Source organism: Chiloscyllium punctatum, chromosome 11 (assembly GCF_047496795.1).
Source record: "Chiloscyllium punctatum isolate Juve2018m chromosome 11, sChiPun1.3, whole genome shotgun sequence".
Taxonomy (NCBI): domain Eukaryota; kingdom Metazoa; phylum Chordata; class Chondrichthyes; order Orectolobiformes; family Hemiscylliidae; genus Chiloscyllium; species Chiloscyllium punctatum.
The window spans coordinates 63,701,850-63,926,842 of NC_092749.1; the positions used below are offsets into that span (position 1 = coordinate 63,701,850).

General features: G+C 39.7%; 2 protein-coding genes and 1 non-coding gene across 7 annotated transcripts; 2 read left to right on the forward strand and 1 right to left on the reverse strand.

Annotated features, from left to right (window-relative positions):
- Positions 1–15,366: 15,366 nt before the first annotated feature.
- cfap36 (cilia and flagella associated protein 36) lies at positions 15,367–130,944 on the forward strand. 5 transcript variants are annotated; one of them, XR_011961870.1, is made up of 13 exons: positions 15,367–15,580; positions 15,863–15,927; positions 20,957–21,007; positions 38,677–38,778; positions 55,861–55,975; positions 62,851–62,938; positions 71,024–71,195; positions 88,121–88,195; positions 101,644–101,746; positions 105,250–105,422; positions 112,313–112,471; positions 129,731–129,837; positions 130,494–130,944. XR_011961870.1 is itself a non-coding variant. In XM_072580959.1 (12 exons), exons 1-12 carry the CDS (start codon positions 15,382–15,384, stop codon positions 130,575–130,577), a joined length of 1,386 nt encoding a protein of 461 aa, XP_072437060.1. In that variant the 5' UTR covers positions 15,367–15,381; the 3' UTR covers positions 130,578–130,944. The 5 variants fall into 5 exon arrangements, 3 of the variants coding, with proteins under 3 accessions (XP_072437060.1, XP_072437062.1, XP_072437061.1); XR_011961869.1 differs by having other exon boundaries at positions 129,731–129,830; XM_072580959.1 differs by lacking the exon at positions 129,731–129,837.
- LOC140483435 (U6 spliceosomal RNA) lies at positions 64,865–64,972 on the forward strand. Its single transcript, XR_011961961.1, has one exon. It is a non-coding gene; the product is annotated as a U6 spliceosomal RNA (small nuclear RNA).
- A 36,324-nt stretch (positions 130,945–167,268) lies between the features above and the next one.
- Positions 167,269–224,094, reverse strand: LOC140483053 (serine/threonine-protein phosphatase 4 regulatory subunit 3B-like). The gene is made up of 16 exons (XM_072580962.1): positions 223,658–224,094; positions 223,270–223,325; positions 222,826–222,924; positions 211,697–212,320; positions 202,208–202,285; positions 202,012–202,128; positions 195,603–195,719; positions 190,052–190,183; positions 188,538–188,643; positions 185,119–185,163; positions 183,133–183,291; positions 176,268–176,437; positions 175,983–176,125; positions 173,553–173,740; positions 169,287–169,492; positions 167,269–168,854 (listed from the first exon to the last, which is right to left on the reverse strand). Exons 1-16 carry the CDS (start codon positions 223,797–223,799, stop codon positions 168,759–168,761), a joined length of 2,478 nt encoding a protein of 825 aa, XP_072437063.1. The 5' UTR covers positions 223,800–224,094; the 3' UTR covers positions 167,269–168,758.
- Between the last annotated feature and the right edge of the window lie 899 nt (positions 224,095–224,993).

Genomic DNA, 224,993 nt, shown 5'->3' on the forward strand with positions numbered 1-224,993 from the left:
GGATTGTGCAAGACAAAAGGAATATGGAGGCTCTGAGGATACGTGGAGATTAGGCAGACTTTGGTACTGACAGTGTGCACTGTGAGCTGCATTCTCTGTAATCATTTGCTGTTCTCCAGATGCAAAACACAGCTGTAAATTGGCTGGAACAACATCCAGTTTGATCTGTTAAAGTATAGAATCTACTTCTGCTGAACACTAGGAATATGAATCATAGAATCCCTACAGTTTGGAAACAGACAATGCAGCCCAAAACATCCACACCAACTCTCCGAACAGCATCCCACCTAGACTTACTCTCCTACCCTATCCCTGTAACCCTGCATTTCTCATGGCTAATCCACCTAACCTTCACTTCCCTGCACATATGGCTAATTTGGCACGGTCAATCCACCTAACCTGCACACCTTTGGACTGTGGGAGGAAACCAGAGCACCCAAAGGAAACCCACACAGAAACTGGAAGAATCTGCAAACTTCAAACAGTTTCCCGAGGCTTGAATTGAACCCGGGTCCCTGGTGCTTTGAGGCAGCAGTGCTAACGACTGAGCCACCATGCCACTCTGAAATTGAAGGGGCATTGACATGAAGCATAGACGTGCCAACTCTGAATACATTTCACTTTCAATCATTTCTTTACCCACTGCAATTCATGCAGATTGATTATGCTTAGGTTTCAAATGCTGGTAAAGGTGACTTGCACCATGCCATTGATGCTTGTGAATATGACATTGGCATCTCAATGATTCAGAAATTAATGGTAATGATTAAAAAAGAGAGATGGGTGCTCACTAATAGCGTGCTATTCCATCTTATAGTGAATTACATTACTGATGAAGAACTTAAACCCAAAACGTCAATTCTCCTTCTCCTCAGATGCTGCCTGACCTGCTGTGCTTTTCCAGCTCCCTACATTTCAACCTTGTCAGAAGGTCTGGTAAACCCAAAGAAATGGTCAACTGAAAGGACTGGGTCTCATTCAAAGAAGAGATAATATGGAGAATAATCTGTGGCCAAGTATGGGGTGTTATTATAAGAATAAACCAGCTCTGGAGGGTACTCAGGCCACTTTCATCTCGGGAGGCAAGGTATGCAGATGGTCATGCAAAGTACAGTTGAATTGTTTACACTGTTCATTATGCCATGGATGATAGGGTGTCATGTGGCCCTTGGCAATGACATAGACCTTACAAACCTCCTGTAGGATCTTCCTCTCAAAATTGCATCCCTGACCACTGTGAATCCAACATGGAATGTTGAAACACACAGGTCAGAATGGCCTATCTGAAATTGGTGAAGAAGACCATGAGTAGGAGAACACGCTCAATCTCATTACTTCTCAGGTCAAAGTCTATGAAATCTTTTGCAAGACCTCACGAGATCTCTTGATAATTAGGAATCCCATGCTGAGGTGAGGTCATCTCCTGTTTTTGCCAAAATACATCTTTCACAATTTCAATTGTAGTTATCAATATCAGCAACAATCCTGAGCAAGTAACAGCATTCTTTTTGTGACCTGCTTGACTATGAACCAAGCACTTGACACTAGAGGCTGTCAGGAAGGATGAGTTATTTCATTTCTCTCTCCTCGTCATGAAACAGCTGCTAGAAATCTCTTCCCTCCTCCCTCATCTTCTTACAGCACCACAACAGTTGCTGTGTCCCTTTGGACTCCCTTAGCAGCAGGCGCTTGAATGGTGCATATTGGGTCTTCCAGTAATGGAACACTCTACTGATGTCTACATCATTCAATTGAAGCTATCTGAGGTTTTCGTTTGAGGTAGATGGCAAAGTTGGAACCATACTGGGCTGTACCTTTTTGCACATAGTTTGGATCTAACTCATGAGTGTACTTATGACACTGTTGAACATTAGTCTGAATATCATTAGGAATTGGTTTGGAATACTGCATGTAGCTTAGTCCATGGGTATGGCATCAGCTAGAGCTGCTCTAGCAGGGCAGGAGTGGTTCCCCTCCTTTGTTCAATCTTCCAAGCAAGGGCATCAATTGCATTGCTTGTTCCTGACCTGTACTGGATCTGGAATCAAAACTGCATGATTTCAGCGACTAATTTGGACTCTGTTACTCCCAACTGGCAGACATTTGAAAGGAGTTGAGTAATTTGTAATTAGTAAATACTTTAAACTCTGCACAAATCAGAAGGTCTTTGAACTTACGGGGAACAGCTTATCTCCAAGCTAATAGTTCAAGTTTCATACAGGATTAATTTTCTACATTCCTCTCATTGACTTTGAGACTGACTAATGTTTTTCTGCCCTCAAACCTGTGTCAGCCGTGTTCCTAGGCCAAGGAAACTGGCATCAAATTTTTGTATGGAAGGGAGAGTTGAAAACCTGTGTAGCCAAGGACAGGTGGTGAGACATCTCCTGCTTCAGGGCGCAGAGGGAGTCATCGCATACTGGGGTCCAAGTCCCATTCATGCCCTGTGAAGTCTCATGCCTCATTCAGCCTTTCCCAAAGACTTCTGCAACATTATCTAATTTTCTCAGCAAAACATGCATTGGGGCAGACAACTGCATAAAATTGCACAAACTTACTTACAGTAATTATCTAGATAAAGGAACTCACACATTCTCTCTCAGTCTTGGATTGTACCTATTTCTCTACTGCTCGGATTTTCTCATCATCAGGTGTAATGTGTTCCTTGGTAATGAAGTGTCCCAGGTTCCATGTTTTTCTCTGGGAAATTGACACTTTTTTGGTTTAACTATCAACTTAAACAGTGACAAGTGGGCTAAAACGGTGTGTAGACATTGCAGGATCTCTTCATATGTCGAGCTAAAGATGAGTATGTTGTCCGGATATACAATTAAGAGACTGGAAATTAAAGTTCTTAAAAGCTTTATGCATCACATGCAATAATGTGGCAAGGGGATTACAAAGTTCAGTTATGGGTAACTGATTATAGCCATTAGCCAAATTGAGGCTGCAGATATATTTTGCATCTTTGACAGCTCGCAATAGTTCCACAATCCTTGGTAGAGAGTAAGCATCCTCATGATTCTTTGCATTGAATGTCCAGTAGTTGACGCAAATGCTCAATTTTCCTTACAAATACTGGAGTGGAGGCGTGTGGAAATGCTGACTTTTGGGTGATACTTTATTCCAAAGAGTTCTGCAGGTAGGCCGAGACTTCCTCCCAGTGGTGGGTTGGGATCTGGCAATAAAGAATCTTTACTGGATGGTTGTCTTTTGTCACAGTCTTGTGACTTATTAGGCCACATTACCAAGTGTCATTTCCCATACTTGGCATGAGTAGAAACAAATTGCCTCCTTTGGAGCCCTTCTGAGTTCCCAATGTTCATCTCTGAAACATGGTTGGAGATGTCTCCTCCAATTAGTCCATGAACTGTGGCAGATTTAAGGACACATATGGGTCGTCTTGGTTGGAGGTAAACATCTTTGTCACTGAAATTGATGATTTGTATGGGTATCCTACACTTTTCTTCAACAATAACAAGGGTGGTCCTGGAGTTACACCAAGTGGGAGTTCTGCAACATGTGACATCTAATGGCCCAGCAAGGCCTGATGCTAACCAATTGAAGATGGCTGGAATGAATGTTCAAGAGCAGTTATGATATAGGCAGCTGAAAGAACAGCCCAGTTTTGCGATACTTGGACAATTCTTGGGTCACATACAGGTTGATAGAGCATAAGAGAATAGCTTTTATTGTCACATGTACTCAATGAGTATAGTGAAAAGTTTAAATGTTGCCAATTACAAAAGGACCTAGATAGGCGCAGCTTTTTTAGTTACAAGATCTTAGACAATAGAGAAATAAAATGTCCAGCATTACAGAAATAAAAGTTCAGTACAACAGACCATGCCAGCACAACAGTCTGCACCGGGTCCTGGCTCCATTTCGCACTGGCAACATGCCACACCGGGAGGTCATTGCAGGAGGCTGGAAAGTTGCCACACCACACCGGGAAGCCCCTATAGAAGGGGTCTGCTGAACCAGGCCAGGAAGCCATCATGCCACACCACACTGGGATGCCACTGCACCAGGGCAGGAGATCACCACATGGGTGGCTACTGCATCAGGCCAGGAAGTCGCCATGCCACGCCAGGAGGTCACTGCGCCAGGCCAGGGCGTCACCACACAGGAGGCTGCTGTGCCAAGCTGGGAGATTGTCACACGGGAAGCTGCTGCACCAGGCCAGGAAGTCGCCACGCCACCCTGGGAGGCTGCTGTGCCAAGCTCGGATGTCATCACATGGAAGGCCATTGTGCCAGGCTGGAAGTTGCCTTGCCACACCTCACTAAGAGGCTGCTGCGGGAGGCTGCTGCATCAGGCCGGAAGTACATTATGCCACACCAAGAGGCCTCTGTGCCAGGCCAGAAGGCTGCTGTGACAGGCCGGAAGTTGTTGCTGGTGGATGAGTGTCATTGCCAGGGGGCCAGGAATGGTTGCCAGAGGCCAGGAATCATTGCTTGCCTGAGGCCAGGAATGTCACTTCACTGGAAACTAGTAAATCCTTGCCAGAGGCTGGGAATCGTTGCTGGATCTCGGGAGTTGTCAGAGGCCACGAGAGAAGAAGGAAGAAAAGCAAAGCACTAAAAAGAAGAATAGAACGGGCGGAGCAGATAAGCTCCCAGCTGGAGCATCCTACTCCGTCTCCATCTTGATCATGAACGTGCAAAGCAACATCAAAGACTCTGGGTGCCCGTCAGCCAAGTCTTAATGTTCTGTGCATAGTAGACACCATACACATTTTCCAAGGATGCCTGGATATGTCTCAATACATTCAATCCCAATATAAGTATTCTCAAACTTCCTCCTTCCATTGGATAGCAATTGGATCAGAGCCTACCAGAAATTACAGGCTATGTAAAGCCATGGGGTACCCATGGGGTACCAATAAGGCAAGCTTGAAGTATACAGGATAGAGGATGTCTAGCCTCTGTGAAGCAAGACCTAGATGACAGAAGAGATATCAATCAGCTTGCACTCCTCAGTCAGATGCTCACAGAAAAGAAAATGAATAATGGTTGATACCCCTGCTCCTGTGACAATTAGGCACAATGCTTCTCTCTTGTCAAGTTTCACACTCACTCCAGGGGAGGTCTTTATTACTATACATAATATTGAGTATCATCTCAAGGAAAACATTCCACCCAACCTGGCTCCTGGTGTGAGGCACCATTAAATTAACACTTGGTGAGAAGGAAAACCCTTTCTACTGGACGGGTTCGCTGTGCCTGACAGCAGTGGTGGCAGTACTGTCACTGTATCGACCTTTTTATACATTAGTGCATATATTCTGATAGAGTGCCTTTATTTCTGCCTTTTTATCATGTTTGAAATCTGCAGCCCTCTCTGCTTAGATTTGAATGCTCAGTGCATTTCTGCCACAAATTATCAATTCCATTATTGCCACTTTGTGCTCTTGCCATGTACTTTGCCTTTAATTGAGCTGTAGGGAGAGGCTGGTACTGTTCCCATGGAGTGCTGGAGGCTGAGGGGTGTCTTTACAGAGGTTTATAAGATCATGAGGTGCATCGTAGGGTAAATAGACAAGATCTTTTCTCTGACGTAGGTGGTCCAGAACTAGAGGGCATAGGTTTAGGGTGAGAGGGAAAAGACTTAAAAGGGACCTAAGGGGCAACCTTTTCATGCAGAGGATGGTGCGTGTATGGAATGAGCTGCCAGAGGAAGTGGTGGAGGTTGGTACAATTACAACATTGAAAAGGCATCTAGATGGGTACATGAATAGGTGTTCAGAGTGATATGGGCCAAGTGCTGGTAAATGAGGCTAGATTAATTTTGGATATCTGGTTGGCCTGGATGAGTTGGACCAAAGGGTTTTGTTTCTATGTTGTATATCTTTATGACTCTATGCTCTAAGACTCCAATTTATCACATCTTCTTTTATTTGATTCCTGAGCCCACAATTTGGTCTAAAGCCCTTTCTGCTCTCCTAGTTACTCATCCCAGCAAAACCGTGAGCACGGTTTAGGCGAAGACTTTCCCAACAGTATAGTTCCCAGTTCCCCTAGTGCTGACAGTACCCCTGACTTGTAACCTATTTCTTTCTTATCAATCTTTGAGCCACAAATCTAACTCTATAATATGAATTATCAATTTATTCCAATATGTTTGTGGCTCAGCTAATAATCCAGAGATGTTACCTTTGAGGTTCTGCTTTTTAATTTAGTCCCTAATTCCTCATAGCCTATCAGCAGAACCACTTCATTAGTCCAGCCTATGTCTTCAGTACCTACATTGACTACAGCAACAGGATCCTGCCCCATCCACAAGTTCCTCTCCAACTCAGAGAAAATGTTCCAAACCTGGCACCAGCAAGCCAAAATAGCCTTTTAGACACTTGCTCTCAGCTGCAGAGGACCACGTCTATCCCCTTGATTATACTCTCCACTACTACTACTACATTTTGAGTAGCTCCTCCTGCTTGAATGGTTTCCTCTACCACATTCCATGCTCAGTTTAATCCACTGTCTGGTAGCTCCCACACTTGTCCATTCAGGCTTCAATAATCACAAACCTTTTGGGCAACTGTGAGGTCTGAGACTGCTCCACTTCTATTGTCTTGATCTTGTTATCTGCCTCATTGACAGTCACATCCTCCTATCTCTAACCATGAACTAAATGATATGAAACAAAATACTAAAATGACATTCTCCCTCCTGTTGTGTTGCACTGACTGCAGGTTGACCTCCACAACAATAATTATGAGAGTAATTTTCACCAGCATAGACATTTACTACAGATTTATTTACCTTGGATCATTTAGGCATCTGTGAGTTCCTCCATTCTGCAACTGCTATGCATCACCTACTCTGCAATCTTCATAGCATCTAATTAATTCATTATTTACTGCTTAAATCTTCAATAATGTTTCATCTAGACCTTCCTGTGCTTATTTTCTTCTAATTTCAACGATTGCTTTCTTACCTAATGGGAGTTAGTCTTTTTTGTCTTGAGATCCTTCTCTTTATTGCTCTTTTAGGCAGGCTGCTGTCATACTCTGAGTCTTTCTTTTTCCCTCTCTATTGAGTGTTGTTGTTTTCTATCTCCAGATCTTCTCTCTTTCATTCTTTAAGGTAGAACATAGGCGTTGCTAGCTGGCCAGCTTTTATTGCTCATCCCTAGTTGCCTTTGAGAAGGTGGTGGTGAACGTCCATGGATGAACCAGGAAATCCATTGCCGACTGAAGACCAGGCCTGTGCCATTCAAGTCTGATGACCCGGAACTTTACAGGAAATTCAGATATGACTTTCAAGAGGCAAAACTGGACAAAGTTAGAGACCCAAACTAACGACATGGACACTGCCATCTACGGCAATATATGACATAATGAGCTATAAAAGGAAGCAGAACAGAATAGCAGACAAAAATACGACCCTCCCTGATGCACTGAATGTATTTTACACTTAGTTTGAACAGAAGGCTAGTGAATTGGTATCACCAGCCCCAACAGTTTTGGATGCACCTATTCCCTTAGTCACCGCCGCAGACATCAGATTGGCATTCTTGAGAGTGAACCCACTGAAAGTGACTGGCCCAGATGGTGACCCGGCCGTGCCCTCAGATCCTGAGTGGACCAGCTGGAGGAAGTATTCTCTGACATCTTTCACCTCTCCTTGTTAGAATCTGAAGACCCCACCCGCTTCAAAAGGATTACTATCATCCCGGTACCAAAAAGAACACATACAACATGTCTCAATGACTACGCCTGGTGGTTCTGACCTCCATAATTATTAAGTGCTTTGAGAGGTTAATCATGGCTCAATACAACTCTAGCTTCCCAGCCTGCCTTGATCCCTTGCAATTTGCCTACCAGTGCAACAGCTCCATGGTAGATGCCATCTTTCTGGCTCTGCACTCATCCCTGGAAGTCACACAATACCAGGTTATAGACTTACATATGAAAACTTGTGATTTCAAATAAACCTGTTGCACTATAACCTGGTGTGTTGTCACTTCTGACCTTGTCTGCCCCAGTCAAACACCAGCACCTTCACATCACGGCTATCTCAACACCACAAACTGTCAGCTCAAAGTGGAAAGCATCGCCAAAATGATTGCGCATATCAACACAGACATCAAGTTTCTGCAGAGATGCATGAGAGCAGAGAAGATCCAAAAAGGACTACAGATTACGAACCCACTGAAGTTGACCGACAGCAAAGACTGCGCTGAGAGACACTACTGCCAAACCTCTCGCACACTCCGTAACCATATTGTTCACCAGCTCTACAGTAGACACTTGAACCTTGAAATCGAGGTAGTGTCCATATTCTCAGCTTGTGCTCAGGGTACACTGAACTAGCAATAAGACACTGCCAAGCAGACGAGACAATGGAACTATGCCAGCTGCATGCACAACAGGAAGAGGAAATTGGAAAATCTTGACATCACCACAAGAAGTAATCAAGCCTCCCCTGGTACCACGGTTGAAACCAGTACCACCACTGGGAAATCCATTGTCAACTTGTCTGAACACACCCTTCAACCAGATTAAATCAAAGCTCTCAGCCAAGGGCTTAATTTCTGCCCCACTACCAAAATTGATCCTATTGGTCTTGCAGCAGAAACAGAGGAATTCATTAGATGAATGAGGCTGCAGGAATTCTTCCACAAACCCCATGATGTCAGCAGCAAGCTCAATGAGACAATCAATGAACCAGAATAGTCGACAGAGAGATCCATAATACAGCGACCAAAGGAGAAAGAGTTGAATTGGACCCCTCCAGATGGCCTCTGCCCTTGGCTCATCATGTATGCTCAAGTCATTAGGAGATAATACCGGATTCACAAGATAGTGCAGAATGTCACCCAAGCACAATGCAATGCCATCTATGCTCTCAAGACCAATCACAACATCGTCATCAAACCAACAGACAAAGGAGCAGCCATCGTCATACAGAATAGAATGGATAACTGCAAAGAATTGTACCAATAACTGAACAACCAAGAACACTACAGACAATTACCTGCTGATCCAACTAAAGAACACACCCGACAACTCAACAAACTGATCAAGACCTTTGATCAAGACCTTCAGAGTATCTTATGCATTCTCATCCTGTGTACTTCTTGCATAGGAGACTTCTACTACCTTCCGAATATACACAAAATCAGCACACCAGGACGTCCCATCATAGCAGGCAATAGGATCCTGAATGAGAACCTGACTATTTTGAGGGCATCTTGAAATCCATTGTACAAGGAACCCCCAGCTTCTGTCATGACACTACAGACTTCTTACAGAAACTCAGCACCCATGGACCAGTTGAACCAGGAACATTCCTCATCACAGTGGATGTTTCGGCACTCTACACTAGCATCCACCATGACGACAGCATTGCAGCAACAGCCTCAGTACTCAATACCAACAATTGCTAATCTCTGAGCATCATGCTACAACTCATCCGCTTCATCCTTGACCACAACATCTCCACCTTCAACAACTAGCTCTTCATCCAGACACATGGAACAACCATAGGAACCAAATTTGAAACTCAATATGCCAACATTTTCATGCACAAGTTCAAGCAAGACTTCTTTGCTGCATAGGACCTCCAATCAATGCTATACATCAGATGCATTGAAAGCATTTTCTTCCTTTGGACACATGGTGAGGAATCACTGAATAACTGCACAATGAAAGCAACAAGTTTCATCCCACCGTCAGACGTACCATGGCTTACTCTTAGAATCAGCCTCATTCTTGGATGCACACATCTCCATCGAGGACAGACCCTTAGTACCTCACTCTACCACAAGCCCACAGATAACCTCATGATGCTGCACTTCTCTAGCTTCCACCCTAAACATGTTAAAGAGGCCATACTCTATGGACAAGCCCTGAATATACACAAGATCTTCTCAGACGAGGAGAAATGCAATGGACACCTAAAGACCCATAAGAACAGGATACAATGTTCAACTCACTGATTGGCAGATCCGACGTGCACAGTGAAAAACCACAATGACCTACTCAGAAGACAGAAACAGGATATGACTGATAGTGTACCCTTCGTCATCCAGTACTTCCCTGGAGTGGAGAAACTATGCTTTGTTCTTTGCAGCCTTAAACATGTCATTAATTATGATTAACATCTCACCAAGATCTTCCCTATGCCTCTACTTCTTGCCTTCAAACAACCGCCAAACCTTAAACAGACCATTGTTGCAGCAAACTACCCAGTCTTCAGGACAATATTGACCACAACACCACATAACCCTTCCATGGCAATCTCTGCATGATATACCAGATTATCGACATGGATACCACCATCACACGTGGGAACACCACTCACCATGTACATGGTAAATACTCATGTAACTAGGCCAATATTGTATACTCATACGCTGCAGGCAAAGATGCCTCAAGGCATAGTATATTGATGAGACTATGCAGATGCTACGGTAACACATGAATGGATACTGTGTAACAATTGCCAGGAATGTTCCTACCCGGTCAGGGAACACTTCAGCAATTAAGGATATTCAGCCTCCGATCTTTGGGCAAGCATCCTCCAAGGTGGCCTTCGAAATACACAACAATGCAGAATCGCCGAACAGAAACTGATAGCCAAGTTCTATACCCATGAAGATGGCCTTAACCATGATCTTGGGTTCATGTTGTGCTGCATGTAATCCAACCATACTGTTCTGTACAGTACCTGTAATTTCTTTTAGATTTAGGATACATTCCCTACAGTATGGAAACAGGCCCTTCGCTCCCACAAATCCACACTGACCCTCCAAAGAGTAACCTAACTAGAACCATTTCCCTCTGACTAATGGGCAATTTAGCCAATTCACCTAACTTGCACATCTTTGGATTGTGGGAGGAAACCGGAGCACCTGGAGGAAATCCACGCAGACACAGGAAGAATGTGCAAACTGCACACAGGCAGTCGCTGAGGCTGGAATTGAACCTGGGTCCCTGGTGCTGTGAGGCAGCAGTGCTAACCACTGAGACATCGTGTCCTGTTTTGATACCATCACCTTGATAACTTGTTATGATCTCTCTACATTAATTCGTTTGTACAGTTTTGGATTACTTTTTACTTTACTGTTCATCTTGCTTTTTGTGCACCTTCTTTGCAGCCATAACTTTATATTCCTTGCTCTGTTCAATCACCCTATGATCTTTATATTATGATCTGCCTGTACTGCACGCAAACCAAAACTTTGCACTGTACTTAGGTACATGTGACAACAATAAATCAAATCAAATCTTGAACTGCTGCAGACCATGTGTTGTCAGTCAACCCACAATGCCATTAGGGATGGACTTCCAGGATTTTAAACTAGTGACATCGAAAGGAACACTGATGTATTTCTCAGTCAGGATGGTGAGTTGACTTGGAAGGGGATCTTGCAGATAGTGTTGTTCCTATGTATTGCTGCCCTTGTCCATCTAGATAGAAGTCATTGTGGGATTGGAAAGTGCTGACTTTCTGCAGTGAATCTTGTTGGTAGTACACACTACTGCTGCAAAGCATCAGCAGTGGTGTGATGGAAGATTTGTTGATTTAGTGCCAATAAAGTGGGCTGCTTTGTCCTGGATTGTGTCAAGCTTCTTGAGTGTTGTTGAAGCTGCACTCATCCAAGCTAGTGGTGAGTATTCTATCAGTATTTCTGAGTTTTTGTATTATCGGCTTTGGGGGTCAGGAGGTGAGTTACTGCTTGCAGTATTTCCTAGTCTCTGACTTGCTGTTGTAACCACTGTATTTATATGGTGAGTCCAGTTCGGTTTCTGCGCAGTGGTAACCCCGAGAATGTTGATGATGGGGAATTGCATGATGATACTGCCACTGAATGTCAAAAGGTGGTTCTGAGATTGTCTTTTATTGGAGATAATTATTACCTGACATTTGTGTGGCATGAATGTTATTTGTCAATTCTTAGTCCAAGTCTGGATATTGTCCAGGTCTTGTTATATTTGGACATGGATGGCTTCAGTATCTGAAGAATTTCAAATGACGCTGAACACTGTTCAGTCATCAATAAACATCCCTACTTCAGACCTTTGGAAAGAGGAAAGATCATTGATGAAGATGGTTGAGCATAGCATACTGAAAGTATCTGCACCTCTGGCACATGGAGCACATTTTAAACATGATAATAAATTTTTGGAAACTGGATTTTGTTATTTGTGCTTGTTTTGAAACAAAGCTCAAAATGTCATTTGGAACAGTGACCTAAATACCTCATTTACCAGAACCATGTAATTCAGTCAAATAGAATTCTGTGGTGTTAGTGAATAAAATGAATGGAGAAAGTGTATATTTGTTGAGCTTATGACAAGTCAAGAAATCAAATCAAACCTGTAGCTTAATTTTGACTTCAGGATAGCAGATTCAAGATTTCAGTTCACGAAGAGCTATCGTGAGTCTGGGAGGTGGTGGAAAATAGGTGGGGTTGCATCACAAAATGGAGGTAAAGAGTTTGGGGGGGTTTAGTTGGTGGCATGTGATAAAAGTATGGGGTCTGCTTTTAGTTACTCAGGAATTAGACTATGCATTTAATTGTCTAACTTTTCTTGAGTAACTATTTTACCTAATTTCATTGGAACTATCCCATGTGACTGAGTAGACAGAGAATTTTGGAGAAATCCTTGTGTAGAATATTCAATTTCCCGATCAATTCCTTCAAAGTGTGCTACAATGGGGCTTCCATAATGATCCCATACGCAACTCCTATCTTGCTGACATAGTGACAATCTGGCCAGTGGAAAACCTGCCGCAAGAGTTATGATTTTGACTGGTTGAATGTGCTGAGAGAATACTGGCAGGCCCAAGAGCACAGCAGGGTGAAAGGAATGAATGAGAGAGCAGTGTGAGAATGAAGCAATAAAAAATAAACAAGAACTGGCTCTGAGGACACTAGGCAGCTGATTAATTGCTTGGAGAGCAAGGAGGCAAGCAGTACTAACTTGTGTTCTCTCAGGGTAGAGCAGCAAAATGAATGACCTTGAGCATCAGAGAGTGAGGTAAAGTAAAAGTAAAACTGTCACAGCACAAGGGTAGGTGCTAATCGGTGAGTATCTGGGCAAGTTTTTAAAATATATAAATTTTACTGTCTTTAATTTATTTCCTTGAAATTTGCTCACAGTCTATTGTATGGTGGTGGGATAATAATTGGCCTGGTTGGATTTGTCCCTTTTTTTGGACAGGATGTACCCAGGTAATTTTCCATGTTTCCAGGTAGATCCCAGTGCTGTAGCTGTATTGTACTGGAGCAGCTTGGGTAGGGGTATGGCTAATTCTGGAGCACAAGTCTTCAGTACTGATGCGATAATTCTGACAGGACTCATAGCCTGTGTCACTTTCAGTGCTTTAGGCTATTTCTTAATATATAGAGTGAAGTAAAATGGCTGAAGCATGGTATCTATGATGCTGGGAACATCAGGAGGAGCCAAGATGAATCATAAAATGGATTACTAATATTGACAGTAGTAAGAATAACATTGAATGTACATTCCATTGTGCCGTATGGCACTACCAGATTGCTAAATGGGATAGATTTTGAACAGATCCAGTAATCAAGGTTGACAGTTCCTTGACAGTTCTAATGGATTCATGAAGTTTCTTCCAGACATACAATCTCTACTGTTAACAGTTCCAAAGTATATCTGATGCCCCTTCGCCCAAAGGTACCTGAAACAATCCCACTCCACGATGTCTTGAGACCATACCTGCAGGGATACCTCAGCTCTCTAAAGGAATACTCTGGCTATCCAAAAGAAATATCCTAAGAATTGACCCGCCCTATTTCACACACTTTCGACTCTACAAAGCAGGGATACCAAAATGGGCCCAGATTTCAGCCAATTTGGAGATCCACTCTGTTGTGGTACAAACATAGAAAATCCCTGGACACGGAGGTCCTACCCTTCCCATGCTTCTTTTCCAATGTTTGCAGGACTGTCTCCCGAGACAAACAGCCCACACTTCATAGTTCCACAAGACTGATGGCCATCAAAATGATCAATGTGTCCTTTTAAATCCTGTTTGTATAGAACCCAGAATGCACAGGACACCTCAGGTTGTTTTCAGTGCAATTTTTTTTAGGTGGCCATGATCCACTTTAGGAGTCGGGGTTCCCCTGTGGATCTGGTCCAAGGACACCTTGGGGAGTGTCATGTATCATTTGCAGAATGAGGGAACCAAGTACTCTTTGGCAGTGGGATGTGATTACAAGATTTTTAAGAACTTACAGATGTTTATAAAATCATGTGGGGCACAGATAAGGTGAATAGCACAGCTCTTTTCCCTGGGCATAATTTTAAGGTGAGGGGAGAAAGATTTAAAAGGGACCTGAGGGACAGCTTTTTCACAAAGAGAGTGGTTTGTATGTGGAATGAACTGCCAGAGGAAATGATAGATGCAGGTACAGTTACAACATTTAAAAGACATTTGGGCAAGTACATGAATAGGAAAGGTTTAGAAGGATAAGTGTCAAATGCAGGCAAATGGGACTTGTTGACTTTGGGAAACTTGGTTGGCATGGACAAGTTGTACTGAAGGGTCTGTATCTGTGCCTTGTGACTCTACGACTCCATAAGTAAGTTCAAAGATTTACCAAGTTAAAAAAATCTATTTAGTGATCCAAAAAAAATCTAGCACAGCAATTTTCAAGCGGTCGAATGAAAGAAAAATGTTTTATTTATTTCAGGGTTGAAAATGGAGCTTATATAAAATATGTTTGCATTGATATAGTACTAAAATATCTCAAGATATTTAACAATATTTGAAATTAGGATTATCCTTCTGGTTGCATGTTCACATGTCCAACATGTCCACTGAAAGGAATAAAGCCAATAATAATACGTATATAATAACCAGGTGCCCTTTTTGAGACACAAATAAGGACATTAGTTCCTTTCAGAGGGTCATTAGTATGTGGATTTCTCTTCTGTACAAAGCAGTGAAAGCTTGATCATTTAAGTTATTCAAGACAGAATTCGATAGATCTTGACGGTCAAGGCAGCCAAGACTTATGTGGTCAGACAGAAAAATTGAGTTATAAGACCATGTCCAAATCCAACCATGACTTTATTCAAAGGCCCAGCAGTACGAGGGGCCGAACAGCCTGCTCCCACTTCTAAATCCATATGTATCTAAAATCATTTTTGACGTAAAGAGAGCAATATCCAGAGAAATGCCACCTTTAATATTAAGGCCGGCAATATGGTTAATAGAATAACAACGTATTTATACAATATGTCATAATCAGCACTATGACCATGGGCTTTCCTGGTTAATGTTCAGAAAGACGATTTCAGATTGGTACCGTACAAGACCATCTCGGGGCTTCGACAATGAGATGACGTGCCTCCCGATTGACGTTGGGAAAAAAATCAAGTGACTGTCAGCGATGAGGCTCGTTGGTTGTCATGGAAACAGACTTGGAATAGTTTGCATCCGGGGACATGGGCGTCCTGCTGCTCAGCTGAGCCGCTTTCCTCTCGGCTTTGGGAAAATGGAAGAGTGGATGGTGGAGGGAATTGCTGGCTTTCTCAGCAGTTCGTGTTGGACTATTCCAATCACCGATTTCATCGAACAAAACTGTGCAGGTGAGAAGCTACACATTTCCGGTTATTTTCTTTCGTTGGTCGGTTTTAAAGATTGTTTTTAGCGGGTTGTGATTTAGGGCTTTAGGCCTTCTGCGATGTGTCAACAGATTTTCTCGCTCACGGTGATGTGCTGCTTGGGGTTAATCTGCGGTTTTCATCATTTTAATATATGCTGACGTATTTTACTCAATCTTAAAGCCTTTACTGCGAATACTGAAATAGGTTTTATAGGGGTCACGATTTCAGGGAAACTGAGGTAAATACTTGTTTTTTTTATTTCAGTTTTTGATGATGAAGAGGAAAATAAATTATCTTATACAGAAATCCATCAGGATTACAAGGATTTGGTGAGTTCGTTTGTTTGCATCAGGTGCAGTTTAGTACAATTTGTGAAATTACCTGTTGTGATTTCCTTGTCGCAGTTCCCCCTACGTTTCAAAAAAGCAAAGTCCAACAGAATAAATCAGCTGTCAGAAAATAAGTGGCATATATTGTGGAAAATGCAGACTTTCTTGCTGAAGTATAAAGATAACTTGGTGAAAATTTCCTTCGGGGCACCAATGGCAAAGACTTCCTGTCCTTTAAAATTAAGTACTTATTCAAACTTTTCACTGTGCTTTAATCCATTAAAATATTACGCAATCTCATCCCTTCGATTGTGAACTGATTATGGGAAATATTATTGGACTATCCTTTTAAAAATATTACAAATAAAAATAAACATGATAGTGAACTGCAATAATGAACAAACAATGCAGACATGTTTAACCAAAATTGCAGATTCTATGATCATCCTACATTCTTTATTCCCTTGTTTCTTACTTCTGACACTTATAGTTTCTCTCACTGTCCTGCAACCTTCTGATCTACCTTTAGCTGTTACACTATTTCCAGTAAATTTCTGATATTTCCACTAACAACACTGCTGATCATGTAGCTTCCTTTGATATTGTAAAGAATGTCCTGTTTGATGCTTCTAAACATCTTCTGCCCCAATTACAACACTGAAATAATCCTTATCAGAATGCAAAAAATACACTGTTGTGTGATATCCCTCCTCATCCTCTTGACCAGTGGACAGTCTTCGACATCCACAACAGCCTTCTCCAATGCCTCCCTTCTCTTCTACAAAGTTGAGTGAGGTTCCATTCTTATCCATCCAGTTGTAGCAATTGAATTTACAGCAATGGTTTATTTTCCTACTTTGGAATAGTTACCTTCTGGAGTCTATCCTTAGCCTCTTCTAATTTTACACCAAGTACTGCAAATGGATGATATGATCGAAAATACTATTTCAAATTTTATGTATGTACTGGTGATATCCAGTTCTGTCTCATTGCTACCTTTCTTATCCTACTCCACTGCATTGTATAATCTCTGTCTTCCAGTGAATTTGATTAACTGAAATTTTCTTCATTTAAATATTTTGTGTCCACAAAGGGCTCAATGTTCTGGAAGTTTCTTGCCGAATGTCTCTCTCAAATTCTGTCCTCTTATAAGAAACTCCACAATACTGACCAACTCCTTTGGTCACCTGTTCCAATATCATCTTCTGTTTGTCATTGTTTTGTTGTTATTTAGTCTGCTAAAACTTCTGTGAAGTATCTTCGAACATTTTACACCTTTGACTTTACCATATAAATATATGTTAATATGTATTACATTATTTTAATTTGATTACTAATATTAAAGCATACACTCCTGTTTATTTTTCTCCTCATCCTAATGGCAGTTTAGATATTAGGCAAATTTCTAAAATAAAAGATTGTTTAGGTGATTATATGAAAATAACTAGAAGGACCTGTTATATGAATGGAAATGCTGGAAGTATATAACTGCTGAAACAGTATCTTTAAGCAGGAAAGATTCTTCAGATAATAGCTTTTTTTTCTCTTTATGGTTTTGTTTCAGAATGCTCTAATTTCAAGTTTCATTTTACACTTCCACTAAAAATCCATTAACAGTAACTTCTTTTTGAAAATACAGTTCTTGAAATGATAAGGAGATTTGTTTTAGTATTTAACTATACATTCTGCAGTTCAGTCTCATAAACAAGTTAAATTGTTCATGGTGTAGTAATAGTTAAATAACATAACATAAAATACTTTTCTAGTTAAATTGTGGTATATCTAAGAAATAGAAAACGCTCTAAATACTCAGTTATTCAGGCAGCATCTGTGGAGGTCAATTCTTGATAAATTTATTTTGGATAGCCAGGGTAACTCTTCAAAGAACTGAGGTACCTCTATACTTATTGACCCAAGACACCTAGATACATGTAGTAATTCTTGATGGGTTGGGGGTTCTGGTACTCTGTGGAATTGTTAATGTTTCAGGCTTGTGATGATTCGCTAACAGCATTTTGTATTTATAGTTTCAGATTTCCCTCAAAGGCATTATTTTGCTTTTGTATTTGTTAAAACCCTTTTTTTTGTGCATTTATAAAGTAAGGACAATTTTTATATGTATGTTGAACATGTGTTCGTGGACATAACTGTAAAAACACACAAATGTTCTTTTGATGTCGTGTTTGTTTTTAACTTGTTAAAAAGTATGCATAGATACTTCAGGGGAAAATTAATAATATTGTTATTCAGCTGTTAAGAATGGGGTCATATGGAGTCATAATAAAAAAATCCTGCCATTGTATGACAAATCATTTTGACAATTGTTGACAAGTAGAGGAGCCCTTTGTGACATTTCCTTGAGTTGCCTGGTAGCTAATAGTAACCTTGCAGTGATGTGATCAAAGTAAGGTCAAACATGCGATTGAGATTTGTCCTTACTGACAATACTTGTTCAATAATTGTTTATACTCTTCACCAAAGTGCTCTTCTTCCCAAGTTATTTTCTTGGCACAATGCACTGCAGTAGATATAGACTGTGCGTTTCTAGCAATTGTAATTAAAAAGAACATCTCACAGCAAATCAAATGAAATTCCCTGTGGTGTAATTTGTTTTATTTCTTTATGAAATTATGTAGACACAACAAATTTCTTGTATATGTTCAATTTTACATAGACCAAAACAGCCATAAACCTAAATGTTAATATGGCAAGTGTTGTATAAAGGTACATCATGATTTTACATTTATATGCTATGCTCCAATCCAGAAAATTCTGGAATCCTGCTTTTCCACATACAGCAATTTACACACATTTATCTTCAGGCCTCTACTACTGCGCCACTTATAGAATCCTTTATTTTATATTGCTTATTCTTTCTATTAAAAGTTATGACTCCACTCTACTTTGCTTAATATTTTATTTGCCATGGGGAGAAGTGATATTATTGCTGGACTGTTAATCCAGAGACTCAGGTAATGTCCTGGGATCCTGGGTTCACATGCCACCATGGATCATGGAGTCTGCTTAAGTGAACTTGGCTGTCTAATCTCCTTTTTTTTTCTTTAAGTTTATTCCTTAACCATACCTGTCTGTCTGACGTTGTGTGTGTTGGGGGAGGGTAGAATCAAAGATGTTTTGGTTTAAATCATTGACATTAATCAGTTTACCTTGTCATTAAACTTTGCTCCACTAAAGCTACTGTCTTATTTATAAAATGTTAATTTTTTAAAGCTACATAAACCTGGTGTCTGGAATTGATTATTCACAAAGTCTGGTACCAGTTATTTGTACAATTTGTACAACTGGTTAGGAGCCATTAGGGTCAGTTTTAAGGTCATTTGAATGTTTTAATTTTAACTATGTTGTGAATACAGGAATAGGGAGGCTGGTTTGATTTGGCTTTCTGTCTTCCTGTCGTAACAATATTCTGTCAAAACTTAAGAGTCAAAGAGTCATGGAGATGTACAGCACGGAAACAGACCCTTCGGTCCAACTCGTCCATGCCAACCAGATTTCCCAACCCAATCTAGTCCCAGCTGCCAGCACCCGACCCATATCCCTCCAAACCCTTCCTATTCATATACCCATCCAGATGCCTTTTAAATGTTGCAGTTGTACTAGCCTCCACCACTTCCTCTGGCAGCTCATTCCATACACATACCACCCTCTGTGTGAAAAAGTTGGCCCTTAGGTCTCTTTTACATCTTTCCCCTCTCACCCTAAACCTATGCCCTCTAGTTCTGGACTTCCTCACCCCAGGGAAAAATATTTTGTCTGTTTATCCTATCCATGCCCCTCATAATTTTATAAACCTCTATCAGGTCACTTATCTGAGCCTTTACAGTACAACTTTAATGAAGATTGTCATGTTTCAAAATTTGAGACTATTTAACATGAAAGAGATTTCTGATTTCAGCTTTTAGAATTGTGATTTTATGATGGTTTCAAGATTTCAATTTCTTCATCAAGATACAACATCCTTTTTTAGTATCTTGATAAGTAGGCATATTCCACTGAAAAAACATGACAATAGATATTTTTATGAACAAATACCAACTTCTTAGTGAACACAGCTATTACTGTGAACCTACTAAAGCCATAAAATGCAAGCTAATAAGCCACCATAAAAATTCTGAGTTTTAATAAAATTTTATATTAGTGCAAATGATTATTCTTTTAGATGATTCAAACCAGTGTCAATATTTGACATGTGAAACTAGGGCAATCCACGCCAGTAATCTCAATTGAAGTTGTTTTGAAGGCATCTACTTTGAAAATGTTAAGTTTAACAGCACACTGTCAAAAAGTGTGATGCTGGAAAAGCACAGCTGCTCAGTCAGCACCTGAGGAGCAGGAGAATCGACATTTTGAGCATAAGCTCTTCATCACACTGGCCAAGAAGCAGTCAATCAATCAATACTTGATGTTGGTACACATCAAAAGAAAGAGGGAAACCATTGGACACAAGGATAATTGCACCATTCAGTTATTTATGGCTTTAGTAGGTTCACAGTAATAGCTGTGTTCACTAAGAAGGTGATATTTGTTTGAGAAAAGCTTATTCATTTATTATTAACCTGCATATAACTTAATCTGTCTTTTTAATGGTAGCTGTCATTTTTGAAAGACTATGATATAAGTGTCAAAGCAGTTCAGTTCTTTTTCCATATTGCAACATCACAAGTAGCTGATGATTTCAATTCTCTAGCAATACAGATAACTCTGCATTATTGACATTTAGGTTGAATTTTTATTATTGTGGTGAGGAAGTATGATTCTAAGTAGCCTGAAATCAAAAGTCCTGCTCCTGAATATGACATTTCCCATTTTCTTGGCGACAGCGATGGAATCAGGCTGGGAATTGCGCATGTAAAGCATATGGTTGGGATTATGACTCATGTGGATAGAAGATTGTTTTCTGCTGGCTAACCAGATGGGTTATAAAAATGGTCATTGTCTGATTGACAAGATGTAATGCATGGAAGTCCTTGCTGGGCCTCAACTTCTTAAATTTTATCTCAATACTTAGATGAGGGAAGGGAAGGCATGGTGGCAAAAATTTCTGACGATACCAAAACAGGTAAGAAAGTATGTTGTGATGAAGAAGAGGTAACTCATTGAAGTGTATAATATCCTGACTGGCCTTGACAAAATGGATGTATGGATTATATGACTTGTGGGTAAGTTCAGAATGAGGAGTCATATTTTAAAATTAGGCACCTCTCTTTTAGGGCAGAGTTAAGGAGAAGTTTTTCTGTCAAAAGGTAGTGTCAATTTAGAACTCTCAGCCTCAAAGCAGTGGAGAAAAAATTATTTACTATTGTTTTTATGGCAGAGATAGATTTATTCCTTTACCTAACAAGCATCTCAGGCTGTTGGAGTAATATGGTAATTTGAAATTCAAAACACAAACAGAGCAGCCATGATCTTATTGAACTTTGGAGAAGACTTAAGTTGAGAAGGCTTAAATTATTTCCTTCTGCCCCTATTTCATACATTTGTATGCAAGTTTTATGGAGGCAGCTGACCACTGAATTAGGATTTTGGCAATGCCAAAGCAGGGAAACTGGAACATGCACATAGAGCTGTTAAGAGCATGTCTAAATTTTGTGGGTTTGATTGGATAGCCAAATAAAGACCCCTATGGATATGGTCCTGAGATACCTTTGCAGAAGGTGTCTGGTATACTTTGCAGTGACAGGTACTCTTTGTGGGGAATTAAGGTACACTTAAAGGGTTGGGTAACTTTGTGGGGGACGACATTTGGTTTCTAATGGATTATTAATAGTAGAAAAGATTGTACTGTAAAATGTGTGTAAACGCCTGTTAGATGTGTCAAGGGCTGTTGAGAAGTATGAGAACTGAGTGAGAAGAAGTATAAAAGTATATTTTATAAATGAGAAATATTTTTCTCAATGTAGTCTGCATTATGGAATTTTAATATATAGAACTTTTTTTTTCTTGTGTGCACTGGTACAAATGGATGCTGGCTGATTTGCCATGGTGAAGGGGGAAAGGATAGTAGGAAAAAACATGCATTGGCTTGAGTAGACAGTAAGTTAGAATAGGGGATATGAGGCAGTTTGTGGGATGAGTAGAGGAGCATAGGATGATGTAGGTGGTTTGAGTTGCCATAGAAAATGGGTAGAAGGGTAGCAAGGATATTAAGCATTATGGAAATGGATTGAAAGCATTAAGTTGGCATTGATCAATATGGGGCCTGTTTGGAGGCGATGAGGATATAGTGCAGAGTGCAGAAGAATTTTTTTCTGTTTTGTTCTTTTTATGTAATTTTTGGATATAGTGCTGGAGTCCGCAGGAAGACTTTCTGCCTAATCCACCTTGAAACCTTGCAGTCCCCTCAATTTTTGCCTGGTTTCTAACCCCAACTTCTAATGCAACACTCCAGTTTTGAGGTCAGTTCTGGAGTATTCTGTCTTTCTTTAACTTTTCTTGAGTGAAATTTCAGTTAAATAATTATAAATGCGCTCTAATTCATGGCAACTGAATTAAATTAAACCATTGACTTACCACTGACACCCCACAACTAAATTCCCCACTAATTCTTGACATTCCTTGATCTCTGACACTCACTAGCCTCAACCCGACACTATTTATCGCTTTACACCGATCACCCAAACCTCCTGCTCTCCCTGACCTGGCTGGATCCGCCCCTCTATGATTCAACATCATAGGACCTGACACTCCACAAACTCCAAACCAAAAAGCCAAATCTGACCTAACACTCCCAGTCAAACTTCATACCCATCCATTTAACTTGGACCACAGGTACCTTGTCCATTTAGTCTCTAAAGCCTCCTTTCAGTTTAGTACCCTATCCTCTTACCCTCCTGCACCTTAGCCTCTCCCACCCCCTCCAACCCTAACCCTCACCTAACTTACATACTTGCCTTTTTACAGTAGCTTTCAAAGTGTCTGCTGGGCATTTAAATTCTACGAATATGGGCACTCAGTGCTGTAAATGCATGCGTGGTTTTTATGCGATTTATCTCCTGTGCTGGATTTGGGAATACTTGGACAGGTTGTAATAGAAGGTCCTTATTTAGAAATCTCCAGTCCAAAAATTATCAAAATGTAAGAGTTTTTTGTTTAATCTGATCAACATCAGAAATAAAATTTCTGACCCTGATTAGGGATTTTGGGCCACTACTCACAACTTTTGATGATTTATTGGTATCTAGTAATTTTCTTGTTACCTTTTGATGCTAAGAATGATGCACCAGGGCTCAGTGCTGGAACTTCAAATGTTTTATTACTTAAATAAATTACTTGATGAAAGGCCTGATGAATTTACTGATGACGCAAAAATAGATAGGACAGTAAGTTGTGAAAAGCACTTTCAGATATTAAAGAGGAATATAGATAGGTTAAGTGAGTGGGCAAAGATTTGGGAAATGGAATTAGGGGAAGGATGGAAATCCACAAGTGCTATTGGCTTGGGCACTTCACCCACGCACAGCAGGCCCACTGCCCAGTCTCCAACCTCCAGTGTCTAACAATTGCTCTATCCTGGCTCCTGATCTGCATACATCAGCTCCACCCTAACTCATACATAGTGATCCTGCCCTGTCCCAAGTACAGCAGCCATCCTTGGACTGGAGCACCACAGCTCCATTCCCTACTGAAACACAGGGCCCTCATACCCCAGATATTGGACCCTCTATCCAGGGTCTTAAATGGAGTAAATCTGGAAAAATGTGAACTTGTCCATTTTGCAAAGAAGAATATAAAAGAAACATTTTATGTAAATGGCGAGAGATTGCAGAGCTCTGAGATTTAGAGGAATCTGGGTGGCCTAGTGCACAAATTGCAAAAGGTATGCAGATACAGCAAGTAATTAAGATAGAAAATAATGTGTCACTGTGAGGGGAATTGAATACAAAAATAGGGAGGTTATGCTTCAGATACGTAGGGCATTGATGAGGTCAAATCTGAATACTGTGTACAGTGTTGGCTTCTTTATTTAAGGATGTAAATACTTTGGAATCAAATCAGAGGAAGTTAGCTAGCAAGTACCATCAGCAAATGATGTAGCATTTTCTAATTGTGGAATGGACAGGTTGTCTAATGAGGAAAGGTTATTCAGGCCAGGTTTGTATTTGCTGGAGTTTAAAAGAGTATGAGGCAGCTTCGTTGAAACAGATAAGATCCTGAGAGGTCTTGATAAGGTGGTGCGGAAAGGATGTGTTCTCTTGTGGGAAAGTCTAGAACTATGCATCACTGTTTCAAAATAAGAGGTTTCCAATTAAAACTGAGAAAATGATCATTTTCTTTCTCACAGGGGGTCATGAATCTTTGGAATGCTCTTCCTCAAAATGTGACGGAAGATAGTATTTCAATATTTTTAAGGCTGAGGTGGATAGATTCTTGATGATTAAGGAGGTGAAAGTTTAATTGGGATAGATGGAAATGAGGAGTAATCAGATCAGCCTTGGGTTAATGGGTATAAAGGATACGTTCACTTTTTATTGGCATCCAATTTCTTTTGCCAAAATGTAAGAATTAAACAACTTTGCAAGTTTTCTGCTGTGGAATTTCCATTAAATTTACAATAAAAATACTTGTCTTTCTTGTTGAAAATGGTATTTTCTTAAAAATCAGTTTTAAATGATCAAATGAAAGATGCTGCACAGTGTCATTCTTCCAGCGATCATCTATAATTCAAGTCCATTTCACACAATTAGAATATGCTACGTCATTTGCTGGAAAATTAATGGCATGCTAACTGCCATTGCTTTTTTAAATGTGTGCATTAGCTGGTAAACTTAGGGGACTATAAGACAGTTCATGAGTGTGAATCTCCAGAACTTCTGATGGTTATGTGCTGGTCTGTTTTTTGTTACTTGATACTGGCTTGTAGGCTCTCCTGCCCGACAATTGGTGAACATTCTTGAGCCACCTAAAATGTTTAGATTTCACTCAGGCATGTTTTGGAATTTCCTGGTGAGCACATCTGCCTTTCAAGTTCCCGTGTCACCTGTCTTATAATCCACTTACTTATTCAAGATTTAATCTCACCTTTTAACACTTCTTTGGTTTTAGCTTGACATAAATTTATTTCTAAGAGCACATCATGCAATACCTTTGAATATTTTTCTGTGTTAAAAGACAATGCAACAGATCCTGGTGAAAAAATAATTGATCTGCAAGTTCAGATGGCTAAGGGACATACCATGAATTTATGAATCTTTAGAATTGGCTGATTGACTTCCATCACTTCACTTCTTCAGGCTCATGCCCGAAATGTCGATTCTCCGGCTCCATGGATGCTGCCTGACCTGCTGCGCTTTTCCCGCAACACATTTTCAGCTCTGATCTCCAGCATCTGCAGTCCTCACTTTCTCCTCCTTCCATCACTTCACTATTTGCTTTGCACAAGTGACACCTCATCCTTGACCTCCCTATTATTTTTAAGAAGTTTCTGGATTTGTACAGTAATTCCCTATTAAAGAAGTACATTATTTTGTCCTGAACAATATCAAGTTGTTGCTGTTCTCTTAGCCTAACTCTCATGCTTATATATGCAGACTCTTGCATTACACTGCTGACATGTGTTCTTCGCATGTCGAGAGATGAGGTGAAATTATTTCTGGTTAATTACTAGCCTCTAACTTAGAAGTGCAGGCCTCCATTTTAAAGGGCATCACAAAGTTAGTCTCTCGATACTGATGAAACTTAAAGTACTGATGGTGCCTGATTCAGCCACAGAGATGCAAATGAATGATAAAGTTAGGTATTGGCATTTTGTCTTGCTGGGATTAAGCATCTCTTGGAGAAGCGGTGCTTATGTAAATGGACACTTACCTGGTCAGGAACTCCCCAAACACTTAATGCTGTGAGGTTAACAAATTTGCTAAGGTGAACTGCCTCTGTATTCATGATGATAAAGTTCTATGTAGATCACACCATTAACACCTGGACCTATTCCCAAGGAGGTCTCCCTCTTTTTATTTTGGTGGCATCTCTATCTGAGGTGACAGGCTGCCCTTTGTCATCTCATTATCTGATAAGGTGGCTCCTTTGGCAGCCTCTGGACCCTCAGTTTGAATATCTCTCTGCTCTGTCATATTGTGCATCAAGTTACCACCATGCTCAAAACTCTTTCTGCTGAGTTCTAGAGTGTTGGTCACTGCATTTTCAACACCAATACTGACTTGATATCGGTCCTTGTCTGTAAGTGCTAATATTATAGCAAAATTGCAACTTTTTTGCTGGTTGCCACAAGGAAGTAAACAGCCCCTTTCTTAATAGCCAGCTACCTTTATCCCAATAGCCAGCCATTGATCTGAGGCTGAGGCAGCAAGAGCTAGTGTAGGTCTCACCAACCAAGAGTACATCATTGAGGAAGTTGGTTACATAGAAATTGAGGGCCATGATGACCTTGAGTGCAACAGGTGGAGTATGGGGATCAGTTAATCAAGGTGCAATGTCTTCCTCCACCGTCTCTAATATCTCTAATTATTTCTATTTTACCTCACAACCTTCATTTTCGCTTTCTGTCCGTCATGGTTGAAGCAACTTTTTTGGCAACAGTACACCCGTCATTCAGGGTAATATCTCCTCTTTCTCTTCCTGACTGCGTGCTTTGATTCTTCCGCCAGAGTACACTGGCTTTGGTAACGTAATGATTCTGCTGCGCTTCCTCTTTTGCCCATATGTGGGAGACTTCAGCACCTGTAATTTTTTTAAACTTCCTTCCTTTGAAACATTCTTCTTCCAGTGAGCCTGACAGCATATCCTGCCAATGCACCAAAGCATTGTCTGCCAATGCATCAAAGAATCCTAGAAAGCTCTCATAGATCTGACTTCTTCTTTCACACTTCTCAGATTTTTAGGTTGGAGGTCTCTGCAGACAATTTAACTTAAGCTTTCAGGAGCAGTTGTGTCTCCATCATAAACTTCTGGATCCTACATTGCAGATTAAGGCTATCGGAAGAACAAAAGTTGGGTTTATTTGCATAGACTAATTTCAAAAATAGGTACTGTAGATTAGTATTTTGTGACTGCGCCAGTTCTTTCTTGCCCTGTCTCTGTCTCCCACCATGACCTGGTATCTGCTGGAAATGGACTTGTGTTTCCTTATTCAAGTCACGCCAAACCATCTTTGAATGTCTGCTGAGTTATCCTGATTCAATGAAAATTTGCACCATTAAGTTTTTTTAAAGAAATGTCTTTAATTTCTCTCTAATAATAAAGATGTTTGAATATTTATTTCAGTTGACTGATATTCGTGGTACTTCGCTGCTGTGAATTGCAATTGTTTTGTAATTTACTATATCTTTCCATTCTAATATTCTTATTTCACCAATTGTTATGTAGTAACTACCAACCTAGGTCTATTTATATTGTGCAACTACCTTCACTGGATTCATGTTCCGGCTATCTTTGTTGTAGTTTAGGTGGCAATCCTAGGCCCTTCTGTGTTATGATCAACTAAATTGTTTGGTATAATGTGTATTTTGAAGGCATAGGAATCAGGTTGTCTTCTCTCAGTAAATTTATAATTTCCTTATAATTCATATAGAAATGGGAACTACTTATTATGAGAATATGCATCCATGGTGGTATGTTTATTAATAGTCTTGTGCCTTAAGCAACAGATCAATCGTGTCCACTAGTCACGTGGAGACCTTTAAGGAATACCAGCGATGAGAAATTTCTGCTGTTTGATGGAGTTCTGAATTTTGAATAATGGAATTCTAAGCTTTAATTTTGTTTTGACCGTTGTCTCCCTTGAATATAGAACATAAAAAATAGAACAATACAGCGCAGAACAGGCCCTTTGGCCGTCGATGTTGCGCCGACCCGTGAACTATTCTCAGCTCGTCCCCCTACACTATCCTATCATCATCCATGTGCTTACCTAAGGATTGTTTAAACCTCCCTAATGTGGCTGAGTTGACTACATTAGCAGGTAGGGCATTCCACGCCCTTACCACTCTCTGCATAAAGAACCTGCCTCTGATGTCTGTCTTAAATCTATCACCCCTCAATTTGTAGTTATGCCCACTTGTACAAGCTGATGTTATCATCCTTTCACTGTCTACCCTATCTAATCCTCTGATCATCTTGTATGTCTATATTAAATCCCCTCTTAGCCTTCTTCTTTCCAATGAGAACAGACTAAGTCTCTCAGCCTTTCCTCATAAGACCTTCCCTCCAGACCAGGCAATATCCTGGTAAATCTCCTCTGCACCTTTTCCAATGCTTCCACATCCTTCCCGAAATATGGCGACTAGAACTGTACACAATATTCCAAGTATGGCCGCACTAGTGTTTTGTATAGTTGCAGCATGATATTGTTGCTCCGGAACTCAATCCCACTATGAATGAAACCTAACACGCTGTATGCCTTCTTAACAGCACTATCAACCTGGGTGGCAACTTTCAGGGATCTATGTACATGGACTCTAAGATTCCTCTGCACATCCACACTACCAAGAATCTTTCCATTGACCCAGTACTCTGCCTTTCTGTTATTCTTCCCAAAGTGCATCACCTCACATTTAGCTGTGTTGAACTTCATTTGCCACCTCTCAGCCCAATTCCGCAGTTTATCCAAGTCCCCCTGCAACCTGTAACATTCTCCCAAATTGTCCACTAATCTGCCAACTTTTGAGTTATCTGTAAATTTACTAATCCATCCACCTATGCCTGTGTCTAAGTCGTTTATAAAAATGACAAACAGCAGTGGTCCCAAAACAGATCCTTGTGGCACACCACTAGTAACTGGACTCTAGGCTGAATATTTTCCATCGACCACCATTTGCTGCCTTCTTTCAGAAAGCCAGTTTCTAATCCAAACTACTAAATCACCGTCAATTCCATGCCTCTGCATTTTCTCCAACAGCCTACCATGTGTAACCTGATCAAAGGCTTTACTGAAGTCCATGTATACCACGTCAACTGCCCTACCCTCATCTACATGCTTGGTCACCTTCTCAAAAAACTCAGAGGCTTGTGAGACACGACCTGCCCTTGATGAAACCATGTTGACTATCTGAAATCAAATTGTTGCTTGCTAGATGATTAGAAATCTTATCTTGTACCATATGATTGCATCTGAATTAGTGAAAGGAAGAGAGATTCCCAAAAAACCCAGGAAATTTCTACAATTATCAAAGGCTAGAAGCGAACGCAGGGGAGACATCACTTATCACACTAGGAGATCATGCCAGAAGTAAGGCTCACTAGTCTATAATTACCTGGGTCATCTCTACTGCCTTTCTTTTTCTTCTTAGATTCTTAGATTCCCTACAGTGTGGAAACAGGCCCTTCAGCCCAACAAGTCCACATTGACCCTCCGAAGAGCAACCCACCCAGACCCATTCCCTTAAATTTACCCCTGCAACTAACACTATGGGCAATTTAGCATGGTCAATTCACCTAACCTGCACACCTTTGGATTGTGGGAGGAAACCGGAGCACCCAGAGGAAACCCACGCAGACACTGGGAGAATATCCAAACTCCACACAGACAGCTGCCCGAGGTGGGAATTGAACCTGGGTCCCTGGCGCTATGAGGCAGCAGTGCTAACCACTGAGCTTGAACAAGCGAACAACATTTGCAGTCCTCCAGTCCTCTGGTACTAAACTTGTAGACAATGATGACTCAAATATCCAAATCAAAGGCTCTGCTATCTCCTCCCTGGCTTCCCAGAGAATCCTCAGATAAATCCCATCTGGCCCAGGGGACTTGTCTATTTAACTCCTTCTAGAATTGATAACACCTGATCGTAACTAACCTCAATCCTTTCTAGTCTAATATCTCATACCTCCTTCTTCTCCTTTACAATATTCTCCTTTTCCTGAGTGAAAACCGATGAGAAATGTTCGCTTAGCACCTTTCCGATCTCCACAGGGACCACATTCAACTTCCCACTTCTGCCTTTGATGGCCCTATTCCTACCTTAGTCATCTTTTTATTCCTCACATACCTATAGAAAGCTTTAGGGTTCTCCTTTATTCTATTCGATAAAGACTGCTCGTGTCCTTTCTTTGCTCCTCTTAACTCTCTCTTTAAATTCTTCCCAGCTGATCTGTAACTTTCCATTGCCTTATCTGAACCATCTTGCCTCATCAACATATAAGCCTCCTTCTTCTGCTTAACAAGAAATGCAATTTCTGTAGTAAACCACGGTTCCCTTACCTTATCACCTCCTCTCTGCTTGACAGAGACATACCTATCAAGGACATGCAATATCTGTTCCTTAAACCAACTCCACATTTCCATTGTCTGCATCCCCTGCATTTTGCTACCCCATTCTTTGCTTCCTAATTCTTGCCTAATCACATTATAATTGCCCTTGCCCCATCGATAACTCTTGACCTGTGGCATGTACCTATCTCTTTCCACAGCTAAACTAAACATAACTGAATTATGGTCAATCTCTCCAAAGTGATCACCTACAACTAAATGAAACACCTGGCCTGGTTCATTGCCAAGCACCAGATCCAGGGTGGCCTCTCCTCTTGTTGGCCCTTCGACATACTGTCAGGAAATCCTCCTGTACACATTGGACAAAAACTGATCCATCTGACGTACTAGATTTATAGCATTTCCAGTCAATGTTGGGGAAGTTAAAGTCCCCCAAAATGACCACCCTGTTTCTTTCACTCCTACCCAGAATAATTTTGCCAATCCTCTCTTCCACCTCCCTGGAACTCTGTGGAGGCTTATAAAAATACTCCAAGCAGTGTGACCTCTCCTTTCTAACCTCAGCCCACACTATCTCAGTAGAAGAGTCCTCATCAAAAGTTCTCTCAGCCACCATTATAGTATCCTTGACTAACCTTGACTATTCCCCCCCTTTTACCGCCTTGCCTGTTCTAAATGAAAGATCTAAACCCTGGAACCTGCAACATCCATTCCTCACCTTGCTCTATCCATGTGTCCGAAATGGCCACAACATCGAAGCCCCAGGTACCTATCCGTGCTGCAAGCTGACCTACCTTATTTCGGATACTTCTGGCATTGAAGTAGACACACTTCAAACCAGTTTGCTGTCTGCCAGCACATTCCTGTGACCCTGAAATCCTGTCCCTGTCCTCCCTACTCTGATCCTTCTGTGCACTGCACCTACACGTCAGGTTCCCATCCCCCTGCTGAGCTAGTTTAAACTCACCCGACTAGCACCAGCAAATTTGCCACCCAGGATATTAGTACCTCTCTGGTTCAAATGAAGACCGTTCTGTTTGTACAGGTCCCACCTTCTCCAGAATGAGCCCCAATTATCCATGTACCTGAAACCCTCCCTTCTGCACCATCCTTGCAGCCACGTGTTCAGCTGGTATCTCTCCCTATTCCTTGACTCGCTATCCCGTGGCACGGTTAACAAACCAGAGATAACAACTTTGTTTGTTCTAGCTCTCAGCTTCCACCCTAGCACCCTGAAATTCTGCCTTACATCCCATATGATTGCATCTGAATTAGTGAAAGGAAGAGAGATTCCCAAAAAACCCAGGAAATTTCTACAATTATCAAAGGCTAGAAGCGAACGCAGGGGAGACATCACTTATCACACTAGGAGATCATGCCATGCTCCTAGATACTTGATGGAAATGTGGGATTTGGTAGAACTGTGACAATTAGAAGGAAGCAACACAGCTCGGGTATGGCAAGACCAAGGGAGGATAGAACAGTGGTGCACAAGTCTAGACTGATTGAATCAGCAGCTGGTGGCTTGCCTTCTTTAGTGTATTTGTTGTTTTTATCAAAAGTCTCAAGTTCTTAGGAGTGACGATCACCAATAGTCTGTCCGGGACTACTGACATTGATGCAACGGTAAAGGAGATACAATAATGCCACTTCTTTCTTAGGAGGCTAAGGAAATTCAGCATGTCCATAAGGACTCTCAACAACTTTTGTAGTTGCACCATAGATGCATCACAGCTTGGTACAGCAATTGCTCTGCCCAGGACTGTAAGAAACTACAGAGAATTGTGAACACAACCCAGTCCATCATGCAAGCGAACCTTCCATCCATTGATGCCATCTACACTTCTCGATGTCTCGGAAGGCAGTCAACATTATCAAAGACCCCTCCCATCCTGGCTATAATCTCTTTCAACCTCTTCCATCTGGTAGAAGATACAAAAGCTTAAGGACGCGTATAATAACATCGGGCAAGAAGCTGTTCTTGGACTTCTAAATGGACCTCTCAAATTTCAAATCTACTGTTGATCTTGCTTTTTGGGCACCATCTTCGCAGCTGTAACTTCATATTCAATACTCTGTTTAATCACTGTGTGATCTCTGTATGTTATGAACTGCCTTGGTTGCACTCAAACAAAACATTTCATTGTACTTAGGTACATGTGATGATAATAAATCAAATCAAACCTTTTTTATTCTGCTCAATGCAGCAAATAGGAATCACTCTAAAAGCTTTAAAGGGTAAATAAAATGTGATCATAGAGCCAGTATTTGTTGCAAAGATTTTATCCTTTGAGACCGAGTCCTGAGTGCTAATCATTGGTAAATGGAATAAGCACTAATATCAAGCATTCACTTTAAGTCTTCCAGGAGTCGACTTTCTTTTTCAATGAATACAGTTCATTTTAATGACAGGTCCTTGACAAGGGTCAAGACTGTCATTACAGAGTTAAGGAGCAAACGAATAGCAGAGAAGAGCAACAAGATATTAGATGTATGGTAAGGGGAGATATGGCGGATTTTCCCACTTTGTATTCCTCCGTTTTGTATTCCCTGGGAATCCAACCCTATTACATTGCCCTGAAGTATCCAGGAATTTGAGATGAATCTCTAGAACCTCGTTGCGAGCAAACTTAGGAGCTGATGAATTAGTAGTTCCTTCTAATCTGCTTCACTGTTCAGTAAGGTCATGGCTGATTGGTTCCACATTCCTTTCTGCCTTCCATAACTTTAAATTCCCTCACCTAACAAGAATCTATTTACCTCTATTTTAAAAATATTATTCAGCAACCAACAACACACTGCTTTTTGAGGCAGAGAGTTGCAAAGTTGCAAACCCCCTGAGAAACTAAAATCCCCTTACCTCTGGCCTAAATGGGGAACTCCTGATTTTAAAGTAAATTCTCCAGTTTTGGACTCACCCACAAGATTAAAGTCCTTTCCATAATCACCTTGTCAAGACCATTCAGGATTGTATAAACTTAATCAAATCATCTGTTGCTCTGTTGAATTCTAGTGAAAACAAGCCCCACCTCCCATCCAATCTTTCCTCAAAAGACAATCTACTCATTTCAGTTATCAATCTAGTAAATTTCCTCTGAGCTGCCTTCAAGGCATTATATCCTTCTTTAAATAAGGCAATCAAAACCGCACATAGTATTTAAGATATGGCCTCACTAATAACCTGCATAATTGAAGCATAACATCCTTATTCTTATGTTCAGTTCCTCATATATGGGAAGCATGAGATACAGGGAAACCTGTCAGTCTGGATATAGAATTGGCTGGCCCATAGAAGACAGAAGGTGATGGTCGATGAAACATATTCAGTCTGGAGCTTGGTGACTAGTGGTGTTTGCAGGGATCAGTTCTGGGAACTCTGCTGTTTGTAATTTTTATAAATGGCTTGGATGAGGAAGTGGAAGGGTGGGTTAGTAAGTTTGCCAATGACACGAAGGTTAGTGTAGCGGTGGATAGTGTGGAGGGCAGTTGTAGGTTACAACTTGACATTGACAGGATGCAGAACTGGACTGAGAAGTGGCAGATGGAGTTCAGCTTGGAAAGGTGTGAAGTCATTTACTTTGTAAGGTCGAATTTGAGTGCAGAATACAGGGTGAAAGGCAGGATTCTTGACAGTGTGGAGGAATAGAGGGATCTTGGGAACCCTGTCCATAGATCCCCCAAAATTGCCACCCAGGTTGATAAGGCTATTAAGGTTGCATATAGTGTGTTGGTTTTCATTAGTAGGGGGATTGAATTTAAGAGCGGCCAGGTTATGCTGCAGCTCTGTAGAGTCCTGATTAGACCGTACTTGGAATATTGTGTTCCGTTCTGGTCGCCTCGTTATAGGAAAGATGTGGAAGCTTTAGAGAGGGTGCAGAGGAGATTTACCAGGATGCTGCCTGGACTGGAGGACATGTCTTATGAAAAAAGATTGACAGAACTAGAGTTTTTTTCATTGGAGTGAAGAAGAATGAGAGGTGACTTGATAGAGGTGTACAAGATATTGAGAGGCAGAGACGGAGTGGAGAGCCAGAGACTTTTTCCCTTGGTGGAAATGTCGATCATGAGCGGGCATAATTTTCAGGTAATTGGGGGAACGTTTAGGGGAGATGTTCAGAGGTAGGTTCTTTACTCAGAGAGTGGTGGGTGTGTGGAATGCACTGTCAGTGGTAGTAGTAGAGTCAGGCACATTAGGGATATTTAAGCAACTATTGGATAGGCACAAGGAAGTTAGTACAATAAAGGATATGTAGGTTTGTCTGATCTTCGAGTAGGCTTGCACAACATCGAGGGCCAAAGGGTTTGTGCTGTGCTAAACCGTTCTATGTTTTATGCATAATAAAAGATGTATTCCATTAGCCTTCTTAATTTTTTGCTGTGCAAGCATTCTAACCTTTAACAACTCATGCACTAAAACACCTAGATCCCTCTGCACCTTTCAATTCTGTTAAATAATACTTTTTTTGAATTGCTCCTGCCAAAGTAAATAATTTTACATTTTCACACATAATACTACTCCGTCTGTAAGTTTCTACCTACTCACTCAATCTATCTATAATCCATCTGCATCTTCCTTATGTTTTCCCCATAACATACTTTACAACTATCTTGGCATCATGTACAAATCTAGCTACTTTGATTCCTCGTCTAAGTCATAGAGTTTTACAGCATGGAAACAGACCCTTTGGTCAAACTAGTCCGCGCCCATCATGTTCCCAAAATAAACTAGTCCCAGCTGCCTCCATTTGGCCCATGTCCCTCCAAACCTTTCCTATTTATTTACTTATCTAAATGTCTTTTAAACATTGTAACTGTACCTGCATCCACCCCTTCCTCTGGCAGCTCATTCCACATACAAATTATATAATTGAGAGAGTATTTAGTATCAAACAGAGGGTGCAGCACAGATCCCTGCAAGACCCAACTCGCCACAGCCTGCTGATCAAATAAAGAACCGTTTACGCATATGAGCATAAGAACTAGGGGCAGTAGGTGGCAGTTCTGCCCCCTGAGTCTGCTTTACCATTTGAATGATGGCTAATCTTTTGTCACCTTCAAATTCACTTTCCTGCCCGGTCTCCGTAACCTTTTGACTATTCCTAATTAAAAATCTTACTATCTCTTACTTAAATTGCATACTGTCTGTTTTCTGACAGTCAGTCAAACTTTTATCCTTGCCAAGATGTTACCTCCAATAGCATGAGCTCCTACTTTGAGCACTAAGAACTTTTTGTCTGGCATCTTGTCAAATCCTTGCTGAAATCCAAGTGCAGTACATCAATGGGCTCCCTGCTAACCACTGCAAATGAATTGGTTAAACTTGATTTCTCTTTCGCAGAGCCATGCTGATTCGATTGTCTTGAATTTTTACAAGTGCTCATTTATAAACTCTAATGTTGATTCTAACATCTTTTCCATGACAGATGTCAAATGAACCTTCTTGCCAGTCTAACAGAATTTTATCAGAATCAAACCAACTGGAAAATTAACATCAACACACCTATTACTTGATTAACCACCCCTTTTAAGATTCCAGGATAAAGTCCACTAGGAACTACAGACTTTATCAACCAACAGTTCTATGAATTTGCTCAGTATTGCGTCCCAGTGATTATAATTTTACCATGTTCCTTACTTCCTTTAAGCTCCTAGCTCACAAGAATTGCTGCAATGTTTTTGCACCTCTAAAGTGAAAATGGAAGCATGATCGCATCCTCCATTTCTTTATTTTTTGGTATTAACCAACTGTTTTTACCTTCTAGAGATCCAAAGAACCTGTTGCTAGAAACATAAAACAGATTTTCTTCTGTTTAACACTTTAGTCATTCTCTGCTGTTCATTGTATTCTGACTAATCATCTGAAGTGCCACTCACTTTTGTGCAATTATCTGTTTTTTTCCTTAAGTTTGATGCTCTCCCTAATCTGTTTAGTTAACCATAGATAATGGATCACCATTGGAACTTTTCTTTATAGTAGGTATGTACTATTCTGAAATATCCTTTAAAATGTCACTGCTTCGCTACTGACCTATCTCTAGCTTAATATCAGCTTTCATGTCAACATAGTTGCCCTTTTTTAAAAGTTTAAAATACTAGTGTTAAACCACTTCTCCATTTTCAACTAGATGTGAAATTCAACCAAGAGATGCCTTGGCATTGAGGTTGTTAATCAATCCTGTCACATTACACAATACCAAATGTGACGGTGCTGTAACTTTATCAAGGTTATTTTGTTCTTAGGTTTCTTTCAAGAGAGGTTGTAAAAGCAGAGGTGCCAAAATGTCTACTTTAGTAATGGCAGGGGAGTGGCCAGTTCTCTCAGTTCAGGTTTTTTCTAGTTTGGTTTACTTCAGCAGCTGCTGGTAGCTCTAGCAGAAGCTGCTGCAGTCAAAAAGGTTCCATACTTCAGTCAATAATCCTTGATTGACTTTTCTCTCTGAAATCTCTCCTGTCTGTAAGATCTGTGTTTTGAATTTACCTTTTGCCAATAGTTTATGGGATGGTATGGGAATTGGAACAGCTCCTTAGTTAAGTTGCTGGATCATGCCGACAAATCTCGTCCAGAAACCCAAGCCACTCTCCCCTATACCAAAGACATCTTGGAAATGACTGCCATTGGTTTGTGGGTTACCAATGGCATCATGGTAACCCACACACCCAACAATATACTAAAACAGCAGCTAATGAACTTGAAAGATCTTATTAAGACAATGAGCAAAACTAATGTCATTTACAAAATACCGTGCAAGGACTGTAACAAACACAACATTGGACAAACAGGCAGAAAACTAGCCACCAGGATACATGAACACCAACTAGCCACAAAAAGACATGACCCTCTCTCACTAGTATCCTCACATACTAATGAGGAAGGACACCATTTCGACTGGGACAACACATCCATCCTAGGACAAGCCAAACAAAGACACGCACGAGAATTCCTAGAAGCATGGCATTCCAACTGGAACTCTATCAATAAACATATCGAGTTAGACCCCACATACCACCCCTTGAGAAAAGGAACAGGAAATGACTTCACCACAGGAAATGACATCACCAACCAAAAGAAACCCAAACATATAAATAGAAAGCAGGAATTTTCAGCATTGCTTCTCCTGAGGCTCACTGAAGATGTTATCTAGTAGGGTAACGCAATGACTGGCTATCAGATCCATATTCATTCAGTACTGCATGTGCTATCAATTTAGTTGTGAATACTTCATGTATTCAGATGCAGAACCTTCAGCTTCTTTTGTTTTTTTTAAGCATGTAGTCTTCACTACTGGTATATTCTTTGTCTTTTTCTCACAGGGCATAATGAGCAATTTTCCACATTATTGGGTAGATGCCAGAGTTGTAGCTGTACTGGGTCAGAGTGATTTAGGGTGCAGCTAGCTTTGGTGAGCAACTCTTTTTAGTACCAATGCCAGAATATTGTCAGGATCCATACCCTATGCACTATCCACGTTAGATTTATAAAAATGATTGAGGACTGGTAACTGTGATGTCAGGGCTCTCAAAAAGAGGAAGCTGGGACTGATCATCCATTTGGCTCATCTGACTGAGTATGGATGCAAATGCTTCAGCCTTTTGTGGTGTTGTACTGGGCTTTGCCATGATCAAAGATGGTAATATATTTTCAGTTAGTTGTGAGTTGTTTAAATGTCCACAACCATGTGAATGAATGTTACAGAACTGCAGAGTTTGGATCTGATCCATTGGTTATGAGTTAATGTTATCATCCCACACATGCACTGTCACACCTTCCCTCTCGCCCTGGTGCTCTCCCCCTCTCGCTAGCACACTTTCTGCCCATCTCTTTTACACATTGGCATTGAAGAGGAAAAGGGCAGCGGGTGGAAGTGGGAAATAAGTTAGCATAGGGATTTGAGAATTAATGGGCAATAGGGTATTAGGTTACAAGGGTGGGGCATAGGGTACATGTCAGTGTGATGATGGTAAGAGAGGTGAGGGCTGGAGGAATGCTTTATTCTCTTCTGGGGATGCAAGCTATATCTTTGAATCTGGTCCCAGGACGCTTTTGGTCAAGCTGTATGTGTGAAGGTTCACATTCTCCTCATGTCTGTATGGGTTTCCTCCAGGCGCTCTGGTTTCCTCCCACAGTCCAAAGTTGTGCAGTTTAGGTGAATTGACCGTGCTAAATTGCCCATAATGTTCAGGGATGTGTAGGTTAGGTGCATTAGTCAGGGGAAATGTATAGTAATATGGTAGGGGAATGGGTCTGCGTTGGATACTGTTTGGAGGGTCGGTGTGGACTTCTTGGGTCAAATAGCCTGTTTCCACACTGCAGTAATTCTAAGATGTTCTTCTAAGAGCTGATTTTAATCCCTTCTGAAATGGTCTGCAAAAACCACTTAGTATCCAGTCAATGACTCCCACATCCTATGAATGAATTAAAAGAAGGAAAATACTGTCTGCCTTTTCAGTATAATTTGTTTTGAATTTGTCTGAAATTTTCAAATTTGCAAGAGTGAAATATTAATTTTAACTTCAGTTATTTATTTTTTGGGATTCCTCAATTTGCATGTTTAATTTGTCTTATTCTTCAGGTGGAACAATTGTTAGAGAGCTATCTTCAAGATGTTGGGATCCAGGAGGACCAGTTTTTGGAAGCCTGCAATTCCCCACTTGCACAGTCTGAATCATTTCAGGTAAAGAAGCAAATTCTCAGTCACATATTTTGATTAAAATTCTCAGCCTAAGTGTTTCAAGGTAATACGTTGACTGATAGGACTGATATTTTGTGAAATGCACATTTTCTGTAAGAAAAGACATGAAGTAATTTGGCACATTTTTTCATTATTATAATTTTGGCTTTCATTAAATACATTTTCTCTTGCTCTGTGCAAAGGATTACTCCTTTAAGAAAACCCTTGTCCCAGTGAACTGAAGCATGATTTTCACAAAATATCTGCTGGTGTGAATAAGCAACTTTTTATTCTGTTGATTAGTTCACAGAAATTGCTTTGATCATGGAACACCCTCAGAACTGGACTAAACGCCTGACTGTTGGACGTTGCCAGCTTTACGAAATGAAGTTTAACAGGATATTGAAATGTTCAGAATCAGCAAACAGAGCAGATCTCAATTAAACAATTAAACATTATGCTTGCAGATGCTATTCAGAAACAATACTATTTGGAAATACCATTTGCTTTCCATTGTATTACATCTGTGTTACAAACATTATGCATCAATTGGCTAATCCTTCACTTCACCACATCATCCAGCCAAGTATGTGATCCCAGCTAATCTTAACTCTGGATTTGTCAGATCCCAGAACAAAGCCTGGCTTGATGGATCCTAACATTGTTACTTATCTACTATGGAAGTCAATAACTGAACACATTCACAAGTCTGTAAATATTTAAGGAAATATTCACCCAGTAAAGAAAGATTCTGACGTTCCAGGATGGAAGAGGGAAACAGGGAAGATTCTGATGAGTACGAACTGTTTTGGGTTTTTTTTTGTCTGAACTCGACTTTGTAGCCTTGAGGGTAATCCTTCCCTTTACGGCATTGTGGGTAAACTGTCAGAACATGGATTGCAGTGATTCAATAAGGCAGCTCAACACCATCTAGGGCAACAAGGGATAGGCAATAAATGCTGACCAGCCAATAATGTCCACATCACACAAGTGAATAAAAAAAACATTGTAATGACTGCCCATTCAGATGAGAAACCTCAGTTCATTAAGATTCTGACAGAATACCCACAAATTATTATACCCCTGGGTGAGTAGATTGAACTGGCTATATTTTTTATTCATTCTCTCCTCGCCTTTGTTGGTCATAACAAGGATAACGTAACACAGGGAGTCCATTCCTCATGGATAGTTCCAATGTATTTATGCTTTCTAAAGAGCTAATTTAACCAGCCTTTTTTTTTCCTTTGGCCCAACAAGTCCACACCGACCCTCTGAAGAGTAACCATTCAGACCCATTCCCCTACCCTGTTATTCTACTTTTACCCTGACTAATGCACCTAACCTGAACACTATGGGCAATTTAGCTTGGCCAATTCACCTAACTTGCACGTCTTTGGACTGTGGGAGGAAACCGGAGTACCCAGAGGAAACCAACAAAGACATGGCAAGAATGTGCGAACTCCACACAGACAGTCGCCCGAGGCTGGAATTGAACCTGGGTCCCTGTGAGGCAGCAGTGCTAACTATTGAGCCACTGTGTCTTTCTTGGGTTAAGGAAGGAATGAGTTTAATAAAATACAAGAAAAAGATAACAATATGGAACACAAAAACAAGGAGTGAGGAAATGCATAATAGTTAGAAAAAAGATATATGAATCAAACTTTGGCTTATCCATGAAGAATAGGTAGAGAAATGTTGCTGCATTAAGTTAGGTCATTCCATTAGTGCTAACCTCAGCAGTTGAGCATTTGGTGTGAAGATTGTTGGTTCTTCAATTTACACAAAAGGAGTTGTCCTTTTCCCTTTTCAGTGGTGCTTTGCTGATTTGTGACTCAAGAGTCATAGAGCTGTACAGCATGGAAACAGACCCTTCAGTCCAACTCATCCATACCGATCAGATATCTCAACCCAATGCAGTCCCACCTGTCAGCACTCAGCCCATCACCCTCCAAACCCTTCCTATTCATATATTCATATGGGTGTCTTTTAAATGTTGCAATTGTACTTGCCTTCACCACTTCCTCTGCCAACCCATTTCACAGACGCACCACCTTCTGCGTGAAAAATTGGCCCCTTAGGTCTCTCTTGTATCTTTATCCTCTCACCCTAAACCCATGCACTCTAGTTCTGGACCCCGGCCGCCACCCCCACCTCCAAGGAAAAGGCCTTGTCTATTTACTCTATCCATGCCCCTCATGATTTTGTAAACCACTATAAGGTCACCCCTCAGCCTATGATGCTCCAGGAAAAACAGCTGAAAATGTGTTGCTGGAAAAGTGCAGCAGGTCAGGCAGCATCCAAAGAGCAGGAGAATCGACATTTCGGGCATGAGCCCTTCTTCAGGAATGTTGGATTCCTGAAGAAGGGCTGATGCATGAAATGTCGATTCTCCTGCTCCTTGGATGCTGCCTGACCTGCTGCGCTTTTCCAGCAACACATTTTCAGCTCTGATCTCCAGCATCTGCAGTCCTCACTTTCTCCAGGGAAAACAGCCCTAGCCTATTCAACCTTTCCTTATAGCTCAAATCCTCCAATCCTGGCAACATCCTTGTAAACCTTTTTTGAACCATTCCAAGTTTCACAACATCCTTCCAATAGGACGGAGACCAGAATTGCACGCAATATTCCAAAAGTGGCCTAACCAATGGCCTGTACGGCCTCAACATGACCTCCCAAACTCCCTATAAAGGAAACCAACAAACGCCTTCTTCACTATCCTATCTACCTACGACTCCACTTTCAAGGAGCTATGAACCTGTACTTTGTTCAGCAACACTCCCTGGGACCTTACCATTAAGTGTATAAGTCCTGCTAAGATTTGTTTTCCCGAAATGCAGCACGTTGCATTTATCTAAATTAAACTCCATCTGCCACACTCTTTGGCCCATCTGATCAAGATCCCGTTGTAATCTGAGTTAATCTTCGCCATCCACTACACCTCCAATTTTGGTGTCATCTGCAAACTTACTAACTATACCTCTTATGCTCACATCCCAATCATTAATATAAATGATGAGATGTGATGGACCCAGTACTGATCCTTGTGGCACTGCACTGGCCACAGGGCTCAGGTCTGAAAAACAACCCTCCACCATCATCCTCTGTCTTCCAGCTTTGAGTCAGTTCTGTATCCAAATGGGTGGTTCTCCCTGAGATCTAACTTTGTTAACCAGTCTCCCATGGGGAACCTTGTCGAACGCCTTACTGAAGTCCATATAGATCATATCTACCGCTCTGCCCTCATGAATCCTCTTTGTTACTTCTTCAAAAAACTCAAACAAGTTTGTGAGACATGATTTCCCACGTGCAAAGCCATGTTATCTATCCCTAATCAGTCCTTGCCTTTTCAAATATATGTAAATCCTGACACTCATGATTTCCTCCAACAACTTGCCCACCACTGACATCAGGCTCACTGTTCTATAGTTCCCTGGTTTGTCCTTACCAACTTTTTAAAGTGGTGTCACCACGTTAGTCAACCTCCAGTCTTCCGGCACCTCACCTGTGACGACCGATGATACAAATATCTCAGCAAAAGGCCAAGCAATCACTTCCCTAGCTTCCCACAGAGTTCTAGAGTACACCTGATCAGGTCCTGGGGATTTATCCACTTTTATGTATTTCAAGACATCCAGCACTTCCTCCTCTGTAATATGGACATTTTTCAAGATGTCACCATCTATTTCCTGATGTTCTATATCTTCCATGTCCTTTTTCACAGTAAACACAGATGCAAAATATTCGTTTAGTATCTCCCCCATCTCCTGCAGCTCCACACAAAGGCCGCCTTGCTGATCTTTGAGGGGCCCTATTCTTTCTCTAGTTACCTTTTTGTCCTTAATGTATTAGTAAAAATCCTTTGGATTCTGCTTAACTCTATTTGCCAAAGCTATCTCATGTCCTCTTTTTGCCCTCCTGATTGTAGGTTGTAGGTTTGCTCGCTGAGCTGGAAGGTTTCTTTTCAGATGTTTCGTCACCATACTAGGTAACATCTTCAGTGAGCCTCCAGACAAAGGGGTCATAATTTTAGGATAAGGGGTAGCAAATTCTAAACAGATGTGTGAAGAAATTACTTCCCTCAAAGAGTCATGAATCTGTGGAATTCACTACCTCAAAATACAATAGATGATGGGACACTAAGTAAATTTAAGGAGGAGATAGACAGATTTTTAATACATAATGAGTTGAAGGGTTATGGAGAGCAAGAAGGAAAGTGGAGTTTAAGCTGAGATAAGATCAGCCATAATTGTATTAAATGGTATGCTCAAAAGGATGAATTGTCTATTCCTGCTCCAAGTTCTTATGTTCTTATCAAAAAACAAAGAACTGGAAATCTAAAATGGAAACAGTTTCTCCAGAAATTTTTGCTTCTAATGACTTTATGTTGTGTATTCTTATAAGGGCAAAACACAAACATTTCTTTTGTGCAGAACTGTTTTCTTTTATCTTATACCATGCCCATGGTTTGGGATATAATTCACAAGGGGATGGTTTCTGCTGAGGTGTTAAATGATCCAATTATCACTGCAATCAAAAGAGATTGCAGTTCAATTTTTGCATCTCATCTTTTTTTTTTGAAGTCTCTCAGCCTGAAGTTCTTTGACATTCTCTATGTCCAACATTCCATCGGTCCTCTCGGGACTAAATACAATCCACACAGTAATTTTCCAGACAGTCACTAATGTGCATTCTCTGAATTTAATTTCTCAGTCATGTTTGTCTTTTTTATGAACAAAAATCTTAGAAGTTCTGTACATTGGTAAGTAATTGAGCATTATGATCCATTGTTATAATATGTACAAACATATGGATTAAGAGTAGAAGTAGGTCATTCAGCCCCTAACTGTTCCAACATTCAAAAGGAAGGAATCAGGAATTCCAACTCTTAACGGGATTGTCCTGCTCATCAAATGTGTGGAACACCAGTTGGTCATCACTAACACACTGTTCTGTCAAAGGGAGAAGTTCATGATGTCCTGGAGGCATCCATGATCAAAGCACTGGCATATGATCAACTACATCATTGTTCGATCCTGAGACCCAAAGGATGCCCTCAACACCAAGCCAATGACCAATTCAGACAACAGCTGAATAGACCACCAGCTCATCTGTCCTCAATGTCCATCAAATGAATCCAGAAGCAGCTGAAGATGAAGAAACAGTTAAAATAAAAAGCTCCATGTTGAGCAGCTTTAAGAGCCAGCAGAGTAGTGAACTTTGAATAATGACTTTATCAAATTTCCAAGGACTTCACTTTAATCGAGTTGAAGAAATGTGGGAAGTGCTGAAACCAGCCATTGTCTCATGCTGTGAAGAAACCATCAGTTAGAAGCCCAGGATTCACCAAGATGAGAATGACAACATTATCCAAGATCTCATCAACAAAAAGAGGAAAGTTCTCCATGTCAGCAATAAAACATCGCCAGCAAGGCAAAAAGGAGAGAAACCATCAAATAGCGAAGTCAGAGTACAAGGAGGAATGAGATAAATCAAGAATCAGTGGTGGATTGAGAAAGCTAAGAAGCTGCAAGTCCTTGTTGGTAAGAATGACACCTGAGGCTTCTTCATTGCTACCAAGGCAATTTTTGGATGACTCACCCTTGACCTCAAAATAGTTCAGAGTAAGGATTGAACCCTTTTGAGAGACCGAGAAAACATCATCCTCCAATAGAGAGACCTCTTTAAAGAACTCCTAAGTCATGATAGAATTCCTGCCATGGACGTGTTGAGGAATCTCCAACTCACCATCAAAGATGATTTATATATGAAAGAATGTAAAAGCGACAGACATAGATGGGATTCCAGCAAAGATGTTCAAACTTGGAGGAGCAGTGCTAACCTCTATCAACTGTTTCTGAAAATCTGGGGCAAAGAAGAATCCTCACTGGGCTGCTTCTCTGACACTCTGAGGAAATCCATCCTGAAAGCCAGTGTGGCTTCCAACCAAACCATGGACATGGTTTTCATTGCTGGGCAACTCCAAGAGAAGTGCCAGGAACAACATCAACTGCTCTATGTGACCTTCATCAATCTGACCAAGGCTTTTGACTCAGTGAGTCAGAAAGTGCTATGGAAGACCCCGTCAAAGGCTGGCTGTCTGGTGAAATTCATCAACATCCTCTATCTCCTCCATGACAAGATATCTACAACAGTGTACACCAAAGGTCATATGGTAAAATAGAAGTCAAGATGGGATTCGAGCAGGAATCTCTAATAGCTCCACCTGGAAATGACACAACCAACTCTAGCAGACCGAGTCACATAAATAGTAAGCAGGACAGAACACCAGTGTTTCACTGGAGGTGCACTGATGATGTTACCCTAGAATGGTGATGAAATGTCTGCGAACAAACTTAACAAACTCAGTGAACAAGTCAACAACTCAGTCCCTCTCAGTCCTAGCCCCATACCCTAACTCCACAATCCTACATCCATCATGGTAAATCCACTTAGTCTGCACATCCTGGACACCATGGGGTGATTTAACATGGCCAATTCACTTAACCTTATGTCTTCCCGCGTGTTGATACTGGTGTAACTGGGATTGCCAAGAACAATGCTAATTAACATATTATGTATAACATATTCCACATGAGGCTTATACATGTTAAGACCTTAAGCTGGGCAGCTAGTTAGGCCATGCTGCCTGTGCCATTTGACAATTGTATATTTGTTTGTGGTAAGGTTATCTCACCCTCATAAATGTATCTTAAATTTTCACGTATCTGCCAAAGTATTGATGATCCATTGGTACTACAGTCATCATTTCTAATTTGAGAGATTTAATTACAGATTGATCAAATTATTAATCGTCCAGGCATTGCTCTGATTTACCTGTGTCAGATCTTAGTCTACACTGCGCTGTCTGCCTTGGAGCATTGTCTATCTGTTTTCCAAGAAGTCCTTAATGTTTGGTCCACATTACCAAATCAATCGAATTTACTACTGAGTTCTCCATATTGGATGCAATAGATTGGATTAGATTATATTACATTACAGTGTGGAAACAGGCCCTTCGGCCCAATAAGTCCACACCGACCCGCCGAAGCGCAACCCACCCATACCCCTACATTTACCCCTTACCTAACACTATGGGCAATTTAGCATGGCCAATTCACCTGACCTGCACATCTTTGGACTGTGGGAGGAAACCGGAGCACCCAGAGGAAACCCACGCAGACACGGGGAGAACGTGCAAACTCCACACAGTCAGTCGCCTGAGGCGGGAATTGAACCCGGGTCTCTGGCGCTGTGAGGCAGCACTGCTAACCACTGTGCCACCGTGCTGCCCACAATAGCGACATCATTGACCAGTTTGCATTTCAGTCGAGCTTTATTCTGAACTGTGGGTGTGCAGCCAATAGCCACCCACCACCATTGAACCAAGCCACCTGTGTTATCACTTGTTTTACCAAAGCTTATGTAATGCTGAACCAAACATTCTCAGGCCAGTCAACATGGTGCATTATTACAGGTATCAGCTCATGGTGTACATTATCACATACCATTGTTTTTACATTACTACATACCATCATTGTCTTTGATTCAATAAGTTTGTTGCATTGAGAGCATATCCACCATTCTCATTTTAACATTACTGTGTTGCTGACCTTACGCCAGGCCAGTTTGGCATGCATCTCATCTTTTTAGTGTCAAAATTTTTCTGCCCAGTTGTAGAGAAATGTGGTGGCCATGCAGACAACAATTACATGTGAAGTCATACGTTTCATCATAACACAATAACCTTGTTGCTCATCCCTTCTTCTACACTAGCACTGAGGAAATCATCCCAAATCATGCATAAAGGATGTTTCTCTCTTAGACAAATTGCTCTTAGTCCATACAGCTAGCAGTTCTATTGTATATGTATCCGTCCTTGGGAGATACTTGGAAAGCACAGATCCCACAACACATAGCACTACCAAGGTTAGCATGATTCAATTATTTCCATTAATTGGTATTCTGGAAAATATAAATCAAGTGAATTGCTTCATTTGCAGCTGGTGAATCATTTCTTTTATGTCTACGAGCACACATGTTGTTAATTGTGATCACTATCGTATCCTATCCATTGTAGCACAAATTGTAGCTCCTCCAACATGATCTTTACCATGATCTTACCTTCTACAGTGGATATCTCAGCCTGTTCCATTCCTGCCTCTATTTATCTGTTATGTATGAGTGGCTGGTCCCAAGTTTCTTTTCTCAGTTTGTGCAGCTACTTGCATGGCTTTCTTACCAATCATTTAACTCGTTCACTTGCAGGTCTTACTTCTTCGCTACCAGTCACACCAACCCTTGCAATTTCATTGTATCACGAACTGTCATGAACCCAGGTAGTGTTGATCCATTTGATATTGGATGTTATCCAAAGTCACATCAGGATATTAGACAACAGAGCTGACCATCCCTGTGCCATCTCCTGGATGGCTTCAGCTAATGTTCTGGTTAATGTTCAGTTGATTTGCTGTACCATACCTAAGCTTTGTGAAAGGTAGGGGATGTGAAATTTCATTTGATTCCTAGCAACCTACTTCAATTTACTTCATAAATATATAAGAGGTAGGAAGATAGGCCATTCAGCCTCAGGCCTCAACTTTTTGATCTTTCAAAGGTATCTACCTCCACTTCAGATACTGAATTCCAGACATGGATTGTTCTCTGGGAGAAAAATACAATTGTATCTCTTTTAAATGAATGTCCCTTATTCTATAACTATGTCAAGTATATGGAGGTTGGTGGGGTGGTAGGTGAGGACCAGTGGGGTTCTGTCCTGGTGGCGATTGGATGGGCAGGGCTCAAGGGCGGAGGAGCGGGAAATGGAGGAGATACGGTGGAGGGCATCATCGACCACGTCTCGGGCGGAAATTGCAGTCTTTGAAGAAGGAGACCATCTGGATTGTACGGTATTGGAACTGGTCCTCCTGGAAGCAGATGCTCCAGCAGGCTAAGATAAAAGGTAGGGAGGAGGGACTTGGGGGAGGGGCATTGGAAATGGAAATGTTATACCAATGCCAAAGTACCTCACTACTTTTACCTAGATTGCTATTCTTCTTTAATGTCAAATATCCCCCAATATTCAGGACCTGATCTCTACTTTTAACACACATAATAAAACATGCCTTAATCAAGAAAAGCATGAACTTTCTCACACTAAGCAAAAGGATTGGAAGTATTTCAGTACGTTCATTATTTCTTTTATCCCAGTAATATCCTTAAAAATACGAAACCCCAGTGAAGATTCCTCACTAAGGCCCATTGCTCAAACTGGCTTAGATTAGATTCCCTACAGTGTAGAAATAGGCCCTTCGGCCCAACCAGTCCACACCGACCCTCCCGAAGAGTAACCCACCCAGATCCATTTCCCTCTGACTAATGCACCTAATACTATGGGTAATTTAGCATAGCCAATTCACCTGACTTTCACATCTTTGGACTGTAGGAGGAAACCAGAGCACCCCAAGGCTGGAATCGAACCTTGGACCCTGGTGCTGTGAGGTAGCAGTGCTAACCACTAAGCTCCAGTTACTACCTCAGCTGTTCGAGTTTTGTTCTGGCAATTCTTTGTGCATTCTCCAGACATTTTGTCCGTTGTATCTCTTCCTGACACACCTAAAACAAACTGACAATAAACTTAACTTTCAAGCAAATGCAAGTTCCGTATACAGAGGAACCTCAATTATCTGAATATCAATTATCCAAATTTCGGATTATCCGAAGAAGGTCTCAAGGTCCTGATAGAAACATTACATCAAAGCGGTGTTTCCAACACTGCTCGCACCTTTTGTTTACAATAATTGAAAATGAACTCAGCTTACTGAAATGCTGCCAACAACAATTCTGGACATGATGGGAGCCCAGGCACCGTCTCCAACGCCAGCCCTCTCTCTCCCCACACTTTCCCTGGTGTTCTACACAGGGGTGTACCCTAAACCCCCTTCCCCAGATAATCTCTCCAATATTGTCCTGTATAGGGCAAAGGTGGAAGTTGTTAAAAGGTTGCAGGTGTGTGTGTGTGTGTGTGTGTGTGTGTGCATACGTACACGTGTGCTCGCACGCTATTTTTAAGACTCACCCTCTAAAGGCAGCAGCAGTCTTGTTGGTGTCTAGTCTGGCTGCCCCAGAGGGGGTCGGAGCGCATGGGGTGTGTGGTTGGAGGTGGGGGCAGATGGTGGTAGGGTTGGGGGGGCCAGAGGGAGCATGGGGTTGGGGGCAAATGGGGAGGCAGGGACGGGGTGCTGCTGCCTACTCTCCTGAATGGGAAGCGGACTTACAAGTGCTCACTGTGCCAGTCCCATTGAACTGATTGGGGGGGGGGGGGGGGCATTTGGGAGAAGGAAGCTTCAGCAATGCTGCAGGTCCCTTACACACAAGTGTGTGCCTGCTCAGAAACAAACCCTGAGACAGAGAGAGGGAGCAAGACTGGCAGAGCGAGGAAAAAGGAAACTTCAGAAAACTCCGAACCCCAGAGGAGAGGCATTGAATTAATTAACCAAATAATCAACTGCCCGCCCATCTCGTTTGGATAATCGAGGTTCCTCTGTACGTACTTATCAGCAGTATTGGATTTCTTTCTCATGAGTTTAACTTCCCTACTTCTGATGTCTGGCATATCTACATTCTGGCGTCTCTTGAATTTTTCTATCTTTGTATGTTCCTGGATCCCTGTCATTAGACGACAACATAATTTTTTTTCTCTACCTTTAATATACTAATCCATCAACTTCCAAGGTTGTAAAATATCATTAAAAAGTATGTGTACCAATAGGTTTACAGATCTCCCCCTCCCCCCCCACCAACTGCTCAAAACAACTCTAAAAACAAAACTCAAACCTTAATAACAGAAAAAAAATCAGTAATTGTATATGATGTTCCTTATACTGGTTATCTTTGATGATATAAATTATTTCCCTCAGGACAGTGCTCCTGAGTTTTGCCAGAGGAATTTGCTTAATTGAATTACTCGGACATAAAATGACAAGCAAGCAGTGTGATTTATTTAAAAGACAAGTAACTATAAATTAATGCAAGAAATGATCTGTTGAAATATTATGGTAAAACACTCTTCTTAGATTTTTCATCTGAAATCCCTTATTTCTAAAAATATTCTTACAATGTTATTGAAGCAAACTCAATTAAGATATAAATCTGTTTTAGGTAGCATTCTTCTGATAGATTTTGTTGGTTTACACCAAGTTTGGATTATTCCTCAGAAGCACATCGTGACCTCTTACTCCTTGAGTATTGTTTTGTACAATCTATCTGTTTGACACTTTGTAATCTGACTCTCATTAAGCAAGTATGTGTGAGCTGTTTGTGCTTGGGTAAACAAGCATTCCATGTGTTCATTTGTAAGTGGCTGTAATCTGAAGTAGTAATGTAAGATGCAGTAAAATTGGTTCCTTTTGTTTTGGCAAAATACCATGGGGATTTAGATCATATTTTTGTACAAAGGTTTGACTGAGAAAGCAATATTTTAACCAGGAGGCTAACAACTGTTTTGTGTCAGATTAGTAGGGAATCTAGGTCAGATGGATACTATAGGAAATAAAGAACTGCTTTGTATTTAGAGAGGCAACAAGTGGTAGCTTTATTTTCTAATATATGGACAATAGTGAAATGTATATTTCACTTTTGTTTAGTCTAAAGTAGCTTATTCATCTGTATTAATGTAAGGGAAGCCATTAACTGGCCTCATAATCTAGATTTTAATTAGCTAATTGCACAAATCATTTCACTTATTGAAATTAGAAGAATCACATGGCAGCACACATTAATATTTTAGTAATTGATATACATAGTAAAGGTCATGTCCACTTTCTTTCACCTTTCTCTTCCCCTCCTTCAAAATTTGCCTGCTCGCTATTCACTCACCTGCATGCATTTCAGTTATTTTTTCAAGTGAGAATTGATCCCTTGTAGTCAGCTAGTTCAGCCCTGAAATTTATTACACAATGTTCATTTTGAGCATAGTCTTTTGTGAAGAAAAAGATCTCTTGACATAAAAGGGGAATAAAAGAAATTTCATTTTTGTCACAGCTTACTGACCCAAGCTCTTGTTCTGATTATTTGCCATCTACTATTATCGAGGCAATTCATCACTGGAAACACCGATTCATGGCAGTGGATGGAATTTAATTCCGAATAATAAATCTAGAGTTAAAAGCTGTCTTCATCAATAGCGATCCCAGAATCATTGTCAATTGTTGCAAAAACTCATCTGGTTCACTAATTTCCTTTCAAGGGAGGGAATTTATTCTTATGTGATCTGGCCTACATGTGACAGCACATCCTCAGCAAAGTGGTTGGCTCTTAATTTCCCTCTGAAATTGCTTGGCAAGCACTCGTGGGTGTACTATACCTTTAAGGAGACTAAAAGCTAGCAGTGATAGTACCAAGTGTTCTAAATAAAACACAATGTAACATGTGATCCAGCTACTGGGGTAGCTGGTTGCCTGGAAACGACAAAACATTCAAATTAGGCCAATCAGTTTAAAATATATCCCGAAAAATACCAAATTCCAATCAAGTTTGATTTGAGTATATTGACAATCTTAAAAGCCAATGACACAATCAGATGCTTTGGGGTATAAGACCAAGGAAAATTGAACAGTTGGGAGAAGAACTGCCAAGCCAGTGACATCTGCACACTGCCCAGAAAATAACTCTCTTAAAAGGTACCTTAAACAATCAGTAAGCTGTGAAGCAGACTTCCCAAGAAGAAAAAGGCAGGAATTCAGAGAAAACTGAGAGGAGCCTGGTTTTGAGATAAGAAGCGTTGTTTTGTAAATGTTAATTGGGAGTTTTATCGGACTAGTATTCTAGAAGGGAAGGTAAAAGATAGGTTAGAGGAAGGACTTGTAAACAGTTGTTAGTTAATTATTCTCTTATACTTCAAGAAATAAAGTTGTTAATTTTTACTTTAAATAGTTCTTGGCCTATTGAATTTTCACAGATTACTGCATGGGGTAAATCTTTTCTGTGTTGCTGATTTTTAAATTAGCAGGAGAGTTTACCCCATGTTGTAACAGTTAGGAATGGCCAACAAATGGCAGTGATGTCCAAATCCCATGAAAGAATGAAAAAAAGTGTGATATTTATTTTCCAAGTTAACTCACATTCTGATCAACTATCTTTATAACTGAATATTATTTTGTGTATTTCTGTCAGCCAATACTTTGTAATTCTCAAGCATATTTTTTCAAATATCTCATTTTGGTTTTTCATGCTTTTTTTCAATAGGGAGTTCATTTAATGTTTTGGATAACATTAGTCATGATCATCTTTCAAAACTAGTCAATTCATTTGAACATTCCGGTGCTAACAGCACTTTTCACTTGATAGCCACAGAATTGAACCTTGTTCACTCTTCATAATCCAGATTCGAGATGCAATAGGGAATAGTATCAGTCAATATTCATCTCCTATGGAGCCAAAACAAAGGAAGATGAAAGAATGTCTGGATTTCTATAATCTCCCAAAAGATCTCTACCTCTGCACTTGGATATGTTTTTATGTAATTATTTTACTTAATGTTAGCTAGATCTTTTGATACAAGTCACAGCTGTAAAAAACTGATATTTGTATGCAGTCAACTTTTTTCGATACTCAGTTGAAGCCTCTATTTTAAACTTAGTTCTGAATGCCTTACAAAGTGTCTGTTGATTATCATTATTTACCTGTATTTGAAAGACTTTTATTATCTACCTTATTTAGTGGATTCTGATACATACACTTGAGAGAAACTGAACTGGGTAGACATCTAGCCTTGTGACCTTTCCTAGTTGGACTTTCTGATCTTTCTGTAGAAGTACAATTTACATCCCTGCCAAATTATCAACAGTTTGGACTGTTGTGCTCAGAGCACTTAGAGGTAATGCATGTATTCCATGTTAATCATACCTAAAATGTAATTGTAAGACTCTGGTTTTTATAACAGATGTAAAGTTTGTAGTCCCAAATGTCAGGCTAAATAGGATATCCTTGAAATGAATTAGTTGGTAAGACCGCTTTGGCTCAACTGATGTGGCTGTGCCTACAGGGCGAGATTAGAGACAAAGATTTCAAAGAGTAATTTACTAAATATTCCCTTTTCGTAGCTCCCATGAATTTATTTCCCTTGGGTAGAGAGAACATCTGGGAAACAGATGAGAGCAGTGCTTGTAATGAGACAATAACAATTTAGTCTTAAGTAGGAAGTGTTGTCAAACCTGCCTTATTGCTCTGGAATCCAGTCAGTCATTCTATCAACAGAGATATTATTGACTTACTGTAAAGTTTATAGGGAGGAATGAAGCTCTGTTAAGTTGGGATATTCTGTACTTTTCTAAGAAAGCCTGAATTCTCCAGTACCTGGTAGGAACATCTAACCAATTTTTAAAATTACATTCGGCCTCTACAAGTTTAAACAATTGTAAGTCTTTTACTTGGGAAGGTGAAATCTTGGAGTTTTGTGTGGCTTTTTTGCTACTGGGAATGAATGCTTTGCTCAAAGGCAGGTCTTTGTTTCATTGTCTGCTGATACTTGATCTTGAGATGTGTTGTTGGAAATTCTTGTCAGTGGTGGTTTACCATTGCATTCCACTTTTAGGAAGGGCTGGGAAGTGGGTCCCAAGTCAGTGGAGGTCAACCACATTAGTGGTGATATTCTGAACTACATGCAAACCATCTAACCAGCTAAATGGACCAATCTCCACCTTTCTTTAACTTCCAGTATAATGTTTACAACATTATTAATGGAAGTGGCCCAAAGATGTTTCTTACAATCAGTGCAGAATTTGCTGTCTTTGTAGCATACAAGAATGGCATAAGCAGTTATTAAGGTTGAAATAGGGCTTCAGTAGTAATGTGGTAAAAAAAAAATGACTGCAGATGCTGGAAACCAGAGTCTAGGTTAGAATGGTGCTGGCAAAGCACAGCAGTTCAGGCAGCATCCGAGGAGCAGTAAAATCGACGTTTCGGGCAAAAGCCCTGCATCAGGAATACAGAAATCACAGCAAATTAACAGAGTTCATTTATACAGTGCCTGCTGTTCTTTTCATTCACTTCAAGGCACTAATTCTCCCACCACCCCCTATTTTTCAATAGTCCAGTCTTTATCATCCCACAGTGGATTTGTTTGGGCCTGTGACACTAACTCCATCTTGTGGTAAATAGTCATTTCTGTGAATTTTCTGACGTATTCCTTTGTATAGGACATTTAAACCTTATATCTTCTTGAGTCAAGTAAGTTAATCTGTTGTGGAGTCCTGCCAGCCATTCACAAACCAGTAGAATACAAAATATTAAATTCATGGATGGCTTCATGTTGAAGTGATATATGACGTTGTTTGTATGGCTGTCAGCATCCTTTTACAAGCTAGTTCATTGCAATCATCATCTGTGTTTCCTGTTGAAAAACTTGTCTGTGATCTTATCCTCCATTGACCTGGGCGTACAAGATATCACTTCCCATGGCTTATGTACGGTGACTCACCGCAATTTGATTCTGACTGTACCCCATCTTCTACGATTTGATTTGGAGGTGCCGGTATTGGACTGGGTTAGACAAAGTTAAAAATAACACAAAACCAGGTTATAGTCCAACAGGTTTATTTGGAAGCACTAGCTATCGGAGCGTTGCTCCTTCATCTGCGTGGGTTTCCTCTGGGTGCTCCGGTTTCCTCCCACAGTCCAAAGGTGTGCAGGTCAGGTGAATTGGCCATGCTAAGTTGCCCACAGTGTTAGGTAAGGGGTAAATGTAGGGGTATGGGTGGGTTGCGCTTCAGTGGGTCGGTGTGGACTTGTTCGGCCGAAGGGCCTGTTTCCACACTGTAAGTAATCTAATCTGTAAGTAATCTAATCTTTTCCCAGGTGGTGATTCAGGTAATTAAGTCAGAACTCTTCAAAATATCTGCCTTTGCTTCAGAGTTGGGAATTTTTTCAGAGGCTTCTAGACACATGATAATTGCCCATCAAAAGTTTAAATCTCCAGTACATTGGGATATCTGAGGGTTTCCCAACAAACATCTTTCAGGCTGTGTGGCCGCAATAGCTATTTTATAATTATAACATCTGGATCAAGGAAAATAAGAGCTAAATTATGTCTATGAAACCATTGCTGATTGTCAGGAAAAAAACAACATGGTTCACTCATGTCCTTTTGGGAAGGAAATCTTCCATCCTTACCTGGTCTGGCATAGTTGTGATTGCAGATCCACATAAAAAATTAAATGATAAAGTTATGTAAGAATGTTAATAGGTTCTTTAATGTTATTGGCATTTACTTTTTATCCATTGCAACTATCATTTTTGGACCCAATTAAAAACATTCCTGTCAACTCCCCAAACATGTACCTGTGTGAAAGTGGACCCCACATTTGGCCTGAAATATTAGCCACAAAGTTAAAGTTTTACATCTGTATATTTGGTTAAGAAAAATGATTAATGTTTACAAGGATGGTATTGATCTATTGATATATTCTTCAAGTCACAGAAACAGCTGCAGCAATGGTGTCATTGGCACTCCTAGCTCCTGGGACTAGCTTTTTTTTTTCAGCTTGCTTGTACTGCACTGCTTGATCATCGTCTGAACTTGCACTGCTGTCTGTCCTTTTTTTTTCTGGTTTCGTCCAGTTTTACTTTCTCCAGAAGTTTTGGTTTCCAATCTCAGTCTCAGTTTTAGTTCCTCTTAGATGATTTGTGAAAACAAATTATTCTTTTTACATTTTAAATTTGTTTTACAAAACTATAGGTTTGGAAGAGATGGTTTATGTATTATGTAATTTTTACAGTTACGTATGATTTGAGTCATTGAAGTTCTGGGTTTTGTGTAACTATTAAATAATGTAATGAAATGTGTTGCTTTAACTTGTGTTCACTACCTCAGTTTCTCGTTTTATTTAAGATAATCCTTAAGTATAGCCTCTTTAGCCCAACTTTCTATCATCTGACTTAACATCTTCATTTTGAGGCTCAAGGTCATACTTTGTTTTATAATGCTCCAGTAAAGCGCCTTGAGACATTTTACTAGGTTAAAGTCCTGTACAAATATAATTTGTTTTGTTTATATTATTATTTCAAAATAAGTTTTTTTTCCCTTCACAGCCCGTTTTCCAACCAGTTCTAGCTGCAGAAGATTTTCAAGTCTTTAAGTCACTGATGTTACAGAAAAACATTGAACTGCAATTACAAGCTCTCCGTATGATTCAAGAGAGAAATGGTAATGAGAGAAAGTAATTGTTTAATTAATTCATAAACAGCATTATTAATTACTAAATCACTATGTTGTCAGGTCTGTTGATAATAATCAATACCTTGCCTCAATAGACACATTTTACTGAAAGGCGATATTGTTAGTGTTTGGATTTTGGTTGATGTTAGGAAGGTAATTTATAATATCTGTCAAAACACTGGGTTTGGTCTCCCTACAAAAATCTGTGAAGGAACCAAATACGTGCTTGTTACTTTCACTAAGAATTAATTAAAACATAACTTCCCCTTCAAAAAGCCATGTTGATTCTGCCTGATGCTAGTATGATTTTCTAAATATTCCATCATACATTCCCAAATAATAGATATGAGCAATTTCCCTGTTGCAGATGCAGAGCTAATTGGCCTACATCTTCCTGCTTTCTGTCTCCCTTCTTTCTTGAATAAATGTTCCATTTGTTTCTTTCCCCAATCTGCAGGGACTCTTCCACAGTTCAAGGAATCTTCAAAAGATTACAAGCAATGCCTCTATTATCTCTGTCACTACTTATTTAAAATTCCTGTGATGCAGGCCACTTGTTCTGAGGACTTGTCAGCCTTTAGGTCCAATAAATTTCTCAACTTCTTTTCCCTGGTGGTGGTAATTGTTTTAAGTCTGTCCCTTTCTTTTACCTTTTGATTTTCAAATGTCTTGGGAAAATTTTCTGTGTAGAAAATGTACAAAATACCTATTTAATACATCTGCGATTTCATTGTTTTCTATTATAAATTCCCCAGACTCAGTCTGTAGAGGATCAAATCCAACTTTAGTCAGTCTTTTCCTATTTAAAAGTTTGCATAAATTCTTGCTCCCTGTTTTTATATTTCTCGTTATCTTTCTCTCACATGTTCCTTTCTCCTTCTATTATTTGTTGAGTCACTCTTTATTAGTTTATCAAATCTGGCCAAACATCTAAACTATCACTAGTGTTTGTACTTTCTCTTCCAACTTGATACAATCTTTAACTTCCTTATTTCACCACAGGTGACATATCCTTCTCCAAGAATCTTAACGTTAAGATGAAACTTTGCTGAGAGTTATGGTGTTAGTAGATGCAGCCCCTTTTTAAATCTGAGCCTACATATGTTGAAATGTGCATGCATGAATATAAGCCATGTTGCCCACAGCCTATTAATTATCTCCTTTAAGGTCTAATACTGCAAATCTACTGTCTTGCATTCTAGCCTAATTTCTCGATGTAGGAGCAAATTACTGCAGTGCATCAGGTAGCATCCATGGAGAGAGAGCAAACTTAGATTTTGAATCTAGATGAGTCTTCATCAGAGCTGCGTGAAGTGTGGAGGGGACAGCATTTATGCAATAGTGGGAGTGGGTAGGGGAGGTTGTAACATTGCAGGAGAAACACACACCATTGTTCTGCCATTATCACATTTTGTAATCTGTTAAAATTTGAGAGGCCAAGAACAATCCAAAAGGTTACTATTTAAAGTAAGAATTAACAACTTTATTTTTTTAAAAAAGTCTAGCAGAGAATAATTAGCTAACAACTATTTACAACTCCTTTCTCTAACCTATCTTTCACTTCCCCTTCTATAATATTGGTCCGATAAAACCTCTGATTAAGATTTACCAGATATTCAAATTTCAAAACCAGCCAGCTGTCGAATCTTCTCTTTGTATCTTCCTTTCTTGTCTTCTTCTTAGGGTTTCTATTTCACAGGTCATTGATAGATAACGTTACCTTTAAGAGAGCTATTCTGTGGGCAGTCTGCATATGTTGGCGACATGCCAGTTCTCCTCCACCTATTTAATTTTTCAGCTTTATACCCCAAAGCATTGGATCGTTTCATTGATTTCAATGTTGTCAAAATACTAAATTTGAACTTGATTGGAGTTTAGAATCTTGGGGCATAACAAATTGATTGGCCAAATTTGAATTTGTTTTTGTCTCACAGCAACCCAGGTACTGCTAACTGCTGGACTAAATGTTACATTGTAAGTTTTCCAGCACTCTGTGTGTTTACTCAGTCCTTCAACTCTTTTAAAGGTACTGTAGACCTCTAAGCCTTCATAACCATTCTGATCACTTAATCTGAACTATTAACATTCTTTCTTCCTCAGCATTCCAACCCAGTAGGTCAGTATGTGGAGTGATTGAGGCGAAGGTAGAGTTTAAGTCAGTAAGTCTAATAGGATGAACAGGCAGGGCCATGCTAATGAACATAGTGGGTCTAGTGGTCTGAACTGTATTTATTTTAATGGAAGGAATCTAATAGATAAGGCAGGTGATCTTCGAGCCTGGATTAGTTCATAGAGCTATGATGTTGTAGACATTACAGAAACTTAGTTGAGATGGGTGGGACTGGCAGCTAAATGTTCCAGTGTTTAGAGTTTTAGGTGTGATAGATAGGGGTACAAAAGAGATGGGGGAGTTGCATTACTGATTAAGGAGAACATCAATCAGTAATAGAACTCGGAGATAAGAAAAGTGCAGTCATTATGTTGGAGTTATACTATCGGCCTCCCAATAGCCAATGGAGATAGAGGAACAGATATGTAAGCAAATCGTGGAAATATGTAAAAACATCAGGGTTGTTGTAGCGGGAGATTTTAACTTCCTCAATATTGACAGGGGCTCAATAGTGCTAAAGGCTCAGATGCACAGAAATTGTTAGGTGCATTCAGGAGGGCTTCTTTGAAACAACATGTAAATAGTCCAACTAGGGAGTGTGCTGTACAAGACCTTGTTCTGGGGATTGAGCCTGACCAGGTGATTGAAGTTTTAGTGCATAAGCATTTTGGGAACAGTGATCATAATTCCGTACGTTTTAAGGAAGTTATGGATCAGGATAAGACAGGTCCTCGGGTGAAAGTACAAAACTGGGGGAAGGCTAATTACAACAGTAGTAGGCAGCAACTGGAGAAATTAGATTTGGAATGATTGTTTGAGGGTAAATCCACATCTGACATGTGGGTGTCTTTTAAAGGCCAGTTGATCAGAGGTGAGGACCAGCAGGATATAGATCAGTTGGGAAGTTGGGTAGAGAAATGGCAAATGGAGTTTAGTCTGGACAAGTGTGAGGTGATGCATGATGCAAATTGGCAGGTTAAATGTTTTATAAATGGTTTATAATCCCTTATTTCTGTCTGTGCAGTTTTATAAATCCTAATCTCTCTCTCTCTACTGTTTTATAAATCCTTATCTCACTGTGCTGTTTTATAAATGTTAATCCCTCTCTACTGTTTCATAAATCCTTACCTCTTTCTCTCTGTCTCTCTCCCTGCTGTCTTATAAATCCTCACTTCTTTCTCTCTGCAGTTTTATAAATCCCAATCTCTCTCTCTGTGCTGTTTTATAAATTCTTACCGCTCCTATTGCTGTTTTATAAATGCTTAAACCTCTCTCTCTGCTGTTTTGTGAATCCTTACCTTTCTCTGCTGTTTTGAATCCTTACCTTTCTGTCTGTTGTTTTATGAATCCTTACCTCCTCTGCACTGTTTTGTCTATCCTAGCTTCTCTCCATGCTGTTTTATGAGGTCATTCCCCTCTCTCCTCACTGTTTTATGACTTTGCCCCTCTTTCTGTGCTGTTTGAGGTCTCACCTTGCTCCGTCTGCACTGTTTTGAGGTCCGTTCCCCCCTCTCCTCTGTTATTTTGAGGTCTGTCCTCTCTTTCTTTGCTGTTTTGAGATTCGTCCCCTCTCTTGGCATTGTTTTTAGGTCACTCCCTTCTCTCCATGCTATTTTAATATCAATGAACTTAAACCTCATCTGAACCTCTTCTATCCATATTTTAATTTAGATCAAAACTTTCTGTATTCATTTACCTTCATTAGCTCCCACTTAAGCAATATATTCATTTTAAAATTCTCATCAAGTCCCTCCATGAACTTGTCCCTCCCTGTTGTTTAAGCTCCTCCAACCATACAACTGCCTGAAGTTTTGGTAGTCTTCCAGTTCTGGTACCTTGCGCATTCTTGGTTTTAATAGCTGCGTCATTGGTGGCTATCTTTCCAGATGCCATGGCCCTCAACTCTGGGAATCCTGCACTAAACCTGTCTGATTCTTTGCCTATTTCCTCCTTTAAGATGCTCCTTAACAAAATATTTTGATAATGTGCCCTTCTGTGATTTGGTGTCAGATTTAATGTAATGATATTCCTGTGAAGAGTTTGAGATATGTGATTACTTTAAAGATGCTACATAATAAGTAAGTTATTTTATTAGTCCCTCTTTGTAACTTTCTTTTCCCATTTATGCAATTTAATGTTCTTCCTAATGTTTGTGTCAACTGCAAATTTGAGAGGATAAAGCTTTGTTCCTTCATTTGAACTGCTAATATATATGGTGAGAAACGATACTCCAGCCCTGAAATTTAACAAACATAATTTTTCATGTTGCACTGATTAGACTACATTTCTTTTATACTGACTCTTGGCTTTCTACCTCACAATTAGTTGGCAACTCAGATCACAAGTTTGTATCCAATTCCATTTGCTCTCATTTTTGCTGGCAGTGTCTTGATGGAACTTTATCATATGCTTCTGGAAGTCCATGTAAGAATGTCCACAGACACCTTGAAATGTAAACAGGAAATGGTAAAATACCCAGGCAGCACTTCTAAAGAGATAAACGGACTAAATGTTTCAAGATGATAATCTGATGATGTTAGATATTGTGAACTTTAAGTGATGTATAAAGTTATATTTTTGCATATGCAATAAATATCATGATTAAAGATGAACAAAACAAGAACATAAATATCAAAAGTAAATTGAATGCACAACAAACTGTTTCTGCAAAAGTCCCTGTGAACTGCATTTGTCAAATATCTCAGTTTTAAGGTTCACAGTTCATTATCATGAACATTAGATTGTAGCTGTAGCTAAACAAAGCATGCTATTTTAAATATTTCTAAATTAAAACTGATAAACTTTTCAGGAAAAAATATTGAACAAAGCTTTAAATTTTAGGTCTCTTCATTTGGCCCATTCCCAGAGTAATCCAAAACTAACATCTCTCTTCCTATCAACCCGTTGATGTACATCTTCCTCTACTACAAAAATTACAAGATATACTATCTCCCCTGTGATAAGCCATTTAGGTTCTTTCCTAATGGCAGTCTTATTTCAATGACCTTTTATCATTGACTGCCTGAGCCAGTGATACACCCTGCTGGAACCTAAACTTTCGTAGATCTTCCTTTTTGCTTTCTTTCTTCCATGAGAGTAGTTCTGGTATCTAAATCTCTTTGCAACTATTGATTAGATTAGATTACTTAGTGTGGAAACAGGCCCTTCGGCCCAACAAGTCCACATTGACCCTCCGAAGAGCAACCCACCCAGACTCGCTCCCCTACATTCACCCCTTCACCTAACAATACGGGCAATTTAGCATGGCCAGTTCACCTAACCTGCACACCTTTGGACTGTGGGAGGAAACCGGAGCACCCGGAGGAAACCCACGCAGACACACGGGAAGAACGTGCAAACTCCACATAGACAGTTGCCTGAGGTGGGAATTGAACCTAGGTCTCTGGCGCTGTGAGGCAGCAGTGCTAACCACTGTACTACCGTGCTGCCCACAGTTTCCAACGTAGGCCTCAATTCCATGTGTCTACCTTATATGTCTTCTTCAGTTCTAATGTCCTTTTTAAAATGTTTCCCAAAGATGCATGCAATATTCCAAACTATGTACTAACAAAAGCTTTATATAAATTTTTGTTACTTCTTGATTGATAAATCTCCAGGATACACAGCTTCATTAGTCTTAATTTTCTAAAGCTGTTTAGCTTTGGGATATGTGCCTCTGGCTTGCAAATTTCATTCCATTATTTATGTAGGAAGACAGAGAAAATCTTAGTAATTATAGACCTGTCAGTTTAACATAATGTGAGTAAGTTACTGGAATCAGAAGAGATGGAGGAAGATATTTTAACCCATAGAATGTTTGAGTTGCATGGGATGTTAAAATAGTAAAAATCTCAAATGCATACATAGTCCGCCTACGTCCAGTTTTCATGGACCACACATGGCAGAGACCAGCAACCAAGCTCCTAGGTTACAGATTGGTTTTACCAAGCACTAGATAAAATTCTGCTGTATGCAGCATGTTTCCTTGGCTTTTGGAAACATAGCATATAAAGAGAAGGGAGGACTAATCAATCCGCCATATAAGAGACTTCCAGTGCTGCTTATGGACCACAAGAGTCATGATTGCTTCTGCCACTGTCTCTAGCCCACCAAACATAACACCAAACAGTAACACCTTTCTCACCTTGGTGATGAGATCCCTCCTGCCATCTGATCTTTCAGTGATCTGGCCTTCATCATGCCTTTCTGATCCTTACCTCCCTCTTTTTTTCCCCAGCTGCAAATTTTGATCTCCTGGACTCTGATTACATAGCCTCTCTACCTTTAAGTTCTCCCTGCTGACCTTTCCAATCTGATTCCCCTTCCCCCATGTATATCTTTTTTCCTCCCACCATGGCTTTTTGACCGCCTTCCCAAATCATTTTGCACTCTGTGTCTTGCATCACCAATCTCTGATTTCTAGCTTCTGAACCCATTTTATCCTCCAAGAGGGTAAAGGAGCGAATGAGTCACTCCTTAAAATAGAAAACCAGCATGTAATATGAAAAGGCAATTTATAATTTATAGTAATCATGTATTAGATCTTATCTGCTAATGTGGTCAAATAATACCCAAGCAGTTTGTGTTTTCATTTGATTGAAATATTTTAATGTGACAAATCACTGCTGTAATTAATTTTCTCACCTGAATTGTTTTTTTATTTTATCGAAAACTTGACATTTTAGTGGCAAAATAGTTCATAGTAAGATGTTTACAACTTGATTGTAAAAAGTCTTTGTTTTTTCCTTTGCAGGAGTTCTCCCTGAATGTTTGACAGATGGAGAGGACAAAATCAGTGAACTGGAACAACAAGAACTTAGGATATTGAGAGAGGTGCTGAGGTGAGTAGTTGTTAGATTACATTCCAGATCATTCTATGCTACTCACCACTTATTAAAATGTACTAATTTAGATGAGGTAAAGCATTGACATAAATAGTTGTCAGATTCTAATATATAATTACTAATTGCTAAAGGATAATACGTTTTTCTTCACTGGTGCATTTTATCACACAGACCAATAAATTGATCAAACCATTCTGTAAAAGCACAAGAGTCATAAGTAAGGTTGCTGCAGCTCACCATTTATTTATTTCATTCTGTGCATGAATTCAATTCTCACCTCTCAAACCTAGTCCAGTTTAAATGACAATATGTAGCTCAAAGCAAGTTGCTGTGGTAAATATTTGGAGTTGAACATATATTCTTAGAGAGTTTGGATATAAACAATGTCTTAAGTTCTTTGGATGAAAACCATGCATCTTATTTGTAGTGGCTTGTGTATTTTGAGCTGATTATTGATTACAACAATATTTAGAGCACAATTTTCCAAACCCTGAGGCAAGTAAGCAGCTTACTTGCCCATATAGGGATATTTTGGCATAGAGGTCAAGCTACTAGCATGTGGATTTAGGAAGCAGTGAAGCATCATTGTGAAGATGCACATGTCACTGAAATGGGGCACAGTGCTACATCAACATCAACATCAGAGGTGGTGCATGTGCCTGCACTTTATGTGGCAAACACTGTGTGTGCATGAAGAGCATAGAGATGCGTGAACGAGAAAGGAGAGGCATACTTAGGAAGCCAAGGCTTTAGGTAGTTAGAATGTATTTCTGTGGTTAGCCCAGGCTATGAGCCACTTCTGGTCTGGGGACTTGGCCATGGTCATTCAGATGATTGGTCCAGTTCAAGTCCAGTGATTAACACATTTTAGTCTGGGCACAGGACTATCATTACCACTAGGAATTGAGCAAAATCAATTCAGATCAGTCATCCTGCACAGTCAGTCCAGGAGAGGACCAGGGCCAGTCAGGAATGTCCTGCAAAACACTGGGAAATGGACCTAGACAATCAGGGGCTCAGTTTTATATAATCTGGGGTGTTTTGGGGTCTGACTTTTGTCGTGTTAATCTGTCCACAGACTCAACTCTTGGGATTGGCCTGATTGTATTTGATAGCTGAGGAATTGTGTAATTCTAGGGAGCAGTTGAATATAACAGGGAAGGAATCTGGTAGGTTGGGGAAGGAGACTAGATTGCCTGAAAGGAGTTATCAAGGTAAATCATGTCCACTCTGGCTGCAACATGTGGAGAGTACAGGGACAGCAAAGGCATCGCTTTGCCTTATGCTCACAGTGAATCAATCAGCCTAACCTTCTGTCTGCACTGGCAAGTCATAAAGTTTCAAAGTCTGCAAGCTTCAACATCACACATGATTGTAGTCAAGGGTATGGGGGTGGTCATGAGGGTCATTGGGAAATCAGGGATAACCTACAATAAGGCTGGTGAAGAATTTGGGGATATTGTGAGTCATGGGGAAGCTTGCAGCAAATGTAAATGTAAAGTTTATCATATGGATCTGAAAATCAAAACGTTTCTGATATCAAAGTGAGAGGAATAAGTCAAACTTTCATTAAAAAGGGATGGAGCTAATGGCTGTAAAATAAGGTGATCTGTAGTACTAATCCAGTGATTAATCAATGCTAACCATGTCCTTTCAATTCCCATTTAATCAGCAAATCAATGCACCAAAGTGTAGGGTGCCTTCTGTCCCCTTCCAACTCCATTTTGATTTAGCCTTCTCCCTCTATCCCTACCTTTCCTTCTCTTTTGGTGTTACTGCCTTTTCCTAATGGGATGTGCACATAAATTGAATAATGGGAAATACAGGTAATTTACTGATGGTGAAAAATATCATGGGTAATTTGGTGATGGGAAAAGCTGTTTGGTGGGAGACTAATGGAAGATCTAAACCTCTCTTGACCAATTGTACCTTCATCAGCACAAATACAAAAATATTGAAATGTTACAGGGAATATTAGCATGGCTCCTATGCCAGGATAACATGCACATTTTTGACGTCTTATGCATTTTTAAGGTCTTATGATGCAGTAGTGGCATTCCTACCGCTGGGTACAAAGATCCGAGTTCAAGTCCTACCTCAAGAAGTGATGGCCACAGGGGTGTGTCATTACTTGTCTGTACAGTTAGCTCAGTTGCGAGAGTGTTTGACTGAAGATCTAAAGTTCCTTGGTTCAGTTGTGCTCACTTCAGCATCCGACATTAGAAGAGGCAAGTAAATAGATAGTGACAGAAGTGCAGAACACCCCACCACCTGCAAGGTCCCCTTCAAGCCACTCATCATCCTGACTTGAAAGTATATTGGGGTTCTTGTTGCTCGGTCAAAATCCTGGAATTCTCTCCCTAAGGGCATTGTGAGTTAGAGGAACTGCAGTAGTTCAAGAAGACAGGTCACCACCACTTTCCCAAGGACAATGAGAGATAGGCAATAAATACCGGCTAGCTAGTTAACGAGCAATGCTTACGACACATAAGTAAATAGAAAAACAAATATCCAATAATTGAAAATCCATGTCCTGAATGAGCCCTTGGAAGATTTATTTTATATTCTCACTGCTCAACTTCCACACTGGTGCTGAGCAATCCTGCTGACTTGTCTACCCTTGTTGACTTTGAAGTCTTCGACAGATGTCCCTTGACATAGGCTTTGAGGGCACAGCCTGCTGAGAATCTCCTTCACAGAGGCGGGTTCACCCTCCTTGGTCTGAGCTGAAAAAGCTTGTAGGGCACCTTTGGAGTGTTCTGAGAAGAAGCTGCTGGGGTGCCTGCTGTTGCTTCTCCCTGTGAGTTAAAACATAGTTACTGAGTTGGAATTTCAGAGGTGTTGCTATCAATTGTGTCACAAGATTAGAATTGATCATTTTGATGACCAAAATGGTGGTAATATATCTAGAATAGTAAAATAATTATGTGTGCCATGAAATGTAAGCAGATTTTAGCAATGTTAAGCATTTTATTGGATGATTTAAGATTTATCCATCTGAGTAATTAGTATCAATATTTAGGGTTAAATTGTTAAAAGACTTGCATTGTGTTACATAGGAGTTACTAAGTATATTCAAGGCTGGTCTAAACAGATTTTTAAACAGTAAGGGATTCAAGGGTTATAAGGAAAAGGAAAGAAAGTGGAATTAAGGATCAGATTAACAATGACCTTGTTGAATACAGCACGGAAACAGATACTTAGGTCCAACTTGTTCATGCTGACTAAGTTTCCCAAACTAAACTTGTGCAACTTGCCTGTGTTTGGCCCATATCCATCTAAATTTTTCCCATTCATGTAGCTGTCCAAATGTCTTTTAAATGTTGTAACTGTATCTGCATCTACCATTCCTGCATTCCACATATGAACCACCCTGTTTGTGGAAAAGGTTCCCCCTCAGGTCCCTCTTTAATTTTTCTCCTCTCATCTTAAAAACACACACATGGCTGAACCACATGGTGTACTATTTCTCCTACACTATGGTCTTAAATAAAAAATTGATATAGAACATAGAACAGTACAACGCAGGAAAAGGCCCTTCACCTACCATGTTTATACTGACCATGGTGCTTTTCTAAACTAATTTGATCTACTTGCACATGGTCAATATTCCTGTATTCTCTGCCTGTTCATGTGTCTGTCTAAATGCCTCTTAAACGTTGCCATTGTATCTGCGATATGCTGAAGCTAATGATTACATTTTCTCAAATGTTAGGGAAGATTGAAATGAGTTATTTTATCAAATGGCTAGTTCCTTTTGGCTGTTTGCATGCATATAAATAGAAAGTTTAGATTTTCATTCGTTGCACAGAATAATTTAATAGCTGCCAATTTTACGAAAATAAATAAACTGTGAAAGTATGAATCTAAGTGTGAAGATTCACACTTGCAGTAAGCTGCTAGGAACAATTATAAATAAATGGGAACTTCCAAATTTATGGCAGCAACCTTAAGAGAGCCTGAATTGCCTGCTTATTATTGATATTGTTTTTGGAATCGTTGTATTGGTCTGGTCGTATTTTATATTGCCCCAATTGGAGCATTTTGTGCACATTTCACTCCGTTATGTGCATTCTAGATAGAAACTGTTCTATGCTGACTGTTTTCTAAACCTGGGGGAAATAAAACTTGTTGTGTTTGGATTTCATCAATACTTTAAAGGATGTTGTGATCTAAAATTTAGATGATTAAAAGTCATGCTATGAGGTGTCCTTATTTTCTGTTAGTAAATGGTCATTTCCTAACTGTTATACTTCACTGATTTACCATACTGGAAATTGAGCCCTGCTATTTCGGGAATCATCACAAAAGTTAAAGATTTATTTTAAAAACACCCCAAATTCCCCAACTAACCACGTTTCTGTGCCACAGAATCACAGTGCAGAAAGAGACCATTCAGCTTATTGTGTCTGTATCAGTTGTATTCCCTATTATCCGTCTTCTGCCTTTTCCCCACGTTCCTGCAAGCCATTTCTATTTTGTAATCATCCAATGCCCTTGAGTGCCTCAATTTAACTGGCCTCCACCATAGAGCATTTCACACTACTAATCACCATGTTCTATTTATTGCAAATAAACAAACTCTGGTCACAGATAAACAATTATAAACAGTTGCCACATGACTACAACTACCCATTTAAAAGCACCCCTTTACACACATACAGACAGGCACAGACAGGAAAAATGGTGGGTGTTATGAGCAGAGGGAAACACTGGGAAGGCAATTTAATGGTTCCTATGCACAGATGATTTCTATCTCCAGATGCTTTCACTTGTTTGCAGGAGACACTGGATGACTGGTTCACATTTATAAAAGTCTCTAACTTATTAATTAAAAGCCATATCTTGCAGCAACAGGTGAAGGAAAAATAAACTATTTTTCAACCTTGAAGTGTTTATTACTACAGAGAGAGACAGCTCCTGGGATTAGAGATCAGGTGGCTTCTTACTAGCTTGTTCGCAGGCCTGGAAGCTGATCACATTATTGGTAGGTAGAAGGGACTTTGTCATTGATAATTGGATACTAATCCACAGACCAGTCAGCTATTTGCCAGTTGAATTTCCATTTGTCCACAGCCCTTGGCTCCAGCTCATCTGCAAACCATCCACTACTGTTTGAACCAGCAGCTGTGTAAATTTGCAATGAGTTTCACCCTACTTGCTTTCAAAAAGTGCACCTCAACAAGCCTTGGTTTTTATAACATGTCCTCTCCCATTTCAACCCACAATCGAAAATGCAGAAAAATAAAAAGATATTGTCTTCATATAACATTGTACTCTTCCATAATCTTTCAATAAAATCAGAATAAGCCCATGTACTTTGGTGTTCCACAAACGTTTTGAAGAAAAAAATTTCTTTAACTTTAAATATGCAGTTGTGAGGAGAGCTAATAATCATTTTGAAATTGGAGATATTGTACGTTTAGTAGATTTGGGTTCAAAAGACATTGTAGAGGCATTGGTTGTAATCTTCAAAAATTCCTTAGATGCTGGAACAGTTCCAGTGAATAGGAAGTAACAAATGTAACACCTTCATTCAGTGCCCTCAAGCATTTGTCTGCATATGATCTCACCTTTGAGTTAAACCTTGAGTTTACTGGTGCAAAGTATTTTTCAAAGCTCAACATGAAGCAGAGCTTTTGGTTTGTCCACTTAGCCAAAGAGTCTCAATAGCTTACAAAATTTAGTACTCTATTATCCCCAGTAGACAGAGATCATTAATCATTTATTAACACTGGGAATTCTTTCAAGTGCATGTGCAGTTACTAAATAAACAATCAATCATTCAAGCTCCACTTGAGGAAAAGAAACTCTCCATAGATCAAAAAATTGTCAATCAGAAATATTACGTGGTTAAAAAAAAATTGCTGCTCTTTGGTACTCATAAATCAATCAGTCTTCCACTAACAAAGAGTAGGCAACCTTTCACTTCTCAGTTCCCCAGGTCTACTTTGTGTTCTGACTCCAACAATTAAGTACCTATTATTACATGGAACCTTTTCCTGAGTTATAACAACACAGAGCCATTCTTACTGTTCTTGACACCACCACCCCAGTCCCCTACATAGAACATGTATATTTTAACAGCCTTCTCTTTGGTACACTAACTCCAGAACTCCTAAGAAGGTGTCTATTTCTGTCTCTGTCTGACATCTTCACTGACTGCATATAACCTTTCAACTGCTCATCAGTAAAACCTGAACCATCCTCGGTGACCTATCGAAAACTTTGCGATAAGCCCCCATACTGTTGCGGGGTGGAATAGGTCAGAAGGCAATAGCCTAGTGGTATTATCACCGGACTATTAATTCAGAGACCCAGTAAGATTCTGGAGACCCAGATTCAAATCTCACCATGGCAAATGGTGGAATTTGAATTCCGAGAATAATCTGGAAATAAGAGACTAATGGTGACCATGAAACTGTTTCCAATTGTCAGAATTGGAAGTTGATTCATTAATGTCCTTTAGAGAAGGAAATCTGCCATCCTCACCTGGTCTGGCCTACATGTGACTGCAGACCCACAGAAGTGTGGTTGATGCATAACTAGGGGGTGAGCAATAAATGCTGGCCTAGCCAATGACACTCTCATCCTATGAATGAATTTTTAAAAAAATCAATGTCGCCAACTGTTGAAAGAGTCAAAATCTTCAGTTTATCCTGAAGGTCATATTCTTATAGAATGCTCTTCATTGCTATCAATCATTTAATGCAAACAAAAATCCTTCATCTAATTATGAGATTTGAAGTTGGCAACATCTTTTAAACATACTTACTGAAAGATTCCTAACTCCACAAAAGAGTTCCTACTCAAGTTTCATGCAGGCTTCATGTATCCACCCACCTTACTGAAGATCTTTAACTCAGTGAAATTCACCAAAGGTCTTTCGACAGCATCTTCCAAACTCAAGACTACCTCCATCTAGAAGGACAAGGGCAGCAGATACATGGGAACATCGCCAAAGTTCCCCTCCAAGCCATTCACCATCCTCACTTGAAGATATATTGCTGTTCCTTCACTGTCGATGGATCAAAGTCTTGGAATTTTCTCCCTAAGTGCATTGTGAGTCAACCTAAAACACATGGACTGCAGCAGTTCAAGGCAGCACTGTGATTCAATGGTTAACACTGCTGTCTCACAGCACCAGAGACCTGGGTTTGATTCCACCCTTGGGTAACTGTGTGGAGTTTGCACATTCTCCCTGTGTCTGTGTGGGTTTCCTCCAGCTGGCCCCAGTTTCCTCCCACAGTCCAAAGATGTGCAGGTTATGTGGATTGCCAATGCTAAATTACCGACAGTGTCCAGTAATGTGCAGGCTAAGTGGATTAGTCATGGGAAATGTGGGGTTACAGGGATCGTGTAGAGGGGTGGATTTGGATGGGATGCTTTTCAGAGAGTCGGTATGGACTCGATGTGCCAAATGACCTGTTTCCACACTGTAGGGATTTTATGATTCTTCTATAATTCTAAGGCAGCTGACCACCACCTTTTCAAGGGTTACTAGAAACAGTCCATAAATGGTGACCAGCAATAATGCCAAGTGTAAACAACAAAACTCAGTAAAATTTAAAATTGAGGCAGGTATTTAAGGGCTGAACCTGGTGTCACTTTCGATATCTGTCAGGTTGTAATCTTCCACTTTTTCTGCACTGGTTGAAATGGCTGGAGAGAATCAACTGGGTAGTTTAAATTACCGTGGCTCTACCTATATTTTCAGCCGCTAGATGGATTTGTTCAATGTTGGGATTTGGCCCATATAAAATTTGGCCCATTTCAATATTTAGGTATCTTAGAGAAGAATTATTTTGAAAAATCTCATGCCCTAAAGACAAAAGTGTAAATCTTTTTTCATGTTTAACTCTTACTATTTTGATGTCTTCTGTCAAAAACTGAATTTGATGTATTATTTGTACAATCCAGGCGGAAGCCATAAAGCACAGGATGAAACTCCTTTGCAATTTCGTTCTTCCCATCTGCAAGACATAAATGCCTTGTTGAAAACCTGATTTGATGTTTGGCAACAACTGCTACCTCAGTAATCTGCATTTTTTTTTGACATATGCATTTTCATGCGTTCATCAGACAATCAAAAGATGAGTATGAACGGGAGGTAGCAAAGAGATATGCTACTGAGGCAGGAGCCAAAGCTGGATCAACACAAAGTGACTTAGAGAAAGCAATTGTGGAGAATGCACAACAGGAGGAAGCTCGGCTTTCCAGACAACACGAACAAGGAAAGGAAAATTTACAACGGGTAATAAAAACATTTAAGATGGTACTTAAGTTTGTGATAAAATGCCATCCTCTACATCTAAGTTACAACATTTAGAAATTCTGTTGTAATATTGAATAGGATTATAAACCCGAATTCTGGGCTGAGTATCAAAGGAATGGACTTCATTATTTATTTCAGATATGATTGTCCAGATGCTGTTCATAGTCTTTCAGCAAAGATTTCTGGTTTCAGACATCTAATCTAATATGGAGCCCTCTATAGATGATATGTGATATTTGTGAACAGTATGGAGGTTCTTCAGCTGGTGAAATTAAAGAATCCGCATTGAAGCATGCAAACAAATCTGAAACGTTAATTTTTTTAAAGATGAGATTCCACACTTATAAAATTAACTTTTCAGGCCAATTTTGAGTAGCATTTATTACTACTATCTATTGAGAATTCATCTACCTGAGTGTTTTGATGCCTTTGCAATGTTTATTATCCTGGGTTTATGACATTTAAAGTAATGTCTATATAGATTCCGTCAGTAAAGGCTGTGGTTGTGCAGAATATCACTGATAATAACTTTCAGATCTCCAAATTAACTGTGCAAGTGCATGATAACAGCATCACACAGACCATTGATTGAATCTCGACTTATCCTGGTCTACAATACACATTTCACCACAAAGCATGGTGTTCTTAGTGTCACTTCTATAAACAAGCCTGAAAGCTAGTATATGATAATACTGACAGAGATTAATAACAGGTTAATTTCAGGCAATAGTTTCTTTTGTACAAAAGCTTTTACATATCCACATTGTAACTGGCAACAGAGCAGTTACTTGTATAAAATCATACATATTATACAAAATAGTCTTGGAGTATTCCGAACCATTAATTATCGCAATCAGCCCAGCACCTTGTTCAATATGGCACTACCAGTTTGTGCTTGAACATTTTTTCTGACCTTACCTTACAATTGAGTTTTGCTTCTACTTTTGTTTCACCCTAGAGAATCTGCATTTGTCACCACAAGATCTCATTTGAGCACATTAACAAGTGTTAAGAAATGTTTTCAAGAATTGTATATAGAACAAATGCTGAGCTGAACCCTCTTTTAACCCCAATTAATTTGGCAGCAAACATCAAATTATTTAAAGCTTCTTGAAACTTCAATGTGCTATGTAGAAGTTAAGACAAATTAATGTCTACCTTGCCCATGCTTATTCTCTTGTTGCGCATTCTCTTCCTGGCAACCCTGTTTGTCTGTACTTCTTTGGTTAGCTCCTGATTTCCAACAGTCTGTTCACCTTTATCTGTTTTGATGTTTCTATTTCTTTTTCTCATTTCAGTTTGGGTAGGAAGTGTACTGTCATGTTGGAACAATTGACCATATTTCACAGAAAAGATTATTACAAAAAAGTGACTTTTTAAAAAGTGTAGTGTATTTGTGAATGTTTTAAATGAGGAACATAAGCTCATGGCTTTTCTTATGATACTAATTAGCTAGCTTTGTTGTTTCTCAGATTTTAAATAGTTAAAAAAAATACTGAGTTATACTGATGAAGACAATTTATTAAACTTTGAAAATTTAAAATGGAAGAAATTTTTTAAAAAGTCTAACTCTCCAAAAAGTTTAGACTTCGCGTCATAGAGTCATTGGGATATATAGCACGGAAACAGATCCTTCAGTCAAACCCGTCCATGCTGACCAGATATTATAAACAAATCTAGTCACATTTGCCAGCATTTGGCCTATATTCCTCTAAACCCTTCCTATTAATATACCCATCCAGATGCCTTTTAAATCTTGTAGTTGTACCAGCCACCACCACATCCTCTGGCCCTTCCATACATGTATCACTCTCTGTATGAAAATGTTGTTACTTAGGTCCCTTTTAAATTTTTCCCCTCTCACCTTAAACCTATGCCCTCTATTTCTTGACTCCCCCACCCCAGAGAGAGGACCTTGTCTATATATCCTCTTCATGCCCCTCATGATTTTATAAACCTCTATAAGATCACCCCTCTGCCTCCAATCCTCCAAGAAAAACAGCCCTAGCCTATTCAGCCTCTTAATGTAGCTCAAATCCTCCAATACTGGCAACATCCTTGTAAATTTTTTCTGAACCCTTTCAAGTTCCACAACATCTTTCCAATAGGAGGGCAAACCAGAATTGCACACAATGTTCCAAAAGTGGCCTAACCAATGTCCTCATGACCTCCCAACTCCTATACTCGATGCTCTGACCAATAAAGAAAAGCATACCAAATGCCATCTTCTCTATCCTATCTACCTGCGACTCCACTTTCAAGGAATGAAAAACTCCAAGATCTCTTTGTTCAGCAACATTCCCCAGACCTTACAATTAAGTGTATAAGCCATGCTCTGATTTGCCTTTGCAAAATGCAGCACCTCACATTTAGCTAAATTAAACTCCTTCTGCAACTCCTCGACCTATTGGCCAAATTGATCAAGATCCCAGTGTGTTGTGAGGTAACCTGTTTCACTGTCCACTACACCTCCAATTTTGGTGTCATCTGCAAACTTACTAACTTATACCTCCTATAGTCACATCCAAATCATTTATATAAATGATGATAAGCAGTGGACCCAGCACCAATTCTTGTGGTACACCACTGGTCACAGGCCTCCAGTCTGAAAAGCAACCCTCCGCCACCATCCTCTCTGTCTTGTACCTTTGAGCCAGTTCTGTATCAAAATGGCTAATTTTCTCTGTATTCCATGAAATCTAACCTTGCTAAGCAGTCTACCATGAGGAACATTGTCAAACGCCTTGCTAAAGTTTATATAGATCACGTCCAGTGCTCTGCCCTCATCCATCTTCTTTGTTACTTCTTCAAAAAACTCAATCAAGTTAGTGAGACATGATTTCCCAGGCACAAAGCCATGTTAACTATCCCGAATCAGTTCTTGCCTTTCCAAATACATGTAAATCCTGTCACTCAGGGTTCTCTCCAACAACTTGCCCACCTTTGATGTCAGTCTCACCTGGCTTTTGCTTACAACTTTTCTTAAATAGTGGCACCACATTAGCCAACGTCCAGTCTTCCTGCACTGCAACCACTTCCCTAGCTTCCCACAGATATTGAGGTACACCTGATCAGATCCTGGGGATTTAGCCACCTTAAGACATCGAGCACCACCTCCTCGGTAATATTGACATTTTTCAAGATATTATCATCTATTTCCCCACAATCTGTCTCTTCCACGTCCTTCTCTACAGTAAACACTGATGAAAAATACTCGTTTAGTATCTCCCCCTTCTCCTGCGATTTCACATATAGGCTGCCTTGCTGATCGTTGAGGGGCCCTATTCTGTCCCTAGTTACCCTTTTGTCTTTAATGTATTTATAAAATCCCTTTGGATTTTCCTTGACCCTGTTTGCCAAAGCTATCTCATGTCCCCTTTTTGCCCTCCTGATTTCTCTCTTAAGTATACTCCTACTGCCTTTATACTCTCCTAAAGATTGACTCAATCTCTGCTGTCTATACCTGACATATGGTTCCTTCTTTTTCTTAACCAAATCTCAATTTCTCTAGTTATCCAGCATGCCCTCCATCTAACCAGCCTTGTCATTCACCCTAACAGAAATAAACTGTCTCTGGACTCTCGTTGTGTTGTTTTTGAAGTCTTCCCATTTTTCATCCATTTCTTTACCTGTGAACATCCGCTCCCAATCAACGTTTGAAAGTTCTTGCCTAATACTGTCGAAATTGGCCTTCCTCCAATTTAAAACTTCAACTTTAGATCCTGTTTGTCCTGTTCCATCACTATTTTAAAACTAATAGAATTATGGTCACTGGCCCCAAAGTGCTCCCCCCCCGACATCTCAATCTCTGCCCTGCTGTATTTCCCAAGACTAGGTCACGTTTTGCACCTTCTCCAGTCGGTACAACCACACACTGAATCAGAATATTTTCTCGTACACACTTAACAAATTCCTCTCCATCTAAACCCTTAACACTATGGCAGTCCAAGTCAATGTTTGGAAAGTTACAATCCCCTACCATGACCACCGTTTTATTCTTACAGATAGCTGTTTGTTTCTCAATTTCTGGCTGACTGTTGGGGGGTCCATAGTACAATCCCAATAAGGTGATCATCCCTTTCTCATTTCTCAGTTCCACCCAAATAACTTCCCTGGATGTATTCCCAGGAATATCCTCCCTACATACAACAGCAATGCTATCTTTTCTCAAAAATGCCACTCCCCCTCCTCTCTTGCCACTCCCCATTATCCTTCCTGTAGCATTTGTATCTTGGAATATTAAGCTGCCAGTCCTGTCTATTCCTGAAGAAGGGCTTATGCCCGAAACGTTGATTCTCCTGCTCCTCGGATGCTGCCTGGCCTGCTGCGCTTTTCCAGCGCCACACTTTTCAACTCTGGTCTCCAGCATCTGCAGTCCTCACTTTCTCCCTGTCTATTCCTGAGCCAAGTCTCTGTAATTGCTCTGATATCCAGTCCCATGTTCCTCGCCATGCCCTGAGTTAATCTGCCTTCCCTGTTAGGCCTCTTTATTGAAAATAAATATAGTTTAATTTATCAGTCCTACCTCTTTCTCTGCTTTGTTCCTGCCTGCACTGACTGTTTGACTTGCTCCTTTTCTCAACTGTACCAGTGTCAGACTGATCGCTTTCCTCGCTTTCTCCACCTTGCTACTTAAATTCTCCCAAGCAGCTCCAGCACACCTCTCTGCCAATATATTAGTCCCCTTCCAATCCAGGTACAATCTATTGTTCTTGTACAGATTACTTCTAGTCTGTAAACTGTTGTGATAAGACCTGTACTTCTTGTCCAGATTACTTCTAGTCTGTAAACTCTTGTGATAAGACCTGTGGACCATTATCACTAATAAGTTGTTTTGGATAACCAAACCACACAAAGATCTCCTCCGGTCTTTCAATAGTATTCTCTGAAGCAGTCCTCCTCATGATGATCATTTCAGGCCATTTAGTACGTGTGTCAACCAGTATGAAAACATCGCTGTGTAAAAAGTGCAATGTATGGATTCTTTTCTATGACTAATGTGGAATGTATAGTTGATTGAATTGTGATGGAACGATGACCATCATTTCCTCGAAGCTGCTCCAATATTCTGCGCATTGTGGCACCGACTTCTGTTTCTGCAAGTTGCTGCTGTTCACGGACTTTAGAGGCTTATCCAGCCAGTAAGGAAATGAGAGGGCACACTAATGATGACTTTCATTCCTCATAGGAGATCTCCTGTTTATACAGATAGTTCTAGCTTCTGTATAACATGTTGGACCACTAAAGACTGAAAGTGGGAATACTCTTAATAACTATGGGGAAATGGCAGACATGTTGAATAATTACTTTGCCTCCGTATTTACGATAGAAAAGGGATAGCTTAGTAGAAGTCCGAGGAAGTTACTATTAAAGGGAAACTAAGATTGAATAAAATTAATGTAAGTAAAGCATCAGTAATAAGGAAATTAATGGAATTGAAGAGTAACAAATCCCCAGGAGCTGATTCTTCCATCCAAAGGTGTTAAAGGAAGTATGGGAGCACATTGTAGACACCCTAACTATAATCTTTCAGAGTTCCCTGGTTACTCCTGTTCCTGCTTTTTAGAAAGGCGAAAGAGGAAAACCTGGGAATTACAGATCAGTTAGCCTAAAATATGTGGTAGGAAATTGTTGGAATCTATAATCAAGAATGAACTAACTGAATTCTTTGAACATTTTCAGTTAATCAGGGAGAGCTAACATGGAATCATGACAGGTAGGTCACACCTAACAAACCTCTATTGAATTGTGAGAAGAGGTGACACAGACAGTGGACAGGGGATGTCTGTGAATATCATTTATACCGACTTCCAGAAGTCATTTGATAAAGTCCCACATAAGGAACTGTTAACCAATGTAGAAGCCCAAACTGAGAAAATTATTGACATGGCTGGGAAATGGATTGAGTGAGATACTCAAATTGGTAGGTACTCAATAGGTACTCAAACTGGTAGGATGTGACCAGTGGGTTCCCACAATGATTTATGTTCAGGCCAAATTTATACACATTATTTTACCGATTTGGCTAATGGCATATATCCAAATTAGTTGCAGATGCAAAGTTAGGCAGCATTGTAGACAGTGTAGATGATAGTATAAAATTACAAAGGGGTATCGATAGACTAAGTGAATGGGCTTAACTAGCAGATGGAATTCAATGTAAGCAAGTGTGAGATTATCCATTTTGGACTGAGAAAGCATGCATCGGGTTACTTCTAGATGATGTGAAGTTAAATACTGTGAATGTCCAAAGAGACTTGGCGGTTCAGGTGCATAGATGTTTAAAATGTCATGAACAAGTGCAGAAAGCTAATGGTTTGCTGGCCTTTATATCTAGAGGACTGGAGTACAAGGATGCAGAAGTTACACAAAACCCTGGTTAGATGCCAATTGAAGTACGGTGAGCAGACCTGGCACCACAACTTTGAAAGGATATATTAGCCTTGGAGGGAGTACAATGTAGGTTTACAAGAATGCTAACTGGATTTCAGGGGTTTAGCTGTGAGGAGCAATTATACCAATTAGGCCTGTTTTCTGTATAGTTTAGAAGGTTAAAGGGTGACCTGATCAAAGTCTTCACAATATTAACAGGAAAAGACAAAATAGTCAAAAATAAACTTCACTGGTTGAGGATTCTAAAACTAGGGGGAATTAGCGCCAGATCATTCAGGAGACATGTTAGGGAGCACTTCTATGTATAAGGGTGGTAGGTGCTTGGAACCTTCTTCAAAAAACAGCAGTCAATGCTGGATCAGTTGTTAATTTTAAAACAAAGGCATTAATTGTTATTAATTGTTAATTGTTAAACAAAGGCATTAAGGGATATGGAACAATGGTAGATATATTGAGTGAGCCATGATCTCATCGAATGGAGGAACAAGCTTAGGGGCGGAATGCCTACTCCTTCATATTGCTTCATTTCTGGGATTGTTCCTGTGATCTTGCTGCGAAGTATCACATTCAACACATTTTATAGTTTTGGATCATTTCTGGAGTACTTTTTAACTTGTCCTGCCATTACCACAGTGCTATCCACATGCTCGAAGAAAGGACCCTTTGGCAATGGTAATCTAGAAAACCCATGAGCATTCCCATGTCAGTTGGATTGCTGATACTTAATTGTCTAAGTGTGAGCTGATAGCAACAATGTCTACCTCTGCAATATGGCTCACTACTATAAAAGCTATCTTTGTTTGAGGCCCAAATGTTGTGGTCTGTGGTCTAATGGTAAGGTGAACTGCTGACCATGCAGGTATTGGTGGAATTGCCTAAAGCCAAAATTCATTCCTAGAGCTTCTTTCTCTATCTCATAGACTGTTTCTGCTTTGTTTAATGATTTTGATAGAAAAGCTATTGGTTTTTCTTTGGCATTGGGTAATATGTGAGAAACAACTGTTCCTACTCCATAAGGTGATGCATCACATGCTAATTGCAGTGGTAACTTTGGGTCAAAATTGTCAGGATTTCTGCATTTAATAAATGCTCTTTGGCTTGTTTAAAGGGCCTTTCATATTGATCTTCACATTTCATATTCTTGTTATTGGCATAATAAATTGTGTAATCACTTAAGACTGGTTGCAAGGTTGGAAAGAAATACCTTCCATAGTAATTTAGCAAACCCAAAAATGACTATAGTTTATATTTTTAGGTGTTTATGATTCAGTGTTACAACATGGCAGTAAAGCCTTCTGCTAATTAAACCAAACAGACAGAAAAGCTCACCTCACCTCATTATCTGTTAAAAGCATGAGTGACAGAGAATTACCCAAATTCTACTATTTAACAAAAAATATCAATTTTATTCTTTAACTCTAAAATGAACATTAAACTCTAAGCCTCCTTTCTCTTAAATATTTGTATTAAGAGGTCCTCCTATTCCAAGGACCGCAATTTCCCCTCCCACATAATCCACAATGCCTCCATCGCATCCCCTCAACTTCCTGGATCTCCACCCTCGAACCCCACACCTCCAACCGCAACAAGGATAGAACCGCCTGGTTCTCACCTTCCACCCTATGGGTCTCCAGATACAGCACATTATCCTCCGCCATTTTCGCCACCTACAGTCAGACTTTACCACCAAAAATATGTTTCCCTCTCCACCCCTATTTGTGTTCCCCCCCCCCCCCAACCCACCCTCTACACATGGCACATTCCCCTGCCATCACACGAGGTGCAAAATCTGCACTCACAACTGGCTCTTCGCCTCTATCCAAGGCCCTAAAAGATAATTTCAATTCCATTGGAGATTTTCCTGCACATCTACCCACCTCATTTACTGCATCCGTTGTTCTGGATGTGGTGTCTTCTACATTGGGGAGACGAGAGCCAACTCACGAACCTGTTCAGGGAGCATTTCTGGTACGCATGCACCAAACAACCCCAATGCCCTATAACCAACTACTTCAACACCCCTGTCACACACTCCCATTGACATGCAAATCCTGGGCCTCCTTCAACGCCACCTGCCCAGTGGAGGAAGAACACCTCATCTTCTATCTCAGGACCCTACAACCACATGGCATTGACAGTGAGTTCATCAGTTTCCAAATGTCCCCTCTCCCCACCTCATCCCAGATCCTACCCTTCCAACTTGGCACTGCCCCCTTGACCTGTCCTACCTGTCCATCTTCTTTCCCACCTATCCACTCCACCTTCTGAACTGACCTATCACAATTACCTCCCACCTGCATCCACCTATCACCATCCCACCTACCTTCCCCCCCATGCCCACCCCAACCCCCTTCCCTCTCCACATTGCTGATTAAGGGCTAATACCCAAAATGTCGACTCTCCTGCTTTTCAGATGCTGCCTGACCTGCTGTGCTTTTCCAGCACCACATGTTTTGACTTAAAATCTGTTCCATGACACGTTGGAATCATGCAGGTGCCGATGTAATTCCAGTTGGAGGTCTCTTGTATTTGAATAGTTGTTTATATGTAACAATCATTAAGAATTTCTGTGACTTAGCATCTCTCAGGTTCATCTGGAGATAAGCTTGACTGAGGTTCATTTTATAAGAAGCTGACCTCCAGCTAATGCAGCAAATAGATCATTGATTAAAGGCAAAAGAAACTGCTCAGCATGCAGTCTCAGATTTATACTGATGTTAAGATCTCCCCAGATGCGTACCTATCCATTTTAATTCATCACTGGTATACTAGGCATTGCCCAATCACACTCACTCATGGATTCAAGGTCTCTTGACTTGACCAGCCTCTCTAATTTTGCTTCATCTTTTTGTTTTGATTGCCTAACACACTGATCTAGACTTGGAATATTTTGCTTGATTCTCATCCTTAGTTTTCAGTTTGACAGAGACCTTGTCAAAGCTTCCTAGGTCCCCATTGAAAATAATGGAATGTTTCTTTAGAATTTGTGATTAGCTCAATCTCAGAATCTGACAAATGATTTACTTCAACCCAATAGAGTTTGGTTATCTCCAACCATGTTCTTCCCAATGGAGCTGGAAGATTTCCTTTGATAACATGCATGGACAAATCTTCTAATTGATTGAATTACTGAACATTCATACAATTCCTTAAAGATATCACTTCACCAAATAAGTTCTTAGTACAATTTTTGCGGGTTGCAACACAATGTGACTCAGCTGCTTTGATACATACTTTCAGATATCAATGAAGCCATTGCTCGGTGTCCACCTCCATTCTTACTGGTTTGCCATTCATTAAGGAAATGACCCAGTATCAGTTGGTGTCTCCAGTAATGACCATTATGTTTTAATAATAGCCCCTGTTCGGACTCAGTGGCTGGGCTTTTGCCATTGAGCTTCCTTGCCTGTTAGTTCTGCCGAGATTACTATTTCATATGCTTTTTTTAGGCTTTTGTCAGTAATTTCTTCTGGATTGTCTCACATCTTAAACCACACATCAGTTTGTCTCTGATAGGATCATTTAAGTTGTCTCTGCATTCATGATATTCTACTAGCTTGTTTAAAATTGCTATGAACTGGGAGATAGATTCACCATCAAGCTGTTTGCCTTTCTGGAATCTGAAGCTTTTGGTAATAAGTAATGCTTTTAGTGAAAAATTATTCTTGCAGGGTTCCTACTATTTTGTCATAATTTTGGAACTTGGCTTTTCTGGTTGTACCAAACTCCTGTGGAGGTTAGGAGTTTCTCCCCCCATAGTATGAGGAATGCAGGGACAACTATATCTGCTTCAATTTTGTGATCTTGTACAAAATAATGGAATTTGTGTAGAAATCCTATAGAGACCTATGTCACCAAAATTTTGTAATTCTTCCAAAAATAGGGCCTGCATAGTACGATGTGCCATGAAAATTTTGCTTCTTGCTGTTTAAAATAAGGTATTGCTGAGGTTGCCTGTTTCTTTCAAGTCACAGAGTCATAGAGATGTACAGAATGGAAACAGACCCTTCGATCCAACTCGTCCATGCCAACCATATATCGTAAATTAATCTAGTCCCATTTGCCAGCACTTGGCCCATTTCCCTCTTAAACCCTTCCTATTCGGGTACCAATCCAGATGCCTTTTAAATGTTGTAATTGTACCAGCCTCCACCACTTTCTTTGGCAGCTGATTCCATACATGCACTACCCTTTGCATGAAAAAGTTGCCCTAAGCTTAGGTCCCTGCTGAATCTTTCTCCCCTCACCCTAAACCTGTGCTCTCTAGTTCTGGACTTCCCCAACCCAGGGAATAGACCTTGTCTGTTCACCCTATCCATGCCCCTCGTGACTTTATAAACCCATAAAGTCATCATTCCGCCCCTGACGCTCCAGGGAAAACAGCCTCAGCATGTAAGGCCTCTCCCTATACCTCAAACCCTCCAAAACTTGGCAATACCCTTGTAATGTTTCACAACATCCTTCCTATAGGACGGAGACCGGAATTGCACACAATATTATAACCTCCCAACTCCTATACCTAATGCTCTTACCAATAAAGGAAAGCATACCAAATGCCGCCTTCACTATCCTATCGACCTGCGACTTCAGTTTCAAGGGAATATGAACCTTCACTCCAAGGTCTCTTTGTTCAACAACATTCCCCAGGGCCTTACCATTAAGTGTAAAAGTCCTGCCCTGATTTACCTTTCCAAAATTCAGTACCTCGCGTTTGTCTAAATTCAACTCTACCTGCCACTCCTCAGCCCATTAGCCCATCTGATCAAGATCCTGTTGTACTCTGAGGTAATGTTTTTCACTGTCCACAACACCTCCAATTTTGGTGTTATCTGCAAACTTACAAACTATACCTCCTATGTTCACATCCAAATCATTTACATAAATGACGAAAAGCAGTGGAACCTGCATGGATCCTTTGGGCATACACTGGTCACAGGCCTCCAGTCTGAAAAGCAACTGTCTACCACCACCTTCTACCTCAAAGGTCTTCTACCTTTGAGCCAGTTCTGTATCCAAATGGCTAATTCTCCCTGTATTCCATGTGATGTAACCTTGTTAACTGATCTATCATGAGGAACCTTGTCGAACGCCTTACTGAAGTCCATATAGGTTACGTGCATGGCTCTGCCCTCATCAATCCTCTTTATTACTTCTTCAAAAAACTTAATCAAGTTAGTGAGACATGATTTCCCACACAGACAGAGCCATGCTGACTATTCCTAATCTGTTCTTGCTTATCCAAATACATGTAAATCCTGTCCCTCAGGATTCCCTCCAACAACTTGCCCACCACCGATGTCAGGCTCGCCGATCTATAGTTCCCTGGCTTTTCATTACCACCTTTCTTAAATAGTGACATCACGTTAGCCAATCTCCAATCTTTTGCTACCTCACCTGTGACTATCGATGATCCAAATATCTCAGCAAGGGTCCCAACAATCCTTCCCATGGAGTGCTAGGGTACACCTGATCAGGTCTTGGGGATTTATCCACTTTTATGCATTTTAAGATATCCAGCAACTCCTCTGTAATATGGACATTTTTTGAGATGTCATCATCTATTTCCCCACATTCTGTATCTTTCAAGTCCTCTTCCACAATAAACACTGATGCAAAATACTTGTTTAGTATCTCCCCCATCTCCTGCAGTTCCACAGATAGGCTGCCTTGCTGATCTTTGTGGGGTTCTGATCTCTCCCTAGTTACCTTTTTGTCCTTAATGAATTTTAAAATTCCTTTGGATTCTCCTTAACCTTATTTACCAAAGCTATCTTCGGTCCCGTTTTTGCCCTACTGATTTTCCTCTGAAGTATACTCCTACTGCTTTTATACTCTTCGAAGGATTCACTCGATCTCTGCTGTCGATACCTGACATGTGCTTCCTTCTTTTTCTTTACCAAAACCTCAATTTCTCCAGTCACTGAGCATTCCCTACACCTACCAGCCTTGCTTTTCATCCTATCAGGAACATATTGACTCTGGACTCTCCTTATCTTATTTTTGAAGGCTTCCCACTTTCCATCCGTCCCTTTACCTGTGAACATCCGCACCTAACCAACTCATTGAAAGTTTTTGCTTAATACTGTCAAAATTGGCCTTCCTCCAATTTAGAACTTCAACTTTTAGATCCTTTGCCATTACTATTTTAAACTAATAGAATAATGATTGCTGGCCCCAAAGTGCTCCCCAACAGATGCCTTAGTCACTTGCTCTGCCTTATTTCCCAAGAGTAGGTCAAGTTTTGCACCTTCTCTCATAGGTACATCCATATACTGAATCAGAAAATTTTCTTGTATACACTAACAAATTCCTCTCCATCTAAACCCTTAACACCATGGCAGTTCAAGTCTGTGATTGTAAAGTTAAAATCCCCTATCATAAGCACCCTATTATTCTTATAGATAACTGGTATCTCCTTACAAATTTGTTTCTCAATTTCCCGCTGACTTTTGAGGCTTCTGTAGTACAATCTCAAAAAAGTGATCATCTTTTACTTATTGCTCAGTTCCACCCAAATAACTTCTCTGGATCTATTCCCAGGAATGTCCTCCCTTAGTACAGCTGTAATGTTATCCCTTATCAAAAACGCCACTCCCCGTTCTCTTTTGCCTCCCCCCCCCCCCCCTCCCCCCCCCCCCTTTCGATCCTTCCTGTAGCATTTGTATCCTGGAACATTAAGCTGCCAGTCCTGTTCATCCCTGAGCCATGTCTCTGTCATTGCTATGATATCCCAGTCCCATGTTCCTAACTATGCCCTGAGTTCATCTCTCTTCCCTACTAGGCCTCTTGCATTGATATAAATGCAGTTTAATTTATCTTGTTCTCTGCTTTGTTTCTGCCTACCCTGACTGTTTGACTTGCTCCTTTTCCCAGTACCAGTCTCAGACTGATCTCTTTCCTCATTATCTCCCTGATCTCACTTCCCCATCTTATTAGTTTAAATCCCCCCAAGCAGCTCTAGTAACTCTCCCTTCCAATTCAAGTTCAATCTGTCCTTCTTATACAAGTCACTTGTATCCCAGAAGAAATTCCAACAATCCATAAATGTGAACCTTATCCACTGCACCAGCTCCTCAGACACACATTAATCTGCTCTATCCTCCCATTTCTATCCTCACTAGCTCATAGCACTGGGAGTAATCCAGACATTACTATCCTCAAGGTCCTCCTTTATATATTCCTGCCTAACTTCCTGTATTTTTCCTTCAGAATCTCATCCTTTTTCCTCCCTATGTCATTAGTTCCAATGTGCACGATTTCCTGCTGGTCTCTCTCCCCTTTGCGAATATTCTGCACTGTTTTTGAGTCATCCTTGATCTGGCACCAAGGAGGCAACACACCATTATGATTTCTCACTGTGGGCCACAGAAACGCCTGTCTGTGCCTCTGACTCGAGAGTCCCTATCACAATTGATCACTTGGAGCCTGATGTACCCCTTGTTACATTAGAGCCAACCTCGGTACCAGGAACTTGGCTGTTCATGCTACATTCCCCTGAGAGTTCATCACCCCCTATGTTTTCCAAAATAGCATACTTGTTTGGGATGAGGATAACCACAGGAGACTCCTGCCTACCTCTCCTACCTTTATTGGTGGTAACCCATCTATCTGACTGTTTCTCTTGTTTTTCTCCTTTCCTCTAACTGGTATCCATCACATAACCTAGCTCCTGTAAATTCCTCATTGCCTCTAACTGCCACTCCAACCAATCCATGTGATCTGATAGGATTCACAACCAAACACACTTACTGTAGACTTAATCATCAGTAACATGGATACTCTCCCTAATCTCCCATGTCCAACATGAGGAGCACATCACTCTACTAAAGGCCATCTTTCCACCTTAACAATCTACAGAAAATAGCGCAGTCTTACTCGAAAAAATACTGCTCCAGGCTAACTTAGTACCTGTGTTTTATATTTTTAAATTTAAATCAAGGGACAGATCTCAATAAGACATATAATAAAAAAGAATCTACTCTACTCACTATTAAATAAAGACAGCAAAGTTACATTTAAAAACCATGCACTTACCTGTTCCTATGCTGTGAGTTCTCCCACACAGGTTCTTCCAAGGTTAGCTGTGAATTTTGTTGTTTGTTAATTTTTCTCTCCACCGCTAGCTCAAAACATTCCCATCCTTGTAGCATGCTCATTACTCGCATTTGTAATGAGGACCACAATTGTTTTTTGATGAATCCCTGGATTGCCCTGGTGGATCTTGAAGCAGATTTTATCCTGTTCTGATTGTGTTATGTTTCAAGGTAGATCAGGGATTGTAAAATTTAAAATGACGAGCTTTTATCAGGAAGTGTTCACTCAATATGGCAACAAGCTAGATTGAATTGTTTACCTCCAAAATGGCCAAAGATGTCACCATCATGCCAGGTGATCATACTATTAAGGTGACTCTACAACATACTTCCAGAAATGCACAACAGATTCAAGAGTTTTAAAACGTTATCCTGTCCTGTCCCAAATCACATTTTCTTGGGTTTAAAATGCCCCAATTGCATTCTAATTGAACCATGGCAAAAAATTACAACATGCTTATTAATTGTGCAAAGTGTATATGACCTGAACAGGGAAAGAAATGGGTGCCGAAGTAGGCTATTCATCCCATCAAGGCTATTCGCCATTCAAATAGATCATGTTCTGAATGAAGAAATGTTGCCTCATCTCTGTCTTAAATGGCCTTCCACTTATTCTCAACTCACCAGCTAGGAGAAACATCCTATCTACATTCATCCTGCCACAACCTGTAGATATTTTTAAAGTTTCATTCTTTGAAACTTCTTTGAATACTGGCCCAATGTTTTTACTCATCTTTCTCATAAGGCAATTCCACTATCCTAAACTGTGTTATAATCCTTCTTTGCCAAGTCCACCTTTAGAAAAGGAGACCAAAACTGCGCACAGTACTATTGGTTCAGTCTCACCAAAGCTCATTACAGTTGCAGTAAGGCATCTTTACCCCTGTGCTCAATCCCCTTATGATGCCAACCAATGTACCATTTGCCTTCCTAATTGCTTGCTGCACTTGCTTATCAGCATTAAATGACACCAGGTCTTTTTGGGCATCAGCTCTTGCCAACCTCTCTCATTATGAATAGAACTTTGTTTTTCTGTTTTTCCTAAACTTCTTCACATTTGAATCCATCTGCCACATCCTTGCCCATTCACTTAGCTCCTCCAAATCGCCTTGAAACTGCCTTGCATCTTCCTCACATCTCACATTTTCTCCTATTTTTATGTCACCAGTAATTTTGGAAATATTACATTTTGTCCCAACATCAAAATCATTTATATGATCGTGAACAGTTATGGCCTCAACATTGATCTTTGCAGAACCCCAATAGTAATATATATCCAGCTATCCTGAGAATGACCTGTTTATTTCTCCCTTCTATTTTCTGTCCATTAACCAATTCCCAGTCCATTCAAATATATTGCCCCCAGTCCCATAGGCTTTAATTTTGTTTACTAATCTTGTATGAGGCATTATTGAAACATCCAACTTATCTTATTCTTTATCAAGAAAATGGAATTAAATCCCAAATTATGATAGGCCAATGTTGTTTTGAAATTGGATCCTTTTAGTTTGTAATTATCACTCTACTTGTATTCACTCTACCATTTTGATATCTTTACTACCACTGTCTTTTATCACCTTATTAACGAGGAATTTTTATCAGTATAATTTTGTAGCACTGCGTTGTTTATGATTTGTGAAAAACAAATTGAAGGCTCTGTGTCAGCATTTTACTATTGCTTGGCATTATAATGTGATAGGAACAATGATGATCATGCCGATTATTGAAATATAAATGAATGGTATACATAAAGTTCAAAACACATTCATTTGATTAAGTTATTGACATTTCTGAATAATCTGTGATAGTGCACTGATCATAAGGATTGTTACTAACATGTTGGAAAATCTCAAGCTTCACTAAACAAAATGCTACTGCAACACAGCTTGTAGCTCAAGCTTGTATTTTACAATAAAATTGTAACTAAGGTGATGAATAAGTATTGACACATCATAACTTGAACTGAGCTGAATGCTGATGTGATGAAACATTAAATTAGAACTTTCAGCTCATATGTCCGCTTGGAGCCTTTCTCTTCATTTGAGTTGGGTTTCCTTTTTCTTCTCCTCAAGCTTGCCTCAGAGTTAACAGGATCGACTTTAAGATGGTAGTTATAGATTGGGGGGGTGGGGGGGAGGAGCGGCGGTGGGCAGCAATCAAGCTGAAAGAGGAGTTGTGGTTAACATTTAGAGGTGAAGGTAAGTTTTAGATTAGGCTCAATAAATTGGAGCAACGTTGAGAGAGCAGATAATTTTGAAATCCCTTGTGCTGTTCGCTTCAGAATTTACCCCAGTTCAGGTGGATGGTTTCCATTTTCTTATCTGAAACTGAAGTAATAAATTATGTGGAGATTTTGAGGAACCTGTTGCTTTGTAGTGTAGTAAGTATGACTGTTTTAACATGCCAAATTTTTTACAGGCTGTTCAAAAATCTTTACAAAAGAGAACATCAGCGAAAGAAGATGCAGTTGCATCCACAAGTAACCTAGATGAGGTAGTAGACGTGTTTGTAAATTTTTAGTCTTTGATAAGTTAGTTACTAAGTGTTCTTTGAAAAATTCAGACTATTTTAAACATGAAAGTTTCTCTGCAATAAAAAATGATCTCTTGCACTTCTCATAAATGCAAGAATCTAAAATCTGGTCCTGGATTCTTTTAAATATCAACATTGTAAGACAGTGCATCTAAAATCCAACATGTACATTGTTTTATGCTTTCCCATTGGCTAGCATGATCTCTTGGAACTAATTCTATTTTTGTTTTTACACTCTCATCTCAACATCCATTTGATAATTCATATATTTATATGCAATACCAATCCAAAAAACTGATTTGGTTTCATTTTCTTTGCAAGTAATCTCTAGCTGTCTTGTGATATTGATTTTAGTGCTGAAAGATTCTTCAAATTATGAGTACCTGCATTTGCTTTTCAAACCTTAAACCTTAAAGATCTATATTTACATGAGTGACATTGAACCAGAAGCTATCTGAAGGTATATCTATTTGGGCTGATATGGTTTGGTTGTCCTTTTGTTTGTGGTATTTATGATACACAGAATCATAATTTACAAAGAAACACATGACAGTAAAAGGCCCTTCAGCCCAACAAGACTGCACTTGTTAAAAACAATCACTTATTTAATCCCATTTTCTAGTACCTGACCCATAGCCTTGTACCTCTTGATTTTGCAAATGTAAACCCAAATATTTCTTAAATCTTATGAGGGTTTCTGCATTAACCACTCTTAGTGGCAGTGAGTCCCGCATTCCACACATTGCCAGTAAACATTGCCCTTTACCTTCAATCACTGTCCTAATCATTGATCCTGCCAACAAGGTGAAAGGTTCTTTCCTGTCTACCCTGGTAATGCCCCTCAATTTTAAACATCTCAATCATGTCCCCACTAGTCTACTCTGCTCTAGGGGACAAACTCTTTCCATGAATCTCCAGTTTATCTGATTGGTCTTCATGATTAAAACTCTGCAACATCTTGGTAAATGTTCTCTGCACCCTCTCCAAAGCAATCACCCCCTCCCCCTCCTATTATGTTGATTCCAGAATGGAATAACCTAGTTGTTGCCTAACCAACGTTTTGAACAGTTTAACCATAACTTTGCTGTTCTTAAGCTCTGTGCCTCGGCTACTAAAGGCCGGAATCCCATATGCCTTCTTAACCACTTTACCTATTTGTCCCGCTAGCTTAATGGACAGATGGGCTTACACACCAAGGTCTGTCTGATCCTTGGTGCTTCCTAGGGTTCGACTGTTCATAATGTGTTCCTTTGCCTAGTTTGTCCTGCTTAAGTGCATCACCTCCAGCATATCCTGATTGAATTCCATATGTTACTCATCAGCCCATTTGACTGTCTATATCATCTTGTAATCTAAGGCTGTCCTCCTCACTATTTACCACCCCACCAATTTTTGTATCATCCAAAAAATTACTGATCAACCTTCCTACATTCAAGTCTAAGTCATTTATTTACATCACAAACACCAAGGGCCTCAATGCTGATCCCTGTGGAACCCAACTGGACACAGGCATCTAGTCACAAAATCACTTCTTAACCATCACCCTCTGCATTGTGCCAGTCAGCTAGTTCTGGATCCTGTCAGCCAAATTTCCTTGGTTCCCCTGAGCTCTTACCATAGCTATTAGTCACCCACGTGGACCTTATCAAAAATGTTTTTGAAGTCCAAGTAGACTGTGCCTAATGCAATGCTCTCATCTATACACCTCATCACTACTTCAAAAAGAATTATTCAGATTGTGAATGCTGCATTTTGGAAAGGCACATCAGAGCAGGACTTATAAACTTAATGGTAAGGTCCTGGGGAGTGTTGCTGAACAAAGAGACCTTGGAGTGCAGGTTCATAGTTCCTTGAAAGTGTTGTCCAAGATAGATAGTAAAGAAGGCGTTTGGTATGCTTTCCTTTATTGGTCAGAGCAGTGAGTATTGGAGTTGGGAGGCCATGTTGCGGCTGTACAAGACATTGGTACAGGACACATTTGGAATATTATGTGCAGTTCTGGTCTCCCTCCTAATGAAAGGATGTCGTGAAACTTGAAAGGTTTCAGAAAAGATTTACAAGGATGGAGGATTTGAGCTGTAGGGAGAGACAGAATAGACTAGGGCTGTTTTCCCTCTAGCATCACAGGCTGAAGGGTGATCTTATAGAGGTTTCTAAAATCACAAGGGTCATGGATAGGTTGAGTAGACAAAGTCTTTTCCCTGGGGTGGGGGAGTCCAGAAGTAGAGGACATAGGTTTATGATGAAAGGGGAAAATCTTCATAGGGACCTAAGGGACAATGTTTTCACGCAAAGGATGGTGCGTGTTTGGAATGAGATGCCAGAGGAAGTGGTGGAGACTTGTACAATTACAACATTTAAAAGGCATCTGGATGGGTATATGAATAGGAAGGGCTTAGAGGATATGGGCCAAGTGCTGGCAAAAGGGGCTAGATTAGGTTGGGATGTCTGGTGGGCATGGACGAGTTGGACTGAAGGGTCTGTTTCCGTGCTGTACACCTTTTATGACTCTTAAGTTGGTCAGACTTTAACAAAACCACACTAACTGTTCTTGATTAATCCCTGCCTCTCAAAGTGCAGATAATTTCTGACTCTCAGAATTGATTCCTGTAGTTTCCCTACCACTCAGGTTAGACTGACTGGCCTGTAGTTTCTTAGTTTATCCCTTGATCCCTTCTTTAAAAGTTGACCTGATTGGCTGTCCTCCAGTCCTCTGGCACCTCACTTGTGGCCAGGGAGAAATTGAACACTATTGTTCTGCCCTTACTACTTCCTGGATTAGTGGTGCTGGAAGAGCACAGCAGTTCAGGCAGCATCCAACGAGCAGCGAAATCAACGTTTCGGGCAAAAGCCCTTCATCAGGAATAAAGGCAGTGAGCCTGCAGCATGGAGAGATAAGCTAGAGGAGGGTGGGGGTGGGGAGAGAGTAGCATAGAGTAGCAGAGGAAATGACCTGGGAGTTGCAGTGGGAGAGGGACTCCCTGAGATTCTTGGAGAGAGAGGAGGAAAACTTCTTCAAGGCAGGCATCCTTGCAAGAGGATTTCTTGTAGAGAGAGGAGGAAAACTTCTTCAAGGCAGGCATCCTTGCAAGAGGATTTCCTCTGCTACTCTATGCTACTCTCTCCCCACCCCCACCCTCCTCTAGCTTATCTCTCCATGCTGCAGGCTCACTGCCTTTATTCCTGATGAAGGGCTTTTGCCCGAAACGTTGATTTCGCTGCTCGTTGGATGCTGCCTGAACTGCTGTGCTCTTCCAGCACCACTAATCCAGTATTTGATTTTCAGCATCTGCAGTCATTGTTTTTACCTCGTTGATTTTAACCCTACTGCGAATCCTCTTGCAAGGATGCCTGCCTTGAAGAAGTTTTCCTCCTCTCTCTACAAGAATCTCAGGGAGTCCCTCTCCCACTGCAACTCCCAGGTCATTTCCTCTGCTACTCTATGCTACTCTCTCCCCACCCCCACCATCCTCTAGCTTATCTCTCCATGCTGCAGGCTCACTGCCTTTATTCCTGATGAAGGGCTTTTGCCCGAAACGTTGATTTCGCTGCTCGTTGGATGCTGCCTGAACTGCTGTGCTCTTCCAGCACCACTAATCCAGTATTTGATTTTCAGCATCTGCAGTCATTGTTTTTACCTTACTACTTCCTCCCTTGTCTCAGTCAACAGCATGGGATACATTTCATCTGGTCCTGGAGATTTACCCCCACTTAAGTCTGCCAAACCACGTAGAACACTCTGTGTATGCTAATTTATTTCATTATATCACAGTCACTTTCCCTGATAACTATATTGACATTGACCCTCTCATTAGTGAACACTGACAGAAAGTAGACAAAAGTGAGGACTGCTGGAAATCAGAGTCTAGATTAGAGTGGTGCTGGAAAAGCACAGCAGGTCAGGCAGCATCCGAGGAGTAGGAAAATCGACATTTCGGGCAAAAGCCCTTCATCAGGACTGAAGGCAGGGACCCTACAGGATGGAGGGATAAATGGGAGGGGGGGGGGCGGGGGGGGAAGGTGGGGAGAAGGTAGCAAAGAGTACAATAGGTGGATGGGGGTGGGGATAAAGGTGATAGGTCAGAGAGGAGGGTGGAGTGGTTAGGTAGGTAGGAAGATTGACTGACAGAAAGTATTAACTTGGCACCCTGTCTACATCCTCCAGCTCCATGCAGAGATTACTATTATGATCCTTAATGGACCCAACTCTTTTCCTAGTTATTCTTTTAGCCTTAGTGTACATGTAGAATAACTTAGAATTTTCCTTTATTTTACCTGCCATAATCCTTTCAAGTTCCCTTTTGCTCTCCTAATTTAAGTTTTAAGATTCCCCCTTGCATATTCTATAGTATTGCATATCTTAACAAGGACATCTACTTCAAACTCACCTCCTACCACTCCCTCTCCTGTAAAAATGCCATCCCTTACTCCCAATTCCTGCCCATCCGCTGTATCTGCTCCCAGGAGGAGCAATTCCACTCCAGGGCATCCCAGATGGCTTCTTATTTCAAGGATCACAATTTCCCCACCCTCGTGATCAACAGTGCCTTCCAGTGCATCTCTTCCACTTCTAATATCTCCACCCTTGAGTCCCACCCCTCCACCCACAACAAGGATAGGAAGAAAGCCTCATCTTCTGCTTCAGGATCCTCCAACCACACAGCATCAACGGTGACCTCATCACTTTCCAAATCTCACCTCCCACCACCTCATCCGAGATCCAATCCTCCAACTCGGCACCACTTGAACTGTCCTAACTGTCCATCTTCCTACCCACCTATCTGCTCCACCCTCACCTCTGCCTTATCATCATCACCCCCACCTGCATCTACTTATCGCCTTTCCAGCTACCCCAACCCCACTTTCCTGATGAAGGGCTTATCTCCGAAACGTCACTTTCCTGCTCCTCGGATGCTGCCTGACCTGCTGTGCTTTTCCAGCGCCACACATTTCGACCCATATTCTATACTCCTGTCAGGCTTCTGCTATTTTGAGCCCTTAGTATTTGCTGTATTCCTCCCTTTTTCCCTTTATCCAAGTCTATACATCTCTTATTTTCCAGGGATTGCTAGATTTGTTAGTCCCACCTTTATCTGGATTGAATAGTACAACCTCAGTGTCTGAGGCTCCCTCAACATTACAGTGAAGCTTGTTGTCGAAGGGTAGTGAAAAATATGATGCTGTTAAAATTGATGGGCATAGACTGACCCACTGACAGTAAACAGTTGACTAAAACTATTTGTTTCACCTTGATGTTTTGTGAATGTTGTGGATTAACACGGTTTCATCTCGAAGACTGTATTTTTAAAATCTTATTCATCCTGAATAAGCTTTTACACCTAATCATGGTACTATTTTTTCTCCATTGGCTTACATAAATAAATCATTGAAGAAAAGGAGAAATGGCAGATGCAATCTCAATGAACAAAACAGGCAGCAAATGTGTTTCTTAGTAGTAGATTTGGAGGGCTAATGGTAGAAGATTTGAAAGTTGTCATTTTCCTCCATCCACACACAGGATCAATGTTGATTTCACCAGTTTCCTGATCTCCCCTCCCCCCACTTTATCCCATCCCTCCCATAAGAGAACCACACCATCCATATAATCAGGCCTGATTAATAGTTAGATGGATAAGAACAAGATTCTAGGTTTGTAACTGAGAGCCAGCTACTAGTCAGACTGACGTCAGAGGAATCTTACATTATAATGATAGTTAGAATGAGCAGACAATCTCAATTGCCTCCACGACTTACAGTCTAGCAGGTTCAGGGTTTCAGAGTTAGAAATATAAGACCCTTTAAGGCTTAAGCAGAACAGCACCAGAGTTGGTTGAGGGTAGATAAAGCTTATTAGACTTCTTGAGTTTCCCCAGCGGAGTTAGTTTCTGGATAGAGAAAGGGTTCAGAAAGGAAAGATATCTGTGCTAAACTATATCTTTGTAGTAAAACTTCCGTAAATCTTTGAAAATATTTTGCACCTTTTTGAACATATGGATATTGATGTATGAAACATGGTAACCTTGATCTCTTCAGATTGGAAGGCATAGAAAGCAGAAGGTAATTAATTTTTCTGCTAGAAACAAAGCTCCTGGTGACTTTTTAAAAGTGAAACAGTTGATAAGGGTACCTTCTGCTAGACTACTTAATAAGATAAGTGCCCATGGTTCTGAAGGTAGTATATCAGCATGGATAGATGAATGGCTAATTAATTGCAGATTGAGTTGGGAAAGGGGCATCATTTTCAGGATGACAACCTGCAACTAGCCGAATGCCACAGGAATAGTACTGGGGTTACAATTATTTACAATATATATCAGCGACCTGGGTGAGGAAAGTGAACATACTGGAGCCAAGTTTGCAGAAGACACAAAAATAGGTGGGAAGGCAAATAGTGAGGATGACACAAAGAATTTGAAGAGGAATATACACAGGTTAAGTGAGTGGGTAAAAAACTTGGTAGATGGAATATAACGCGGGAAAACATGAGGTTATGCACTTTGTTAGGAAGAATAGAGGAGCTAACTATTACGTAAGTGGAGGAAGACTGCAGAAAGCTACAGAACTAGAGGGATGTAGGGGCCCTTGAGCATAAGTCACAAAAAGCTAGCATATAATTTCAGGCAATAAGGAAGGCAAATGGAATGTTGACCTTCATTTCAAAGCGGATGGAATATTTTATCATTTAAACTATACAAGGCACTAGTCAGACCGCAATTACACAGTTTTGGTCCCCTTAGCTCAGGAAATATATCCTGAAGTCAGAGGCAATTCAGAGAATGTTCACGAGGTTGATCCCAGGTATGGAAAAATTGTCTTATGAGGAGAAGTTGAGTAAGTTGGGCCTGGAGTTTGGAAGAATAAGTTAAATTGAAATGTAGAAGATTCCGAAGGAATGGGAAGGCATGGGTATGGGAAGGCGTTTCCCCTAGTGGGAGAGCCTAGGATCAGAAATCATAATCTCAGAACAAGAAATTGCCCATTTAAGACAAAGATGAGGAGGAATTTCTTCTCGAAGTGTAGTGAATCTGTGGAATTCTTTATCAAGGCTGTAGAGACGAGGACATCAAAAATATTCAAGGTGAAATAGACAGATTCTTAATTAGTAAGGGAATTGAGGGTTATGGGGAAAAAGAAGGAATGTAGAGTCGAGGATTATCAGCCAGGATCTCATTGAATGTGCCTTATAATAAAAAGCTCTTCATAGCTGTACCTCCAAGCAATTTCTGTTCATATCTACTTGTAAATTATGAATCACAAGATGAATACTCAATGACATCTCCAACTGGGCTAAGAGAAACAGGAATATTTTCATTGCAAGTTCTGTAGCTTGGCAACCTCAAATTGATAGAATTTTTAGAATCCCCACTGTGTGGAAACAGGCCCTTCGGCCCAACAAGTCCACACTGACCCTCCGAAGAGTATCCCACCCAGACCTATTACCCTACGTTTCCTCTGACTAACGTTCCTAACCTACACATCCCTGAACATTATGGGCAATTTAGCTTGGCCAATTCACCTAACCTGTGCATCATTGGATTGTGGAAGGAAACTGGAGCACCCAGAGGAAACCCATGCAGACACAGGGAGAATGTACAAACTCCACAAACAGTCACCCGAGGCTGGAATATAATCCGGGTCCCTGGCGCTTTGAGGCGGCAGTGCTAACCACTGAGCCACTGTGCCGCCCAAATGGAAAGGAATCTTTCAAAGAAAGATTTTGTTCTTGTGCATCTCCAGTAATACTTGCTATATATGCAAAAGCTCAGGAAGGCAAAAGAAAAGTAAAGGAATTAGTTGTGGCAATGTAACAATCATCATAATCTTGTCTCTCATAGTTCAGTTATTTATGGAGAAAGATGTGTGTCAGAAATGCTTTTAATACTGTCTCCAGCCTTTTGTAAGTTCCCAATCTCTTCAACTCTCAACTTCACTTAACTTCATTGCTACCCTCTCCATTTGATCATTTCAAAATTTGTGACTGGCCTCTTCCTTTGATTTTTAAAAATATTTTCTAAGATAAACAAAGCCTGTGAATGACTGAAAGTCTCATTTGACGGAGTCCATTTGGTGAACATGATGAGAAGACAGACATATCATATTGCATAAGGATTAGAGTGAGTGGCAGTGGCGGATAGATAAATTAGGAGATGAGAAAGTACATAAAAAGCGAAGAATGTGTTCTACTGAAACTTAAATAAAACACTTTGGTAGAGGTGACAGCAGTCCTGATTAACTGGCAGGTAACATTAGAATGTGAATGATTAGGCAGTGAATGCTGCATGTTGTAAGATGTGGTTACATTACTGGCCAAAAAGTAACATTACTAGACCAATATGATAAAGATCTGGACGAATATCCACAGAAATGGGTCCAAATTCCACCATGATAGGTGAAATTTGAATTCTGTTAATTAAATGAATCTGGAATAACTAACTAGTATTGGCTTTGATGACTGCAAAACTACTAGATTATTGTAGAAATCCATCTGATTTACCTATGTCCTTTTGGGAAAGAAATTGCCATCCCTACCTGGCATAGCCTGAACGTGACTGGAATAACTCCAGAGTGACTGGTATCCCATCACCAAGTCAACTTTTATTTATACGTAGAGAGTCCTTGACACTGATGTAGCTTTCTCACAGTCCGCTCTCAAAGTGAACAGGGCCTCTGACAGCTTCTTTAATAGTCCCTTGACCTTTCTGAAGAACATTCATGTATTTAATTAGGACTTCACCCCATCAAACTTGGGCCCAAGATTTTTACTATGATCAGTGGTAACTGAATCAGCTGCTTCTTATAAGAGACTGGAACCAAAGTTGTACCTTTAAGTTGTAAAGCTTCCCTGGTATAGGTTCTCAGACTAGCCAAGGTCTTGTGCAAACTTAAAGGTTGGAGTCCAGAGCAAATTTTGTTAAAGATTGGTCCTGCGATCATTGAAATGGCCATGCCAGTATCGACCTCCATTTGAACCAGGTGACATTTAACCAGATATTTATTTTGATTAGTTCTGATTTGGATGTTGCTAAGCAATTTAACTGTTCCAAACCAAATATAGGTGGACTTTCCAGGGTGTGCACTTTACTGCATATTGGCCTATGAGTTTTCTTATTCAATTTAGGTCTAATGGGACTCTTTTGTTGTCTCGAGTCTACATACCAGCAGCAGCTACAATGGCTTTATGGCCCGGATTCTGAGGAAAATTTTAACTATTTGGCCAAAGCTTGGCTTTGTTCTGGAATTTTGCTGTGGGCTGACCTAGAGTCCCTCTGTTCAGGTAATGTCCTGAGTTAGCCGATGCAACTGTCTTCACTCAAGTGGTGTTCCCCAAGCTCAGTTGGACTGGTGAGGGTGTCCACGTCCATCAGAATACCCATCAACTTATATGCTTCACATGCCGTATTATCCAATAGTACAGCCAATTGTAGTGCCTTTGAAGTTCAGTTGGGCTTCAGCTTGTAGACACTTTTGCATGGTTTCATCATAAATCCCACTCATTGTCGCTGAAATAACTCCACAGAGCGCGGTACCCCAGCACCAAATCACACTTTATTTACACGTGAAGAGTCCTTGAAACTGATTCAGCTTCCTCAGAGCCAGCTCTGAAAGTGAACAGAATGTCTGGAACTCCTGTGTATATCTGTCAGCCAGGGCTACCTGAATGGACCAGATTAACAGCCACAATTAAGGAATTTATATTCTGAGGTCAATCTGGCTGACCTTGTTATAAACACTACAGTGACTCCAGACCCATAACAATATAATTCACTGTAAATTTGCATCTTAAAGAGTTTAGTTAGCCACTCACATATTCAAGATGGTGGCTCATTATCACCTTAAAAGATGGCGACGGATTAGGGGGCAGAGCTGAGAGCTCATCTGCTCCTGTCAGCTTTCTTTTCTTTCTTCTTTTAACTTTTGCTTTTTTAAAAATTTTTGTTTTCCCATAATTTTCTATCTTAAAACCTGAAGAATAGCAGGTGACAGAAGAGGCTTTCGGCAGCAGTGGCAGCAATGCAAGGACAATCCAGACATGGCTCTGCTCTGGCTTGGGGTCTCCCTGCGAGTGAGGAGTAGGTCCCAAGCTGACACCCCAGCCCAGAATTACAAGTTGGGCTGAGGCTCCAGGTCCTCAGCTAGGCCTGGGCACCTGAAAGTGAAGAAGTGGCAATATCAGCCCAGCATTGCGGTCTTGTCCCAATGTAGAGGTCTTCTTCATCTTCAGCTTCCAGGTATTCCAATAGCCCGGTAGGTGGTCTTGGTCCGGCATGGCAGTCTTCTTTGGCGGAGGTTTCCAGCTCAATATTCCAGTAGCCCGATATGGCGTTCTCACCCTGGAATGGTGGTCTTGTCCTGGCTACGTCTTCTGGGTTTTTCAATTGTTTCCTTAATCAGCTTTCCACAAGCCCTGGAGCCATTAACTGAACTATGATGAACTTTGTCTTAATTTTACATTTTTTTATTATGTTGACTTCTGCCATTAATATAGGTACTTTGGTAAAGCGACTTATAAAATTTTTCATTGTATTTTTCATGTAAAAATACATGCGACAATAAATTTCTATTCTATTCTCAAGGTCAATTATAGGGTGGGTAATGTCAACAATGTCAAAATCTCATGAATTAATTTAAAAACAAAGATTTATGCTCCACGAAAACATTGCCACTCTTCCCAGGCAGTGCCTGAGCAATCCTAGTGATGTGTCAGATGACAGTTTGCTAGACTGCTGTACAAGCCCTTTTGAATGCTAGTAATCACAGCTATAATATAGATAGTCTGAGCTTGCATGATAGCAAGTTAAGCTTGCATGAGAATAGCCTGAGCCTGCATGACATTAGTTTGTGCTTCTACTGCAGCACCCCGTTATCCGATAGCTTCTGTTTGTGCAGCAGTGAAAGCTGAGACATTTCCAATGGAGGCTCAATTATGAATGGGTTTTGATCGAGTTGATCACCACTTACATAGTTCAGGTTTCATTATTCAAGCTCAGTACAAAGATCTGTACCAAGTTAGTGTCAGACTCCTCCATGCACTTCCACATTGATCACAGGCCAGCAGGGTGTTTGAAAAACTTGAACCATTCCCTCTCTGTCACATTTCTTCTTGCTCATATTCTCTTAATCAACCCTTTTAAGTGGTGCAAATCAGTTTAAAGTACTGCAGGTATCGCTCAGTGGTTCAAGCCTTACATTAACTTAGATCCCTGCTGAGATATGGAGACATTCAAAAGCATGTTCCATTCTGATTTTGTAATACCATTATTTGAATGAGTAGACAGCACAGATTTTGCCTTTGCCTTCATTGGAAGGCTTTCACATTTTGCTCCCACCTGACAGTAGCAATTTAAAACTCTGAATTCACTCTCTTCTTCTGTGTAAGCTAAACATAAGCTACTTTTTAAACAGAGAATAATTTCTATGTTTTTGAATGCAAGTATCCAGAAGATTAAGATGCATGGGATCCAAGGTGACTTGACCACATGGATTCAGAATTGGCTTACCCATAGAAGGCAGAAAGTGGTGGTGGAAGAGTGCTTTTCTGGCTGGAGGTCCATGATTAGAGGTGTTCCACAGGGATCTTTACTGGGACCTCTGCTGTTTGTGATATATATATAAGTGGCTTGGATGCAAATGTGGATAGGTGGGTTAGAGTAAGTTTGCAGATGATACAAAGATGGGTGGAGTTGTGGACAGTGTAGAAGGTTGTCAAAGGATACAGTGGGATATAGATCAGTTGCAGATATGGGTGGAGAAATGGCAGATGGAGTTTAATCTGGGTAAGTGTGAGGTGCTGCACTTTGGGAGATCAAATGTTAAGGAAACGTATATGGTTAATGGCAGGACCCTGAACACTATTGATATATGGAGGGATCTTGGCATTCAAGTCCGTAGCTCCTTGAAAATAGCATGCAAGTAGATAGGATAGTAAAGAAGGCGTATGGCATGTTTGCCTTTATTGATCAAGAAATTCAGTACAAGAGTCAGGAAGTGATGTTGCAGCTTTATAAGATTTTGGTTAGGCTACACTTAGAGTATCACATTACAGAAAGGATATAGAAGCTTTGGAGAGGATGCAAAAAGGTTTTACCAAGATGCTGCCTGGATTAGACAGTATGAACTGTAAATAGAGACTAGAAAAACTCAGACGGAGCATTGGAGGCTGAGGGGAGACTTGATAGAAGTCTATAAAATTATGAGATACATAAATAAGGTTGATATCAGAATCTTTTTCCCAGTGTTGAAATATCTAATACTAGGGACATGTACTTAAGACAAGAGGTGGAAAGTTCAAAGGAGATGTGAGGGGCAAGTTTTCTACTCAGAAAGTGGTAGGAGTCTGGAACATGCTGCCAGGGTTGCTGCTGGAGGCATATATAATAGGGGCTTTTAAGGGGCTTTTAAGGGGCTTTTAGATAAGGTCATGATTATGCAAGGAATGGAGGGATCTGGACCAAGAGGAGGCAGAACGGATTAGTTTAATTTGGCGTCATGTTTAGCACAACATCTTGGACTGAAGAACCAGTTCTTGTGCTCTACTGTTCTGTTCTGTCTTCTGTATATAAAATCATAATTCATTTAATGACTAAATACTTTTCATACCATGAGTTTATTTTAAAATAAAACTTTGAACATGTAAAGTTTTTTAAAACTTTGAACATGTGATGTTTTTAAAACTTTAAACATGTAATGTTTTGTAGAAGTTGTAATGCTGATATTTGAATGAATATTAAAACCATTATTTGAATTGATTTGATCTGACCACCACTCTAATGACTAGAGACTTGTCAATGCAAAATAAATTGGATCTAACAATTTTGAGAAAGTGAAACTCATAGTACCACACTCAGCAGATGACTTGTTCTACATCTTCAGTTAGAAAGTCAGACAAATCACTGAAAATGGCTGAGTTTTCCAATTGGTATTATTTTAACGGCCGAGAATTCGTGAAGAACAGGTAGGTTATCACAATCATTAAAATAAATGATAATTGCAAACTGCAGGATGACAAGTCAATATCCTGGAATGGTAGCCACAAAAATGAACACAAATAGTGTAGAACTAAAATTCCAAGCAAGACATGGAAGTATTGAGAGGGAATAGGAACTACTGTGTTATGAATTACCATGAGAAAGAAATCTTCGGCTCGAAAGTCAGGCAAACCACTTAAAATAGCTGAATTTTCCAATAGTTGTTATTTTAATGGTCAAGAATTCATGAAGAACAGGTAGGTTAGCACCAGCATTAAAATAAATGGTGATTGCGTACTGCAGGTTGACAAGTCAACGTCCTGGAATGATAGACACAAAAATGATTGTGTAGAACCAAAACTCCAAGACATGGAAGTATTGAGAGGGTAAAGAAAATACTGTGTTCTGAATTACCAAGCTTTAATTATCTGATGTTTTTTTCAGAATGTTATGAAGTCAAAAAAAGTATCAGAGAAAGTTACTGAAGCGTTACCTTCATGTAAAATGGGAAACAAGATGGGCAATGATCAAGAAAAGACCTTATCAGGTATCTAACAAAACAACATATGCAAACCCAAAGGCAATATTGATGTAATTGATGATTTTGGAGACTGATTGCAATGTAGTTGAATATGGATCATATTTAATGGAAAAATTGAATTACATTTGACTGTAAAGATTAAAATTTGTTCATGTTTTTACAGGAATTAAAATGCTATGAAACTACTTATTACTTTTTGTGATACCTCTATAATCTCCCTTTCAATGATTGATTACACTTTTGTGAATTAATTTTGACCGGTATGACATAAGAATAATGGCAGTTCTGAGCCATCCAGCCTACTCCCTATAATTACAAACCTGATACAGCTTAACATATACTCTCCTTATTCAATCCAAAATCAGGAGAATGCCAGTGAATGGCAGAAATAACAGATTGAAAACTCATCTGGAGAAAATAATCTGGAAAATTTATTTCTGATCTATTTTCTTCATTTTTTTGTGTTAGCTATAGGCACTACAGGTACTAGACCTCTGCTGGCAAGAGGGAGACAGGTGTTACAGGTTAAATAATACAGTTCCACATTAAGCAGTTATATCTATAAAAGCCACCATGGAGGTATTGAAAGGGTTAGTAGATTGATTATCAATCTGTTTGGCCAAATGATGCACACTGCTGTGCCTAATAAGTCCTGGAGCAGAACTTGAATCAGCACCTTCTTATCTGGGTAATCAAAATGAGTGCAGTAGATCAATCTGCACCTGAAATACACCTTTAATGCACTTTAATGTCCACCTCAACCAGGCATTTCACATAGATCTCGTCTTACACAATTCAAAATGTGACCTTTGGAACTGCAACAGACTCTGTCCCCTCATTGTACAACGCAGTCTGATCACACATATCTGTGCTTTTCTAAAATATAGAATCACAAATCTTTTACCCTATATTAATACCTAATATTTTTCACACTGGGGGTTAGTCAAGTGACCTTCCTCTGCATTCTTTCCAAAGTCTTCGCATCATCCAGCATGTGAGGAGACCAAAACAGGACCAAGTAAGCGCTGATCAACGGTTTGTATCCGAACAAAATAATATGCTTTGTCTCATACTTGTTTGTCCTTTGAATAACCCCCCGCAATCTAATTAACCTAGCTATCACTTCACAATATTTCTTACATGTCTTTTGAGATGTATTAGAGCCAGACTTTTTTTTTCACGACTTTCTGCTTGTAAGTTCACATTGTTGTTCTTTGCAGAAGTTTAAACATTTACCTATTATCATCAGCATCTGATGCAGCAGGAATAAATTTAAAATAATGAAACATATTCAATATTCAGCAGAAAGATTTTAGTAAGAGTATAGAGGAGCAGTGCTGAACATTTCTAATGGAAAAGATAGCAGAACTACAGCAGTGCTACTGAAAGCAGCAAGATAACTTCAGGCATTCTATAATGCACATTATGTAGCTACAATTTGGCATCTACAATGATTTGGATTGCAGAGGCAGGCAGTTGTTATTGAAACTGCAGCTGATGACTACGAGAAAGAGGATTAGCTTTTACATAATGCATTTATTTAATTACTTTGATTCTAGTCACTATTATAAAATAGAGAAACATTACAGCCGATTAGTACACAATAACATGCTACAAATGACAGGTAACTGACTTGATATTCGGTTTATTGGTGATGCAGGTTTCAGAATATATATTGGTTATAATAAATGGAGCTATTGTTTGCTTCTTCCTCAATTTGAAGAATTGAATTTTTCAATCCATATGAAAAGAAAAAGGGGTCTTCTGACTTGAAGTCCAATCCAAATGTCTGCAGTTCTGACTGTGCAAGTCTCCCCCAACTGCAATGAAAGTTTTGTTCTGAATTATGCGTCAGTATTTGATCAATTGATAAGATCTTGGGGGGTAAACATCTGAGGCTGCGATTCTTCTCACTTGCCTCCAAATAACTGTTAGGTTGATTTATACCAAACAGTGATAAGCATAAGTGTACTAATAAGCTGTATGATTTTGATGATTAAACTCCAGCATGACCTTACATTATTTAGGATTCCTCACCCTTGGTTGTTACCAATCTGTAAGAACATTATACAATCTGAAAAAAAGGACACAACACCAGGTTATAGTCCAACAGGTTTAATTGGAAGCACTAACTTTCGGAGCGCTGCTCCTTCATCAGGTGGATGAAGGAGCAGCGCTCCGAAAGCTAGTGCTTCCAATTAAACCTGTTGGACTATAACCTGGTGTTGTGTGATTTTTAACTTTGTACACCCCAGTCCAACACTGGCATCTCCAAATCATGTAAAAAAAGAAAGTGGCATTATTCTTGCAAGCGTAACTATCCGAGCTGCTGTCAGGAAACAACAGGCCAATCAGTTAACCTCAGTGGTGGGGAAATGATTGGAAGCAATTCTGAAGGACAGAATTAATCTGCACTTGGAGAGGCAGAGATTAGTCAAGAACAATCAGCATGTTTTTGTTAAGAGGAGGTCATGTTGACGAACTTGGTTAAATTTTTCAAAGAGGTAACCAGGTGCGTAAATGAGAGCAATGTGTTGACATAGTCTACTTGGACTTCTTCAAGGCTTTTTTAAAGGTCATGATTTGGAGGTGCCGGTGTTGAACTGGGTTGTACAAGGTTAAAAATCACACAACACCAGGTTATAGTCCAACAGGTTTATTTGGAAGCGCTAGCTTTCGGAATGCTGCTGCTTCATCAGGTGGATGAAGGAGCACCTGATGAAGGAGCAGTGCTCTGAAAGCTAGCACTTCCAAATAAACCTGTTAGACTATAGTCTGCTGTTGCGTGATTTTTTCCTTTTAGAGGTCAGCACGGGAGACTGATAGTAAAGATAAGCGCCTAGGGGATTCCGAGGAAATTGGACCAATTAGATCCTGAATTAATTATGTGGCAAGAAGCAGACAGTGATGATTGAAGTGTGTTTTTATGACTGGAAGCCTGTGTCCAGTGGGATTCTGTAGGATCAGATTTGGGGCACTTGCTGTTTGTGGTATAAGTAAGTAATTTAGACTAGAATGTAAGAGAGTTTATCAGGAAGTTTGCAGATGTTATGAAAATTGGTGGGGGTGATAAATAGTGAGGAGGATAGCCTTAGATTACAGAAAATATAGACAGACTAGTCAGGTGGGCTATCAGTGGCAAATGGAATTCAGTCCAGATAAGTGTGAGGTGATGCACTTGGGCAGAACAATAAGGTAAAGGAACACATGATGAGTGGTAGGACCCTGGGAAGATCTGAGAATCAGAGGGACATTAGTGCACATGTCAATCGCTTCCTTAAGGTTTCCTGGAAATAAATGCTTTTTCTTCATGCTTTTTGAAATTAAAATCTAGTACATTCACACATCCCCCTTTCAAAGTGGTATAATAATTCATGTCATTTATTAAGTCAGTGATACTTGATATTTTTGGCAGAAAGGTCACCTCAGTATTCAAAGAGTAAATTGTTGTTTGTATTTTCCTCATTGTCGCTTCCTTTTTTCACTTTGATTTATTGGTTACTTATTAGAACAAAGTAATGGAGTTTCCAGAAAAGCATTAGGACCGGTGTGGGTTCCAGTAAAAGGAGAAGAGCAACGATTACCTTCAGAATCAGTAGGAAAAAGGATACACCAAAGTGATGCAGCAGAGACCTGGCTACAGCAGGCAAAAAAAGAAGCGGGCATTTCAGGCTCTGTTATGGTAAGTGCAGGAGAGCTGAATTCAATTTAATATTGTTATAAATATTAGAAACCAGATAAATCCATTCACCTTATTTTTCTACTGTTTTCCAGAAAGTTTTATTATTTTCTTCACATCATATTCTGGTTATAGTGGGTGGTTTGAATTTGATATCTGAGAGAGTAAAAGCAGTTATTTTGACCAGAACTTGCACAACTTTTCTTCAGTTGCCTGACTGTGTTTCATCCCTACACCATTACCACAATTTCCCTTTCTGGCTCCATTTTCAAGTATTTCAGATATGATTTTATGCTGTTGCACCAGCTTGCCAAATAATGATGCCAAGAAATTATTGTCAGTTTGTTCTTCTAGAATTTTGTTGATTTGCATTTAAAGATTGTTGACTCACTGTTCAACACAGGCATTTCTAGCATGTTAAGAAAAGCAACCTCGGAAAAGAACTGTCCTGATTTTAGTGATTTTTAAAATTCTGGGGTGTCATATCTATAAATTCTTTCTCTTTCTGTCTAACACATTGTTAGTGTAGTTCTTCAGTTCAATGGTTTTAGGCAACATTGACAATTTCATCTGAATCTTGTTTAAAGTAAATTTTCATTCTCACCAGCCTTTCCTAAACTAAAACACAGATTCATATACACTCACCTCAATAATTAATTTTTGGTGGACCATTTTCCATTTTGTTTATTTTGCAGACAACTCAGTCACATGATCAGTTACTGGAAGCAAGTATTTTTTCTTTTACAATAAATATTTCAGAAAAACCTAGTTTTAAAAGGGACCATTGTCCCAACATGAAACATGCATTTTTTTTCTGCAAAAGCTCTTGGGCTATTACACTGGTATCATTGAAGAAATAGTGAGAGAGGAGGCAAACCTGCTACATAATGCTACTAAAGCATGTCATTTTTTTTATAGTGGGGCTTCTTAGACTATTCTCCACCACTCATCTCATTAGATGTGCATGATTCTTCCATGAACACTTGTCGCTTCCCCTCGGGTACATTATCTTCCCTCTTGTCAGAGGCAGAAGTAATCCCAACTGCCAGCACCTTCCAGGATTTCTGATGCCAGCACCATTCTTAAAACTTAATTGTGCACTAGGTCACACACTACTAACCAGGAGTTGCCCCTCAATGTGCATGAAGTGTGAGGGGAGCCAAAATGAAATGCTTCTGAGGACACCTAGGTGGCTCCCCTCCCCTGACCGATATGGATGTCTAATGAGTGACCAGAGACAAATGCCACCAGAAACAGGGTGGTAGAAGATTTTTGTTTTGACTAGAGATCATGACCAGCGAAGTGCCACAAGGATTGGTGCTAACTCCACTGTTGTTTGTCATTTATATAAATGATTTAGATGAGAATTTAGGAGGCTTGGTTTGTGGATGACACCAAAGTTAATGGTATAATGAATAGTAAAGAAGGTTATCTAAGAGTACAATAAGATCTTGATCAGCTGGGCCAATGGTCAGGGGAGTAGCAGGTGTAGTTTAATTTAAATAATTGTGAAGTGTTGCATTTTAGTGACACAAACCAGAGCAGGACTTACACAATTAATTGGAGGGCCTTGGGGACAAAAAGACCTAGGAGTGGAGGTACATAGCTCACTGAAAGTGGCGTCACAGGTAGACAGGACAGTGAAGAAAGCATTTGGCATGCTTGCGTTCATTGGTCAGATCATTGAGTACAGGAATTGGAATGTCATGTTGTGGCTGTACAAGACACTGGTAAGGCCACTTTGGAGTACTGTGTACAATTCTAGTCACTCTGCTATAGGAAGTATTTACTAAAATGGAAAAGGTGCAGAGAAGATTCACAAGAATGTTACCTGGATGGAAGGCTTGAGTTAGAGGGAGAAACTGGATAGGCTGGGACTTCTTTTTTCCTGGAATGTAGGAGGCTGAGACAGAAATCTTGATTAAGTTTAAACAAAATGTCTGCAGTTGTAATGATTATGTTTAAACAAAATGTCTGAAGTTGAATGCATATTGTACAAGTTACTTGAGTGGAAAATAATAAGTAGAAACTGTGTAGCTGCAGAAAGCAAGGACAGAATGTTCTCGCAAAAGGCAGGGCTGACCACTACAATGTCAAGCACCCCGGTACTTAAGTAAGATGATTGGAAGAAAGTGAGGGGGTGGAAGCGGGTATAAAACTACGAGAATGTGACTCCCACGTGGGCAGTTGGAATCTGAAGGAAAGCGGTAGAGATCTACCGCTCATGTAATTTTTTTTTGAAGTTCAACCAATTAATAATTTTTAAAAATTACCAATCCCTGGTGGTCTCATGTGTGATTTGTTATGCAATCTTCAAACTCAACAAGTGACCTGACAGAGGTTTATAAGGTTATGAGAGAAATAGGTAAGGTGTATAGTTTAGGTCTTTTCCTAAGCTGTGGGTCCAAGACTGTAGGGCATAAGTTTAAGGTGAGAGGGGAAACTTTTTCACAAAGAGTGTGGTGTGTATGTGAAACGAACAGCCAGAAGAAGTGGTAGAGACGAGTACAGTTACATTTAAAAGACATTTGGAAAGGTACATGGATAGGAAAGGTTTAGAGAAATATGAGCCAAACGTAGGCAAATGGGACTAGTTCAGTTTAGGAAACCTTGTGGGCATGGATGAGTTAGGCTGAAGGATCTGTTTCTGTGCTGTATGTATCTATGATGGTATGACTCTTAATATGTTTGTGCAGCTTCCTGACTGATTTTCCGCGACTCCCCATACTGATTACACTGAAACTACAGGACTGACTTTACCCAAGTCCCTGAACTGATAGTGGATGCTGCCCTTGATTTACTGAATTGCTATCCTAACTGAAGGCGGTCTCATTTTATTTGATTGAGCACTACTCCTCAGAGATTTTGAGACATGGCCGTATATTCAAGCAATTTCCTTGCCCCATACACTGCTGATTATAAATTGACTTTGTGTCATGTTGTAGAGCAATATGTCCACTCCTTTGATTGATGACTATTGATAACTGTGAGTTTTTCATGACCCTACCAAGCTGCCCAGCTTTATGTCTGCATTACTAGACAAGGCAAGACAGAAATATTCTGAACCTTTAACCCCTGGCTAAGAGGACAAGGCAAGGTGGAAAGGCTATGAGCGTTTAATTAGATGCAAAGTGAATGTACGCTAAGAAAGTGAAGAGCTCTATGATGCACCCATGGGTGAGCACTTGTCCCTGTGCAGAAAGAGGTCTTGAAGCAGCATAACAATGATAGGTGCCAGTGTACTCTAAAGTGCATCACTGAAGTGGAAAACAATTTTGTGGGTCAAGGATGTGCCATTAGGTTAGTACATGTCATAATCAACCTCCTTGGATGGTGAGTCCAGACAGTCACAATGCATGTAACATGCCCTGAGATGGTGAGGTCTACTGTCGAAGATTGACCCCCAAAGGACCAAGCGGCAAACTGGGGGTCACTAGGTACCTGCTCTGACTTTCATGTCAGATATTGTCGCTATCTAGTTTCTATCCAGCAGGTGGGAAAGTAGGGAACTGCATTTTAATAAAGCAAGATTAGGTAATAATTGCATTCTAATTCCTGCAAATTGATGCAAATCGACCTCACCACTCAACAGTAAGTTTCTCATCTTGCCATTCAAATCCTGATTGCAGAATTATTTTTTTTTTGTTGAGAATCTAATTTCTGCTTATCTCGCCATACTTTCACAACTGACTTTCAGGGTCTGCGATGATTCTACCCAAAGTGGGAAAATATATTATCTATAACAGAAGTGCTTTTCCACACTCAAGAAAGTGCTTGCCAGTAAAAGAAGATTCAGAAAGTTTGGAGGCATGTAGGTCAGGCCACCTCAGTCATACATCAAACAGTGCTGTAGAGTTTTTCATGAGCCTACCAAGGTGCTTGAAGGCATGAATATCCATGAAAATGCTGAAATAATGCTGCAGATATGACCTACTCTAACATCATCAAAGAACATGTATTAAAAAGCAATTTACAAATGCAGTATCTTAGAAATCTCTAATCTTCTGATGAAGTTAAGGTAGCAAAGTGGAAGTAGATCATAGGGACTTCTTGGCTCCTGTTTAAAAAAGACATTGAATTTCTTTTATTTTAAAACCATTATTACAGATACCTGGATGAAATGAAAGTAGGAATTAGTCTGCATAAATTAGTCCTGCAAAGGAGAAATATGTGCATGACTAAAGGCAAATAAGTACCTTTGTGTATCCTTTGTGCCCCTCACAAGTACTGGACCATTAAAAATTTTAAAATATTACTGAGTAGCTTGATAGTTCTAAAGTACCTCATTTACATGTTTCACCATGACACAATACTCATTAAAGAACAAGCCTAGAAAAATCCACTAAGGAGTAAGTAACTTGTGAAAGGAAGGGTGTATTGTGGAATGAATCATAGTGCACCAATGAGCAGGAGCAGCTGAGAGGAAATGATGAAGAAACTGTTCTTATCAAGAAAACAGCAGGGCCTTCAGGGCCCACATTATTCAATATCAACCATCGGTCTTCACTTGCAGCTGAGTTTGAGGTCATACTTAGATTCATTGATCAAAGAAGCTGACTTGTGCTGGTACAATCAACCAATCAATAATTTCTGGAATAGTGTAATGTTTTATATTACTCCTTAAAAGTACCCATCTATGTTGTCAGAGTCAATGATTCCTTGGGCAGAGAATTGATGTTCATACACTGGGGCAGTCTGTTCTCATGTATTTCAGATATTGGATAAATCGGGTAATTCTTTGAACCACACCTGCAATGCTATGAATGATGTAGAACATAATTTGAAGAACATACTGGTGCATCATACTTTCAAGAAAAACTCAATAGCATCCAGATGTCCAAGGGCAATTGTTACTTTCAAAGTGGCAGCAGCGACTGGTTTCACTGATGCTCTGAAGCACATTCTAGCTCAGTTCTTAGGGATTAAGTGGGATTATTGAGTTTGCTCATAAGCAGATCATCAGCACAACTGAATCTTTGAAAGTTGGTATTGGAATTCAAGATGTAGATTTAGTTTGCAGTTGCAATTTGCCCACCACCTGACGTGTGGCATGTCTGACAAAATGTGGACATGTGTTTATGTAATCCTAACCCATAAAAACGTTTCTATATTTCGATGCATTAACATTTTTCAAACAAGTAAGTGACCTGCCAGTGGAATTTCATGACTCACTCATGAAATTTTGTGATCATATTCAAACGGACTACAACCTGATGGATTGTTGCCCATTTGTTGTTGACTGGTATTTGAGGTCATCTCCATTTCCACACTATTACCTTATCTTTCAAATAATAACTGTTGGGTATCGGTTCTGATTCAGTTTCTGATTCAGGTTCTGATTCAGGCTCTATCACTATAAACTCTTCAATTCAATATCTGTTTGTTGCATTAAAGAAGATGGGCCAAGCGTGTCAGTCTCATTCTTTTTACTTTCATTCATTTATTTACATTTTGGAAACTATCCAATAATAGATTTTCCTCATCATATCTCTTTTTTTTAAATTGACCCTACCTTTTCCTGTCTAATTCTTTGGACCTTTCCAGTTTTCTTTTCTGCCCTTGAAACATATTTGGAACTAACAATGATGGTATTTTATAGATGAGTTAATTGAAAGAGATCAAATGCACAACAGAGCCCAAAGGTTGTCCCCTATATCCCAATTTTATTTGCATGCATTGGCGTTGGGATTATGCAGCCAAATCAGAATTACAAGACTGCCACAGGAAGTGAATTGTGGGGACTGTTTTTGAGGTAGAGGTCCAACCGATCTGCCAGTCCACTTCTATCCTATCCTGAAAGTGGGGAACAAAGAAAATCCAAGTTAATATGTTTGATTTAACATGCTGTCACCCTCACTGAGATCTAGCATTAAACAGGGTCAAACGTCAAACTTCTTTGACTCTTTGGCTATGTTCCTTTCACTGTACGTTATACATAATCATTGCACAATTGAAGGTGTTCTCATTATGATATTTTCAAGTGTAAGTTCTTCAATGTGAAAAAATTAACTTTGGAGATGTAGAAGCTGATATTATTAACATTAGCTTTTACTATTATATTTCTTTAGAACAGAAAGAACTGATTGATTTATTATGGAAAACTTCACTTTTCATAAACTGCAGACTTTAGTCTTTTTAAAAAAAATTGATTTTTCACTGATTTTCTGTATGAATTGATTATAATTAAATTTAAACAATTACTCATATTACTGTGCAATTTAATTTTGTCATTATATTGTAGAAACTTTAGAAATTAGTTACTTGGTTTAGAGAATATTGCTTCCTTACCCAGAATGTGGAGAATAGGTGACCTTTTGTTCAACTATACGAGCCATATGTTAAGAGGCATGTAATTACTCTCATTGTTGATGATTTGTTTTAAAAAATCATTTGGAATTTTCATTATAGCAAATTGAACAACATTAATACAGAGGATTGATTAAAACTAAAGGAAACTGTTGAAATTCTTATCTATGGACCAATACTCAAAAGGTTTTGATCAGCTTTTCTTAAGAATTTCACTTTATGGTGCATATTAGTGAACCCTTTATTTCTCCAATGATTAATTTCAATATTTCATCAAATATATTTTTGGATACCTTACTTCAGCCTCCAGCTCTAAATTAAGATAGAATTGATTAGAATAAAGTGACTGAATAGAGATGAAGAAAATTAAGTCCTTCACACCTTTAAGGTACAGCAACTGCTGTTTTTGATTTCAAATTTCACTTTCCATTCACGAAATTGATCATTAAAAATCTACTGCTATGTACAAAGCTAACCAGTATACTTGTTGTTCAGAAAGGATCCTGCCAATTCTATCAAAGTTGCATATGAGATTCCAACTCAATAATGGGACAATAATTAAATCTTCTGTTTAATCTTCGTGGCAGGAACTTTCTGAGAGTGACAGGAGGAAGCTTCAAGAACGAGCAGCATATCTAAAGGAACAGCGTGATAAATTAGTGGCTATGAAGAAAGAACAAAGGGAGAAACATCTACCGAAAAATCCAGAAAGCCAGAAACCACAACCGACACTAGAAACTAAAGAGGTACTGGTAGTTGATAAACCTGTCATGCAAATTCATCTGTAGACTGTAGTGTGCTTGACATAGTGGAAACATCTTTGGAAGAGTAGAAAAGAGGTGTACTCTCTCAAATGTAGAACTTCAAGATTAGCATTGATCTACAATCTGATCAGTGGGTCAGGTAGCTCCATTGGTTGATTGGCTGGTTTGTTATACAGAGTATTACCAATCAGTTACCATGAAGGGCTCTCCTTGTTAACATTTCCCCTTGCAGTGTGGTGACTTGCAGTCATTTCTCCCTAATGAGAGAGCAACCTTATGATCTGGTAGGACTATGGCAACTTCACCTTAACATTAGGATCTTTTTCCCTTTCTTAAAATAAAAACTGGGTATTGTCGAAGTTTTAATAATCGCATAAAAGTTCCACAAAGCTGGGAAGAAATGAAAATTTTGTTTTTCATTTATATGAATGATTTGGATAAGAATATAAGAGGCATGGTTAGTAAGTTTGCAGATGACACCAAAATTGGTGAAATGTTGGACAGTGAAGAAGGTTATCTAAGATACAAAGAGATCTTGATCAATTAAGTCAATGGGCTGAGGAATGGCAGATAGAACTTCAATTTGCACAACTGCAAGATATTGCATTTTGGTAAAACAAACAAGGGCAGGACTTACACAATTATTAATAGGCCCCTGGGTAGTGTGGTAGAGCAGAGACACCTATATAATGCTTTGAAATTTGCATCGCAGGTAAACAGACTGGTTAAGAAGGCATTTAGCACACTTGCCTTCAATGCTCAGACCTTTGAGCATGGGAGTTCAGATGTTGATGAGGCCTCTTCCAGAGTGCTCTGTGCAGTTCTGGTCACCCTGCTGGAACACAGATATTATTAAATTGGAGAAGGTTCAGAAAAGATTGCCAGAATTCTGCCAGAAATTGAGGGTTTGAGTTTCAAAGAAATAGATTGAATAGGCTGGGGCATTTTCACTGGAGCATAGGAGGTTGAAGATGACTTTATTGAGGTTTATAAAATCATGAGGGGCATTGACAAAGTGAATAGCAAAGGTCTTTTCCCTGGGGTAGGGAAGTCTAAAGGTAGGGGGCATATTTATAAGGTGAGAGAAGAAAGTTTTGAAAAGGACATGAGGGGCAGAGTGTGGTTTGTGTCAGGAATGAACTGCCATAGGAAATGATGGATACAGGTATAGTTACAACATTTAAAAAATATTTAGATTAGATTACCTACAGTGTGGAAACAGGCCCTTCGGCCCAACAAGTTCACACCGACCCTTTGAAGAGCAACCCACCCAGACCCATTCCCCTATGTTTACCCCATTCACCTAACACTACGGGTAATTTAGCATGGCCAATTCACCTAACCTGCACATTTTGGGACTGTGGGAGGAAACCAGAGCACCCGGAGGAAACCCACGCAGACACGGGGAGAATGTGCAAACTCCACACAGACAGTTGCCCGAGGCGGGAATTGAACCCGGATCTCTGGCACTGTGAGGCAGCAGTGCTAACCACTGTGCCACCATGCCGCCCATAAGTGGATTTGGATAAGTACATGAATAGGAAAGGTTTGGAGGGATATGGGCCAAATGCAGGCAAGTGGGACTGGTTTAGTTTGGGAACATGGTTGGCATGGGCTAGTTGGACTGAAGGGTCTGTTTCCAGAGTGTATGACTATAACTCTAAAACATAATGTGGTGAGTCTAAATAAGTTCCCCAATATCTAATTGTTTAACAAAATATGTATGAACATCAAATTATATGAATAATTTTCCTTCTGCTCAGCATATAACTGCATGAAATCTATGCTATTTGCTTGTCCCATCTATTTATTTACTTGCTTCTGCCTTAACTAGGTTGATAGTTATTTATCAATTAAATTTTTTTATGCTGCAAAATAACAAGTGTTGCACAGAAAGGTAGAATTTGAATGCTATGAGAAGCGGTACCAACTGAGGATGGCATGGGGGAGAAGCTGTGGAAGGATTTAAGATGGGAGATGATCTAAATTTAATGCATTGGAAATCACAGAACCAGTGAAGGTCAACAAGGGTACATGTGGCGGAAAAGTGAGATTTCATGACAGACAGTGTATAATTAGTCACATCTTGGAATGATGAGCTTTGAGACACTACCCTTGCAGAAATAAAGATGTTTAAAATTTAACCATCCACAATATGAAGGAGGGGATTGGAGCACATTTTGTTTAAGATTTAATTCAACCATAGTTGAGCATGCTGAGGTGGAAAGTGTGAGATATTTTGGTACTTACATTTTTGAATAGAGGCAGATGGATGTGCGTCAGTTCTGTGAAGTGTTTTTCGAACAGGCCCGAAAGTCATTTGGAGCAGTAATCTAAGTACATCAATTCTAAGAAAGCTTGTGATTGTAGTCAGGTTACTGAGAGAACTCCTGAGCTGTTAATGGGGGGACATTTGTATTGTTGAGTTTACAACAGACCAGAAACCTATTAGATTAATTTTGGCATCAGAACTGAAGGTTTAACATTTCATAAGATCCCTACAGTGTGGAAAGAGTTAATTCGACTCATTGAGTTTGCACTGACCCTCTGAAGACCATTCCAACCAGCCCCAGCCCCACAGCCTATCACTGTAATCCTGCATTTCCCATGGCTCATAAATGTTCCTTCATTAAAATCTCGGGAGTTCTCTCAGTAACTTGACTACAGTCACAAGCTTTCTTGGAATTGATGCACTTAGATTACTGGCTCATCCACCTAGCCTACACATCCCTGGACACTATGGGCAATTTAGCATGGCCAATCCTCCTAATCTGTACTTTTTTGGACTGTGGGGGGAAGCCGGAGCACCCATAGGAAACTTGAATAGACATTGGGAGAATGTGCAAACTCCACACAGACAGTCACCCAAAGCTGGAATTAAACCCGGGTCCCTAGTGCTGTGAAGCAGCATTGCCATATACTGCCACTATGCTGTCCCTAAATTGCAATAAATTTCAATTCAGAAAAAACATGAATTTAGTTCAAAAGGTAGAGGAAAATAATCATTTTTCATTTTGTGGAAGTTTGAAGCCAGGAGAGTCTGGGAAGAAATCTTCAAGTTGTTAAAACTGAAAAAATGTATACCATCAGAATTATGAAAGGTTTCTGCTAGTGGACTTGGAAAGAAATAGTTTAAGAAAAAGAAATTGAGGCAAAAATAGAAATAGCTGGAAAAGCTGTTCTGAGGAAGAGTAATTCGACCCGAAACTTTAATTCTGAGTTCTCTTCACAGGTTCTGCCAGACCTGCTGAACTTTTCCAGCAATTTCTGTTTTTGTCTCTGATTTACAGCATCAGCAGTTCTTTTGTTCTTTTTTAAAAACAATTGGAAGGTGTTAGATAAGTAGAACCTAAAGAGTTAAAATAGGAGTGAAATTTCTTTGAAATAAAATTTCTGCAGAATTTGCAAGAGAAAAAGATATGGTGTGAGATCAGTGGTTTCAGTCCCCTGAAGTTAACAAAACACCTTGAACATGTTAAGGAAATCATGGTTATAGAAGAATTCGGAAGTAGTATTCTCATAAACCTTAAGACTTAATACAAGATGAGTATCAAGTATTGGCAGGTATGTATGATATCACACCTTGGTAATTATATGTGAAGAAGTGGTCATATAGGAATCCAGAGGAAATTGGAGGAATAGGAAATCTCTGGATGGAATAGGTATTTTCCCTTGGAGGAAAGAGGTGTTTGGGAACTAACAGAAGCATGCCAAGGTGATGAAGGTCAAAGACAAGAACCTATAAAAGATGTAAAGAAAATAGCTTCTACTGTAATAAGTCTGGACGTAGCAAAGTTGATTGCTGAAAGTTAAATGGGAGATGAAATGCAGTGGTAAAATGCCAAATGAATCCTCAGAAAATGGGGCATCAGGACTGAAATGGCTATTAGAACTGTATCTGCAGTGCAAAGGCAGCATGTTTCCTTTGAATCTGTAGGAAGATAGAGAGGACAGTTAAAAAGACTTCTTCCTCAAGTATTGATTAAGAGTGTCAAACTACTGGGGGTTCTGTGTAGTTTATTTCAAAAGGGTAGATATTTCCATGTGATTCAATTCAAGCAGATAAACCAAATTATAGATATTGAGAGGCTTTGGAGGAAGTCAGTCTCTGATGTTGGCTCATAAAACTATTTGTCTTCCAGAGGGGTTGTGATAGAGAAAATATTATTTATTGGCTTAGATGGTCCTTATATATTAGTTCCATTATACAGAGTGTAATTAAAGAGTGACTTAGTAAATAGAGAAGTTATTGTTGGAATCATGAAACGAATACTTATAGAAGGAATTGCTTTTATCTTGCACAATGATTTAGCTGTTAAATTTTGCCACACTGAGGGTGGTAGAAAAACAACAGTAGAAGTACATAGAGGAAGTACACTAGCTCATTTATCAGAATTGCCTTCAGCTTCTCAAATGATGCTTGGCATTCTGCTGACCATACGACATTTGCCCATTTCATTAACAGATGATTAAAGGCACAGTTATCGTACTGAAATTATGTACAGATGTCTGGTAAAATCCACACATTCACAAAAAAAAACTCATGATGGTTTGTTGAGATTTAGGATCAGGGAATTCTGTTGAAATCTTCACTTTTATTGCCCTTGGGCAACAACATATCCCAAGTAAGTTTCTCTTGCTTTCAATTAACATTTGGCTTCATTTGTCACTAAACCAGCCAACTGTAATACTTAAATAGATCTTTGACTGTCTTGCATGCTCTTCGCAAGTGCTACTATATAATACAATATTATCCAAGTACACTATGCAGTTACAAACTTTAGTTACAATAAATCTCTGGAAAACAGTGGAGGCATTATTTAACCCAAATGGTATCACCTGATAACCTACTCAGTGTAACAAAAGTGGAAAGTTCTTTAGCCCTGATGTAAATACATTTGTTTTAGATTAGATTCCCTACAGCGTGGAAACAGGCCCTTCGGCCCAAGCAGTCCACACCGACCCTCCGAAGAGTAACCCACCCAGATCCATTTCCCTCTGACTAATTGACCTAACACTATGGGGCAATTTAACATGGCCAGTTCACCTGACATGCACATCTTTGGACTGTGGGAGGAAACTGGAGCACCCGGAGGAAACCCATGCAAACACCGGGAGAATGTGCAAACTCCACACAGTCATCTGAGGCTGGAATCGAACTTGGGTCTCTGGTGCTATGAGGCAGCAGTGCTAACCACTGAGCCACCATGCGCCAGTATCCCTTCAATAATTAAATCTTAGAAAGGAATGATGCACTGCCAACCCTATCAGTGCAGTGTTCTCGTCATGGAATTGGGTACAGTTTTATTTTTGTGACCTCGCTTTTCTGTAATCTAGCAAAAGTCTAATTGGTTCATTAAGTTTAGGAGCTAACACTGTTGGTGAATTCTAGCTGCTTTAACTACCTTCAATCATATGGTTCTATAGCGTATACTGAGTCTCTTTCCATCTGAGTTTGGTCTTCCGTTTGAACCGATGAAGATGTTATTTTATCAGTTCTAACTCTCCTTCATCCAGATTATGTGTAGTCAATTAATGCATTCAGGTCTGTCTCTACAGATTATTTCATATCTTCTCAGTTGTCTTACAAGATCATCCTATTGTCCTTCTGTTGAATTGTAGGAGGTTCACTTTGGAAACTGGCTACTTCTCCTTTACTACATTCTCATTATTTCTGTCATCTTCTACTACTTTTACCATCTTACACACTTGTTCCTTCTTATCCTCTTCCCTACAATGATACATTTTCAGCGGTTTTTGACATAACCAATTCTTCCCACAATCAGCAGTATTTCTCAGATAAGTCTGGTTAGCACTGCTGCCTCATAGCATCAGGGTCCCAGGTTCGATTCCAGCCTCGGGCAACTGTCTGTGTGAAGTTTGTACATTCTCCCCGTGTCTGTGTGGGTTTCCTCCGGGTGCTCCGGTTTCCTCCCACAGTCTGAAGATGTGCGGGCTAGGGTGAATTGGCCATGCTAAATTCCCCATAGTGTTAGGTGCATTAGTCAGAGGGAAAAAAAAATGGATCTGGGTGGGTTACTCTTCAGAGGGTCAGTGTGGACTGGTTGGGCCAAAGGGCCTGTTTCCACACTGTTAAGGAATCTAATCTAATCTAAAGTCATTTTACGAAACCTTCTAACTACATTAATTGGACCACTGAATTTCACTTTTCAGGTCCACCTTGTAATGGTAACAATACCAATACTTCATCTCCCACTTAGAACTTTCTAGTTAAAGAATTATCTGTCCAAATTTTCACTTTTGCCTGTGAGACTTTTAAAGGTTCTTATAGTACCTTGCATGTTCTTTAGTGTCTTTCTAGAAACATGGACATATAATTCAACATTGAAGGCTTGTCCTTCTCATTCAAGAAGGATTCCTAAATCAATTTGAATGGACCTCAGATTTCATGACCATAAACTAATTTAAAAGGAGACAACTCCAGTAGATTCATTTGGTGAATCTCTGGTACCAAATAGTAGAACTGCTCTCAGTTTTGGTAATGGTCCCACACAATCTGCTAGCCACTCGACTAAACAGTTCTTCAAAAGCTGGTTTGGGTATGAAAGGTGTTGGTTTGATTACATGTTGACATTTATTTATGAAGTTCTGGCCAAGTAAAATACCAGTTTATTGATATTTGCATTTTCCATATCCCTTTATGCCCTGCAGTAAGAGCATCATGTGATACTCGCAATATATCCTTATGATCTCTGGACAGTATCACGATTTAGAGTTTATGGTGATGCTGCTCCTTTAACAATGTTATGCTGTCCTTGGCTTTTTTTTCAGAGAGGTCGTAAAAGCAGCGATTCTGAAAGGTCTAGGCTTGAAGGGTTTTAGCGCCAATTTGATTATAGCTAACATATACTACCTCAGCCAAAAGGCTTTCAAGTTTAAAAAAAACACTTGTACAATGAAAAGGGAGCAGCCAGTTTTTCCAGCTCAGCTTTCTTTGGTTTGGTTTGGTCTGGTCTGGTCTTTAGCAGTCTGGCTGTCCACTGAGAGCTGTCAGTCAGTTTTTGAGGCTGCGTGTCCAAGAAACAGCGACATGGAAGAAGATGTTCTGTGCTGAATCTGTTTGTCATCTGTCTCTCTCCTGTAAGACTCTGTGTTTGCTTCTGCCTTTTGTGCCAAGGGATGTTTATTGAGATATTTGCAAGTATTTGGAACAGCATCATTAAGTTGGGATAATCTGTTGGGTTTTCGGATAGGTTAGGTTATTCTATATTCTGTTCTCTTTTGTTTGTGTTTCATTTGGTAATAGAGAGCACAGAAGCAGACCCTTCAGTCCAACCTGTCCACTCTAACCAGATATCCTAACTTAATCTAGTCACATTTGCCAGCACTTGGTCCTTATCCTGCTAAAGCCTTCTTATTTATATACCCATCCAGATCCTTTTTATGTGTTTGGAAAGGCAAGGATGGATTAGGGATAGTCAGCATGGCTTTGTGCATGGGAAATCATGTCTCATGAACTTGATTGAATTTTTTGAAGAAGTAACAAAGAGGATTGATGAAGGCAGAGTAATGGACATGATCTATATGGACTTCAGTGAGGCGTTTGAAAAGGTTCCTCATGGGAGACTGGTTAGTAAGGTTAGATCTCTTGGAATACAGGGAGAACTAGCCATTTGGATACAGGACTGGCTCAAAGTAGAAGACAGAGGGTGGTAGTGGAGGGTTGCTTTTTTAGACTGGAGGCCTGTGACCAGTGGAGTGCCACAAGGAACAGTGCTGGGTCCACTACTTTTCATCATTTATATAAATGATTTGGATGTGAACGTAGGAGGTGTAGTTAGTAAATTTGCAGATGACACCAAATTGGAGGTGTAGTGGAGTACTGGATCTTGATCAGAGTACAACAGGATCTTGATCAGATGGGCCAGTGGGCTGAAGAGTGGTAGGTAGAGGTTAATTTAGATGAATGCGAGTGCTGCAGTTTGGAAAAGCAAATCAGAGTGGGACTTAACAATTAATGGTAAGAGGAGTGTTGCTGAACAAAGAGACCTTGGAGTGCAGGTTCATAGTTACTTGAAAGTAGAGTTGCAGGTAGATAGGATAGTGAAGAAGGCGTCTGGTATGCTTTCCTTTATTGGTCAGACCATTGAGTTTAGGAGTTGTGAGGTCATGTTGTGACTGTATAGGACATTGGTTAGGCCACATTTGGAATATTGTGTGCAATTCTGGTCTCCCTTCTATTGGAAAGATGTTATGAAACTTGAAAGGTTTCAAAAAAGATTTAGAAGGATGATGCCAGGATTGTAGGGTTTGAGCTACAGGGAGAGGGTTATCAGGCTGAGGCTGTTTTCCCTGGAACATCGGAGGCTGAGAGGTGACCTTACAGAGGTTTATAAAATCATGAGGGGCATGGATAGGATAAATAGACAAGGTCTTTTCCCTGAGGTAGCATAGGTTTAGGGTGAGAGGGGAAAGATATAAAAGGCACCTAAGGGGCAACAGAAAGGGGAGTGGCCAGTCCTCCCAGCTCAGCTATTCTTTAGTTTGACTGTTCACTGGCTGTTCACTGAAAGCAGTCAGTGAGGCCGCTGGTCCAAAAAACAGCTACATGGAAGAAGTGTTCCATGCTGAATCTCTCTGCCATCTCTCTCTCTCTCTCTCTCTCTCTCTCTCTCTCTCTCTCCTGTAAGACCCTATTTTTATTTTACCCTTTGTGCCAAGGGATGTTTATGGAGATTTGAAACAGTATCATTAAGCTGGGATAATCTGTTGGGTCTTCAGACAGGTTAAGTTATTCGCAAGTTTCGAGAAGATTTGTCGCACAGGTTCAGGTTCTGGATATAGGTTTGCTCGCAGAGCTGGAAGGTTCGTTTCATGAAAACGTTTGTGAAAACGAACCTTCCAGCTCAGCGAACAAACCTACATCCAGAGGTTAAGTTATTCTATATTCAGTTCTGTTTTGTTTATGTTTCATTGGGTAATTCTTGTAAATAAATTATGTTTTATTTAAAACTAAGTGGTTGGGCCAGCTGCATAACTCCTGGAATATCTGCCTAACACCTGCTTAAAACAACAAGCAACCTTAGGGTCCAGGCTACTTTCTTTAAAGGGGATCTGGCCTAGTCCATAACATATTCTTGAGAAGGTTTGTAGCTTGTGTTGTGGATGAAGTTGTGGATTCGTTTGTCGAGCTGGTGTGTTTTTCTGCCAATGTTTCGTCCCCTTGCTAAATGACATCTTTGATAAGGTGTTGGTGGTCTGTCCCACCTTGTATTTATGTCTCTGTTATTGGCACTTCCAGTTTTGTATCTGAGTAGTTTGTATATGGGGTCCAGTTCAATGTGCCTATTGATTGAGTACCGATTGGAGTGCTCGGCTGGAGTGTCTGGCGTGCCTCTGTTTGCCTGTTACTGGAATGGTTACATTATCCCAGTTGAATTTGTATCCTTCATTCCTGTGTGGTTGGAAGGGAGAGTGCTGGTTTGCCAAACATGCAGGGTATCTTATAGATAATGTTCATCCAATTGGATGTGGGTGTCGGATCTTTAAACTTTGAGATGAGCTGGTGGAAGGTGTTTACTGGTTTCTGAGCCACTAAGATTCCCAGGGGTCTGAGTAATCGATAATTATCTCTGACATGTCTTTGATGTATGCTGTGGTCGCTATTGTGTCTGGTCATGTAGTGTTTTCTTCTTTGGGTTTGTCTCATAAGTACCGGAGGATAGTGCTCTTGGGGTATCCTTGGGGATTTGTATAAATCCTTTGAATAGGTGTCCCTAATCAGCTTTCTGGAGTTCTGTATCACTATTCAATGCACAACTGTCCATTCTTCGTCTGCTGATCTGCATTCTCTATTTCCTCATCGAAACTCAATTTCCAATATAATAACACTCTGAAATCCCTTCAATCTCAACTTCAATGTGAAGCTATTTATGTTTAACTCTCCATTTACTTTCTAAGCCTCAACTAGTGAAGACATGCCAAATGTCCTTTTCAACTATCCACGTTCTAAAAAGTAGTTTCAGCTATCTTAATGACTGCTTGTAGTATTACTGTGATTTCTGATGATGAACTTTGTTAGTTATTGCGTTGGTCACTACACAATGGAAAAATAAGTGTTTAGGAAATTGTTCCTCAACAGATCTTTCTTATAATCCAGATTTATTATAGATGAAGCTGTGACTTTCACTCCTGCCAAATCATTCCTCAGAAATAGATCAGCTCTATCCATAGATAATTTTTAAAATTTCCCTGACTACTACTAGTCCCACGAACAAGTCACATTCCAATTGGACTTTATACAATGGATTTGGGACAAACTCTCCACCCATCTAATTTACCATCAATTTGGCTATCAATTAACTCTCTGAAGGGAAAACTAAATCCTTCTCCAACAAGCGAGATCAAGTAGCCGTTGAATCCCATTAGTATAGTTACGGTCTTGGATGCTTCTTTTGAGGACAGAGAGGTTATCTTCCCTGTCTTGCAAAAAGCAGTAAAGAATTACTAAATGATTAATAAAGAGATAAGAATAGAATATGAGAGAAAATTATCCAAAAATATAACAGAAAGGAAAAGAGTTTTCAGAATTTTTAAAAAACATATTAGCAAAGTAAGTGTTGGTCCAATAAAAAATGAATCTGGGGAGTTAGTAATGGAGGAGAAAGACTTGCAAATAAATTGAACGGATATTTTGCACTGTCTTCACTAGAGAGGATACAGATAGCAACTCAGAAATAGGTGTAAATCAAAATTGAAGGGAGGGAGGAACTCAATTACAATTACCAAGGAAGTAATACTGAGGGTCAGTGTGTACTCAATGGACCATGTGGCCTGCTTCCATAATGTAGGGATTCTATGAATAATTCTACTCATATGTTTACATTAAACAGACTGATGATGAAGGGCTTTTGCCCGAAACATTGATTTTTCTTTTCCTCTGATGCTGCATGACCTGTTGTGCTTTCCAGCATCACACTTTCGACTCTTAATATCCAGCATCTGCAGTCCTCACTTTCGTCTGATTTTAATAACAAGTATATTATGCACAAGTGTATTCTGATCACGGCATTTGGTTTCATTTGTACTTTCTCTTGACAAAGTGACTACTATACATTTGGCTGTATCTTTTTTTGGCTTAGTCTTGGTTGAGTTTCACAGAGGGTTTTACTTCTCGAGGCAAAAAAAATCCACTTCAGTAAGTAACTATCCCACCCAATAACACTCTCGTCTGATTCTTGCCCCATTCTAACACTCACTGTACCAGAACGATGTGCCACAGCCAGAATATTCCGTAATGCACATTAGTTATTTTCAATCTAAAGCAATCTTAACCTGAACCTAATGGACTTTGGAGAATTAAAACCAACACTTCAGCTAATTTACTGGGCACTTTTTTTAACTCCCTGGATGAAACCCATCAGAACCTGGGGATTTGTTAACTCACAGTTCCAACAACTTTGATTTCTGTCCAAATTCTCCTGACTCGGAAATTTCAACTAGACCTAAAAACTCTTCAACTATGGTGACTTACTCACCTGAACTAAAAATGAATTATCCTGCTGAACCAAACTCCTGAACTGAGACTTTAACTCTTCCGTTCTGGTATCAAAAGTAACCTAATGGCTTTCGATTGTAAACTGAAATATGTAGATACTCCATCCATTATTACTACATGTGTTCTCCCAGGCCCTTGATTGCAGTCACATGCTTTTTTTGGATTTGATGCACTTAGGTGACTATTATAAATGACTTTCTGCAAGTTTAAAAATTACTTTCAGCAAACTAAACCACATCCATCTCCCTCTATTCTAAACTCCAAATTCCAAAATACTATATACCTTCCATCACAGTTACCACCCTTTTGACGTAGTTTAATTTTTATATATCAACTTTACTTTTCTACGTTTGTACTCTGTGGTTTATTTCTGTGTTTTAAAATGGTGCTGAAGATTGGCGATGTTCACAACACTTTCACTGTATTCGTAACAAATACATGTCACAAATACAATGGCAATAAATAAATCAAAAATGTTTAGGCTATTGTTGTACAAGGTTCATGCCAGGAGACTATGAAAGGAATTGTAAAATTGTCTCCACATCGAATAAAAAGTAATGGGGTGGAATTAGTTAAGTGGAACTTAGAGTTGATAAAGGAGTGACATTTCTCTGAAATCGAGTATCTGTAAAAGGTGGGTGTTGGGAAGCAGTTTAAAACTTTATTTTACTGTTTGTGTTAAGATCTTTCTAACTGTCTTAGATACGATTTAGATGCACTGGTGTTGAACTGGGGTGTACAAAGTTAAAAATCACACAACACCAGATTATAGTCCAACAGGTTTATCTGGAAACATTAGCTTTCGGAGCGCTGCTCCTTCATCAGGTGGTTGTGGATGATGATGAAGCAGTGTTCCAAAACCTAGGGCTTTCAAATAAACCTGTTGGACTATAACCTGGTGTTGTGTGATTTTTAACTTTATCTTAGATCCGTAATTTTATTTTGTAATAATTTAACATTCTATTGTTGAAGAATACTGTCAGCCTCATGTGAATGTTTCACTAACTAACTAGCATGTGAATTAACTGCAGAACTTAAATGTATAATCTTTCAGGCCTAGTTTCGTTCAGAGATCTGACTTGTCCAGTATTGCCATCAGCTGGAATCATAAAAGTGCATACATTTAATATGACTCCATTGAGTTTGGAGTTGCTCTGGTAGTATGCATTGATGACTATAATATTAAATTGCAACTATATGCCACATCACGGTTCATTTAAAATGCAATTCTTCACTGCAGCACTGCCCTTTGGAACACACCAATTCCTTCCATTGTAATACTGTTGCTAAGTAACTTGTATGCAGGGACAGGAGTCCATCTCATGGCTTAGATTAAGGAGCATTTCAGGGCTTGCTATCTTCATGGTCATTCACTTGGCAATTACTTAGATGCAAAGTGCCTTGCCTTACCTTTGACTTTTTGCAATTTGTTGCCTCATTCAGAACTTGCATACTCATTGAAATTCTGTCTTGCCTTGCCTTTTAATACAGACACAAAGTCATGCAGCTTGTCATGGTTGTCAGCAGTGATCAGTACACATGGTGGACATGTTGCTGTATGTCACTGTGCTACACTATGTGCCAGCAGCTTACGTGGCAAATGCACTGCGTGTACTTCAGCCAAATGATCATATCTGAAAGTCTAAGGGGTGTGGTCCTCAGTACAATCAAGGGGAACTTCATTAGTTGAGGGTACTTGCATAGTAAGTGAAGGGCATTGTTCATATCAGTCCAGTGGCTTTTACATGGTCAATTGGATGTTTGGATGGTGTTATGGACTCGACCAACCTCCCCCCTCAAAGTATATTAAGCAGATAGCCTAGATCCTAACTTTTTCTTATTTTAAAGCTAAGTGTTGAAATTTGATTGGTCAAACTACTCAATTTGGTAAGCAACACACATTTTATTTTTACATTAAAGTTAAAGTACAGACAAAATAGAACTCAAAGAAAAGAATTGGCTTAACAGTAACTCTATCAAAATGCTAACAAAATAATATATATATTAACTACAACTAATTAATTGTTCCAATATAGTAATATCCCATACACATATTCTTGGCAAAGGTAAATTCAATAAAATATATTGTCTCACATGCAATTCTAGCATCAGGAAGAGAACACCAGCTTTTAGCTGTAACAGGGAGGGGAATAAGAACTGCCACATCCAGCTTCAAGACCCCAGCAACTGCTGAAAGCTAAAACTAAAAATCCTGGTTTTGGGGGAGCTAGACAACTCCCATTCAGTGTGCTTCTGTTGTTCCACCTTCAAAAAACTTCACAACTGTTTATTTATTTTGAGCAGACTGCTTGTCATCTCCATCGTAACTTTCTTCATAAAAAATACCAGGACAAAATTCACTTCTTAAGCCATAATATCATCACAATGGTCCTGGTCAGAGTTTCCGTATCATTAGTCTGGGGAACTGGTCATGGTCAGTCCTTCAGATTCAATGCAACCATCAAAATATTAGTGATATTAGGAACTGCACAGAAATTGGTTAGGTGTCTGATTACTCATTAATCGGGATTGTCCTTCCAAGTCAGTTGGTCACCACAGTTAGTCCTGAACTATGACACAATGGCATGCTACACTGGACGTTAGGTAGCAAGTAACACTCCTTTAGCCAGGGTTCTCACATGAAATCACACTTAAAAAAAAGGTAATCTGTGTAGTTTCATTTTTATAGCTACAATTTCAATGACAATCAGTCAGATAGATAATGATTTAAAATAGCAATACATTTACAAGTGTCAGATTCTATTTGCAATGAATGTTACTCATGTCACCCGTATATCTTCAGAAGCTTTTGTTTTTCATTTTGCTGCTACTACATGTACTGTGAAGAGCTATATGTGGCTGGCAGCAATTGACTTGTTGCACAGCCTGATTTTAAACATAGTACTAGTGGCAGAAATCCCAAAATGGTGAGGACTTCTGCCACTGACGAGCACAAGTATGGTACAGTAGAGGAGGGTCATGCATACTCAATGAGTTGAGCTGAAGAGAATTGGGCAAGTAAACCCGCTAGAGTTGATGAAGAAAAGCCCTACATGACATTCCCTAAATTTCATACTTGGCCAAATGCCACTTTTGTATGTGTGTGTAATTTAATTTGCATAATGGCCTAGTTGGTAAACATTTTGCCACTGCATGAAGAATACATTTCCAGGAATAAATGTGCTTTTGTTTTCAGTTTATTAAAAGGCCTGATGAAAATTTGTTTTGTTCTGGTTAACAGTAATAAACAGAAAGAAATTAACCATTCTTGGTGATTGAATGAAACACTTTTAACACAGTTTGTGGACTGTGGGGCTTGATTTCCTCTACGTTCCTCTCACCAGAGTCATAACATCTTGACTGAGGAGATCATTCACTGCAGAGGCTGAGCAAACAAAGCAGGGAAAACTTGGTGTTAACAGTTTTACCACAGTAGGCAAGGCAGGACAAAATCATGACTTTGAAAGTGAGGGTGGGAGGAATGGAACAGGGTGAGATGTTCTAAGGTAGAGGAAATGCCAATGGAGGAGAGCATCAGGCTATGATGTGATCTGTTATAAATATATAAATCTGTTATATATTGAAGGGTTCAAGCAACACCTGAACAACTTGTGGCACAGTCTGCAGATCTGCTAGGCAGCCATATCAAACCCACTTAATCAGATTGGAAGCAAATTATCCTGTATCCTGAAGGACAGCCTGAGAGATTGAGAGAAAAAGATCCACAGTAAAACACATAGCACACTTTGTTCAATAGGTGGTATCAGTTAAACAAAGAATAATAAAATACAGGCACAAGAGAAAAGGAATAGAGGAGTGTGGTGCTGTTAGCAATACACCTCACAGATCAGGATCAGTTATCTTTGTTATCTGCTTTTGGCTTTTATGGTATTTTTCAAACTTAGTATCATGTTTCTGTCCTGAAACTGAGTTGGTACACCTCCTGATTCTCTAGATGACACCAAAATAGGTGGGATAGTGGACAATGAGGAAAGTTATCTAAGATTACAAAAAGATCTTGATCAATTGGATAAATGGGCTGAGGAGTGGAAGATGGAGTTTAGTTTGGATAAATGCGAAGTATTGCATTTTGGTAAAACGAACAAGGGCAGGGTTTCAACGAATAATGGCAGGGCCCTTGGTAATATTGTAGAACAGAGACCTAGGAGTTCATGTACATAATTCTTTGAAATTTGTGTCGCAGGTCAACAAGGTGGTTAAGAAAGCATTAGCACTATTGCCTTCATTGCTCTGATCTTTGAGTTTAGGAACTGAGACGTCATGTTGTAGTTGTACAAGATGTTGGTGAGGCCTCTTCTGGAGTGTGCAGTTCTGGTTGCCCTGCTAGAGGTAGGATATTATTAAATTGGAGAGGGTTCAGAAAAGATTTATCAGGATGTTGCCAGGAATGGAAGGTTTGAGTTATAAGGAGCGGCTGGATAGCCGGGGCTTTTTCACTGGACCGTAGGAGGTTGAGGGGTGACCTTATAGAGGTTTATAAAACCATGAGGGGCATTGATAATGTGAATAGCAGGAGTGGGGGAGTTCAAAACTAGGGGGCATATTTTTAATGTGAGAGGAGAAGGTTTTAAAAATGAGGGAAACATTTTTACACAGAGAGTGGTTTGTGTGTGGAATGAGCTGCCAGAGAAAGTGATGTATGCACGTACAGTTACAACATCTAAAAGACATTTGGGTGTGGACATAAATAGGAGAGATTTGGAGGGATAGGGGCCAAATACAATAGACAATAGACAATAGGTGCAGGAGTAGGCCATTCTGCCTTTCGAGCCTGCACCACCATTCAATATGATCATGGCTGATCATCCTTAATCAGTATCCTTAATACATGCAAGTGGGACTGGTTTAGTTTAGTAATATGGTCGGCATGGACTAATTGGACGAATGAAAATCTGTTTCCATGCTGTGTGACTCTATGACCGTATACTGATCTAAATCAACTTATTCAGACATTTTATAACTCACCTCTTGAACACAGACCTCCTGCCTCAGAGATAGGGATGCTATCATTTTGCCACCAGACCCTTGCTCTGAAATCTGGTCTAACACAATTCAAATATCGTAATGTGTATAGGATGCAAAGTATGTGAAAAGTAAAGTTCTTCTATTTGTTCCTACAGTTAGTGGAAATGAGAATGTAAGTCAACTACAGAAAGAGTTGTCAGAGTTAAATACCAAAAACGAATTAAAATTTAAAAATGTAGCAAATTCTAAGATATATAAGTCATCAAGCCTTTGCATATTGATAAGTTATGAGCAAACTATTAGAAACCATGATTTGACAGCACGTTATAAGCTTTAAAAATACATGGGTTGGTCAAAGATAGTACACATTTGTAAAAGCTATTTAATTGTAACAAGTTCAAGAATTCTTTTTCAAAAGAATATTGAAAAAATAGAGGGCATGCCATCATTGATTTGTAAAAATTCAGGAGATGAAGGGTGTAAACGTTGGGGAAAGATTTTTTAACTGAATTTTTTAAGTGTTATGATCACTGAAAAACTCACACCTTTTAACTTCAGTTTTTTGATAACCTGACTGTGGAATAAAACTGAAGTGCATTGAATATAAATAACCTTTTATTTAATCATTTGCATTTTTCTTTCTAAACACTTCTTTGTAGTCTTTTAACATGAATCTTGATTTCATCTGATCATTTCAGTTTCCATTCAATTCTTTATTTCCCTTTACATGCTGGCAGAATGGAAGTACTAGAAATTCTACTTTGTAGCAAATAATGAAACACAACTGGAAGAAGCATTGCACGCAACAGATGTGTTCAGCACATCTTAGTAGAAAAGGTTTGAGGTGATTTCTTTATCCCAGTCCTGCCTTATGTCCATGTCTTGTTCATTTTCTAATATATATGACAAAATCTTTTTTCAATATGAAGCATAGTGTATTATAAATATGCTTGAATGTCTATTTTTATTATCTTAGGTGGGATATTATGCTGGCAGAGTAGGAGATGGTGAAATAAATTTTGATATATTTAGAAATAGTGTACCTCCATTGTAATGATTTAATGATCATCATTAAATCATTGATCAAAATGCATTTGCTAGTGATTGCACAGGTTCAAGTCTGCTTCATGTCATTTAAACTGTAGCTCATCAACTCTAGATATTCATCAGTTCCCAACCAAGTTGGTAAATGCAATGATTTGAAAATGCGGTGAAGTTGGTGGGGGGGGGTGGTGGAGGCAGAGAAGAAAAGGCTTATTATTTTACAGTTACTTCTCCCAGCTTATGACATATCTTCAGTTGGATGATTATAGAGCATCACTGACTGTACTGGAGAGCATTGTGAAGTCACTGATGCATGTGAAGAAGATAATTGCATATAAAAGGAAAATCAATCTGTTTATAAAGTTGTAACAGAAAAGAACAACTAACATAACAGTCTGCATAATAAAGAAACAAAATAAATAATAACTTACACTCTTTTTTCTTTTTAAATTTAAGAAAATTTCTGAAGAAGAAAAGCAGAAAATTCAGAAAAGAAAACATTTGGCAGAAAAACTTAAACAAGAAGTTATCAAAAAATAAAATATGTGGACAGTAAAGTTAAAGAAGAAAGAACTGAAACCTGATATTGTTTGATTAACTGAATTGAAAATTAACAATACTGTTTTACTTGCGACTATGACCAATGATAGTTTGCAGAGGATAATGAAATACTACAGCAACAGTGGTAGTCTTCTACTTCCATTCTACTAAAAATATTTACATGCTATAACTGCAAAGTTAAATTGTTTGCAAATGAATGTGCAATGATAGTTGAATTTTGTATTCTTGTCAGCTGTAATGTTTTGCTGTAAATCAATACTATTGTTGCCTGTGAAATGCCAGAATTAATAGCTGTCTCATTACTTACTATGTGCTTGTATAATAAACTTCATTTGTCCAGACCCTCTGATGCAGTTTAGGACTGATGTGTAAACTACAACTGTTAAATGGAATCTAGAACACCTAAACTTGTGTTATGCAAATGCTGTGAAGTTGTCAGTTCTTATTGATGGGATGAGTTCTGGGAACTATATTCACTTTTTCATTTTTTAAACTTGCATGTTGAAAATGAAATTAAAAGATACTTCTAATTTAAATATAAGCATACTCTGAGATCTAATCATCAAGTATCATTTCAACTATGAAACAGCTTGTGATTTCTACCCCGTCTTTGTACTGTTGTACTGAAGTACTGTTGTAGATCTTATAGTGATATTTTGCTCAGACTTCTCTTAATAATATTAAATTAAGTAATCTGGATAACAGTTAAATATTATAAACATAAAACTGATTTAATAGCTAAATCTGTTGAAGGTGTCCATTAAGGGGTTATATCGTTCATTGCTGCCCTCCTTGTTATTTATTGGTCTATCTGCTCCTTTAACAGAGCATGGTTTTTGTTTGCTGCAGGGCTCATCTCTTTCTTATTGACTTTAAAGTTTAGCTAAAAAGAGAGTATATGACACACTTGGCTAACATACAGCCCTTTCATTGGGCAGAGGGTTTTGAACGTAGTTGAGGTCAAAATCTCTCTTTTCTATTTGCTGTTAATTTACTCAGTCCTCATCTATTATTTGAGCATCACAACACATCATTATTTATAAAATGTGATTTTAGTGCCAGTTACAAATGCAATTACATGATGGCTGTTGTGAAAAAATGGACAAAAAAGTGCTGCAGGTACATTTTTTTAACAGCTAGTGAAGACATCCCTCAGTTTTATCAGTCTAGGCACCCATCAAATATTTTCAAACACTTCTCATTTTTAAAAAAAGTATTTCAAGTGGGTAGTTTGAGAGAAACAAGTTAGTTTTACTAAAAGCCAAAGTGTCTAATACACAAACTATTGAAATGGATCAACAGAAACAGTTTGGATAAGAAGTCAAAACATTATTCCTTGGATAAGAAGAATCTGTTTTGAGTGAAGTTGAGGTCTTCATTGTATGAAAAACTTGATTTTAGGTTGCATTTGTGCAAAGTTATGGATGAATTTATAATCTACACCCATCTAATTGATTGTTTTACACAACATTCATCATGCAGAATACATGTTACTGATTGATCTCTCTAGATTTTAATGTTTGATTTAGAAATGAACACATTTGGGGCTAGCTACAAGTCCTAAGGCTTCACAAAGAAAAAAGATTCTGGAACAAGGTCAATTATGCAATTAAATTATTAGAAAATTATTGCTGCATACAAGAAAATATTTGTTGTTTTCACTGTTCCAACTCTGTTTAACTGTTTACCAAATTTAAAAAATAAGCTGTGGAACATATAGTGATTCAGATGTTAAAAGGTATTTAATTATGAGATTTGCAGGGACAGAACTATTAGGACCTTATTAACATACTTTACTCTATTTTCCACCCAGCAGTAGGAGGCTAACCAACTACCAGGTGGGAAAATCTGCAATAGAAGGCAACTGAAAAAGATCAGGCAATGTTAGAGGGAGCTTCATCTGAGGCAGCAAAGAGAGATAGACAAATCAGGCATAGTCAACAAGGCATGTGTTGGCTTAGAGTTGAGTTTAGAAGTTTGATAGAGTGGAATATCAGCAAATTGTGAGGCAACTCTGTTGCTCCTCTTGACCCAGAAGCAGTTCTGTAAGCCGCATATCACTACCTAATCCACCTGCACCCATTCCTTTAGTTACCAAATTCTGAGCAAGGGAACCTCATTCATGTATTACAATCGTGGACGCACCTTGCCACAGCAGGTTACTTAGTTACTCCAAACATGCCAAGGTTAAACCAGTGGTTGGCACACTGAGAATGGGCAGGGGTCAGATTTCAAATATTTGCCACTTTCCATTCACACTGCTACTTTTCTTCGTTTGGGGAAAATTTTAAACATACTATCAGCCTAACAGCCAAATGTAGATTTAAATTGCAAGTGCCACATAATTCAATTAGCAGAGCAATCTTGTTCTTGTATCTGATAGAATAAAACACAAAGATGAATATAATATCAAAAACATGGTACTTAATTGTTATGATTCTTTATGTATCCTAGATCTCCATTAATATTGTGAGTTTATGAAATGTGTTAGCAACAAAGTCAAATTGATTTGCTAGAACATGAGCTGCCAGAGGAGGTGGTGGAAGTGAGTACAATTACAACATTTAAAAGGTATCTGGATGGGTATATGAATAGGAAGGGTTTAGAGGGAAAAGGGCCAAATGCTGGCAAATGGGACACAATCGGTTTAGGATATCCAATCAGCACAGATGAGTTGGAGATATCACTTTCCAGTCTGTATGTCTCTAAGAGTAGTTCCCTTTTTAAATTCCAAACTGCGCCATAAGGTAGAATGGAGACAGCCACCAGCCATTATAGCTTTGAAACCAAACAACGTATCATAGGAGCACTCGGTGTAAGAATTTAGTTTTTCCAATTAAGTTGAGCCTTAGAATAGTTCAGATATTGATCAAAATAAAGTTGCTTGGGTTATTACTGATAGTAAAATTATCAACATCAATTCAGGAAATAGCAACTGGCTGATGGATGCTAATTTTGTGCCCCTTATTCTTTAGATTAGTTCTGAATGCAAGATATTTCAATTCTGATATAACATGATAGTTCTGTTCTCATGTAATCTCACATTATAAGAAAATCGCACAATAGTCATTTAAGCCAACGGGGCTGGTATCACTTATAGCCAATACAGGTAAGGCAAGTTCGCATTCTGCAAATAACGGTCTAAATCGCATTAAAGCCACTTTGTGTTGAAGAAACATGCATTATAACAGAACCAATTGTACTTCTTTTAGTCTGTGCAAATTCTGTCCAAGTTTTGTGGGTCAAATAATGGAAAATATAGCAAGGAAATGTTTACTCCCATTAACAGCTATTCTTTACTATTTCTTGTTCTGCTTTGTATTCATCTTAACTGGACACAGTATGACTAACTAAATTAGAAAACCAAGATTGCCGATGATTTGCATATTCAGGCTCACTGGAAACCATATAGTGCCTTTCATAGGAATGACAATGAAATTACTATTCTACCCGTCTGGTAAGTGCCAATAATTCAAAATACAATTCATAATTTACTATCTATAATATCACAATTTACTTTCTCACCATTCTTAAAAATAACGCGATTACCATTCCTTAGCTCACTTTCAAATATTCACCATTGATGGTGAATTGGCTTTATCTGAACCATTCAACTTCCTGTTCCCTAATCTCAGAGCCTGTGATAAACTGTCTTTCAAGGTTCATCTTATAGACAATCTAATGGATCTTTAATTCCTCAAAACTTTCTTAAACATCTTGTTTTTAATGTAAACAAATTCAGCTTCTATCAATTTAGTTTGGTATTTGATGTCAGGTATTAGAAAAGAACGACTTTTCACTTTTTCTGGTACGATGACGCTTTTCCTGTAAGATGACTATCAGAACTGCACAAGTGATAAAATGATACCTTGTTCAGATTGAGTTGGGCTCTTCTTTAGCAGTTAGAGTTGAGGATGACTTATTTCTACTCCAGGGGCTGGGTGGGTTCTGTGGTGGCTGAATAGTTCAATCCAGGAGCCGCAGACTCTGCCCCAGATGGGGCAAGTGTAGACTGATTGGGGGGGGGGGGGTTGGGTGGGATGCAGTTTGTGTGTTCTAGGGCAATGCAGATGTGCATTTGTGCAGGGAAGCTTTCAGGATGTCTATGTAGCATTTTCTCTGCCTTCCTAATGATCACTTAACATTGCGCAGCTTGGAGTAGAGCACTTGTTTAGGGAGTCTTGTGTGGCCTGCCTAACATGTGTGACACCATTGCCTTGATACTGGGGATATTGGCCTAGGAGAGGACACTCACTTTGGTATTTTTACCCTGCCAGTGGATTTGCAGGATTTTACAAAATCAATGTTGGCAATAACTCCCCAAGAATTTGAAGTGTCTACTGTACATGATTTATGGTTCTGCTGCATACACTAGGGTGGGGACAACATTGTTCTGTAAACCTAGAGCTTAGTGCTGGGGTTTGAGGTCTCAGATTTCAAACACACAGTTCCTCAAGCATCTGAAGACTGCACTGTCATATTGGAGTCAATGTTGGCTTTCATTTTCAATACCTACTTGCACCAAGAGGAGGCTTGAGAGGTATAGGACATGATCCATGTTGTCCAGGGACTTGCTGTGGATTTTGATGGTCAGAGAATGTTATTGTGTGGCAGGAGCGGGCTGATAGAGAACCTTTGTTTTCAGGATTTTAGACTGAGATCCATTTTATCATATGCTTCAGTGAACAGATCTGTGATGGTTTGTAGCTCAGTCTCTGAGGGGACAAAAAAACCTGCAGATGCTGGAATCCAAAGTAGACAAGCAGGGGGGAGGCTGGAAGAATACTGTAAACTAGGCAGCATCAGGAGATGGCGAAGTCAGTGTTGCAGCTATAATCCTTTTTAAAGACTTGAGGGTGGGGGTAAAGGAGGCTGCAGATAAATGGGAAGTTGGGGGAGGGTTTTGGGTGGGGAGAGGGACGGACAGGTGAGGTAGTGATAGGTGAACACAGGAAGAGGGTATGGCCTGGTTGGTCGATGGGAGGAATGAATCTGGTTGGTAGCTGGAAGGAAGGGTCAGTCATAGGAATGGAAGGGAGGGTGAGGGGCTGGCAAGGGAGTCAGGGATGGGAAGGGAGGTTATTTGAAATTGAGAACTCAGTGTTGAGCCCTCTGGGTTGGAGGCAGTCTAAGTGGAAGATGAGGTGTTTCTCCAATTTGTGGTCTGTTTCACTGTGGCAATGGAGAAGGCCGAGGATGGTCATGTCGGAGAGGGAATGGGATGGGAAATTGAAATGGGCAGTGACTGAGAGGTCCAGTTGGCCTTTACAGGCATAACTGAGATGCTCGGTGAAACATGCCCTTAGTTTACATTTGGTCTTACCGATGTTGAGAAGGTCAGGTACCTTCCCCTGAAATCATAAAAGATGCAAAACCTGCCAATACCACCCCCCTCACCTCCATCAAGAGCCCCAAACCATCTTTCCAAGTGAGACAGAGGTTCATCTGCTTCTCCTCCAATCTAGTTTACTGTATCCAGTTCTGATGTGGTCTTGTCTACATTGGTGAGACAAACATAAACTAGGGGCACATTTCGCCGAGCATCTCAGCTCATCCAGGTCACTGTTCATTTCAATTTCCCATCCCATTCCCTCTCCGACATGACCATCCTTGGCCTTCTTTATTGCCACAGCGGATCAGACCACAATTTGGAGGAACAACACCTCATCTTCCATCTGGACAGCTTACAGCCCGAAGGAGTCAACATTGAGTTCTCCAATTTCAAATAACCTCCCTTCCAAACCCCCAACTCCCTTTTCAGCCCCTCCCCCTCCCTTCCATTCCTCTGAGCGACACTTCCTTCCAGCTTCCAACTGGATTCATTCCTCCCATCGACCAACCAGGCTGTATCCTCTACCTGTGTTCACCTATCACTACCTCACCACTCAACCCCTCTCCCCAGCCACCCCATTTACCTGCAGATCCCCTTACCTCTAAACACAGGCCTGAAGAAAGGTTATACTGAAAGTTGACTTCTCCATCTTCTGATGCTGCTTGGCTTGCTGTCTTCTTCCAGCCTCCTGCTTGTCAGCTCCTGAGGGGGCACACTTGAAGGCATCATCTGCATGCGGTAGCTCAATGACAGAAGTTGGGGTGATTCTGTTTCTGGCCGAGAGGTGAAGATCGAACAGTTTCCCATTCTTCCTGTGTTAGCTCGACTGTAGTGGGGAGCTTCATAGAGATGGTCTGGAATGTTGCAGTGAGAAAGATGGAGATAATACAACTCTGTTTAGCGAGGTTTGCACTCACATTGAGTCTGTTACTGAGAATCATGGTTTGCATGTTATTGTGAAGCAGATGAGTGATGAGTTTCTGTAGGCAGCTGAATTTGAGGAGAATGTTCTATGATCCCTCATTGTTGACAAAATCAAAGGCCTTTGTGAGATTGAAGAAGGCCATGTAAAGAGTTTGGTACTGCTCCCTGGCACTTTCCTTGAATTTTTCATGCACTGAACCTCATATCCATTGAGCCTGTTGATGGATGGAAACTGCATTGATACCCAGGGAAGAGGCAATTGAGGAGGATTCTTGTGATAAGCTTTCCTCTATGTTCTACAGTCGGACCTATCTCCTTTCTTGAAGATGGTCACAATTACGGCATCTCTGAGATCCTCCTTCCAGTCAAGAGTGATGAGGTCGTGGATTCGTCCACCATATTTCAATACTGCTACAGAGGCCTTGTTGTTTTTCAGTTGTCAGATAGTTTTTTTTTAAATTTTGTGATAGGTTGGAGGTGAGCTGATCTAGCAACTGGTGGAGTCATGCACGATTGTGTGAAGAGCACTTGAATTGAAGGTTGCATCTGGGTTGAGGTACCCCTTGAAGAGTTGTCTCCAGCAGACATTGACTGCTCCTCAGTCTTTGATAAGCGGCTATATTTTTGGCTGTCAGTGGAGTAGGTCCATGGGCCATCAATTCATAGATGGCTTTGATTATGGTGAAAATGCCCTACACATCATGATTCATAGATTATAGAATCCCTGCAGTGTGGAAGCAGGCTTTTTGGCCCATCAAGCCCACACCAACACTCCAAACAGCATCTCGCCCAGCCCCGCCCTAACCCTGTAATTCCCACAGCTAATCTACCTAACCTAAACATCCCTGGTCACTATGAGCAATTTAGCATGGCCAAGCCACCTAATCTGCACATCTCTGGACTGTGAGAAGAAACTGAAGCACCTGGAGGAAACTCATGCACACGCAGGGAGCATGTGTAAACCCCACACAGAAGTTACCTGAGGCTGCAATCAAACCCTAGTGCTGTGAGGCAGCAGTGCTAACCACTAGCCACCCTGCTTCTCTTGGAATTTAGATATGAACAAATAAACTAGCTTAAACCACATAGCATGGAAGATACAGCACTTCCTGCTACATAAACATTGTGGACTCGCAGCTGAGTTTTTAAAGCAGACCTTTTTTCTGGGACATGCAAAAATAATCCCAAGATGCCAAAACATAAAACTGAATACTACTGAATGAAATCACTATATCGATGAAAATATTAAACAACACACCATACTACTGGATTGCTCAGATCTGATTTGATAACTTCAATGAAGAATTTATGGATTTCAGCAAAGTTATTTTGACCAATATGGAGGAATGCCCTAAAATAATTGTTGACAAGTTGCTGCGTCTTGATGTTTCCTGTTCAAGAGGCTGAGTGTCTCCAAACAGGTGCTGATGCTGTTGGCTTTGAGGATGAACCAAGTGCTGTGGGCACTCTGTCACTTTGGGACATTGGTTGTTGCCAGGTTGGCTGTGAGGTTCTGCCAGAGTAGGTTTCTTTTCTCAGGGTCTTTGTGTTTAGCAACATTGCGGCAATAGTCGGATTGCATACCTAATCAGACACCTCCTTTATAAATGTCAGAAATCACCGTCTTACAGATCTTGATTCTATCTATTGAAATTAATAGAATTTGTGGTCCGCAGGTCCATAATTTCTTGTCACTTCCATTTTTCCTTGGGAGCATCCAATGAGAAATCTACTTTAGTTGCATCCTGATTTCTATACTATTGCTCTATATGATCTAAGAAATAGTTACTATCTTTTAAAAATCAGTGCCATACATCATTGTCTATAATCTTTTATTTTTTGCTTTATCCTGTGGACTTGATACCATTTAGTTTAAAGTTCCATTTATTCTTCTAGCCTAGACATTGCTTTATTATTGTCAAAATTGAAAATTAATTTGTAATTTCTTAATCAAACCATCTAAATGTTTCATATTTGAGCAGTTTGGTCTTAATAGTTTACACAGTATGACTGGAAAAGTTCACTTGGGCGATTTATGGAGCATGACATTTTGCTACATTGAATTACAGCTTGTTACAGGCTAGCAACTGAAGGTGAGAAAAGAAGATACACTTCATCTATATGCTGGTAGTCCAGGGTTCCAGAAAGAAGCAGTTAAAAATATGGACAGATGATTCAGCAGAATGGGGTGGAACCCATTGATATTATCCAAGATGTACAAGTGAAGACTAACAGAGCAGCATTGGTTGAGAGAGGAGACATAAACTGCTGTTGCAATATTCCTATCTATAATTTAACAGCTGCATGCCATGCTATACACCAATTGTATTCATCTGATTATGATTTGGAAGTATATTTTATTTCACCTAATTGATAGACATTATACTTTCAATGCATAATGTGATAGCTTATTTTAAAAAACCCTGTAAACAGCTACAAAGCATTCATCTATATTAACATGGTTATTTTGTATTTATTTTATCCTAGATTTTATAAAGTGTGAGTGTTAATATTCTACAAAAGCAACTGGCAGCATTTTTTGCAAAACTAAGTTCTAAGGGATACATTGGATACAGGAGACATTGACATAATAACATTAGTTACTAGTTCGTTTGTGATAGTGCTGTATTTGATATTGCTCTTGCAAGTGTTTAATAGATTTTCACAGTGTAAGTAATTTAATTCAAACAATTTGTTTCAAATTAAAAAAAACAAATTGTACAATATACTATGGTGTCTATGATCAGTTCTGTTAAATCAGCAGAATTTTAAAATACTGTTGACTTTTCCAGCTTCACAAATCAGGAGTTTACTAAATATGGGCTGGGTTTTTTACATTATCATTTTGGTCTAACTGCTGCAAACTGGGTCTCTGCAACAGGTAGGGTAAAGGTTACCATAGACTCATCAGACCACTTGGCTGCGTTCCCAATAGAGAGTGGTAGTGGTTTAACCTGAGGGTCACCATATCTCAGACAAGAGGAGAGGTTAAGGAGTAGAGTCCTTCATGGTAACCTGAGCTGATCTGGTAATTGAACCTGAGAAATAGATTCACACAAAGATAACTCCTCTGATGACAAGCTCCATCACAAAAGTCTGTACCCATGTCACCCACCCTTGCTCTCTTTGTCATAACTGTTTGACAGATCATTTGAAAATAATATCCCCTTCAACCAAGAACTTGCTGGAAGGCAACTGTCCTGAAAAGGAGCTACAGCTCAAAATCAAATCATACAATATGGAGTTCACTTGTTAAAGAATTCTATGACGTCTGTTAAACATTCAATTAGTTTAATCCATAGAAAACCATCAAACTAGTGACCAATCCTCGATCAAGGGAGAGTAGATGAGGGCATGCCAGGAACAGCACCAGACATATCTAAAATGAGGTGTCAACCTGGTGAAGTTACAACATAGGACTATTTGCAAGACAAACAGTGGAAGGCATGTGCAAAATACAGTGTTAAGCAATCCACAACCAATGGATCAAATCTAAGCTCTGCAGTCCTGCCACATCTAGTTGTGAATAGTGATAGGTTATTAAGGTGGAGCTTCACAAATATCCTCATCCTCAACATTGGGAGAGCTGAACACATCAGTGGAAATAATAAAACTGAAGCACATGCATCCATATTCAGCTCACAGTGCTGAGTGGATGATCCATCTTGGCCTCCTTCTCAAGTGCCATCATCACATATGTTAGCCTTCAACCAGTTTGATTCCCTCTGCATGATATCATGAAACATCTGAAGGCACTGGATACTGCAAAGGCTATGGGTCTTGACAACATTCTGGCAATAGTATTAAAGATTTACATTCTGGAATTAGCCATTTCCCCCTCACCAAACTGTACCCCTCCAGCTACATCATTGGTAATTACCTAACGATATGGAAAATTGGCCAGAAATGTCTTACTCACCAAAAACACAAAAAACTAACCTAGCTAGTTACTGCCTTATTCTCAATCATCAACACAGAATTGGAAGGAATCATCGATAAGGCTAACAAGTGGCCGTGTGAGATAAGAGTGACTGTCCTCGACATCAGGCAATATTTCACGGAGTATGAGATCAAGGTCATCCAGCAATACTAGAAACAAAAGGAATCAGGGAAAAGACTGCATTTGTTGGAGTCAAACCTAACATAAAGGAAGTTCATTGTGGTTATTGGAGATTGTCTGAGGACATCACTGCATTAGCTTCTCAAGATGGGGTCTTAAACTCAACCATCTTTAGTTGTTAATCAATGACCATCCTTTCATTATACGGTCAGAAATGGAAATGTTCAATGTTGATTACACAATACACAGTACTATTCACAACACCTCAACTTCTGAAGTAGCTTGTGTTCAAATGAAGCAAGGTCTAGGAAACATCGAGGCTCTGGCTGATAAGTGGCAACTGACATTCATGCCACTAAAGCAGTGGTCATCTCAAACAAGAAAGCATCAAACCACCTCCCCTCAACATTTAATGGCATTACCGTTGCTAACTCTCAATATCCTGGGAATTAACCAGAAACTGATCTGGGACAACCATATATAGTTACTGTGGCTTCAAGAGCAGGCCAGAGGCTGAAAATTCTGTGGCAAGTAATTATCTCCTGTCTCTCTATGCCACTATCTATAAGGCAGCAGTCAGGTGTGTGTTGGAAAGCTCTCCACTTACCTGGATGGATGCAACTCCAACAACATTAATGAAGCTCCACACCATCCAGTATAAAGCAATCTCCTTTTTGGCACCACTTCCAAGATTGTGTCTTCAACTGGCACCGCACTATGTACCATCTCCAAGACAGAGTGTAATAATTCACTAAGAGTTCTCTGATATTTTCCGAGTCTGCCACAGATAGAGAAGCAGCAGGTGCATGGGAACATCCCCAACTGGAAACATAAAAAATAGAAGCAGGAGTAGTCCATTTGACTCTCCAGCCTATTCCACCATTTAATATGTTTATGGCTGATCATCCAATTCAGTACCTGTTCCTGCTTTCTCCCCATACTCTTTGATCCTTTAAGTTCCAAGCACTATATCAAACTCCAATGTTTTAGCCTCAGTTGTTTTCTGTGGCAGAAAGTTCCATAGGCTCACCAGTCTCTGGGAAAGGCCTTTCTCCTCATCTCAGTCATTAATGACCTACCCCATATCCTTATTCTGGGACCCCTTGTCTGAACTCCCTAGTCATTGGGAGCATCTTTCCTGCATTTATCCTATCTAGTTCTGTTAAAATTTTAGAGGTTCCTGTGAAATTCCCCTTCTTCTTCTAAACTCTGTGAATACCATCCTAACCAATCTAGTCTCTCCTCATACATCAGTCCTGCCATCCCTGGAATCAGTCTGGTTTCCCCTCTAACTTTCTGATCTGTTTTCCCTCCAAGCCACACATCATCCTGATTTGGAACTATATTCCCATTTGTTCACTGTCACGGAGTCAAACCCCTGGAAATCCCTCACCACCTGATGCCTGAGGATGAACGCCTCATCTTCCATCTTGGAACACTTCAACCCCAGGGCATCAATGTGGATTTCACCAGTTTCCTCAAGCCCCCCCAACCTTACCCCAGTTGCAACCTTCCAGCTCAGCACCATCCTCATGATCTGTCCTACCTGCCAATCTTCCCTCCCATCTATTTGCTCCACCCTCCTCTCTGACCAATCACCTTCATCCCCACCTCCATCCACCTGTTGTACTCTTGGCTACCTTCTCCCCAGCCCCAACCCCCCCCCCCCCCAATTTATTTCTCCACCCTGGAGGCTCCCTGCCTTCATTCCTGATAAAGGGCTTTTGCCAAAAACGTCGATTTTCCTGCTCCTCGATTGCTGCCTCATCTGTTGTGCTTTTCCAGCACCACTCTAATCTAGACTCTGATCTCCAGCATCTGCAGTCCTCACTTTTGCCTAAACCTATGCCCTCTAGTTCTGGACTCCCCCACCCCAGGGAAAAGGCTTTGTCTAATTATCCTATCTGTGCACCTCTGATTTTATAAACCTCTATAAAGTCACCCCTCAGCCTCCAACATTCCAGGGAAAACAGCTCTAGCCTATTCAATCTCTCCCTATAGCTGAAATCCTCCAACCCTGGCAACATCCTTGTAAATCTTTTCTGAACACGTTCAAGTTTCACAACATCTTTCCGATAGGAAGGAGACCGGAATTGCATGCAATATTCAAACAGACGCCTAACCAATGTCCTGTAAACCACAACATGACCTCCCAATTCCTGTACTCAGTACTCTGACCAGTAAAGGAAAGCATACCAAATGCCTTCTTTACTATCCTATCTACCTGCAACTCTACTTTCAAGGAGCTATGAACTCGTACTCTATGGTCTCTTTGTTCAGCAACACTCCCTAGCACCTTACCATTGAGTGTATAAGTCCTGCTAAGATTTGCTTTCCCAAAATGCAGCACCTCACATATTTATCTGAATTAAGCTCCATCTGCCACTTCTCAGCTCATTGGCCCATCTGGTCAAAATCCTGTTGTAATCTGAGGTAACTTTCTTCGCTGTCCACTACACCTCCAATTTTGGTGTCACCTGCAAACTTACTAACCATACCTCTTATGCTTGCATCTAAATCGTTTATATAAATGCTGAAAAGTAAAGGACCCAGCACCGATCCTTTTGGCACTCTACTGGTCACAGGCCTCCAGTCTGAAAAACAATCCTCCGCCACCACCCTCTGTCTTCTACCTTTGAGCCAGTTCTGTATCCAAATGGCTAGTTCTCCCTGTATTCCATGAGATCTAACCTTGCTAACCAATCTCCCATGGGAAACCTTGTCGAATACCTTACTGAAGTCCATATAGATCACATCTACCGCTCTGCCCTCATCAATCCTCTTTGTTACTTCTTCAAAAAACTCAATCACGTTTGTGAGACATGATTTCCCACGTACAAAGCCCTGTTGACTATCCTTAATCAGTCACTGCCTTTCCAAATACATGTACATCCTGTCCCTCACCAACGTCAGTTCACTGGTCTATCGTTCCCTGGCTTGTCCTTACCACTCTTAAACACTGTCAACATGTTAGCCAACCTCCAGTCTTCTAGCACCTCATCTGTGACTATTGATGATACAAATATCTCAGTAAGAGGCCCAGCAATCACTTCCCTAACTTCCCACAGAGTTCTAGGGTACACCTGATCAGGTCCTGGGGATTTATCCACTTTTATGCATTTCAAGACATCCAGTGCTTCCTCCTCTGTATTATGGACATTTTTCAAGATGTCACCATCTATTTCCCTCCATTCTATATCTTCCATGTCCTTTTCCACAGTAGCAGTCCATCTGGTCCATCCCAAAGAATTAAGGAGGGTGTTAGCAAGTACAACTGTTGCCATGAGGCTAAGACCCAGCAGGTTGGTCTTTGGGATTGCAGTCTGTAGTTTCTGGGCAGGGGTGCAGGATGATTGTTAAGACGGCGGCAGGATTACAATGGGAGTGAGATAGTCAAGTATGGCTGGGGTAAATTTGGACGGGTCCACAGCCAGGAGCATCCTGGCTTCATGGGCAGTAGTTAACGACCACAACTGCTATGGTCATCTCATATGTCAGGGGCTGGGAGGGGGAGTGGTAAAGTAACTTAGATCTGGGAGGGACTTGAGAGTGAGTGAAGCTCTTGGGTTAACAGGATAGGTTAATAGGAAGGGGATGTGACTAGTCACCTCATCGATATGTTTAGGCTGGGGCTGGAAGCCACGGGCAGAGGTGGGCTCACTGTCTCCTCAGGTGAACACTTGCTAAATGAGGCAAGTGCTCTCACTTCCTGACAGAGTTTGAGTGAGGAACATTAAATGAAAAGCTTGAGTCAGGAGAATTAATGGGGGCATTTAGCGAAATAAATTGTCATAAATAAGTAGGCTGTGATAGAGAGGCAACTGCTATAACTGAAGAAACAAGGTAAGAGAAAGAAAGGGAAAAGGAGGGGTGGAGGGAGAGGAAAAGAAGGGGTGGAGGGAGAGGGAAAGGATGGTGGAGGGAGAGGGAAAAGGAGTGTGGAAGAGAAAAGGGGGGTGGGAAAAGAAGATGGAGTGAAAAGTATGCAGTTGCAGCAGTTAAGGTGGGCTGGGAATTCTAGCAGGAAAAGTAAACCAGGAAATTAAAGCTGAAATTTTAAAGCTAGAGAAGAATTTATATACCTATAGGAACTAAAGCTACTGAAGTTAAGACAACAGCCAGTTCAAGCAGCCAAGAAAGGCACTACCGGACCTGAGACCCACAGGAGAGACATACAGACAGACACTGTGAACTCTTTGTGACATAACACACCAGTTTGTTGGCATGCTTTTTGTCATCCGATAAAATTTGCAAAATCTATCCTTTTTTAAAATTCATTCATGGTATGTGGGAGTTATTGGCTCAGCCACTACTTATTTCCGATTTGACAAAATTTATTTTTGTACAAATATATTTACCAGCAAATGTCACCAAGATTAGCCATGTAAGAAACACAAAACAAAAAATTCCATGTTAACAATGTAAATTTCAAAACAAACATTCGATCATTGTATTAGTAGAAAACCCACAATAAATGCTTAAGTTCGCAATGTTAACATGCTTAAAGGAGAATTCAAATTTACTCGACCATATTTGACTTTACCAGAACTAAGTTAGGAGGAGACATTACTGGTTAGAGGGTTCCAGTAAATACATCAGTGTTATATAAAAGGTAGAATTATCTCAAGTGAATATGGCTTACAATGAATGCAGATGACAATGATTAATTACTAAAGATTATACCCATCCTGTTGAGAATCTGGAGTCACATGTAAACCAGACCAGGTCAGGGTGGCAGTTTTTCTTCCTTAAGGGACATTAGTGAACCAAATGGGTTTTTATGATATTTAACAGTGCATTGGTTACATGGTCACTGTTGGTTGAGCTTTCTTTTATCCCGGATCTGTACTAAAATTAAATTTCAGTGTCTGCTGTATGGAATTGAATTGATGTTTACAAAACATGAGCACAGGACACTGGATTACTTGCCAGTGACATTACTGCTATGCCTCTATGTTTGTGTGTCAGTTAATGATTTCTACCCACAGCATCATTCCCAGAAATGTCAGACTATGGGGTGTAATATTAAACAATAAAAAGTCCCAACAAATGTTACACCTTATGCCAACACATGTAAGTGCATCCATTCCATCACTAGTGGAATTTTTCAGAGCAGTGTGAATGAATTAATCTCGTTTTCAACAATCTACACCTGAAGAAACAGCAAAGGGTGGAGGATGTGTGCATGACAGGAACACAGGCGAAGAGGTTGCCAAATTTAAAGAGTGGTAAAAACATTGACTGCAGATGCTGGAAACCAGATTCTGGATTAGTGGTGCTGGAAGAGCACAGCAGTTCAGGCAGCATCCAAGGAGCTTTGAAATCGACGTTTTGGGCAAAAGCCCTTCATCAGGAATAAAGGCAGTGAGCCTGAAGCGTGGAGAGATAAACTAGAGGAGGGTGGGGGTGAGGAGAAAGTAGCATAGAGTACAATGGGGGTGAGTGGGGGAGGGGATGAAGGTGATAGGTCAGGGAGGAGAGGGTGGAGTGGATAGGTGGAAAAGGAGATAGGCAGGTAGGACAAATCCAGACAAGTCATGGGGACAGTTACTGAGCTGGAAGTTTGGAACTAGGGTGAGGTGGGGGAAGGGGAAATGAGGAAATTGTTGAAGTCCACATTGATGCCCTGGGGTTGAAGTGTTCCGAGTTGGAAGATGAGGCGTTCTTCCTCTAGGCGTCTGGTGGTGAGGGAGCGGCGATGAAGGAGGCCCAGGACCTCCATGTCCTCGGCAGAGTGGGAGGGGGAGTTGAAATGTTGGGCCACGGGGCGGTGTGGTTGATTGGTGTGGGTGTCCTGGAGATGTTCCCTAAAGTGCTCTGCTAGGAGGCGCCCAGTCTCCCCAATGTAGAGGAGACCGCATCAGGAGCAACGGATACAATAAATGATATTAGTGGATGTGCAAGTAAAACTTTGATGGATGTGGAAGGCTCCTTTAGGGCCTTGGATAGAAGTGAGGGAGGAGGTGTGGGCGCAGGTTTTACAGTTCCTGCGGGTGGCAGGGGAAAGTGCCAGGATGGGAGGGTGGGTTGTAGGGGGCGTGGACCAGGTAGTCACGAAGGGAATGGTCTTTGCGGAAGGTGGAAAGGGGTGGGGAGGGAAATATATTCCTGGTGGTGGGGTCTGTTTGGAGGTGGCGGAAATGTCGGCGGATGATTTGGTTTATGCGAAGGTTGGTAGGGTGGAAGGTGAGCACCAGGGGCGTTCTGTCCTTGTTACGGTTGGAGGGGTGGGGTCTGAGGGCGGAGGTGTGGGATGTAGACGAGATGCGTTGGAGGGCATCTTTAACCACGTGGGAAGGGAAATTTCGGTCTCTAAAGAAGGAGGCCATCTGGTGTGTTCTGTGGTGGAACTGGTCCTCCTGGGAGCAGATATGGCGGAGGTGGAGGAATTGGGAATACGGGATGGCATTTTTGCAAGAGGTAGGGTGGGAAGAGGTGTAATCCAGGTAGCTGTGGGAGTCAGTGGGTTTGTAAAAAATATCAGTGTCAAGTCGGTCGTCATTAATGGAAATGGAGAGGTCCAGGAAGGGGAGGGAGGTGTCAGAGTTGGTCCAGGTAAATTTAAGGTCAGGGTGGAATGTGTTGGTGAAGTTGATGAATTGCTCAACCTCCTTGCAGGAGCACGAGGTGGCGTAAATGCAGTTATCAATGTAGCGGAGGAAGAGGTGGGGAGTGGTGCCGGTGTAATTACGGAAGATCAACTGCTCTATGTAGCCAACAAAGAGACAGGCATAGCTGGGGCCCATACGTGTGCCCATGGCTACCCCTTTGTCTGGAGAAAGTGGGAGGATTCAAAGGAGAAATTGTTAAGGGTGAGGACCAGTTCAGCCAAACGAATGAGAGTGTCGGTGGAAGGGTACTGTTGGGGACGTCTGGAGAGGAAAAAACGGAGGTCTTGGAGGCCCTGGTCATGGCGGATGGAGGTGTAGAGGGACTGGATATCCATGGTGAAGATAAGGCGTTGGGGGCCAGGGAAACGGAAGTTTTGGAGGAGGTGGTGGGCGTGGGTGGTGTCTTGAACGTATGTGGGGAGTTCCTGGACTAGGGGGGATAGAATAGTGTCGAGGTAGGTAGAGATGAGTTCAGTGGGGCAGGAGCATGCTGAGACAATGGGTCGGCCAGGGTGGTCAGGCTTGTGGATCTTGGGAAGGAGGTAGAACCGGGCAGTGTGGGGTTCCCGGACTATGAGGTTGGAAGCTGTGGGTGGGAGATCTCCTGAGGTGATGAGGTTCTGTATGGTCTGGGAGATGATGATTTGGTGATGGGGGTGAGTGGACAACTGGTTCAGATTCAGCATTTTAAGTTATGTATTGACATTCTGCTGAATTGACAAGGGTCTATCCAGAACCAAGTTCATCATACACAATGGTGCAACTGAGAGATGGAACTGAGAACAACATTAATGAAGCACCAAATACACCACTATCATGCAACTTCACTGCTCCCATGCCAAGATGCAAGGTAAAATCCAAAACAACATCAAATGTTAAAACTCCATCAGACCACTGAGCAAATTCAAGATGACGTGAATATTAGTTACTGAGTAGGGTGTTGCAATATAAGTTATGAACAGACTATTACAATGCTTAAGGCTGAGTTTCTTAGCTAGGTACTTTGTAATATATAACCACGCATTTGCATCCACTGTAAATAGTTACCATTATTTGTAAAAGGAGACATATTGCAGTCTGTCTTTAAGTGGGTGTAGTTGTGGTTTCAATACACATCATTAGAGGGAAAATGAAGCAATACACCATGTTAACCAAACTGATTAAGCTATGAGCTTAGATGTGTACAAGTTTAACTTTAATTATGCTGCCAACTTCTGTAATATTTAATGAATGAATGAACCTATATACCTTAGAGTTAACCAATTTTTATATGGTTTATGCTTTATATTTACCTGCAAAGTAAGCACAAGAAGAAAAACACATGGCATCTTACCAGATGTCTCCTGAAAATCTACATACAGCTTTGACTTCATTTACCCTGTTAATTAAACTATCGCTGAAACAGTTTGTCAATTTTTTCTCCTATAAAACGCATGTCTTAGTGATATTTTCTAATTGTCCTCTAACCATTAGTCTTATGGATTCTTGCATTTTCACTGTTTTTTTTGTCAGGTTACCAAGTTCCTTGCTTTCTCCCTTACTGAATAGGGTTTTGTACATAGACAGTGTTGTCTATTTTTGTGCTGCACATCCTATATGAGTCAGCCTTCAATTAGAAAAATACACAACTGAGGATTGAGGCTATTCTAGTCAAAAATGATTGTTTTTAAAAACAAAGGTTGTGAACTCAGACTTATTGTAGAATGTACGTTTCTATTTGGAGAATAAAATTGCACACCACTGAATATTCCAACCATAGACAGTTGAACTCTATTTTTAAGATTATAAGAAATAGGACCAGGCCATTCAGCCCATTGAGTTTCCTCTACATTCTGTAAGATCATAACTATTTTGATTGTGATTTTAATTTCACATTCCTTTCTATCTGCCAGAACTCCCAAAACCCTTGTTGGTCAACAATCTAACTCAGCTTTGAATATATTCAGTGAACCAGCCTCCATAGCTTTCTCTAGAAGAGATTTCCATAGACTCAAAGATCTACAGAAGAAATTCCTCTTCACTCCAGTCTTCAAAAGAAGACCTCTTAAAACTGTGCCGTTGGTGCTAAACTCCCCAACAGATGAAGCAACTACTTTGGTCTTACTCTCGCAGAATTTTATTCATTTCAATAAGATCATCTCATTTTTCTAAATTCAATTGGATATAGGCCCAACACTTCCTCATAAAGCAATTTCTTTATAAAGGAAATAATCCAGTGAACCAGCTCTGCATGATTTTCAGAACAATTGTATTCCTCTTTAAGTAAAGAGACCAAAACTTTACATAGTTGAAGAATGGGTGAAAGGAGCACTCAGGGAAAATCAGCATCATCTTGTCTTTGTAAACAGAGAACTAGACCTGCAGGAGAAATCTCTACTCAGAAGAATGCAGAGCTTAAAAAGAAAATAGAGTGTCATTACAAGAAAACTATAGGTTCAATGCTTGAGGAGAGCAGAGGACAGGTAATCAGCAATACATGTTTGCTATTTCGACTGAGTATTTAAAAGTAAAAATTGACCTTTATATTAATGAGTGTTTAAGGTAGAAGTAGTAACGCCCATAGTTGATGTTTAATAATTCTTTAACTAGCATTGATATCCATGTTGCATTTCTTGAGGTAAGCCTTAAGGGAGTCTTTGAAATGCTTCCTTTGTCCTTTTGTTTGAGTGCCTTCCTTGAGCTGGGCAAAGATGATTTGCTTTAACAGGCATCCTAAACATGTGCCCAGCCCAGCAGAGTTGGTGTTTGAAGCTTATGGTCTTGACAGTGGTGCTATTAGCTGCTTAAAGGATACTGATGTTAGTATGCCTATCCTTCAAGCTGATATTGAGCATCTGTCTTAAATAACACTGATGGTACTCTCCTCAAGGCATTAAGGAGGCATCAATATGGAGTCCAAGTTTCAGAGCTAAATAGAAGAGTCGGAATGATTGCTGCCTTATTCACAAGGATCTTGGTATCAGGATAGATGTCACTGTCTCCAAAGAATCATCTTTAGGCATCTGAAAGCAGCATTTACAAATTGGATGCGATGTTGAATCTCTACATCATTGTTAACCTTGGATGATAGGAGGTAACTTCCCAGATAGAGGAAATGTTCCATGTTTTGGAGGATTTCTCCATTGATCTTAGTAAAGGTCCCGAGACCAAAATAATGTTGTCTTTATCAAAGCAATGATCAGTGCAGATGACTATTGGACAGACCGCCAGCTCATCCATTCCTCCATGTCCTTCAAATGTGTCCAGAAGCAGCTGAGTGTGAAAAGGAAATTCAGTAAAAAGCTCAGCATTGAGTGACTTCAAGAGCTAAGCAGACTAGCAAACTTCTAACAGTGTCTTTCCCAAAATCTTCAAACAGTTCATTTGAACAGACTGGAGGAAATCTGGAAAGAGCCGAAGACAGCCACTATCTCATGCTGTAAAGAAATAATTAGTTGCAAAAGCAGGAAACTTCAAGACTGTTTCAATGAGAATGACCACATTATCCAAGACCTCATTGACAGAAGAGAAAATTTCTCCTTGCTGACAACACAGTTGTCCATTCTTTTGCGATCGTGTGTTGTAAGAAAATCACGCAATAGCCCTGCCTTTTAAACTAATGGGGCCAAAATTACGTTATAGCCAATAGAGGCAAGGAAAGTCCATGTGCTACAAAGAACAGTGGAAACCCGTCAATCACATTAAAGCCAATTGGCGCTGAAGAAATGCGCATTATAGCAGAACCAACTATACAATATCACTAGCAAGGCAAAGAGAAGAAACCATTGAACAGCTAACTCAGAGTACAAAGAAGGATGGAAGTCAAGAAACAGTGGTAGACTGAGAAAGAAGCTGCAACTCCTTGCCAACAAGTATGACACCCTGGGCTCCTCCTGTGCCACCGAGGCAGTCCCCGGGCTCCTCCTGTGCCACCAAAGCAGTCCCCGGGCTCCTCCTGTGCCACCGAGGCAGTCCCCGGGCTCCTCCTGTGCCACCGAGGCAGTCCCCGGGCTCCTCCTGTGCCACCGAGGCAGTCCCCGGGCTCCTCCTGTGCCACCGAGGCAGTCCCCGGGCTCCTCCTGTGCCACCGAGGCAGTCCCCGGGCTCCTCCTGTGCCACCGAGGCAGTCCCCGGGTTCCTCCTGTGTCACCGAGGCAGTCCCCGGGTTCCTCCTGTGCCACCAAAGCAGTCCCCGGGCTCCTCCTGTGCCACCGAGGCAGTCCCTGGGTTCCTCCTGTGCCACCAAAGCAGTCCCCGGGCTCCTCCTGTGCCACCGAGGCAGTCCCTGGGTTCCTCCTGTGCCACCGAGGCAGTCCCCGGGCTCCTCCTGTGTCACCGAGGCAGTCCCCAGGCTCCTCCTGTGCCACCGAGGCAGTCCCTGGGCTCCTCCTGTGCCACCGAGGCAGTCCCTGGGCTCCTCCTGTGCCACCGAGGCAGTGTACAGATCCATCATCCTTGGCCTCAAACTAGTGCAGAGTAAGAATTGAATACTTCTGAGAGACAGAGAAAACATCAGCCCCCACTGCAGAGTGCACTTTAAAGAACTCAAACTGTGAAACAATCGTTGCCGTGGACGTGTTGAGAAAATCCCCACCTCCCCAAAGTTGATCTTGGGCTCCCACCAGTGTGGCAGAAGTTGAATTGCCATTAGACATATGCAGAATGAAAAAGCCACAGGACTGGATGGAATTCCAGTAGAAATTTTCAAATTTGGAGGAGCTCAGTTTATTTATCATCTCCATCAACTGTTCCTGAAAATCTGGGACAAAGAAGAAATCCCTGCTGATCTCAGAGATGCTGCCATCACCACTGTCTTCAAGAAAGGAGATAAAATGAACTGTAGAAACTACTAAGGAACCTCCTACTCTCCATTGCCAGGAAGATCCTCATCCACCGAGGAATATGGCAATGAAATTGAAGGTCAGCCGTGATCATGAATAAATGACAGAGAAGGCTCAATGGGTCAAATGGCCTACTTTTGCTATTATTTTCTACATTTCAGGTACACCAGGTGTGATCTAAAAAAAACAGTTCAACTGCTTCAAAACTGATCTCACAAAGCCTGTGCAATAAAGGCTAATTCCATTAGTCTTTCTAATTACTCCTTCCACACTATATTTTGTGATTTGTGACACTTGCCAAATGGTAGAAGCAGAATGAAATAGTTGGGTCACAATGAACAATCAGATCCAGGCTCTGCAACCCTATCACATCCAGTCGTGATTAGTGATGGACAAATAAACTAACAGGTAGTGGAGGTTTCACAAATACTCCATCCTCAAAGATCAGTGCAAAAGCCAAAGCTGAAGTTTTTGTATCAACCTTCAGCCAGAAGTGCAGACTGGATGATCAATCTCACCCTCCTCCTGCGGTTGCTTTCATCACTGATGGGAATCCAGTTATTTCAAGAAGTGGCTGAAGGCACTGCATATGCAAAGACTTTGGGTCCTGATAACATTCCAGCAACAGTACTGAAGACTTGTGCTCTTCAGCCAGCTACACTTCTGGTCAGACTGCATCAGCACAGCTACAACACTGGCATCTATTCAACAATGTGGAAGATTGCTCAGATAAATTGTACACCAAAAGCAGAACAAATGCAGCCTGACCAGTTATTGCCCTAGCAGTCTACTGTCTATCATCAGCAAAGTGATTGAAGGGTTCATCGACAGTGATATCAAGCAGCCTTTGCGGAATGGGCAGCTTTGGTTCCATCAGGGGACTGACCTTCTGATATCAACTGACCCATCGGACTTCACAATCGATACAATTGGTACTGCCCATTCCGCAAACTAGGTTAGTTTGATGATTCCTTTGCTTTGCAGTCTTTTGATTTCTGCCTGTACTTCTGTCCGTAAGGCAAATGACATTGGGTGGGCCTTTACATAATCATGGAATTGCTTTCTGGTCAACATGCAAGGTGGTCATTGCTCCTTTGACAGTCCGTAAACCTTCCTGAAAAACCTCTGGGTATTTAATTAGGACTTTGGTCAGGCAATCATTTTCTAATCAAAAAAAATGTTGAGCTAATCGGGGTGAATCTTTCTCAACAAATTACACCCCATCAAGCTTGGGCCTGAGCTTTGTATGACAATCAATGGTAACTGAACCAGGTACTTCTCAAAGGAGACCAGAACCATAAAGCTTCCCTAGTATAGGTTCTCAGTCTAGCCGAGATCTTGCACAAACCTAAGGGTTCGAGTCCAGAGCAAAATCTGTTAAAGACTCATCCTGTGATCACTGAAATGGATGCACCGGTATCGACCTCCATTGGAGCTGGATGACCATTTAACCTGATGTTTTATTGGTTCTGATTTGGATGTTGCTAAGTGATTTATCTGATCCAAACCAGATGTAGGTGGACTTTGCAGCATGTGCACTCTCCTGGATATCGGCCAATGAGTTCCCTTACTCAGTTTAGGTTTAGTGGGATACTTTTGTTGTCTCAAGTCTGCAACAACTACAATGGTTTGCTGGTCTGGATCCTGAAGAAATTCTAATTGCTTGGCTTTGTTTTGAGATTTTGCTGTGGGCTGACCCAGACAGACCAGACTAAACGACGACATATTATGTTGAGCAAGAGTGATTGTCCTGAACAAAGGTCGCCAACAGATACTGGCTGAACTCCACTAGGGTCATCCAGAGGTCTTCAAAATGAAGATGTTGGCGAGAAGTTATGCCCGATGGTCAGGATCAGACGCAAACATAACCGCAGTGAAGCAGTGCTCAGAGTGCCAACAAGGACAAAAACGACCACCAGCAGCTCCTCCACATTCATTGGATTGGCCAGGTAAACTGTAGACTCCATTACACAATAACTGTGCAGGTCTTTTCATGGGCTCAATGTTTTTAGTCATTAATGAGTTCATTTGACAAACACAGAGACAGTGATAGAAAATCTGTGCACATCCTTTGCGATTTGTGAGTTCCTAGAGTGTTGGTCACAGATGAAGGGCCAGCAGGGAGTTTGAGTATCTCTTGAAGTTGAGTGGTGTTTTGACAAATAAAGACAGCTCCATACCATCCATCATCCCATGGTCTGGCAGAAAGAGCAGTACAAGCTTTGAAGGCAGGCTTAAAGAAATAGCCTACAGTTTCACTAGGTATCAAATTGTCCCTGTTCTGTTAGGACTATCCCTCCTGAAACTACATGGGGAGAAGAATATGACCTTCTTGGACCAGGAAGGGGCAGAAGAGGGAAATGGCATCAAGAACACAAATACCAGACACAAGATTCCTTTAAGTGACAGTTTACTTGAGGAGACAACATTTGGTGTAGGAACCATGGGAATGGCCCTGCATTTAAGGTCAGGTCCAGTAATGTACAAAATTCAGATAGGTGGCAATGATCCTGAACAAGCACGTGGACCATATGAAAATTGCAAACTTACAAATGGTGCAAGAGCAAAGCATGCCTGGCTCAACAACCTTTCTGACTGTATTGGAACCTGTGGGGTCCCCCTCACTCTCATGCATTAAAAATCCCTAGAATCTGAGGTGAGACAGAGCAGATGTCACTGCCTTGATGCATTTGCCACCCGAAGAAGAGATTGAATTTCTTCAGAGATGCTCTGGGCACCCGTATCAGAGGCAGAGTTGGAGGAACCTGACCTGGTGCTAAAATGCACCATGAGGAACTACAACAAAAAAAATGAATCAGCCTATTCTGGGGGAGGGGGGAAAGAGGCGGGGATGATATAGTAATTGCAATGAATTCAGCCAGACGGACCTCATCAAATAAGTTGCCCAATTGGGGTTGATAACCTGGTCCAAACAGGGAGCCCTGGCTGACAGATATAAACAAGCATGTCAGACTTTCTGTTCAATCAAGAGCTGGCTCTGAAGGAGCTGGATCAGCATCAAGGACTCCGCATGTGTAAATAAAGGGTGACTTGATGACAGGATACCAGCTTCTCTGGAGTTATTTAACTCCTCAGATTACATATTTTCTAATCAACCTGTTAAGAGATGCTATTACACATTTCTGGAGCAGGTGAGATTTGATCCTCTGTCTCTGTCTCAAAAGGTAGAGACAACAGTTCCCCAGAGTATCAACCTAGGCACGACCATCTTCAGCTGTTTCAATGACCTTCCCTGCTTCAAAGGTCAGAAAGTGGGATAGTTTCTGATGATTACACCATATTCAGCACCATTTGTGACACCTCAAGATAGTGAAGTAGCCATTGCCTATATATGGCAAGATCTGGACAATGCTTGTTATTTATCAACTAAAGAGCAATGTTCACAGTACATATAGGACAGTGATCATCTCCAACAAAGGGGTATCTAACTATTGCTCCATGATATTCAATGATGCCACCATCACTGAATCCCCCATCATCAAAGCCCGGTGGTACGAATTGATACGAATTAGCCATAAAACACTGCAGCTACAACAGCAGGTCACTAAGGATTTTGCAGTGAGTAATCTTTTTTCTAACCAATGCCAATCAACAGACGCAAGAGAGGAGTATGATGGAATGATCGCCACTTGCCTGGATGGTGCAGCTCCATAACACTCAGGAAACTTGACACTATCCAGGACAAAGCAGCCTGCTTGATTGACATTTCATCCACCATCTAAAAAATATTCACCCCTTCCCTGATGGTGCACAAGATGAACTATAGTAACTGACCAACGATTCTTCAAAGGCACCTTCTAAACCTGAAACTTCTGCTCCCTCCACACAGGCAACAGATACACTGGCACACCAACTTAAAGTTCTCCTCCATAGAACTTTCTTTGCTTTCAATGTTACCGCATCAAAATCCTGGAAATCTTTCTAAAAACACTGTGTATGACCATACACCCAAAGGATTCCAGTGATTCAATAACGGCAACCCATTGCAGCCTTCTCTAGAGCAATTAGGAATAAGCAATAAATAGTGGCCTAGATAGTGATGCCTACATCCCATGAATGAACAAAAATGCACAAGGACATTCATATCCCACTGCATTGCAACATTCTCATCCCCATTTCAATAGCTTTCTTACTCTGCCTGCCCAAACAGAAAAAGTGTTTTTTCTGAAGTATACTCTGCCAAGTATTTCAAATTAGATCCTTTTATAGACTCCTTTTACCCTACCTGCAAATTTGGTTACAGTACAATTCAGTTCTTTCATCCAAATCATTAATGCAGGTTATAAATAGTTGAGACATCAAAGCAATTGCCAATTTGGTAATGCCCCATTTATCCCACTGTTAACTGATAATAAATTTGCCAGTTTTCCTTTCATAAAATACAATTGGACATGGTCAACATGGTTACGATTTCATATATGTCCTGCTATTATCTCAATATTATAATATAGCATTTCCAAAAAGCACATCTGGGTAATTCTCGTTTCATGCTTTCTCTTCCTTTCCTGAAACATGGTACGAAATGTGTTTTCCAATTTGCTGCAACCTTTCCAAACTCAAGGAAATTTTGAAAATTTGCAAACAACGCATTCTCTACTTCTTCAGCTACCTACTTTAAAAAAATACTTTTGCATTCTGGCAATTACGGTCCAGGAGACTTATTCACCTATAGTGCCAGGTTTTCAGTGATTGCTTTAGGTTCCGGATTAGTGATGCTGGAAGAGCACAGCAGTTCAGGCAGCATCCAAGGAGCAGTGAAATCGACGTTTCGGACAAAAGCCCTTCATCAGGAATAAAGGCAGTGAGCCTTCCGGCACCACTAACCCAGAATCTGGTTTCCAGCATCTGCAAGTCATTGTTTTTACCTCATCACTTGAAGCTTGTTGAGGTGAATTGAGAGACTTGGAAGATTCCTGATGAAGGGCTTTTGTCCAAAACGCCGATTTCACTGCTCCTTGGATGCTGCCTGAACTGCTGTGCTCTTCCAGCACCACTAATCCAGAATCTGGTTTCCAGCATCTGCAGTCATTGTTTTTACCTGCTTTAGATTCCTCCCTCTCTTGCCCTCTGCTTTAACATATAGCCCCTCCAGTGATGAAACAGGCCATTTGGCCCAAGTCCACACCAACCCTCTGAAGAGTAACCCACCCAGACACATTCTATCCTATTACTCTACATTTTCCCTGACTAATGCACCTAATCTACACATCCCTGAACATTATGGGAAATTTAGCATGGCCAATTCATCTAACCTGCACATCTTTGGACTGTAGGAGGAAACTGGAGCGCCCAGAGAAAGCCCACATAGACACAGGGACAAATGTACTAACTCCAAACAGACAGTGGCCTGAGGCTAGAGGTCTCTGGCACTCTGAGGCAGAAATGCTAACCACTGAGCCACCATAAAATTAATCTTAAAAGTTTTTTGTTTTTTATCATGAAAACAAACAAAATATTTGTTCAAAGTCTCTGCTACTTGCTTGGGTCCCATTACTTCCCCCCCCCCCCCTACTTTAAGGACCAACGCTCATGTTCTATATTTTCCTTCACACTTTTACTGAATGTGTGAAGTTTTCAAAACAAAAATAAAATTACTAGTTTTCTGTCAAAACAAAGAATACATTGAGTTAAAACATCTGTAACCAATTTCACAATCACATGGGCTACCACTAATCTTTGCTGCATTGTACATATGACACCATCATTAGACTTGGATGGTTGTGTCACTCTTGATTGAATCAAAACAGCATTCAGATATTCCATCACCAAAATGGCCAATCATTTTGTACTACTATTCAGAACAGAAGGGAGACTTGCACCAGTTTTTTGTTGAACTCAAATACATCTTTATTTTAAAACAATACTTCTAAAAATAACAAACTAGTTCACAACCAAGTTATAACATAGTTAGAACTGCATTTCTTTGGAATCCCAAAATACACTTGCAGAGATCAAGTTTAAAAAAAAACAAAAGCTCACTCTTGCATGTAAAAAAATTGTTGACTGCAGTTCACTTGGTATCTTGTTGACTGAAATCTGTAGATTTACTGATTGAAGATCTTCAGTTTAGATTGTCAGCCAACTTGGTTTCAGTCTTTAGAAAGTGACTACAGTTCAGATTTTCAAGATTTATAAAATTGAAAAACCAATATGTAAAAACCTTCAGGTTACCAACGATGCTGAGACATATAGTCCAAGTGTCCCCCATACTGACCACTTAGGCTCGTGAAAACAGAAATTACATTTTATAAAGGATTGCAAGGTAACCATCAGCACAGGCCTCTTGTATAGTCCTCTTTTTTTCCCCAAAAGCCAAGTTTCCCAGCATTTAAGGATAAGTTAAATCTCTCTAATAGCTTTCCCCATCTCTTCAAAATCAAAAGTAACAGGTAATTTTAACTGTTGACCTCATTTTCCAAACAACCACATGGTCAAAATCATTTCCAAATTAGAAAATATCAATCCAATTTCTTTCACTTTTTCCACAGGCTTGTAAATATAAATATGTATTCCCAATAGTACCTATTACAATAGCATCCACTATAATCTTCTGCATAGAATTGCTCCTGAATAAATACAGCTTTAAACATAGTGCAGCATGGTCACTCAGTGGTTAGCACTGTTACCTCTCAGTACCAGGCAAGTCTCTGTGGCGTTTTGACATTATCCCAAATGTCTGTGTGGGCTTCTTCCCATGCTTCACAGATGTAGTTAGGTAGATGAGCCATGGGAAATGTAGGGTTACAAGGACAGGGTTGAAGTCAGGTCTGGATGGGATGCCCTTTGGTTGGTTGGCGTGGACATGATGAGCTGAATGGACTGTTTCCACACTCTAAGGATTCTACGATATGCAAGTAAGTTGTTACCTCAGTGGCTTGGTTTACTGTATTCCTTCCTTAGCAGGTTTGAAGTGTTTCCCTTTTAGGCAGTCTCCCTCTCAACCCCCTTGAAACCCCATTGTCTGACTTTAAACCCCCACTCTGAAACAGGTAGGCAAATGTCCACCTCAGTAAACAAAAGTTCTCAAAAGTACAAAATTTGACAAACATGTGCTTCCAGTATGGCTCCACTTACCAGCCTCAACAAAACCGTTACACACCGATTTTATTTACGGGGCAATGTTTTCTCTAAGTGGTCAATGATTGTATTTTCCCGGGTGATTTTGGGGTGAATTCGGTGCCCCCCCCCATCCCCACTTGTTTTGAGTATTGTGGTAGTACGTTTCTTACATGCCCCTATTATTCGTTATTTATAACCTTAGAACATAGAACATGGAAAAATACAGCGCAGTACAGGCCCTTCGGCCCTCGATGTTGCGCCGACCGAAGCCTACCTAACCTACACTAGCCCAATAACCTCCATATGCTTATCCAATGCCCTCTTGAATGCCCATAAAGAGGGAGAGTCCACCACTGATACTGGCAGGGCATTCCATGAACTCTCAACCCGCTGAGTAAAGAATCTACCCCTAACATCTGTCCTATACCAACCTCCCCTTAATTTAAAGCTGTGCCCCCTAGTAACAGCTGATTCCATACGTGGAAAAAGGTTCTCACTGTCAACCCTATCTAAACCCCTAATCATCTTGTACACGTCTTATCAAATCTCCCCTAAACCTTCTTTTCTCCAATGAGAACAGTCCCAAGTGCCTCAGCCTTTCCTCATACGATCTTCCTACCATACCAGGCAACATCCTGGTAAACCTCCTCTGCACCTGTTCCAGTGCTTCCACATCCTTCTATAGTATGGCGACCAAAACTGCACACAATACTCCAGATAAGGCCGCACCAGAGTCGTATACAACAGCAACATGACCTCAGGACTCCGGAACTCAATTCCTCTACCAATAAAGCCCAGTACGCCATATGCCTTCTTCACAGCACTATTTACCTGGGTGGCAACTTTCAGAGATCTGTGTACATGGATACCAAGATCCCTCTGATCATCCACACTACCAAGTAGTCTACCATTAGCCCAGTAATCCATCTTCTTGTTACTCCTACCAAAGTGAATGACTTCACACTTAGCTACATTGAACTCAATTTCCCACCTTTCTGCCCAGCTCTGCAACTTATCTATATCCCGCTGTAACCTGCCACATCCTTCTTCGCTGTCCACCACTCCACTGACTTTCGTATCATCCGCAAACTTGCTCACCCAGCCTTCAAGCCCCTCCTCCAGGTCATTTATAAAAATGACAAACAGCAATGGTCCCAAAACAGATCCTTGTGGAACACCGCCAGTAACTGCTAACCTTTCTGCAGTAATATAAAGCATTGTGATTTTTTTCTTTTAAAACAAAATCCCCTACAAACTGATTCTACTTTTCCTCTGAACCAAAATCACTTTTGAACTGATAACTTCCTTATTCTGAGCCTTCCCACTTCCCCTTTCCTTACAATCCTTCCAAAATGTCAAGTAATGCTTTAAACATTCATACCCGAGCTGTGCTCACTCCAAAACCATGTTTCTGAAAATGATATCATACCTATTTGAAAATATCCTGTGACATCCCAAAAACACACACAGTTCACGTGCAAAATGTTAATGTCCTGCCAGTGACTTGTACGGTTCACTCATATTTGTTGCATTTCTTTGGGGTCCATGTTTCTTACTGCTGGGCATTTCACACGTTTGTGCAGAACTTTCTGCCAGTGCAATGTGCCTTTCACAGGTGCCAGGAAATACAGCCCATATTGATTGGGCCATCAATCTATCCTTCTTGTTACTGATACACAGCCTTTCACTCTGTGGAAGCAGGATTATAAAGGGACAATGACATTAACACACACAAGTGCACCAGTGAACATATGCCCTCCACTCCTATATTGACCTGGTCATCACCTGCATCTTTACTCTGTCCTTTCTCCAGTTCCCAAATCCCCTCTCTCAAACTCAGACTTTCCCCAAATCTACTTTAAAATACCCCCTACAGCCCTAGTTCTATCAATCATTTGTTCTTCTCTATGGTTCCAATATGGTTGCAGTGAGGACGATCCAAACAGTAAAGGTCCCCTTCATTCTGATATTGGTGCCACTGCCCATGAATCAAGACCCACTTCTCCCATTCCAATTTTTGAGCCACAGACTCAACCCTCATCTTACTTAACCAATGCCAGGTAATTTCCTTTTGACTCAGAAATCCAAAGATTACATTTAGGGACGCAGAAACAGGAATAGGCCATTCAGTCCCTTGAGCATGCTCCACTATTCAATGAGATCATGGCAGATCAGTGGTCCACTTCTGCCTTTGGGCCATATCCCACAATAACTTAACTCAATGCTTAACAATAATTTCTCTCTCAGATTTATAATCAACTACTGATCTAGCATCCACTGCCAATTATGAAGACAGTCTCAAAACATCTACCAGCTTGTGCTTGTAGGTGCATTTCCTAACATCTCTTTTGAATCGTGTAGCTCTAATTTTAAGACTATATACCCCACTCCTAGAATCTCCAACCAGTGGAAGCCATTATATACCATTTTTTTCCTGTTAATATCTTGAGACTTCAATCAGCCCACCCCAAATCTTCTAAATTTTTGAGAAATAAGGCCTAATTTGTATAATGTCTCCTCATAACTCTTGAAGATATGTGGTTCAGAATTTCTGGTCTTACTATTGTAAATATATACATTTCCCTCGTTATACAACCTGCTCCAAATTCAATTATATTATACTCAAGAGAACAGCATAATTAAGTGAAGAATTATATTTTCCACCAGGGAAATTAACTTTTCAAAAGTATATAAATTGTGACAGGTAAACAATACTTGAAGACTCTACTGGAATCTAGATAAAGGTTCATGAACTAAGCACGTTCTCAGTCATACAGTATAGAAACAAACTTATTTGTTCAACTCATCTGCACTGAGCAGACATCCTAATCTGACCTAGTCCCATATCCCTCTAAACCTTTTTTCATATGCCTATCTAGATGTCTTTTAGTTGTTATAATGGTACCTGCCTCCACAACATCCTCTGGCAGCTCATTCTATACACTCACTACCTACTGCCTGAAAATGTTGCCTCTCAGATCCTTTTAAAAATCTCCCCCCTCACTTTAAACCTTTGCCCTCTAGTTTTGGACTCCCTCATCTGAGGAAAAAGATCTTGGCTAATCACTCTAAACATGCCCCTCATGATTTTATAAACCTTATAACATTACCTGTTAGCCTCCGACGTTCCAGAAATGCCTCCCAAACCCTCCTGTCCCAGCAATATTCTTGCAACTGTTTTCTGCACCTTCTCAGGCTGAACAACATTTTTCATAGTAGTACATAATGGAAGATATTCAAGTACCTTCCTCTGGGACAGCAGTTTGTTAAAGGAAACGTTAAACACAACCAAGCTAATGATGTATTGCTTCTGTGCCTCTAAATTACTGCTTGACAGGAATATATCACACAGCATCGATGTGCACTGGGTCCTATAGCAAGTTTAGAAATATGATTTTTCCTGACTCAAGCTTCATACTATTGTCCACTTTAGATTGCTGAATCTACAATATATTTGCAACTTGCTTGCAATGCAGGCTGTAGGATAGGGAGTCACATCTCCAAAAAAAAAATTTGGTTTTTAAGTAATTTTAAATTTCAGACAAAGATGGCAGCTTTCAATTAACACCTAAGTATCTGGTATATTCACATTCAGTGCTGCATTTATAACAGATAGGATGGCACATAGCCTTTTTCTATTATCTATAATTCAGAGTGGAGAATGTTAAATTCTGCAATTTCTGTTTCTTGCTACGAATCTTACTACATTTACTAACTTTTGGAAGCGACAGATTGATAGATCTGGCAAATGCAGAAGGCAAACAAGGGGTATTGTTGGAAGCCTGGATCTCTCCTTGAACCCTCACCAATTTGATCCTCAAAGCATCAAAGATTATATGGCAACTCTTTAGCATCATGCTCTGCTAATTCCCTGTCATATTCAATCATAGCAGTAACTTCACTTCAAACATTGGTTGATAACATTAAGGTCATATTCAGGATGCAGAGTAGCAGATGGAGTTAATTTAGATAAATGCGAGGTGCTGCACTTTGGGAAAGCAAATCTTAGCAAGACTTATACACTTAATGGTAAGGTGCTAGAGAGTGTTGCTGAACAAAGATACCTTGGAGTGCAGGCTCATAGTTACTTGAAAGTAGAGATGCAGGAAGGATAGTGAAGGCGGTGTTTGGTAAGCTTTCCTTTAATGGCCACAGTATTGAGTACAGGAGTTGGGAGGTCATGTTGCAGCTGTACAGGACATTGGTTAGGTCACTTTTGGAATACTGCATGCAATTCTGGTCTCCTTCCTATCGGAAGGATATTGTGAAACTTGAAAGAGTTCAGAAAAGATTTACAAAGATATTGCGAGGGTTGGAAGATTTGCGGGGAGGCGCTGAATTGGCTGGAGCTGTTTTCCCCGAGTGTCAGAGGCTGAGGGGTGACCTCACAAAAGTTTATAAAATCATGAGGGGTGGATATGATAAAGTTCAAAGTCTGTGAGAAGATTTGTAGCTCGGGTGCTCGTTGTTGTGGTTCTGTTCGCCGAGCTGGGAATTTGTGTTGCAGACGTTTCGTCCCCTGTCTAGGTGACATCCTCAGTGCTTGGGAGCCTCCTGTGAAGCGCTTCTGTGATCTTTCCTCTGGCATTTGTAGTGGTTTGAATCTGCCGCTTCCGGTTGTCAGTTCCAGCTGTCTGCTGCAGTGGTTGGACCACTGCAGCGGACAGCTGGAACTGACAACCGGAAGCGGCAGATTCAAACCACTACAAATGCCAGAGGAAAGATCACAGAAGCGCTTCACAGGAGGCTCCCAAGCACTGAGGATGTCACCTAGACAGGGGACGAAACGTCTGCAACACAAATTCCCAGCTCGGCGAACAGAACCACAATAAATAGATAAAGTATTTTCCCTGGGTTAGGGGAGTCGAGGACTAGAGGGCATAGGTTTAGGGTGAGAAGTGCAAGATATAAAAGAGATACAAGGGACAACTTTTTCACGTAGAGGGTGGCACATGTATGGACTGAACTGCCAGAGGAAGTGGAGGAGGCTGTACAATTGCAACTTAAAAGGCTTCTGGATGGGTATATGAATAGGAAGGGTTTGGAAGGATATGGGCCAGGTACTGACAAGTAGGACAAGATTAGGTTGGAATATCTGGTCAGCATGGATGAGTTGGGCCAAAGAGTCTGTTTCCACATTGTACATCTCTATGACTGTGTATGTGCCTTAAAGATGAGGTGACTTCAATCAAATGAATAGTTAGCTGCTTCTGTGAATTAGAACCTTTATATTTTCTCATTAGCATTTACAAATGAACTGTTGCTATTAACTATGTAAACTTACTGACTGAATTTCCTGAGCAACATGAACTAGAATAAACATTCAAAGGGGAAAATTTGAAATCCATGATTCCTAAAACAAATCAAGCAAAAGCATCCAATATAGTAAATTATACTGATATTCTACACATTGTACCAGGTATCTTTGGCCTCATAAGACTATCAGAAAGACCATAACTAATTGAGTATACTTATTTGTCAAAGAATGCAAGCATCCTATATATTTTTTAAAAATAGTGCATCTTTTCTGCAACATGTTAATAATGCATTTTCAAATCTGAAATGCAACATGTAAATGCACATTTTCATAAATTTTAGAAGTAATGAGTCTTTCAGGTATGTTTATGAAACAATTTACTCAAATTTAATAAACAATTGTTTTAATTAAATTATTCTTAATTTAATAAAAATCCCTACAATTGTTAGATTGGCACTGTGACAGCAAAAAATAATAAAATCATTTAATGAAGAATATTTAACAGGCAATTCTAAAAAGGTAGCACTATAGTACAACATCCCAAAACAATTACAGGTACTTAGGCTATAACACTTTGAGGTTAATTGGATTATGCACAACATTTTGTTAAATCTAAATCAAAAACAGAGCTAAAATTTCAAATCACTGCTTAGATTTCAACATTCTGACTTGCTTTAAACAAGACGAACTATAAAGTAAATAATGCTCACAAAATCCCTCCAATAAAGTGCAGTGATTCTGAAAGATCAATGTAAAAAGTAGTTGGAATGCAATGGGAAGTGCAGTGCTCAACTCAGCTTTTACAATTGCTCCAATCACTATTCATGAAACATTGCAATGAGTCTAGCCAAATAAGAACAGCAATGAGGATTTTTCTCTTTCAACTTTTTCCATTCCAGACCTGGCTACATGATGAGTTAGAATTGCATTTAAGCCTATTTAATTAGTCCTAGGACTAATTATAATGGTTACTGAGAAACCAACATTAATTGTCATAAAAATCTAACTTGTTCACTAATGTCCTTTAGGAAAGTAAACCTGTCATCCTCAGCTGGGCTGACCTATGTGACTCCAGACCCACAGGAATGTGGATGACTCAACTGACTGTCAGTGACACCAGCAGGAAAAACAACAAAATCAAGCAGCTTAGGTAGAGGAATTTCTAACATCAGGTTTACAATTCAACTGAATAGTTACTACTTAACTGCTGTTCACGGCAGAGTCCAACAACTGGTGCAGAATCTCTCAATGCAACAGATGCTTGAGAATTATTCTACTTTGGAAATGATAAAGTGCATTACCTAAATGATAACTAGTTTTTGTACATTTGAAAACTATGTTGTTACTGACCACTTGACAAATTCAACTGATGCCAAGAGACTCAAAATTATTCAAGGTTAAATCACTTGAAAGACATTAGCAAGTGAAGTAGTGTGACACTAGTCAAAAGGACCAAAAGGTCATCACAAAGAGAAGCAACTGAGGTAGGCAGGGCACATTTTGTCATCTGGAAACACCCTTCCAGAGTGGCACTGAATGGACAGCACCAGATGCAACATGGTATGGCAGAAAAGACTGACCTGGGGAACTAAATTTAACGAGAATTTTCAAGAGTGGGATACCACCTCGGCTCAGTGAAAGAGATTGTGATGGACCAGGGCCAGTGCACATAGGTCCTCCAGTCACATGCAGCAGGAAGATAGGAAAGAGAGACATTTAAAAGTTTGTGAGATTTGTAGCTCAGGTGCTCGTTGTTGTGGTTCTGTTCGCTGAGCTGGCAATTTGTGTTGTAGACGTGAGAAGATTCGTAGCTCATGTGCTCGTTGTTGTGGAGGTGCTTGGGTGCTCGTCTGCAACACAAATTCCCAGCTCAGTGAACAGAACCACAACAGAGACATGTTAAAAATGCCATGTTCATCCAAACTAATTGAAATTCTTGGATCATCAAATTATTGCTTGACAAAAAAAGTAAAAATTATCAAACAGATAAATGCTGAATAGATAGAGATTAAAAATTTCTACCTTGTATTTAAATCACAAGCAGCAACAGTTGATCACAAAAATCACTCATTTCAAAACTAACTAGTTACATAGTTACCTGTATGGTAGGATGCAGGTGATATGTAGGTTCTAGCTTTTGTTACACTGAATGTTTGGTACAGCACATGTAAATCTGTTTGAGGGAGGAAAGTTGATGTAGTTCTGCATAGTTTAAAAGTTTAATGCTCATTTGCAGAAGGGTTCATGGTTGCAGGTATATCTTTTAAAGCGAAATGCAATGAATGTCAACATGTCAATGAGAGAAAAAGACCAAAATACATGTTAATTACACACTTCTATACAAAGTAACTCCATATTAAGACAGTAATTTAATTAACCCAAATGACAACTGAAAATCAACTCTGATTAGCACGACACATTTAGTTGCTGCTTTGGTTTATTTTTAAAACATTGTGCGTAATCCTATAAATAAAACTAAGTCCTAAAACAAACAATCCAATTGATCAATTGATTGATTCTCAGTTTACAGTTCAGCACCTTTAAAATTAAAGTTCTGACCTTTACCAGAAAATAGACACAACAGCATTCTGTTTATGGAATTACAGGGTCACATTTTAATTCCTGAATCTTACATTGCTTCATTAATATCAACACGTATACAAACAGTGTAAAATAACAGTTACAGTGGTGGTTATTCATCCATACAAAATAAACTTCTGTTTTATGGAAAAACTATACTTCATATCTACATGACAGACGGCCCATTTTTTCCAAAGAATATTTAAGTTGAGCTACAAAACCTCCAAAATACCAAGGGATGCAGATGACTTCAGAAAAAAAAAAGCTTTAAAAAGTTTTGATTTCATTTTGTAACACACAGATTGCCAGTTGGCTATTTGGCTACAGCTGGTTTAACAACCTGCGTTAACCACTGTATTAAAAATGAACCAGAACACCACACTGTGCAATAAAAGCATCTGGAACCTAACTTGAGCCTTCTACTGTGCTTAGATCTTAACTACTGCACAGAGATGACTGACTGACTGTCTGAGCAAAGGCAGACTAGTTAAGACTCATTTGTTGCAGCTGTTACAACTCCCCAGTGTTACTATCAGTCAGTTGTTAAAATTAGTGTTCCCTAAAAGAAACTTGCCTAACAGTTATAATGAAATATTAACCTGCAACAAAATACCCAAAAATATATATATAAATCAGATTGGGATGATGTTGTTTTTGTTAAGTGGTACTTTTGGCCTGGGGAACTGCCACAACATATAACAGTAGATGAGATAAAAGCAACAGTCTTGCTCATAAACCACTCTTGCTGCAGTCACCAGCACCAGCTTTTACACATAGACTATTTCACAAGCCTATCTGTAGTACAGCACATGACTGAGGTGCATATTCTTCTGTGCTTTTCCAACCATTCACCATTTTGATTAGAAAATGCTTAACAGGCCCATTGGATGCTCAAAGATCCAGTGAACATGGTGGCAGTCTCATCATTATGGTCCCAGTAGTAGGTTGAATTCCTCTGCTTAGATTTTGACAGGTTTCCTTCTCTCCAATTTAAAACTTGGAATTGGAGGCAAACTAAACAAAAATGAGGATTAACACATGGGACAGCACCTAATTCATTTCAGACTGAAAGGATTTTCAACTGATACTTCGCACGCCTATTCCAGTTTTTGTTTCCTGGCAAAGAATTCCCAAACATCATTTTTGTGCAGTTCCTGCTCCCTTGCTCAAGCTTTCCCTAACCCGCCCCAAATCTGAATCTCTTCCCAATTGGGAAACCGTCAATCAGGTTCCCATTCACTAACTGCTAGCCCTGCCAGCCTGATTGGCTGGTTTTCCTTTCCAAGTTTGTTCCAGAGAGGTCCAGTTCCCCAGTGGCATGTTGCTGCCACACAGAACTCAAGCCCTCTAGTTGAAACATTGGCACACTGTTTGCTACTCCTTGCATTGCATCTTCTGTAATCACAGTGAAGCAGCCATTCCTGATTAAGACCCCAAGCTTAAGGAACAGATGCACCATTGTATCAGACCCCGAAGTCATCCATCACATGCGTCAATTATGAGCCTAGACGAGGTCGTTTTCTTGGTGATGCTTCTTCTTCCTCCTCCTCTTCCTCATCATCAGGATAATCTACAAGTCCCACTAGACCTCCCTAAAGAAATTCAGGAAAAACAAAAATTTAAAGAAGCATGTAGCTTCCCTACTGAAAACATATTAGATCATCATTGGCAAGGACACAATTTGAAGTAGATCATTTACACACAATTTAAATTGCAGTACAAGCCTACAGCAACATGTATGGCATTTTCACTACATTGCGCTAAACATTTGTTTGAAATAGTTCCATATAATTAAAAGTAGGCAAAAAAAAGTTAACAAAACAGTACTACCAAAATTAACCTACTGGAGATTTTGTTCAAGTTTGATCAAGAGTTCAAATCCTTGCATCCAACTGTATGTAAAACAAGAATCTAAATTCATAGTCTAGAAATAATTATCAGATTCCAAATTTATACTTGAAAAAATTAAACACACTACATTAAACTGACTTGAAATAGACATTTGAACACAAGGTAACCCAAACCTTTGCTGTCATTGCAGTAGATGAACTGGTATGCTTTGCAGAAGAACTAGTGGAACTGGCTGGAGCGGTCTGAGCTGCCGTTGATTTACTATTAGTGCCATTTGTTCCATTTGCTGCACCAGATGCACAGGTATGTGAAAACGTAAATTTGAAGCTCGGACTCGAAGAACGTTTCGGAAGGTTTTCCTTGTCCTCACTTTCTTTAGCTAAAAAGAAAACATTTAAGGGCTCAGATTACACCAAATTAGAAGTGTTTATCTCAATTAAACAGTAATCTTAAATTTTATACTTCAGCATCTATATAGATTGGCACCTATTGAGATGTGCTAAGCTGATCCTCGGCTTTCTGGGTAAAATTTACATGGGTACATGCATAACATGCAGGCTGCATTCAGTGGCAGACTTTCCCAAAGAGATTTTGGAATTAGTTCTTTCAATAAGAATGCAAACACGGAGTTTTAAAAAAAAATTAATACTCCACACCAACTTTGTAATGTAGCTGGTACGAAGTTCAAGTAGTGTGTTTGCAAAATCATAGCCCATGGAGTTCAATAGATTGTAGCTGGATACAAAATAAGATATAGAAAGTGTGAATAAAAACAGAAATTGCTGGAAAGGCTTAACAGGTCTGGCAACTTCAGTGGAGAGAAATCAGAGTTAACATTTCAGGTCAAGTAACCCTTCCTCAGAACTCAACCTGAAATGTTAACTCTTGATTTCTCTCCAAAGATGCTGCCAAACCTGTTGAGCTTTTCCAGCAATTTCTGTTTTTGTTTCTGCAAACCCAGCTTCTTCGGTTTTTATTTAAGATACAAAGTATAATGGATGTACGGTTTGTTTCTCAGACTCAGGTTAAGTGGACAGTGGTTTCCCTAAAGATCTGTGTTATGATTACCACACTTTTTGACTTGTTAATGATTTGCGCTTCAGTATATGAAATATAAAATTTGATTATAATACTTGGAAATGTAATAGATTTTTGAAAATTAAACTAAGAGGAGGTGCTCATTATGCCCAGAGCCTGTTCCATCGTTTAATGTGATAATGGCTGATTGGACTGTGACCTCAACTTCCTTGTTAATCAAAAATCTAACTCAACTTTACAGCTCTGTGGAGAGAAGAATTTCCTTTTTGCCCTGGTCTTAAACATCTGTCTAGCATCTACCCTATCAAGCCCCATCAGAATCTTGTGCTCCAATAATCTCATCTTTCATGAACATGAACACCCAGGTTCTTCTGCACAGGGACATTTCGAAGTTTCTCTCCCCATTTCAATAACATTCTGCTTTTCTGATGGTGAAACCCATTTTCCCACATTTGTAAATTTATGTGCCAACTCACTGAACTATCTATTGCCCTGAAGACTGCCCTCCCACCTCTCTTTATATCAGCAGCAAATTTGGTTACAATATAGGCAAGTCCCTTCACCCAAGACTGAAAGTAAATAATTGAGGACCCAATACAGATTCCTGCAGCAATCCACTTGAGAGTTTGTTGACCTGAAATGACCCATTATAATGCAGTATCTGTAATTCAGATCCTGCCTCTGGGCCAGAAAGTCTGAGTTAAGTCCGGTTTATCCCAGAGGAGTGCCATTCCCTGTCTGAACAAGCTGATTAAAAATTATTCTTAACTGTTTTCAGTTAGTTAACCAACTCTTTTTCCATACTAATCTGTTACCATAACCACTGTGAGCACTTATCTTGTGCAAAGAGCTTTTATGAAACTCTATCGAATGACTTTGGTCATTCAAAACTACTACTTGGTTTCCCTTGATCAAATCTTATTTCTTCAAAGTCACCTAATAAACATAATGATATGATTTTCTAAATGTCCTGATACTCTCTCCTTCAATAATGGATCTAGCATTTTTCCCAATGTCAGATGTTAGATTAATTGTCCTATGTCAATTACTGCTGTGCATCTCCCTCTCTTCTTGAATTCTGCTGTTTTTTTCAAGTTTCCAATCCAGAGAAACCTTTACAGAATTTAGAACATTTCAGAAGATTTTTAAAAAGTTCCTTTTTTTTGTAAACCAGAATGTGTCCCTGGCCAGCCCAGCAATAATGACCTATTCTCAAACACTTAGTGTTGTGGATGGCAAGCTGCCTTGAACCACTGGAGTCCTTTGAGTGCAGGTATGTGCACCATGCTATCAGGAAGGGAACAGGACTTTTGACAGTGGAGGATTGGAAATACAGTTTCAAGTTAGGATTGTGTGCCACTTAAAAGGTAATTTTCTGCCCTTATCTATCTTGATGGTAGAAGTTGCAGGTTTGGAAACTGCTGTGGGAAGAACCGTGGTGAGTTACTGCAGCGCATCTCGTAGATGGTACACACTGTGCATTGATGGTTGAAAAGGTGAATGCTGGCTGCTTTTTCCTGTAGAATTTGTGAAGTAGTTGCATGCATCCAGGCAAGTGGAGAATACTCCTTCACATGCCCCTTGTAGATGATTTACAGGCTTTGAGGAGTCAGGTACTGACTTACGTGACATTAGGTTTCTTGTCTGTGACCTGCTTTTGTAGCTACAGTAGTCTCGTTCAGGTTCTGATCAATGCTAACTCCCAGAATGTTAATAGTGGATAATTCATTGATAGCAATACCATTCAATATCTATGGCTGATGGTTATATTCTACCTTGTTGGAGATGGTCATTCCCTGCCACTGGTGTGACACAAATGTAACTTCCCATTTTTAAGTCCAATGATGTCCAGGTCGAGCTGCATATGGACTCTGGCAGTTTCTGTACGAGGGTTCAGGAATGGCACTGAACATTGTAGCATGCTGTTGATTACATAATCATTTTCCTTTGTGCATCGATTTCAACCAATCTTCTGAGAAATCAGTCCCAGCAGTGACTTCCTTCCTTCACTAGTTCTCATCTCCAACCAAAACAACTCCACATTTTTAGCCTCTGAACCATCAATTCTCACTAAATTGATTTGGCTTTTACTAAAGGAGCCACCTCACCACTTCTATTTCCACCACTTTTACGAACTAAAATTTCATGGACTTCCAAAATGTCAAATACCTTTGAATAGTCATGTGGGCAATAGTTGCTTTGTAACTTGTCTCTGTAATGCCTAATATATCACGCTCATTTACTTATGTGTTATTAATTCACCCATCATGTTATACATGCCGTATGCATTCAAAATAACTTGCACTGTTTTTTTTTACAATTTTTCTCTAGATCACTATGTGGCCTTGTTTGCTGCTGCATGCTGTGTTTATGGCCCATCATTCTCTGATTATCTAGACCTGTAGCTCCACAACTGACTTGCCTATTTTGGAAAACTTCGCAAAACCTCCCTTGCTAATCCATTAGCAGGGGCACAAACTGAAGAAATCGGCAAATATTGACAATAAAATTTAATTGTAGATAAATTCTGTCAGTTACAAAAACAGCAGTAATCTAATGATTCACACAATCAATAATGCAAGAAATTCCATTTTTAATCTGCTTGCACAATTAAGTACCATAGATTTTTGACATTTAAACAGTTGGGAGGCAGTATTTCAATAACTTCAACTTATTCAAAATAATGCATTAATACTTCCGCAGATTAAAGATTTTAAGGCAAGAAATACCAAAGACATGCTGTAACACCTTGTAAACAAAAAAAATGATAGGAATGCATTTCTATCAAAAGGTTAGAATGACAGATTTTTACTTCAAAATTTAAAATGTATGATTTTGATTTTATTTTAAAACATGTTTTTTTTAAAATTGCCAATGACTGAGCTTTCCCAATTATTTAACATTGCCAAAGGTTTGGGAGGGATATGGTTCAGGACCAGGCAGGTTGGACTGGTTTAGTTTGGAACTATGTTCGGCATGGTCTGAAGGATCTGTTTCCATGATGTATGACTCTATGATTCTGTAAATTTGCAGGAAGTTATATGATAGAAGAAGATTCAGTTTGGAAACCAAGGATACTTCAACTATTTAATATCTAAAATTTCATGGACAATAATTCTCCATGTTGCTTTCTTGGTTTTATATTTCTAAGCATTTATGGACAGTGACAAGCTGACAGATATTCACAACCAAATGGAAATGTTCAAACACTGGCACATTAACTGTATACTGCTAACAATGTGGAGGGTCCAAGACCAACGATTTGGAAATGGCAAGACAATCAAATGCACACAGAAGCAGCATGTGCTACAACCTTTTCTATTGATATTTAGCATTCAGATTTTAAAACTCAAGTACGGTATAACAAAAATATATTGCTAAATTGCTGAAAATTACAGTACCCTTTTTAGTTTCCAGAAATTTTCCATAACTGTCTGGATAATCATCCTCTGATTTGGATTTCTCTACGTGCGGTACTAGAGCCTCTCCTTCTTCGTCGTCCTCATCCTCATTAAACCACATCTCTTCATCTTCCTCCAATGCACGTGCATCTCTCCGGTACCGATTATTACGTAATATGGATGGTACACTGAATTGAAAAACATCATAAACCATTGGTCAGCAAGTTTTACTGGAAACAAAAAAATGTTATTTGGAATGCTGAATTTCTTTTCGATTTCCAAACTGAGGTAGATATATATTGTTTATAGACAGATATATTTACAATCACATCAGCTAACCTGAGTTATGCAAACTGTCAAGCCCCAATTTTATTCTTCGTACAATCCTTTCATCATTTTCTCCTTCTCCTCTTCCCTTCGCCAAAAGGTGCTGATCTCTACTGGTAGCTGGCTTGGCTTTGTGGATGGCTGCAGCCCTCTGACACATTGCCCAAGTCGTCATACTTCATGCATGAACCTAAACAGTATGCGTTGGCAAACATTCTATTACAGGAGGCATCAGAGCCAAGTCTGATCCTTGGCTCACCTGATGTTGACAAACAAGCACTTTGCAGCTTAAATTCGTAAGTAGATTGAGAAGCAGAAACGCTTGCTGGTTTGACCTGTAAGCCAACTGAACCATTCCAAAGTTGATTCTGCTGAAATCAATTGATAAATGGAACTGGAAATCGAACGTATAATTCATAATTTGCATGAAATACTACACAAGATTGCAATTTCATCCAGTAAAGAGAACACCAACACTGTCAAGTTTGTTTAAATATTTTATACAATTTTGCTGTCAATTATAACGTCCGGTCAAAGACAAGTTTTCGTAACTACTGTATATATTAATACAGCATTATCTAAAGGAATGCAAACCAACACTTCCCATTTTCCCTAGAAAACCCCACAAACGTAAGTGCAAAGTGAAGTCCATTTCCCTATTTATTACAAAACTTTTATTACAAGACTTTTATTACAAAATACCTACACTGTTAAATTTCAGTACAGCACTGTCGTGGACCAGTATCTGGCATGTACACCCAAAAACAAACTCCCCAAAGCAGAATAGTAAACACTAGAAGCAGTTACTTAAACATTTCCTCCACAAACTAAATATAAATGTGAAAAGAAATACAAAAATTTAATCTCAGCAGAGATCTGTATTCAATCCTAATGAAAATACTTTCCCTCACCAAATAAGAACATTTTCAGTTAGAGAGAAGATTCTTCACCAAAGTGTTATCAGTTGCTCTATGCTGATATAATTTAAAAAGCCTTACTAATAAGTCACTGTAGCACATAATGCTAATTTATGGAACCAAATTGTAGGTAGCTCAAGGTGCTTAATTTTTAAAATATCATCATTTGACAAGAACAAGGTAACAACTCCAACACCAATCCAAAATTTGTGGAATACCAATCCAAAACATTAGCAAACACCGGAGCAAATCAATTGTGATAAGTTAAATAGTCCCAAGTCCTAAATTGTAAGTGTTCATTGCAAGCCTGGACAATCAGTATGTGACATTAAAATCTCCCTCTTTTGGGATCAAATTAAAATATATTCAATCTGTGACATTTAAGTACAACACATGAAACTCACAATATATGCAATAGCTGTGCATTCTCAGTATTTTCTCAATTAATTTCAACATATAACCTCCTCCCAGCTCCAACTGAGCTATATAGTTTTAAAAGTACAAACACTATATGCCTTGCCATTTAATCGTTGCCCTCTGCTGTCAAATTAAGGACCTACTAGATTAGCAGGAACTGTGCTCTGACTGAAATGAACAAATTTAAATTAGGAAGCATTGTGTTTTTGCATATTGTTACGCAACAATGCTTTTATTCACTGGTTAGTAGGCACTTACCAATCAAACATCAGGTTTATACAGATTTTATATAGATTTAGTTGGCAATTTGACAAAACACAAAATGCTTGCCATGCAGCCAGCAAGATCACTGACTGAGAATAGCATCTTGAGAGTTGTGAGCTAGCAAATATTCTTTGACATGAATGCAGTAATCCAAACCATTCTTCTCCATACTACACCTGCAACTGGTCAGGTTTAAAACACCCTGAACAAATCTTTGCTCATGTTCTTATTCCTACCTTCAGCTCCTCTCCATTCCAAATGGGAACTCTGTTCTATTCTTCAAGTCAGATCATAGTCTGAGAATCTCAAAACTAACATTTGATTACATGCCTGGTGAGAATAAGTCTAATAATTTATAACATATACTGTTTATATAATACAAGCCATATACTAGAGTATACACAAATATTGAACTTGAACTTTTTTTTAAGATTCAACACTTTTAAGCAATGATCTGTGAAATAGAGTTGAACATGTATTAAGGAGCTTCAATTGATTCTCCTACCTGTTCAGTTTCTGATTTTGAAGTCTATCCCTTTCCTGTTCATATCTCAGCTTGAGTCCCTTAAATGTTTGCACATATTCTATGTGTTCCAGTGCTTTGTAGAAGTTGTCAACTATATGTGTTGTAAGTGACTTGATATCCTCCTGTGGTAACAAACATGATAACAAATAGGTATTGAGGACATACTTCAGAATGGTAGAAAATTGTAACTTTTGGAAGATTTAGTATGAGGAATTTCTATAAATATAAATTTTAAAACAAACTATTACACTAACAGAAACTTACCACTCTGATAAATTCAAAGAGTTCAATTATTGCTGAATTAAGCAGATTATATCTGGTTCCATTATCTAAAAAGGCATTTATAACTGGTTCGAAGAGATTTCCTTTTGTGATGTAACGATTATAGAATTCATCCTTTAGTCCAATTATCCTCCTCATAAAACGCAGTGCACCTGTTTTCAGAAAAAAGTAACTGCTTACTTAGGTCTCAGTACTTCTCACTAGTTTCAATTACTTCCAATATAGCTTGTTTTGCTTAGTGGTCAAATCCTTTAATTACACCAAAATTCACTTCAATGCCTCCCATCAGCCCTTCAAGGTTTAGTCTCCAGTGTGCCATACTTTTTACCTTTGCACATAATCTCCCCTTTTCAATTGCATCTCTCTAAAACCCAACATTTACTTCTACAATCTGCTCCTGAACACAGTTTCTGCTTGGCCTCATGGTTACCAACATCATCTGTATCCTACTGCACTTGCCCCATCTTTACTTCCTCCAAAACCATCAGTCCCAGATTTATTTCAGATTTCTCTCAGACTACCTTTTCTTTCAAAGTTCCTTAAATGCATTGTCATTCAATTACACATTCAGCATGTAGTTCTCTGATCCAGCTTGCACATCATTCAGCCTAAAATTGTGACATTCATGAGGCTGCTAGGTTACGGTCTCCCTTCACCTGTGTGATGCTATTTTCTGTTTTCCAGCATTTTCTTCTCAGCATCTTTAGTGCACCTCAGCCTTGTGGTTAGTCTATTACTAATGTATAACTCAAATTTCTCTTCCTGAGTCACATGGTTATCCATTGAGCTTGAATGCATTCTTGATTCCTGATATTTATTTTTTAAACAACAACCTTTAGCAACATTATCTTTAACAGGATCAGCTTCCATATATATACTGATTACACAAAGCCCTCCCATTACTAACAACTCCAAAGCTTTTAAATACTCTGACTACTTAACATCAAGGGTCAGATGACTCAGGATTCCTTTAAGCTCGATACCTCTAAAGCTGGAAACTGCTCTTGACTACATGGAGCATGAGTAACAATTTCAATATCACTGGCTGCCCACTTAGGACAATTTCAGTGGCAAAGAACTTGAAGACATTGCTTAACATCTAATCACATTTCCTTCATCCTTCCCTTTTCCATTAATAGCGCTTTTTTTTCACTCAAACTCTGTTTACATGTTTTTAGCTTAGAAATGTTTCATGTCCAAGAATATCCACAAAAGGCAGGACAAAGTCAACCAATTTACACCATCAGCAGCAAAATGATGCTCAGTGATTAACGGTTTTGCCTAATGGCAGTTAGTCAGCAATAAATTGCCCACAAACTCTCTTTGGATTTGGGACTTGATGTGTGAAGCAGGCAGTATTAATTATGAACTTTGCCATTGCTAGCAATGGCAGTCAGAATTGTGCGGTTGTTGATCTTACATACAATGTTATCAGTTTGGATTCTGTCAAGGTCACTCAGTCAATGCCTTGGGGAAAAAAACATGGACAAAAAAGCTAAACTCCAGAAGCAAGGCAAGAATGAATCCCTTGACATCAAGGCAGGATTTGATGGAGTATGACATCAATGCCCTTGCAAAACTGGAATCAGTGGAGAACAGAGAGAAAACTCTCCAATGGTTGTAGTTATACCTTGCATAAAAGGAAGAGGGCTTTGGTTATTGGAAGTCAAACATCTCAGTTCTAAGATACAAATGCATCAGTTCTTCAGCTATGTGGGGTAGGATCCTTGGCCAACCAATGATATTCCCTTCTTCATAAAGGTTACAAGTGGGATGCGCAGTGATGCTTGAACAATACTCAGCACCATCCTCACGGAGGTCATTACCACCACTGAATATCTCAATATCTCCTGTAAAGTACCACAGATTAGAAACTGAACTGGATTAGCCTCAAATACTGGGACTAGAAGGGCAATTTACAGACCAGGAATTCTACAGTTTATGCACGTCCTGACTCTTCAATTCCTGTCCACATCAATAAAGATTAACTTAGGAAATTGATGAAATTTGCCTCTTGCCTGGATAAGTGCAACTCCAACAACACTGAAGCAGCCTGACACCACAAAGCAGTCGAGTGATTGGAAACCTATCCACCACCTACACCCAGTTGCAGCAGTGCATACCATCCACAAAAAATACTGCAACAACTTATCAAAGCTCCTTTAACAACACCTTCCAACACAAACCATAAATGTTAATCAGAATATAGTGGTAATTCCCCCACTCTTCATCCAAATAGTGCCACATGATCTGTACGCCCACCTAAACAATCTCATTTGAAAGACAGGCAAGTCATTTTTGATTTTTGTGGTCAAGCCCTGATTTTAATTTAATCCTTGGAGTCTAGGTGTAATTCTGATGTACTCCACTACATTAAGGCTCATCATTCACAACACAGGAGACAGCCCATTGTGGATGCAGACTCGCTCGCTGAGCTGAAAGGTTCGTTTCCAGACGTTTCATCATCTTAATAGGTAACATCTTCAGAGGGCCTCTGGGCAGCTGTGCCAGCCAAAAATGAGTGCTGCAGCTTAATCCCACATTCCAACTCAAGTCTGTGTAGCCCTGTGGTTTGCAACACTTGAAATGCATCCAGGTGCTGTTTAAAAGATGGTGAGGGCTTCTGCCACAACCACGTTTTCAGCAGTGAGTACCAACATCTGGAGGAAAGTAAAAATTTCAATCCCCTCTAGTCAATCTAATTACTTAAAACCGAAGCTCAATGGGGGACTGACTTGTATTCTCAGGTAAAAAGAAAAACTTGTTCATACTATGTAGGCCCCTCAATTGTTTTATAGTTTTGCTGGTTTCAAAGAAAACAGACCCAACCCATCCAATCAAAGCTACAATTCTCCATTCCAGAGTACAGAGAACTGGCCTCTAATCTCTTTAGTACAACACAATTTCTGTGAGATCTGTTACTTTAACTGCAACCTAATATTCTTTTTAGCATAATTTCCTTCTTATACTACCTCAGCTAATACAAGTATCCTTTTTTTAAAAAATCAATTACAGATGCAGGTTGATGGGCCAGCATTTATTTTCCATTCCTAATTGTCAAGACAGTAGTTAAAGGTCAATCACTTTGCGCAGAGTCTGGAGTCATATGTAGACCAGGCAATGACAAAGGTTTCCTTTCCTGAAGTATACATTGGAGGCTATTTTGGGGTAGAAGTGACCTGTACAAGAAGGACAGATTGCACCCAAATTGGAAGGGGACTAACATACTGGCAGGGAGATTTGCTAGAGCTGCTCAGAGGATTTAATCTAGTAAGGTGGGGGTGGGGTGGGGTGGGGTGGGGCACAGGTGAGTGGGTTTGGGACCCAGGAAGATAGTGAGGGAAGAGATCAATCTGAGACTGGTACAGTTGAGAACAGAAGCGAGTCAAATAGGGCAGGCAGGGACAAAGCAAAAGGTAGGACTGAAATTAAACTGCATTTATTTCAATGCAAGGGGCCTAACAGGGAAGGCAGATGAAGAAATGTGTCCAATGGTGTCAACGTTTAAGAAAGATGGCAAGGGCAAGCCAGGGAGCTATAGACCAGTGAACCTGACGTCGATGGTGGGCAAGTTGTTGGAAGGAATCCTGAGGGACTGGATGTACATGTATTTGGAAAGGCAAGGACTGCAACATGGCTTTGTGCGTGGGAAGTCAAGTCTCACAAACTTCATTGAGTTTTTTGAAGTAACAAACAGGATTGTTGAGGCCAGAGTGGTAGATGTGATCTATATGGACTTAAGTAAGGCATTCGACAAAGTTCCCCACAGGAGACTGGTTAGCAAGGTTAGATCTCATGGAATACAGGGAGAACTAGCCATTTGGATACAGAACTGGCTCAAACATAAAAGACAGAGGGTAGTGGTGGAGGGCTGCTTTTCAGACTGGAGGCCTGTGATCAGTGGAGTGCCACAAGGATTGGTGCTGGGTTCCCTCCTTTTTGTCATTTATATAAATGATTTGGATGTGAGCATATGGTTAGCAAGTTTGCAGATGACACCAAAACTGGAGGTGCAGTGGACAGCAAAGAAGGTTACCCCAGATTACAGTGGGATCTTGATTTGATGGGTCAATGGGCTGAGGAGTGGCAGATGGCATTTAACTTAGATAAATGTGAGGTGTTGCATTTTGGGAAAGCAGACCTTATACACTTAATGGTAAGGTCCTAGGGACAGTTGCTGAACAAAGAGACCTTGGACTGCAGATTCATACCTCCTTGAAAGTAGAGTCGCAGGTAGATAGGATGGTGAAGGCAGCATTTGGTATGCTTTCCTTTATTGGTCAGAGTATTGAGTACAGGGGTTGGGAGGTCATGTTGTGTCTGTACAGGACATTAATTAGGTCACTTTTGGAATATGGTGTGCAATTCTAGTCTCCTTCCTATTGGAAAGATGTTGTGAAAATCTTCAGTAAAGATTTCCAAGGACGTTGCCAGGGTTGGTGGATTTGAGCTATAGGGAGAGGTTTAATAAGCTAGGGCTGGTTTTTCCCTGGAGCATCGGAGGCTGAGGAGTGGCCTTATAGAGGTTTATAAAATCATGAGGGGCATGGATAGCATAAATAGACAAAGTATTTTCCCTGGGGTGGGGGAGTCCAGAACTAGAGGACATATGTTTAAGGTGAGGGGGGAAAAGATATGAGACCCCTATAGGGCAACATTCTCACGCAGAGGGTGGTATGTGTATGGAATGAACTGCCGGAGGAAGTGGTGGAGGCTGGTACAATTGCAACATTTAAAAGGCATCTGGATGACAATATGAATAGGAAGGGTTTGGAGGGATATGGGCCAGGTGCTGGCAGGTGGAACAGATTGGTTTGGGATATCTAGTCGGCATGGACAAGTTGGACCAAAGGGTTTGTTTCCGTGCTGTACATCTCTATGTCTCTATATCAGTGGATCACATGGGTTTTTAAATGACGAATCAACAAAACACTATGGTCATTATTAAAGTGAAATCTGGAATTAAGAATCTAATGAATTCAAATTCCACCATTCAAATCTGGGTCCCCATAATATTACCTGGATATCTCATTGTTTCCAATTCTGTTCTCTTAACCATATTATTTACGGGCTATCTTCTCCCTGAAAATTTCTGACATACACATTTGTACTGTTTGTCAAGAGCAGGTGTATTACCACAATTCTTTGAATTGAATTTCATTTGTCACTTGCTGCCCACCTGACCAGTTTGCAGTACTCTTCATGAGCAAGCACCTTTTTTTTTTAAAAACCACATGCAAACTTCTCAAGCTTGCCCCCATATTTAATCCTACATCACTGATATGTACCAAAAAAATGGAAGGCGTCTTTTCGTCACAAAAATATCTGGCAACTATTATTTTTTTGGTCTCAGGCAAACAGAAGAAGCCTCTCACCAATTGGGTCAGCACTAACCTACCTGTGCAAATTCCACTTTTCAGCATTTGGCCCATAACACTGATTGTATGACATTTCAAGTGCTCATCTACAGTCTTTTTAATAGTAATGAGATGTTACTCTTCCAGACAGTGCACTCCAAATCCTTAACACCCTCAATGATATTTTTCATATATCCCCTCTAAACCTCCTGTCCTTCACCTCAGAATTATGTCCCCTCATTATTGACCCTTCAACTAAGGGGAATAGCTGTTTCTTATCCACTTTCTTTATTAGTCTCTATGTGGGACCTTGTTAAAGGTTTTGCTAAAAACCATATAAAATGCATCAACTGCGCTACTCTCATCTACACACCTCATTAAAAACTTGCTCTTCCTTATTATTTTGAGTAGGCTGCCGCAAAGGTCCCGCTAGGAATTTTTAGATTACATTACAGTGTGGAAACAGGTCCATCAGCTCAACAAGTCCACACCAACCCCTTACCTAACACTATGGGCAATTTAGTATGACCAATTCACCTGACCTGCACATCTTTGGATTGTGGGAGGAAACTGGAGCACCGGGAGGAAACTGGAGCACCAGGAGGAAACCCACGCAGACACGGGAAGAACGTGCAAACTCCACACAGTAAGTCGCCTGACGCGGGAATTGAACCCGGGTCTCTGGTGCTGTGAGGCAGCAGTGCTAATCACTGTGCCACCCACAAATTTTGCACCTCTTACATTTATTTCATCCAACATTTTACATTCAGCTATAAATATCTATGTTGTTTTCCACTACATGCCTTGAATGCATATTTGATCCTGACATTTAAATTATCTTTTCCATCTATCAATCCACCAAGGCCATTGTGTCCTAAGCTTTGGTTCCAGAACTGCTCGAAGTTCTTTAGGTACTGTCTAACCTGAGCACTGTTTGTTAAAATATAATTTTTTATGCTTGATTAAGCATTCCATTCTTAATCTTTTTCATAACATTCTGCAGGAATGGAGTAATTATAAAGTTCTCTGTATCATGACCGCCAATTCTCTTTGAACCTTTTTTGTTTCTAAATTTAGATTATTTTGAAAGCATCCTAGTCTAGCTTTATTAGGTGTACAGAGAATTCCCTCTTCTGGGGGCTATAGGAACAAGTTGCCACCTCCACTGTATCAGAGTGAATTATGAAAACTGCTATATCACAGAAAAAAGGACGCTGGCCCAGAAGGGGACTTCCAATCATAGTTCTGACTAAGTAACCTAGTTATCTTGGACAGCCATAGAATTTGCTTTTCAAATTAGTGTAAGAGATGAAAATCTGATAAGTTTTTAGAGAACAAGACAAAATAAGTGGCAAACACTGGTTAACATCTAGACAGTCAGCATCGATGTGGTGGGCTGAAAGGCCTGTTTCTACACTATATGTCTCTATGAATCTACAAAAGACAAATAAATACCAAGACTGTAATTAGTATTACAAGCGTTCACTTACATAAGGCGAGAAAAGTATGTTTTGAATTCATCAATACCAAAACTCTTCGAAGTAAATCTTTGTTCATGATGTAGTTCTTGATGTGATATGTGTGATGTTCTACACAGAAAGTGAGTAGCTCTAGAATCAAGGCCAACAGCTGTGCTGTCTGGAAGTTATCTAAAACCAAAAGATAAAACTTTGTCATGCATTTGAAGCTAATATCTTTAGATTCATTTTGAGAACTAGTCAGAAACAGGGTGAAAGGATTAAAAGATTAAAACTGCATTTAACCTCTGTCGTTTTGGTTTCAAAACCTAGCCAGGCTTATGAAATGCAAATCTTTCTTCTTTAGAAGAAAATATGATCCTCAAAGAAATCATCTGCCTGTGTTTGATCTCAGTGGGAAACTAGGGCAGTCATAAACCAGAAACTAACCTTAAAGTTAAGGTCAGAACACATTTGGATTTTGGCAGTCTCAAACAATTGAAAAGACACATCTTGCAAATACATTTTAGACAGATACAATAGGAGATAAAGTTTGTTTGACTTCATAACATGTTGGGCAAGTGAAAATTACATTTTACTCTTACTTAAGCTTAAGATTGCATTTCATGCAGTAAGGATTAAAGCTATGCTCTCATTAAAGATACCAACGTAATTTTTCTTTCTTCCATTTTCCCAAAGATACTTATGCAGTGTAGTTTCAGAAGTACTAGATGCTTTTCAACACATCTTCATTCTTTTCAAAGAGAGTCTGATTAGCAGTACATATTTCACATATCATATGATAAGAGTAGATCATAGTACAATTTTGAGGGAAGAACAGATATAGAGACTCAAGAAAGTATGTGAACAATCTTTGAAGGTGCCAAGACAGATTCAAATGGCAGTTTAAGCTAACAAGACATGACTTCATTAGCTTGTGGAAAAGCATAATTGTTACATAAAACGTTTATAAACCAGTGATGCCTCATTTAGAAAATGGTGTTCAATTCTAGGCCTCACACGAAGAAAATATTTAAGGTCACAGGAAAGAATCAGAAAAGATTTCCTATAATGAAGTGAAGAATGGCAGACCTGACCCATATGAAGAGGTTACAGTTACTGTGACTGTATCCTTTAGAGTGCAGAATGTGAAGGGGAAATTTGATAGAATAAATGAGAAGATTGTTGCTGGTGGTAGAAAGTTCAGTGATCAGAGAATGTAAAGTGTAAATTTATTGACAGAAGAACCAGAGGAACATAAGTTACTTAAAAAAAAGCAAACTATGATTTGAAATTCACTATCCAAAATAGGTGGATGAAAATAGATTCAATAATAACATTTGGAAATACCTAATTTACAATAACGTACAAGGATAAAGAATCAGAATTAAAGACAGCCAACCAAAGTATTTGCACAGGCATGAAGTGCACCCTCCTATGGCATATCATTCTATGATCTGCCTAGCACCACACAAATGTGAGCACGTTTTCATGCAGGTGAAAGATAACAATCAAGAGGAAGAGCAATTAGCTAATTCTTTGCTTACATTGTTCAAAGTCACTGAAGCTAAATATTAGGACTCCAAAAACATGCTAGCTGCTGTCAGTAGCTCTACACAGCTCATCAGGCCTCATCCCTACAAAATGCAGTTAATTACAGTCAATCCATGCTATCCAACGAAACATGAAATCAGAAGACTGCTTTAAAATCAAAATACAAATTTCTTGCTGTTTAAGTCGAAGTGCCAACATGAGTTAGGTGGCATAATAGCTGAAAACTACTTTCTATAAAACTAACTACATAGAAAATTAATCTACAGATGTTTTATGAAGGCAATCACTAATTATGATTGTTTAACAGCTGCTTTCAAGTGGGCTCATCAATAGCTATCCAGGTACTTAACACATTTCTTCCAAAACAAAGCAAGAGTTTTCAGTAATTTTACTGTTTAAAATCCAGATGAGACACCTTTCACTTACATAAAATACACGAGTTCAATAAATAAACATGAAACTTACCAGAACAAAAAGCAGTATTCCTATTGGATTCATCTATTCCTGCATCTAATTAATAAATCAAGTACAGGATAACGTTAAAAACATTTATCGTTAATACAGTTCAATACTAAATTAGGAAGCTACTCAATCCTAGTTCATTAATTTAGAAAACTCTGAAGATCCCCACACTGTAGTATTCATTGTTTAAATTATTTCAATTTTTCACTTTCATATCTCTAATCCTTGTGACGTAAAGGCCACATTACTGCAAATTTAATATTGCTCTGAATTTATTTTGTTAATTTGAAATATCATCGAGAAATCAACATATTTCCTAAAAACACAACTTAAAACCTTTCAGCAGTAATAAAGCATCACTAACTACTTAAGTTAAAAACGAGCTACCATCATTTAGATCATTTCAGTGGCCTCATGTGCCAAATGAGGGTAGGACTGCCAAGAGACTCCTAGCTATGTTAAATCTACAGATAAATTGTTCCATCTTTAAATTAACACTAGCATGTGCAAGTGCTGTTTATGCCAACTTTGTTAATAGTTGCCAACAAGGCTAAGATACCAGGCCATTGGATTTTTGCTGCTCCCTACCAGATTGATATACAATGTGTCAATCGAGATAACTTGGAAAAGACAGCAAGAAATTCAGTGATGTACTAAAGCTCAAGATTCAAGATACTTAATCTACCCTGAAGTTCTACAACATGTATGTAAATTTACCAGTCCACTACTAAACATTGAGCTCTAATCTTAACATTTCTCATTGCAAAGGCATCAAGAGCAAAGATTTTTCAAATATTACTTTTGGAATGGGCTCCATGGCCTAATCTCAGGACATTTTTCCTACAGACACTGGTTGAGGAAGAACCTTTGACCAAGATAGACCAATCAATCTAAAGAGCTCAGCTGTTTTGAAGGGCAAGCAGAGATACATAAGAAAAGCCTCAAACCATTTTCTATATACAACAATACGTATGTTAGCTACAGAACAACTTCAGTTATCCGAACATCAATTATCCGAATTTCGGATTATCCGAACGAGATCTCAAGGTACCATAAATGCTTCCTTTGTTTGGATACCTGATCTGATTGTTTACCATCAGTTATCTGAACAAACTACTCCCTGCCTGTCTCGTTCAGATAATCGAGGTTGTTCTGTATGTATTTAGGAGCATTTGGCAAGTGAATAAACAGCTACAGGCTTAAAGACAAGTAAAATATGCCCTGGAAAGATATTGCTCGGTATCTAGGTTCAAGGAAAGTAACTGCCCAATTCCAGACTTAGGAGACTTTTGCAAAATGCTAATTAAGGTACTATAATAAGATATTGAATGGATAATTTTAATCTCATTGTAAAATACATCTTTTCTAAATTTAATTTTCTTAGAACCATATGCGAGTCTAAAAATATTGATATTGCAATTAAATGTTTAGCTCCAAGTTCAAATTTGCTCTCAAATGTAACAAATGCTGATCTCTTAAAAATATCCCTTGAACTTAAGGAAAAATGTGAATTTTTAAGAAAGGTATGGTGAATTCTTCAAACACCTGCATTCAGAGTAATGCCCATGTAATCCCAGATGGCCATAGGAGAAAAACAGAAAGAAATCCATCAAAGTATTAAGTGGCAATCTTTGAACACCTTTCCCAGGGGCTCACAGAGAAGAAACACAAGCAGTAAAGAGCACAAAAGGTGCACAATGGAGCAGCAGAGAAAACTGTGTGTTGCAAAGCTTTTAGGGCTCAGTTTATGTTTAAAAGAAAGTGGAAAAAACCCAGTGGGGTTCTTGAAAATTCTGGAAACAGAGACTCCGAGGTGTGCCTCGCTGATTATATAGAAATGCTGCTGAAAGACACTGAGGTTTCAAGCTAACATAGTAAAAAAAGGTGAACCCTTGCAAAAGAGCTAGGAAAGACACTGGGACCATTCATCTGATGCTACATATTTTTCAGAAGTATTACAGAGAACAAAAGCACTTTGTAGGCTATATTTGTCAGTCCATTAATGCAAAATCTTAACTCCTCCTTTAGGCTTATGAACTGGTAGCGCATTCACTAATGTTTAATCTACTAGTTACAGTACAAATCCTAGATGGTGAAATCTTGTCCATAAGTTAACTTATGCAGGGGTTCCTGTTTTCAAATAAGTTATCAGTTTCCATTGAGGTTGCAATGCACAGTCTTGTGTAATTGTATCCAACTGAAACCAAGGGGTCGAATTTCTAGTCAGTTGCACAGATTTGTTCACACGAATTCAGCAGAGCATTGAAAAGATTCCAAGAATTAAGCAAATCAACTTTTTCTGTAGCTGAGCCCACCTAAAAACTAGGCACACCCTCAGTAAGAAATCATCATCATTTGGAATTTGTTAACAGCTTGCCTGTAGGCCTTTGAAGAAGGTCTAGAAATTAAACTTGCCCCTTTGGCCACGAATGAACATAATTAGCTAAGTCTTAAAAAGTTGATAACAAACTAAAGGAATCATCTAAAATTCCCTAATATAAGTAGCAAATTGCTCAGTACTTTAAAATTTTGCAGATGGGGTTGACATGGATTAAAAAGTTGGTTACAACAGATAAATCAATTTTCAACTCCATTAGTCGAAGTTACTACTCAAACAAATCAAGGATCTACTTTTTAAAATCAAAATGGTGAATTTCTCAGATGTCTAAGAGTAATGCCCATATATTTGCAGATTACCAATTTAGTTTGAAAGTATTGCCTGTTTTCAGGTTTACAGTAGAGTTTGCATCTCAGTATGGAAATGGGTTTGAGAAGAATTTTGGTGGAGGGCACACTTCTGAAAACGGGCACATTTGACCTCGATCAGTAATTGCACTGAATGTTGAAAATCTACCCCCAAGTGTTTTTAAATCACTGCATACCTGAGCACCACAATTCCCAGACAGACTAGAGAAGATTAAATTATTTCCTCCAACACATCTGGAGGCTACAATGTCTTGTGACTGGGATGGACAATTCTCATGCAACTATCCTCCAGGTACCACAATTACCTGGAGAAATTGTCATGTTTTTATTGAGAGGAGGTAATGAGTTCTGTTGACTGCAGTCTGTGGAGTCTCTTTTTATTCAAACAGCTTCATTTGCTCAAGTGAAATTTTGGATTGTTTTGCTATTCATGTAAAGTATGCGGTAGCCATATGTCCCACCTTGCCTCCAATTCATTGTCTGACAGTGGTGTCAATCAACACTCCAGTTTTTAAGTAGGGAAATGGCAGAATTACTGGGCTGGAAAATGTGCCTAAAGGCTCAAGAGGTCCAAATGGAAAAACTAGTGCACCACCTACAAATCACACAGGAAATAACAAATGTCATGAAGTATAGACACAATCAACATTCTGAAGTTCATAAGCATTTACATAAGGAAACACAAATGGACTTTATTGAATGAGTTTGAAACTCACCTCTACCACTGCGTTTTTCATCGGTGGTATTAGCCAGCAAAGGAGCACTGAGAACATGCATGCAATGCTTGTAAAAAAAGCTAAGGAACTCAGTCTTCTCAGTTTTCTAAAAAAGATTAATTAGATTACTGACAAGATTACATAGAGTCATAGAGATGTACAGCATGGAAACAGACCCTTCAGTCCAACCCGTCCTAACTTTTAGATTATTGAAGTTCTGAAATTTTAAAAATTGAATATCGATAATTTGATATTATGCAATTGCACAATCCAACTTCTGAATTCAAATCAAGGTTCAGCACACAAATAAGATAAACATTTGTAAATACTTGAAATCCCAAATAAGGAAAACATTTGAAAAATAGATTTAAAACCTTAAAAAATCAAAAGCAGAAACAAACACCCAAGAAAAGTGGTGACAAAATATCAGTAATCTGTAAAAACTAGGGTTCAATGAACATACATGAATTATATCACGTAATAAGTTAATCTTTGCTAAGCCTTCTCCAACAATAGACACCCAGTGCTGTATGTTTAACATGCTCTGTTATGTTAAAGGGACTATATTATTGCAAGTTGTTTTCTAAGGTTCAAGGGTTTTGAGAAGTAAGATTTGATAAGTAGCTGAGGGCTAACATGAAGGTGCAGCAAGCAATTAGGAAGTCTAATGGTATGTTAGCCTTAATCACAAGAGAACGAGAGGACAGCAGTAACAATGTCTTAATTTAATTGTAGAGAACATTGGTTGGATTGTACCTGGAGCATTGTGTGCAGTTTTAGCCCCTATATCTGAGTGAGAATATTACTCACATGGAGGGAGTGCAAGGAGGTTTGCAATATCTTTCCCAAGGTAACAGGATTGTCCAATGGAGAGACTTTGGGGAAACTGGGCCTGTCTAGAGTTTTGAAGAATGAGTGGTGAATCAATATAACCTAAAAAATATACTGAATTGTGGAGCATGCTTGATCAGACTGAAGGCCACTCCTGTTCCTGTGTTCCACTGAATGAAGAGGGAGTAACATATTCTTGGTCTAGAGTAGTCTTGATGAGCAACACAGACAAAAGGAATTTAAACTAAAGTGTGAATTGGAAATAATTGGTGAAGAGTTCAAGGTGGTTGTTGGAAGGGGTGGTATTTTGTGGAGAGGTGTAATTGGAGGATCAGGCCTCAGCAAAGGAAGTACATCAATAATGCCAACAAGGCACAGGCTAAGAGATAAATGAGTATGAGTTTAAGACTCAAAGGCTCCTTCAAACACCAACCTCAGCTGCTTTTAAAATAATTGATTTTCTAAAATAGAAATTCATAGCAACATATCATACAAGTGCATTCTTAGTATGAGTACTATTATCTTCAAAATCAAATTAGTAAATGTGTTTGAACTTTAATTTTAGAAAAACAGTTGGGAGGCACAAGGTCACTAACAGCAAATCAAATTATCCCAAAAAGCATACACAGTTCATATTTACAATTCTATTACCCAAGATTGTTAAAATATTTTAAGTGTCTTACATTTGCTGTAGCTAACATATTCTCAGGGTCAATTAAAGTTCTCAGTAGCCCCATTAGCTGAACTGCTCCACCAAGCTCAGGATCAGCATCACAGATCATCTGTTCAATGATTACATTAATTAGAAGAATATCCTGTATGGAAAGAAATGAAAAACTGTCAGCATTAAATTCAATAAAATAGCTGCCATAAAGTGATAGCTAGTATCAAAATAAAGCCCTAATTGAAATCACATGGGAAACATTTCTCATTTGATCACATCCTTCCAAAACACCAACCATTTTTAATCATATTCATCCAATTCTTAAAATGATCTTGGCCCACTAACCTGATGAAGGAGCAGCGCTTCGAAAGCTTGTGCTTTCGATTAAACCTGTTGGACTATCCTGGTGTTGTGTAATTTTTAAATTTATCACGTTATCCTAAGCCTCACTTTCACAATTTTTAAATCTATGCCCTTTTGAAATACTCCCTAAGCATAGAAAATTATTATTCAAGAGCTATTCTTTCTATTCCATTACAAATCGTATGTGCTTTGGGTTCACTGCTCAATCTCAGGATATCTCTCAGTTGATTCCTCTGTCATGAACAGTCAGTCTCCTTACAGCTTAATCATTGTGATCGTGAACACATGTGCACTACTTCAGGTATGATTTGGTTACAGCATTGCATTATATCCAAGCTTTCTGGGTATTTAAGTCAAAATGATTTGATAAAGAAATCCAGCATCCTGTTTTCTTTATTATTCTCAAATGTCTAGATTTGATAATCAAATCCTTTGAGACATTTAAAGGGACACTAGATAAGTACACGAGGAAGAAAGAGCTGACAGGGTTAGATGTAGTAGTTATGAGGTTTGTGGCTTAAGTACTGGTATAAATCCATTTGGCTGGTAAATTCAATGCATCATTGAAACTCACTTTGCCTGATTGAAGACAATAGTTTATGAAAATGTAAATTACTCTGGTCAGCTTCCAGGGTGGCTTGGAAACGTTTTTGCAAATGGGCTCACAAAACGTTAAATGAAATGTGGCTCTTTTGTTGAATCTCAGAAGTTCAAATATAAATTCCATTGCAAATGATACACATTCATTTGAATAAACAGAATTTCAGAGTAAAACATTCATGTCTATTTTGTCAGTTGTTATCGTCTCTAAATTATGAATTTTAGGGAATGGAATCAGAACTCATTTTCTGATCAAGTTCACATTTCAACAAGATATGACGATGAAGTGGAACCCAATTTCAGATTTGTCAGCTATATCTCAATTGGTAGTAAGCTGACAAAACATGAAAATCAAAGCTGATACTTCAGGTGGATTGGCAAGGCTAAATTGTGGGGATTTGGAGATATTGGGTTGGAGTTGGGGGGGGGGGGGGGCAGTGCTCCTCAAAAGGTCAGTGACTTGATGGGCTGAATGGTCTCTGGCTGCACTGTAATATTTTTTCATTCTATGACTGCAATACATTACTGAAGGAGTAATACACTATGAGATGTGATGCCTTTTCAATGAGAAGTTAAATAGAGGTCTGAAAATGTCCTTTCAAGTAACTACAAGATCCTATGACATTACTGTGATGAATAGGTTAGTTATTCTGTGGCTTGGTAACACCCCTTTCACAAAACAGTTGACTGGTAATTATGACATTTGTTTGAGAAAGTCTGCTTGGTTCAAGTTGCTTTACAATAGTGACTATGCTTCAAAAGGTATTTTATTGATCATAAAGGGCTTTGAGAAGTCCAGTAGTCATAAAACACACTTTATAAATCTAAGTATTACTTTTGAGACTGGTCTTAATGTGACCAAGCTACATCAAAAATACTTCTGAAGCATGTATACAATTACATTTAAAAAGCAACAGAGTTACATTTAAAATGCAGCACAATTCGACCTTTGGTCAATTGCATAATTTAAGAGAATCTGATATCATCAACAGATATGCTGGTTACTTCCGCATGTACCAAAATATCATCATAACTGTATATGAACATAAAAGTCAGCAAACCTTTAGTGCAGGGACATTTTGTGATTTGAAGTTAGTCATATCAATACAGAAGCATGAGAAACTGAAGAACCACAAGTCACAGATAATAGAGTTAGCTCAGCTGGCTGGACAGCATGATTTGTGGCACAAAACAACAGCAGCATGGGTTCTATTCCCACATTGACAGAGGTTACCATAAATGACTCTCCTTCTCAACCTGTTCCCCTTGCACAAGGCATGGTGACCATCAGGTTAAACCACCACCAGTCATCAATCTCTAATCAGAGAGCAGTCCAATGGTTCAGTGGGGCTATAGTTTTACTTTTTTTAAAAACAAAAGAAATCAGATGCAATTATCACATAATAAACTAAACCACCTTTGTTCAAACATATTCAAACAAAGCATTCAGCCTCATTTTATAAAAAGAGCTTGGGCTTTTGTCTTCCAAATTTTTGCAATGATATTGAAGTCTCAGACCAATTTTCCACACAGTTTAACTTCTGGAAAATTTTCAAAAGGCTTGGAACTCTTCAATGCAGTTTCTGCCCAGCATTTGACACATGACAAACACAAAGACATGAATGCACAAAATAGATAGCAAAATCTTATGAACATAAAAGTGTGAACACATCCAAATATTACCACTTGGTTGTTAACAGAAGCACTTATAGTCATAGCGTCAGAGACGTACAGCACGGAAAACGACCCTTTGGCCCAACTCGCCTATGCCAACTAGATATTCCAACCCAATCTAGACCCACCTGCCAGCACCCGGCCCATATCCCTCCAAACCCTTCCTATTCATATACCCAGACGCCTTTTAAATGCTGCAATTGTACTAGCCTCCACCACATCCTCTGGCAGCCCACTCCACACATGCATCACTCTGTGTGAGAAAGTTGCCTCTTAGGTCACTTTTATATCTTTCCTCCTCACCCTAAACCTATACCCTTTAGTTCTGGACTCTGACACCCCAGGGAAAAGACCTTGCCTATTTACTCCAGCCACGCCCCTCATGATTTTATAAACCTCGATAACGTCACCCCATAACCACTGAAGCTCCAGGCAAAACAGCCCTAGCCTATTCAACTTCTCCCTATAGCTCAAATCCTCCAACCCTGGCAACATCTTTGGAAATCTTTTCTGAACCCTTTCAAATTTCACAACATTCTTCCAATAGGAAAGAGACCAGAATTGCATGCAATATTCCAAAGTGGCCTAACCAATGACCTGCACAGCCCCCACAACTCCTGTAGTCAATACTCTGACCAATAAAGGAATGCAAACTAAACGCCTTCTTCATTATCCTATCGACCTGTGACTCCACTTTCAAGAAGCTATGAACCTGCATTTCAAGGCCTCTTTGTTCAGCAACACTCCCTAGGACCTTATTAAGTGCACAAGTCCTGCTAAGATTTACTTTCCAATATGCAGCACCTCACATTTGCCTAAATTAAACGCCATCTGCCACTCCTCAGCCCATTGGCTCATCTGATCAAGATCCCATTGTAATCCCAGGTAACCTTCTTTGCTGTCCACTACACTTCCAATTTTGGTGTCATCTGCAAACTTACTAACTGTACCTCTTGTGCTCACATCCAAGTCATTTATATAAAATGACAGAAAGTAGTGGACCCAGGACCGATCCTTGTGGCACTCCACTGGTCACAGGCTTCCAGCCTGAAAAACAGCCCTCCACCATCACCCTCTGTCTTCTACCTTTGAGCTAGTTCTGTATCCAAATGGCTAGTTTTTAAGTTTAGTTTAGATTCCCCACAGTGTGGAAACAGGCCCTTCAGTCCAACAAGTCCACACCGACCGTCCGAAGAGCATCCCACCCAAAGCCATTCTCCCACATTTACCCCTGACTAATGCACTTAACACTGCGGGCAATTTAGCATGGCCAATTCACCCAACCTGCATGTCTTTGGACTGTGGAAGGAAACCGAAGCACCTGGAGAAACCCACGCAGACACGGGGAGAATGTGCAAACTCCACACAGACAGTTGCCCGAGATGGGAATTGAACCCGGGTCTCTGGCGCTGTCAGGCAGCAGTGCTAACTGTTGAGCCACTGTGCCACCCTACAGATCTCCCTGTATTCCATAAGATCTAACTTTACTAATCAGTCTCCCATGGGGAACCTTGTTGAACGCCTTACGAAGTCTGTATAGATCACATCTACCGCTCTGGCTCTTTGTTACTTCTTCAAAAAACTCAATCAAGTTTGTGAGACATGACCTCCCATGCACAAAGCCATGTTGACTATCCCTAATCAGTCCTTGCCTTTCGAAATACATGTACTTTCTCTCCAGCAGGATTCCCTCCAACAACTTGCCCACCACCGATGTCAGGCTGACTGTTCTGTAGTTCCCTGGCTTGTCCTTACCACCTTTCTTAAATAGTGGCACATTAGCCAACCTCCAGTCTTCTGGTGACTATCGATGATACAAATATCTCAGCAAGGGGCCCAGGAATCCCTTCTCACAGAGTTCTAAGATTCATCTGATCAGATCCTGGGGATTTATCCACCTTTATGTGTTTCAAGATATCCAGCATTTCCTCCTCTGAAATATGGATATTTTTCTGTCACCATCTATTTCCCTACATTCTATATCTTCCATGTCCTTTTCCACAGTAAACTGATGCAAAATACTTGTTTGCTATGTTTGCCATCGCCTGCGGCTCCACACAAAGGTCGCCTTGCTGATCTTTTCAGGGGCTCTATTCTCTCCCTAGTTACCCTTTTGTCCTTAACGTAACAGTGTCTTGATGCAACTTCTTGTGTGTGTTGGAGTGGTTGCTTTCGTAGTTCAGGACTTGGTCTGTGTGTGTGGTTTTCCTGTATACCTTTGTGGTGAATTCTCCGTTGGGTGTTCTCTGTACCATCACGTCTAGGAATGGGAGTTGGTTGTCCTTTTCTTCCTCTCTAGTGAATCTGATTCCTGTGAGTGTGGCGTTGATGATCCAGTGTGTGTTTTCTATTTCTGTGTTTTTAATTATTACAAAGGTGTCATCTACATATCTGACTCAGAGTTTGAGTTGAATTTGCTGTAAGACTGTTTGTATCTTTGCATTGCAGCTTCTGCTATGAGTCCAGAGATGGGTGTGCCGTTGATTTGTTCATATATTTGGTTGTTGAATGTGAAGTGTGTTGTGAGGCACAGGTCCAGTAGTTTGAGTATGCAGTCTTTGTTGATAGGTTCCCCGTCTTGTTGTCTGTTTTGTATGTCCAGCAGGTTGACTATTGTTTCTCTGGCTAGGGTTTTGTCGATAGAGGTGAACTGTGCCATTACATCGAATGAGACCAACGTAGTGTAACAAAATCCCATGCAAGGAATGCACAGAACACGACATAGGACAAACAGGAAGACATTCTGACCAGATATTCCTAACCCCATAAAATACCATGGGTGACTTTCAGTTACATAAAAAGTGCAGTGAAGGTAACATACACAGACAAATGATAAATCATTTAACACCCCAAAAGAGAGTCAACAGTTGTAGTGTAGTTACAGCTGTATAGTGAAATAGAATTAGTTTATTTCCAAATGGACAAATACTTACATCATCACTCTGCTGAGCTTCCTGCATCACAAACTCACGTACCATTGATGGACTATATTCTACTAGATAAGAGAATATGTCTGTAGCTGCAGTTCGCACCTGTGCATCATCCATGCCCTGTAAAGCAGCAAGATAAATGCACTATTTAATTGAAAATTACAATTACATACCAAGCAGTTAAAAATAGGGCATTCTTACAACGAAGAAAACTAATTGCAGAAATGAACTGAAAATATTAAGTGACCTATTCAACGGAAATTACTATTCTTATAATACAATCTAGCAAAGAAGCATTTCAAAGTTAACAACATACCCAGCCCAATAAAAAAAGTGCACCATCCCAACTATATATTGCCATACATGATTCAAGAGCCAAGATACAGCTGCTGTAGCATTTGCAACACATTAATGTATAATTTCCAACCCCATGACAACAGTGGAAGGTCAAACATTTCCACTATTAGAAGTGAAAAGATGTGACAAATAAAAAAGAACAATTCAACTACAGCATCAGGTGAAACAGCTTCTCACTATCACTAAACAAAAGAATAAAGTCATACAAATGTACAGCACGGAAACAGACGCTTCAGTCCAACTTGTCCATGCCGACCAGATATCCTAACCTAATCTAGTCCCATTTGTCAGCACTTGGTCCATATCCCTCTTAAACCCTTCCTATTCATATACCCGTCCAGATGCCTTTTAAATGCTGTAATTATATCAGCCTCCACCACTCCCTCTGGCAGCTCATTCCATACACGCACCACCCTCTGTGTGAAAAAATTGCCCCTTAGATCCCTCTCACCCTAAACCCATACCCTCTAGTTCTGGACTCCCCCACCCCAGGGAAAAGGACATTACCCTCTTTACCCTATCCATGCTGCTCATGATTTTATAAAACCTCTAGAAGGTCACCCCTCAGCCCATGACACTCCAGGGAAAATAGGCCCAGCCTATTCAACCTCTTTGCACAGCTCAAATCCTCCAACACTAGTAACAACCTTATAAATCTTTTCTGAACCCTTTCAGGTTTCACAACATCCTTCCAGTAGAAGGGTGACCAGAATTGCACACAATATTCCAAAAGTGGCCTAACCATTGTCCTGCACAGCCACAACATGACCTCCCAACTCCTTTACTCAATGCTCTGACCAATAAAGGAAAGCATACTGAATGCCTTGTTGACTATCCTATCTCCCTGCGACTCCACTTTCAACGAACTATGAAAGTGCAGGTTTCTTTGTGCAGCAGCAACTCCCCAAGACCTTCCCAGTGTATAAATCCAGCTCTGATATGCCTTTCCAAAATGCAGCACCTCACATTGTTCTAAGTCAAATGCCACCTGCCACTCCTCTGCCCAGTGGCCTATCTGATCAAGATCCCATTGCACTGAGGTAACTTTCTTTGCTGTCCACTACACCTCTAATTTTGGTGTCATCTGCAAAGTTACTAACTATACCTATGTTCACATCCAAATTATTTATACAAATGATGAAAATCAGTGGGCCCAGCACCGATCTTTGTGGCACACCACTGATCACAGGCCTCCAGTCTGAAAGACAACCCTCCACAACCACCTTCTGTTTTCTACCTTCGAGGCAGTTCAGTATCCAGATTGCTTAATCTCCCCGTTTTCCATGAGATCTGTCCTTACTAACCAGTCTACCATGAGGAACTTGGTTGAATACCTTACTGAAATCCATACAGATAGATAGAGCTCCAGATAAAGATTCTCTAAATAGTTCCAAACTCTGGATGAAGTGACAGGAGAGAATATATAACTCAAAGGACCTGCATAACCTAATGATCCTGAAGTAAAAATATTTTAATTGCTTACAATTTTAAAAGGAAAGGTAGATTTTCAATTCCATTTTGACAGATGTTAACAGTTACTCAATTCTGATCATTTGCCAAAAAGGCTTTTCACGACTTCTTAATCAACTGATCTCCTCGAACAGATGAGTAGCATTTCCACTTTCACCATTTGTTCTTTTGAATGTTACTACAGAAAACGTAATGCGTTTTGCAGCAAAACACATCAACTTACTGACATAAATCAAGCAGTGCAACATCAATGTTAGACTATCCTAATCTGCTACTTTGACTTTAATACACTGTTCTTAACAAACACACTATCCAGCTTTTCAAGAAATTTGTTAAGCACTGAGCTCTTCTGGATTTAATATATACACATTATAGAAAGAGGGATCCAAAAATAGAATAAACATCCCATTAGTTTTAAATTTGTCAAGGTGCTTCACAGTTCTTGATGCAGTTATTGAACATCAAACCATTAATGAACACCAGTAGGAATGCTTTTAAATTTTGAGTTCAGAAGTTTAAAAGTATAAAACCATGATGTACAGAAAAACAGATAATCTTCACTGTGATGAGCATCCTTGAACATATGCCCCAGAGCTAATTGGCTACATGATCCAGGACTGGCACTGCACATCCAGGCTGCCATTACCTCTGCTAAAACGTTAAGGAAATCACACAAAAGAATTGAGTGCCATCCAGTACTTCTGCCAAAAATGGATAAATATTGAACAAATTTGTTCCACAAAGCACAAAACTATTACTGAGTACAATAATGTTGAAAATAATTGATTATTTTTGAAGAGATGTTAACAAGGTTTGACATTACAAAAGTTTGTAATAGCATACATCCAAATGTTCAAAAGTCTGTAGACCAACCGCATCAAATGTGACAGTTCGAACATAAGTATACAATGTACAAAATATACTTGAGAAGTAAAGTTGACTCAGTAAGAACACAAACATTTGATGCTTCAAAACAATTGTTAAGGGAAATGGGTGACAAAGTTTGCATAATCTTCTCACACAGAAGTGCTCATAATTTAGCAAACTGGTGATCTTGCTTAAAAGCCCCAACAATGACTGGAATAGAAACAAGTAATGCAAAAGTGCAATGTGGCATTTCTTGCTAAAACACACTGTTAGGAGGAGGCAAAAAAACTGATCTGACCAGTATTGGTGCAATACAGCTTTAAGAATAGCGTTTCAGCAGCTAGATGTATAGCAGTTAGATAGAGCCCCCATTAATTGTGTGCAAACTAAGAGCAGAGATCCATGCTAAATGCAAAAAGATGTACAATGCATAAACTAATTTGTCCTCTGCCATATCTATTGATCTCACCAAAACTCACGATACTAAGCTTCCCAAACTTCCATCGCAATGATACAACTCCATCCTGAAGAGCACTTACTGATGACAAAATTGTATTTCCTTCCTCTAAAAATAAACAAACTTTTGGAATCACCTAACCACTTCTATAATAATGAGCTGTGGTTGCTGGAGGTCTGAATCAAAAACCTACTGGTGAAACTCACCAGATACAGCAGTATCTGTGATAAGAAAGCAGTGTTCACACTTTAACTCCGGTAATGCTACCAGGCAAAGATCTCAGTAAGTCTCTCTCCCACTGCAATCTCCTGGTCATTTCCTCCATCTTGTCACCCTTCCCAATGACAAATCACAATCTGCATTCACCCAACATCCCACCTTTCTTTCCCTCCAGCTCTCTACCATACCTTTATTTATTTCTCAGCCCCCTTCACAGCCCTGGTGAAAGGTCCCAACCTGAAATGCCAACTCTACTGCTCCTCTGATGCTGCTTGACCTGTTGTCCAACTCTACACTTTATCTAATCTGACTTTCCAATATCTGCAGTTCTCGCTACATCCAAGTTGCTGAAAACCTTACTGGGAAACCTCTGTAAAGGATGCCCACTTTGAAGGAGTTTTTGTCCTCCCACTGCAAAGATCTCAGTGGGGGTCTCTCTCCCACTGCAACCTCAATGGTCATATCCTCGGTCCTGCTACCCTTCCCACTGACCAATCTCAATCATCGCCTACCAGCATCCATCTATTGCCATCCCACCTATCTTTCCTGCAGCCCTAGTAATCACCCCCACCCATTCCCCGCCATTTCTCAGCTCCCTTCCCCCTCTCCAGTCCAGGACCAGATACTCCTGCGCCTCTGATGCTGCTTGACCTGCTGTGCTTTTATCAGCTCCACAATTTATCAACGGTGATGCAACCAGACCTGTTGAGCTTTTCCAGCAATTTCTGCTTTTGTATCTGACCATTTCTTCCTGTTCTACTTTATGTATTTTTAATTAGCATTGTCTCCTAGGCCATTGCTGAACCTAATCTACCTCACGTGGGATAACTACTTTGAATATTTTTAAGAAGTTGTGCAGATTCAATGTCTAAGTCTGCTTCTATGTACTGAAAATGTGCAGAAAGCTTAATTACCCTTTCCTTTGAGTATTGTCTAGCAATTTGGTCTTTTAATACGGCTTGTTAAACTTATGTACAAATTATAACTTTGATTGAAAACAACTGATGCAACTTACTGGCAAAGCCCAACCAAATGCAGATACTGCAACCTGATTCATGGATGGACCCAAGCATCATGTCAAACAAATTACCCTCTCAGTTGCTAAAAAAAACTCTAAACTCTGAGGCGAACACAATGCAAAAAAACTGAAGAGAAATAATTAATTGATATCAACTAATTGTTCCTGGCTGAAAGACAAAAAGAATACAACACAGGAATACTTCATGTGAGTGCTGAAATGGCTTAGTAGATAGCTTACATGCAAACCACAAGATCAAGGCAGCTATGGTCTATTGTTTGATCTTTGTAGTTTACCAAAAACTGCAATACTTCAGGGCTTCAGCTCCTCATTTACAAGTAATTTTGGAATTAAGTAAATTGCTCGTCTAAAGAATGAAAAGTGCAATGGAAAACAATGAATAATACCACTCCCTATGAAGCTCTAAAATTATTTGTGCACCATAACACTAGTGATCATTTTGGAGCCCCAAAATCTTATTCCAGTTTAAAAAAAAAGCATTAAATCACCTAGTTTCTTCCTATCTCACGAGTGATTGATAGAAAACTGAAGGCAAACACCTGCAGAAGTGAGGAGCAAACTTGAGGGGCTCACCAATCAAAGATCAAACCTCAGCAAGTAACTAGCAAAATAGTAAGTGTCCCTTTGAAACTGCTCTGCCATTCAAAAAGATCATTTTATTTGGTTATGATTAGGGATCCATCTTTTTGACTGCACGCCATAACTCTCAACTCCCTCGTGTATCAAAAATTTAACTCAGCCTTGAATAATTTAATGGCCCAGTTTTTACAACCTTCTGAGGAAGAGAATTTCACATGCTAAACTCCCTCAGAAAAAAAAAACTCATGTGTCCCTATGGGAGACCTCAAACTTCAAATATGCACCCTCATTTGAGTCTCTCCCATGAAAAAAGGAGATACCCTAACAAGTTCCCTCTGGATCTACTGGTTCAAAATCACTTTTCATTCTTCTACTCTTCAATGGGTATAGACCTAAACTATTCAACCTTTGCTCATAAGATAAGCGCATCACCCCAGAAATAAGGGCAATGAACCTTTTCTGAATTTGTATAGCAATTATCTTTTTCTCAAATGAGACCAAAATTGCATACAGAGCTCCAAATTTGGTTTCACCATCTCTCTGCACAGCTGCAGTAAAGCTTCCCTGTTTTTATATCCCAGCCTCTTTGCAATAAACTTCTTAATCACTTAGTGTACTTGCATAGTAACTTTGTGAATCCTGTACCAAACATCAATATCCCTTTGCACAAAGATATGTAATCTCTCCCATTTTAAAATACTACACTGTTTTTCAATTCCATGTGCCAAAATGGACAAGTTCACACTTACCTACATTGTACTCCATGTTCCAAACATTTGACCACTCATTTAACCCATCTGTATCATTTTGCAGACACTATCTCCGCTTAACAACTTGAGTTTAGAATTGTGTTTCTTGACCAAATTTACATACCCTACATGTGGTTCCCTCATCCAAATCATTGATAGATTGTTGTGAGCACCCAGGATAATCCCTGTGCAACTCCTCTCAATATAGGTTGCCAATCTGAAATAGACATTTATCCTTATTCTTTGCTTCCTGTGATCTAACCAATCATTCGTCTGAAAAGAACCATGTGAAGTTGAATGAACACAAATTGCCTTTTCCACACTCAAATCAAGGACCACAATTACATTTTGTGATAGTCAAGGATCAGATAGCAAGATATTCAATCCTAATTTCTAAGAAGAAAGAGGCAAGCATCTTCAACTCTTTCGTCTTAGGGAACACCAATGTTCTTTTCAATATGAGCACCACCAAAAGTCACATATTGAGGGGAATCAAGGCTTGTATACTGCTGAGCAGTCAAAATTGCCCAGTGATTTTTTTTTTGGTAAAATAACACCTGAACAATGAGGTGAGTAGAGGTTCAATTCTGAGAAAGACGACAAATAACTGCATGGAGACTTCCTTTTCATGTTTTAATGAAGTGATCACTACCAAAAAGAAAAGTCCATTCTTACCAGAACGATTTCAAGGGCTGGAAGTATTCCTAAATTCGCCAACGTTTTGAAAAATGCATCACGGTTCTGAGGTTGCAGTGTTTGAGAAAAAGCACAAAATTCCTTAAAGAAGTTCACCTGTGTTTTAGAGAAAATAAGTGTGAAGTAAACCATTATACACAAATACACTACTTTTGAAATTCAACAGTTAACTTACTAATTCACGCCTTTTGTCATCATCCGTTGCTTCATCTGTTAACTGTGCAAAGAGTTCAGTCAAAAATTTCTCATCTTCCTGTACAAAAATAACAAGTTTCAGTATTTCAATTTTACCAGTTTCAGCTTGCATAAAGGTTTTTTATATATGTGATTAACTTGTGAATTTCCAGTTTAAACACAACAGGTCAATTATTTGAGCTCCACAACAAATGTGAAGTAACTTTTAAGAACGTTGTATCTTTTAGTTTTTTTTAATATCAACATTTTTCAACACACCCGAAAAAGAAATTAGATTATTCTCATGTATGTCAAGGGAAGACCTCAGGAAATGTGGAAGAGTAATTTGGTTATCCATGACCATAAATCTCAGGTACAGAAAGTAATCAAAGGGCAAATGGAACACAAGGGTTGAAACACCAAAGGGAGCAATGCTTCAGTTGTACAGAACTTTCATTACAGCCCACTTAGAGAAATGAACTCCGTTTTGGATGCTGCAACTCAAGAAAAATATATTAGCGTTAAAATGACAAAGCATATTTAAGGAACAAACAATGCACATATTTTAGGGATTCATTTTCATTTTTCTATTCATTCCATCCTTGTTACAGTCAATAACTAAAATTTTCATAGTTAAAAATCACAACACCAGGTTATATAGTCCAACAGGTTTAATTGGAAGCACACTAGCTTTCGGAGCTACGCTCCTTCATCAGGTGATTGTGAAGGAGCGTCGCTCCGAAAGCTAGTGTGCTTCCAATTAAACCTGTTGGACTATAACCTGGTGTTGTGTGATTTTTAACTTTGTACACCCCAGTCCAACACCGGCATCTCCGAATCATAAAATTTTCATGACATCATTTTCTTATTTCAAAAATCACCTCCTGGATTTGTCAGTAGCTTTCTGTCCAATTAGGGTTCTAGCACCACACTAATGTAACAATCTTTTGTTTAACTTTCATTTCTAGCCATATCACCACTGTCACATATCCTCAACAGCAAGCATACCATCTTTACTAATCCAGTCATTTTCGGGTGCTTAATGATCCTTTTACTTGTCTAACTTATTTCCCTTCCATCCTGATCACTGCAGTACACACACTCCACCTTTTTTCCTTGTATTTAACACTTCCTTTTTGAGCATTTTTGCTCGACTTGTGTTGCCTTCTCCACTGTCCTTATTCCTAATGCACCCTGTTTTTACTTATTAAGCTCAATTATTTCAACCTTCCTACTTTGTTTTAATTTTCCCAATTTTCCTTCCAAACTGGAATTAGTTCGTTTTCCTACTCCTCACTTGGGCATTGCATTTTGTAGAATACCTCCCACCTTCCCAGATTTGATGCTAATTCCCAGTGAAATTGTAATTTTCTTTCTAATATTATTAACTATTGTTGATCTGACAATATGCAGCTGGAGTATCATCCAGAATTTATCTTCTTTCGATTCATATTCAAACCTAAAATCATTTTTATGGACTTGGGCCATTTCTTTTCTATTTTTGGCATCCATATAGATAGGATGGCTGACTTCCTTTCCTCCACGTTTTTCAGTCTTTCCAACATATCATATACTTTAATAGGTATGTGTGCGCGTTTGGAGAAGAATAACTTACTGTATCAATGGATAGCAGAGGTATCTGTAAAAAAGTAATTGTACATGCAACATGAAGTACAACCACCAACAACTGGAAAGTAGGGAGTGGTATGTTTTCCTTAGGTCGATACAAATTTGGAGCGAAATGACTTACTTCTCCAATATAAATGTCATGACTAACTTATTTATCCACCTGCAGGCAGCCCATCCACCTCTCAGTAAACCACAATACAATGGTCACTGATCTAAAAATTGATATTTGGAGGCCATCATTTAGATCTTAATAGTGAAGATACGTTAGTTACCACTCTTCTGACTTCAAATCATCTTTTCAGTTAGACTGTTGCACTCTTTTATAGTTTGCATTAATTTAATCCAAAAGCATCCTTAGACACAATTTAAAAATTATATTCCTATAAACATGGTATTTCCATTAAAAAAAAATCAGGACTTTTGCTCAATTTCTCAGATGTAATTTATCTGTCACAAATTCATGAAGATTGTCCTTAATTAACCAGTATTTCTAGCCTGCATCCTGTGCAGAATCTTACCCAAAGTTAAAATCAGACAATACAAACCCCATGATATTCTGACAAAATTTACATATGAAAGGAGATCTGAAGATTGTTAGAACCTCTTGATATTTGATCTCCCAGTTCTGCCAGCATTTTGAAAGTGAATGCCATTGGAACAGGGTGCCATCAATTATATTAATTTTTCTTCAACACTACTGCCATATCCAGATATCAAATTGGCCATTTCCTTCTTTTATGTCCATTTATTTGTACATTCTGGAAACTTAGGTAAAATTATCATTTAATATTACTTCTATTTAATGTTCATCTTTATTTGACCTTGTTCATAGATTATGCATAAAATTATTTTTGCCTAGGTTTCTCAGAAGTATTTTTAAAATTGTGTGTATACCTCATCACGTCTTGCTTACATATCTCATTATTTGTACTCTTATTTACCAATTTTTCTCGACTGGTGCACTTTTTAATCTGTTGAGGCCTTTTTCCTTACTGAGAACATTTAGGTCGAATAGAACACTCTTAAATAACTTTGCTGTGATCATTCTCCAAATGTTCACCAGCTATATTAGTTAACCTTTCCACTCCCTCAATCAAGATCAGATTCAATATCGTTTTTGCCTATATATTTCCACATTTTCAAAATACAAATATCTGAAAGGGGAATGGACTGGAAATGTGGGAGGGGGCAAGTGAGTGACAATTACGTGAATTGCTCCTCAGGAGAGCAAGGAATCAATGGACGAAACAGCCTTTCTTTATGATGTAATGACTTCTGAACTAAAGACAAGAACAATTTAGAAAAATACACCAAGTGGGATTTTATGCTGAACTGGATAAGCCCAAGAATTTAAGGAGATTGAAAATAATAAGAGGCAGACTATATGGCTTCTTAGGGGTGCTTTGTCATTCATGATGATCATGGCCGGTATTCTATTTCAATTCTCCACTCTTGCTCTACATGAACATAATGTAGCATCCACAGCCCTCTGGTACAGAGAATTTCAAAGTTTCACAACCACAGCATGGAAACAGACCCTTTGTTCCAACCAGTCCATGCCTAACATGCCTAACATAATCCCAAACTGAACTAGTCCCATTTGCTTGTTCCTAGCCCATATTCCTCTAAACCTTTCTTCTTCATGTAGTTATCCAAGTGCCTGCACCCACCACTTCCTCAGGAAATTCATTCCACATTACCCAGACTTCGTGTAAAAAAATTGCCCCTCATGTCTTTTTAAAACCTCTCTCCTCTCAGCTCAAAAATATGCACCCCCACTCTTGAAATCCCCCACCCTTTGGAAAAGACACCCATCATGATTTTATAAACCTCTAAAAGGTCACCTCTCAGTCTCCTATGCTCCAGTGAAAAAAGTCCCAACCTATAAAGGCTTGCTTTATAACTCAAATGCAGCAACATCTTCGTAAAACAGAATACAATGAAATTCCATAAAACTGAAACAAAATTAAGTTGTACAAAAGGCAATATATTGACACCACGAAAGGAACTACCAATCTTAGAGGATATGACAGACATTGCATCTTTCCAACGTAGAAATGAATACAAATTTAAATGTTTTATAGATATTGCCAGTTAATTAAATGCTAACTTAAGAAAAATGCAAAGCTAACTAAGTTTAGAATTAAATAAAGCTTGTGAACTGTTTCAAAGTTTCTTAATTGCAGATGCTGGAGATTAGAGTTGTGCTGGAAAAGCACAGCAGGTCAGGCAGCATTTGAGGAGCAGGAAAATCGCGCTTCGGGCAATAGCCCTTTACCAGGAATTCCCGATGAAGGGCTTTTGCCTGAAATGTCGATTTTCCTGCTCCTCGGAAACTGCCTGACCTGCTGTGCTATTCCAGCACTACTCTAATCTTGACTGCAAGACAGATCAGTCTGAAAGTAATAGCAACATTACTAATCACACTGACCTTAGTGCTTTTCTAGTTCACCTGATGTTACCATTTCTGAATATAAAGGAGCTGAACCCAGCTTACATTGAAAATGTGTTAAATTTAGAAGGTTGAATGCATGGAGAAACTGTGTCCACTTTCTAGCATCTGCTCTATATCATTGTAAAAGCAACCAAGACTCCAACTCACTGACGTGACATGTTAATATTCAATTACTCAGAAAAGGTACAAACATATTAATTATTTGCCATTTAGGTTATGTTTTATAAATCGTCACCTTCAACTGTTATTGCTGTCTACCTCACAGATACAAGATGGTGCCAGGGTTGCATGGTTTGAGCTTTCGGGAGGGGCCGAATAGCCTGGGACCTTTCTTCACTGGAGCGCAGGAGGCTGAGAGTTGATGTTCTAGAGGTTTATAAAATCATGAGGGGCATGGACAGGGTAAATAGACAAGGTCTTTTCCCCAGGGAGGGAGAGTCCAGGACCAGAGGGCATTTGTTTAAGGTGAGAGGGGAAAGATATAAAAGGAACCTACGGGGCAACTTTTTCATGGAGAGGATGATGTATGTATGGAATAAGCTGCCAGAGGAAGTGGTAGAATCTGACACAATTATAACATTTAAAACAAGAAAATTTGAAAAGTACAAACAGAAATACAGGCAAGCGGCAAGACAGCAGGATAAAGTTCACAGCTTTTTCCAAAGATCATTCAGAGACAGTCCAAATACTGCTCCTCATACTATACAATTTGTGGTTCTTTGACTGATACCAATAGTCATATAGCATGGAAGCAAGCCCTTCAGTCCAATATGACCACGTTGATCAGGTTTTCTCAACTAAACTAGTCCCATTTGCCTGTGTTTGGCCCATAATACTCTAAACCTTACCTATTTGTGCATTTGCCCAAATGACTTTTCAATGCTGCAACATGTACCACTTCCTCTGGCAGTGCATTCCACATAGGAACCACCCTTTGTGAAAAGGTTGCCCCTCAAGTCCATTTTACATTTAGTTTTGAACTCCCCTACCCTAGGCAAAATATTTTGCTATTCACCATGCCCTGCTAACATCCTTGCAAATCTTTTCTGCATCTTTTCCAATTTAGTAATACCCCTCCTATAGAAAGGTGATCAGAACTGTACACAGTACTCTAAAAGTGGCCTCACCAACACCCTATACATCTGCAAAGTGACATCGAAACTAATATACTCAATGGTCAGACCAATGAAAGCAAATGTGCCAAATGCCTTCTTTACCAACCTGTCTACCTGAACCCCTAGGTGTCTCTGCTCGACAGCACTTCGCACAGTCCTATCACCAACTGTGCAAGTCCTGCTGTTGCTCATCTTAACAAAATGTAAGACCTCACATTTATCCAGTGGGCAGAGAGTGGAAGATGGAGTTCCACTCTCTGCCCACTGGCTCAGTTAATCAAAATCTCTGTACTCTTAGATAACCTTCTTCACTATCGATGATACCACCAATTTTGGCGCCATTTGCAAACTTACCAACTATACTTCCTATATTCACATCCATCTAAAATACTGGCTGACTGATGCAGCGTATATAAAATGTGAACTGCCGTTCTTGGTGTATGTAGCCCTCTTGTTTTAAAAATGTGGGTGCTATTTTTAAAAGTAAATAACAAAACAAGAGATTTTGCTAAAACTATACTAGGAGGGAGGAGAATGGGGTTGGGAAACACAGCCATGATCAAATAGAGGCATAGACTTGATGGAGCAAACAACCTAATCCTGTTCCTGTCTTATGGCCTTATGTAAGGCACTAGTCAGACCACAGGTGGAATACTGTGAATCTCAGGGAATATACAGGAAGCTTGTAATGGAGGCAGTCCAGAGAAGATTGACTAAGCTCATATCTGCTATGGAGGGGCTGTCTTGCAAGGAGAGGTTGAGTAGATTGGATTGTAATTATTGGAATATAGAAGTCGGAGTTGCAACTTTATTGAAACATACAAATGTGCTTTAGTCCATTTTTGGTTGTTAGTCAGTGCTCCATATGCCTGCTGACAACACGGAAATGTGGATAAAGAAAATCGCAGTCAAATAAATGGAATAAAACGTAACAATCCTGGTCAGATATTTATAGATAATCACCCCAAATTGATACCATTGTTTCACTGATATTATGCCCATCTTCTGACATAAAACTAAGAAAAATCATTAAAATTGAAAGAAGTCTGCAAAATTATGAAAGGCAAGGATAGAATGGAAAGTCTGAGTCTTTTCCCAGAGTAGAAATATCAATTACTTGGGGACATAGGTTTAAAGTAAAGGTGGAAAGTTCAGAGGAGATGAGAGAGAAGTACTTTTTTTTATTTACAGAGGGTGTTAAGTGCCTGGAATTTGCTGGTAAGGTGGTGGTTGAAGCACATTAAAAAAAGTGACGTTTAAGATGCATCTTGACAGATATATGAATAGGCAGAGAATAGAGAGATACTGACCATGCAGAAACAAGAGGTTTTTAGTTTAGAAAGGCATCATGTGTCATTGCAGACTTGGTGAGGTGGGTCTGATTCTGTGCTGCACTGTTCTTTGAAGACTCTACCTAAGACAACGTATGTTCAACATAGCCTCACCATGAGCAGCAAGATTATGACCTCTGAACATCTCTATGTTATCTCGAGCTGCAAGTTCTGGAAATTTAAGGGGAGACAGTGTTGAAATGATTTAACTCAACCAGTAGTGCAGAGGCTCAGGCAAATGATCTGGCGACAAGGGTCCAAATCCCATTGTTAAATTTATTCTATTAAAAATTTGGAATTAACCCTAGTCCAAGGATGACCGTGAAACCATTATCAATCAATACTGACATCTGGTTAAAATATTTCCAAGGAATTCTATTGTCTTTCCTTAATCAGGCCTATGCGACTCCCGACCAACACTAATGCACCTTACTCTCTCATGCCTTCTGAATTAGCCCAGAAAGGTATTTAATTGTACTAAGCCACTGAAATATTTCCTAAATAGGATTAAAATGGACCGACCAGCCAGCATCAGCTTAAGTACCAGAAACAAAAACAACAACCCTCCCCAATCAACACTGCAAAGCTGGCTTTAAGATCTGAGGGTTTGTGCCAAAATTAGGTGTCACACCAATAACCTGACAGTAGCAGCAGTGTACAATAAACACAATACACTGCAGCAAATTCAACAAATGTACCTTGCAAACAAGCAAACTCTACAACTTGGTGAAGGACATGAGATACACAGGAAAACCATCACCTGCAAGTTGCCCTCCAGCCATACACCATCCAGAAACTTTCTTCCTAAACCCTCAAGTACCGCAGTGGTTCATCTCTAATTGTCTTTCTCAAGAGCAATTACAGATGGGCGATAAATGTTGACTTCACCAACAAAATCCACATTCTATAACAAATATGCTTTTAAATTTTAAAGACTGGCATCACAGCCAGTTACACTTTTTTTCTTGATCAAGTCACCTGATCTATCACTGCATAACAGCAAGAAAGGGCAAGATAAATATAACTGCATTTTGGATAGATTACAGTTTACAGAAAATGGGAAGGCATTAGAGTAGTCAGAGAGTGTACTTAATACCACGTGGTCTCTGATGGATAAGAAATGAGATGCGATATTGAAGTATGAATTGAAAAGGACACCAGTGTTTCACATGGTCTAGTTCAACCTGTTTGTTGCTGAGTGTTCGATACATGTCATAGATGATAGAATCCTTACAGTGTGGAAACAGGCCATTCAGCCCAACAGATCCACACCAACTCTTTGAAGAGCATCCCATCCAGACTCATTCCCCTACTCTATCCCTACATTTCCCATGGCTAATCCACATAGCCTACACACTATGGGTAATTTAACACTGCCGTCTTTGAACTGTGGAGCAAACACATGCAGACATGGGGATAATGTGCAAACTCCACGCAGTCGCCCAAAGGAAAACTGAACCCAGGTCCCTGGTGCTGTGAGGCAGTAGTGCTGACCACTGAGTCACCATGCTGTTCTGTGTATGCTGACAACACCTAAAATTTCTTATCACCTGATGCAGCTCCATAGTCAGGCAACCTTTCTGATACAGTCATTGAAAACTGCAGATCATCTGACTCATCAAGAAGAACAAAAATATTATTTAAGCCCCCAACATAAACTGTGGTCTCATCAATGGTTGCATTTTACTTTGTAACTATGCACTTAGGTTGATATATATGTCTTTCATCAGTATGCTCATCACTACAAATATGATTACTCTAATGTACTTCTTGCTCTTCAGATCCTCTGCAAATTAAGATGTTTCCCAAGCATAGCTACCAGTAGCTAGATTTCAACAGGGTCATACAACTCATCCTAATTAGGCTACATTATCAGTTTTTTTAAAAACTTGCATCACACTAAATGTGCATCCCGTATATAGAATCAGACTCCAATCATCTGCACCAACACGAAGATTAGGAAATTCATTCAACTACTGCACACTTTTAAACTGACATGGAAATCAAATTAAGAGCATTTAGATAGGGTAGGCATTAACAACACCATTAAACAAACAAACTTAGCATTAAAACAATCAAATAAAACCAAAATACTGTAGATGCTGGAAATCTGAAACAATCAGAAAATTGTGGAGAAACTTAGTGTATTTGGGCAGCATCGTAGAGAAAGAAACAGGTGTTAGCTTTTAGTCCATTGCGAATTTTCCTCTGAAGAAGTCACATCGGACTCTAAATGTCAATTCTACTTCTCACTCCATCGATGCTGCTAGACTGTGTGGTGAAGTTGCGCACTAAAAAGTAAATTTGTTCCTGGAAAGGAAATTCAAGTTTCAGCCAGGTAATGTTAGACAAGTAAAACAAAAAATGGACAAAAAAACCAACAAATTCTGGAAACCTAAAATAAAAAAAAAACCAAACTACCCAGATAATTCAGGATCTGTTAAAAAAAAAGTTTTAAATGTTTCAGCTATCTACTTTTCATTCATATATAAAGCCTGCTTGTAACCTACACTAGTTTCTGGTCTCACCCAAATAAGGTACAATTCAAGACAGGCTGCTGGAACTGCATTTTCCATTGTAAAACCTTTTAATATCAAATACATTTGGATTGAATCAATTTTTGATACACATCCATAGCTCAAAATTTCCCAAATCTAACTTGACTAGCAACCAGGAAACATTGCTCTGAAACATTCCAACTATGTTAGTACAGGAAAACTAATGTAAACAAATCTCAACAGGAGGTTAAGGCATAAATCACTCAGAGCATAAAGGTAGCAAAAATAAAGTTCCATTTTTATTGCATGATCATCTTTCATTTCCAAAACGTATTTTATTCCTTTACATAAGGGGGAACATGCTGGCTTCTCTGTCTGAATCCAGAGCAAGGTAAAATCTTGCTATAGATGAGACATTAAATCTGTAAATCAAATTGTTAATATCGCTGAAAATTAACTCACCTGCAACATGCTAACAATCTCCACTTTATTGAAGAATATAAATGACGTTAGTGTGGATAGGAAGTTTTCCTCAAATACAGATGGGGTAGGCAAAATTATATCCTGGATATATTGCACCCGGTATGTTTGATGAATTTTTTGCTTCAGTTCAGTGTCAGTGATAGGTATAACCTCTTTAAATTTGGCTGTTTTGGTCAAAAATTCTCTGTGTTTTCTGGGATGAGGTAAGGAAGGATCATATTCCAAACACCCCACCACGTCCATAATGCACTCATCTGAAAACATTACTTCAAACAGTGCTGCTTTATTGAGGAACAAAATTCCTCTGATAATTTCATACAAGTGATGTAGACCTTCTGTGTTCTCCAGGTCCTCACAAACTTGAAATAGCTGCAACAGTTTTTTAATATAGCCCTCATTTTCCAAAGCCAGTGCCAACTTCTCTCTGCGAATAGGAGAGGAGAGAACTGAGGTTACCAAGTCAGCAATCTCTTCCAGTTTGTTTAGTTCACATGGTGGAAGATCAACTGTATGAGTTGTTTCAGGCATTTCTTCAAATCGCTCCTCTTCAGACTCATCAATGATGTCCTGAGTGATATCTAGCGATGGGTCTCGTCCCTGCACCTGTGAATGCCAATAAATGGTTCAGTTGAGATTTATCCTATTACTGCAACCTGCAAATTAAATGTATTTAACATTTATCTATTGTTCATTGCATACTTATCAGAAAGAATGCTTAGGGACAATTAAGATCAAAGTATGCAGGATTTTTATAATATTTAACAATGTTTCCTTTCAAAGAAATGATAGCAATTTCTCAAAATGTAAATACAATAGACCATGTACAGCAATCTCAGATGCTTTATACTTAGATGACAGGTTTTTGTCATTAGAGGATTTAATTTAAAATAACCAGTACATTGCTATGTTGTTGTCCACGGTCATTTGTACAGTCCACAAAAGTTGACTGGCTAGAGCACAGCACACCTTAACAGTTAACATATGTTTACAACACCATACTACAGCAAAATGACAACAAAAATGCAAGGTATAAACCACCTAGCAAGGTTTTTCTTTTAGATAGCTTTGCATGCCGCTCAAATGACAAACTCAATCACATCTGATATCAGAAAAAGAGAGCAGTAATAATAAGCCAAATGACATCCCAACCTATTTCGCTATTAGATGCATGGTTATCTTCTGACCCAAAAATCACTTTGGCCTTGAGCATTTAGTAACAAAAAATCTGATCTCTGTCAAGCAATCAGTCTAGTGAATTTAGGCAAAGCTCCCTTTTGGTTGGTGAACCAACCTGTACGCAGCATTTTCAGTGTGGTCTTACAAAGAACAATGTAATAGCAATTATTGATTTCTTTACTTTTAGATTTCAAGAGAAAAGGATTGAATTATAATACTATTTAGTTCCCTAACTGCTTGCTGTTTATGCATATTTACTTTGATTTATACACAGGAAACCAGATCCTTCTGCATAATGTTTATCTTCCTTGCATTGGTAACTTCATGCTTTCAACATCATAATCATCTGCTACATTCTTAAATATTCACTTGTATAAATTATTTTGCAGCCTCTGCATCCTCCTAAATCTTATTTTTACACTTAACTGAACCACCAAATGTAAATATATATTACACTTGACCCCCAAAAAAGTCAGTGAAAACTGTAAACAGCTGAAACACTAATTACAGTCTATGAACCAAAACGTCAGTCGTTTATTCCAGTTTTTGTCCATTAACCAATCCTCAATGCAAGCTCACAGCCCAATTGGGTGTAACAGCCATTTACTGCACATCTCAAAAAAAGACTTGAAATGTTTACAGATCTACTTCACTCCTGCACTTTGGGGAGGTTCAAAGGCAGCAAAAAGAAAATTATGACTTCAATGGTATAAGTTCTGGCAATACTTTTTTATCGTGACTGCAAAACTATAAAATTGTTCTCTACCAGATTGCCCGTTGATAGGTAATAACAGGTAAGCAGTCTAGCAGGTCTAGAGCCATGTAACACCTTAACTGTGTAATAGTCTGGAAATTTCCACATAGGCTGTACATAAGTTGGCCCCTTCAAGTGATCATGCACTTGTTACTGTGCAAAAACTTAATGGGGAGAACGTGATGACTGGAGATCAGAGTCAAGAGTGTGGTTATTTATCTCTCAGCCCACAAGCCTCATTCCTGATGAAGGGCTTATGTCCGAAATGTTGATTCTCCTGCTCCTTGGATGCTGCCTGACCTGCTGTGCTTTTCCAGCACCACACTCTCGATTCTGATCTACAGCATCTGCAGTCCTCACCTTCTCCTGGTTGATTTCAACCTGACTGCGAAGTCTCTTCCAAGGATGCCTATCTTGAAGAAGTTCTCTTCCTCTCTCTTTACAAGGATGCGAGTGAGTCTCTCTGTCACTGCACCCCCCTCACCTCCTCCCCCTCAAATCCTCGGTCATCTCCTCTGCCCAGAACCTCTTCAGCCATGTCCTAAAGCAGACTCACTATCATAGCCACACGTCCTTCCTCAATGCCTGCCTACGGAACCGACTGATCCCACATGGACTCCATTCCTGATGAACGGCTTATGCCCAAAATGTTGATTCTCCTGCTCCTTGGATGCTGCATGATGTACTGTACTTTTCCAGCACCACACTCAACAAAAATTTAATAGTGCACGCATTCCATAAAAACATGAGCAAACACTAATTCAAATCCCAAAAATGAAAATTTCAAAATTGTAGATGCCAAAATTTCAACATGATCCTACATACTTTTCTAGGGATTCTGAGGCTTTGAGCCTCAGATTTTCATTCTATATATACCCTTAATAAATGGCAGTGTACACAAAGTTTACCAGCTATAATAACTTGAGTTGCCCTTGAGTAAGTGACAGTATTTTGAAAATTAGGATTGGGGCAAGTGGAAGATGACAGGCAAAAGTGCTAGTATTAGCAAGGCATTTCACACTGGTGAGTTAGATAATCACAGCTTTGAAGCATGCAAAATGATGCATGCAGTGCATGTTTGGATCAAATTTTAAGAGACTCGGAGGAGCCGTCATTTGTGTCACTAATAACTGTAGTCAAACAGCAAGGTCTTTGAAAATTAAAAGAACGTTTAACGGGGATGATATTGATAAGTTAATGAGGCCCTTAGTCTTTTGAGTGGCATAAGGTTAAATTTAACATTGTTTTCTATAAGATTTGATTGCTGCATTTTTGTAGTGGCCTCTCCTCATGCCTCTCATTCCCCATCTCACCACTTAGGAGAAAGCGAGAACTGTAGATGCTGGAGATCATAATTGAAAAGTGTGGCGCTGGAAAAACACATCAGGTCAGACAGCATCCAAGGAGCAGGAGAATTGATGCTTTGGGCATAAACTCTTCATCAGGGATGTGACAAGTGCTAATGCCCAAAACATCGACTCTCCTGCTCCTTGGATGCTGCCTGACCTGCCATGAGTTTCCAGCACCACACTTATGGATCCTTCTCACTACTTGCCCTTCTTAGATTTGTGCTCCCTTTCAAGATCCAGGTAAGATTCAAAGCTGTAGAATTCCCAGCTGGGGCATGTATAATCCATGTTTGTAAAACAAAAAATTCAAAGTTGATCCTGTCTCATTGCTCTTCTTCTGAATCCTCACTAACACCAAGGATTCAGGAGTAGCAGCAAGCAAGAGCATTTGAAAAAATGGATTGTAAATGGATCTCGCTCAGCACTTCTAAAGTTTTAGGATTCAAACCTCTGCAACACTGGAGCTTTGCCTCCAGAACAGATAACCAGGAAGAAATTGGCAAGTGTGAAAGCCATCGAGTGGAAGATTTAGGAAGAAGATGGGTTGGGGTAAGAGGGAATGGTATGTAGCAACCAGGTAGATAAAGCAAGTCCAGGAAACAAGATCTTCTACAAACAGAACATATTGTAGCAAGAACTTTCATTTTTCTTCAATGCTTTCAAAATTTTTAAAAAGATATTCCATTTGCCAATACAGCTGTGTGAAATATTTCAATACAAGGTGGTATAATGTTTTAATATTTATTTTTTCTACAAGTAAGAATCTAGGGTTTTAACAGTGAATCACAATTTTAACTGAGGACTTTTACTGCATTGATAATTATGAGGAACCATCCTTTCAATGCAAAGCATACGAAATTCTGCCATGGAGGCTATATAAATCCTGTGTATCCTAATTCACTTTCTGCTGTCAAACTAGTAATTTGGTGGTTTGATTATATTGTTAGTCATTTACAGTTATCTTTATGTTGGAAGTAACGCATTTGTATGTGGTTTTATGGTGATGAAAAGTGTCCTTGAAATTACACCAATGGGGGTGGGAATGATGAAATAGAAAATGAAGCAAGTTCACCATATATCAAATCACTGGATGTTTTTAACATGAGCATTTCTCACCCAGGATTTTTATTAAGAGGACAGTAAATTTTCAAGGTATACCAAAATAGCCTATTGTGACAGCATAATCCAAGTCTGATAGCTAAATGCAATAACAGTCTGAATAGAGATGCAGATGTCACAAGTAATTCTGGTCCTATCGGAAAGATGTTGTGAAAATTGAAAGGGTTCAGAAAAGATTTACAAGGATGTTGCCAGGGTTGGAGGACCTAAGCTACAGGGAGAGGCTGAACAGGCTGGGGCTGTTTTCCCTGGAGCATGTGTGGCTGAGGGGTGACCTTATAGAGGTTTACAAAATTATGAGGGGCATAGATAGGATAAATAGACAAAAGCTTTTCCTTGGGGTTGGAGATTCCAGAACTAGAGGGCATAGTTTTAGGGTGAGAGGGGAAAAGATATAAGAGAGACCTAAGGGCAACGTTTTCAGGCAGAGGGCAGTACGTGTATGGAATGAGCTGCCAGAGGAAGTGGTGGAGGTTGGTACAATTGCAACATTTAAGAGGCATTTGGATGGGTATATGAATAGGAAGGGTTGGGAGGGATGTGGGCCAGGTGCTGGAAGGTGGGACTAGATTGGGTTGGGATATCTGGTCAGCATGGACGGGTTGGACCGAAGGATCTGTTTCCATGCTGTACATCTCTGACTCCATAAGTGGTCTTAAAATTTGAATGGATTATAGTTTGAATATTAGTGAAATAATATCTGAAACTGTTTTGGAATCTATTGTTCTTCATGCAGAGAAGTTTGAGTATGGCAGGAGCCCTCTTGTGATGGAGTCATAGTGTACCTATCCTTTGACTGAGGTGTCTGGGTAAAACCCCATCTGTTTTAGAGGTGTGTAATAATTTCTCTGAACAGGTTGATTAGAAAAATAAAAAGGGAGTAGAAATAAAATCAAAAGCAGAGGGCATGAAGCTTCTTCTCGGACAAGTCTCAGTTACCAAACAGGACTTTTTAATACAACACAGGTAACGGTCTTGACTAACTGCACAATGTGCACCCACAAATGTAAGCTCTCCTGTGCAAACATTTAACACCTAGTAAGGAGTATCTTTTTCCCCTCAACTTAGAACAATACATACCTTTTGCCAAATGTGTGAATATCCAAGTCCAGAACAGAGTGTCAAACTCAATGAATTACAAATTCCGTGCAAAGGTCCACAGAGTGATAGGTAAAGATACAGAATCACATTTGAGGGGACAGTTAAAAAGAAATTTCCTTGAAAGTTTCCAACCTGCCTTGGCTAAAGTAGCACCTTAGGTAGGACTATATCGATAGATAATATTAAAAGTACATGTGAATTCATGCACTTGTAAACTATTTGCAAAAGAAAGAGTCTTTTGAATGTTTGTAAACAGAAAGCTTAAGTTAAATTTTCAATTTCCATACTGCACTTCTATTCATAAAATCCAGCACCCCATATATCTTTTCAACTTTCTGAACCTGCCTTGCTACTAATAAATTAGTGCATTTTCATCCTTGGGTTTTGCTACTTATGCAATCCCTTTGGAACTGTGTCTTTTATTTTATGTTGCCGCTCCCCATTCTTATTACCAAAATATACCACATCACGTTCCTCTGCATTAAGTTACATGTGAAATGAGTCCACTCTATCCATCATCCTGACTATATCCAAGTTTTGAAACTGCATCTAGGGCATTAATATATATACTTATATTATGTATATTATATATGGTGGCCTTAGTATCAATACCTTGGTACTCTTTCCTCCTTCAAAATACAATCGTTGACCACTACTGTGACTCAGGTAAACTGAAATCCTTGCTGCCATTTTTTCCTTTTATTCCATGGTTTCAACATTTTAAGTATTATTGTTCAGTTTAGACAAGCAAATGCATCATTCCTCATTATTTGCAGCACTGTTTCAGATTTTATTTTCAAGTTCAAACAATACCACAGAAGACTTGTTTACTTCTTCGAGAAGACATCTTTATAACAAAATTTCAGACAGACTTTATTCAATCAACATACATCTACCATGCTCAAACCTGTCTGCATGAAGAACTATAAATTCCAAAACCAATTCAGAGCTTGCTTCACTGTAGTCTTCAAAGTATAATCCATTCAAAATTTAAGACCGTTTATGACAATCTACATCCTTATTGAGACTACTGCTATTGCATTTAGCCAAACTTGCTATAGCGGTCAGCTATTGTAGCATAACTTATAATTAAAATACACTGCCCTCTTAAAAAGAAAAAAATCCTGGGTAAAAAATGCTCACTTTAAAATATCCTATGATTTAATATATGAGCAATTTGCTTCCTTTTCTATTTCACCACTCCCACCCATGGACGTAATTTCAAGGACACTTTGAAATAAAGTCACCACCCATAAATGCAACACTTTCTTCATAAACATAACTAAATGATTCGGAGACGCCAGTGTTGGACTGGGGTGTACAAAGTTAAAAATCACACAACACCAGGTTATAGTCCAACAGGTTTAATTGGAAGCACACTAGCTTCCTTTGAGAACTCTGCCATGTAGTCAGTTTTGTGCATGCTAATTCACTTTCTGTAGTCAAGCTAGTAATTTGGCATTTTGGTTATATTGTTAAGTCATTTAGGTATAAATCACACAACGCCAGGTTATATAGTCCAACAAGTTTAATTGGAAGCACACTAGCTTTCGGAGCGACGCTCCTTCATCAGGTGATTGTGGAAATAAAAAAAGGGGTTTTGTGATTTACACATGAAAGAAGTGAAACTATCACTGTATTCTAACAGATGAAAGGCTTAACAGACAATCAATTCTTCAATGTATAATTTCAGTTACATCACACTGCAAATTTTTGCTATAAATTCTGTGTTACGATCGAGCCCTCCACAATCACCTGATGAAGGAGTGTTGCTCCGAAAGCTAGTGTGCTTCCAATTAAACCTGTTGGACTATATAACCTGGTGTTGTGTGATTTATAACTAAATGACTTAACAATATAACCAAACTGCCAAATTACTAGCTTGACTATAGAAAGTGAATTAGCATGCACAAAACTGACTACATGGCAGAGTTCTCAAAGGAGCACAGGAACAGTCTGCCATACAAGTAGTTACGAAGATTGTGAAATCAAGATTGCATATCATAAAAATTATAACAGGGATACAATTTACAATCCATCTAGCTAGAACGGCACAGCAAGGTTAAGAACTGCATAACTTAAGTCTATTTTATAGAAGGCACTGAAGATGATAGCATTGGTAATGATGAGTTATGTACAATAGGAGACAAACTACAATTGGATTGTTGTAAAGTGTCCTAAACATCTTATCAAAAGGTCACTAAAGGAGGAGATTTGAATGCTGTTTTACTATGATTACATTAAGGTGACAGCATACTTTTTAAATGAGAAACTTTAAAAAGCAGATCTACATTCACTAAAAGAGAGATTAAAAGGAAAAGAAGTGTTCAAAATGAGCAAAGTGTTATTTCCACTGTCAATGAATGGCCAACAAGAGGATTGAAAATGCAGTAGCTATTAGAGTTAATCACAACAAGTCAACAAGGAATTAATACCTCCCAAACTTCACAAATAAGCAGCATGCTTTGATAAGAATTGGAAAACGTGATTAGAGCAGATGACATGGGGACAACAATAACATTGGGGACAAACCAACTAAACATTCTTTTAAAAGAAAGCTCGGAATGTAACCAAGTTTTTGAAAGCATTTTGTTGACAACTCGTGTACACTGAGGTTTCTATGCCAACACATAAACAAAAGTGGCCTGAGGCGAAAACATACTCCATCAGTTGTGTGAATTAAATATGCAGTGGACAGAGAGAAAAGAGGTCCTTGTAAGAGTAGTATAGTCTCATTACAATGAGTAGTATATATAAAAAAAGTACTGGAATAACCAGCTTTAGCACACAACCAACTATTAACAGTTCAATTTGACTGAAAGCAGTGAATTCAGATCAATTCTTTTTATTTTTTGTTTTTTTTGAAAAAGATATGAGAACACCACTGAAACACATTTTTAAAAACCAAAAGATAAAGGATGGAACAAAAATTTACTGCACAGTTGAGCTTGCTAGCATTATGTTGAGACTAATTTTGAAATTTAATATTAAATAATGGTTAACTTTTTTGGGTAAAGGATTTACATAAATTAAGCAGTTGCATCCTAATTGCCAACAGCTCAGTAGTCCGATTACTAGTGGTCTACTCAGAGGGTAGACTCAATCTTCATGTTACCTTCTCTAATACTAATACAATCTGGCAATCTTGAAGTTGCTAAGAACTGCACTGTTTGATTGCATTTATGGTGCAAATAATTTATATTTCAAATAACTCAGACCTGCACATTGTTATCTACAGAATTGTGCTGCATTATGATCCTCATTAGTTTTATAGGCCCACTGAATATAACAGTATTAATGATGGAAAATAGTTAAGCCATAACTGAAGTACAGCAACAAGTTTTGGACACTATTATAGATATACTGAAGTCCTTTAAGGTGGTACAATGAAGATTTACTAAGATGAAATCAGAGATATAAAGTTATTGCCTAGATAAGTAATTTCATAAACTCGAGATGCATTGGCTTGAACAGAAATTAAAAATCTGAACAAAAACTGATCATTTAAATCCATCAGCAAGAGTGAAAAGGACAAAACTGAGTCTATAAAGCCCAAATTTTGTTAGCTCCTCCCCCATTATAAATCCAATGCACCTATTTAACTGAAAAAAAATGCATGAAAGTGCAAACAAACAACCTAATCATCAGATTCTTCACGTTTTCCCACATTCTGAAAAAAAGCATTGCAGAGCTATGGGTGCGATTGTTTTATGAAATGAGCAGAAAGCAAATGACTGTGCTTGTGTGGTGGTGCTGAGGAAGCTATACTGCAGTGACATACAGGTAGAAAGAAGTTATAAATAATGTGAAACATCGTTGGATCAGTGTGACAAGAAGGGACAGGAAGAGTAGATGGCAAGGAAGCTGAGCGCAACACTGTTGTTGAAAACCCACATTATAAGCAACCTTGTGGCCATAATTGGTTCCTCATCCACCACACCAACCACCAATTCCTACCTGAAAAATGTTGAAGAAGATGGCTGAGAGAAACATCAGAAAGTATGCAACAGAAATAGTGATACCATATTCTCTACCTTATTGTATCCAATAGCATGGAAGATAAATGAGTATGTACAATTAAATATTTTCCAGTGCAGAACTCCAAACAAATGTGCATCAGTTTTTAAGACAATGGAACACCAATGAAAATCAAAATTCAACTTTTCATTTAACACACTTAGAATCAATGCTGATTATTAATCACTGTAAAAACTATGGCAGTTAATAGTTTGGCAGAATAAACTTTTAATTACCTGCAAAGTATCATACTTAACATGGAAGACTTACATTTATTAGTGCTTTTCGCAATCAACCATGGTCTCAAAGTGCTTCATATCCAAAGAATTTAAGTGCACTTAGCATTGCAAAGCAGGAACTGATGTCATTCTCAAATTTCAAAAAATGCCAATGTTTGACAAAAAAAATTAAACTGTTTAATGGGGTGGATACTACTGGCAAGGAAGACCTTAAAGAGGTTTATAAAATCATGAAGGAGTATGGATAGAGTGAATAGCCAAGATAGTTTTCTTCAGGGTTGGGGAGTCCAAAACTGGAGGGCATAGGTTTAAGGTGAAAGATTTAAAAGGGGCCTAAGAGGCAACTTTTTTCATGAGAGTGGTGATGTATGAAATGAGCTTCCAGAAGTAGTGATGGAGGCTGGTACAATTACAACAACATTTAAAAGGCAACTGAATGGGTACATGAATAGGAAGAGTTTACAGGCCAAATGGGACTAGATTAATCTGGGATTTCTAGTCACTTTGGACAAATTGGACCAAAAGGTCTGCTTCCATGCTGTAAAACCCTATGACTCTATTTAAAATTGCTTTCCATACCAATTTGAACATTAAAATATATTTAGCATTCTAAACTGTGAGTATTGTTTAGAAATACATTTGGCCATGCAACAGATCTCCCATTAAATAGCAATCTTCCAATAATGCAGTTTTTACAAATAATGAGAAAAACGAGAGGTAAATACCCTTCCCTTAATGTTACTGATTTTATGCACTGGGTTAAACAAAAACACCCAACATACACCATGTCAATCTGTTTAAAGGTTGTTTGCAAGCATCCAATTTCTGAAACAAAGTACAAATTGAAATGGCTGAACTCATGTCTCTTCACAAGAATGCTGCCAGGGTTGGAGGTTTGAGCTATAGGGAGAGGCTGAATAAGCTGCAGCTGTTTTCCCTGGAGCACGGAGGCTGAGGGATGACTTTATGGAGGTTTATAAAATCATGAGGGACATGGATATGGTAAATAGACATGGTGTTTTCCCTGGGTGGGAGAGTCCAAAACTAAAGGGCATCAGTTTAGGGTGACAGGGGAAAGATTTGAAAGGGACCAAAGGGCAACTTTGTCATTCAGAAGCTATGGACTGACGTGCCAGAGGAAGTGGGGGAGGCTGGTACAATTACAACATTTAAAAGGCATATGGATGGATATATGAATAGGATGGGTTTAGAGGGATATGGGCCAAGTGGCAGCAAATGGGACTAGACTAATTTAGGATATCTGGTTGGCATAGATGAGTTGGACCAAAGAGCTTGATTCCATGTTGTAAATCTCTATGACTCTATAACCAGTTAATTTAGTGTAAACAGTACCTGACAAATTTTCTCCCAGATTTCATCACATCCAGCTTTTTCTTGGAAACTGAGTGCCAAATCGTAATTGTCTGCTTCTGACCAAACAATCAGCGTATCCTGTTTTACAATAAGATCAAAATCATAACTGATTGTTCATCTGCAAAAGTACTTTAGATAATATTTCATAAATCAATCAATTCAAAATGCAGTGAGCAACCTGGATGCTATTGATTTTCCTTTGCGACATCCTTAGAAAATGAAATAAACTAAACACACTTAGAACCCATTACTGTATGAATAAAAATTAGCAAAAACTCTAAACAACTCAACTGAGTCTGCATATCTGCACATGATTTTAATTATAAAATGTTCCTTACTATAGCTCCCAATTATCATATTCCCCTCTACGCATAAAAATAGGGGAAAAAAGTCTGAATTTGTGCAATAGTTCACAGAGCTTACTTGCTGCTTCTGGTAAGCGGTATTCGGATTGATTTTCGATTCCAGTAGAAGCGAACCTAGGAGAACGAAACACAAAGAATGAGCATATTTTCCACCTGTCCTGCACACATTAGCCTCTATAATAAGTATTATTTAAATCTACACCTCCTCGTTCCAGCACGTCACATTGACACAATTTCCTGGCCTCTCTACAATTACAACGTTTGCCTCATATTTCATTCGGGGTCATTTGGAAACTCGTAATTAGTGTCTCAAAACAACGCCTAGGAACATAACAAAAAGGGGAGGCTCTTTTTTTTTCTTTCAAACCAGCTGGTAGTTTATTCTACAAAAGAGAATGCAATTACAGATACAGACACGATCCGGCCTGAAGCTGTTCCCCTCTTACCGTCGGACTCGGCCCGGACCAACAAGGACATTCCATTCAGGCGATCGACATAGGTCGAAGACACATGCCCCGTGCCCCGGTCGTCCCATTGTCGGTCCTCGTTCAGCGTGTACACTTTCACCCTCCTCCGCGTATCCGACATCTTTACCTCCCTCTGCTTCTTTATCTCTCCTTGGCTTTTTTTTTAAATCTGAGGGCCACAGCCGTCGTTCTCAGTCTTTCGCTTTTCTTTTTCTACACCGTCACCGCCGTGATTTTACAACGTTAAAAAACGCTAGTAAAGACTCGTGCGGCATGTTATTAAAAATAAATAAAGGACCGTGACGGAGAAGGAAGGAAGAAAAACACATTAAATGCGAAATGGTTAATGTTGGATGGGTAGGCCAGGCCCGCCTGCCTTCCTTTTCCCCCTCAACGATTGCCCTCACCACAGAACAACATCCGCCATCTTGTAACCCGATCCGGGCATTCAATCGACGTACAGGGTTCCCCAGTCTCAAGCGCAGGGCCACAGCGTCCACACGCAAAACACTGACGTCACTAACACTTAAAGAGATAGCAGTCTGTTTGTCACACTGTCTTAAAGGGGCCAAACCAGTTACGCTCCCAGTGAACAAGGGAACTTCTTCGGCACTTTCCATTCGGCTTGGGGATCAGTAGTTTTTGGATTGATCATAACACGAACTGGAAATCTTCCAAGTCTCTCAATTCACCTCAACAAGCTTCAAGTGATGAGGTAAAAACAATGACTTGCAGATGCTGGAAACCAGATTCTGGGTTAGTGGTGCCTGAAGGCTCACTGCCTTTATTCCTGATGAAGGGCTTTTGCCCGAAACGTCGATTTCGCTGCTCCTTGGATGCTGCCTGAACTGCTGTGCTCTTCCAGCACCACTAATCCAGCTTCAAGTGATGCTTGGGGCGGTACCATGGCTATTCTGCCTCACAGCACAAGGGACCTTGGTTTAATTCTGCCCTGGGTGACGTATAAAGTTTGCATGGGTTTTCTCCAGGTGCTGCAGTTTTCTTTCCCTCCTCCAAAGTTTTTTAAAAAAAATTCATTAACAGGATGAGGGTGTCACTGGCTAGACCAGCATTTATTGCCCATCCATTATTGCCCAGAGGGCAGTTAAGAGTCAACCACAAGATGTGTAGTTTCTTTCCCTCAAGGGCATTAGAAAACCAGGTTTTTTTTCCAACAATTGACAATAGTTTCACAGTCATCATTGCTGCACTGGCAACTATAATTGTAATGCTGCTGCAAGGAAATCTTACCCTCAGGTGCATACATCAAAGCCATAAACTGAACCAGACTATATCTCTGGGCTCTTCACTTACT

Excerpts from the sequence above, each read along its gene's own strand:
- LOC140483053 (XM_072580962.1), bottom strand. The coding sequence starts at position 223,799 with ATGTCGGATACGCGGAGGAGGGTGAAAGTGTACACGCTGAACGAGGAC. Across the intron at positions 188,644-190,051 it reads ATATGTTAGCTACAGCAAAT|AAAACTGAGAAGACTGAGTT; the intron begins GTAAGACACTTA and ends AATCTTTTTTAG. Across the intron at positions 173,741-175,982 it reads CAAAATCAGAAACTGAACAG|TGTACCATCCATATTACGTA; the intron begins GTAGGAGAATCA and ends TTTTCAATTCAG.
- cfap36 (XM_072580959.1), top strand. The coding sequence starts at position 15,382 with ATGAGGCTCGTTGGTTGTCATGGAAACAGACTTGGAATAGTTTGCATC. Across the intron at positions 62,939-71,023 it reads ATATTGAGAGAGGTGCTGAG|ACAATCAAAAGATGAGTATG; the intron begins GTGAGTAGTTGT and ends TGCGTTCATCAG. Across the intron at positions 71,196-88,120 it reads GAAAGGAAAATTTACAACGG|GCTGTTCAAAAATCTTTACA; the intron begins GTAATAAAAACA and ends AATTTTTTACAG.